Raw genomic sequence first — 222,072 nt, forward strand, 5'->3', positions numbered from 1 at the left:
TAAATCCCCTGGTGCCGAGCTTTTTGGTTCAGGATGTGCGCAAAGCCTGGTTTGGCACAGTCCTGCTGCTCTCCCCTCTGCCTTGCCAGCGAGGCTCCATGCTTTAAGTGGACAAAAAAATACAGAGAAGATGTATATGAGTGTGCCCATGTGCCGTGAGCTGTGGGTAGACTGCTCATCTGCAGTGTGGGAGATGGAGACTACGGTCACGTGTGGCAGTAACCAGAATTATCTCAGATCTGTGGGAAGTTCTCTCCTTTAACATTGGGTTATTGTTTCTTTTGCTTTTTCCTTCTCAGGCTACTTTATTTTGCCTGAATAATTAATCACTTCTGGGATCAGAGGCAGATTGCGATTGCAGTCCTTGTTATGATGGTGATAGAGCAGGGAAAAGATGAGAGGAAAAAATGTGGGTGAAGAAGCCAGAAATACAGATGCAAAGGAGCAGAGACACAAGATGCAGTAGAGAATCTGCAACAAGTTTGTCAGGTCACTTTAAGTGTAATCTGAGGTGTAAAAAAATTCTGTTCCTATAGCTAATGTTTGGCTCTCTGATTTTTTACCTACCTTGGAAACCACTGCGAGTTACCTAAAAGTATTGGCTGGACTTCTGTTACATAAAATACTGCTTCCTTGCAGCACGAAACCTGAGACTGGAGACTGCTGATACAGAATGCTCCTGAATGACTCTGTCGTGGTTTTGGTTGCTGTGGTGATTATCCATCTGTTTAAATACTTTATATGGGAGATTGTCAACTCGTTTATCATGTAGAAGATTTCCTTAAGTTGTGGGAAACAGCATTATGCCAGATTCTTTTGATTTTCACACTTGATTAGCAAAAAATTCCCCTTTATCTGCCGTGGCATAAGAACATTGTGCGGTATTTAGATACAGAGGGCACAGCACTCGTGTTCTGGGTTCACTGCTAGCCCAGTCTGCCTGTAACACTAACACGTTTGACAGAGGATGACTGCGAACACTTTATGAGGGGGTCTCCTTTAATGAATCCTCAGTCTGAAGCAGTCACACAAATTGTATTTTAATGAAGTCTAATAGGAAAAGAACTAGTGTGCAGGCAGGAGAGAGCTAAACATTTTCTATATCTGAGTCTTAACTATAGCTATTAATGCATTTAATTCCTAATAGTGAATATTCTTAATGTGATCTTTTGGGGTTTTTGACAGTTGCCTACTCCATGGCACAACATGGCAGATCCTCCCTGACTTTGAAGGAACTCAGGAAATGGAGTGACGTATCTGCGTTTCCATTCACACCCATGTTGTGTTGTTTTTATCTTGTCCCTCTGTAGAAAATGATTTGAGTTTTCTTCCTGATTAATACCAAGTCATAAAAAAGTCTTCATAAAAGATTTTTTTTTTATTATAAAACAAAATACTGCATTCAAACTGCCACCTTAAAGCAGTGTACATGTTCTGAGTTACAGCAGAAACAAGAATTGCTCAGCCTAAACTGTCCAAGCTGTTCTTGTAACTTTAATTCACCAGTAAAAGTTGTTTTGTTTTGGTGTTGTGGGTTTTTTGTGTGTTTTGTTTTGTTTTGGTTTTGGTTTTATTTTGGTGGGAGACTTGCTTATGTGGCAGCTTTTCAAATTTCCCCCCCGCAAGTGGCAGCACGCTGTATTCCCGTTTTGTGTCACTAGGGACTTAAACGTAAAGCGTGTGGTTTTTTGTGTCAGAGGTTAGGCTGTTTGCTTTTATGACTAATAACTGGACCTTGAGAGCCACATATCTGAGCACCGTTGAGGAAATATCTAGACCTCTGTTAAAGTGTAATCCCTTTCAGGGCATGTCTATACAGGAGAGGAAAGGCAGCTCGGAGCTCTCTCTGCCCATGTTCCACGCTGGCTGGAGGCAAGCCAGTTCCACCCTGGAAGTCCATTAGCTCAGCTCTCTGCCTGTGGTAATGGGTCCCTGAGATGTGCCTGTGGACACGGTGAACACAGTGTGCCAGGGAGCCACGTTTGCTGCAGAACAGATAAAATGATTTTTTGCCTAAAACGCAGAGGTTTCTAAAATACAAAATGTAAACAAGGGCAGGTTTCATGCATGCTCATTCTTGATCAGTGTAAGATCTAAGAAATCATTCAAGTCCCTCTCGGGCCTTGTACGGAGTGAATTTTGCCTAAAGTATGCTCGTGTTGCGCTTCAGACAGGTAGCAGCGTCCACTTCCTTGTGCTTGGTGTCTTACAGTTCTTCAAGTGGGAGCTCCTGATGTGTGCTCTGCTCTGTGAAGCTGTATGAAAGAAGCCATAATTGAGTCTTAGACACCATGGTATTTATAATCATTTAGAAACCTCAGAGAGAGGAAACATTTAGAGTTTTAGAGACAGTCATCATCTTTATGAAGTGTAGGATCTATTTCTGCTTTGTCTGTAAGATCCTGCTGAGAATCTCCATTGTCCTGCTCGTTGGAAAGCTGCAAACCCAGCATGAGCTCTGCTTCTTGCAAGGATGTGCGCATACATCTCCTATAAATAAGCAGTTGTGGTTGTTTCATTAGACCTCTAATAACATCTCTATTTCATTTTCCTTCCAAAGATGTTTACTTCGGTGTTGACACATATTTATAACGTCATCTCAAAAGTAAGAGGCCATCTTGCCAGATTTACAGCTATTATAAAATATGATGCTATCTGCATATAAATGGACAGTAGGAGCCTTACAGACATTTCCCCTATTATTACTGCCTAAGGAAGCAATAAAAATTTAACATTTACCATTGGGAAACACCTGCAGAGATTAAATTAAAACTAGATTATATGCTTATCAGTTAAATGTTACAAAAGCAAACTCTTTTGAGATTAACATAAAAATCATTCTTATCAAAATCTTATTAAAAGCTTCACTTAATGTAACCCATTTTGCACCTCTGCTGCTCAAGCGTTCTACGTGTGCAACTTATTAAGTCTTTGTGCAGCCGTACAGAGGAGAGGCAGGGCAGCCTCGCTGACAGCTTTGCTGTCGTGTTAGCGAATGCCTATACTGATACCTGGATTTGTCTTTAAATCTGACCACAAGTTCCGTTTGTCCTTCTCCTTCTGGTCCCGGCCCCTCTCTGAAGGGCTCTCCACAGCGCACGCTGTTTCTTGAGCACGGCGTCAAGGCGTCCTCCAGGCTCCCTCATGGAATTCTGCTGGGAATCACTCTGGAACCCACTCGTCCTTCCTGCGGAACTCATTCCTTATGGCCAATAGGGCACAGACAAAGGATTTAGAAAAGGCTAGAAGTTGGGAACATTAAACTGTTGTTGCTGCTTAGCAGATGATCCTGCGCCGAGTTTGTGCAGCCTTTGGTGAACATCCTGCAGAAAAGAGAGACCTGGGAGGCAAGTGTGCCAGAATTGATCTCTGACCTGAAAATTCAAAAAGCTTCTGAATTTGGGCTTTGTTACCCCCAACAACTGGGAAGTTTACAGTGCAGATAATCTACGTGCACTGAGTTATACACCATCAGCACAGATAAAACCTGTACTGGATTTGCACACACAATAGTGGAGTTTGTTTCTCCACCTGGTATTACAGTGACTCCTTTGACTCAAGGTATTAGAAACAATCTGCCTTGGGCATATTCTGAGCTGTGTGTGGGACGGTACAACTCAGCAGCAGCCACATCCTGAATTACTTATATGGAGGCCAAAAAAACCCTTTGATTGTGGAGATCCTACTGAGTTTAGTGGATCTGGAGAGTGTAACACTAACAAGAGGTTGAGATCATTGATGAAATGATTGTAAAATAACTTGATTCATGTAGTTTACCAGAAGCCAGATTCAAAGGGGGACTAGGGTGTATCAGACCACACTTTCACAAGCATTTATCCTGAAGACAAATTTGATGTAGGCATCTCCTGGTGATTTCTTCCAACCTCATACCATCTCCTCTGTTGTGTTGGCACGGATTGTAACATTTAGTTAGGTGAATCAGAGGCATGGGGGGAATCCAACCTAAAAATCCCCAACCATTTAGGTTTATAAAACCAGACAAAATAGAGCATAGACCAGTGGTGGGGGATGCAGAGCCAAATCCTAGCTGAAGAGGGAGTAGAAATAGCTGGAGTTTGCTTTGCAGGGAATTAAAAAATGCCTGTGGAGCCATGGCTTAACATTGTAGGTAATTGCTGGCCCAGCTGATTTTCACTGAAATAGGTTAGGGAGTGTTCAAACAAGTATATCCAGATCAGAGGGGTGGTAACCTATTGCAGGGTGATGCTCACCAGCCTCTGGGCAGACTAGGGGAGGACTCTGCTGTCAACACAGCTGGATTTGGGAGGAGACACGTGTCCACAGGCAGACTCTCAGCAGTGTCACAGCCTAAACCAGTCTTGCTGTACCCCTCCCTTGCCTTCCCATGTGCCTGAAGGGGTGAGTTGTACATCAGCATTTTCATAACGAGCTTTTCTTTGAGAAGAGGTAATGGACATACCTAGTAACTTCAGCAGAAGCCATGGGTGCATCCGAATACTGGGTGTAAGCCTGCGTTCTGTCATTTTATTTGGATAAATTACAGTATTTAACTTGGAAAGGCCTGCTCGTGTCTCAGCTTTCAGGCTCTGAGCAGTGTGAATTATTGACAAGGAGATTTAAGATTTCATTTTTCAAAAATGACGCACATTTTTGTATGTACATACCTGTATCCAAGATGTAGAAACTACTTAACTGTAGCCTGAATTTTCCATAGTCGTTATGCTAAGTAATTTAGTTCTGCTGCCACTAGAGGTATAACATTCACTTGAGCAAATACCAAAGGAAACATTTAGTTGGAAGCCTTGCCCATATTAATATTTCATTTTTCAAATAATGTTTTTGATCTGGGTTTTTTTGGAGGCCTCAGCCTACTTTGCCTATTCCTGTTGGGCAGTGTTTCTTTTATTGAACTAGAGCTGACTACTCATGAGATGAAATGCCACTTTGTGATTAAAGGGTACAGAATTGAGTGCTCATTTAAACTGCATAAAAAGCTAAATTATAGTATCAGTCATCGTATCAATCATCTGTGACTGCCTCATGTGCCAGCTTGTCCCAACACATTTGTAAGTCTCATTTCACATTGCTTGTTGTTCTGGTGCAAATATACATTTATTCTGAAATGCAAATGTGACAAAATTTATTTTAAATTAATTTCCTTTTTTTGTGTGTGTGTGTGATGGCCAGCTCTCAGGTATAACCTCCTTCTTGAAACTCATGAAAACGTCAGGGTGGACAAGGATAACCATGAAGCTCCCATGGCTCAGCTTGAGCTGCAAAGCTCTTAATGGAGAGCGAGCCCCAGAACAGCCACACTGCCACGTTCTCCTTGTGGGGCTGCACCCACCTCACTCCAAAGAGACATGGGAAAAAAACCCAAACAAACTGGAAATTTCGTGATGAATGCTGGGGACAGAGATCTCTCTCACTGGTTTAGTGAAGTTTAGTTTGTTATCTCGGCTAAAATTGCAGCATTCAGGAAATAAAGGCATGATGGATAGATTGAAATGTCTGGTTTGATTTAGAATCTAATGCACTACAGTATGGTATATGCCGTATTTATAGGCACTATGCTATATGTCACCATATTGAAAAATTATTTTGAAAATACTGAAATGAGGCACCATATGCTCTCAGAATTTTTGCTTTTCCCCTAAAATGCAATTTTCACAAAATTACTGATCTCTTGAGGAATTAATTAGAGTAAAAGTGGGCTTTTGATGGGAAACATGTTTCCAGTGTGAGTGGAGCACAAATCCTCATAAAACTTCTGGTGTTGTGCAACATTTGGGTTGCTCCTTTTTCCAGCACAATGCTATAGACAACATATATACAGCACTTGGTGTATTCTTATTTTTAGTTTATTTGTACTTGTAGTAGTACTGGTAAGTTCACTAGAATCTTATTACACTCACAATAAATTTTTGACTAGGAGAAACAGTGTAGAGTTGGGATACTTTGGATTATATTAGGATAAAAGTCAATAAAGTAATATCGCTGAAATTATAGCAAGCAAGAAAAAATCAGATCCAATGAATTTATTGAAAACAACAACCGTGCTATCCGACCTTGCTTCTGCCCTATACACAGTCATTAGCAAGACTGTGTCATTTATTTACAGCTTCCCACTATTGCACACATCATCTTAGCCAGTAAATTCAATCGCAGAAGTATTTTGAGTGCAGTTCACTGGAGCAGTTGTGTTTAGAATAATGTTACCAACATGCCATCTACCAAAAATCAAGAAAATGGGTGGCACCCTTTTATGCTTGGTCCACAATTTTGATAACTCTTCCCAATGATACAGTTTAAGGTCAAGATGACCTTTATGGTTTTCACAGGTAAGGCAACAGTTACGTAGAAGGGGTGAATGAGCAACATCAAAAGAAGAAGGCTGGGATCATATAATCTGAAAACTGGAACCGCCTGCATTTATACTTTACTAATTCAGTAAGGGAGGCAGCACTGGCAGTTACTGCTCATGCCTGGAAGTGAGGAAATAGAGGTTCTGCTCTCATTTCTGCCTTGTATTCCCTGTATTGCCCTCTGTAAGGCTTTTAAGACCAGACTAGAAGTGTCATCTAATTTAAATTAAAAAGGCTGAAAGTATGTGTTTAAAAATAAATAAATAAATAAGAACTTTTAACAAATATTCAAAATTATGCGTACTGGTGAAGAAAAGGAGGCACACAGCAGTCAAGGTGTTTTTCAGTGTCAAAAGTGGTTTTGGCTCCTACAGATTTGACTTTGATTTCTCCATCAGTGAATGAGAATAAAACACACCACGTGAAGCATGTTGGATGTGAGTTAGTTTCTATGACTATTAACAGTTTGGATTAATATTTGTCACTAAACCAAAATATTGGCAAGTGCGCAAGTAATATGAAAGCGTCACTGTTCCTCAGTCTTGCTGGTTGTTTATGCTCCCCTCTTTAGTTTTTGCTGAGATACAAAAGCTTTGATTTTCACACAAAGTAATAGTTTAATCATTATTAGAGCTGCATAACGTGCCAATAACTGGAGGGTTTCACTTTGTTATGATCCTAAACCAGATCTGGGCTCTTCCAGAGAGGTTCTTCCAATCTGGCAATACTGGGATTTAACTGGGATTTAATTCTGGTCCCCTTGAGGGAGCAGCAAATAGTCCCTGGACTTTGAGGCCAGAAATTCATACTTTCTTCACTAAGTTCTCTGAAAATTGCTGTGTTTGTCCCTCCCTCCCAAGATTCAAAAGGCAGGGAAATCTGTTGGAGAAGCAGCAGGTTGGCCTTGATGCCACTGAGTTTTTGTTCAGCTGCTTTATTTGAGGCCTGCCTACTTCTGATTTTAACCATTCTACAAATACCTTCAGAACTAACAGTGGAGAGTATCTGCACAGGTAAATCTGTGGGGTTTGCTAAAGCAGTTTGTTTATAGTTTCATGGACCTTGGCAGCAGCGTTTTCAGAGGGAGGACTGAGTTTCTCTGTATGTTTGTCATCCTAGGTCTTGGTTCAGGATTTTCCCCACTATTGTCTGTTAAAATGTGCTTTATGGCCTGTGTGACACAGTGGCTGATGCTGAAATCCTCCAATGTTATTTTGGAAATGGAACAGAAGCAATTTCCAGCCCATGTCGCAGGAAATTTGCATGTTCCTGTGAATAAAAATTAAGATGAAAACAGGGTGTGTGGGAAGACCTGGTTGTGACAGAAACATTCCCGGCTGCTTTCTTGGTTGGAGAGCAATCATAAAATGAGGATTTTTACCAAGCTGGTTTAGGTCCTTGTAAGTGGATTTTGGCAGGAGTCAGGACGTGGCCACTGCCAGCTGCCTTGCTGAGTTATGTGTATGTTCCATACCTCTGTAAAACTAGTAATTAGTCTACGATGAGAAAATAAATCTCAGTAGGAAAGAACAGTTAGCAAAACCCAAAAGTCCGTTGTCTGCAAGCAGTCCCATTTCTTAGAGGGGCTTGCCTTATTTTAATGATGGAGTGAAAAGCTCCATTTTGAGAGAAAAGACATAGTGTAGACTTTGTTTTAGGAAATTAGATAGCACTCTTTGCCTATCAACTGGGAAAAGGAGCAGCTGAATATAACGCTTGTGCACAGGCAGCCCTGTGTAGGATTTCCCAGAAAAGCTTTGAAAAATGTAAGATTATTGGTTTGCACTTTGACAAAGAGTTGCACTGACTGCAAGAGTTGCTGTGTTACAGTTGCAGCAAGAGCAGCAGTTTCCTGTGCCATCGCTGCAGCGCTGCCCTGCCTGGTTTTCTTGCCCTCCCTGCTTGCCACAGCTCCCAGTAGCCAGGGGTGCTATGGATGTGCTGAGCCTGGATCTTGGAAGCAAAGGGTCCATGGGACAACTTTCTGAGTCTTTCCAAGCGAGCTGCAGCTCTGCAAGATGGGAAGTAAGAGCCCAACTTGATAACAGATATCCTTTGTTGCTTTTGTTTTGAAAATAGTAAACGAGTAAGAAAAATATTGCGGTTGTACCTGGTACACAGCAAGGCTTTAAATTTGAGTTTACTTACCTTCGAAGCTCCCCACTTATCCCTTCTGGGACCAGAGGTTTGCAAACGTGGCTATAGGAGGGTTGCAGGGGTAATTGGTTTGCAGCCTGGGGACTGCATTTAATTAGCAAGGAATGCACAGGCCAGAGCTGCATTCCCTGTAGGAGCTGCAACCCAATCGCTACAGGTGCTGTCCTGCTCTGTCTTCAGGCCCAGGGAGGGCTCTTCATGCAGCAATGATATACGTTGCCTATAGAAAATAATATGTTTGGATATCAGAACAAAGGTGTATTTTCTGTTTATTATTTATACTGCTAGTGATGCAGGCAGTATCCTTGGATTGGGGGTCCTCCTGCCCTCTTAGTCTCATTACAGATGAATCCCTGGTTATCTAAACCTTGGTGGATTCACATTTTTTTCTGCCTGTTTGATTAACCATTTCAGTGCAGCTGGGCCTGACTCTAGACTAGCATCAGCTGCTGAGCTTACTGAGCTCCCCTGGACTTTCAAGTGATTGATACCTCTGAGAATTAAACTCAAAGTGCACCAGGTTAAACTGCCTAAAGCTAAAATACCCCCAGTCAAAGCTCATTAACTGAAATGCCTGTGTTTCACTGAAATTCTCTTTAGAAGGGCAAGGTTAGTTTTTCTTTTGTTGCTACCGTTCTGGAATGTTGTGCCTTGATACACTGAGATGTAATATATTGTTATGATTTTTAAAGTTGTTGGTTTTTTTTAAATAGTTTGATAGGTAAATAACTTCTTCAGTATTAATTCTTAAATTAAAAAAGTTAACTTATTTTTATGCTCATTTTAGTTTTATCAGGTGACTGTGGTTGCCAGGGTCGTGGTTAGGTAAGCTCCTGTTATCCTGTTACACGTATCAAAGTGTAATTTATGGTTTCAGTTTATTAGTTTACCCAGTTTGTGTAATTGTGGCTCTTGCTAAAGAACAACAGGAGCCCTATTAGAATTAGGCTTCTCTCTGTGCTTGTTTTCCTTCTGATCTACACTTGTTTCCAAGACTACTTTTCAAAGTTTGGTTGGTTGGGGTTTTTTGTGTGTTTGGTTGTTGTTTTTCCTCCCCTCCCCGACACTTTGTTTCTGTATGTCCATTCTCCTCCTATTTTCATTTCTCTCCGGTGTTCCTCAGTGTCTGAGCATCTGGGGAGGGCCAAAGGGGCTGTGAGCTCTTGGTAGGGAACTCCCAAGCGTTGGCACTGGGATACAAACTCTTGAAGGGCACAGTCTAGTATCGGGGTGTCTCTTCCCAGAAGAACCACGTTAGCAGGGGTGTCAAACAACTTAGTAACCCCCTGACTTAGTGCAAATATTCTGCTTGCCTTATAGTGTTTGTTTAATGTGCTCCAAAGGTGAGAATACCAGTGATATGGAAACTGAGCCATCAGTAGCTGATCACAGGCATTTGTGGTTGTCTCCGTTGAATTTTCCATCCTGTTTCCTTTCTTGTGAGGTCTGTGCTCAGCATGGATCACCTACCCCATCCTATTCCCTTCCCTGCTGCTTTCTCCTTCTTTTTAGATTTGCTGCTGCATGGTGAAATGAAGGAGCAGGAGGTGACGGTGTCGGGAGGGACGGGGTGCTGGGAGAGGACAGGGCTGTTGGGGGTGAGGGACGAGCAGCCGGGCCTTGGCTCAGGGATGCTGCAGCGTGTGTTGTGCAAGGCCAGAGCAGCACTGGGGTGATGAATGAGCATGTTGTGACATGGGAGAGAGCTGGCACAAACTTCTGGTTCAGTTGGATTTTCCTTGCAAACACAATGGGTTTAGCTGAATAGGGAATAGTTGAAGTTTGAAAATGCTTTTTTACTCTGTTCTGAAATTGTTTGGAAGAGAACTGGCATTATTATAGCTTGTTGTTTGTTTTTTTTTTTTTCCTAAGGCTGGGCATAATCATAATTGGAAATTCTTTCCTTTTATAAATGTTGCATATAAAATATTTTATTGCTGTTACTATTTTAGAAAATGAAGCTGAGTAACTTCTGGGTGGAGTTTCTGTTTTTTGCTTTTAGTTTGTTTTTCCTTGCTGTCTGAGGTAAATTGTTACTTTCAGTTGGCTACAGAGAGCAGTTGTTTGTTTGCCTTTCTTCTTTTTTTTTGTAGCTAGTACCAAATCATTATTGGGGACTTATGACTGAGAATGGAGGATAGCTGCATTTTCTGCCCTTTGAATATAAGATTCAAAGACTACAATTAAATTTTTCCTTGTTTTAACCTGAGATTTGCCCTTCACTAGCTACCGCAATATTGTGTCTCTGCACAATTATAAGTGTGGTTGCTGTAGGGGAAAATGGAGGGGAGGGCTGGATTGTGAAGCTCTGCCAGAAGCATCTCCTGCCCTAGGAAGCAGCCTGCTGGAAGATGGAGAATTGCTGAGCAGGAGAACACAGAGAACGTTCACTGCTCGTTACTGATGTGCAACACTGGGCCTTGTAGCTGAGCGCTGAGCAATGGGAACTGCCCGGCTGTTTCCCAGAACCGCCAGCAGCAGATGCTTAACAGTGAAGAAAAAGGCCACTTGCCGAATCATCTTCACTTGGTGTCTCCTCACAGCTTTGGGAAATCAGCTGGGTAAGGGTTTGAGCCCCAAAAGTTTCATCTAAGCTACTGTGTTTATTTGCTGTTGATCACACCGTCCCCCATCAATTTATTTAATGCCTTTAAAAATCCATTTTCTGACTGCCACAATGCAATTATGGACAGTATGAAAGAATATTTCCTTTTGGGTGTGTTTGTTTTAAACCTGCTGCTTAATGACTTTGTTGGATGCCCCCTCAGCTTTTGTACTGTAAGAGAAAGTGAACAATTATTCTGTATTTACCTTCTCCATTCAGCGTTGTATAGACTATCATTTCCCTCTACAGTCATCTTTTTTTTCCCAACCTGAAGAGCTCTTGTCTATTTAATTTCTTCTTGTAGTGAAGCTGTTCTGTATCTCAAAAGAGATAAATGTGGGCTTTTTATTACTCCTCTTCTGCTTTTTTTCCTCTCAGACAAAAGTGTCAAGCAAACCTTACACAGGAATGCCATAGTTAAAAGATTCTTCGGTGCCTCTTTGTGCCAATATAATTAGCTTTCAGCTCTTGGAAGTTGCCAAAAGCTGCTGAAAGGAAGTGAAAACTTTGGGCTTTTAACCCTCTCCAGTTTGAGGTTGCATTCATTCCCAAAACTAGGTAAGAGCACGCAGCAAGTAAACAGAAGTGTCTGGATTTGAAGTTCTCCTTTGCGGCCAAAAAACCTTCAAACTTAATACAGAGAAGTGGAGTGAGTGCAAGGAAGTGACGAAATCGAGACCCGAGCAATCAGGAAGTTCAGTAACTCAGTCTGTGTTGAGCAAGGTCAGCAGTGCTGAACAGGAACAAAGACACCAGCTCCAGTGGGAGCATGGTATTTTTCTTTACTACTTAGTCCAGAACAAGCACAATATCTTCTATTAAGTGTAAATCTTCAGAGACAGAGGAGTAAAAAGGAGAGCATGTTTTTATTTTAAATATGTGTTCCTATCTGGCATAAATACCCAGTTTGAGAGAGGCAGATGTCTTCAGATACAAGCACAAGCATCTGTGGGCAACACCTTGCTGCCCTTCCAGTCCAGCAAAGTCACGCAGCTCTTCCACCTCGTGCCCTTTTTTCCTCTCCTGTCATATTCGAGCTGACGCTTCAAGAGTCTTGCTTGCTGCTGCGTCTCAGTTCTCTGGATTTCCCATCTGGTCTGTGCTGCACTGCGCTATCAGCTCCTGCCATCTCCTTTGTTTTTATGCAACTACACAGAGAGCTGGTCTTGCAAGATGAGGTTGTGTCCCTGCCTACACTCTTCCTGGAAACTTGTTTCTTCAAAACACCTATGAGATACCTCAGGAAATGAGTCTTTGCTTCCTCTTCCTCATTGTTTATCTTAAAAAAAAAATACATATATTGAAGAATGAAAGGATCTTTGTTTTTTCTCCTGTGCACTTGCTTTTTGCTGAGTTTCCTTCTAACTTCAACAGTGCTGCTTGGGCCTTTCACGCCTCTCCTGCCTTGCTGTCTTGTTACCACCCACTCATTAGATCATGTCTGAAATTAGCTTGCGAGAGCTACAGGGCAGGATTGATTATCTTGCCTTTTTCATGAGGGCTTGGGACAGTTCTGAGTGGTTTTGAAAAAATAGTAAAACCAACAAAATAAGCCCTTGTGCAGCTGGGGAAACCAAGGTAGGAAGGTCAGGTACCCATGGAAGGTGCTGGTGAAGGTCTGTGGCAGAGCCAGCGAGAGAAAGCTCACGTGGCACCACAGCTTGAGCTCCAAGTAGATAATTCTGTCTGCTTCTGTAACTGTCCTCAATGATGAACAGTTATTGGTGTGAAATATTGGATTCCTTTGGGGTAAATATATATATATATATATTGCAAGGAATGCTTCTGGTAAAATGGAAAACTTTTATTGCACGGTGTTGTCTGTAGTAGCTTTGGGGTTTTTTGACACTTAAATAATAATAAGTGTACTGATGCTGTGAAAGAATTCAGTTTCAGTCAGGTGATGATGATTATCTGTTAAAGTGATGTCAGAAATGTTAATATTAATTCCTAAGTAATACATCAGATTTTCTGTTTGGGACCACAAACTTGATTTTAGGTACTCTGAGCACAGAGTTAACATCCCACAGTGTTTTGACCCTCAATATTCTGGAGACTGCCCCTAACTTTTTTTTTTTGAGACACAAGTTGCCATGCCAGCGGGGAGCAGCGGGTGGTCCCTTGGTGTGAAATGATGCTGAGGGATAAAAAGTGACTTGCAGAATGGAAATCGGAGACTGATGGGGTGTACGCAGGGACTGAAGCTCCCTGAGGCTCGCAGCAGGGTCTGCTCTGCTTTGGGTCAGGCACAAGCAGGATGTGGAGTGCAGGGTCAGGTCAGGTAAACTTTCTCTGAGTTCACTTTGAACTCTCTAAGGGAGAATTTCTGTTACAGGCGAGACACGTATATAGTAAAAAAAAAAAAAATCATAACTATGTCCTGTAATGAAACAGCCAAGCGTGGCTTTCCCTTTATGATGAATCCTGTTGGTTCCGAGCAGGTCCCCAGTCTACACGTGTATTCCTTGTCATAAAATAAATGCTGATATGTAATAGATGAAGCAACGTTCACTTCTCAGTTGGCAGCGCAAATCTATGTACCCTAGCCTAGGAAAATGACTTTTCCTAACCAGACCCTGTTGGCTCCAGTCTATTTAAAAATGTGTGGTTTTAGGTGTCAACTCTGGTAATGACACACTGTGTTTATGACACACTTCCTCTCAGAAACCCAGGCAGAAGGATGTAGCTTTCCTCAGAATAAGCAATTTTTTTAGTCTGTCTTTACATTTTACTTTGTAGAACATAATAAAACCCAAATCCTGCTATGTTACACATTCATTTAATTCACATTGTTGCTTTCCACATGGGTAATACTCTATTTTTTTTTTTTTTTTAATAATGCCTTTCATCCAAAGATCCCAAGCTGATTTGGCCAGATTCCCAGGTACAGCTTAGCAACACTTCGCATAAGACCAGTAAAAGGAAGTAACAGGGAATTTCACGTGGTTCTTGGCTGCCTGTCAATTCAAACGCATCTACAGGTCGGAGCATCCCCAGCCTGTGAGCCCCACGGCTGTGACTGCCTGGCACGCACATCTCCTGTCTCAGCCAGAAATCCCACTCCCGTTCCATCCTCCTCCCCCTGAGAACAAGCTCTGCTGTCTCCCAGCATTTATAAGAGAGAGATGATAAATCTTTATATGGGGAGAACTCGATGAGGCATTACAGGGTCTTGGAGCTGGGGAATCCACCCCATTAATCTGCAGTTTGATCACAAACATGCACAAAACCAGAGCACACGCTTTCAGTTTTGTATCTCCCTGCACAGGTATGTGCATGCTTTTAATTTCTCTTTCTCGTCTTCACATTTAGAGTAATTCACTTCTCCAGTCTGTTAAATTTACTAAGAGGGTTTCAGTTTCTTTTTCAGTAGCCAGAATGTTTTTCAAACTTTTATTCTGAATGTTGTCTATTCTTTGGACAGACTCTTGGACTTTGAAACCAGCTCACATATAGAAAACCTTGCCTGTCTGAAAATTTGTTCCAGCTTGGTTTGCTGTTCAAAGTGCTGCACTTTATGTCTCCTCTGAGACATTTTGTCAGGATTTTGCTTATCTACCATTATTGCAAAATGATCCACCATCTTAGGCAACCAATCACTTCCTCATCCCCTTTTCGTTGGTCTTTAAATCAAAATGGAAATTAAATGGTTATGCAGGCTGCAGTGATCTGGCTTTCACCTTTGGACCACGGGCAGTATTAGCTGTGCTCACATAAAAACCTTGCCGAAAGAGGAGAGGTACTCGGTACCGCACACAGCGAACGGTTAACCCACGTGTTGGGGAGAGGGGGAGAAAATCATGATGGTCGGACTCTGCCCCTTTGCTAATAGGCCTCTTTTTCTAAAGTGCATGGAAGACAGATGAGAATCTCAGAGTTGCGTTGAATTATTTTCCTGAGCATACAGCTTTCTCTTTTTGTGGTTAAATATGACAGCTATAGTGCAGTATTTATGCACAGTCAATAAATCAGCAGAAAACGTGCTGCAGTCAGGGCATGTGTCTGTAGTCTGTTCCTTGTACTTCAGCTGAAAATGGAATTTTTGGATTCACTGAAGCCTGTGAAAACATACTCAGGTGCGTGTCTCCATGGGAGCCTTACACAAAGTGTGATGGCCCACAGTATGTGGGATTTGTACCTCAGCTTCCATTACCGCCTCCAATCTGCAAAACCAGGCTTCTGATAGGCAAGTTTTGGATCAGACTCCTAAACTCTTCCTTGTCTCTAGTCTAATGATTGCGGAAAAGAGATGGAGCAAGTGAAAGGGGCAGAAATCTTCAAGGAGTTACAATTTTGTGGAAGTTTCTAGTGTAGTTACAAAATAGCAAACAAAACCCAAAACAAATGATCAAAACCCAAAGACTCCCCACCCAAACAAACAAAAAAATTGAAGTGCTGCTGAGCATTACCCTGGAAAATACTGGTTTGCTTTTTTTTCAGAAGAGGTTGTGTGACACGGGCAGAAGCAGGCTGGCCTGTTCTGGTGTCTGGCTGAAGAGCAGCTAACTGCTGATGGGTGAGAATATTTAGTCCTGATACAACACACAATACCAAAGGATTTGATTTTTCTTAGCTTCTGCCATCTTTAATATAATTCTCTATTCTCGCTGTGCTGTATAGTTACTGGAGCTGTGAAGGAGAAGTTATAATTTAGCAGTTTCTTACCTTTCATGCTGGAGTTGAGCTGTACAGAAATACTTTATAGGAGAATTCATCTTTCTGGAAGGGACAGTATAGATCTGTGGTGGGCTAAGAGCTAAACACTTCTGAATTCTCACTGTGGTATTGAAAAATTGCATCTTGTGTGGTACTAAGCAAGTCCCTTAGCCCTGGTGGCAGCCACTTTTCTGTATGATGGGAATGATGCCTCCTAGCTCATGGGATGGATTAATCAGTATTTTTATAGTGATTTACCAGTGTGGGCATTTCTGCTCTGGCTTGAAGCCTTTTAAATCAAGCAGGAAAGTCACCAGGGCAGCTGTATTACAAGACCAAGGCAGGGAGCCACAGAAGCAGAGGGCAGTTTGAAGGGTTTAGCTGTTGATCCAGATTTTAAGTAGATATTTTTTCTGGCTAAGGTATCAAGTGTGCTCCAAATTCAGATGGCTTATTGGTACCAAAAATGGCCTCCTTCAGTGCCTAAAGTAGCATGGCTAGTGTCTGTCTCACAGGTATATTATTTGTTCAGATCAGAAAGCACCTAAATGAGAAGGGCCCCCCTCCCCCCCAAACCAAACCAAACAGATGAAGCAATACAAGAGTGTTAAGAAGGAAGACTGTTAGAGCTAAAATCTTGTTAGAGGCAACATCTTGGATGTTAAACTGTGTTAGGACAAGGAACAGAAAAATAATAACTTATCAGCCCAATAGGGGAAAAATACCGCTGACTTACTTGGTCAGAAATTGACTGAAATGATTCTTCCAGAATTATGTTCCTTTTTACTGGGGGACAGGATATCTACACAGGAACTATTTCAAAATATTTAATTACAGGAGAGTTTAATCTGCAGTAGCTGTTCTGATTAATTTCCCATAGAGACAATTTCTTTAACTGTTGCAGTTGAAGAAATGTAGATTAATGTAATTTCAATTAAAAAACAAGAAAACTTTCAGTTTTATAGATGTGGCAAATGTCTGCTGCCACAGGTGCCAGGTGGGCAGCACTGCAAACACAAACTGTATGGAGGGGCAGTAAAGAACCACTCACTTGAGCTGCATTTATGCACATTAGCGACCATGGTATCTGTGATTTTCAGGAATAAAAAAATCTCATTAAACTAAATAAATGTTTTGCATTGTGCCCAGAAAACTGCTGATTTCAGCTCTTGTGGTGTCCAGCAGGAACAGGCTCCAAAAGCCAAAATCCTCAACAGAGAGGTAGAGTGTGTGAACCTTGCCTGCTGTTGCTGCCCTTGGAAAGGTCAACCTTGGAAACTGGAAACAAGAGTTTCATCTTGACCTTTAAATACTCAGTTTGGTTGTAAGAGAAGTAGCTTTTAGGTGTCTGGAGTGAAAAAAAAAAAAAAATAAATAAAGGTGAGGGTATGAGCTTGTAATTGTTTAGCATTTTGTATAGTCTGGCTTGAGGACGCTTCAGGACGCGGAGCCTCTAGGTTGCCAGTTGGAATTGGCTGAGGTCAGCTGGAGTCAAAAGTTAGTGTCTGACCTCATCGGGCTGGTGTGAGAGAAATGCATAGGTGGCCTCATCAAGTTCTTGGTGCGGGGACCTCGTGGTATCAGCTGGCATCTTCTACCAACATTTAGTTTCCATTCAGTCCTTAGCAAATCCATTCCTCTCCAGGAGCTGCCTTTGCAGACTAACATGAAGCGGGACAAAAATATGGTATCTGCATTTTTCTCTTATCTATAGAGATTTAAATCACATTTATTTCAGTCTGGCTCCATTCATGTGTACTAATCACTTGCACGAAAAATATTTGTCTGTTTATCCCTCCTGGCATTTCTGCTATGACTGGTAAGATCCAGAAAACTTGATCACAGTTGCACTTGCACATCCGCAACTTACTGAGAGGGCCTGGGTAACCGAGTGGAGAGTCTCCAACTTTGGCAGTATTTGTTTCCAAAATGAGCTGTTTTCAACCATGAATTTATCAATGTGTGGTTCACTAAAATGAAATACATTCATCATGTTATCTGAAAAATAGTTGCAGAAGCTGAAATTTTTGAAAAAGCAAACCTCTTTCTAAAACCAATATGGAGACTTGCCACTGTCCTGTATTCAGATGTTGGTTTGTGTTTTTGGTGGTGTTTTTTTTTTTTTGTGACCAAAGGGACAAATACATCCCTGAGTTAAATGGATTTACATCTCTGAGTATTTTGATGGAGATGGGTAAAGATATCTTTACAAATGTTCATATTCTGTCGTGCTTTGTAACGGGGATTTTAGAACTCACCTGTGATGGTGTGAAACAACAGCATTGTCCAAATGCTTCACAGAAACAGTGAAAACTGAAACCAGCTCTTTGCCTATTGTTCAAATGAAGGGCAAAAAAAGCTGCAGAAAAAGCCTTTGAATGTAAGTGTTGGAAAATATTATCAGTTACTTTAAATAATTATTTTAAAACTAAGATTCATGTTGACAGTGCTGCTTTTGTGTTTTTTTGGACTCGATCCTGGAAGCAAACAAGCATTTACGAGCAGACATAGCACTGAGTATTTCCCCAGTCTCACAGCGCTGCTCCAGTTACGATGGGCAGTAGCTGCTGGGGCCTGTGTGCGCAGGGCCCAGCGCAGCTGCTCCAGCCCTGAGCTCTTGGGGTTTTTTCCTCAGAGCAGGACACCTTCATCCCTTCTTTTCAAGCTGGGACTTTTTTCTTTCTTCACCAGTAGGAATTAATGCAGGGTTTCATGTGTTTTCACGTTTGCCACAGGTAATTTGTAGCCACACTGCCTTCATCCAGGTACGTGTGAGCGCGCTGGGATGGTACGTGACACCTGCACCCCGCTCTGCTGTTGGAAAATGGCCGTTACCTGACTGGAAAACCACCGCGCATGCAGGGCTGAGCATTTAGTGCTCAAGCGAAACCTCTAAAGACCAGAAACGGAACGACTGTACGGCCGGGTGGCAGGCCGAGCTGCTTTGCTCGGTTCCCCAGGGCCAGCCTATTGCTCCCCTCAGTTCCCCCCGGGGCTCCTCGGCCGTCTCGGGCCGCGCGGGTACTGCGGCCGGGCCGCGGGCACGGTAGGCCGCGGCGGGCAGGTGTGAAGCAGTGACTCGGCCTGGGGGCGCCTGCGCGCCCCACTGCCGTGCGGTGACTCAGCCGCGGGCAGCGGCCGCAGCGGCGGCACCGGCACCGTGAGGCGGCCCCTGTGCCGAGGGGCGGGGAACCCCGCGGAGGGCCGGAGCGGGGCGACAGGTGCGGCGCGCGCGCGGAGGGGTCCGGCGGCGGCACCTCCCGCGTCCCCCCCCTCCGCCATGAATATGCAAATATGGGTATAATTGGCAGCCAATGGCGTGCGCGCTGGTCACATGGTGCTGGTGGAAGCTCAGGGAAGAGAAGTTGAGTCTCGGCGAACACAGGCAGCTCAGTAACCAGCCGCAGCGGCCGGAGCGGGCGGCCGGGCAGGGGAGTGAGTGAGCCGCTCCCCCACCCTCCCTCCTCCCCGCAGGGTGCCCGGCGGGCCGGGGCTCTGCCTGGACCATGCCGATCCTCCTCTTCCTCATAGACACGTCCGCCTCCATGAACCAGCGGGCGTATCTAGGCACCAGCTACCTGGACATCGCCAAGGGCGCTGTGGAGATCTTCATGAAGGTGAGTGCGGGGCCCGGGGGGACCGCCGCCCCGCCCGCCCCCTTCGCCCGCTCACGCCGCTTCTCTCCGCTCTCTCCGCAGCTGCGGGCCCGGGACCCGGCCAGCCGCGGCGACAGGTACATGCTGGTTACCTTCGACGAGCCGCCCTACTGTATCAAGGTAATACTCCCCCCCCGCGGCCGCCCCGGCTCCGCCGCGGGGCCGCCCTTGGCGCGGTGGCGGCGCAGCCCCGTCTGGCCCGGCGGCGGCAGCAGCAGCCTGTGAAGATGGCGGACATTTTGCTTTTGTATGGAGGAGAGAGGCTGAGGGCGCTGCTGAGATGGAGGAGGGGGGAGGAGGAGACGGACGGGAGCGTGATTCACCGCCCCGGCGTGCCGAGGGGGGCGGGCGGCCGGCTGCGCTCCGCCTCCCGGCCCGTTGCTCGCCCGCCTCCCGTGAGGCGGTGGCTCCGGCCGGGGCTGCGCCTCGGCCTCAGCCCTGGGGCGAGGGTCCCGGCGCCTCTCGCTGCCGTTTCACCCCCCGTCAGCGGAGGTTGTGTCTCGGACGGGCTGCGGGGGCACGGGGTTGGGGCGGGAGGCAGCGCCCTCCCCGCGCCTGCGGGACCCCCGCCCGGCAGCCTCCCCGCCGCCCCCAGCACGGCTGTGGTTTTTGGGACAGAGGTGCCAAGAGCTGTTAACCGCCTCTGCGAGGCAAGAAGCGGCAGCAAGTGTGGGTGTTGGGGGTTCCCCCCATTCCGTTCTCCGTCTGTGAACTGTAGCCCACACCGGTTTTGAGGAAGGTGCTGGTAATTGCGACTTGGGTAGTCATCTACGTACAGGGCTGTGGTGAGCTGGACGTGGAGTCTGCCCGGCTGCCTTCTCTTGTCCCTCTTTTCACGTTCCTCAAGGTTCATGCAAGTAGGGCCATGCCATTTATCACGTCAGCTGCACCACGAGGTTATGGCAGGAGGAAGAGAAATCGGGGCTCTGTGTCCCTTAAACGGTAGCCTTCGACCTGCTGATAGAAAGGTCTAATTTAACTGAAGATGTTTAAATACAGCAGAAAACGTCATTGCTATGGGAGCATTAGAATCCTCCTGGATAGTCCTGGATTAGGGCGGTATTTGCAATGACTAATATAGTAGCTATCATAACTCTTGGGGCTTAGACCCATACTATAAAGGCCAAATAAGTTCATACAAAAATTTGTTGCTGGTCATCCCAGAGAAAAAGAGATCCCCCAACACAAACTTTTTGAAGAGAAGTTGTAAAAATAATTGTGCCCACTGATGCTGTCTGCTTGCATCTTTGATAATGAAGAAACCTAATTATCAAGAGCTGTTAATCTTGACTCCTTTCATCAGCTATACGTTTACATAGCTAAAAAGTACAGCCTGCTTTGTGAAATGAGAGCAGTGATTCAGTGAGTCAGTATTTTTGTTTGTTATTGCACCTTTCTCTTTCTTCGGAAGAAGGGGCAGAAGTTGTCCTGTTTCAGTGAGTTGAAACCATCCTTTTTGAGATACAGAAACCCATCCACCTTTGTTGCTGGATGCAAAAAACAGGTCTTTGTTATGCCACTGTTAACTGTAGATTTATTATGTTAAATGTTTTTCCTCCTAGTTGTGTGTCAGGTATTTTACAAGTAGACCTTTTAAGTTTGAGGAAGAAACCTCTCCAGTAGCGAACATACTGGTGATTTAATAAAAAAATTACTTCCCTGCTGGAGATCTGTGTGGTAATGCTACAGGTTATTGCTACATATATACTTGGATTTGATGAAGAAGATCCTTATGTTTAATGAGCATCTTGTGTACCTCCTAATGTGCTAATGAGCATCTGATGTGTTCCCACTTTTAGTAAACAGTAATTGAAATAAATGGGACTGCGTGACACCCATCGTAGTATTGAGTTGTGTTTGACATACAATAAATAGCCAAGGGGAGAAAAAAAAGTACTATTTTTCATGTAATGTGCTAATATATGTTCTTAGAAATTTATTTTTCTACCTTTAGCATACTGATTTTTAGATTGGACCTTTAAACAATCTTAAAATATTTTTTCAAAGCTTAGTAACTTACGTAGGAACAGGCTGCCGATCTGATAAATACATGTTTATAATAATTACGATCACAACTTCAGTTTAACTACTACATAAAGAATTCATGGCATAAATTAGTATGGTCAAGCTGTCATCCTGTCTCTTACTTGAGCAGAGAAAACATCACAGCAACAACATGATTCTTCTGCCATCTGAAGACATTTTATCAAGACCTTTTTCTGGTATTTATGATGCCACTGTTGTGTTTTCTAACAACCATAGTTATGCCAGGAAAGCTTTCTGGTCTAGGCCAGATTCTGTATGTCTTACAAGACATGCTTGTAAAAGAAATAAAACGTAGTTTCTTTGCTAGTGCTGCTATAGTTAGATACTTTATATCTTTTTATTTAGAGAAGGAGAAACTGAAGTTTACAAGTAAATGTATTTCGCAAGTCTGCTTTCTGAGTATGCGCAGTAGTGGTTGGTTTTGGTTAGTGGCTGCTCTGTCTTGTTTTCTTTGATTTACACTAATTAAATTTTATAATCTCACAGGTAGTTCTTAACGTTACCAGTGAAGCAATGGAGGGAAATAGTCTTGTGGAGTTGAGACCACCCAGGAGGTAGAGGCATTAGGGGAACTTCAGCTTGGAGGAGGGGTGACTGAGATGAGCATGTCTAGTTTGTTTGTTTCAGAATTTGTTTACATGTAGCCTTAAAGTATTTTAAAATCAACAGTGCTGGTTCACTCTTGATGAACAAAGTATATTTCAAGAAAACATCACACATACAGTGATATTCTGTTAAGTGAAAAGGTTCAGGTATTGCACAAATTATTTGCTAAAATCTGTGTGAGATGGTGTTTTTGGAACTGTCTTCAGTATCGTTTTTGAAATTATTTACAAGATGTGTGGCTCCTCTCCCTGTTGCTTCTGTTTTTAATTGCTCATAGCTCTGTGCTGCTTTTAAAAACGGGATTATTTAGTCTCCGAGTTTCAGTGTGGCTCTGCAATGGCATGTATCTGAAGAGGAGGCAGGGTGCTGTCCTGGAGGGGGGGGACAGCAGGAACCTCAGCTCCTCTCCCACAGAAAACGCCTCTGGAACCTTGTCAGCTGCTTGCTCCTGTTCCTTACGTAATGTATAGCTGGTGATTTGTGACAGTGATTATGATGCAGCTGTTTACAACTCTTCGCTTCTAAAATATCCTTCAATAAGAGACAAATATTAAATATCTTAAAAGCATGTTATGAAATGTATAGACCTGTGGTTGTCTGATGATGTGATCCTGTATAGGTCGATGGAATGATGCCTGTAAGTTCTGTTGAATGTTGGGTCAGACTCTCATTTTATGGACTAGGAGGGGAAAAACAGAATGTTACTTCATGAAGAAAGAATGTTGAAGCTTATGTTTATAGTGTGCTTTTCCTCCGCTGTTTTTAGATTAAAATTGTAATAGGATGCTGTCAAGTGGGTCTGTCTCAGGTTAGTGGCATGTTAGCGACACTGAACTGAGTCACTCCATTCTGATTTGGGGTATTTGGCACAGCTGGGAAGCTGATGATACCTGTAGTAAAACCCCTTTGTAACCAGCAGCACGTGGCAGTTGTCTTATTACAATTAAAACGCTAGTGCTTAAATCTAGGTATTGAAGGAATTTACTCTCTCATTTGACCTGCTATGTCCTTGTTTTGAAGACATTATATTAATAGGTTAGAACTTGGGCCTTGCTTCATCCCAATCTGTACTTTGACCTGGTGTTGCAGTACCTCCAAGACTTGTGCTTTTATTTGTTTTTCCCTGAAGCAGTGGTGCTAGAGTAAGAATATGAGGAGAGGAGAGCAGTCCTCTCACCTGTCCCCTTCTCCCAAGCATTTCCTTTGCAGTTACGCAGAAAAGAGGGAGGAAGGTTTCTGCAAGACCTACCTGGATTTCTCTGTACATGGAGCTCATAGCAAAGTCTCTGCCTAAAAAAAAGGGCAAAGTTTGGCTCATTTTATTTTTTTTTTTTTTTTATTTTCCATTCTTGATTTTTTGGTAAGCCTCACATTCTGCAGTTTGTGGTCTACTTGTGGATTTATTCAGGCCCAGACAAAAAACCAACAATGGTGGTTTTAGGTGAAGTTATTGATTAACTGAGCTGCTGTATTCCCTTGTGGCTGCTGTCTGGCTGCTGGCAGTGATGTGGCCTTTCATATGTGCTTGAGGAATATTATTTGTGATAGGGTCACAGAAACAAGGCTTTTGTTTTACATACTTGTGAGCCTCTGTAGTATGACCTTCATGAATGATCAGGTTACACGAACTTAAGTTTAATCCGCCCAATCTGAAATGTGTATTTTCCTCTGTTACGTGTTATACTGAATTCAAGAATCGGTGTGACTGCACTACAAAAATAGGCTCCCTGAATTAGAATGTAGCTGTCTGAGAAGTAGCTCAAAATCCCTAATACGTGCAATGTATGTGAAATGCTTTACTGTTTGAGAAATGCAAACTGGGAGTGATAGACAGGATGCCTTCCAGTTCTGCTGTTCCCTGCTAGTCTGAACATGGTTGGGTGCTAAAGGGCTCTCTTGTGGGAGCAACGCTTGGCGGTGGACTCTGAGCAATCTCTTCTCTTTCCCTGAAATTCTCATAAGGGGTTCAGCTTGATGACCTTTGGTTTTTGTGTTGGATTGGGATACTTTAGTGGCTATAATAGGAATTTATAGAAGGCTCTTCTAAGTGTCTATCAAAGAGTACTCACTGTTTGTAAATAACATGTTCGTAAACTAAACTGTACTAAAATAGTGCTTCAAAACTGGGAGTTCATAAGGACAGGCTCAGAGAGACTAACTTTGCTACCTTATTTTTTCAATCGCACAAAAGTTTTCGCCTGCATTTTAAAATTCTGCTTTCACATAGAAGGTGTGCTGGTGTAGAATGTAACCAAGAACCACTGACTCTGCAAAGGGGGGTGGCAAATGGAAACGCTGTGCTGCAAAACAGAGATGTCAGATCTATTTGTCTGTTTCTGGAAGAAATGCAGTGGGAGCTCCTGACCCTGAGCTGCGGGGAGGAAGAGAAACCCAGCTGTGAAACCTGTTGGATATGAGATAAATCTTTAGGAAAGCTGCCTGAGGTGATGGGAAATGCATTTGCTTGCATTTAACTTTTGTCAAGGAAGAAAACCAGAGGAATACCTAGGAAGCTAACTTGCAGCAAATCCACAGAATAGTCTTAAATTGAGTAGGCTTTTTCAGGAACCTGAAGACACCAAAAGCCATCAGTTATACATGTAAAAGGTCTGTTTTCTGGCAAATGCAAGTACTTGGTGGTCTGACCTGTGCTGTGGAAAAAGATGTATTATATGAGCAGCTGGAAATACGTTTGGAGGTTTACAAGTTGGTAGTGAGGTCTGCAGGGAGAACTGCTTGGTGCGAGGCTGATAGCAGCTGCAGGGGCAGGGGGGAGGCTGATATCGGAGGGGTGCAAAAGGGAACGAAAACTGAGCTGAATGGGAGAGGTCTATCTTTCTCTCCAGATATGCAGTAAATAATGTACGAACTTACTGAACCTACTAGCCAAGCATTATTGGAAGGGTAAAAAAAATGCAGAATATAGTGCTGAGGAACTAGCTGAAATGTATGTAGGATATGCAGTGTCTGTTCTTGGTAACTAATTCAGGAGACTATATTAAGTGTTTGTCTAACAGAGAGAGATAGCCATTCATATTTTAACGCCCTACACGTTTTGAGTCAGTCATAGCAATGTTTTCATTTCTGAATGCCAACATCTTCCATTGCCTGTGAAGTACTAAGCAGAGCTCTCCTCTGGTCTTGGAATACATCTTCCACTGTGCTTGCTTTGGGTCCTGTCATGGAATTTGTGTATTCTCAGAAGGTTGACTTTGAGCATGTGTGACCGGCAGGTTAAAGGCAACAATTGCCATCCCTCCGTTAAACACAATGAATTTAAGAAATTACTTAATTGTTTAAGGAGCACTCATGCCAATCCTGATTGTCTCATTCTTTTTGAAGACAAAACAAAATCCATGTAATATTGTTTGAGAATCCCCTGCTTCTTTCTATTTAACTGCCTTATCACTTAAGCCTTTGAATGAGGGATGTGTGCTCTGTGTGCATGCATGCGTCTCTTTTGGAATTGGACAAGTAAGCCCAAAGACAGTGAAAAGGTTCTTGTTGGCGCAAGTGGCAGGGTTGTATTTTTATGCCGCAGTGTGTGTGTCTCAAAATCTAAAAAAAAATTAAAAATCTAAAAATCTATTTTACTAGAAACTTACAAATTATCAGTTGACATCTCTGTAGCAAGCATGCAGTAACATATTGTTGCTCCTTTTAGTTATAAAGGTACTAAATGGGTTTGAATAGAGAGTATCCTTTAAAAAGCACATTCCCTTTCCTGAGACACAACATTGAGTAGTGTAAAGCATGTTAAAATACTTCTAAACATGTGTAAGTATGCTAGTCTTCCTGCTTTCTCCCTCTCTGAGTGACTGTTTCTTGCTGTGTGCCTTTTGTGAGTTGTAGTGAACATCTTTTGCAGGAACTGATGTTCTTTAGTATAGTGCTTTCTCCTTGACACTTTGTGCATAGTAATGTACTGTTGCCTTAAAAAACAAAACAAACAAAAGCAACAACAAACCACAAAACAAAAAAAAAAACCCAAAGCAGTAATATTCAATGTGATTAATTTTTCTAAAATAGGTTGGTCCATTCTGAAATTGAGGTCTCTTGTAAACATTCAAATTAATGCAAGAAGGAGGTGATTAAGTTTTTGAAAGGGATTGATTTTAAATGGAAGGGCAATTCAGAAATAACTGCTCCTTGGTAGATCTGATGGACTGAACTCTGCTTGGCTGTCATTTTTATCATTACTTTTGGAAGTGAGTTAAATACTTGAACTTGTGCTTTCAGCTGCTACTTGCCATCACAGGAGGGGAGACATAGCTAGGTTAATTCTTAATGAAAATATTTTAACCAGTTCTGTTTCTACAGGAATTCGCAAACTGAAAGCTTGCTTTTTCATCTGAAGTGGGTTGCTATTGAGGAGATGCCAGATGCTTTCAATGGAAACCAGAATCTGTTGTTCATAGCCACTGTAGCAATTTATTTTTTCCTCTTTTTATTTGGTTCTTTATTTGATCTTGGACACATTCAAAGATGTAAGCCCTTAAGACTACAGGATAAACTAGACAAAAGTAGATATGTTTGCAGTAAGAGGCTTAGCTCATCCTCAGTGCAAAGGTCACTTTTATTTTAAAAATAGAAGCCCAAAATGTGTGATCAGACAGTTGAGTTGGATCTCTCTAGTTGTGCTTTTGTTGTGAGGTCTGTGAGAAAAAGGGGCTTTGTGAGGTTGGTGGTTCCTGCCACGTGTAATCTTTATCAGCTGCTTTCTCCCCTTTTGTACTGTTAGTCTTGGAGTTTCACATGTGGCATTTTAAAAAATATTTCTTTTTTGTTTATACTTATAGAAGAACCTTGTAACCTGCCTTTGTGGTGTGGCTAAAAATATGCGCAAAATACTTCTGTGATATCTTGAAAATAGGCATTTGTTCTTTTTAGAGTTAAGGAAAACCTAATGTGGTATTAAATGCTGATTCTCTCACACTGTAACAATAGAAGATGGTACTTAAGGTTGCAGACACTTCTACAATTCACCCTTGTATATATTTCAAAAAAGCTTGCTGGAAAGAACTGTGGTTTGCAGCAGTGGTGCAAGAATGATGTTCTGAACCTATTGTGAACAAGAAAAGACAAAACCTAGTGCTCTCTTCTGCCGTGTTTTCATATTTCAGACAGTTGGAATAAAATGGAGGAAAGAGTAACTTCTGTACCGTGTGACTTGTCTTATGGGGGAGCCTTGTGAGTCCGAGGGCCTTGTGAGAAGATTCTGGATGTCTCCAGTCTTCAGTGATTCTCTTCTTCACTTTCTGTGTTTTGAATGTTTCTATCACTGATTTTATTTAATAATGTAGGCTACAAAGCATCAGTGGAAAGAACAATTGCTGCTGTTCTGAATTTTTAATGCAGATTGTTATTTAAGTAATTCAATTTTGTACACTTCGAGTCTTGGAATTTTTTCTTCCTTCTTAAAGTTTATCCTTGCAGTGTGGCACTCAATAGATAACTCTTTGTGCTTCTGTCCCCCTGTCTCCAGAAAAAGTATAGCATGTAGTAATCTAAAGGAATGTTTTGCTTTGCATTTTTCTTGCTAATTTTGGAATAGTCATAAAGTAGTTGTGTAGTAATCTACTTCAGCTGTAAGCTGCATGTTCTAGGGTTAAAGTGAAAAAGTACATTCTTGTAATGAGACTCAATTATCGTGCAGATCAGAATCTGTGCCCATAGACTTGTATTGATCTGTGTATTCACTCTGCATAGTATTTGAAAGACAAGTTTTCTTTTGGTGTAAGATCTGGCATTTACAAATATATCTGAAACTTGAACTACTTATTACCGGATAAGATTCTTCCACTCCCCCCACCATCCCTGCCCTGCATTATTTTCTAACTAAAGGGCCAATCTCACATTTTACCCAGTTACTGTGATTCTTTGCTTGGGCTCGTACACAATCACTCAGGAAAAGCAGCACTAGATACGTTAAATGTTGTTCTAGGCTACCAAGCAGATGCTTCAGAACTCCTTGATCTTGCTTTTTGAAGAGTAAAATGATTGTTGATTTGACTGTCTTTTCAAAGATGCTTTAAAATTCTTAAAAGTGTCAAAATAGTATTAAAAAACCTACAAATCTTCGTAAGATGGATGTTCCCGAACAACTAATTTGAGTGAGAACAGATCTACGGCATGGTTAAGTTGGTGTTGCTATGCTCTGCTTATAAGTGAGAATAATGCATTAGTATTGGTCTTCATAGCATGTTAGTGGTAGAGCTAGTAGGTTTTTATGGGGGGGAAAAAGTTCAACTCTGCATTGTGGGAAAATGCGCATCTGTTGAGGCAGAACACTTGGTGCCTTTAGCTGCTGCCAGGCGTCCTGAGGGTGCGGGCTGGGAGTGACCCCTGGGCACCGGGGTCCTCAGCGGGACACCAGGCAAGGTGCAGGGGGCTGCGAGACAGAGCTGGACCTGAGGGGGTTACTTTGAATCGCAGGGCTCGAGAGGAAAGCTGAGACTTACTCTCCTCTAAAATAAAAATTACAGCAGAAACTATATTTTTTTTAATAAGACTTGAAGTTAACATTATTTGCTAGACTAGTTAGTTGAGGTTTCTCAATTTATCTTCCTTCAGTAAGTATATTAATTTGTGATCTAAAATACTCTGTTTTCCCCAGCAATCCCTTGGATATTGTTTCAGATGTGAAAAGAGTTGTTGATTAGAAGACCGCGTCTAGATTTGTTCCCTTCCTGAGACTCAAAGTAAACTTGCAATACATGTAGCGCTCTGGTGTGCTGCACTAGTTCAGTGACCCGCTGGTGGAAGGAGTGGGGAGGAATGTGACAGTTTTCAAAATAAGCATCGTGTTGCGTTGTCTCACCTCTGGGCTGTCAACCTAGAGGATCATCAGTAATTTTCTTCCACTTCGTTTCCAAAAAGGTGCCATGAAGAATCGCTTGAAGGACTGATATCACACACTCTGCAACCTTTTAGCTATTCCCTTGATTCCTTGTGACTTTTCCAGCCGTGCTGGGGGCAGGAAGGGCCAGGAGGACAGAGCTGGGGGCTGACTGGCATTGAAGGTGTGTTTGATAGTCTGGAAGGGCAATGGGCACTATGGGTAAATGTAGATTTGTGATTGAAACCTCCATGTTTCAGCTGTTGCCCTCTCTACAGTGTTTGTTTTAAATGTACCTATAATGGTATTTCTGAAATGACTGCTATGCTGCTGAACAGAAGCTCTTGTTTAGCTTACTGTACTAGAGCTGCAAATAGTATGATTACATCTGTGTTCCCTCTCCATTAAGCTATTGTGTGAAACACAAGTCTAGTTCAACTCTGTGCTGAAATAGCCTAGCTTATCAAGTGTTTTTCAGAAATACTTATTTTTAACTGGATAATGCTCCTTTATTTAAATAACAGTGCTTTTTTAAACAAGGCAATACTAGGATCTCACTGCATTTTATGCTTTCCTTTGTTCATGTGTAGTCTTCTCATCCTTGTGCAGCAAAAAGTGTAGTGAGTGTAACTGTCAAAACACATGAAATATTGTTGACCAAAAACCTAAATCCAGAGATGAATTAAAGCAGGAGCAGCAGGTAATAAATAAAAGGTAGTGTAGGCTTTTTAATTTTTTCTTGGCATTATTATTATCCCTTGATTCCAAGAATAGTTTCAGCTTTGAGCATCTCTGACATTTCTAACAGGTGAAGGTGCTGCTAAATGCCCACATTAAGAGAGGGCCCCAGTACTCATTTTGTAACTGGAGCCTAAGAGCCTCTCTACTAGTGTTTTCCATGGATACTATGCTTAAATATTAATACGAGTTGTTCTTCTATAAACATCTTGAATTCTTCTTGATGGAAAAGCATTTCTAGATCTTGTTTAATGTTGAAGTAATCTTAAAAGGACAGTGAACCACATGACATGTTCTTCCTTGCACTAAAGCTGTTTCCAGTTGTGTAGGAAAAAATAATTTGAGTGAGAGGAAGAGAGACTGTGGTTTTCATCAAAGTGCATAGTCTGTCCCAGAGCGGGAGAGAAGGGAAGAATGGTGGTGCCTGGAAATGGATGGAGATGGAAGCCAAGCAGAGTGACAGTTTCTAGGGAAAAAAATCTGGTGTCAAAATGTCTCAGCTGAGTGGGATTAAAGGAATCATCTACTCCAGTGTCTTTTTTTTCCTAAAGATGTATTTTTTCCTAAAGAGGTATTAAGCAGTTTATGCTTCTCTGTTGTTCTCTGAGATGTTTTACTTCTATGACTGTTTTTATTTGACTGGGACTTGAACAAGTGTTCTTTAAAAAAATAAAGTTTATAAAAGTACACTCTGGATTTAAAGAAGTACTTGACCACTAGGTTTTGGTTTGACTGTCTTACAAAACCAACAGAAATAACTTGATAGGAAGAAACAATTGGCTCACTATTCACAACACTTTATCCTTAAAATGCTAACCTGCTGCCCACTAGCTCTAATATAAGGAGGACCAAGTGATGCTCTTGCAGTGTCTTCACTGTACTTGAATGCTCTGGGCTTATTGAGGAAGTAGCTTAAACTTGTGCATTTACTATCCATTAAAATATTCCTCAGATGAGAACCAAGAAGGTGCGTTTTTGTTAGGCTGGTCTTGGTAAGCAGCGACATACACCTGCTTGAGCAACCTGGCCTTGCTTCTCTGTGCCTGCAGTAACATCATGTCTGAGTTTTACCCTGAAACTCTGTTCCCTGTTCTGCTTTGCAAAACCAGGTTTACATGTAAAAAGCTAAAGACAGGCTCCCCTGGCTTGTTAACCGAGATGTATTTGTCTTCTCATGCATCCTTGCCCTAGAATCTTACTTTGTTACAGCAAAGGATAAGGGGTGGCAGCTGTGTTTCAAACCCTTATTTAAGGCGAAGGGAGACTGGAAGAGCGAGGAATAAAAATAATAAATGATCTGCTGCCTGCTGGAGAGCCTAACACAGTGATAGCAATTGCACACAGCTGGCTTGGTCCCATCAAACCTTCCTCCTCTCCCCATGAGCTTTGCATGAGAGCAGGAAGATGTGCTGATGTACCTCCAGCAGCACTCGCTGTTCCTCCAGGTCCAGACCAGTGGAGCTTGGATCCATGCTGGCTCATTGTGTTCAGCTCTGCCCTGATGATAAGCTGATTTCAGGCCTGTGTGCCAGTATCATTCTGTGCTGGAGGGATGCTAATCTCGTATCCAAGAGGTGGGTGTTGTGATGCTGTCCTGTGCCAAGAACAGAAAAGAATTGATCTTGTGAGTTTCTTTACTAAGGGCTTTTTGATATTGTGCAGTGACAGGACTAGGATGTTGCATAAAAGTAACAAGAGCACACAGGTACTGAAATGAGAGAGGAGTTATTCTGCTGCCAAGGTACAGATAGAACCTGAGAGCTCTTTTGCCTCAAAAATGGCATTCATGAGAGTTTGGAAGGGAGTCAGTCTGTAAGCGTCTGTTAGAACTGTTCTTTCTGCCCCATTTGCTCAGTGCAGAGAAACCCTTGTGAGGATGAAATTAGGAGGTGATGTAGGTTGTGTGGTGTTGACTTATTTTAGGACTTTTAAATGTTAAATAAAAATATACACCATGTTTATAGCATAGTCAGTACCTTTCTTCTACTGTACTTTCTAGGTAGTACATCCCTGAACATCAAATAACTGGGGGCGTGAGTAGTGTAGACGTTGACTCTTCTGTACTGAGAAGCAGCATTAGGGAACGTGCTACCAGGACCTTTTCTGCTCTCCCTTTTCGCTAAGTTTTCTTGTGGCAAAACCGGGTTGACCAACATTGGTCTGTGAGAATTTCTATTCCAGAGTTGCAGGGAAGCTCTCGGTTACAGGGGAGGGTATTCCGTGCTGCAGAACCCACTGAGAAATGCTGGGGCTGTGTTCAGGAGATGACAAAGAGGTGAAGGTATTTTGGTGTTTGAGAAGCAACCTCTGGCACTATGGGGTGTTCAAAAGAAATACCTGCTCCGTTTTCGCGCAGACATGAACAGGTTTGAGTGGTGATCACATGTACGGTTACCAGTGAACAGAAAGATAACTTAAAAATTAACCATTCTGATGGTTTGGAAGTCAAAATGCTCTGTTGTTTTCACTGTCTTCAGACAGTACTTGTAAATTTCATGGCAGGAACAGTTTCAGATTTCAACAGCTGGACTTTTTTTCTTACCTTATTTTTTCCAAGTGGATGTCACTGACAACCCAATATGCCACAGGCATGTTATCCTGAACTAGTCTCTGTTTTCCTAAGTTGGATGCATTTAATGATAGCTTGAATTATTGAGAAACTTAAATACTTCAAACAAATTGTAATATCTAAACATCCAATTCTTCTTTCTAGGGAAACATAGCAGAACTCTAAAAATCTGTATGTTTAAATAAATATTGAGTGCTTACTCTAACACAGACTGTTGTGATTGCCGTACTAGATTGCAAACGGTCTTTTTACTTAGAAGATTATTTTTAGTTATGTTATAATTTTTGAGTCAGATCTGAAAGCAATCCAGTGAACAATAAACTCTCCAGTTCTGTCTTTTGGCACGGCCTGTAGAAGCACTAAAGATGAAGACTTGCAGCCTCAGAAGCACCAGCTCCCTGGATTTGATGGGGAGGGATTGCTTTGGAGCTGGAATTGTTGTGCTCCAATGCCCAGTCTCCAGGTCTGCCCCTGTACACTGACTAAATGGGCTAAAAATAATCAAAAGCAACCATGCTGCCTAAAAATGTTGTTTAAGAAAAAACTAATACAGTAAACATGACAGGCCAGTGTAGCTGAGATTACAACACGTATGTGCTACACGTATTCAAAACTTGGTAATGTTTTACTTGTACTTTGATATTTCTGTCTTTTGTGTGATAAAGGTGGTGTGGTGGGGGTTTTGGAATTTATTTATTAATTTTTTACTTTTTTTTTCCTCCACCAAAGCATTTTATAAGATTTTCTTTCTGGCCTGTTGCAACTGGAATATCCTTCTGTTGCTTCTCCTAAGTCTTGACAGTCTTTTTAAGCTGCTGATTCTGAACAAGATTTTCTTTTGCTGTTCAACGCTGTTCCTTTTGATCTTCAGTTAGTTCTGGTTGGTGTAAATAAGACCTTCTCTTCTCCACTAGGTTTTTCACCTTGGCATTTGTCTGAATTCTAGAGCATCTGGGCCTGTCTACTGCCAAAATAATCTATTGTGACCTTACTTGCTTCTTGAAGCAGCTGAAATGCTTGTATAGTTTTATGGTGAAATAGAGCAGGGCATGGATTTGTCCCAAAACTAAGTCACCAGAAAAACATGTTACTTTCTAAGTATGTTGGTTTTTTTTTGGTATGATTTACTTGCAAAGGCTGAAGCCAGGAGCTGGAAGGTGGGATGCTGCTTCCAAAGCTCAGGGTTTTGTAGGATGATATCCAAAGCTTGCACTTGTCAACACAGACGCCTAAATAACACTGCAGTTTTGGCATAAGCAAGCAAGGTGACATTTTTTTTGCTTATAATACTTCTTTTTTTTCTCGCTCGCTATCTTTGAAAGTCTTTTGGTACATGTATACAGGCTAAAATTGTTCAGATAAATTATCAAAGGAGAAGCTGGTAACATAGTGGCAAGGTAAAGGCTGCTCGGATTGCTATTAATAAATTCTGCACATGAAAGTGACATAAAAGTAAGAATGTAACATTGAAAATGATGAGGAATTCCTCTCAGTGTTAGGACTGGCTCATAAACAACTAAAATAATGTTTAGTTTTGACTTCATAATTACTGACTTGTAGAGGATACAGATTTTTTGTTGAATGTGTTTGATGCTCTAATGTTGTGGGGGTTTGGTTGTTTTTTGGTCGGTGGTTTTTTGGTCTCACTATTTCTGCTGGCAAATGGAAGTAGTGCTACATAAAAGCAGTACTTTTTCTCTAAGCAGCATTAGTTGGCAGTACTTTGAATTTAGGAAGGATTATTATTTAATCACTTGAAAGTGCTTTGTTGCACTCATCATGCATATGCTGTGTGTTATGTACTTGACTCTTTTATTTTGCTCTAGGAATGATCTTGCTGTATATATGGAGAGGAGAATATGCAGATTTCTTTGGGGCTTGAGTTTCTGTCCCTGAAATACATTTTTAATTATATACATTGGCTTGAGTTATTCTGGAAAAAAACATTTTACAGAAGTAGACCTTGTCATTAATTCTGGTGGCTTTGATTCAAGAAGCTTGCTTTGAGGTAGATAAGGTAGAGAATGTAGTACATTAACTAATCAGACATTTATTTAAAATTGGATATGGAATTAGGAAATCTTGCATTTGCTGCCCTTGTTCTCTTAATGAGAAGTTCTTTGGTATTACTCTTTTTATTTAAAAGATCCTGTGAGAGGCTGCAAGATGAAAAACAATTTTCTTAGAAGGCAAATCAGTGGTGATCAGCTGCTCCTTGTAGCTGCAGATTACTTTATGCCCGGGGAAAAAGGCATTTTGTGTATTTTGTATTCGTATTTCATATTGTGTATTTTGTAGGCAGTTGACCACATTACAGCTGCATCAAACACAGTAGGAGTTGGAAGCCGAGCAAACGTTTTCAGAATGGGAAAATAGCATCTCCAGATATTGGTGAAGAAAGTTACTGTTTATTTTACAAAGAAATACTCTTAAATTCATTGGAGCTCAAATCAAGAGTTGTAATCTGGGAATAGTGTTTCCTTTGTAAATGTTTTATTCCCACGTGTGCTTTTGCAACAAAGTAACTCAAAGAGCAGTCTTTGGAAAACACTTTCTCAGCTACAGCCTGAACTCAATTTGACTGGTGTTTTTACCAGGCAAAATGAACCAGTTTCACCTACATCTGAGGTTTCGTAGAATTCATGTTAAAAGATTTTTGTAATTGCTCACTCAAATTGTTTTAAGACAAACTTTTTTTTAGGATAATACAAATGATCTTGTGGGGATTTGGTGTTCTCTTACTCAGAAAAAAAGATAATTAACTAAGTCGCTCTTCCTCCAAAGCAGTGACCCTGTGATTCCACTTTATTCCTGCCTTGGGATGCGAGCACGTGTGAGGAATTGCTGTGGCTCAGCCGATGAGATGCTGTATTTTGTTGTATTTTGTTAAGCCGTGGTTCGGAGTGGGTGTTGTTGGGGTTTTATTGAGAATTACCCAGCTGATCCAACTGGACTGTTCCTTTGAGCTTTAAGTGCCATGATAAAGCTGGGCCAGTCCAGCTGAAAGTGTTCTTTCTTTGCTTGATTGTGGGGTGTTCTGTCTCCCATGTACTTCTCTAAAGCTTGAAGAACTGGTTCAGGGAGCTAAGCTTGACGAAAAAGTGTTTTTGTTGTATCTTCGTACGATAATTCCTCATTGGGAAAGGAAGCCCTCTTAACTTAGGCCGTGAGAACTCAGCAGATACAATCTCATTTTTTCCAAGGCCTCCAAAATTTCAAGCGGTGATACTGAGACACTCTGAACAGTGATTTGGTTCTGTGTTCTGTGGGATGTTTGCAGCTGCTCCATGGAGAGCTGTATGTTGGGCAGTAAAGGACAGAAGAATGTAGCTAGAGGGCTGGCATGAAATACCAAGGAGGGGTTTGTAATGCAGCAGCGACAGAGGGTGCTTGATAGTTTAATAAAAGGCATGAACTGAGCTTGGGGGCGCTGGGCTGGGAGGAAGTACAAGAAAAATGGAAAAGTTGAGCAAGAGTCATGTACTATTAAATACAGCTGATAATGGTATTTTTTTTCCCTACTAAATTGATATGCTTGCCTGCTTCCTGCTTGGGGCAATTGTGGGAAGGGGAGGTTATGAGCAGGGAGTAAAGATGGTAGTCACACTTACTATTACATCTGTATTTTTCTTCTTTTTAACTGTTGCCATTAGGTTTTTAACTCCTGTGTTAGTACACGTTGCAAGTGCATCCTTTCTTTCCTTCCAGCCTCAGTTTATGGAGGCAAGGATGATAGGAGAATGGGTATAGGTCAGAAGAAGTGGCACCATTATGCTGCATGTATCTTGATTTTATTATTGCTGTTACTTTGGCAGCTGCATTTCTGATTCCCAAATTTGACAGTTTTGTCTAATATAATATGCACATGCTAAATCTATTAAGTGTATTACAACTACAGCAGTTTTTATGGTAAGAGATGGGTATTTGCAATTTTTTTTTTTTCAAATGCTGGACAGTGTGTTTTGTGAGTCTCCTCTTGTGGACTTAACCGTATGTTTCACATCAAGTTGTGCATACATGGATTAGGTGTGTGTAGCATGTAAGTGATGCAGTGTACCTGTTGATCAGGAATATAATGTAATTTTTGGTGAGAAGAGATCAATGACAACTTACAGTTGATTGCAGTTTGTTGCTAAAATAACTAATAAGCTTTTTTTGTTTTATGTAACAGGCTGGATGGAAGGAAAACCATGCAACGTTTATGAATGAACTGAAAAATCTTCAGGCTTCAGGACTAACAACCCTTGGTCAGGCACTCAGGTCATCGTTTGACTTGTTAAATCTCAATAGATTAGTGTCTGGAATAGACAACTATGGACAGGTAACAAATCTGTTTCTAGTCGTCTGTTTTATTTTTCTGTGTCTTTTGAAACTATAGGGAGGGATTTTGGTGGTTCAAGTTTGGTTTTGTGTTTTACTTTTTCCTGTTTTTTTCAAATGTTGGATAGCTGTGTGTTAAAAGTCGAACTGTGAACTTTTTTTTTTGGTCTTACTTATTATTTGTACTAGACATACCCTGGAATATACTAGCACTTTTTTCCCTTATTGAGCTGCAAAGGAAGCAGTCCTATAACAACCCTGACCATAGACACACAGTTGCTATGTGGGAGTGTGTATGATGGATGGCAGTGAATCTGCTTTGCAGTTTTGTGGTGTCTGTAGTGAACATCCTGACTTTCTCTCTCCCACGTTTGAAGGGCCCAGTTAAAAGTACTCTGTTTCTTGCCCCGCTGTTACCATGATATTATTACCAATTTATGTACTGCTTTTGTGGGCTAGAGTGGTTTCACACCATTACTGGAGGAAAAAAGACTAATAATTCTAAAAATGTCTTTAGGGTGTGTGTGAGTGCCCAGAGTAGCATACCTTGTGTGGTCCTGTATGGCTTCACACCTATTGAAGGAAAATTACAGGATTATTTTGAAAGATTGCTCATCTTGCTGTTTATTTTATAATGACAAAAATATAAGCCTATAACTGAGTGTTAAGGTTACTCTTGGCATTCCTGTGCTTTTGTTTCTAGGGAAGGAATCCATTCTTTTTGGAACCATCTATTTTGATTACTATCACAGACGGAAACAAACTGACAAATACCGCTGGAGTTCAAGAGGAGGTAAACTTGCAATAAATTCTTTCAAGTTATGGTCTTGCAAGTTGACGCTATGCTGAAATAAAGATGCTTTTTTCCTGCTAATAGTACTTCTGCTTCATTAACCTGTTATATAGAGAGCAGAAACTAGCTATACTGTCATTGCCCAACCCCTAAATCCATAGCCTATATGTGGGTTTTCAGACTATAAATTAGTGGATAGGAGAATGGAGTCCTTTGCAGAGTTACGAATGAGTTTGGATGTTATGTTTTTAGACGGTTTGTCAAATACTTGAAGATGTTCTTCATTCTTTTTTGACTAGCTTCATCTTCCTTTGAATTCTCCTTTGCCTGGAAGTGAACTAACCAAAGAACCGTTTCGTTGGGATCAAAGGCTGTTCGCTCTGGTGCTGCGTTTGCCAGGAGCTGCAGCTGCTGAACCGGAGCAGCTGGGGAGTGTGCCCACCGATGAATCCGCCATCACACAGATGTGTGAAGTTACAGGAGGTAACTGGATGTTACTGATTGGTTCACATCTAAAATATTTCTTTTCCTTTTGATTCAGCTTTACCTCTTGCTTTTTTCTCCATCTGAATTGGTGTGTCTGTGAATGTGTGTGGTGCTTTTTGTGCTTAGTTTCCAGTAGCACAGGAAAACTTCAGAATAAAACAACATTCCTATTTCAGATCTTGAAGGTGTGAGAGCATTTTCTTAATACACCAGTAAGATGGATTGGAAAATGTCTTAGACTGTCCTTCCAGAGGTTGGCTTTGCTCAGTTATGAGATTTTTATTTAAATGTTGAATTGAGTAGGACAGGTATTATTGAGTAGTTAATTCTGCTGCAGGACAAATAAGCTAAATTGAATCGTAAAAGAACTAGTTCTGAAGCCTGTCCTGTGGGATGTTGATCAGAATTTTTTTTAATACTCTAAGAAAAAGTTGTGTGGGAGGGGGAAGTTCAGGTGTGTACAGGAGTTGGCAAGGTTTGGGTAGACAAAAGCAGATAAATCACATTGTCTTGGTGAAATCAGGCCTTTATGAACTTGGACCAGCTCGATTTAACCTTAATGGCCTTTTTTACTAATGAATAAAAGCTCAGCAGGTTGCTGTGGTGTTTTGTTTTGTTTTTTTGGTGGGTTTTTGTTTGGTTGGTTGGTTGGTTTTGTTTGGTTTTGTGGGGTTTTGTTTTTTTGGTTGTATTGCATTTGAGAAGTATGTTTACATAAACTTGTACAAAGTTTGGTGTTGTTTTGAATAAGACTGAAAGCTTTCGCAGTGTGACTTAAGTAATAAAACACCTTTGATCATTAAGATTACTCCAAGCTTGCTCTCATATTTTCCCGGTGTGATTTATCTCTTGAATAGGTCGTTCTTACTGCGTTCGGACACAAAGAATGTTGAATCAATGTTTAGAATCTCTAGTTCAAAAAGTCCAAAGTGGAGTTGTTATTAACTTTGAAAAGTCAGGACCAGATCCAGCTCCTATTGGAGAAGGTACAGTAACTGTTGTGTTTTTCCTCCCCAGTATTCAAGAAATAAAGTTTTGTATGCATGCAAATGTCCTTAAATGTCTTTGGTGTCCTTCCTGCCAGCTTTCCACTGTAGTGTACAGGATGCACTGAGTGCCTAATATATTCTAAAAAAGCAATTATGTTGTGAAGCTTATGTGCTTCAGTGATGGTGCTCTGATATCCCTTTAAATGCCCCAAATCATAACGGCTGTGCTGTTCATAGCTTTTGAGTAGTTTTACGTTTATGATCAGTCTTTGTTATATTTTTAGAAGTGGTAGTTTGCACATATTTGTATGGATGATCTACCTGCTGGCTAGCTCTGCCTTTTTGGGGGCGCTGAGGAAAGTGAATGTTTGCAGGAAGTAGTGAAGTTTGAATTAGTATTGTCAAAACGTGGTTTTAAAATAATTAAATCCAGGACTAGTGTATTTAAACACTTCAGTCTCTCTAATCCCAATGCTTAATCTTCTGTACTTTTTCATTCTGCTAATTGATGACAACACAGGAAGTTTCAGTTGGATGTTCTCAGGTGTAAGTGAAAAATTGGGTGCAAAGAACAAGGAATCGTTTTGCAAGCTGTCAGTAAAGTACATAACAGGAAAGGGGAAGATGCACTCTTAATGTGGAGCAGTTTTTCACATTTGCAGAAATTCATGGCTGAAAGGAAGGAGAGAGAGCTGACCAGTTCATATTTAGGAAATGAGGATGTTCCTGGAATGTCAGAAACATAATAGCTTTTAAGTTCCCCTGAGCATCCCAGCACAGCCAGCTTCATTCCTCCTTTCATTTTTAAATCATCTTTTTCTTGCTGTCTGTATTTTCTTCTCCTTTTGCTTATTTAAATGTAATTTTATTGGAAGGCTTTGCTACAATGCTGCACAGGACAGCACCTCAAGAAATTACTGTGTCTGTTGGCCCAAATGTTTTCCTGTGTGGCAGAAAGACGGGTGAAATTTGTGTGGTTGGTTTGTTTGGTTTTTAATTTTATTTTATAAAGACTGGAAGTGCAAATTAGCAGTCTTTACAGGTGCAGCGGAACTAAAAATATTAGGCTTGTTGTTGCTTATCAGTTCTATGTCAAAGTACTAAGCTTAAGCAGATAGTGTTTTCCATAGTATGTGAGTATTCCTTGGTGGATGAATTACCTAATGGCCATGCCACAGGAACAGAAGGGTAGATGTGGGAAAGTAGAAAGTGTTATTATTTCTCAGATGATGCTGTTCTATATTTTAATATATAGGTTTTATCAACCACTGATGTAAAGATCTGTATGTCTTGGAAACAATTGTAATGAAACATCATATTGGTTGCTAGTGCATAAATTTTTCTAGGAGAAAAATGCATGCATGGAGCTTTTTATTTTCTTTTTTTTTATTTTGCTTTGTTTAAATTTTAGATGGACTTGTTGATTCATCCAGGCCCATCAATTCATTTGCTTCTCAGCCGTGGCATAGTTGTCATAAACTCATTTATGTCCGGCCTAACCCTAAAACGGGTGTTCCTGTTGGACATTGGCCAATCCCAGAATCTTTTTGGCCTGATCAGAATTCACCAACACTGGTAAGTAAAGTAAGAACTGAAAGAAGGATTCTACACCTAAATAAACAGACTAAAAATGAATGCTAGTGTAGTTTTTTACCTTGTTTATTGATGGGATCTGACGTTGATTTTAAAGGGTAATTAAAGCTGTTTTTAACACAGAATGGTATAATCTAATGTAGATACTGTATGCTGTGATGTTTTTTGCATCCGGAAGGTTTATTTTCATATAATTAATTTGGTAAATGGATTTTAAAAGATCATAAAATTTAACTATAAATTACTTCACACACCACAAATCATAGTGAGCTAATTACATTTTAATCAAAGATTTATAAAATGCATTTACATGGAAAAAGAGTATTTGGTTTTGATAGATCAATTGTGTTTTCTCTGCTAAGTATTAGTTCGTGTGTGGACTCTTCCTTCACTAGCAGGAAGAATTAAAACTGAAACACAAGAGCTACCCCATCCAGAAAATTAGGAGCAAACAGCATTAATTTCTCCTTTTCTTACTGAAATGATCATACATTTGGTGTGCCATACTGGGCCTTTCTAACCATCTCTTCCGTTAGGCACATTCTGTTTCTGTACTTTGTAAGTCCTCAAGGTACAGTCCGGCCATTCCCCAAACCCCCAATTCAAGACGGGGGTGGAAAAAATCAGACTTGCAGGGAATATCTTGTGATATCCTTTGTGAAGTGAGCGCGGTTTGACATCTCTAATCCTGTGAACATCAAGCTGGGAAGCCGAGTTGAAGTTTTCTTTAAACTTATTTGTGTTATTATAGCTTGACATATAGAGGCTTTTAAATATGAATAGAAATAGTTGAACATTAACAGTGTTTTTCTGTTGGTGGTAAGAATGTGTGTATCAGTGTGTGGCTTTTTTTAAATTCAAGAAATATTTAGTTAATCTATATTGTGTGAGCTTGTATCTTTTCTCTTTTAAAGGAAATTGTGGGAACTGTGAGTTTAAGCCTATGGGATGGTAAAATATCTGCTTATGAGTCTTCTTAATAGAATTAATTTGTTTACCATAAATACTAGACCATTGATACTCTTTTCCCCCTTCCTTTTAGCCTCCACGCACAGCTCACCCTGTCGTGAGGTTCTCCTGTGTCGATTGTGAGCCAATGGTGATAGACAAGCTTCCATTTGACAAGTATGAGCTTGAGCCTTCACCCTTAACACAGTACATCTTGGAACGAAAGTCTCCCCATACCTGCTGGCAGGTATTTGCCCTTTATTTGATTCTAGAAATGTAATGGCGATCCTAAGGTACTTCAGTCTTGGTAAGCCTGGAGAATTGGGGTGTGGTTGCAGACTCTGCATTTGATGAGAAGAAACATATCAAGGTTTCAGTTACCTCCTTTCTAACAGAATTATCAGGAGTCAGTGAGTGATCCCTCTACAGGCTCATTTAATTCTGTTTCGAGGTCCATCTCATTTTGCTAAGAAATGTGTCCTGCAGGTTTCATTCTTGGCTAAATTGAAATTCTCTGTAGGCTTCCATTTGCTTACAGGGAAAGCCTAGCACTAGTTTCCATCATTTTACCTAATCAACAGCTGCAAATAATTTCCACTAGATGGCTGAAACTGCTGATGGGAATTGGATGGCAGCTGTTGATCTTGTTGACTAGACTGGCCTTGAAGAGGTCCAAGTTCTGTTGCTGAAATCATTTTTCACACACTCCTGTTGTGATTTTTGGATAAGTGACTTGTTTTTGTATCCTCTATAAAATAAGGCTTGTAATTCCCTTCTCAATGGTGCTCTTGTAAAGAATAGCTTAATATGTATGCCAGCAGTCCTTAGTATGATACTTTAGCTGTAAAGATGGGTGTGGAGGTGTCTGTTTCATTCCCCTAATAAATATTTTAACTGAAAATACAACAAACATATTCAGCATAAAAATGGAAGTTACTTTTAATAAGCTAATTTTAAAAATGTCCTTTTAAGCAGTCATAGGTATGTTATTTGCCACCTAAGTTATTAAATTACTCTGCTGTTTTTCCAAAATTGCTTTTCTTCCAGCTATATATGAGACCCAAACTAGAGAAATAGGCTCATTGTCATAGAAACCATGTAGCAAACCCTGTTCCTTATGCTCTATTTCCTTTTTACTGCAAGGTTTACTTTGCTTTAGGAAAACTGATTGGTTAGATATGGGTTATTTTGACTGTCTCACTAAGAATATGTGCCATCTTTATCCTGTTGAAATAATTATTTGCATGGATTGCTTTTCAAAGTCAATACCCCCATATGTATACTTAAAAAAAAAAAAAAAAGAGTCAACGCTAAGAATGTTGGTGCTTGGCATAATTAAAAGACGTTTCTTGAATATTTGTTTGTTTTGCTTAATTTTTCTGCTTAAAAAGCTGCAGTTTTCTTTTATCAGTGTTGTAAATTTTAGTCATGGTATTTCATGAGTCAGAAGACTAACTTCAAATAGATTGGTTTTTAGCATACCTTCAACAAATATCCCCTATCCTATGTTAAACAATTTCAAAAACTTCAGAGCATCTCTTCAAAGGAGTTTCAATAAAGAACTAAGGATTATACAGTGAAGAGCATGTGCACACTGAGGGGTGCGTTAAATGCATGTCATAGCGTTGTGACTGGAGAATCTAAATGTGTGTTCGTCCTGATGCGTGCACCCCCAAACTTGGCTCTTCTTGATAACTTGCTGTCTTAATACAGTTGGGTTCAGAGTGATTTTAATTTTGAAATGCCCCATGCTTAATATTCTTCATATTCTTCTAACACAGTGATATCTCTTATTCTTTATCAGGTATTTGTGAGTAGCAGTGGAAAATACAGCGAACTTGGCCATCCGTTTGGGTATTTAAAAGCAAGCACTACTTTAACCTGTGTAAACCTCTTTGTGATGCCTTACAACTATCCTGTTTTACTTCCGTTGTTAGGTAGGTAACACATTTACGTTGGATGGCCAATGCAGCTACTTCAGAGTAAAAGAAAAACAATAATGGTTGGTGTTCTGCCTTAGTTTGAGACATTATAAAATAATGGAGATCAGAGAGTAGAGAATGTTGCAAACTCTTTAACATAATTTGGGAGGAGAGGATTTTCATACCCCCTCTCCCTTTTTTTCTCTCCAGCAGAGGAGGAGAGCTACCTGCTTCCAGTGCATGTTTGATGCTGTTCACCTCCTAGACACGTAGCCTCTTCCTTAACCTGGAGTAAGCTTCAACCTCCATTCTTTTCCCTCATTTAGGGTGTGGTGTATCCAGGTTTTGCAGTTGCTCTTGTAGCAGCTAATTTTTTACTGGAAGATCAGATGCAGTGTTTGTCATGGGTGTTGGGAAGAGGGAATTCCCTGACGCAGTTTAGAGCAGTAAGAAGGAACTGAGTGGTGAAACAGTCTACATTTCTTCCCTGCCCAAAGGACCAGTGTTTGGTTGTTTTTTTTTTCACTCTCACAATGAAATTACTTGCTACAGGAAAGATGGTGTGAAAAGGTGCTGTGTCAATAGCTGCCATAACAATAGTGGCAGTTGGGGTTCTGATGTAAAGGTAACGGCAGAGAGAAGAGTTTCCTGGGGTGCTACGAACCCTTTCAGTTGTAGATGCTGTAAGGCTTTTTTGGTTTTTGTGGGTGTGTTTAGTGATAGAGAATAACAGTGGAGATCAAGAGAATTAACATTGACTCTTACTGTCTTACACAGGATTTTTATGTTCATTTCTAGAAAAAAAACACAGTTCAGGAATGCTTTTCCATGATCCTGGTTATAAAAAAAAAAAAAAAAAAAAAAAAAAAGAGAGAGAGAAGAAATTTGGGCTTGCTGATAATTTGAATGTCACATAGTCATCCATGTAGCCTAATAATTGTCCTAAAGTGTGCAATAGGATACTGCTAGACTAATTTAGAGTTTCTGTGAGTTTGTGTGTACTGAATTACTGCAGCAGGTCCACTAGCTGAAAAGCCATCGCTGACACTAAATTGATTGCCCTCTTCATTTTGATGTTGACATCTGCAGTTCTGCTGTGTCTTCCCTGGCAGCTCTTGTCTTCCCCCTACCTTTTTTTGCAGGGGCATAAAGCTCTTCCTACTCTTTTGAGAAAGGCATTTTTCGGTCTATGTAGCTCTGTTCTGCAGTTTACTCACCTGGTATGCCACATCTTCAATTTCTGAAGGCTCTTTAAAGGAAAATGCAGAGCTTCCATGTTGCCTGATCTGTAAAGTGGATGTTTTCTCTAGAACACAAATTCCATATTGATAATAAACATACACAAAGTGTTACGTTCAAATCTTGTTCCAGGACTTGTTTATCCTTGGTCTTTAAGGCATGGTGGAATTAAGTTTTGTGGAATATACATAAAACAGGAAAGCAGATCTGGCCCCTTTTCTGCTTAGCAGTAGTACAGAAAATGACTATGATGATAAGCAGCATTTATAGATGTTTTAAAAAAATACTAAGTCTGTGTTAGTCTCTGTGGCAGGTAGGGGTTGTTTCTGTTTTTAACCCTTCCTCATGTCTGTCTTAGTGCATACCAACAGTGGCTACTGAGGGTTCAGCAGAGGACTGTGATTTGCCTGTGTAAAACCAATCTTTCATTGCTCCCACCCAGATTATAAAGGATGTGAGAACTCCCAAGCCCAGAAGTCTGCTCTGTTCAGCCACTGCTACCCATACTGGTGCATCAGTGAGGTTCTAGTGGCTGCTGCCCTATGGTAGAACATTGTGTTGGAGGACAGGACTTGTTTTGGGGTAGTACTGCAAATAATCTCTCTCTCTTCCTTCTAGTGACTCCAAAGCCACTTTACAACTGTATTTTTGTAATGGCTTATCAAGTGGCTTATGTGTGTTCAGCTTTGTAAACAGATAGCGAGATGCTTAAGAAATTTTTACTTGCATTTTTGTGTTCCTTCTGCATTTTTGAGCAGGGGAAGTTTTAATTCTGTGACTGGAAAATAATGTAAGAAACAGGTGAGAGAGGCATGCATGAGGAAGCTTGCAGAGCAAACTGAAACAAGTTGTAATGGTCTGTGACTGGAGAAGGTAAATTGTACCACATCCTGTAGATTTGCTGATTTATATCTCGGTTTCTGCAATAATGGATTTGGCAATGCTGTAGCCTCTTCTAGCTTGTAACATAATGGGTCTGCTTTTAGAATGTGCAGCTTTGTAGGGACAGGAGCCAGTTACTGAGACTTCATAAAACAGTGAAACTGCACAGTCCATGTGTTAACCTGACCCATGTGCTATGGTAAACTGGTTGTCTGACAAAAATTGTGGTCTCTAGATGTTTTGCAGAGGTGAGACAGACCATGTGTGATGTGCTGCTGCAGCTGAGCTCCCTATTGCTCTCTCAGGAAAGGCTGGGGAGGCATCAGGACCAGCTGGGGCTGGTGGGCTGCAGCTCTTGTCAGTGGGAGGCAGGCTTCTGGAGGCAGAACTGCACAGATACTGACAGACTTGGGTGCTGAATATGTTTGGCCCATGGATTACAGAAATTTCCTCTTGAAGGATTGTTGGCTTTATCTGATGCTAGCAAAGCTATTGTGCTTCAGACATTCTTCTATCTAGAAACAATTGTACAGCCAGGTTCATAAAGTAGAAGTCAAACGAGGGGTCAGAGCGAGAGCTTAGCAAAGGTGAAGTGTACTGAATGCTCCGGCCTTGCCCACGGTGTTTCCTTGGCTGATCCGAGGAGATCTGCATTAGTGGGAGAGCAGGCACGGCTGGGCAGTAGGAGTGAGTAATTATTCATTTAATAGCCTTTCTCTGTGGGTCTAAATATGCAGAAGGATGAGCATTTAGAAAACATCTACCTGTGAAGGACTGCAGCATGGACAGTTTCCTTTGCTTTTACAGGCTCCTTGAGAGAACCTGAAAGTAATGATTTTATATATTGGAAATGAAAAGCTGCCTTTCAGATGTGGTCATAGCAAGCTGTGGCACTGGGAGGCATAGCCAGACATTTTGCATCAGCAGAAAAACATCACCACAATACCTTTTTTTAATGGTGGATGCTATTTTGCATTGTAGTGCTGTATTTTTGGCGAGGTTGATTGTTTGCAGGGAAGGATACTGCTTTCCATGAATGTAAGATCCTGAGTCTCAACTGCTTACACCAACGGGCTGTCTCTATTAGTGCAGAGGAATTAGAATGCTCAGAGAATTACAGGAGTCAGCAGGGAATGGTGGTGTACTTACTCAGGTGGAATTTATTGTGAGTGGTGATTTTAAAAGTGTAAGTTTTTACTTTGGGTTACACAGTGCAAGTTATCACAACTAGACTGTTGTTGCATGAATGGTTCGTCTAATTAGACTCCAGATTAACTACTAAAATTACCTGCTGACCATTCTCTCTCTCATGCTATTTTTTCTTTTGTTCATATACTGCTCATCAAGCTTGAAAGTGCATCAAGCCCCCATTACATGGTACTGGCTGCTAAAGATGTGTATTGGTATCCTATTTGTCACAATTTGGTTGTTGTGTATGTTAACCTGAAGTGGATAAAGACTTTGCAACACGGTTTTAAATTAACTGGTCTGTCTGTAGTTTTACTTGATCTCTTGAATTGTTGCAGCTTGTGGCCCTTTCCTAGTGGTTTTTAGTACCATGTTCCCAATTATCCAGTGCTTTTAGCTTCCTCTGAGTTTAGAATCAAAAAGAATTCTGCATTAAATGGACTGTACAGAGAGTAGTATCTGAAAATGAATAGATTAAAACTAAATCTCCAAAAGTTTGGGACTTAATCTGTGAAAGACATAGTTAACTGGATTACTGTCTGGTTGCTTATTTACGTAAATGATTGGTGATGTGCAGCCCAGGGCACAGTGGAAAAAATACATTTCGGGTGCCTGTGTTGCAATCTGCTGACCATGTGTCTCAAAACTCTTGCGACAGGCAGGTAAGATGTTGACACTGATGTTCGCTCTGGAAATTGTGGCTGTACCACCATGACCGTCTGCCTTTTAGAGGGTCGAGTTCCTGCAGCAAGTTTGTGCTGTGGGGAGGCTCTTGTTTTAAATAGACAAATCTTTGAAGGTCTACTTAGATTTGAGAAATTCTTACTTGGATAACAAAGATCAGGGAGGTGGTTCTGCATTCGAATTCTCAGACTGCAGCTCTGCTGTGGATTAAGAATCGTACTAGCTGAGCATTATGAAGGCCTGTGCCATTCAAGAGTGGCTGTGCAGTCCAGCTGTAGTGGTTATAAACTGGTGCAGCCTTCCCAGTGCAAGAGCTGAGACAGTAATAAAGTGCTGATAAGGGGTTTAAGGTTCAAGCTGTACTCATAACTAGCTCTTTAAAATATTAGAACATATATAATACCAAACATTTTACATTTCAGGTTTTTTTTTTTTTTCATTTTGAATTTTGAGAGAGGGTTATAGTTTAACTTCCATTTTGCTGCAAAATGCTGATAGGCCTGTAAGATAAGAACTGTTGTTATTTTATATTTGCCATATGTCATGTTATCATCACAGGTTCTTTTGGATAATAGTGCTAAGCATGTGGTATATTGAGATTTTAAATGGAGCTCTAACTTGTCCTCTCAAACTCCCCCCCACTTCCTTCAGGCCAGGAAAGAGAACAATTAGCATCTGTAGTGTGGATTATATGTGTGATACAGATTTCATTTAGTTTGGAAAATACCTGTAATTAAGTGTCATTTGACTATGAGAACTTGGAAAACCCTATCTTAACATCTGTTCGATTTGTGCAGAATACCACGCAAGTTAAATTTTCTTCTCCAAATACATATTCCTGAAAGCTCAATCTGGAGAAAACAATTTTCTTGCCGCATCTGTCTTTCGCACAGCCTCTTCTGTGCATCTCTGTCTCCTACAGCTCTCTCCAGTTAATTTTTGGACATCCCTTCCCCCAGTCCTGCAGATCCTTCTATTAGCCTCATTTTACCAGCATGCTACAGCCTTACTAAGGAGAAACTTGATCTAAACTGGTAATTCATAATTTAAAATGACAAATTGCAGGATATTGTGTTCATTTTTGATGTTTAGAGGTCACTGTCACAGTTTATAGCATGCACAGCAAATCCTTCATCTCGGTAACTCCTAACTGGCCGTATGCACACCTGTAGTGCGAGCAAGGGATTTCTAAAACAGTATCCAAAGGAAATAATCTGTCTGGTTGCCCTTCTCTTAAACAGCAGCAGTTTTTGTAGCTGATGACTGTCTCTTGTCTCTGCCTGTGCAAGAGTTTGCTGCTGCGGCAGGAGGCAGCCAGGGCTGTTGTCAGCGCAGTCCAGCAAAGCTGACCAGAAGGGTTCCCTGCTCTCATTTCTTTTTCTTTCCCTTTGGTGCCCAAGAACGTGTTCATTGGAGACCAGAATTCATCATACAGCCTAAACAAAACATGGAAATAAAAACCAATTAATGTAGTTGGTTTGATCAGATACAGGGAGTCCCTGATGATGCGAGAGGGGTGAAACTCTTACCAGGTGGACCTGTTGCACCTTCCATGCTGCTAGTAGTTGCGTGTGGTATTTGTCTGGTGTATCTTGTAAGTTTGTCTCTGACAAGGACTTGTTCTGGATTGTCCACTGCAGCTAGGACTGGGGATTCACAATCCTTCAAACCTGAGGCTAAGCACAGTTTTTATGGGGAAGCCCCACTGGGAGATGGGTGGAGGGAGACAAAAAGTGGGGGGAAACTTGGCACTTGGTGAATTTTGGATAATGCTGATGGTCTGGAACTATATAATTGAAACCTCCTTTTGTTGTTTTCCTTGTTGCAGATGACTTGTTTAAGGTTCACAAACTTAAGCCAAATCTGAAGTGGCGACAGGCTTTTGACAACTACTTAAAAACAATGCCTCCCTACTACTTACTGGTATGTTCCTTTTCTCATTCCATCCTGCTGGGTATAACGGCTGGTGTGACCAGAGTCCTGTGCATCATACCTCTTCCTAGTACATTTTGTTGACTTAATTATGATGATGTTTTAGGTAGCAAACATTTTGCTTTGCAGAGGTATGTAGATCAGGTCAAGCATTTTTAAGAAATCAATTTCTAGTAATACTGAGTAATAGTAACTTTATTAAGATACTAAATGTGTTTTCTGTTCATTAAATATTAAATAAGCTTTGATCGAAAGTACTTTAGATTCTTCAGAGAAACTGAAATTGGCATTGTATTTGTAACTTGATAAAGAAAATGCATATTTATCTGTTTACTAATGTGGGTGAAGTGGGTGAACTTGGGAAGCTGATGCTAAGAGAACTGGCTGGGCCAAACAAAGGCCGGGGGGAGGCACCGTGTCACCTCTTACATGTAGCTTGGACAATGCACCTCAATATGGACTTGCATCATCCCGGCTATTCTGGTACTGAGCCTTTGAGTGGAAATTGCCAGCGGCACCGCGCTGTGTGGTGTCGTGGGAATGCGGCAAAATGTCCGTTGCGAGCTAGTTAGACTGCCAAACTCATGTCACACGTTATCTAAATAGACTTGAATTTTAGTGGCCAAAAGTGGAAAAGCTAGAGCACTAATCTATGTGCCTTAGCTTCCTGTAATTGATCTTATAAATTTTTTTTAAAGACTTATTCTCTTACTATTGTGTATTTTGTTTTCCTTATAGCCATTAAAGAAAGCCCTAAGGATGATGGGAGCTCCAAATCTGATATCAGATAATTTAGATTGTGGACTTAGTTACAGTGTTATCTCTTACCTTAAAAAACTCAGCCAACAGGTAGTATTGATAAAACCTTTGCCATTAGAAGTGCGTTGCTATTTAGTTTGTGGTAATCTCATTACAAAGCAGTTAATCCCTGTGGGAGTTCATATGGGTATACAGCCTAATTGAAGATTGAGCATTTCCACCGCAAATATGGATGAATCCAGAGTGGTTCTGTAGCCAGAGATTGTGCCTTCTGTAAGTGGAGGGGAGTGCAAAGGAGACCTCTTCAGCTCTATTTTAAGTATCTGCTAGACCTTTAAACTGTAAAGTTTATCACTAATTGGATGTATGACTACTCTTGCCGTTGTTCTTCCCAGCTGAAGGCAGAGGCTTGCTCTCAGTCTCGTGTTTATTTCCATGCGTGCCTTGGCAATGTGTATGTTCCCCAAAAAAAGTGTATGTTCTTGTTCACAGGGAACAAAATCACAGTTCAAGCTTTCTATCTGAGCATCCTTTTTCCTTCAGGTCAAATCCATTTCATGTGTCAAGAGTGACCTGGTGGGAAATAGTCCTAGATACCTTTTTCTGTTTGTCGAGACTGCCGTTTCAGGAGTAACTGTCTGAAAGCTGTGCCTCCGTTGCACGAATGGTTCTTACAACAGTAGTTTAATATCTGGAAGTCAGTGGGGAAGCAGCACAGTCTTTAAAATTACCAAGAAAAAAATCCTCTTCCTTAAAGAATGCACAAAATAAATTCCAAAAGCCCCTGAATGACAGAGCATCTATCTAGCCGTAAAACTTCCTGTGGTATTTTAGTAACTTAATGATATGCAAATTCATATTATTTATCTGCAATATGGACTTAGAATGGCTTGAGATGGCTACTGTGGTTTTCACAGACATTCTCGGCACATAAAACAGCGTAAATGTGTTGAATGCATTATAAGCTCCTGCATTAGGGACGAGCAATTCCAGAGTTCTGCTGTGTTCCTGCCGTCCTTAAATTCAGGGTTTCCCACAGATAATGAAGCAAACTCCGCAGAGGATGAGCTCTGGGGGAAGCGGGTTGCAGTCATGTGGGGGTTGGTTGGTTGGGATTTTTTTTGGAGGTATTGCAAGTGTGTGAAAATCTTACTTTGAATACAGTTAAAGCTTAATACGGTGAAATTATCTGTAGCCATAATAAGAAATCTGTGCTAATTACAGAAGTAATATGTTTTTGGAAACTTGCTGATGAAGCTAATTTCTTTCACAACTTCTTGTTGGAAACATATGCTGCAAACCTTAGTTCGTAGGTTGTTTTAAAAATAAAATCTGAAATTGTGTTACTGTATCTAAATAATACTGTTGTTTTAGATGCAACTTTACAGTAACCTAAGGCATCCCACCTTCCATTTCTTATTTTTTCCCTTTAAAGATTATTTTTCAGGGACACAAAAGAGCCGCAGACCTGCAGCAAAATCAGGGCTGTTCACAGACGTCTTACTGGCAGATAAATTTAGATACACTGGCTAAATATTTTTTCCATATGCTAGCACTTTAGGATTTCTTTCTTGAGATTTAATCTATGTAATCAAATATATCCCTGAGTAGGTAGTTCTCCCATTTGTTAGGTAGTTGGGAAGTAAATTTGTGGTTTTATTCTGTTAATGTACTATGTGTTTTTGTACTGGAAATCTGCAATGCCTGCTGATTCTTTAACTCATGGTGTGATTCCATTTTAGACAAAAATAGAGTCGGAACGGATAATAGGTTCAGTGGGTAAGAAAGTTCCACAAGAAATTGGAATAAAAGTGAAAAACCACTCCAGTGGCCTCTCCTTGGTACACAGTAGGGATTTTAAGCAACTGCTGCAAGGGATCACTGGGGAATCTCCACTGAGACTGGCGGAAATGAATGTAAAAGAATTTGCTGGCTTCCACATAGGACTTTTGAACAAGGTAAACAACATAGTGATCTTGTATGATTAAGCAGTCGTTCTCATCTGTTATAAATGGGTAACCTTTATATGGACTTAGTGTAGAGGAAGGAAGTGCCTTCAGTGCAGCATAGGCATGAACAGTAAGAAGAATAAATGCAAGTTTTTGCGCTTGATTTTGGGACACTGTTTGAAAACCCCACGGTAGTAAACAAAGATTACTTTGTTTTAAGAGACAATCTCTGCAAAAGACAGCTAGCGGTGTTCATCCAGGAATTAACATGCTTAGTCTTAACGGAGCTGAAAGCACTAATGCCCAATAAGGTCTTGTTGAAAAGACAGTCACTGAGTCTGCTGTATCCAGTTACAGAGCTCAGAAGTTACTTCAGAATAATTTTCTTATAATAGTTAAAATTATTGCAGTTCATAAAGGAATTCTCTGTGCATGAGAACTGATGAGTTAACTGAAACTTATTTGTTTTGTTATAAAACTAGGATTTGAAGCCACAGGCATTCAGAAATGCATATGATATTCCTCGTCGCAGTCTTCTAGACCAGCTAACTAGAATGAGAACCAATCTTCTGAAAACACACAGGTTTATCTTGGGGCAGGATGAAGGTAAGGAGCCACTGTTCTTCATTAACAGTTTGGAGAGAGTACAGCTATTTTTGTTATTCCCTGAAGTACTATTTTCTGTCCTAGATGTGGGAGCAGAAGGGGCCATTGCATCAGTTGTTGAGTCAGTCAGTGTCATTTTCTTGACTCTCAAGGGGAAAGAAGGAAATTTTTGCCTTCTATCGTGCAAAATGTCAGACTTGCTTTGAATTTTAAAAATAAGTTTAATGGGAGACCTTTCCCATCCATTGAGGTTCAGTCGATATGGTTTTCATAGCAATATTGGCTTAAAGCAGAGAGAGGGCTTGTTTTATTTTACCCTTGTTAGGTGCTGGTGATGTAAAGATGCAGTTGTTAGCATAGAGATTAAACTTGCTTATTTTTCATTCTTCTTCCGCTGATTAAGCTCAGCTCTTGCCAGCCTTATTTCCAAAATCGTAGTCTTCAGCTCTTCCTGTGTGGTGAAAAGAAATAATGATTTCTAGGTCTTAGATGCTAAGACTTGTAAGTGAAATGTGTGAACTTTGTATTGCCTTAGTTTTAAGGAAGACTAAATTAGATCTCTTGCTCTGTTGCAGACAGCCTTCATAGTGTTCCTGTTGCTCAAATGGGAAATTACCAGGAATACCTGAAAATGATGCCTTCACCCCTTCGGGAGATTGACCCAGATCAACCAAAAAGACTTCATACATTTGGCAATCCATTTAAACAGGATAAGAAGGTAGGAGGAGCCATGCTGTCTGCTGTGTCTTTGTTTAGCATGGCTTGAAAAAATTAGTGAGTACAGTTTCTCTCCCACAACTGCCGTATGTTACTGACCTGTGCTGGAAAGGAGCGCTGTCTTCCATGTGGTCCAAGAGAAACGTGTAAAGAATCCTGCTGATGTGTACAGAGTGGCGCTGGTCTGTCTCTGCTTACAGTGTATATTAGGTATATCTGTTCTGAGACCTGTGAAGTTTTTTGAGAGCCACCTGAATTTTAACACAGAGGGACTTGATCCATCAATGAATTCATGAAACAGTTTCTATTTTGTAATGGTTTTGTTTTGTTTTGTTTGTTTTAAATGTGTTTTCTTTTCAGGGTATGATGATAGATGAAGCAGATGAATTTGTCGCTGGGCCTCAGAATAAGATTAAGCGTCCTGGAGAGCTCAATACTCCAGCGTCACTGAAGAGAAGGCGCAGCATGTCGCCACTGTTGAGACGGCCACAGTCACCGCCAGTCGTGACAAATCATGTTGGTGGGAAAGGGCCACCATCCGCTTCTGGATCCCCATCGTATCTGAACCTCAAAGGTGTCCCAGCAAATAAAGGTATAACAGCTTGTAGTACAGCAACCTACATGGTCACAAGTGGGAATATCTGTGTAAAACAACAACAACAAAACAAAAACACACCAAAGAAAAGCCTCTCTGTACTTTGCGAGTTGATTCAAAAGGGTGTATCACCATGTACATATGCTTTATGTAGGACTGAATTTCTTTTGTTGGCCTGGATAAACAGGCTGCTGCTGTAGCTAATGAAGTCTGGGATAAAAAAATAATTTTGAACTGTTTTTAAAAAAAAGAAATACCGAAACCTTTCACCAGGATGGTTTTGGCGGTAGCAAGGGCTTCAGATCAGCTTTTAGTGTATTCTGTGGTGGGGAAGGAAAGTTAAAATATGGTTCTGTTTTCATTTCCCACAAATACTAATTTTCTCACACACCCATTGTAGCAAATGGAGTCAGAAGAAAACTCTGGTAGCTGTAATTGGGGGAAGGAAGGAAAACATTAGTTTACTTAGAAGTCATAACACTGCAATAGGAATACAGAAAACGGTGACTTGATGATAGTGAAGCAGGATGGTAACAGTCCAAGGTATTGCCTTGGTCACATCAAAGGAGATTTGTTCAGCACTGTTGTATCTCTACACGGTAATTGTAGTAATACAAGGAAGGTTACGGAACTATTTCCATTTGGCTTTTTGATACTGTAGTTATGCACTAGTAAGATACATCTTTTTAATTTGTAGATATCAATAATAGTATTGTCCAAGATGGTAATGGAGAGAAGAAAGCAGAAGATGGTCAGTCACTGGAAAAGCAAATTGATGGCTTGCCTGTGCAAATGGCTCCTTCGGTTCCAGCTGCTTTGGGAGAGGATGAAATGTTACCGAATGACTTGGACTCTCTACCTGTTGAATTCAATTGTTTAAGTGAAGATGGGTTGGATCATAAACCTGATACCAACGCACTTGTTCGAGGGCCTCTAAATTACGGTGTGGCTGGAGATGACCAAAAACGAGTAATGGAGTCTACTTCCGAATCTGTGCCAAATTCATTTAAAATAACACCGACGATGTTGGAGGGAAACAATGCTGATATCAAAATTAAGGTGATGAAAGAGGTTCGCAAACCTGGAAGAAGTAAGTTTTGTGTGTGTGTGTCGTGGTTTTTTAAAATATTATTAGTATCTTGTACACAGTGCTAGAGAGAAGACTTTTCCTTGAAATAAAGAGCTATTTTCAATACACGTACAACTTTAGATTTTGAGTAATTGAATAATTTCTGATTGCTTGCACATGAACAATGGAGGGACAAAAAAAAGGAAGAAAGCTTTTACATGCTGGGGAGGTGAGTTGAAGGTTAGACAGCAGTATTTAGGAAGCTGAGTGTCAAGTGTCCTTGTTTGCCCTTGGAGATGGGTTAACTGCTATAAGAGGTGCCCTGTGAAAGCTCCTTTCAGAGGTTTTGTCTTTGTAGCGCTACGAAGGTGTTACAGATGATCTAATGACTCCAGAGAGACTTTGCCTTGTGCTGTGCTGCTCCTTGCAGAATACGTCAACAGTATCGATTCAGATTATTTACGTCACCTCTCTGTGCATAAAGCTAATTAAATATGAAACTCTGGACTTTGTTTTTTCTTTTGGCTGTTAAGTCTTACTCAAAATGCGTTTGCAAGACTTATTTTTAATATATAGGGTTTTTTTCTCTTTTTATTTTTTAGATTATGAAAAGATTTTCTCTCTTCTTGAGGAGGTGCAAGGTCCTATGGAAATTCAGAAGTATTTCATTGAATTTGCTATCAAGGAAGCAGCAAGGTTTGTATACATATAAGTGATACAGAGTCATAAATGTTACTTTAGAATTATGATAGTAAATCACAAAATTTTCCAGTACTAGTATTTTCTGTTTTCCTTTTTGACATATTTTAGTTATTATGGTAGTTTGTTTGACCACCAAACCAACTATTATCTTTTTATGGAGTTTAAATGTAAAATAGAAAGACAGGTCATTATTGAAGACCAACCCAAAATTTGGGTGGGTTGGGGAAGGGTGGCTGTATTAGATTTTCTGGTCATTCTTATGCTAGAAATAAAGCAAGCTCTTCCATACTGGAAACAGAGAGCACTGGTCATGTGATTTGTCATGGCTGAATAATTTTGAGTTGTGGAAGTGTATTTTTGGAAGAAAGAAATTATGTTGTGCTCTGTCTCTCTTCCGTAGGTTTAAAAAACGAGTCTTAATACAACACTTAGAGAGAATACTAGAGGAACTAGAGTTCAACAGCCTACCCAACAGAGTTAATCATGTCAACAGCAGATAATAATGTACCGGCCAGACGAATACGGACCAGGAATGAGTTTGCTGTGCCACAGAAGAGTGGAAGAGGATGTAGCTGCTACCCTCACCATCTTGGCAGCCAAGTGATTTTACTGTCACAGTCTGAGAAGAAGCAGTGGAGCTTTAACTTTAAGAACCTCTATCGGCAGAAGCTGGGCTATAACCTTAAGGATTTGCTATGAAAGGTGTGGCTTTTTTCCTGTGGAGGGTGCTATTTGCTCAACAGGCTGAAGAAAATAAGCATTGCTGCCCCTCCTGCAGGTGATGAGAATTTACTCAGTTGAACGCTGTCGTTAGACATTTACGTGCTATAGGCAGCAGGTTGCACTAAAATGGGGCACTGTCAAATGCACACACTGTCTGCATCGTGGAGAGAGCCCGTGTGTTCCCAAAAATAAAAAAAACCCTCCCAGAAACACCTGCACTGGTAAAATTGCATGTGGCCACCACAGAGACAAGGGTCTTGTTCCCGAGAACTGCTAGCCATGCCTTTAAACTTGAGATTCAGTGTAGATTGAGAGTAAAGAAACTGCTATTGTGTTAATGAAAGCTAAAGACAGCCCTGTGACTGTTACCACCCGATGGTCACTAAACAATCTACCTCAGACTCTCTTCTGTTTTGTCTGCAGACATTATGAAAGTGCACCTGAGGCTTCCCAGGTCCCCGACTTCAGTTCTCTTTCATCCTGTGAGGAGGACGGAGATTCTTCAGGTGGCCTTGGCACACGCTGTGCTTTGGAAGCACTAAAAGGAAACGCTTTTAAAAACGTGTATTTTAATGTTCATACAAAAGAGATTATTTTGAACAGTATTGTTACCAGATCACTAATTTGATATTTTAACTGTATAAATTTTTTTGGAACATATGTATATATAAAATAAACCATTTTATTAATTTTTAATAAGTGCTAATCTGAGGAGTCTGTAGCGGGCAGCACTGAGTGCCTCCAGTTGTCTGTTACCAGCAGACTGTTCGTATTTTTGTAAAACCAGTGAGTAGTGGAGCTGTACTGCAGCAGCACCCGATCTGCACAGCCTCAAACACAGCTTGTGGTGGTAGTTGCAGAATGGGCTTGTACCCTGGAGCACCTGCCCTGTCCCTCAGCTCAGCCTGCGTGGGGTGCACGTTTTACTCAGTATTAAAGTCACGAAGTTACAATTTACCAAACCCTTGGTTACCTGAGCTGGTATCCTGTTCTCTGTTCCTCTTACTCTATTTTGTCCGAAGGTAATTTTATATTTCACAAAGCACACAAAGAAGACTGAAGCATCTACCAGTATTTTTTTTTCCTTTAAAGCAGTACTAATAATGTGCCAGTAGCAAGCGGCTTTTCTAATAATTGTGTATTTTCAGGTGTTCACACGTAACATCCTCTGATCCTCTAACAGCTTTCTTCTGAAAACAGGTTGAAGTTGTGCTCGTGTTAACTAGCTCTTTACCTCGTACTGCAAATATCCTGGCGATTCTGGTTCACCAGCCAACATGTAAGAGGCAGGGAAACATATTTTAGCTGATGATGCTGTACTTCTCTGTTCCTACTGGTATTTTTAGTACTAGCCAGCCTGTGAGACATCTTTTCCATCTGCCCTGAAGCAGTGGCCTTGTCTTTCTGGAAGATGCAGTTTGACCATTGGAATTACACCAGTGAAATTCAAGAAGGAAACAAAATCCAGCAACAGCAAATCTCTGTCACAGTATTAAATGAATGAATTGGCATGGGGAAAGGCATTGCTATAAATGTATGGTTGAGCATTTAAAATCCAGAAATACCTTGGAATGATACAAAAGGGGGATCCACTCCTTCAGAATTGTTACATGAAGCTGTATGTCACTATGATGGACCTCCCATGCCTAGTATTGTACCCTTAAAAGGGAAATTATTTACAGAAGGTCAGATATATTGTGCGTACCATGTTTTAAAATGGCCTGGTTGCATGCATCAAGTTGTATGTAATATGCTGTTTCTGAAGTTGCAGGTGGTAAGAGGAGACAGTTCTGTCTAGTTAGTGGTTATTTAATTTTCTTTCCTGGTTCCAGAGGGAGTGACTTGATCATAATGTGTCTGAGCAGGGGCTGAGTTTTTAACTAGTGACCTTGTTAGTGTGTAAACCCAATCCTTTGATGTGATGCGGTTGGCTGCCAAATGAGCTACAGGAACCTGGTGACTTTCATTCACCTCAGAAAATGCACAGGAAAGTCAAAATAGGCCAAGTTCAAGCAGTGAGAATTTTCCATCACTGTTATTTTATCTGAATAAACTGACTTTGGATTAGAATATCAGAGCGGACCTAGACTTGAGTCTTTGTAGGACAGAAGATGTACCATCCTGGCAGGTCCCGTCACTGAAGAGGTGAAGAACAAGGAGTGACAATAACCCAGCTAAGAGCGCACAGCCCTGCGTCCCGAACAGCACAAGATGTACGTTGTTTCCTTCAGAAACAGTAAACTCTCTGCGACTGTTAAGGAGAATCTTAACGGAGATAACTCGTGAGAAAAACAGCCACGCTGGATGCAGGTGGAACCGGCACGGAACACATGCAGCAGGAGGTTTTGAATGTCACGCTTTGCTTTGGGTGCAACTGGGACAGCCCGGAGTGTCGCGCTGGTGCCCAACCTCCCTTTCTCGGCAGAGCCTGTGAGCCCAGCAGCAGCGGCTGCGTTGTTGAGAGCGTTACCGTCTGTTCTGTGCGCCGGAGGAGGCTCCGCACGGCAGGACTGCGCCTGGGCAGCGCGCGGGAGACAGCACAGGTCCGGAAACCACGTGCATGGAATCGGGAAAGCTGGCTGTGCTTTGCTCCAGCTTATGTTTCTGAGGCCTTATCTAAGGTTGAAATAATGCAGCACAGTTAAATTGGGATGTTAGAAATTGAGGGGAAAAAAGTAGGGCTTGCTGTGGTTCCTGTAAGGAGCGTTTTTTCACAATCTGAATTAAGAAAGTAAGCGCTTATCTTTCTGCCCTGGGTAGCAGAGCTGTGTGGTACTTTGGATACCTGAACCCCTTCTGCCTCTTCCATTTCCCGGACATGTCTTAACGGGGCATCCTCTTTACTCTTTGTTTTTTTTCCCCTTGTAAACACCAAGGAATGTTCCTAAAACGGGCCCGTGGCCACGCGGCTCCCGCTCCGGTCCGGACGGCGGGTGTGTGGCTGGCGCTGCTGTTCGCAGTTTGTGCACACGGTGCTTTTATGATGGGCAAGTGTATTCTTGCCTGGGTTTAACCAGCATTAGAAAGCAATTGTCATCTTCCAAAATAAAAGCAGCAGAGGCTGTAACTGCGCTATGCTTGACTTTACGGTGGTATCTCCCGTAACAGGAAGCTATAAAAAAACCACTCTAGCCCTATTTTATTTTTTTCTGTTTTTCTTCTGGTAATTTTCTCCAGGTTCGGCCTCTGGCTGGCTAAAATGGCAGCAGTGTAGGGTGTTGAGCTTGTTTCCTTTTGTTCTGTTATTTAATATTTACTAAGAAGCTTCTGATGGAAAAATACAAGTGGAAATGTATTGGCTAACAAAAACAATGCTAAACAACAGTGTTTCATACCAGCGACACAACGACCTCACACCCTTAGCAAATAGACTCTAGAGCACTTGTCTTGAATATGCAACCTAGTTAATCTGAAAACAAGGCCAAAGACACTTCAAATCTGGCAGAAACGAGGTTTGGCAGAGATCTGAAGGAAGGATGTTAGTCACTGGATTTAAAAGGAGCTGCTGCTTTCAGGTCTGCAAAAACAAACTGGAGTCTGTCTAAAGTAGAAAAGGAAGAAACTGGAGAAGGATAACGCCTTGGGATTTAGCAAAAATCTTGTGGCCTGCAGGAATTGTTAAGCTTCGCTTCTAAATTTGAACCTTGTGATCATTTTGGGGAGGGAGGACTAAACCAAGAAGGCTGGACTTGTCTGCTTTTCTCCATCCCTTGTCAGCTGCAACCTGGCGTGTTGTTTCGTCCTTGAAAGTAGCCTGTTGGCTCAGCTTGAGCGTCGGTGTTGTTCTGCTCTTGTTCCGTGTTGACGGTGTTTGCAGCTGTCTCTTGGTAGCGACTAGAAGCCCGTGGGTGTTTTTTGGGAAGCCTGTTGTCCTGGAGCAGGGAGCGCGGGCAGGGGCCGGGAAAGCTCATTCATCTGTTCCACTTCAGAGCCTGCGTGAGATGCTTCTCAGGGCTGGTAGTGCAAATCGGGCAGCTTCTGCAGCTGATTACTCAGAGTTCAGAAGAAGAAAGCACCGAGGAAGGAGTTAAACCGTCAGTACAGCCTCATGCTAAACACCCTGGAGGGTATTTTCATACGCAGTGGAAGAACGTAGAAGAACATAGCTGCCCTGAGGTGACAGCCACGCGGGTTTGCCAGGAATGGTGACTGCTGGTGCCACGTAAAGAACGTGAAATGACCCTTTCTTGTCAGTTGGGAAGCTATCAAAGAAGCTGCATATTTCTTCAGATATTTAGATTGGGCTCTTAAGCAATTTATGGTGAAGTCCAAAAGAGTAATTTGCCCTGGGAAAGGGGGTGGGAGTGGAAAACCCCAATTGGATTTTTGCTGGAAATTTTTTTTTTGAGAGCTTGGGGAAGTTCATGTTCACATCTGCAATGGGAATTTCACGGCTGTTGCTTAGTCCTGGATCAGCTCCAGCAGCAGTGGAAGTAGCTGGATCCTTGGCATTTATATATGCTTGCTGTCACCTCCATCACTGTCACTCCTCTAATCCAAGCAGTCTTGCATAATGTCCCTTAAAACACTGGGCACCTCTGGCAATTTGCTGTGTCCCAGCGCTCCGCTCGCCGCTGCTGAGCAGCTGCCAGGAGGGACAGAGCTACTGGCAAAGCGTCCTCATGGAGGAGAGGTTTATAAAGCATTTTGGTAGTTAGAAAGGCAAAGCTGTGTTTGCATGGTTAGCTTGTTTCTTGTCATTTTCTCCGAAGTACGCACGTGTTTTAACGTTACATTTGATTTGTAAATATTTAACAGGTAGAATATATCAGAGAGAGGTTCAGCCTTTTGTAATGGATGGAGGGGAAAGGCTTGCTTGCTTTCCGAATTGTTGCTGGGTTTGTGGAAATGCACATCACGTTTCTGGAGGTGGTGGCAGTGGTGTGAGCAGTTGCTGTCTGAGCGCAACATTTCAAGCTTAGGAACCTGTCGGTATATTTGGGGTTCGCTCGTGGACACTTTAGGGTGTTTTGATCAATCTGCGCTGCTGTGGTGGCTGCCTGGTGTCTGGGTTGTGGGTGCCTCAGGATTCAAGGGTGCTTTCCTAAGTAGGACAGAAATAAAAATGAGCCCTCTTCCCCAAGACTAAAATGTGATTTTTTTTAAAAAAAAAGGCTTTTTGCTGATTGCAGATGATTATAATGCAGCTGCTCAACAGTGACATCCCAGCCATGGAAAAATAACATTGGTTCTTTGAGCTGTTTTCCAGTCTGTGCGGCGTATTAAAATCCTTCATGCACAGCTGGCACATTTAACTTTGATTGCGTTGTTGAAGTGACTGATCTGAGAGCAGCCTGGATCCCGGTTGCTTGCAGAATTTGAAAATGAGGTTGTTCCAATTCATCTGCAGTTGGTTATTTTGGAAGAGAGGCAAACTATCTCGAGTACTTTTAGGGCTGCTAATTAAAGTTTTGTGGCACTACTCTGAGAGAGTCTTTAAAGATGGATGGAGGGACTTACCCAAGGTCGTATAGTGTGTCGCTAACAAAGATCATTACAAAATCCATGCCCTAACTTGGTCTTGTACTGCGAATTATTTCCCTGGTGTTGAAAATCCCACCGCGGTTGTGTCGCTGGGCCCAGCCTGGCTCTGACCCGGGATGGGACGTGCAGAGGTGGCTGAAGCGGGTGCGTTTTGCTGGATTTGCGCTTCTGGGGCTGGAAAAAAGCAAGAGCTTGGAAAGAGGGAGGCAGGAGAAGTTGCCTGAGCCTTTAGGTGCTTGTGGTGGTATTGGCTCTGCTTTATAAAGTCAAGTTCTGGCTTCTGACCTGAGCTGCTCTGATGCCTTTTCTTCCTCAGCCACGTAAAAGTGTATGTTTAAGTTCCGTTGGCATCGCTGGCTTCAGCACTGCCCCCCTGCACAGGAGCGGCCAGGGCACGGAAACCGCTCTGCACAGTGGGCAGCGGGAGAGGCGGGACTGGTGAGCTCTGGGAGAGGCTGTTTCAAGCGCATCACATCCAGCAAATCATGCTGCGGGAGCGTGGTTAGAGCGCAGGAGCGTGGTTAGAGCGCAGGAGCGTGGTTAGAGCGCAGGAGCGGGGCGGTGCGGTGCGGGGCTGTGCGGTGCGGGGCCGGGCACGGGGAAGGCTGCTCGCCAAGCGGCCACCGCTGCTGGGTGAAATGCGGCGACACCGACTGCTGGGAACCGGCCCTGAGTTCCCCTGGGGAAAGACGTTTTTTGGCGAGTCCCGGCCTGGGCTGTGATGGGAAACGCTGGATAATAGGCTGAGCCGCGGCTGGTTGAAGGATGGCTTGTTCCAGAAGCGCATGCAACAGGACCCCGAGGTGGCTCTGACCCCACGGGGCGGCCGAAAGCTGTCCCTTATCTGTCTGATGGCCAAATCCTGCGTTCCTGCAGGTGTACAGAGCAGGTTCTGCTTCGCAGGGTCTGCGTGCATCCCTGGGCTCCGCATGCCCGCACTGTCGAGGTGAGAAGGGGCTGTGAAAGCACGAAAATAAGAGGGGCTGCTCTTGTTATGATTGGAAAAAAAAACGGCCAGAGGTTGAAAATACCAATGAAAGCCTTGTCCTGTTCATTCTCTGGCACAGACGTGTGGATAGGGAGCTCCTCAGAAGTCAGGAAGCTGCACCAAGACGGAGTTTTTGGGGAGGCCACCATGTGTGCTCAGCGTTTGGCCGGAGTCGGTGCCTCGCGAGCGGGTGTCGCGGTGCCGGACGTCTGCTCCGCTCCTGAGCCGCCTCTGCGTGACTCGCCCCCTCCTTCCATTCTGCCCGAGCTTGTGCGTTGGCCGATGGCTGCTGAGCATCCCGTTGCTCCGCTCCCCACAGCGCGGGGGGCTGAGCTGCGTTTCTGGCCCTTTCGAGCTCTGCAGTTCCTGCTCGAGTGCGAGAAGCGAAGGCAGAGAGCGGTGTGTGCCGTGCACAGCCCTGAGCGCCGCCCGCGTGGTGCCGGGCGGGAGGGCCCAGCCCGTCCCTGTCACACGTTGTCCTCTCCTGGCAGCCCTGGCCAGCCCAAGCATGGCTGGACTTGCAGCAGACCTGGGGTTTATTAGCCAGCCCTGGGCAGAGATCTGTATGTGGTGGTGGGGGTGCAAACCAGATGCAGTGCGGTGGTTTTGGAGATACAGGGAGGATTATTTGGCACAGGGCTGTGGGTGCCTTGGAGGCTCTGGTTCTATTGTGGGGAGCAACAGCTTTGTGTGGACACGGGGAGGTGAGCTGCTCTTTGGAGTGCCTGCTGAACAGGCTCCTCCAAAACTGCTTTTTGACGCAATTGTCTTGTTTTTTGTACTTCTGCAGCCAGGACAGGGGGGTAAATCGCTGCTTCAGCATTTACTGTGCACACCGGGCACTGTTCCTGCGTCCTGCGCTGCCACAGAGACTTCCCGGGGACGGGATGCTGGGGCAGCCAGGGGCTCGGAGGACATTGATGCTGGCCCTGAACTGCTCTAAGTGTACAGCAGAAACACCTTGAGGGGAGGAGGGACCATTTTTTCTTTCCTTTTATTTTATTTTTTTAAATTATTTTATAATCCCGAGTGAAGTTCGTGTGCGGCACGGCATGCTGCCCCTTGTCCCCAGGGAACCGGTTCAGCCAGCGCTGGTGCGGGCAGGGAGGGCACTGAGTGCCGGCTGCTCCGCTCGGGGTAGGAACTGGGACCAAATAGCCACGTCTATCTGTGTGTAGGTCTGTGGGTTCCCTGGGACCACTACCATAGGATGAGCTGTTGGTTTGATAATCCAAATGTTACCATTTTTTAATTTTTATATTTTTTTTTCTCCCATTTCCTTTTAGAAGGGCCCGGTAAGCCCTGACACCACACGGCCTGGGCTCCCGCCAGAGAGCCCTGGGGCTTGTGTTCCTGCTCGCGCTGCCAGGCTCCTGCTGCCTCGTGAACTCCCGTTTGCCTTTCTTGGCTGGAAAAAGGATTAAGTTGGCAGGACAGGAAAATTAATCAGCTGCCATTTTAAGGATGTAGGTTTTGTTGCAGTCCGAAGTGGTTTGAAATGACATTCTATCACTAAGACCAACCTGGGGCTGATTAAAAGGCTTTTTACCTGCCGGAATACCAGATTTATTTCCGCCGTGGTGCTCCGCCAGGTGATTACAGCTTCAAGGTGAACCTCAAGGCCAATTGAAAGGAGTGTTTTACCTTCACTGCTAGTGGAAAAGCTGGTACCAAGTTTTTATTTTCTGCTTGTTTAACATTCAAAACGGCCTTTCCTTGCCCTTCCCCTCGGCGCAGGCAGCCTGCCAGCTCGGCACGGGCGCTGTTGGGGACTGCAGAGTGGGCTGGGGGTGCGTGATGGGGGAGCTCGGGGCAGCGACCCCTGGGTGCTGCGGGGTGAGCCTCAGCCTTCCCCAGTCATCTGGGGGAAATCTGCTGCCTTTTGGTGCAGGTGACCCCCAAAAAGGAGCAGTAACGGTGCTGCTCTTGGAGTGGGAGGTGCTGGATCCATCTGGAGTATGTCCCCATACCTAATGTCCTCGCTGTAGGTTCTGGAGATGGAGAAGGGCGGCTCTGCCACAGCGCAGGGAAGAGTGAGAGAACCTGAAGCATGGGAAGTGAGTGATAAGGAAGCCAAAAACCATTTTAGAGCAGAAAGTAATTGCCATTCCCTGCTGTCTCCAGGGACGGTGCTGTGTTGGTGCTGCACAGCTCCGGGAAGCAGCCATTAGCCACCAGCTTTCTCCAGAAAGCTTTAATCCCGCTCAGCTGGGAATACTGGGCACATTGGCCTCACCCCGTACTGGTCCCTCGGCTGCACTCGGCTTCCCAGCACCGCAGCGATGGCTCCAGCACGGGGGCGGCACAGAGCTCCTCTGCCGCTGCGGGACACGTGTGAGCTGGAGTGACCTTCTCAAGCGATGCCGCGGGGCAGCCCCTGCTGAGCTCTCCAGGAAAACGAGATTCCTGCCAGGTGCGCTTCCAGCCCAGCAGCACTGACCTGTCTCCAACACAAACCACGGTCGCTGTGTCCTCACCTTGTGACGGTCTAAATGATTCCTGTCCCCCCTCAAACAGCTTCAAACAAACAGACACTCCCCACTGAACTCTCACTGTCTGGTGAGGAAGTGTAGAAAAAAAAAAACCCAGCAAAATTAATATAGATTAAATTTGCTATGCCAGCAACAAATGCAAATTATCAGCTTTTTTTTTTTTTTTTAGTATTTAACATGGTAGAAGCATCACATCCTGTAGCCAAAGCAATTCAAGGTGTTGGTGTCAAGGTGTTGGTGGCAGCAAATGCACACTGGGGGCTCTTTGCTCTAATCCAGGAAGCTCTTGGCACAACTTTTGAAGAAGGGAAGCTCACCTGCGATGCCGGCACATCGCAAGGTAAGTACAAGGTAGCTTTGGGAGCTGGTTAAGGTGCCCCTTTCTTAAAACACTGATTATTGTTTGCTTTATGCCCTCCTGTTCAGTGCTACGGGCAGCCGAAGGGCGAGCCTGCTGCTCGCTGCTGCAATCACGACAGATGCTGGAGTTCAGCAAACTCCTCCAGTTCTTTGCTGACTCTTCAGCCGCCCCCAACAGAAAAGCAGAACAGGGCGTGAGAGGCGACTCTTGCTCGAGCCCAAGATCTTAACAGTCTTCCTGCAGCCCCACGAGCAGGCCGAGCGTTTCCCCAGCAGCTATTGCAACACCAGACCCGGGGGCTGGTGGGGGACCAACACATGGTACAAAAGCCTTTACTGTGGTTAAACAGAAGACAAGAAAATAGAGCAGCCAGATATGTTGACCAGGAATCTCAAAGGCAGGCAGACCCCCAGGCTAGTAATTTTTCCATCCTAAACATTTTGCTTAGCTACTTGGAGCATGCTATTTTGATTCTGATCTTATCTCATAATCGTGAAGACCAGGCCAGACACGCACCTTCTCACAGAACTGCTGTAATTCAGGCAAGATCACTTCTTGTCGATACCAGGCAGTCACTTGTAAATACTCGGTCATCAGGGATTTGCTGCAGCAGGCTCCAGGGTGGTCAGAAATAAACTCCCAAACACTTCAAGGATATCAATGTTTATTGGACATTGCGAGATCAATAAGAAAAAATAAGTTGTACAGCTTTTTGATATAACCATTGCTGCTGAAGAGTAAGGCTACTTGTCACGAGAAGACCCGATGCAGCCAACAAGGTGTTTATACAGCAGGACGCGCTTGGAGCAGCGGGCGATGTTCTCCGCTCACCCTGTCCCGCAGCAGCACCTTCTGCCTCGGGAAGGTCCATGTAGCCTTACAGTAGCACAAATGGGGCTTCTTAGCCATGAGGGGTGAGCAGCCCCGCTCTAAGAGACCCCCACCACCAACCACACCACAGGGTCAGCCTGGTGCGGTGTTGCCGACCTTCTGCCTCCCCCAGTTCTGTCCTGTGCCTCCCAAGTTCAGCTGGCGGATGTTCAGCTGCATCCTCCGTTCTGCAGGGAACCAGCTCTGTCTGCAGTGGAGCTGACCTGATACTTGCTATTTTTGAGGCCTTTGGTGGCGGCAGCTGGCGTGAGCTGATTTGTGACACCAGCTAGGGGGGAACCAGGACACTTTAGGAAGTAATCCGGCAGCTCAGGCGCTTTCAGCTGGCAGAGTAACCCTTTCCAACCAAACCCAGACGCTTACGAGTGATTGTGGAGCAGCAGCTACGGATATTGCTCTAGCACTGGGGCACCCACTCCATAGGACGGGCAGAGCTAGAAAAAGAGGCTTCGGTTTACACAGTATTTTTGCTAAGCTTTTTGCCTTTGACAGTTCTTTGCAGTTTAAACAAACAAACAAACAAACAGAACAGGTGCTAGGACAAAAGGCTGAATTTCCATGGCAGCTGTGAGACATATTCAGATCAGGCAAAAAATCTAGTTGGCCCCATCAGTATCTCAAACTACCCCCTTTGCTACGGCAGGTAGGTGAAACGCCAGACCGAGAGAAATTTTAGCATCGACTCAGCCCCTAAGGGGAGATCAGAATTTAGACGTCAGTGAGAGTTGAGGACTGTATCATCTGTCCCAATACATGAAACCAAGACAGAAATCTTGAATCAACTGAGGGCTCAGCTGACAAAAAAGAAATCAAACTGAAAGGCTGTGTTGGCAGAAAAGGGGGTGGTTGTACTGCACCCAGGTGACAACCTGCACTGTCCCAGTGCCAGCAAACAGACCCGGCTGCTGCACCTGGCCCCTGGACCACGGACAGAATGGGTATTTCTTATTGACACTCAAATACTTCTCATAGGAGATGACTCAGGAACTTGTATCTGGTGCCATTTGGAGGTACCACCACAGTGTCCAGCCACCTGATGAACATTCCTGTATTCGCAACCAAAGAGAACTGAAATACAGTGGGTGAAGGAGCTGAGCGGGGTGGATTATCTATGTGATCAGACGTGAGCTGCCTCCCACCACATGCACCACAACCTGGGCCAAGAGAGGACAGTTTACATTTAAACAAAGGAGGGCAACGAGGAACTAACGTGATAATGAAAACGTAGAAGAAAAAAAAAATCAAAACAAAACCCTTCACACAACTATTTTTCAGCATTGTAAAAAAATAAAAATGAAAGCAAACTTTGTGACTTCCTGTGCCTAAAACCTGCAGGTCTCCTCAGCGTTCTAGCAACAGGAGATACTGCCCCTTTTTCTGCTGTTAAGTGATGCAGTGCACACAGTATTTCTGAAGGAGTTCCACAAACTGTTGTGCAAGCAAACTGAGAAAATAAATAGCACTCAAACATTCCCTCTTGTCAAAGAACATTAATTGCAGTAAAAACTAGCTTGCTTTTTGTTTTAACTGAAGTCAGCTGCAACTTGTTTTAATATATGAAAATTTGAAGATGTGTTTCACAGCATAACTGTAGAATAATTTACACTGCGTTGCCAATTCACAATTCATTTTCATTAACAGTGTACAAAGAAGGTCCTTAGTTCATATATATATATACTTTATAAAGTCTGGAAGATCAATATAAATACTGCTCCAGAAATTAAAAAAGTGTTTACATCCCCGACTTCAATATTACATCTCAGTGTCCTGGATTATTATTATAATCTGTAAAAGTCTTAGCGGCGCAGAGGTTCAAGTTTTCGAAATTTCAGTGACGAGCTGGATGACAAAGCATCTTGGTTTGAAGAAGAATTCACTGTGTCTGGGGACTGGAACAATACTCTACCACGATGATTAAATACATAAAAAGACGGATGGTTCCTTAACGTGTCAAACGTCCTTCAAAATAAATGTAAAAAGTCAACATTAATACTGCTTGAGAACAGTTTAGAAGAGTCAGTCTAGGGTACAGCAACTTTTACAGACATGGAAATACAATTTTTGAATCCAAAACTCTTCCTAAACTAAAATATGGAGGAAATATAAAGTCAAGTGTTAAAAATATGGACTACTCAACAGGCTGAGGCTTCCACCCCCCAGCCAAACCTCACTCAGGGGCAGGCCCGGGGGTCACTGCACACACCCCTACCCGACATGCCAGTCTCAGTTCAGTTGTCAGTTGTGTTAATGCCTTGATGCTGTCTACTGTCAGCTTTATGTCCCTTTCTGTGCCTGATGCTCAGGAGTTTAGATAAATGCTATGAAATATAACAGCATCAACTCGTTCACTTCTCATACTCCCCTGCGTTTTGGGGAATGGCTGGAGAAGCCGTGTCTGCCCATCCAACCTCATCTCATTTTCAAAATCTCAATTCGAAATCCCTTCTTTTATTAAAATCTTTCAGATATTCTGTCTTGAATATTCAAATAATTCAGACTCTTGTAAAGAAGCAATAGGAAACAGAGGGTGGTGAGCCCCACGTACTTCCCTGTCGTCTGTGAGACCATCTCACAACAGCAGTTTGGGACCACGGAGCTCACACAGACATCTTATTCCTCTACCAGCTCTGTACAGCAGGATTTTGGACAAGGAAAAGAAAGAAGCTCATCTAATTTGTTCCACTTATCTATCTTTCTCTGAAATTCAAGACATTGCTGGCTTTCCCAGGTGTGATTGTTCCTCTCAGAGTCACTGTCTACAACACACATTTACAAAGACCCGAGCTAAAGAACGAGCTACCCCGGAGATGTGCTCAGTTTGTAGAAAGAGTAGCAGATACACGTTTATGAAAAGAAATAAAACATACTTATTTTTTAGTTCTGAAGTGGCATCCATGTCTCTAAACTCTCCTGCGATATGTACTATCCCATAGCAGGTAACCGCAAAGGCTAACAGAGTCTGAAGAACTATCTGTAACAGAGGGAAGCACAATGCAACATACACATTACTGAATATCCTTAATATTTTTAAAAAATATCGCCTCTCAAACAGTGTCTCTTGCGCTTTTCATTCACTAGGTGCTTTACAGATGTGGGCAATTCAACAGCAGGGAAACTGAGGCACAGGAAGATTAAATACCCCGCCTATTTAGCACGGCAGAATGGTGGCAGAGCTGAGAAGAGCTTCAGCTGCCCGACATCCGTCTGTGTTGCATAAATTGAATTGATTCACATGGCTCCTCAGCAACATCCGTAGAACAAAACACCGTGTTCTTGTGCACTTAAGGATCTAATTCTCCCTCTGAGAAACGAGCTGGCTGCCAACACACGCTGTGCAGCGGTGGCAGCTGCAGCTCGGTCCGAATGCCATGCCTGGTCGTCACGGGTATTTGATCTCCTTCCCTTCCCGATTAAGCAGAAATGGAACAAATAATAACTGAAGTGGAACTTAAAACCCAAGCAAATAGAACAAATAAAAGAAAAGCCCTCCTGAAGCAGGTCGTGCTGGGATCAAATGGGCACGCAGCCGGACTGGATAAACAAATGTCAGCCAACAAAAGCCAGAGGGAGGAGGATGTTTATGCTGCAATGGAGGAGCTGAATGCAAAAGCTCTCTGAGCTACATTCAGGGGATTCCTGGACAAGGTCCTTCAGAGCAGCTCTAAAGAAGGAGAGGGAGGGCTGGACCTGGGGTTTGTTCCCTTTGATAGATGTAACACACCACAGGAAGTCGAGATAGAAAACATGGTTCTTTTTGACAGAAGGAGCTCAAATGAAAGTGCAATTTAAAACCTACTTCACCCTTTATTCTTGCTTACAGCATTAAAAAAGCAAAACAAAAAAGGAAAAAAAAAAAAGCCCAAAACCAAACAAACCAAAAGCAACTGAGACTAAAATATCCACACAGCATTAAACCTTTCGAACTTTGCAAAAAGTTAAACTTACATCTATGGGCAACGTTTCATCTTCCTTTTCTGTTAACCTCATATAAGAACGATCTACAAAACAGAAACACACGCATCAAACCCTCCGCACAAGCAAACGAACGCAGGAGCGACACAACCCCCCGGCGATTCGCTGCAGGGACGTGCCGGCCGCGCCGCCCCGGACCCGCTCCCGCAGCCACGGCCGGTCCGGCCCGGGCAGCGGGGAACGGCGGCGCCAACGGCGCAGGCGGGGAGCGAACCCGCGACCCGGCGGCCTCGTCCGCCCGCCCATCCCGGGGCTGCGGCGCCGCCCGGGCCGAGCCTCCCGCTCCTCCCCGGCCCGCAAGGGCAAGGCCGCCCAGGGCTGGTGCCGGTGATGCCGCCGCGGCCCGGCCCCCGCCCCGGGAGCTCCGCCGGCGGCGGTGACTGGGCCCGCCGGGCCTCCCCGCTCCACAACCCCCCTTCAGGCGGCGGCGCGGCCCGGGCCCCCCCGCCCGCTCACTCACGCTGCGCCGCCGAGAAGGCCGCGTGTGCCAGCGCGAACAGGCCGAGCCCCACCAGCCCCTTCCACACCGAGCCGGCCGCCATCGCCGCCCGTCCCGCCGCCAGGGGCGCCCGCCGCCCCCCGGCGCTCGCTGATGGCGTCACGAAGGGGGCGGTGCCAGGCCGCGCCCGAAGAGGGGCGTGGTCCGCCGGGGGGCGTGGCCGCGGCACCACTTTCCCACGCGGGAGCGAGGCCATTGAGAAAAATCCGACGGGTCGGGGTGGGAACCCGGGAGACGGGTTTGTCACCTTTTGGGGGGACAGCTGAGGTAGGAACGAGCCGCAGCTGGCCAGGCTGGTTCCCTCCCTGCAGAAAGCAGAGCGTGGGGCCACCAGGGGCCTGGGGTGATTGCCGCTTTGCATGTGTTTAAACTCAAAACTTGAGGAGGAACCCATGCAAGGAAAAATGGTGTCGAAAGATCCACAGCATCTGCAGGGACAGGCACCCCAACCTCTAGCCAAGCAAGGCCTGGGGCAAAACAAGGAAAATCCTGACTGTTTTGCAGGGCCAAACCTCCCTCCCCTCGCCTCCCTGCATCCTGGGGCTTCCATGCCCCCAAGGCACAAAGATAAGGGGCACAGAAGCAATTCTTGGGGGTGTTTTCTGTAAAACAAGCTGATCGCTGTGGCATTTATTGCAGCCATCACCCCACCAGCTGCACAAAACCGCCCTATTTATTGGTAAACAGGGTGGGCGGGTTATTCTGATCCTACTTCAGGGCTGACTGCGGCTCCCGGCCCCTGGCACACGCGTTGGCACGGTGTGAAGGCGCCATGTCCCTCCAGGTTTGCCCCAGCTCTGGGGAGCGCCATGCGCTGCTGCTGTCCCCACACGCAGGGCCATGTCCCCCCAGCAGCCTGGGCGGGCTGCAGCACAGCCCCCCGAGCACCCCATGCACAACACGCGGCAGCCCCAGCCGCTCCTGTGCAAAACTTCTTCCTTGCAGCCAGTCTGCTTGGGGAATTCCTGTTCCTCTTGCAAACCTCCTTGCATTCGGGAAACCTTCCCCCTTAGAACCCACTTTTGCAATCTGCTTTTTCCCTTGCAACCCCTTCCCCAGCACTCCTGCAAGCCTGCCCTTGCAGCCCTCTGTCCCTTACACCCACCTGATTCCCCCCCTCCCACTTTGCAATCTCGCACCTCCCTTCACGACCAGCCAACCCTTCCTCTTGCAAACCTCCCTCTGCTCGCTTGCAACGTTTGCGAGAACCCGCCCCCCTTCGGCTCTTCGCCTTCAGTGATTCAAAAGATGAAATAACCCCCCTTTTTCTCCGCGGCAAGGCTCCCAGCCCGGCGGCGCCGCTCTCCCGCCCCAGCCCCGTCCCTATCCGGGCTCCCGGCAGCGCTGTCCCCGCCCCGCAGCGCCTGCGCCCAGCGCCGCTTCCTGGTGGTGGCGCCGGGGCCGGTACCGGGGCGATGGCGGGGCCAGCGCTGGCCGCGTTGGCCGGGCTGTGGGCGCGGGGGGCGGCGGGCGGGGAGGTGTTGGCGGCGCGTCCCGGGGCGCTGGAGGAGGAGATCGTGTCGGAGAAGGCGGCGGAGGAAAGCCACCGGCAGGACAGCCTCAACCTGCTCGTCTTCATCCTGCTGCTCACCCTCACCATCCTCACCATCTGGCTCTTCAAGCACCGCCGCGCCCGCTTCCTCCACGAAACCGGCCTGGCCATGATCTACGGTGAGGGGCGCGGGGACCCCCACGCACCCCCTTACCCCATCACCCACCCGCCCCCCTCCGTGGGAGACCCGTGTGGGGAGGGATGAGCCTTGCCCTGCGCACTGGGAGCCCCGTCCAAACCGGCCCCGGGGCTGTGCTGGGCTACCAGCAGCCCCACTGCTCCCTTCTTCCGTGCCCGGTGGCCCTGTGGTCAGGGGCTGCAGCAGGGCTCGTTTTGTGGGTGTCCCCATGGGTGTGGGGACTGGGGGGACACGCTGTACCCCCTTGCAGAGGCTCCTCTCTCGCTGGCACAGCCGGGCTGCACGCCCCGTCCTGCCTTGCCCCGTGCCGAGTGTTATCTGCGTGTCGCTGGAGGGAAGGTTGGTTGTTCTCCAAACCCGAGATATCAAGGGCTCTTGAGGACAGCGTCACTCCAAAGTCTCCAGCAGCGAGGAGCTGGTTGGGTTTTCCCAGGCTGGTTTTCACCCAGCATGGGTGAGGCTGGTGGGGTCGAGGGCTACTGTGCGCCAAGCGAGCTCAAAACCATGCCACCGAGCACCGGCAAGTCCTGCTCCCGTGCTCCAGGGCTGAGACTGGGGACACTGGTCTGCGTAGACAGGCTTTGTGCTGGTCAGGACCCTTATGTCCCACATACTGAGGCCAGAGGTTGTGTCTCCACCCCATGTTTAGAGCACCTGAATTTCCAGAAGCTGGGAAGAGTGGAGAGGCCATATGGGGAGATGCTCCCACCCTTTGCCATGCTCAGGGACCCGGAGGACCAACGGCCTTATGTCCTGCTGCTCGGGGACAAGCTCCTACTTTTGGGGTTCCTCCTCCTGCTGTGACAGGACCTCTTGGTGAGATGCCCTGTGTGTGTTCCCACAAGAAGTGGAGTGAGACTGTTGAGTTAGGGGAACAGGTCCATAGCTGGTTGGATTTTAATGGTGGCCTGTGATTTAGTGAGGTGACATGGCACATGAAGTGGCCTGAACTATACTATGGAGGTGCCATACGTGGCTCTGCCTGGGTTATCTTGCATGACTTGGAGTTCAACCAAAGTAGGTCTGGGAGTTCTGCTGGGGGAGTGATTAACGCAGCCATGGACAAATCTAGGCAAGATTTGTTGAGTTTAGGATTAAAAGGTGTCTTCTGCTGTGGGTAGTGTCTCTTCTCTGTGCTGTCTTTGCTTGTGCTGATTGTGGGTGATGTGTGACCAAGCAATGTGGCCGAGTCCCGCACCCAGCAGAAAGCTTTGCTCGGAAGGCTCTGACTTGAGCCATTCACTCCCGTTGGCTTTTGTGATCCTAAGCTTCAGTTAACTGGAAGTGTCCTTCCAAATGAAGGGGTGGAGACACCCGCGTCAGCCCAGAGGCACAAAATACTGCTCTGCCTTTTCGGATTCCTGCAAGCCACGGGGAGGTGCAGGCGTTGCTGGGTCGCTGGCCTGGCAGGGTGCTCAGCTCCCGAGGATGGGAGCACATACTTCCAGCACGGGAGGTTGTCCTTCTCCTCCTGCCCTGGAGCTCACCAGCACATGGACTTTCTATTCCTTTTGTGCTTTCCAACTCAATCTCAACCTTGTTCTTCTTCTCCTGGAGTTTTCTTTGTCTTGATGCTCCATTCTCCGTGACCCACCTGAGTGCTCCCCTTGTTCTCAGAGGATGACCCGGGTCGTTTTGGCCTCCTGCCAATCTGTAAAATGCATCTTTTGTGTCTGCTCTTTTGCTCTTAGGGAGTTGTTGGCAAAATCCGTAACATCACCCGTCTGGTCATGCAGAAAATCAGAGTTTTTCCCGCTGTCAAGGTGTTTGGCATTTGCTCCTCAGGTTGTGGGAGCTGCTGTAGGAAAAGGGATGTGTAGTTTCCCAAGGAGTGGTGAGATGCTGTTGTTTTACAGCGACAAAAGCTGCGGGGAGCAAAGCAGGTACCGCTTCTGCTTGGCTCTTGCCAGCCCCCTGCGATGCTTTCAGCCCTGGGGAAGTCTGCTGAAAATGTGGAAGGGCTGTGGCAGGCAGGCTACAAAACAGACCCTGAAATCTGGGCAAGACAAGCAATTCGTAAAAGCTTGTCTTTTTCTAATTAAAAAAAACCCAACAACTAAGTCAGATAAATCTTTTGCATACATGTCTTCTTCCTGAAATACATCAGAGTTTCCTTGGTGTCTGTGTTTTTATTGTAAGTTATAAGCTCTCGCTCCAGGTGGATTTAGATCTTACGAATCACGCTGTCAGCTCAGAGTTGATGTTCGAGAGCCAGATGCGGGCTGGAGTCATTTCATGGTGTTCAGTAGCCCCTAAACTTCATTTCAATGTTTAAAATGAGGTTCCCACACCCAAGGTATTCAACATATAGGACGATTAATTAAACCATCTTGTTTCGGTTCTTCTCAAGGTCTGATGGTGGATGTGGCAGGAGCTTCTCTAGAAGTTTAGTTTCCTTGTACTTGTTCCCACTTGGCCCCTGGATTGCGTATGTCTGAATTGCTTGTTGTCAGGATGTCTTCACTTGCCTACTACATTTTTCTTTCCTTTTGGTGTCCAGATTAATGCTCGCCTGGGGTTCCTGTGTGCTTCCATTGTTGTTAAGTGCTCGAATGGTAATATATTAGTCTTCATTTAAAACCTTACCTCGGAAATGTTCAACAGCACCTAAAAAAAAAAAAGCCCATGGGCTTTTGTTCTTTTTAATGAAGTTGGGAGAAATGCAATGAGAATAATCTCTCGCACTTTGCATAAAATAACTCAGTTAATTTACAGGCTTCGCCTTTAGCTTCTCTACTCCTTGCAGCTTTTGGCTGGCAGCTCCCTTGGTGTCGGGTTCCTTCTGCTCTGCTCCCTCCCAGGGCCCAGTTTTGTAAAACTTTGGGCTGCCAAAGCATGTCGATACTGGCAGAGCTGCTCACGGGTTGCTGCTAGGATGGCCCTTCGAGTGCCAAGAGAGTCTGAACCATTTCCTACGAGAGTTTCAGAACCAGGAGGACCTACATGGTCCTCTGGACTTGGTCCAGGTAGCCTGAGCCCAGGACTGGGTGTTGGTGTCTGGGTGTCTGAAAAAACTTGCTGTCTGAGTCAGGTTTGTTCCAGATGCCTCCAGCGAGCATCGCGAGGTGAGGGGGGTTGATTTAGGGATCCAGTGTTGGGCGGGGGTGGCAGTGGGGGTGTCATCTCAATGTTGGCAGAGGAATTGGCTTTAAGCAGAGCAGCAGCACAGTTTGCCCGTCAGTGACTCCGATGGTGTCTCTGCGTCAGGGACATTGCTGGCAGGTGCCCGGAGCTCTGTGTGCAGGTGTTTGTTTGCACAGGGACATCTTTTCCAACCCTGGTCCAGAGAGCTCTGGGAGCCTCCCAGGCAGTGTGTTACAGGGCAGGATAAAAGGGCTGATTTTTGAAGCCCCAAGCACAGTGGCCTTGGCAGATATTGTAGGTTTATACGTCCCTTTTCCCTTATTTCATTCCTGACCAGAGTGGGAATTTGGCTGCAGCCGGAGTGTGGGGCCAGGAACAGCTGCCTGGGTAAGTGAGACGGCGAGGACCAGCCGGGGGGTTATCAGATGTAGCGCTGCTTTGGGACCGGGATTAAGAGCTGAGAGGTGGGTGAGTCAGGATCCCTTCTGAATTAGCAGCAGTGATGTCTGTCTGTCCCTCCTCCCTCCTGCAAGGCCACCCACCTCAAAGCACTGAGCCTGGGCATCTAAAGGGCTCGCTGCATGGGTTTCCAGCTGAGGAAAGCCAGGCAGCTCCTGCTGCTGGAGGTTTCTGACCCCCACATGAAGCTCTAAAATAAACTTGTGTTTTGTTTTGGTTTTTTTTTAATAGTTTTTAAAAGCCAGCTCAGGTGGCTCTGGAGGGCTGCAGAGCGCAGTGTACCTGGTGCTGCCTGCTCCGCAGGAGTGGAGGAGCAGTTGTGAGGTGGATGAGCTCTCCAGTCTGGCTCACCTCCCTTCCCTTCCATCTGAATTCTCACTGTAACTGTTTAAAGCTGCTTAACAGAATCATTTTGGTTGGAAGAGACCTTTAAGATCACTGAGTCCAACCATAACCTAACTCTGGCACTAAACCATGACCCTAAGAATCTCATCTGTGTGTTTTTCAAACCCCTCCAGGGATGGTGACTCCACCACTGCCCTGGGCAGACGTGAATGACTCTCTGAAGCTCGCTGTATCCCAGGGAAGAGTTTGGTTGTCTCCTATGGTACCTCAGGGGTCATAGTCTTTGGGGTGAAAGGGGACCTGGGTGTTTTGTCCCAGTGCTGTGGTGCCACGCATCCTCCGCCACATACTCGTGATGTCGCATCTCAGTGTTCTTGACATCCTTGTCTTCATTTCCATACTTGTATTTCCAGAGCACTGGAAGATCACAGGAGCTAGGAGGCTAGCAGAAGAGTGAGCCAAAGGATTCCTCTTTGGTGTCCTCAGTTGTTAGTGGTGCTGGTGTGAAAGCAGCTCAGATGCTCTGCACAGTGTGGCATTCCCTGAAGCACCTTACTGGAGCTGAGTGTGCCTGGTTGTGCACTGAGAGAGCTTTTCTGTTACTGTCGGGGCAATTCTGCATCAGTGGTGCAGTGCAGGATAGAGCCCCAAGAGATGGTGAGCCCAGTTGTCTGTGCAGGGCTTAAAACCATCAGTAGCTTTGTGAGAGCTCAGCTGCACTGCAGAAGTGCCACATTTGACCAGGGGCTGGGTTTTGGGTGCTGCTCCAGGGTCTGTCAGCCTGGTCCCTGAGATGGGACATCAGTGTCACTGGTGTGATGAGTTAGCAGCAGTGAGTCTCTGCAGCGCATTCTTCTGCCTCTGCTCATGGCCTGGCTGTGTGCTTGGGTGGCCCTGCTCCAAGTGACATCCCCTGGGATGGGAGGTGGGGGCTTTTCTTCAGAATGAGCAAATCTCATCCTGGAAAGCAGCTGGCAAAGGAGGAGAAGGCAAAAAGCGGGCAGCAGATCGGGAGCTCGCTGGATGTGCTGAGACCCCGCGGTCTCCTGCCCAGGCTCTGCTGCCGTGAGATGGCAGTGGGGGAAGAGTTTGGTGTTCCCTTCGGTCAGGGCTGTGCCCTGCCTGTAGGAAAGCTCAGAGCAAGATCTTAATTAAGGCCACAGCAAAGAAGTGGTAGTGTCCTGGGAGACAAACGGAGAAGCCTTCCAAATGTTGCGGTCTCTGTTTTAGTTCCCACGTGTCTGAAAGCTTTTCATGAATGTGTGGTTCAGAGATGGGTTTAAGATTCCAGATTTCTGTGGCGGCTCAGCGCTGCCTTAATCAAGCAGTTTCCAAACCCTTTTGTGCTGAAGGCTACGTGGAAAGCTGTTTTGTGGGACACCCCTCCTCCCCAGCCCGCAGATGTCGAAAAGCTCTGCCCGGAGAGTGCTTGGCACAGCGTGCGGGTGAGCAGGAGCCGGAGCAGCCTGTGCCGTGTGAATGCCGTTAATCTGGGTGCGAGACCTCGGAGCGCAGCTTGACAGCTGTGTTGCAAACGGAAAGTGGCGTATAAACTGCTGACTTGCAAATTAACCCCACGATACTCCCGTGCAGGAGCGGAGCCGGACGCAGCGCTGGCTCCCAGGGCTGCCCTGGGGCTGCTGCTCCTGATGCAGAGCTGGAGCTTGCAGGGGGTGAGGGGCAGACCCGGGTGGTCGGCCTGCATTGGGAAGCTTCCACGGTTGTTTATAAAGTGAGGATCACTGCTGTGCGCTGCCAAGGTTCCCAGGTGTGGGAAAAGCCTGTGTGGTGCTGCAGCATCTTAGGAAGGATGCTTACTGTCCTCAGAGCGTTGGTGATGGTTGCTTGGTCCCTTTTTTAATCCCCTACATTAAACCCTTTGTTTTCGTATTTCTGTAGTGGCAAAATGTGATGCTGTCAGGTTTCCAGGTGTAACTTACATAGTTCAGGCACGTGGGCAGCGCCTTGCCCAGGTCCCCAGCTGTGTGCCACCAATGCCAGTGTGCTCACCATCAGAAAACCAGTGTGCCCTCGATGCTGGCCGTTTGCTGCACTAAGGTGAGGGTCTGACTGATGGCTGAGTAATTAAAAACCTTCAGGACAAGTCCATGCCTGGTGTCAGAAAGTCAGCATGAGCACAGAGCGTTTCCATGGCTCATGAGAGGATGAGGATGTTTTAATATCACATGGGCAGTTATTTGGATGGCGGTTGTGCTCAGCAGCTGAGCAGAGGGTCAGGATGCTGGAGTGCCTGATGCCACATCCGTGCTCAAAGAGATTGTCCCGGGAGTTTGCTGTGGCTCATCTCCCCGACGTGTCTCTCCCCAGGGGTCCTGGTTGGCGTGGTCCTGCGCTACGGCATCCACGTCCCCAGCGATGTCAACAACGTGACGATGAGCTGCCAGGTGCAGACCAGCCCTGCCACGCTGCTGGTGAACGTCAGCGGGAAGTACTATGAGTACACCCTGAAGGGGGAAATCAGCGCCCAGGAGCTCAATAACGTCCAGGACAATGAGATGCTGAGAAAGGTAAGGGGGTTGGTGACTAGAGAGGCAAAGTGATGCTCCCCACTCCTTCCATGGGGACGAGTCCTGTATCTGCTGCATTATGTGATTTTAATTCTTAACTTTGGTCAGACCATAATCAGTTATAATTTTCAAGTTGAACACAACGTAATGAGACTCTGGTTTCAGCTGAACTTAATTTGAGCTGTGTAGACTCTGGGCTGTGTCTCCAAAAGATCCCAGGCACATCCCATTGTTCACCCGACAGCATTTCATCTGGCCAGGGTACAGGGTTTTCTCCTTATATTTTATACAACATTCTTCTTTGTGTTTTGCCTTGCAAGGTCTCAACAAACCATTTTACCATTGTGTTGCTTTTTTTTTTTTCTTAACAGGTGACTTTTGATCCCGAAGTATTTTTCAACATTTTGCTTCCTCCAATTATATTTTATGCAGGCTACAGCTTGAAAAGGGTACGTGCCTTTACAGCACCTACGTTTTTAGTTCCTCTGCCTGCAGAGCATTTTTAATACTTGAGAGTGCTTGAATGCTTGCTCAGCAGGCCAGGGTGGCGGAGCTGGATACGCTTTTCCCCAGTACATGTGGGATTGTAGGAAACAGGGCCGAGAGTGTCCCAGTCAGTCTTGTCCATCCCCCTGCCCCAGGAAGGGTCAGAGACTTCAACCATTTCCAACATGGGTTTGCACAGGGGTTTTTGAGGTCAGCTGGGCCATTCCAGGCATCCTTACTTTCCAAACACATGGGAGGGTGGGAGGTTTTTAGAAAGAAGCCGCTCTCTGAAATGCTGATTTGGAAGGAGAGGGAAATGATCCTGCTTAGCTTGTGGGAGAAGGAAGGAGGAATGCTGCTGGGTTAGGACATCGGTTCCCAGGACCTTGTTAAATACATTGGTACAAGAAAATGATATGTTCATGTTTATTAATGCTGCATGAACATCAGTGTACACCAGTGTAGTGGGCACTGTTCAGCCGTGCGTGTCCAGCTCGTGGTGTCTGAGCTAAGTTCCAATTCATGACGGACACTGTGTGGGTGCCTGTGCGGGCTTGAAATAAATTGTTAGAAAAATATAATTCAGCATGTTTTGTGTTTTTTTTTTTTTTTATCTCCTCCTCCTAGAGGCACTTCTTCAGAAACTTGGGATCCATCCTAGCATACGCCTTTCTCGGCACTGCAATTTCCTGCCTGGTGATCGGGTGAGTAGCTGGAGCCCGTCTGGTTCTTCTGCGGGGATTTAAGCCATGCTGGGAGAGCCCTGAGCCCGGAGCTGCAGCTGCTAATCCCAGCCCTGAAAGATCACACGGGCTCTCTGCACCTCTGCTTGGCAGCAGCAAATGATACCATTTACTGTCCAAACTTTTGCTGGGTGGACGGGGCGATTGCTGTCTAATTGCATAGTGCTTTCTCAGCATCCCATATAGAATATTTATGTACATGCCAGGGAAAGTTTCACACTTCTCTGAAGATTGTCTTGCAAAAACAGACAGTAGCTTGAAGTTATTAAAAGCACAGCTTGGACAAGCATGAGACACAGGAGGGGCAGGATCGTAAATGCATGTCCTGTCCTTACTTGCTGGAAGCAGGTGCCCAGTGAGCACAGATTATGTTTCAAATTATTTATCCCTCTGTGCAGAGGGAGCGAGATGATTCCTGCTCTGAATAGCAGCACGCAGGCTGGCGTGGGGTGTTTTCCACTGGAGAGTCCAGTGGATTCAAGCAAATTCAGTATCCGCATTATATGTTCCTCACTGAAAGTTTCAGCTGTTTCAAAGTCAGGCCACGATCATCCCACTGAAATGTGTTAAATGGGAGACACTGCAGACTGACCACAAGAGTCCATGAGCCTGGCTGCTGCTTTTCTTTAGCTGTGTTGTGCTCGTGGAGGAGTTTCGGTCCTGGTTCCTCACCAGCACTGTGTTTGTGGTCTGCTGTGGTGGGTGCTTTGGTGTGCGTGGTCCTGGGCTTCACCAGGCACAGCTCACACGGTGCAGTTCTTTGGTGTTCCTGCGTTTGGGTAACTTCAAGGGTTAATCTGGCAAATTCAGGCGAATCGAGCCCAATTGAGTGTCGTTTAATGCACTGCAGAGATGAGTAATTGCCTCTTCTAATCACCAGCTCTGTTGTGTATGGCTGCGTGGCGCTGATGAAAGTCACTGGGCAGCTCGGGGGAGACTTCTACTTCACTGACTGCCTCCTGTTTGGTGCCATCGTATCAGCTACTGACCCAGGTATGTTAGATGGTTATTTTTTTCCCCTCATTTTACCTACATTTTGATCTGTTTTGGGTTGTGGTGAAGGGGTGAAGAAGTTTCCTCCTGAATTTTGGAGTTTAATTTATTTGTGACATTCTTAGAGGTGAAGTTTGTCTCCATCCCTTTTTATTTCCTTCTGGTTACATGTAATATACCTTCCAAACCTCTGCTTTCCTGAATCCTTGTTTGCAATGAGGTTCTAGGCAGTTTCTCTCTTGACTTGGCTGGGCTTGGGGACAGGTCCAGTGTGTCTCTGCCATCCTGTGCCAACCGGTGATGCAGAACAAGACATGTAATGTGGGGTTCAGCTGATAGTTTTAGTTAGTCATTTTCTTCAGCTTCCATTTGGGTGGGATTTCGAAAGGTACTAATCTAATTTAAAGTTTATCTCACTGAGCAGTACTGAGGACAGTAGTGACATCTTGGTCTACTGATGCACTTTATAAATCAAAACTATGAAAAACATGCCTTATCCAATGGAATTTTACTTAGTTCACAATTGCGTCTACATGGTAGCTGTTTATTTGCATGTTCCAACTTCACCTAAAAACACAGGGCCACAAAAAGACCTCTCTTTCCTCCTGCCTTTTGCTGAACAGGGCTTGAATTTCTTCTTTTGCAGCCTGGCTACTACGTTTGAGACCAGTGTGGTGGGGCTGGGGGATGGCAGCATCGCCCACCTCCCGATGTTACGGGAGCTTTGGCGGATCTTTTTAAATACAGTTATTGGTCAGTTTTGCTTGGAAGGGAGAGATTGCACACCTGGATAAGCCAAGTCCTCTGCCCTTTTGAAACAAGTGCCAGGTGCTGTTATTTCCAGATGAACTGCGACTTTTACCTGCTCATCTTAACAACGAGTGATTTCTGTTTTTAAAGGCAAAATGAGGAGCATTGTATGTATATGCATATATGCAAGAATAACGCTGCAGAACATAACCTGCAGCATAACATGGCAATAGCCACATCTGTCTGCCAGGTGGAGATGCAAGATGTGTGTTTCCCATGTGTTTTTACTAACTTTTTTTTTTTGTGTTTCCCTAAAATTTGCTAGGTAGTGGTGTGGTTATTACTGCTGACATTCTTATTAAAAAAAACCCCAAACCCTTATTTCGCAGCTTTTCTGAGTGTATCTTGGGTGCGTGTGTGTTCAGGCCGCAGGTTCCTTTAGTGGGGAATTGTTCCCATGTGGCTGTGAGGTTGAGCATCCTCCCTGTAATTTGCTAGGGTGTCGAAATTGAGATGGGGAACATATTTGCAAAGCGGGGAGCACCTCAAAGATGTGATGATGGTGTGGTAGATCTGGTGGCAGGTGGGCAGAGGATGTAAATGGAAGTGATTCTTAAAAACACTGCGGATGAGCTGTTGGCATCGCATCCCTTCTTCAGGCTTTGAAATAGGAACAAGAAGATTTTGCAGGTGAAAATGGAGCGTTTCCCTGTGCGTAAAGGGATTAAACCCCCACCAGTGTGTACAAATGGGTCCCTGAATGCTGTTTTACAGGACTTGGAGAGTTGATTGTAATGAGCTCAGCCCTCTGCAGCAGCTTGAGCTGTGCATGATGCACCATGTGTTACATCTTGCTTGCTTTAGATGTTGTGATGTTTTTGCAAGGCTGATAGGCAAAACCTGCTGCGTTTTTATTATTAATATCTTCTTGGACCCTCTGGATCGTGGAAGGGCTTGAGAGTACTCTGATCTCTGCCCTGTGGCTGTAAATCACAAGGAACCCCCAGCTGGGGTTCGAGCCAGTGCCTGGCTTTCTCCAGTTAGGTCTGAAATGTTAGCACATCTGTGCTGGCATTTCCAGTGTGTCAACCTGTGTTGAATACGAGTATTTCTCTTGGAGTATCAGGGATGGGAGGAAAAGACAGCCATTGTCTTGGACGAGGCTACATCCTCCTGAACTTCTGCAGGTGGAGGAAGGCTCTCCCTGATGCTCCAAGCTAACAGCATCCCAAAAGCTTGTGTCGGCGTGGTACTTGTGGTCCAGCCCACGAGCTCAGACCCTCAGGAAGCTCAGAGCAAAGTTTGCTCATCATTCAATGGAGCTAAAGCCCAGGGTAGGTTTTCAGAAAAGGAGGAGGAGGCAAATGATAAAGTAAATTCAAATCTCAAAGGGCAGAAGGAAGAGTTTCAAAGGGATCATGGGGGGCGGCTGGCACCATCACAGCAGAGTGGCACTGACGTGCAGGAAGGCAGCTTTCTAAAAAGGGGCATTTTGTCTTTGATTACACCAAAATAACAGCACCTTTTTGAATGTCTCTCTATTTTTCTATTTGTCAGTGACTGTTCTTGCCATATTCCATGAACTCCAGGTTGATGTTGAGCTGTATGCCCTTCTCTTTGGCGAAAGCGTCCTCAATGATGCCGTTGCCATAGTGCTGTCTTCGTAAGTGTGTTCTGTTTTTATTTTTAACTGTTATGTATGTTACATGTCAGGTGTTGTGGGGCACCACCTGGCCTTGCTTCTGTAAAATAGGAGCATTGATGTTTGCAAGCGCAGATTTACATATTAAGTGTCACGAAAAGCTGTAGTGACCTTCTGATGCATCTCCTCATTGCAAACCGCAGCCTGGGACTGTGGGTTGTCCCTACAGCTTTCTCCTGCATGATGGATAGTTTTGTTTTGCTTTTATGGCCGGCTGACCCAGCCAGAGGGAGGTTTTTTATGTCCCTCTGAGATGGGAAAAGCACCATGTCTGCTTTTCAGCCACAGGGTTCCACTGCAATCCCTTGCTGATGGCTTTGCTCTTACCTGCCTTCCCATCCACAAACAGCTGCTTTTGTTTAGGTGGAAATAGTTGGTAAAGCAGCTGTTTCCTTTCTCTCCACACTTTCTGTGCATCAAGATGGTATTTCTTACAGCTGGAGTTAATACCCTGGATTGAACACATAGGAAACTTGCTGGCTTTCTAAAAAAATGTTTTATATTCTTAAATATTTTATGTCCTCTGCATCTAGGACATATTTTATCTGCGTTTTCACTGTGTTGTCATCACGGGAATTTGTTTGGCAATATATAATATCTGCAATGGTGACAGGTTAACATATAGCTAAGACTAATGCAGAAAATATTTCTGGAATACTTGTCACTCCGGCGTGCTGGTTGTGTGGGTTTTACTAAGGTGGAGGCAGCAAGTAACATATTGTGAGCTGTCTATCTGCCTGCATGAGTTGTATTTACCAAACTGAATATTTCTGTTGAGGTTTCTGGAACTGTTTGTGTTGCTCGCTCTGGCTTTTATGCTGTATTTGTCACTGCTGGCACGAGAACAAATGCTGCACATCCAGGTCGGGTTTAAGAAATGATCCAGAGTGAGGAAGGGATGGGATGGAACGGGATCTTCCAGCCTGTGCTGGGAGGTTCTGTGTGGGAGTGGGTGGGTCCAGCATCAGAGTAATGAAATTTGTGTTGAATCTCCTCACACATGGGTGACTATACCGTTCACAGTGATTTGCCTCATGTGCTGTTTCAGTATCAGCTTTGTAGCTCTGATTTCCTGCCTTCCTCTTTTCTCAGGCTGAGTTCTACCCACCCTCTGCCCTGAAATAGGATAATTTGCACCAAAACAGCAGCCCCGAGCTGCAGGCAGCAGTTATTTTGCCGCAAGGCTTTTGTGCATGCCAGCCCAGCAGCATGCTGGCTTCTCAAGGGCTTCTCAGCAGTTAACCCGAACCACTTTTAAAGCTTGTTGTGGTCTTTGTCCTCATGGTCACTGTCAGCAGCATCAGGCAGCCCTGGTTGGCACGGTGGGTATTGCTCAGTGCAGGTGTCTCAAGGGCAACCTCAAGTCACCTGGACACAAGACATCTTGGGTGCAAGGAGGAGGTAAAGGCCTCTTGCTCCAGGGACGAGAGCTCCTCCAAGAGCAGCCCACTTATGGTTCCCCTTTTTAAATTTAGTTTGGTGTTTGCCTTTGTTACAGCAGAGGTGTAAGTGGGGGAACTGCGTGGCGATGGTTCTGCTCCTGCAGTCAGAAGGCCCGTTCCCTGGTGTAGGAGATGCAGATGTGTTGGAAGATGGAGAATCAGGGGGTTTCTGGGCAGATGGGCTGTGTTGATGGAGGTGGGTCCCACCTCATCACGGAGGTGAGGAAGGGCTCCAGCGCAGCCAGCTGAGTGTGCAGGTTTTGCAATTGCCCTGAGAAGAACCATCAGCTCCTTGCACGTGGTGGGGTGAGCACTGCGGGCACCGTCCCTGCGCCAGGGGAGGATGGGCAGCTGGGACTCCTCCGTGGTTCCTGCCAGGAGCTGGGTGCCCCTGAGGCTCCTCTCCTCCCTGCTTTCAGTCACAGAATCGTAGAATGATTTTGGTTGGAAGAGACCCTCAAGTTCATCAAGTCCAACCGTTAACCTAACTCTGGCACTAAACCATGTCCCTAAGAACCTCATCTATGCATCTTTTAAACCCCTCCAGGGATGGTGACTCCACCACTGCTCTGGGCAGCCTGTTCCAGTGCCTGACAACCCTTTGGGGAAAGAAATTTTTCCCAATATCCAATCTGAACCTTCCCTGGTGCAACTTGAGGCCATTTCCTCTCATCCTATCACTTGTTACTTGGGAGAAGAGACCAACACCCTCCATGCTCCAACCTGCTTTCAGGCAGTTGCAGAGCATGAGAAGGTCTCCCCTCAGCCTCCTTGAGGCTCCCCAAATCCCAGACCAATGTCCATCCCCCTGCTTGGGGAGCAGATCCATGCCATTCTGTGCCTGTCTCGTGCTGGCCTGGCTGGGCTCAGGGCAGGGAACTGGTTGCAGGATGAAGGGGAATTGAACCCAGAACTGAAACCGGCGGTGGACAGTGAGGTGCCAGGGCTGCGGTTTGGGAACATTTACCCAAATGGAGCCTGTACCTGCTTCTTCTGAAAGGAGGTTTCATGGGGGCTAAAGGCCCTGGGGAGCCCCATGGGCAGAGAGAGGGAAATAAACCACACAAAGGGCAGCTGGTAATGATGTCTGATTAGTGATGCAAAAATCAAAACCACAAGGAAAACTGTAAGAGGTTAAAATGTTAAACCAACATCCAGTCAGGTATAGAGGGGAAATAAAACCAGTATGGGTTTAAAAAAACCCAAGCCTCTAAACCCCAGAATAAGAACACATTGGTGAATGGGAAGTAGGGGATGGAACTGACGAAAGAAATTAAACCACAGGGAGAAATTTGCAGCTTGCAGTGTAAAAGGCGATGCCGAAAGATGAAATGTATTAAAAGCAGGGAAGTTTAGCAAGGGAAGTGACCCGTGATGTGTCGGCAAGGGGAGGACTGTCACTCGTGTTGCAGAAGAATGTTGGTGTGTAGTTAGGGGAGGAAGCTGTGGGATGTGTGCACAAGGCAGAAACTTTCCATTCCAGCATAACTCAGGAGGTTAAACAGCAACTATTTGAAGTTCACATCCAAGAGTTTTAACAGAGGGATTGCTAACTAGGACATTAATGTTTTTGGTAAGTTTACATGGAGTAAAGTTAATAAGTAGTTTATATTAAAATGGTATTTAGGAGGTGGATAGGGAATCCCTGTATCTCAGGCTTTCTGAGTAAATCAGTGGAATGGCTGTTGCAAGGCTTGGGAGTGAGGAGTGAGCAGATTCAGAGATGGGATCAGTGTGGCAAAACAATTTACCACCTCATCCCAAAGATCTGCTAGAGTTTGATGGACAAAGATAATCAAAGATAACAGCGTTGCTGTTGTGAACTGGGACCATGCCATTTGCCTTGCTACCCTGCGATATGTCACTTCAGAACTCACAGCAGTGCACATTCAACGTAGTGCACATTAAATGTGGTAAAAAGGCATAACTTACAGTTCTCCAGGTGACATTTCACGTCAGCTGCCTCTGTGGAGTCCATGGAGAAATGTAGGCTTCCCACTGGAATGCTCTGTGGTCCAAGAGTGCCCGACTTTATAGAGAGCTGATGCCAAACCCCCAAAATACCATTGCAAAAGGTGAACTGTCACCTAGCACATGCGTTTGCAGGAGATCATGCGGGAGAGGGCTTTTGGTCTGATGCTCTAGTGTCCAGAAGGAGCAGATGCAAAGCTGTGCCGAGGAGCAGGACTGAGCTGCAGAAAGCTGGTGAGGGGCGCAGGGGACCCCAAACTCCCTGGGACAGGACAGGCACGCTGCTGCTGTGACCGTGGGGGGGTTGCAGTGTGGCACTTGGGTTTTGTCTTCCTGATTTCTCCGTTTGCAGCAGTTGTAGCGCTTTGCAAGGCTCACGTAGCACTGTGGAGGTGCCTCTCCCTCCACACTAAGCATTGTTTATTTCATGTCCGTGCTTTTCCTCCCTTTTTCAGTTCAATTGTTGCGTACCAGCCAGCGGGTGACAATAGCCACACGTTTGATGTCACAGCGATGTTCAAGTCTATTGGGATCTTCCTGGGGATATTCAGTGGATCTTTTGCAATGGGAGCAGCTACTGGAGTTGTGACAGCTTTAATATCCTTTTTGTTGATTTTTTCCAAGTGCTTGCATAACAGCTTCTTTTTTTGTCTGCACCCAGACCTAGTGTTTCATGATTTTTTTTTAGCCTAAATTAATGAAAGTCAATGTGATATCCTTTTTAAGGGCAAGCTATGTAGTGTTGCTCTTAGCCTACAGTTTTCTCCAAATTGTCCTTAACCATCTGCAACGTCACCAAGTTCACCAAACTTCGGGAGTTCCCGTTGCTGGAGACCGGCTTGTTCTTCCTGATGTCCTGGAGCACGTTCCTGCTGGCCGAGGCGTGTGGCTTTACAGGCAAGCTCCAGCACAGCCCTGTGTCCGGGATGGAGACCTGCAGGGCTGATGGGCCGGTGGAGTTTTCCTTCTCCCAGTATCGATTGCAGCCGGGGCTCTCCCTCTGCTTTCTGAATTTTAATTATTTTGGGGTTATTGCATTAAGTCTCCGACAGTGTTGGGGTGCAGCTCAGCTCCCTTTTCATGCCCAGGAGTCTAACGTGATGCTCCGCTCCCCAGGTGTGGTGGCCGTGCTCTTCTGCGGGATCACGCAGGCCCATTATACCTATAACAACTTATCTACAGAGTCCCAACACAGAACTAAGCAGGTGAGAGCTCCTCAGCCTCCTTCAGTCTGTCTGAATTTCAAATTCAATATTTTTTCCTTCCCTCTAGCCAGAATTAGGTGTATCTGTCTTTCTACAGATGGATTTTACTAGGGTTGCTTCTGCAGAAGTATTTATTGCGTGATGGATGGGCTAACATGTTTTTCTTCTTAAATCTCTGTTATATCTAACTCGCTTTTAATTTGTTTTTCTCTTTCAGTTATTTGAGCTTCTGAATTTCTTGGCAGAAAACTTCATCTTCTCCTACATGGGACTTGCACTGTTCACCTTCCAGAACCACGTCTTTAACCCGACCTTTGTGGTGGGGGCTTTCGTATCCTTTGGAGCCCATTTTATAAAACAAGAAAAGAAAGGGAGAGGCGCTTCATTCCTAAGTTATGTTTTTCATTCAAATGTGTGGGGCTTTTTCCAGTCAGTCTAGCTTTATTTTTAAATGGAGATTTCTCCCATGTAGTGATGCCTTTGCTGGTTATTTTAGGAAGATGGAGATTCTTTTCTCAGCTTTTCTGTTTGGTTGTTGATGGGGTTTTTATGTGTTGTTCTTCCTGCCTTGTCTCCTTTCGTGGGCATTTGAAGTGGCTGCTGCAGGGACTTCGTGTTCGGTGCGAACATGGTGTTGAAGCACCCGGCTTCATCACACGCCAGCGTGGCACCAGGGGTGGCTTTGCAAACGGGAACTACCTGGTACAGCTGTTTATTTCCTCTTTTCTCTGTCATTCCATTTGATTGATCCTGAAAAAAAGCTTTTTTTTGGTCAAATAGCACAGTTAAAGCTACAGTAGATGCCTCTGAGTGATGTAACGAGAAAGGATTTCCCCTTCCGCAGGCTGGTGCTAAGGCAAACAAGCTATCGGCCCTGATGTGTCTAGAAAAGCAAAGATTTTGAAGGTATTTTTTTCATATCACAGGGAAACCAGTTCCTATGTGCAGAATTTTTTGCACCCTGTGCACTGAAGCAGGTTTGTATGGTTAAATAAAACCCTGTGGTCTTTGCCGCTGCTGGCACATGGGTTTGCAGCAGGGTCTGCTGAATTCCTCCCATGAGCTTTTGCAGGGCTGCAATGGGGTAAAGGGAGCAAAGAGCAAGGAAATGCCATTTGGGTCATTTAGATTGAAATTTTGGGATGTGCCTCTTTGGGAGGAACTTGGTGACTCGCTGATGAAATAGCTCATTCATGAGAGAGATCATGAAATACGTCTCTTATGCAAATTCGTGATGTTCAGGAAAGAACATAAAAGCTGGAAGCATTTTCCATATTATTCAAGGCTGCGCTGAATACTGGCTCCAAGATTATTTTTGCCATCTGGGTGCTGATACTAAAAGACACAGCTTCAAAGATAAAAGCAATATGAAGGGGCTGGTGATTCTTGTATCTCGCAGGCTATGAAAACAGAAGGAGTATTAAGGTTTTCTTTTCCTTCTCAACTGCCACCACTTTCATTTTGCTGAATAATCTTTGGCAACGGGACTTGGCTCAGAGCTTCAAATTCAGTGGCGTGCTGGGGAACGTCAGAGGGGTTGTAGTAGCTGTGATAACTTGAGCTTTGCAGAGGACAAGTAATTCTTGGGGTAGAAAACGAGCCTGGCAGGGGAGAGCATACAGTGGGAAATAGTGGGTTTTCTCTCCTCTCACTTGTCTAACCTGCCCTCTCAGAATTTCTCGTTTATTTGCGCTTGTCTCTGTGCGATATTCCTGAATCACAGTATGTGCTTTGCCTCAGTGAGGCATTAGTGTGCTCTTCCCATGCTGCTGTAGCACTCAGATCTGGGTGGTTGTTTTTATTATTATCATCATCATCTTTGCATCCATAGGACTGGTGTTTCTGAGGCTCCCCAACATTTCCATCAGGCAGTAGAAATTGACTGTGCGTGCAGAGGTGGGATGTGAGGGGAGACATAGGAAGAGCAATTTCCTTAACATGTGCAAATACAGCTTGCTATCTTTCTAGGAAGAGCTGCCAATATTTACCCACTGTCATTTTTACTGAATTTGGGAAGAAGAAATAAGATCGGAACAAATTTACAGCATATGATGATGTTTGCTGGTATGTTATCGCATCCTTGCTTCCGACCATGTGGTCTGTCTGTGCTTCCTCATCCCTGAGCACCTGGAAATATTCCTTATTCAACTCTAAACTTCTTACAGGCCATGTCTGGAGAAGGGGCTGGGTGGGAAAGGGGTCTGAGATGTAGCAGTGAGCTCCTCCTGCCCTGCGCTTGGGTGTGTGCCGTGGGGCAGGAGGAGGGTTCGCCTTTCTGGGCTGGGAAAGAGTGTTGATAATTTCAGCTTTCACAGCATATTCTCATGCTTAGATAATCACTGTTAAAGCCCTGAAGTCTCCGCCGGTGGTGAATGTCAAATAAATCCTGTTCAAGGCCAGGCTGTATGGGGCTCTGAGCAACCTGATCTGGGTGAAGATGTCCCTACTCATGGCAGGGGGGGTGGGACTGGATGAGCTTTGAAGGTCCCTTTCAGCCCAAAATATTCTATGATTCTGTGCCCCATGTGAGGGACAGGACCGCATGTGGGGCAGTGTGATGTCCATCCCGGGTGGGGGCAGCCACCTGTGCTGGGGGGTAACGCAGCATCTCCGCCGTCCCTTTCCCGCAGGGCTGCGAGGAGCCATGGCGTTTGCCTTGGCCATCCGTGACACGGCCACCTACGCCCGGCAGATGATGTTCAGCACGACGCTCCTCATCGTCTTCTTTACAGTGTGGGTTTTCGGCGGGGGCACCACGGCCATGCTGTCCTGCCTGAATATCCGGTGAGCGTGGCACATGTGGGCACCGCACGTCCTCTCCCTTGTTCTGCTCTTACAGTAAGGTGCTCGGTATTAAGAGACAAGAGGAGATCATGTACTTCTCCTCCAGATCACAGCGCCCTTGGTGAAGGGTTTAGAGGGGAAGCTGTATGAGGAGCGGCTAAAGTCACTCGGTTTGTTCAGCGTGGAGAAGAGGAGACTGAGGGGAGACGTGTCTACACCTTCCTCACAAGGGGAACAGAAGGGGCAGGAGCTCATCTGTTCTCTCTGGTGACCAATGATAGAACCCGAGGGAATGGCAGGAAGATGTGCCAGGGGAGGTTTAGGTTGGATATTAGGAAAAGGTTCTTCACCCAGAGGGTGCTGGACACTGGAACAGGCTCCCCAGGGAGGTGTCACGGCCCCGAACCTGACAGTGTTCAGGAAGCGATTGCACCACGTCCTCAGACACATGGTGTGAATTTTGGGGTTGTCCTATGCAGGACATTGCATTGCTTGTGCTAACCCTGTGCTTGTGTTCTCCTTTAGAGTTGGTGTGGATGCGGATCAGGAGAATGTGGTGAGTTCAGCAGCCTCTGCAGAGGAATTTGCATTTGTCTGTGCCGGGGTTATGTCGAGACCCTGTGAAAGCCCCTCTGTGCTCTGCTCCCTTCCAGCTGTAGGAGGGTTTTTAGCTCCTCTGGTGAATGAGTTTGCAGTCAGTGGGAGTCGTGGCTTTTCTGTGCCCTCTGTGGCTGTCATGAGGCTTGCTTTTATTCGGTTTGAAAGAAGGGCATAAAAGTAATGCTGGACTGATTAGTCAGTCCACATTACTGCTGCGATAGAGTCCATCTCTCCCTTGCTGGATCTGAAATAGATATCAAAATGTGCATGACATGGAGGCTTTCTGCATCTTCCCACCATCCAGAGAAGTACAAAAATGCCATTTACTGGCCTATATTGTGTAGCATCTTCCTTCCCACTTTTTCCCGTTGGTACCCTCAACCTTTCTTTTGCCCCCAGTTTCCTTTGGGTTGTTATGTGGCAGCCCAGGAACCACCAGCTGTGCTGAGATAGATGCTGGAGCCCTGCGGCGCTGGGGTTTTCCTGCCTGGGAGCCCCGAGCTGTGTCACTTGTGTGTCTGCCTCGGCTGTGCTGTTGCTGCAGCTTGGATTGGTTTCAGAATGGCTTCTGCACCTTGGAGGTTCATTTTATTCAGAACTATTTACTGGCATGTTCACCCTCTGGAGAGAAAGTGTCAAATGCTAAAGGCAGCCCAGAGCCATACATCTGAAAGGCAAATTTCTGTGAAATATGTAATTGTATTCATAGTTCCCTCCAAACAGTTTTATGTTTTTTCCTCTGACAAAAAGGAAGCGAGACGTCCCCTAACACGTGATTATTTGCACACAAAAATCTCAGGCGAGACTTGATGGAGGTTGGACCTGTCAGCCACTATTAAATGTGATGTCTAGATGCAGCCACTGGCTCTGAGGCACTTTAAACCTTGGGGCCAGAAACTGGAAGGCTGTAGCAGAAAAATGGTCACTCTGTGCTTCGGTACCACCTCCCTAAGGCTGTTGTATGCTGCTAAATGCAGAGCGTGGTGCTGGCAGCACCTTCAGCCTGTTGTGGTGTGAATGTCCTTACACTCAGTGCAACCCAAAGGTTTCTTCTGAAGAGGCCGTGGGAAGGTTTCTGTCTTCCTACGACCCCGTGGGGATAACCAGGTGCCCCAGTGGGCACTCACGGCCCTGATGAAGGTCTCGGTATGTTGTTCTGCTGCTGTTTAACGTTTTGCTCTCCCGCAGGGCGTCCCAGAGAGCGAGAGGAGGAGTACGAAGGCAGAAAGCGCCTGGCTCTTCCGCATGTGGTACAACTTCGATCACAAGTATCCTTGGCCGGTGGTCAGATCGTGCTGGGCCAAACCCCGCCTGCCCGAGCAGCTCTGTTGCCTCAGACCATGGCTTGCTCCCTGCTTAGCAGAGGAGCCAGTGTTTGCTTTCCCACCACACTGCTGATTTTTGATTTTCACCTCCTCATGGCTGTGGCTGCGAGAAATGGCCATTTTCACCCACTGTTAACTGGGCATACAGCGGCAGCTGAGTTCAAAGCTGGGCTCTCCAAGGCTGGAAGCCGGAGGGTCCTCAGTCCCGGTGGCAGGTGGGCAGAAAGGACAGAGCATCTTCTCATTTGTAGCCCACTTGCAAGACCTGTGCCCCTCCTGCCTTGCAAATGCTTTTCCATGAATTAGTGGTGGAGCAGTTTGCTGGGAGAGGCACAGGGTGACGGGACAGGTGATGCTGCTGAGTCTTTTCTTAGCTGGACCAAGTCCTGCTCCGCTCATGTCCCGCTGTATTTGGGTGAACTGAAATTGCTCATCCCTATAATATTTTGTGCTTCTAGAGACTTGAATTTCTGTCCTTCCCTTGATTTCCTCAAGACACCGAGTCACTCACCGCTGCCTCTGCATCCCGCCCCTCGACTTACTGACATGGCCCTGTTCCTCTTTCTTCCTTAACCCTCTCCGTAGCTATCTGAAACCTCTGCTGACGCACAGTGGTCCTCCTCTGACCACCACGCTCCCGGGGTGCTGTGGGCCCATTGCCCGCTGCCTGACGAGCCCGCAGGCATACGAAGTGAGTCCATTGGTGTCTTTTCTGTCACAGTGTTGCTGGAGTTTGACCCGTTTACATTTCTGTGTAGCTTTTGGATGCTGCTCTGCAGCATTGAGCTGTGAGCCTGTGGGGAGATCAGATAGTGGGGCTGATGGGGGAGCTAATTCCCATGACCGTTTTGGTTTTCCAGCTGACTGTTTGGTCATGAAGGGATTCGTGCTGTATTTGTGGTAGTTCCTCAGTGACTGGCTCAATTAAGCTGTCATGTCTTTCATTCCCCAGGCCCTGCTGGGAGGACATAATTTCCCTGTCCCATGCTTCTTTCCAGCCTTGCAGCTGAACCATTTCTGCAGCCCCTTCAGCTGCATCCCTCACAGCCAAAAAGGATGTCAGCATCGGTTGGACTTGATGATCTTGAGGGTCTCTTCCAACCAAAATGATTCTGTGGTTCTATAGGAAATGGCCTCGAGTTGTGCCAGGGAGGTTTAGATTGGATGTTAGGAAAAAATTCTTCATGGAAAGGGATGTCAGGCATTGGAACAGGCTGCCCAGGGAAGTGACTGAGTCACCATCCCTGGAGATGTTTAAAAGATGCGTAGATGTGGTTTCTAGGGATAGTGCAGAGTTAGGTTATGTTTGGACTTGATGATCTTGAGGGTCTCTTCCAACCAGAATGATTCTCAGCATTAAGTTCCCTGCACAAAACAAAGATGGCTCTGGTGGGTCAGCGATGTGATTCATGTGGTAGTGGGTATTTTGGTCCTGTTAAAGCTACTCAAAACTGCATTCCCCACGTATCTGGTTGTGGCATCAGAAAGAAGAGCTGAAAGAGCCTTTTCAGGCAGAGGAGTTAGTGCATCGTGCGAATCTCCTGGGCTCGGAGGTGTGTGTGGCACACGTGGTTATGGTCATGGTGCAGGAGAGTCTGCGATACTGTGCTGCGATCGGTTCACCGCCTCTGTGTGATTGCAGACATAGCTATTCAGACGGAGTTAAACAACATTTTCCTCCTGCTTGTTGCCCAGAATCAAGAGCAGCTGAAGGACGATGACTCTGACCTCATTTTGAACGACGGGGACATCAGTCTAACCTACGGGGATTCCACCGTCAACACCGACTCGGTGGCATCCAGCGGCACGTCGCGGCGGTTCGTGGGAAACAGCTCTGAAGATGCGCTCGATCGGGAGCTGGCTTTTGGGGACCATGAACTCGTAATCCGGGGAACGCGCCTGGTCCTTCCCATGGACGATTCGGAGCCACCGTCAAATGTCCTGGATAACGCAAGACATGGCCCAGCATAAGGTTGCTCAGTTTAATTGACAGTAATATTTGCATATATGATCAAGAAATATGTACTACCTAAAGTCTAATGCATGTCTCAAAAATGTCTAAGCTGTATAAATATTATTTATATGGTGTCAGAAGAATATAAATATTCTTTGCCAAGCACTTGTAAAGAACAAGCTGCAAATTTAAGTTAAAAACTGTGTTGACTGCACTGTGTAGGTTGGAACTGTTTTAGCGTAAAAGTCTTTTGCACACAGTGAGCTTCTTTAATGTGTGATTTGACAATGGGTTTAGTTCCCAGTGGGGTAAGTAAAGGAGCTGCCTCCCTGTTCATCTTTTGAACCTGGGAGAGGAGGGTAGGGAGGTGCTGGCAAGCGGTGGAAGTCGCTTTCTAGTCAGATGATGATTGTTGTTTTTTTTCTTTTTTATCCTTTTTTTTTTTTGGTCTTTGTTCTCTGGATAGTCACGTTTGAAATATCAGTGAAAAATCTGCCCTCAGACCCTCTTGCCAGGCAGCGGCCGGTGATAAAACTTGTTTGCTTTGTGGTAACCTGAGCTGGGATCTGGAGATTTTCCACTTTTTAGTGACCCTCTGCCCAAGCCCTAGTGGGGTAATGGCAGGTGCCGGCCAGAGCTGGTGGCAGGGACTGCGGGTGTCTGGCTGCTCGGATGTGAGCAGGAGGGATGGTTTGTGTCCGTAGTCACGTTTAGAAGGAAGCGATCCCACAGAAGCTACACCAGGCGTGCACAGATTTTAGGGCCGAGTCCATCTTTCAGCTGTGGCCCAAGCAGCTTTCTAGAACCAGCTGTCAGATCCTCAATGGGCGACTAAGTTTCACGTCTGGCAAGTGACCGTGTCTTTGTGCGAGCGAATCTCTTCTCCTGCAGTCGCAGACGCTGAGATGTGCAGAGCTCCCGCCGTCGCAGCGGGGGCTGCGGGGCCCGCCTGACCTGGAGCACAAGCTTTATGGTGACAGACTGACACGGTACCTGCCGACCTCTGCGGAGGTGTCGGCAGCCGATGGTACTGAAGGGGAGTTGTCCGTCCGTCCTCCTGTATAGTCAAAAACCATTGCACTTTGTTTAATAACTCCTTAGCATGCTGTGTGTCTGTAATCCCCACCCCATCTCTCTCATGTCTTTTACCATTTAATGAGAAACGTTTGTGAGTTGATTTGTTTGTTTGTTTGTTTTAATTTTTATTTTTCTTTTCCGAGGAAGAGCACAGAACAACTTGAGATTTCACGCTAGTGTTAAAGGATTTACTCTGTAGTGTGGGAATGGCTCAAGGTGCAGTGAAGTTGTTAACCCTGACATCCTTCTTTTTCTCCTGAAAAAGGGGAATCACAGAAATTTACTGTATGTAGTTTTATTGTCTATTTTAGCTGCAGTTTTGCTGTACAAACCTTTCAGGGTTACCGGTGCACTACAGGCCCATTCTGGAGTTAAACCCCTCCAGAGGGCTTAAACAGGAGTGTTTAAAAAGAGAATATATGAAATAGAGCCAGGTGAGTCTGAGCACTCACAGCTCCCATTAGCTTTCCTTGGAACAAACTGCATCTCTCAGGATCCGACCTTGAGACCTCAGAGCAGTTTCCCTAAAGCTGTTTTGCTCAGCACCACCTGACAGCTGGAGGAGATGGGAAATACTGAAATTTTGAGTCTATATGTATAGTTGAGAAAATTAAATTTAAACTTTTTTTTTTTCTTTTTTCATTTTCTCAGGTCTAAGTAACATTGCCTTAAATTTACGGATGTGAAACAAATTATTTTGGCAGTTTATCCCCAAGAAAATGCTTTCTGAACAAAATGTGGAAGTGTTGCCATAGGACTCCCCTAGAAGGGGGTAACGCTCTGTTTATTTTTACATAGGGCATCTTCCTTGCACCGGTAAATGGCAGTCTCGCTGTTAACGTAGCTGTTGGATTAGCGCTAGCCTCTTTGTTTCCTGCTATGCAGGAATTCCATAAAGTGTGCGTTTTATATGATGTCTGTAACTTAACTTCATGTGTTTAAAAAAAAAAAAAAATTAAAAAAATAGGTACCTGTCGATTTTAGGTTTATTCCGTCACTTCTACATCCTGTTTTTTTGTTTGGTTTGCCTTTTTAAAGAGGTATGATAACTACCTACCTCTTGTTTTTTCCTGTATAACCTGACTATGAATTCAATTTACAATGCTCACGTTGGTGCGGTCGGAGGTGCAGAATGGTTCTGCCCCCCCAGAGCCCCCGGTCCCATCAGCCGGTCCCGTGCACTGGTGCAGTGTAGGGCAAATTCCTGTGAGGTGGCCAAAGCCAAACACCGTACCGTAGCCTCAGTAGCGTTCCTCTCTTTCTCTGACCCTTCAACGTCAATAATAATTTCTCCACTCTCTTTAAGCTTGCCAACACATAACCATCAGCCTCAGCTTTAGACACCAGTGACAGTTCAGTTAGTACATTAAAGAGAAAAAAAAAAAACGTTAACAAATGATGATTTTTTGGGTTACCTGTGAACTCTTATGATCCATACATAATATAACCAGGAATACTTTCAATAGTCTTGGTGAATGAATGAATGAATCTAAGCTGAAATTCAGGAGTGATTTAATAAATGACTCAGATTCATCCTCAGCAGATTATCGTCTTTGTCCTGCTGCAGCAGAGAATACGCGAGTGCCTGTTATCCAGACGCAGAGCCCCGATGGCTTGTGTGCTGCACATGAAGTTAAGGGTACCTGGGAGAATCAGGCCCAAGACCTTTTGCCAAATAGATATGACAGCCCCGAGGAGGTGGTTTAAAACTCCCACAAAGATTCAGAGAAGGTGCCCTTCTTCTGTAAATTGAATTTTCATGGTTTTTGCACATGAAAAAGCATTGCAGGATAAGTTATGATTTGTACTAGTACTGTCAATTCGTGTGGTAACGGCATTAACTCCGTAGTCGTGGTGTTTGTGCAGCTGATCTGTGATAGCCGATGATCACTATTGGACCTTCTGTTTACACTGACTAAATCCTTTACTGTTGCGTTGTACTGTGAAAGAAGGATTATGGGCCTATAAAAGATTTCTTTTTTTTTTTTTCTGGAATTGTGTGTACCGTTTCATTGATTCACAAGGAAATAAATCTCTAGCAAAGTGACGATGTGCCGCTTGACCTTCTCCGACCAGTTTGTTCACGGCCTTTAGCCTACAGGTGCAGGTGCTGAACCCCGAGGGCTGGGAGCAGCCGTGCCAGGGGACACGCTCCTGCCTTTGTCCCCCGTCCTGAGACACAGCCTGGGGCCACCCTCCCATGCAGGAACAGGCGCTGGGCAGCGGAGAGACGCTGATGTCTGCTGAAAGCCGCCGCAGCTACTGGGCTTCTCTGCAAGCAGCAAAACCCAGAGGCATCGCTACTGGATGTCTGCAAAAATCGAGCCTCCCAAACTTTCGTGGGCTTTTATTTCTCGTGGTTTTGTTGAATTTGGGCTCCTGGCAGTGGCTCTGCTGTCCCTCAGAGGTGATTCTGCCCTCTGTTTCCTGTCTGCACCCTTGTTTTGCTGCTATGGGCTGTCAGAGCAGCTGAAGAGGTTTGTTGATCAAATGCTTTATGTTCCTTCAATACAGAGGGCACCTCTAAAACTTCAGGAATCTGCTTTTGAAGGCTTTGATTCACAGAGGAGAACCTTAATCTTTTGAATGGGAGAAGGGATGAGGCAGATCCCTGCATCCTCTGGGGAGGGGACTTGCACTGCAGGTAGGTGCGTAGAGCCACTGCTTGCTGAATAGCCTCCGTTTTATTAGTTCTGTTCAATTCAAGCTGATGAGATACAGCTTTCAGTCAAGCTATGGTACCACCTGGCCACGTGGGGATCAGTAAAGTGCTGGGAAATGGGCCAATGCTGGGTATCTACAGCCTAAACAACAACAACAACAAAATCACAGGACTGTTTTTAGGGGAATCCTGTATTCTCATACCCAAGGCACAGACAGTCCCATACACTTGGTTTTCCATCTCCATATCCTGTTGGGGAAGTGTTTGTGTGAGGTTAAAAGTTAAAAAAGCAAGCTTTTGATTCTTATTGCTTTCTCATTGTGGCCTGCAAGAAGTTCTTGTCCTTGCTGGGTCCTCTAGATGGCAATATTGGGAAGGACAGTCAATGTCCATCACCGCCATGTCCCTGCGGGTCCAGCCCTGCAGAGGCTGCCAGCCCACCCCTGCTCCAGGGACCCTCTCCATCCCCTGCCGTGCTCACCAGCCCTGACACTCCATCCAGCTCGAGCTTTTATTTGCAGAAAGGAGAAGAGACCCTGTTGCAACATGGACTGGTCTTATACCTTGAGCCCCTTTGCAGAAGCAAAACACCCAGGAGTCTGGAGGCAGTTGAGGTGACCTTGTGCTCAGAGACTACATCTACCCTGCATCTTGCTTTCTGCTTTAACAGCTGCTTGTTGGCATTTCTCTTTTCATTTTTTTTTCCCTGTTAGGCTTTCAGGATCAGGAGTTTAAGGCCACAAGCTGGTTGTAGGATCATTTTTAGCCCCTCAGAGATGAGCTACAGCCCTTGCTGAAGCTGCCAACAAGAATCAGAGCTGCTTCAACCACCCCCCCCAGCATCAAGCCTGCAAGAGCACATTATTCTGTGGTGCTCCTTGTTCCAGGCTCCCCAGCTCAGGCATCACCTGGGCTTTAAGCCATTCCTAGTACTGGAAGTTGCTGTCATCTGCAGCCAGTTTGTGGTCACGATGGCTGTTTGCACTATTGCAAGAGGACTTTTCTCTCTGCTTGGCACCTGCTTGTTGCAGCCCTGAAATGGTGTTTGTCACCAGATGTGGGGAGTATTCTGGAGGAAATATACTGGTGAGATTAAGAGAGGAGGTGGGGGTGGAGATGCCTTGTGGATGCTAGCGAGCCCAAATATAGTCTCATAATACTAAATTGCAAAAGTTTTTTGGCCACATGTGTCTGTGATTGGAGACTAATTGGAAGACAAGGCAAGTAAAAGACAAATAAAGCACTGGTGTCCTTGCTGACAATCGTAACAAAATCTGCCAACCCAATGAGAGAACACAGAGGCCATGTGCAGTATTTGTGTACTCTCTGTGTCCAGTGCAAGCGTAGCAACACTGCCCAGTGCAAACACCATGCATGCCCGCTGCTTTCCATCTACTCTGCTCTCTGCTGAGCTGGGGGTGATGTGGGTGTCGATGTAAAGTCATTTACAGCTCACCTGGTGCCTTCAGCCACATTAACATCAGAAGCTGCTTTGCACCTTGCTGGGAGGAGCAGCACTGGGGACAATCTGGCTCCCAGTACCCTGATTGCTCTTCCACGGCTAAAAGGATAGCAGCACAGCAACGCTGTGGGTCTGATGTCCCTGGAGGCTCCTGGCCTTCGGATAGCCTGGTAAGAAGTAAGGCAAAGCCTTGACGTGTTGGCCACTGCAGAGGTGAAATGTCAGGGGCGAGACTGTGACTGGAGAGCCCAAAGCTGGGCAAAAGCAGAATTCCAGCCCGTCACCACTCGGTGTTGCAGGATGGTACCAAAGGTGTACCAAGGTCTCAGAGTGGAATTCGGGAGCTGGGGGCTCTGGAGAATGTTACTTGGGGACATGCAGCCCTCACAGTGCCCATCTTGGTGCTTTTCCTTACTCCAGCCCATGCTGGGCACTTTAAGCCTGGGTCAGAGGCTACAAGATCCTTTAATGACTGCGGGAGACTCTGTACGGTTCAGGACTCTGGGGTAGTAGAGCCTTGAATTTGTTGTCCAATATTTAGACATACATATATACAAAAGGATTTGGTCTTTATTAATCGGCCTCTCCTAGGAAATTCCAGCAGCTGTCCTTCTCCGAGGGGTGCCAGCGATGCTCCAGCCCCAAGGAGTCCATATATGGTTGCAATCTCCTAACCCTGTGTGTTTCGCAGAATAGTGTGGTCATAGCTACTTTTAAGGATACGTGTGAACATTGCTGCCTTTCGTGTACGCATAAGCTCCCAGGAATGCAGACATAGATAAAAAGTCTATAAATTAAAGCTGTCGGCTTTATACAGCGTGTCCATTCTTCTACCCGCAGCAGCAAGGTTAGTCTAGTCTAACCACTGTGCTGAGCTGGGAAGGCACCACAGTGCAAAGGATGCTTTGGGAATAGGAAAATACCAACTAGCTGAGCATCAAAGCATACCGCAGTGTAAATGTGCCTAGGCTGGGTGAGCAGCAGATATATTTTCCCTTGCCTTTCCTCCTCCTATAAGCAAAGCTAAACTAGAGCCCACAGTTACAGGTACCCAGCAGCAGCCTCTGAGTTCTTTTTGTTTGTAAGGGACTTCTGTGTCCTGCATTCCGCCTGATTCTACTGCCAGGGACATCTTCCCCCTCCTCCTCTTCTCTGTTTTTGTGGTGTGGTGGCTCCTGCTCTGTTCATCCTCCAAATGCAGCAAGAGGAGATTTTGTCCCCTTGTGCTGGTAGCAGTAACTGTCCTACAACCCACTGACCTCTTCCCCCATGCCAGCTGCAACCCTTTTGCCTGATTTAGGATGAGCTCATCACAGAAAATTAGCGATGGGAGCCACAGTAGGCATGTTCTGCACCTGCATCGCACCTACAGCATCTCTCTTCCTTCTCCTGTGGCACCGGTCTGTACCAAGATCCACTTTTTCTGCTTAGCACCTTCCTGGGCATAACCCTAAAGACAGCTAAGGACAGTATGTCTCCTGCATCCCTGCAGCACCCTCGTTCTCCGCTGTGCCTTGAAGTGTCTCCTTTGATGACGGATGGCTGAATCTGCTCTTCTGTGATGTGGCTTCCTCCTAAAGCTCCCAGAGGTACAAGAGGCAGGAGAACAACAGATGCAGCATTGCTTTCTTTTCCCAGGTGGTTAATATTAATCGCTAGTCTTTTGGATGTGTTGTGTGAATTCTTCCAGCCTCTAAAGCTTTTGAGATCTGTAAGAGAGAATTGGAAATGCCTCTGGATCTCAGTGACAGAAGCGCCAGATTTAATACAAACTTCTTCCCTTCTCCAGATACTCTGTCATATTGTTTAGTTTTGGAATAGACATGGACATCTGAAAGCTGTTTAGCTAAATCGTGTCTGGTTGAGTGGTCTGAGGTGACTGTTTGCATTGGTGCCCACTTCTGAAGGTGGAAAATCAAGGATTCCTGTGATGAGGCACATCAAGTGATACAACACTGCAGATGCACAAGGTCTATCTGGGTTATGTTTCCCACCCTGAAACTCCAGAGCTGTATCTGCTGCTCACGTGAGAATGCCCAAACTGTTACAAAAGGCAAACGAATTTCCCTTGTGACTTTGTTTCTGCTCTGTATGGGCTGGTTCACCAGCTGGAGATTTGTTGCTGAGATATTTGCTGTCGATAAAATGCCTTAGTGCTGGGTCAGATGCCTTAAAGGGCTGAATGCTATTGTCCTGCTAGAGAGAAGCCAGCACCATTTGGCACAGTTACATGGCTAAACTCAGCTCCCATCAGTGACTTGTTGCTTCAGCTGGAATCTTGTCTGTGCTCTGATGACAGAGCTGATAATGGACTGATGGCACTCGTGACAAGGGTGTAGGGGTTGAGTAAAACAAATCCCTGGAAAAAATGCATCATGCTGGCTTTACAGATATTTAATTTGCGGTTCCATAGCCAGCACTGAGCCCCAGTGATGCTTGCAAGGCTGGATTTCGTTGCCCTAAGGAGGAGAGCCCGCGAGGTGCTCAGGCTGTCGTGCCCAGGGCATCGCAGCAGCTGTGCTTGCAGCAGCGCAGCGCTGGATGCGGTACCAGGCTCTGCTGATCCAGGCACTCACAGGGCAAATCTAACGCTGCAGGGACGCCAAGACTGGAGAAGGATGCATTTGCACCCTTGAGCTGGGAAGAGGAGTAGCCACTTGCTTCCCTGCGAGTGGATCTGACCGGGGACACTGAGAAATTGGGGATTATGATCCAGATGAAAGTCCTGGACCGCAACAAGCGGGACGGTTAATACCTGGACTTCTGTGGCTGGACGTGCCCCTGATGCAGCAGAATGAGTAAAGCCGAGGTGCGGTGTGTAAATATTTATAACCCTGTTACCAGGTTTCGTGTTTGGCCGGCCCCTCTTGGCTCCTACTGCTTGATGTTTGTGGCTCTGAGTTGCCAAGGACACTCGCAGGGTTGCTCAAGGGGCAGAAACCTCTCTGAAGGGAGCCAGGGACATTACTGTGGCTCTTCTGCGAGGCAACAGGGCCAGCCCGGCAGCGCCCGGGGCACCAGCTGACTGGTTTTGGCAGTGAGTTGTGGCTCCGGCTGCTGTCCCATCACAGCAGCACCCACTGCACCCACCCAGCCCCTGCGTCCCAGCAGCTCTGGGAAGGGACACAAGGCACTGAACAGTCCCCAAAACGCAGTCTGGCACCATTTTCCTCGTGGGGAATGGCTCTGTCAGCCCTCACTGCAGTGTGTTGCTCTCCTGAGAGAGGTTCGGTCATCAAAATCTAAACAGCCTCTGCAGAACTCTCATGTTCTTCCTCAGATCAAGCATCTTTAATGTCAAATATTTTTTTCCCCGCTGTTTGTTCAGTTCCTTTTTCTGTTCCCACTTGAGCTGCTGACGGGAAAAAAAATCATCTCAATCTCTTTTTACTGAGGATATTTATTTCAGTTTGGAAGTGGCAGGAAGACAGCTTCTTTATATCCATGCACGTATCTGAGATCTTTCTCTTGGGTCTTTTTCAGCTTCGACTTCAAACCGTCTTTAAATCACTTTTCTTCCGCAGGATTCAGCAAAGAAATGAGCTCTCTCATTTTCGTATAAGAGATGATTCCCAGAAAACTTGGTTTAAACCAAAGAGAACACACCCATGCTCCCTTTGTGCCAACCGAGCTAAGTCAGCTGCAAATCCCATCTGAACGGGAAGGAGAGCAAAAGTCCAGCACAGTCAAATCTCCTCCAGAGCCGGGTATCATGTCTAAAATCTTATGGTAGAGAAAGCTGCCCGACAGCTATTTACTGCAGCTCCTTCAGCACACTGAGCTCAGGAAATTGCATTCATAATTTCCTTAGTGCCAAACAGTTTGTAATTTTCCCATGACTATTCCTTTTTTTGTTGTTTGTGAAACAAAGCCTTGGAAAAGCACACACATTTACTTTTTGCCTAACTATGAAGCTAACACGAAGTGTGTAGTGTAAGGGGATACTGTTCACTTGATTTGTTTGACATAGGAAATTAAAAAATTGTTTGGCATAGGGAATTTAAAAATCCCAACCTTATTTGTCACTAAGCCTTCCGTAAATAGCTGTGTAATTTTAATACAAGCTTTTTTAGCAAAGGGAAAATTGCTCTTACAGACAAAGTAAAAATGCTCCTATAGCCAGTGCTGCCAGACACCAGGAGCAAACAGAAAGAGCAGAAAGGTGGAATCTGGCTGTTCTGTGTTATCATCAGCGTGGGCATGAGTTGTAAGTATTAATATGATTCCCAGTGTGTTTATATACAAGGCAAGGACTTGACTCTGTCTTAGCCGGAGGCACTTGGGTCTGGTGAGCTGGATCTGTGGACTGGTCACATCCCTGTCCTTGGACAAGCTGCTTCATTCTGCACTTTGCCCCTGGGGCAGCCATGGGCACCATGGGAGTGGTGTAGGCTGGTACCAAATTTAAGCCTCTGCATAACTTCAGATACCATTAGCTATCTTAGTAAATAAGACTTTCACCAGCATTAATTGTGAGTCACACAAAATCACTATGCAAAGAGCCAGCAGAATGTTTATTAAGACTCCCCAGCTTGAGGCTTTTCATTCAAAGGGACGTGGCCACGCTGAGAGCGGGGGTGGGGGGGCTGGGGTGCGACACCCGTGTCCCATTCCATGTCTGAGCAGGGCTGTGGTGGCAGAGGAGGTTTGGAGGCATCCTTTGCAGTGATGCCACGTCTCCAGCACTGCTTTTTAAACCTGAATCTTCTCCACAGGGGGCTTTTGTGTCTGAAAGCTCATCCTCTTTCTACCTGTCTGCTGTGGTGGCAAAGCTTGCATTTTAAACAGAATTCAAGCCCCTCAGAGTCTTTGATAACACACCTCCCTAGGAAACATGTGGAAAGAAGAAAATCGCTATTATGTCTTTTTGTACAGATGTGAACCCGAGGCACTGTGAGAAAGGTGAACCCCTCCAGCCTGGCGGTGCGGACAGGGCGAAGCCAGCCCCAAACCCGCCCCGCAAGGGGCTGCAGGTGCCCAGCACGAGTGCTCCTTTCTGGAGGGTGTCCCCAGTGTAGCAAGCAGCCCCAGAGCCAGGCAGGTAGCGCCTGAGGGATCAGTGTTACGTGATTCAGCCAAAGTCAAGCAAGAATCTCGTACTGGGATGAAGAATTTAATTTTGGTTCCCTGAGCTGTAGGCTGATGCTGTAAGTCCCAGCCCATGCTGCACCTATCGCTTCTCAGGTTCATCGCAAACATCTAATCTGCTTGCATGTGTTTCTTCATGGTCCTCAGCTTTCTAATTGATTTGATTTTAGCTGCAGAGTCAAGCAAAATTAAATTTGTCATGCTTCAAAAACCTCCTCCGCTATTGAACCACTTATTTTAGTTATGTTAGCCTGTGGGTACCTTGAATTATTTTTTTTCCTGAGACTAAAATCTAAAGCTAAAATTAATAAAGGGTCTAATTTCAGTCTGATGCCTGGAAGCCATCTTTTCAAATCTGGAACATGAAAATCCTGGTAAGTCTGACACCAATGAAAAAGACCACTCTTACGGTAATTATGTATAGTAAGATAAAGATAAATATGTTTTAGGTGTCCATAACACATAGCTTCACAAATTACCTTGCTATGTTAAAAGTAAAACCTTATATTATAATACTATCACTTTGCCTCACTGCTATTAGTATCCTTTGTTTAATCTCTCTTGATATGTATCCACCCGGTAACTGATAACTGATAAAGATCAAGCTGACCAGCAAATAAAGACCAAGAACCAAACTTTGTTTCATATTTTATCTTTTTTGCTTATGCGAATACTCAAATATTTGATTGATTTTGGTTCTGTTAAACAGCTGGCCAAGGCGTTTGCTGGAAGGGCCAAAGTCTGGAGACACTTAAGCAATTTGTGACCCAGCAGTTGTTGAAATCAATGGAAACTTGATTTCAGCAGAGAGTGGCTGAAAAATTTTAGTCATAGCAGGAGTACAGCAGGACCAAAATGATTTGTTTGCCCAGACTATTCTCCATGCTTCAGTTTGTGGGCTCAGCTCAGGATTAGACAGGGTTTACACAAACCATGAGACCAGACGGGGTTCAGCAGGCAGCGGGAACGACGGTGGGACCCAGTGTACGAATGCGGACGGAAATGCTGAGGTTCAAATGACCGTGGAGCAGAAAACCTCAAGTCCTACCCTTGGCAGAAAACCTGGTGTGTTTGAATAAACCCCTGCGGACCGCAGATAAATAGCTGTGACCACTGCCAGCATTTCTTGAAAACTGATGTTGTCGCTGGAAACATGATTGGAAATCTTACTTTCTGTTGCCTTTTCAAAATGTAGCCTTGCTGGGGCAGAGAGTCAACAGATGGGTGCATTTTTGTGGGGCCCTGGTACATCATATTTATAAATGGGAGTCACCTTTGTAATTTTCCATGCACAGGAGGAGCAACTTGTACCAGCAGAAGCATTTTGGCCTCTGCCAAAGGACACCAAGCGGGCGGCTGCTCCTCTTGATCTGATAGCTGAGCCACCCCTGCAGCTGCTTTTTAAAGGTGGGAACAGTCTCTAGCTCAATCCTCTCTCAGTGTGCGGATTCCAGTGTCACTCAGGAAAACCTGAGTAGCAGTGATGCCTCGGATAACCCAGTCACTGTAATTACTCATGGACTTATTTGATAGCAGGTGCTCATCCAGTTTTTGAAAATCTCTTTTGATCCATTGATCCAGGTTTGCTGATGGTATCATAGGGCTATGCTACAGACATATTTTGACACTAAATGGTAGAAAGCTGAGTAGCTTTGTGCATGTCACCCAATACAACCACAGCCCTCTGTTGTGTCTCTCTGTTTTGCCCACTAAATCCAGGAGAACTTCCTACTTCACCCTCTGCTGGTTTACACGGCCACCGGTGAAGACAGATCCATTGATGCCGCTCAGCAGCAATTTAACCCCTCGCTCCCATGCGTGTGTATGATTTCAAAAACACACTGATAGGAAGAATTACAGTGGATGCAAAGACTGAAAGCTGACTGATGCCTGTTTTTGGCAGAGGTGTGCTTGGCAGCCTGGCTGCCCCCAGTCGAGCATTGCAGCTACCCTGCAGTACACAGCCGACAGATTGCAATGCTCTCATTTGCATCGGCTTGGAAAGCAGCACCTCCTGTGTTTAAACTCCACGGAAAAAGGGTTTACATCATGATGTTTTAATCACACCATTATAAACCCCCCCCCAGCCCCACCCTTCCTTACTCCCCAAGAGGAATGACTCTGACAGTTTCAGCTTTTCTGTTACTTTGCCTGGAGACATTTTGCTAATGGCCTGCGTGGTAATTAACCACTTGCAGGTGAGCCCCAGCTGCCTGCAGGGTGGGGGTTTGATTTGGCCACAAGTTATCCCCCAGGGCAACAAAATGGTGGGATGATTCAGAGGACTGGAGATTTGCCTTATGTTTTTCCTTGGTTTTCTTTCTTTTTCCCACTCCTCCTTTTCTCTTGGAACACCTCACTTAAGGATAATCTGTCTCCCTCCATGTATCTGGGGCTAAAAACAGCCTTTGGAGAACACAGAGGGTGGCTTGAGGAGTGAGGGATCAGCTTTGCAACACAACTCTTCTCCTTCCAGTTTTTCACCCAGGAGCCCTGTGTGGGTCATGGGTGCTTTATACACCATTGGGAAAACAACCAGCCCAAAACAGGACACGCTTCTGGCTTCCACATGAAGTCATGGACAGTCAAATAGACATTGTGGGAGCACCAAGCATGTGTGGCTACCTCTGCCAAGAAGGTTTCCCATTCTTGGAGGCTGCTGGGAGGAGGTGGTTGTGTTTATACAAAGTCTATCAATTAGGCAAATAATGTGGCAGTGACCTCAGGGAGTCAGTGTGGATGAGGGGCGAGAAGGTTCATAATGGTGCCTTGTCCCCAGAATGGTTGTGTCCCTCAGACTGCAGTGCTGGAAGGAAAAAGAGAGCCCATCCTGGCTGTTTTGGACAAAGGGGCATTGTTGCTTGTGGGAAAACAGGTGTGGAGGGGGTTAATGAGGGGGAGTGGTAATTGCCCTCACCTGGAGCTGAGGAGGGCCAGGTCAGCTTTGTGCATGGAGGAGAGAGCAGGGGGGCTCTGAAGAGCTGTGTGAGGAGGTTGTCCATGTTGGTGTGGAGAGCAGCTGTGGTTCTGTGTGGTCATGATGTCCCACAGATGACACGTGAGTGTCATGTCCCCTCACATGAGCTGGTTGATACCACTGTTGGACCTGGCCTGGGAACACCACATGCAGGGTGGAAACGGCGTGTGGAAACCAGGAGGGCAGCCAAACCCACCCAAGGGGCACCTGAACCTCATTTTGCATGAATTCACCCCCAAAATGTGCATGGCTTCCTTCTACAGAGCATCAACTTGCAAAACTGGGCCCCACTGTGTGGAAGACTTTCCTCCTCCTGTGACTGCAGAGTGATTTAATGAAAACAACATGGAGACCTGAAGAATCATGCAAAACATGTCTATTCTCACCGGTGTGGACAAGCCCATGCTCTGAGGTGAGCCTTTTGCTTTGGGGTAGTGTCCTGTCCTGTGGGGCTTCTTGCAGGGTGCTTGGCTGCAGAGTAGCCTCCCTGCACAGCTCCACAAGCTCCACCGTTTCCAAATAAAGTTTCCTAGCAGTTAGAGTTGAGTGAGTAATTCAGCTGACTTGGTTTTAAGTGCTTCTGCTCATAGTTCATTTTGTTTGGATAACTAGTCATGGATATATTGGACATTGGAGTCCTTTTTTTTTTTTCTTTTAAATTTACTGTGTTTGCCAAAAATTAATGTGCGCAGTAACTGATTATATTCCTAAGCAAGGAATGGTGATAGCATGGGGTTGACTCAGGGTTGTCTCAATGCTTTGAAATGAGTTGTGTCATTCTTGAAGTTTATTCTTGTTTAATCCAATGCTTTGGCAGAAGTTTTTATAGCGCTATATTGTGTCTGTAATATGACAATGCCCGAGTGCCTTTTCCTTGACTCTAGTTGCGTGCTGTCCTTGCTCTCTAAATCATAGCCTGTTCTCTTCCAAACAGAATAAAGCTGCTGTTGTGATATGCGTGAGGTTAAGGGTGCTTAGATTGTTCTCTGTCAGGTATACTGGTCGTTTTAAGCCTACACATTTAAGGTCTGTCCTGTAAATGCTCACTCGCTGTTAGGAGCAGCGATACTGAAGATGGGGTAGGATAGTTGCTCTGTGTCCTGTGCCTTTGAAGAACTTCATTTTGCTGATTTTTCTGGACGTGATGTTGTGTCCATGGGACTGGCTGAGGAAGCCAAAGGGGATCTGGAGGATGGAGCAAGTGTAGGATCAGGCCTTGACCTATAATCCAAGTAGAGCAGTGAGTTTCTCAAGTAACAACTCACTCTGTGGTAATCATTAAATAGATCAATTTGTTATTTAGCTGCTACACTATTCAGCTGACAGACATGGCCTTAGAGTTGTTTTTGATGGTAGCTGGTGTTTGGGATTTGGCAGTGAAAACTCTAGTCTGTATATAGGAGGCATCTAATGTTTTAAACAAGAGGCAGAGGATCATGGCAGTAGCCTGATGATGCTTCCTGCATACACAGGACACCTGTCATGCTGCTGCTGACCTGCAGGTACCTGTCATTGGGCTTATTTGCTTACTAGTGCACTCATGCTTCTCCAGTATGTACAATGAAGTTGTGCTCCTCCAAGGTCTGTCTGTGTAGATGAGGTTCTCAGGGACATGGTTTAGAGGTGGACTTGGCAGTGTTGGGTTAATGGTTGGACTTGGTGATCTTAAAGGTCTTTTCCAACCAAAATGATTCTATGCATCAGGGGCAGTCCTCAAATACTCCTGTGGTGGCACCGACTGGTCTCTTGTGAAGGGGAATTAACTAAGCTCCACCAGTACAGGTACTCCTGGACCCTTGCTAATCCCGTGTATTCCTGCTTACTGCCAGAAGAAGGAGGGTTCCTTCCTTTGAAGGAATAAACCTTGCAAGAGGTGGCTGCAGAGTAACTTGCCCCAGTGACATTTTCCTACAGCTGTGCAACGCTTATTTTCTTTTTATATCCCAGCACTCTACAGTTCATGCTTCTCCTGGAGCTCTCAGCTTGATTTGTCTAATTGGAAATGTTCTGTCTGAATGTCCCACCCTTGAGAGGGTGTGGTCTCTGCGATTTCTTATGAGTCCCGGAGCTTTGCAGCTGCGGTCACACGAGCAATATCATACTTTGGGAGTAGGGGGATTTTGCTAATGTGCTTGTTGGTCTGATTGTTGGTTACAGACAGCCATGAGAGAAAAGCTGTTTCTGATGGTAACTAAGTTTCATGCTTCTTGGGAGAACTGTTGGAAAAAGGAGCTGGAAATGGGTATTTGGATTCCTTGGAAAAACAAATGTAAACTTCAGTCCATAATGATAAATAATGTTGGTCTTTCACATCTGTATTTTAGGCGTGCCTAAAGTTGCTCTTGGCAAGTGGAGACAGTCTGAGCCTTGAATCTCGGGGCAAACCAGTGTTCTCATCCCTGCTAGGAATGTTGTTAATATGGACGATGGGGTGTTGGAAAAATCTATGGGATTTACCTGTTGGAAGGACAGAGACACACAAATACAATTGAGTTTGTAGAGAGAGTGTTTGCTCTCATGCGATGTTTGCTTTGTTTTACTAAACAAACACAAATTCCTTGGTCCAAGTATAATGGTGTGCTTTCCAGGGATACTGGTGATGTATCCAGCATCCCCACCAGGATGTCCAGCCTCTCCTGCCGTTAGTCAGAAGCTCTGTGCCTCTCCAAGGCACCACAAAAGCCTATTTTAGTGCAAGAGATCCAACCCAAGCACCTCCTGTGGAAAAAAAAAACCCACAAAGTAGTGTACTTGCTGGACCACCTATCCAATAGCAGAAGCATGGAAGAAAGTGGGACAAACTTGGAAGATGTAAGAGCAGAAAAAAAAAAATGGGATAAGGGATGGAGAAAAGAGGCTGGGGGGCGGGGGGGAACAGACTTGAATGTTCTCAGATTTGCCTGGTGTAGTGCAGCACAGATCTGTTTAAAAATAGGAATGACTTGCTACCTGAATAGTCCTTTTTCTTATGTCTGCTTCGAAGAAAATATTCTTCTTTTGGCATAATTTTTGCTGTGCTCTCTTCAGCTGAGTTCCTTCCTTCCCTGCAGGCTGCTAACCTGAAACACATCCCTTCTGTTTGATTTCTGTCCTGGAAATTCTGTCCATGAACCTGAAGGTGACGCATATTGTAACAGAGCTGCCCAGAAAAGCTTTAGCTTCAGGACAGGGCGGCTTGGGCAGGACGGGAGGCTGACAACAAATCCCCCCACAAACAGCTTTTGTTTGTGCCACGCTTCTCTTGTATGAAACAGTCTGGTAGCGCAGCTCCGAGCACTTTGTGGGTAGCAGGGCTTGCCTCAGCCCGCTGGGTCCCGCGGGTCCCAGTAACAGCGCTTTGCTATTGGGGGGGACGCAGGGGAGCAGCTCTGCCGGTGAAGTGCTGTCTCCAGTTGGGTTTTCCCCGCATGGGCTGTGTGGGGAGGAGCAGCCTGTTCCCCCTTCCAGCTGCTCGCTGGGCAGGAACAGTGCTATTGGCTGGACTATTTCTTTTTATTTTTTTTTAATCTTTTGTAACGCGCCTCCCTGCTATAAGTGGCAAAGCAGCCGCTGTCCTGCCAGCTGGACACCCCAGCCCAGCCACGCTGCCCCTGGACCGACGTTCACCCACGTCCGTCCCACCAAACGCGGAGGTGCCAAGCAGAGTCGGGTCCATCCCTCCCTCCTCCCGGCCGCAGCTCCCGGCTCTCCAGTAAGCACATGCCGCTGTCTCTCCCTCTTGAGCATCCTCTGGCAGGGCAGGGAGCGTTTCAGCATCCCATGCTTCGCAGATCTCTGGATTTTTAGGGCTGGGTCTTTTCTCTGCCTTGTGACTGCTCTGCTGGGGAAAGGTTTGGGAGTGCGGGGCTGGGGAAACGGGAAGCCTGTGAGTGTATGATGTACTTCTAAACCACTCTTTCTAGCAAGCAGTTTCCTCGTGGATCACTGAGTTAACCTCGGAAACTGCCTCTGTTTTATGGGGTATTGTGCAGGTGGAATTTACTTAAATTCTTGCTTCTGATTTCTCTTGAATCCTCTTCTTCTGATACATATGCTCTCTCCTGGAAGGTGTTGGCATTTAAAGTACAGGCAGCCACTGGGGTATAAATACAGATATAAATTTCTCTTTTTTTCGTAGCCAAGGGGGTGTTTAGGGAGTGTTTGCAGCGGTTGCTGTCTATGAACTGTCAGCCATGTGTTTTGCTGGGCAGGCGATCAGATCTGCTTGTTTGAGTCTCTTAATGACAGCTAGGGAGGAAATAGCTGAAGCAGTGGCTGGTTTTTATGGGCTCTCAGGTGATGTGATGCTCTTGGAAAGTGGGGACTGATACCCTCTGAATCCTGGGAAGCCGGCTGGCAGTAACAGAATTGGGAACAGGGAAATGCAAGCTTGTAGATAATAGTTATTACATCTTCCTCTTTACTCTTGTATTACGGAATATCGGGCAGTTGCAGAGTGTTTGACAAGCCACACTTGCAGCTCTCCCCATGTGAATGCAAACACCTTTATCTTCATACAAACACCGCACCCCATATCTATCTAGATTTGTGGAATCACTTGCGTGAGTGAAACTAGTCACCCATATGTTTGCAAGACGGGTGTTTCTGTCATTGATAATTTCTTTAGCAAGTGATCAAAAGATAAGTTAATGTGTGTGACTCTGGTCCCGTTCGTATTGTGTAAGCAGGAGCTAGTCTGTGGTTCAGAAATGGATTTGTCTGCTTTTTAAATCACTGAAATCTAGCACTTGAAAGGGTGGAAAACAATTAAAACAATCCACACAACAATTAGTCTCTTACCTTGTTTTGAGAGGAAGAGCATTTTTTTAAAAACACAACAACAAAAATCTTCCGAAAGGAAACTGATTAAATTCTTAAGCCATGACGTACGAAGCAAATAGCTGGTCAAGCAACCAAATATGGCTTAAAATTTAAACTTTATTTTTTAATGATAAAAGCACTCAGTTCACTTCAGTGACAACACCCTCCTCTTTTCTCACCTCCCTCTCACTGCAGCATTCTTGAGTACAAACCAGTTCTTAATTTCTCCTTAAAGAGTTCAGTATATATAAAAAAATTCCTTCTTGACTAATACCTGCTAGAAAAATGTGTGTTAAGTGTTTTGGACCTAACACCACAAGTGCAAAAAAATTTGCTCAGATTTTTGGACTGAGGCTTTGAGGAACCAGTTCTGGGCTGGGGTTTTACAGCTGGTTTCCGACTTGCACTGCTCGTGGGGAATTCTGGCTGGGGGAGGTTTGTAGGACGGGGCTCTTGAAGTGTTTCGGATAGGAGAATTTATTCCCCGCTGTGAACGATGGCTCGGCTCCATGTATGCTGGTATAATTCTCTGCCTGGATGTAAATAGTGGCAGCTATTCAAAGGAGGCAACGTTTAGGGTACTCAAACACTTGAAAATAAACACTCCCCAGCCCATCTTGGCTGGCCTTTATTTCGGAAACAACCTTCCCATCGAACTGTACCACGAATGGAAAATACAGACATATGGTACAAAGCAGCCGGTGGGAGCCCTGTCGGGTCCCTGTTTGTTGTCCTTGAATAGGTGAACAATGCTGTAGGACGCACTTTATCTCTGATCTAAACCCACATCACATAACGTGACTTACAGTCCACACCCATTGCACTAGGATATAACAAATCTTTCAGTAACTGCCCTCCAAGAAGCAACTTGCTTTCTTTTGTGTAATACTCGTGTGAAAAGAAGGTTGTTGCATGTTGTAGAATATGCCACAGCCCTTTCAGTGCTGTGTGCATGCTGGTGGAAACTTGTGCTCCTTTGATGCAGTTCTTGGGTACCACAGCTGTGATTATTTCCCTCATCATCTTGTAAACATAGACTTGCTGTCAGTATGTGCAGCTCCTAGCCCTGGGAGCTGGGACATGGCTGAAACTTCTAGTGCTTCAGTGAAGGCACCTAATGACGTAAGCCAGGAATAATACTGTCCCCTCAGCAGCAGTCCGTGTGAATTATGTCCTTTTAAGTTTACTCTCTGTCCAGCAGATGCACTGGAGGGTTTAGGTGTCAATTCCTTAAAGAACCTTGGAAAATTCCTCTGATCTTTGCTGATGAGACAATGTAGTCCAGCCTATGTTTATCACTTTCCCTTTTTGTGGTGCTGCTTAGACCTGGAGTCCCAGTGGTATTACATGCAGCAAGGTGAACATCGCCACCAGCAACATGCAAAGCTTGCTCAGGCTTTGGGGATGTTCCTATTAATAAACCGGAGCAGCTTCCTGGAGAGCAATGGGCAGGTTCTGGCTGGTGCCTGGCTCCCTGGGGCCACGCCGAGATGCAGGTGTTACCAGCAGATGTGTGGGGGGCTGACCATGCAGCCGGTGCCAGCCCCTCATCCTTGTGGTCCTCAGCTATCATCACCTTGTGACCTGCATGTGGGAGTGCAATAATGTCTGTACAATAAACCATTCCAGATCTGACCTGTGATTTTATTATAAAAAATGCATTGTAAGTACTTCAGCTTGATTCACTGGGATATTTTTTTCTTTTTTCTGTTTATTTTTTTTTTTTTCTCTGTTACAGAAGGTGCAGATAGGGAGAGTAACAAAGCAGAAGTGTTTGAGATCAGTCATTTCTTGTCTGATTTTGGCAGAGGCAGTTTGGGAGGAAGAGAAGAGATCTCATGTTTCATTTAAATACTCTAGTTTGGAGAGGGTTTTAAGCAGATGGCCCTTGAGATACTGGGACTCTAAAGGCTTAAACGCTATTTAGATAAACGCATGCTTCCACTTCTGCAGCATGGCCTCAGAAGGACTGTGCCATATATTCTGGTTTCAGTTCTTCTGCCCCTGGGTCCTGACAAACCCCCGTCTGCAGCCACCTGTAGGAGCAGAGGCGCTGGGGCTTCCCTGGGATTCAGGGGCAGGATGCAACCCAATGTGTTAAGACTCCCTGGTGTGCTCTAACTGGGGCTTTTAGTAGAGGGGCAGCGCAGAGCCAGCTGTGGGGATGTCACCCCAGCTGTCTTCTGCAGCGAAGAATCAGAGCCAAGACGCTGAGGCTGGTCTGTGATGAGCGTTTCTCCCTCCGATCCCTCCACCTGTGTCCAAAGGGAATGTGCAAGCTGAGCAATAAAACTGAGGAAACTTGGGCTCTGAAATGGTGTGCAAATTGGTGGAGTAAAGTCCCCTAAAGAAGGATTATGGTGCAGGGCACTAGTCCTGTGGTGTCTAGAGTCTGTCACACAGTTGGATTAAGATGAGTTCTGGGTGCTGGGTGGGTGCTGCTGAGCCTGGGGGTGGGTGCCAGGAAAACAGAGCCCTGCCGCAGCTTCTTGCCCTCGGTCCCAGGGGATGTGGGTGCTGTGCATATCATATGCTCACCCTGCCCAAGCCTGTAGCCAAAAAACCTCCTCTTCTACCAGAGACCGTCTCGTTTTGCTGCTCTGAGTATTTCCCACGAAGGCTTTGCTCCAAGCTGCCATGTGGAAAGCCACAAAATAGCGTTCTCGGCGGGGCAGCGTTCACCCTCCCTACGTATCCCTGCAGCGTGTGCTGAAGCAGGATTTGGCCCTTGATGCTTTCAGAACAGTTCAGGTGTGTGCGGTGCCAAGAATGCTGCCAGAGCAAATTCCTGCTGTCAGAGCAAGAGAAAGCGGTGTCGTCAGAGGGAGGGATTGGTGGATGCTCTTATGCTTCTCCAGCTTTTTGATCTCCCTCTGAGGAAACAGCTTCTTCCCTCCTGGCAAATAGGGCTCATGTCCTGTGGCAGGGCAGGGCAGGGCTAAAATGACATTTCAGGGCCTTGGGGCTATTCAAAAGCAAGGCAAGGATTGCATTATAGCCACATCGGAATGGGATACACAGGGTCCTGAGGAAGCACTCTTTCAAAACAGACCAAGTTACAGAGTGCCTTGGAAAAAGCTGGAGAGCCAGGACGGGGTTCCTGACAGCAAGGGCGCTGCAGCCAGGGTGCAAACGCTGGTATTTTGCTGTGCGCCTGACTGGAAACTTTCAGGCAGAAGTTACGATGTTGGTTTGGATGGTGTTACAGAATTGCATTATTTTTATAAACAGGAAATTCAAAGCCTCTTGACTTCAGCTTGGTGTTTTCAGAAAACCCACTCTTTCCATGGTTGTGTCAGATCTTTTTTGTGTTTCTTGAGGTGACCCTGGTAACTAATTTGGGATGTGTCTCTACCTTCCTCTTGCTTGGCAGAGCTGGCTATTTGGCACATGAGGAGACAGTCAGCAGGTATTAACTGTGATGGTTTTAGAAGTGCTTGGGTTTGGCTGCGTTTGTGATCTGTTGGATCAAATGCAGAATACCAGTTGCCACCCAGACTTCTAATGAAGAAAGGGAAAAAACTTGCTTCAAGCAGTTGATTCCCTGTGGAGAAGGAGAACTGCAGGGTGGGTTTTCGGCTTCCTTGTTTCTAACAGCTTTCCACCCCGGAAAGGGGAAACCAAACCCGAGCGGAAAAGAAGATGCCAGAATTTGCCCACAGGAGGCTGAATGACCAGTATAATAATTTAAACCAAAAGGTTTCAAGGTTTCAGAGCCAGTTTACTTGTTGACCTGCAGAGCTGCAGTGAAATGAGTCTGTTCTGGTGTCCCTACTGTGATGTAGACGAGAGGAAGAACAGGAGAAATATTTTTTTTTGGTTGTTTGTTGTTGTTGTGTTGGTTTGTTTTGGTGGTTTTGTGTTTTTTTTTTAATAACAGAAAAGCTTCACCTCTTGGAAAATCCTCCCACTTGTCTTTAAGACATCAGAGACCTTAATGCTTTATGATGCTTTGAGATAGGGGGAGCTTCAAATCAAAAGATATCTGGCTCCAGTGGTGTCTATCTGCTGGGTTTAAGAGACCCGCTGTTACCAAGCAATTGTGTGTGCCAGACGAGCCAAGTGACTCGTGTGGGGAGGCATGGTTGGTACAGAGTTCTGTGATGCACTGATTTTGCTTCAAGCCAGCTTTAATACCAAAGCAGCTGCCCCGGCATGTGAGGGTTCATGTCTTACACAGTATTTAAGCAGCAGAGGACTTCAGAGCTCCTGGCTGAGCAAGAATTGCTCTCCACTGTTTTCCTTGGCCAGAGACAGTGAAAAATCCAGTCAGTCCTCCAGAACTCTAACTTATGAGCCAGTGTGCTGGATGTGCCTTTCTTCCTTTGCTAAGAAAAATAAAGTGGTTCATCACACAAAACCCATGGCTGGTCCAGCCCACAGTGGTTGTTGGTTGGTTTTCCTGTGGGGAATTGGCTCCCAGCTCTTCCTCAATGCCTTCATTGGGGAACATTCAGTTTTCATGTGCTTCCAGTGGTCTCTGACCAAAGATGTCCTTAAGAGTAACTACGAAACCACCCTAAATATAGCTCCCCCATTGCTGATAGGATGCTGGGGTAGGAGAAAAATACTGCACTTTCTTTTAAAGAAATGCCCCAAGTTGTGGGAACCATTCTGACTTGGCAGCCTACTTGCAAGGCATTTGCTATTTGTTTAACTTGGGACTGGCTGCCCCTGGCAGTTGTTACCATCAGCCACCTCTCTTATCTGCTCTTTTCTATAATAAACATTGGAGCAAAGGTTTGGAATTAGTCACTTCTGAGGCACTGCCTGCCTTTCCAGCTTCTGTCTTAAAATCTCATTTTTGGACTCTTGAGCCTTTTCCACTTCATTCTGTGCCTCTCATTGCATCGACATAGCAAAGAGCTCTTTAAAATACACCATAGGTGTGACATCCCCAGGACTATCTGCATCCCAGACATGCTGCCCTGGGACAGCTCTGTGCACTCATGCTGCTGCTGGGTACTACAGAGATTTTTCTAGCATGACTTACCTAATCCTGTGGATGGGCTGGATGAGTTGTTCTGGCTGACATCTCTCCAGATAAACACCCTGCGGAGGCAGCATCAAGATCCTGAATGCATCCTGGGGGCCTGGCACCATGTCCTGCTCTTTGGTACAGCATTAACCATGGGGCAGTAGGTGGTTTGAGGGAGCGCAAAAGCAGACAGGACAGCATCTCCAGAAACACAGGGCTGTGTGGTCCTTATTCAGAAATCTGAGCAATTCTGATTTGCTTCCACTTGAAAATTCCCTGGTCATCTCTATGTGTCGTCTTGACCTGGTCTTGCTTCTGACAGTTCTGTAGGAGAGGCAGTAATGAGCAGTCCAGCCTGCAAGAATCTCTCTCTCTCTTCCTGGGCTCATGTCGCTTTAAAAATACACAGAGCTATATATTTCACTCAACACATGCAAATACTGTTTCCTATCTACCCTTGCTCTGCCGACTGAAAGCCAGTCATGCTTCCCTCTGGGACAGCCTGCCAGGTAAATGCCACTTGCTGTATAATGAATTTCAGTGCTGCCTCTGGAAATGGCCTGGGTGGCAGCATCGGAGCAGGACGGGAGAGGCACAAAGGCACTCGGTGGGGATGTAAATCTGGTTCTGTCCAGATTTGATTCGTTGGATGCACGAGCATGTCGTCCACCTCTTGCTGTAATCTTCCCAACTCTTATATCAGTATCACCATAATGATTTTTAGCTGAAGGTTGAAACTCTGACTCTAGATCTGTCTCTGTGGTGGGATGGGATTCTTGCAGAGCATAGGGGACACAACCTGCCTGTTTTCCTTTCAGAAAGCTGGACTGGGGGCTCAGCCATGAATTAGATATCTTGACTTTGGCTTGCTGGATTGAGCTGGTCAGCGTACAGTTCATCTTTTTTTTTTTTTTTTTTTTTTGCAAAACCACATTCAGTAAAAAAAAAAAAAGCAAAACAACAAACTCTTTGTTAAACATAAGAGGTGATTTGATCTGGATCTTGGCTTAGGTCTAGGAATGACAGAAAAATGGACACTGCTGATCTCTTTGAAGCACAAGCAAATGCCCTGGGGTTAGTCCTGTTTCTCAGTGCTGTTCATGCTGATGCATGTGATGATCAATGGGAGGAAATTCCTGCCTAAGAGCATAAACAGGCAGGAAGACCTATAACCAGCTATATCCTCATAGTTGTGACATGTGAAATGAAGCTGATGATGGCTGGTGTCAGTGGATATGTTAATGTCACACCGTCGTGATACCTGTTTCAGCAAAAGATTGATTTGTGGCTGGAGAGGACTGCAAACAGCATCCCCCTGGTTACTCTGATGTGCTGAAGGAGGCTGACACCCATCTGGTGTCTGGGATGGCAAGAGGCTGCCATGCAGGGGCACCTCGGTGTGTGTGAGCAAAGACCGTGCCTCACTGCCTCCTTTTTGCAGTTTCACAATGTGGGGGTCTGGCCCAAAGTCAGCTTTCCCTCTGCCCTCCAGTGCCAACACAGCCCATCTCCATAGCAAAGCCCATAAATACCGTCCTCTGCGTGCTCGTACCCCAGGCTGTGTTGGTGCCATAATGTGGTGAAGCTCTCTGTGTACTTCACTAGACACTGAAACAAACAACCAATAAATCTGTTATAAACCAATGAGTAATTTGTTTTGGTTACCAGGGAGATCGCCAATTGCAAATTCAACCTGAAATAGCAATGAGCTCATCCTCTGAGCAATGTTGGTGCCTGAGCTGAAGCAGCCAGATGGAAAAGGAGCCAGCGCCAGAAACGCTGTCTGCTCCACCGACATTTGGATGCTGTGTGAGCTGCTGTGCCAGAGAGATTTTTGCCTTGCAAACGAGATTGAGCAGGGGACGGTGTGTGAGGCTGGTTGCTGATCCCAGTGTTTTGTAATTTGTGGAAGCGTGGTGGTGATGTTCCTGGTGGGCCGGGGAGCCCTGCGGGTGGTTTAAGGTGCTGCAGAGATGGTCTCTGCTGTCACCCATCTCTTAGAAGCCCCTCCCAATGCAAGGATTGTGGGGAAAACCCAGATACTTGACATGTAGACAAGGACTAGTTTTCCAGAGCTGGTTAGATGGGTGTTTCTGGTGGGCAGAGCCTCTCCCCTGCTGCTGCTCCAGGGGCTGGAGCAAGGACTTGGAGAAACCTCACCCTCTTCTGCAACATACTTGGGGCAGGAGCTCAAATATTTGTGTTCTGCTATTATTTCACACAGAAGTGTTCCAAATGTAAGTAAATCAGGGCTTGGCTTTTGAAGGGCTGATGCCGTGGCAGGGTTTGGCAGCTTTGTCTGTCTGTCCATCCCTCCAGTTTCTCCCAGGAACAAGCCCACAGGTGACACTGGGTGACAGGAGGACCTGCACTTGAACAGCCACTGTGGTCACCTCCTGCCAGGGCACAGCGAGCAGTGTGGGAGCAGCCAGTGCAAGCAGAGAAATGGATTTTTTGTGCTCTGCTGCAGAGCCAAGGCCTGGGATACGTGGGCTGGCATGGGACAGCTGGCTGTGCTGCACTTGGTCTCTTTGGCAGCCTGGCCAAAAGGGGTCCAGGCAAAGCTCTGAGAGCACCCTGTACCTTTCTCTGCGAAGGTGGAGGTGTTTCCAGGTGTACTTGCATTCAATGAATTCATATTTTCTGAAGAAATAGTGTTTAACTACCGAAGTCTGTCTGTAGGAGGAAGCACTGTCTGTCCCTCTGCACCAGGGTGCTATGGGGGGAGGCTCACAAAAGTGTGCCAGCTGTCTCTGCTTCTCCCTTTTCTTGGTTTTTGCTCCCCGTTGCTGAGTTATCCAATACATGAAATGACGTAGAAATAAATCACTGTATTGCCTGGCAGCTGTCTTGATGAAGCAATGCATAAGCCCCTTCCCAGTGGCCCACTGATGGATTTCACCAAATCTTTTAAGACATAGTCACCAGTGAAAAAAAACAGATAACAATTATCAACAGCACAAATGAGACAAAAGCAGATACCCTGAAATGTAATCCATGAACCTACTCACATGATGTAAAAACACTTTTTTCCTATTAGCATCTTGGCTTTCTGGAACAAGGAATGAAGGTCACATTTATAAAAAGGGCATTGGCTTCAGCTGGGTTATTTTTGTATTTTGGAAGTTTTTTATTAAAATTTTACAAGCGTGGAGTGATTTGTCTCTGTGTTCTTGCAAGCCCCTTCCAGGCCTGTGGGTGGATTTCTTCCAGCTCCTCTCCGGAGCCAGGTGGGAAATGCTTTGGTGACATGACCAAGTCCCACCAATTCAGCCATCAGTGCTAGGGAAGGGCTTTATGAAACCCTAATAGCTGGAGTGGGTCAGCATTTGAAAGAAGGCGATTGAAATGTGAAGAGTTATTACTGAGTGAGATTTGGGTGAAAGAGGCATGAGTTAACCTATATGCATCTGCCTTTTATAGGGTTGTAGTGTGCTCCATGCTGTGTCTGGACCGTCCCAGTGCCTGGTTTTGAGTTGTATGACTGCTGCACATCACAGCCCTGTGTCCTGCACCCACACTGTCTGTAACCGAGCTGGCAGGCAGCTAACAAACCTACAAATGCCACTATGGCATTTTATCTTTTGCTTTCAGCAGCTCTTTGGAGATGAGGCATGGCACGTCTGACATGCGTCTGAACGATTTGCAAGTGGTGTTGGATATTCCTTTATGTTGCCTCTTTTCTGTGGGGTGCAGCAGTGCGTGTTAGTGTTTGGGGCTGGGACAGGCATCCCTGCAGGTCTGCAATGACGCTGTTCCCCATGTCCTCCCCCAGCAGCATGTCCCCACCCCGGTGTTTCACCTTCTTCAAGGCATGTTTGCTTTTTGGCTGTCTCTGGGCAACAAAAACACTGCTGCGCTTTGCAGATCCTGGACTTGGCCAGGACCAAGTCTAATCTTGCTCAACACTGTCACGAAGCAGGCAAGGCTTGCTACTGGGCTTGCTCTAGCGCAGCTGAAAAGAGAATTTGGCTCAAGAGGTGTAACTTTATCATATGGACAGAAGAGTCCCTGCTCTTGTAGGCAAAGTCCTCGGTGATTTGGAAGCCTCACCCTTTCCCCGTTGTCCCACAGCATTCCCAGCGGGACACGGGTACTTGTGGGCTCTCATGCAATGCAGCTGCACAAGCTGGTTTCAAAAGAAAGCAAACCACTGTTTCACATCTGCTTTAGCTTTTTGACAGTTTTCTCTGGCACTTGTGTGCAATTAGCACTGCTTTTTTTTTGTGACATAGAGCCGATCCTGTAATAGTTTTATTTGGACAGTAGTTTGACAGCTAGCAGCAATTGTATTGAGAATAACTGTTTCTCTCTGCAGACTGTGTTACTTGTTGTCCCTGAATTTATTGTCTCACTGCTACTTGAAAAAGAAAACAAAATCATTTTCGGGCTTGGATCCAGCCACAGCGTGGAGGATGGCTTAATCAAACACATAAGTGGTTGTACCAACTCCAGTTGGTTTATTTCTGTGTTTAAAATCAAACACTCTTCTAAGTACCTTATTTTTCTTATTCCAAAGTTTGTGGTTAATAAATGTAACAGGCCATAGACTTTGCCTGTTACTCCAACAGTGAGCACTGATAGAAGTGCTGTAGTGTTCAGTGCTGCCATGAGACCATGGGAGAGGAGAGGGGAGCTTCTCTTGCCTCCCAACACCCCACCCTGTCCCTGTGGATGTGGGGGATGAAGGTATTTGCTGTTTCAGCAAATGAGAGGCAAATTAAATTCAGCAGCATAAATAACATCACCTCCCTGTACTGCTTTGGGATGAGCTGTCTCTTGCCGAGTATTAGTCTACTGATCTTAATATTTCCAAAGACACCAAAGCAACTGAATTTTTGCTAGGTTACCCGAAAACTAGAGTGGGAGGGTGTTGAGGGGAGGTGAATTCCTGTGCCCTGATTTTTCCTTCCCTTCCAAAAGAGCCTCCATCCTGCAGATGAGGACGCTCAGCTGGGATGTGGCAAACCAGGGCAGGGCTCCTGCCTGCAGGCAGAGCACCATTCTGGGCTGGATCTCTCTGGTTTTGACTGAAATTGAATCCTAACCCTGATGAGAGATTTAAAGATATTTGTGGTGGTGGTGGTGGTGTGTTTTTGGTTTTTGTGTGGTGTTTTTCTTTTATTTCTTTTTTTTTTTTTTCTTTTTTTGATTTGAATCAATGTTTTCTAGCCGACCCCATGTAGAATGCTCTTTGTGGAGTCCTTGCCCAGCTCTGATTTAACACGATTTCCAGGGAGACCCAGGATCCTTATCACTTTATGAAAAATGAGATTTATATTCCTGTATCATACAGGCACTTTGAAAATATTATCCCTGGCTCCAGAGAAATGGCTCATACATTTTAATGCCGTTATTAGAAATTGAATTGACAACAGTTATCCTCAGTGGAAATTGCTGTGCACCTTGGGGGGAAAAAATGGAGAAAGCACTGGTGGAGACTTCAGAGAGTTCTCATCACCCTGAGTTACGTGTGCTTTTGGTGCAGTGTTTCTGCTGAATGAAAAGAGCAAGGTTTGATATATGCCAGAGAAAGGGGAAAGCACAAGTGTGTGGGCCAGCAGCACAGGGTGAGACAGCAGTGGGGCTCAAAGCACCGAAACAGCTTCTGGGCTGAAGTGCAGAGTGCACCCAGGCCTTGCATGGTGGTGAGGAAATGTGGGCTGCTCTGGGCTTGCTTGTCACAGAGTGTTGTGGAGATGTTGCACACGGGTGCTTTATTTGTTGTCTAAATAAGTGCAGAAAAATTGAGCTGCATGAGAGCTGGCTTAAGCTGGCATAAGAGCAAAGAGCTGTTGAGGTGCTGAGACTGGTAAAAGATGCTGTTCAGAGGAGAAGCAGCAAGGAACTGCAAGAAAAAAATCAGATTCCTTTTAAAATAAATTATTTTAAAATAAATTATCCAGGTTCTGGAGCTGTTGAGCTGGGAATCTCTTGCTTTTGAGCATGGAGGGAGGAAGAGGGTCATGGCTGGCAAAATAATACGTTATCAGGGCTCCATGGTCTTCTGGAAGTCTGGCTGACTCCTCTGGTTTTGTCCGAGTCTCTTGGAAGTCAGTTTGGGAAAGAGCAGCCAAAGGCAAGTTCAGTAGCATCAGTGTGAGTGGCCTCCTACTCTGGCCAGGGCTCCAACTTCCCTGCAAATGCAAAGCCTGGCTGAGCAGGGTGATGGGGGGTCGTTAATGAATTGGGCTTTAACAGAGACTTGATGGGATGTCTTGCAAAATGTTAGTGTGAATGACTGCTGAAGTCAGCTCCGGACACAAGCTAAGCCTGAGTGAAGGAGAAAGTTAAACGGCGTCTGTTTCAGCACAGGAAATGTGTGATAATGCAGGACCAGAGCAGGGTGCACCACGGCTCCATCTGACGAGTGGTGGGTGCTTGCGGGCCTCCTCCCCTCCCTCTGGTGGGTGTCTTCTCCTTGGCTGTCCCAGAGCACATCCCCAAACTGTCCTGGAGCGTGTCCCCTGGCACGGCCAGCAAGTGCCCGTGTGATGTGGTGCCAAAAAAGCAACTGCGAATTTGAAGCTGCTCCAAGGGGAAGGGCTTTTACTTCTCTTGCCCTTGTTGTTGTTGGTGCAACATGGCCCAGCCTGGACGAGCCTTCGTTGTAAGTGTGGACGCCTTCCTCCATTTTAAAACACACTGAAGCTGGAAATGAAATCTAACCCTCCCAAAGCAGGGGTTTCTGAGAATAACTTCTGTGACTAATCCAACCCCATAGGCCTCACTGGAAGGGACTTTGCAGCTTTGTTTTTCCTTATGAAGAATGCTCAGCATATGTCCTGACAATTAGTCAGAGTGCCCAAAAATACCCATCAGCCCTGCAAGCTGATCTCCTTCGGCTCTTGGAGCCGAGACAGACACCGGATTATGCACTCTGGGGCTTTGGGGAAGGTTATTTTTAAAACGGCCACATAACAAGGGTGATTTGGTCCTTTCAGCCACCAGCGCTAACAACTGAAGGTGTCAATAGCCAAATGCTAATCTTGCTCCAGGCGACTGTCCTGTGCCTAGGGTAATGGGCTGGTTGTCCTGCTAAACACATATGCTGGCTCCTATCAGCTCTAAATCAGCACTTGGGGTCTGTGCCCAGTCTGGGCAGTGCTTTGATGGTGTGCTGGCTGCCAGGGAACCTTCCCAACCAGTGTGGCAATGCTTGGAAGGACATGTCCTTCTCGTCAAAGCAGTGGCCTGTCTTCACCCTTGGCCAGGCAGCGTGCTTCTGCCCAGCCTTTTTGTGAGAAGCATTTGCTTTACCCATCTCTGACCACCTGAGCTGAAGTTTTCTATCCTCAGTGCTGAATTTCTGGAGGGCATTTTGCCAGAATCACAGTCCACCCACAAACAGCCCTTTTTTCTCCTCTCCTGAAGATGAAGCTCTTTAAGGGGAAACACCCAAGCTCCTTGCTCTTGCAGAGCATCACTTGTGTGGGCTTTTGCCTTGGCCCACTGTGCTGTGGTGGCAGAATAAGCAGGTCTGCAGAACCACCTGCCCAGCAGCTTCCCAAGAACATGATGTTTTGGTGGAAAACATTGCACTGAAAGCATTCCCAGACTTCAGAGGAAGAGCTCAGGCACTGCCTGCAGCACCTGTCTTGTGAGTCCTTCTTGCTGCCAGGTGCTGTTGAACGAATGCCAAAGGATGGCAGGGCTACTGACAACCAGTGTGGGCGATGCTGGAGAGCTCAGGTCTTGTAGCTGATGTCTGGGTAGCTGCTAATTTCTGCCTTGTTGTGGGTAGATTTGCAGGGAAGGTGAATGACCTGGCTTTCAAGCAGTGATGCAAACTAATAGCTGAACTTCCTTCTGTACTCTCTCCACAGTGAGCTGTTTAACTTCACCAGGGGTGAGCACCACTCAGCCAGCTGTCACGCCTGTGAAAAGCGTAATTGAAAGCAATTAAGAGTGCAGAGAGCATAATGCAGGTTATGAAATATTATTTCAGTGGTGGCTCACTGACAGCTTGGTGAAGCCCTGACATGAGCATTTATTGTGTGGGTATGGTAGGATTATACTGCTGTGAGTGTTCATCAGCCCTCATCCTTCCCGGAAAAGACTGCCTGGCTGGGATCAGTGTGGTATTTATCTGACAGGGACTTAAGTTACTTTTCTCAGCTCTGAAGCCAGGGTGAAGCCATGGGGGAAGAGGGGAATGCTGTGTTTGAGGCTTTTTAGCCCAGTTATGCACTTGATGCTCTTACAGAGCATCTGAATCAAACCAGTCTTGGCAGTACATGTGGATCTTTCTCCCAGGAAGAGCAAAGGACATCTTGGTGTCCCTCTAGGGTTGGCCAATGTCCAGGTGCATTCAGACCTGTCCTTTCTACCATGCAGCTCGTGTGACGGTGTTGTGGGCAGCCTGCCGAGCCTCCCAGCCCGCTGCCTGCACACTCACAGCTCCACAGACCGAGCTGAGGTGGAAGGACATGGGAGTCAGAGCTGGAAAGAGAAACATAGCCCATGTTTAACCTCGTGTGTTCAAGACAAATACTTTTGTCTTTCTAAGAGACTAAAAAAAAAATAAAATCTGCAGCCTTTTGGGACTGACTGTCCCTTTATGATGTTGTACTCAATGTCTAAATCAAACCGTAGGGATCACAGCAGGCTCTCCTTGCTGCTGGGAGAGGTCGATTTGGCATCTTCTCAATAATATAACCATGAGCCACAAGGAGAAGGGAGCAGGGATTAGATGAATTGGACTTTCTTGGTGCACGTGCTTCAAAGCCACCCCTAATCCTGCTGCAGTGTCTCCTCACCCAGTTCTCACCAGTACCTGTATGTCCTGGGGCTGCTGCTGTGGGTCCCTGGGCCCCACTGTGCTGCAGCTCCTGTTCTCCAATCCCAGCATAGCCAGGAGTGGGGAACAGGAGCTGAACAAACCTTTGGGTCCACAAACCAGCTCTTGATTTATGCACAGACGCTCCCCCCAAGCCTCAGTGTCACTTGGCTTTCAGCAGCAGACAGAGGCTGCCATGTCAGCAACAGGTGACGGGAAGAAGTGCCAGTCGGGAGCGTGTGTGAAGGGGACCCGCAGAGCAGATGGCAGCAGGGAAATAAATTTGGAGCTGCCATGGGAATAGTCCTGGAAACAGTCCAGCCTGTGCATAGAGGCAGCTGGGAAAAACTCAGTTTATATCTCTTCCCAGTTTTGCTATTTTTCAGGTGCTTCATTTCCAGCTCTGCTATCTCTGGGCCATTCTTTCCTGTCTGTTACTACACCCGCATCCTTGTGTGTTTTTTTTTTTTTTTTTTAATCTCTTTTTATATTTCCATCATTTCCCCCTTTTGTTCTACTCACGTTATATCTGAGTTCATGGAGGGTTACTCAGTCTGTCTGCCTCCTTATGCATTTATTCCCAGTTCCTCTATCCCTACCTCCACAGCTGATCCTTAGAGCTTCCCCTGGCACTGCGAAAGGCTCAGCACACAGACCTGACCCAGCTGTGGGCTGGAGTTCAGCGAGAAAGAAAGAAAAACACCCTGTGTGCCTTCATCATGTGCTTTCCCTCTCCACCGTCCCTCTGAGCTGGTTGCTTGGAGCCTGGAGTGTTCATCCCCTCTGTCACTGCAGTGATGTCCTGGCTGGTTTTGCTCAGGACGTGGGGACATCCGATGTGAACCAGGGTGTGTGTCTCTGTCCTTTGCTGACCTGAGTGCCTGCAGGTTGCTTCAGGGGTGTGGAGTTGCATCCTTGTGTGTGGAATGGGGAAAATGAACCAGCTCTGAATCTTTTGAAGTGTTTTTGTGATACTGAACTCTGTGTGTGTGCTTTTTGATTTGTTTTTTTTCCTGCTGTTTGAAAAAAACAGGTGGGAACCCTTCCATTTGGGTTCAGGTGTGATTGGGACCATTGGCATGTGCTCCTTTCTTGCTTGTATTTACTGCTGCGTCCTTCCTTCTTTGATGATGGTGACTAATAGTTCACCAATGCCTGGGTTATATCGACTTTATTTAGGACTTTCTCCCTGCTGAGTGACAGCAGGATGTGTGAGCAACATGAGACACTCAGACCTTTTCTGGCAGGATTGTTAGGGCAAGAAAATACTCTGGAAACCACAATGTGAATCATTTGTCTATCCGAGCGGATGACACTATGGCCCAGCCATGCCACTTCGCAGTCAGACCTGTGTGGTGGGGTCAGTGTGTCCAGACCAGCTCCCTGGAGTCCTGCAAACCTACAGGACAGGTTTAATGTTAAAAACTTGAAAACCCAAGTCTGCACGCCCTGCTGTGTGCTGTCTGTAGCACCCTTTGCTCTGGGACATGTGGGTGCACAGTGTCTGGCTGGCAGAGGAGGGCTCAGACAATGCTAGCACATCTTCTTTCTGGGGCACCTTCTCCTTCCTGGGGGTTTCTGCTCCCTGTCATGTTTCACAGGGCAATGATATCCCTCCCTGGCATTTGTGCTACACCTTGCACCACCAGCGTGCTTAATCACCTGGGCTTGTGACGACAAAGAGGGGCTTGGGGAAGAGATGTGAATTGTCCAAGGTCATATGGCTAAAACCAGCCAAGAAACCAAGAGCGGCGCTGTCCTCTTGCCAAGGGCCGTTCCCCAGCCTGTCCCTGCTGTGCTGGCCCAGGAGGCCACAAATTCAAACAAAATGGCCTTTTTATTACAGACTTGCTCTGAGGAATCAACAGAGGCTTTGCAGAGTGAGCTCTGCCATGAAATGCTGCTCTAGGGAGTTTCATGGTGACTCTTCATGGACATCAGCTGGAACTTCCTCATGTTTTTTGGCTGTGCTTTCCTACTCCCACCTTCTCCCGCCCATGCCCGTTGTCATGCTGCAAACAGACTTGCATTTGTGCACGTGAAACGTTTTGATGGCCAAGTGTCCGTCCCAACTCTCCGCATGCCTCTGCAATGCTGTCAAACCGCTGCTGAATTGCAGCCGCCCTCGGGTTGGGACATGACAGCTGCTGACATTGCACAGCAGTGCTATTCCGCCTTATAGGACAGGGAGCAAAGGTTACCATTTCTAATTGAAATACGAGGGTATTCTGGGGAATAGGAAATGACTGCTGAGGAGGAGGGTGGCAGTGCTTTGTGTAGAGAACTAGAAAGGAATGAGAATGGTTAATAGTGCAAACTCTACATGCATTGCCAAAAATGAACTCATGTCTGTAAATATTACACTGTGCACAGCAAGATTAGCACAGGAAAATACCAGTTGTTAGGGTTCCTGTTACCATCTGAATTATGCAAACAATTTGCTTGAGTTTATAGATGAGCTGGGGCAGGATAATGTTGGGTTTTTCCTAGCCAAAGTGTTTCGGTGCTCCAGTATTTTAGCACATTTCCCAGCCTCAATCTGCTACACAAGTGGATCCATGCTGTGCTCTTTTGGGATGGCATGCTGTCTAGTGTGGACTTTTCCAGGATGCAGGGGAAACTTGGAGATGTTGGGATGCTGGTGAGATGTTGACCAGGCATTTATGCTACCCAGGGGCACTAAGATCGGGGTGAAGGCTCCAGGGGGTCACCAAGGCTGGGGCTGGATGCTGTGTGTTCCGTGCCATGTGCATGCCATCAAGGGGCTCTTGGGACCTCTGCAAGTCGGGGGTGGAGACGTTGCCGGTTCCTGGCTGTATCAGGGTCACTCGAGCTGAAGATGTCGATTGCTGTTTGGAGGCCAGACACCACTGAGATGGGCTCCCTGGAAGGAATGATAAACATTGGCTCTTCCCAGTGGCTGTCAGGGAGGTTCACTGACTTTCCCACGGCCGCGCAGTGAGTCAGTGTCGAGGCAGGATTAGCAGCTGGGTGTCCCTGGCCCCCGGCCCTGAGCGTGCACCGACAACGACCGTATGACCTGGAGCGAGCGTGCGGCCATGGAGCTGCCGCCGGCTGCGTGTCCCCGCGGGAGCGAGCCCTGTGCCACGGCTCCCTCTGCTCCCCGGCCTGACCCGGGTGGGAACAGGTCAGAGCCGGGGCCTTCAGGGAGCTTTGTGGACACCTGAGTAAAGAGGACAGAGACATGAGTCAGTGCTCTCTGTGAGCCGCGTGCTGAGGAATGGGCCCGGCCATAGTGTTAGAGGCTGGAAAAGCCCCATAATTGTGAAATCCAACTTTCTAAGTGCTGCTCTTCAGGGACTTGCTCCCTTTGGATGGTTAATGCCTTGAGCTTCCTCAGGGTAAAAGCTGGAGGAGGACCAGTAGTTTTACTGGCAATAAAACTTCAGCATGACCCCCATGTTGAAGGCAAGTCTAACCACCTCCATCAAGGCATCTTCTGGTACTTCTGAGGGCTCTCAGCTGGTTCCCCAGTGGTATAGCCCATGGCATTTATGGGCCCTACAGCCGGGGAACAGCCCCTTGCTGGTTCCTAGGACTGCAACCCCCCCAGCTCTTGTGGGGCTGTGTTCCACCTCTTCCCTTCAGCAACAGCAGTGCAGAATTAACGTCAGGTCTGTAATTTAGCTCAGGACTGTTATGAGACACAATCTACCTTTAAAGCCAAGGCCAAATAGTACTAGCATGGGGTCAAGTTCCTGAGGCACACTCTGCCTTTGGGACTAATTTGGGTGCTGAGTAGCCAGGCAGGTATTTACATGTTGCCTACAGGGACCTAGAGGTCTCTGGATCCTATTCTTCTCCCTTGGATCACCTAAAATGGTAAGAATTTTCCAAGGGGGATTAAGGTTGTGATCTCTGGGGAGGGGAGTGGACATCTGGTAGGAGTCCCATCCGTATTAATAGCCTCCGTTTAAATGTATGTTATCAAACGGGGCAGCTCCTAATCAGCCAAGAGACTGTGAACTCTGTCACCTAAGGGGCTGCTGGTGACTTTGGGCTGCTGACCATGGCTTTCCACAGGCACGCAGGTAAAGCAGAGGTGCTGCCGGGAGTTGCGGGAAAAGCCCTGTGTGCGCAATGCCTCGTAAATGGGGAGGAAGGTTTTGCTAACAGGCTCCTGCTACCTTTAGAATGTGATCTTAAGCCTCAGCAACCTGCAGCTGTAACTAATGATGGCAAACGAGCTTATAACCAGTGTGCTGGGAGCACGGCAGTGGTGGCGGCCTCATCTATTTTGTAAAATGCACTGGATGGTAAGTGCTGTTGTATCCGCTGCTGTGGGGAGGCTGGGGCTCAGCTGTTATTTGAGGAAGACTAGGAGGAGATGGGGGATGATGCTATGGCGGTTGTGCAGTGAGCAGGGCAAACCCAGGCTGTAAACCCAGGTGTTTTACCCTGCTCTGGTAGGAGGTTCGTGCTTGCTCCCTCCTCTCTGTGTTTGTCTTGTAGATCAAAGGGGTTGACCCTGGCCAGTAATAAGAAAATGTCAACTTTTCCTTCCCATGAACACCGACAGGAATCTTGAGAGAGTGTTTTGTGTGTCCCCTGTGGCATGCAAGGTTTATTGTGTCTTCTCATCCGTGACTAATCTCCTCTAGCCCTCCAATTGCAGACCCACCGAAAGCTCTTTGGGATTTTTAAAAGCTTATCCGATTCTTAGAAGCCAACCAAGTTTGTGTGTGTCCAGCATGTGTTTACAACCCTAAATCACAGTTAGCAGTGGCAGAACCATTGCATCTCTTGACAAAACATAGCCCAAGGGGTGGATGTTTTAAGGAGATGGTGGCACGTTTGGGGCACAGCTCCTGCGGGCATCAAACCGAGCTGCTGTGCGCCAGGGGACAGTGGTGCTCAAAAGACTTGACTGGGAACACGGAGCCTCTTCAGAACTGGGGGGGAAAGTCAGGGAATGCTGTTTGACTTCACGCTCAGCCTCCCAGGACAAGGCACGAGTGTGAGGCTCCTTGTATGGCACGTAATTGCTTACGATTCACTTGTGTGACACAGATACATGCAAGGCAATGCACCTTTCTGAGTAAAATCTCACGTCTGTGGTGTCATTTTGAAATATCTCAAAGGTGTTCGAAAAAAGCAATAAATGTCTTCCTACATTTTAATTCAATGTATTTTTTAACTCCAGCCCACGAGACTGACTGATCCTGCAGCACCCTTTCTTTATACTTCCAGCTGTATCTTTCTTTTCTTTCTCATCTTCCTCGGGGGGGGGGTGGGTGGGGGTGTCAGTGTTCTCGGGGGCAAGGACCCATGGTTTTGATTTTGTGCTGTAATATAAAATGCTGAAGATGCTGTGGTTGGAGTGCTGCCACAAGCAAGTTATAGCACAGTGTCTGCTCCCACACCCCACGGGGACCCCTGCTCTCCATGATGTGGGGTGCAGTAGTGCCTGCCCCGGGGTGTGAATTCCCTGCTGCAGGAGAAAGGCTCATGTTTGGCTCTTCGGGGCACCTGGGCTTGAGAAGGGTGTCCAGCTACTGAGGTGGCAGCAGATCTGCCGCCATTTGGGGAGCTTCAAAGGTCAAAGCTTAAGGCAGCCACAGAGTGAGTTACCTACTTACTGAACAGGACTCTGTTTTAGCCAGTTTGGTGTGTTTCGAAAGGTTTGAACTTCACTGCTTAAACTCTGCCCAGGTGCTCAGACTTAACTCTAAGCAGTGGTGCTTTGCACACTGGGGGCCTTCTCAGCCTTAGCAGAGCTCAGTGTTAGGTGCAAAAGCAAGGCTGGGGGAAGCGTTTGCAGGGCAGGAGCTGTGTGGTTTTTAACAGCACTTCTCTGCTTCACTGGGGAACTGTGAAGATTTAATAATGATTGGGACGTGCTCAGATGTGGTGGCAATAAGACCGTAGGGAATGTTTTTGGCAACTGCCTGAGGAACTTGGAGCTCTTCTAGTTCTAAATAAAGCAGCTTTCATTTTATCAACAGACTAATTTTTGAATTATAGAGTATGAGACTCGCACGTGCTCCAGCCCAGCAATGGGAAAGCACAGCTCTCCAGTCATTACTGCCAGATCTCCCAGCAGAAATGACCTGCAAGTGATTTCTTTCTTTCCTTGGTGTCCAGGGCAGCGTGCCAGTGACCTTGAGGTGCAGTCCTGAGCATGCTTCACGTTTCAGATTAACAGGACCCTTCTTTTAAGGGTATTCCCTGGTATTTATAGCAAACCATGTGACATTGCATAGAGAAATGCTGAGAATAGCAACTCAGGTGACACACCAGGGGATGCCAGGTCCCGAGCCGAAATCGGCAGGTGTAGGCAATGCCTGGCAGTACGGGGGCTGTGTGTGCTCAGTCTGCTGAGAAAAATCAAACTGATGGAGAGGCAAAAAGCAATTGCTCTTTTCCATCCATATTGCCATTACTCATGCAGCTGTGTGTAGCATGGAAGGTCAACACCTTCAGCCTTATCTTCTTTCCTAAGTGGCAGAATAGTCTGTAAGGTTTAAGTACAGTTTCCCTGGTTGTTTATAGAGACCACACTTCAAGTTCTTCCTTGGTGGTTTATCACATTTAAACATATTCCCCAGAGACATTAGCACACATCCTGTGCTAAGTGCTTTGCTTATCAGCTGTGCTCGAGCTCCCTGCGCAGAGTGCTTGGGTTTCATTTGTTGTGCATGTCACTGAGCTGCTGCCTTGCAGTTGCCTGAACCAGCCGAGGGACCATGGGATACAGGAACCAGACTGGAGAGGCAAGGGGTTGTGTTAATGCAATAGCTTTTGTGGGGTGGCACGTCTTAGGTCCGTACCCTCCTCTCCATCCTAGAGCTTGCCATGCTGCAGGGTGCAGATGCAGCCCTGATTGTGACTGCTGGCAGGGACAGCCCTGGGACTGCTGCACAGCATGATGTCAGCATCACTTAAGGTGCTGGTGGAATCCAAACATTTGAGATGTTTGCAAGATGGAAGGCATGGTCGTCCAAGGGCTGAAGGGCTGCTTTGAAAAGCAACATATGCTCTTTGGGGACAAGTGGCTAACTGGCACCTCTGTGGTCAGGTAAATGTTAGGGTTGAATTCCAGTGGGTCTTCATGCCAAATACCCTGATACTTGAGAAGGCCACTGCTCTGGCCAGCTGCCCTTGAGCTGTAGCCAAATCCATCAGGGAGCTACATTTAGACAGCACCCTACCAGGGCTGGTGGGAGAGGAACACCTTGCTTTAAGGCAGGTTAATTTCTAGAAGTATTGCTGGATTCTTGAGCTCTTATTTTTATTGAGGGTCCTCTAGGCTATGTAAGGATGGGCACGTACTGCACTTACCCCTCTCCTCGGCATCCTGTGCTCTCTCTTCTCACCTGCTTCTCTCCAGCAGATCTTTGCATGGACGTCAGCCTGGGCCAGGGAATAGTTCCTGTCCGTCCACACTTTTTCTCTGTTTTCTAAACGCCATTGTGTGGCCCCAGAGTCAACTGAAATGGGGTTTGGATCAGTGCATGTCCTCAGAGTGTGTGATTCTCCTGGGGCTAAACAGGACACTTGACTAGGTTGTCATCTCGGAGATGCTGCAGTTTGGTGGGAAGGTACAGCAAAAGAAACTGTTCAAATAACTTCCAAGCTAAAACAGCTGCATGTACTGCTGTCATTTTAAGCATGCCGCTGTGAAAAAGCAGCACAAATATTCGGTGCTTACAGTTTCAGTGGTTAGTTCAATGGGTGGCCACCCTGAGCACAGAGTTTTGTGTCTCTGTAGCATGTTTGTACCCCTGGTGTGAACCCCGGCTGTGTGCTCAATGGCATTTGCACAGGGAAGTTGTGCAGCCTGTGCTAAAATAAAGGCCCCAAGGAAAAGCGAGGAGGAGTCCTGGTTTTTCCATATACCCAGTGTGTCCTTAGTTTCATCCCTCGCCTATTTTCCAGACAGCAAAACATGCTGGGGTTGATACACCTGGAAGATCTGGAAAGTTAAGCTGTGGGGATGTGGTGTAGCTGGAGGATGAACATGTTACTGAGGAGATAAACATCTCCAAAACCATGATCTGCTGCCAACCAGGCTTTAGAAGATGTATTTATTTGTTTACAGAGCACATAAATGATCTGGTAGTTCCAGCACAGCAGCTGCTGGTGCGGGGCCTCACTTCGCCACAGATCAGTGGCTTTTGGGACTCCCGTGGGAGGGCTGTAGGAGCTGACGTGGGCTCTCAGCATGGCATGGGTGAGCAGAGACCGTGAGCAGCCAGCACATTTGCTGGGACAACGTGGTCGGTGCATCTTCATTGCAGGCAAGGGGATAGAGGTGCCTTTCCTGAGTCTGGAGCAGGGATGATACTGTTGGGGCAAAAAGCTCCTGGAAAAGCTGGACGCAAAGCCTGGCCTATGTACGAGAGGGGCTTTGGCCCCGAGCTGGCACAAGCAGGCAGCAGCTGTCCTGTGTGCATGTACAGCCCAGCTCCTGGGGCTGCCAGGCCCAGCGTTAACTTGTCTGTGGAGCTCCAAAGCCGCTGTGATGAATGTGGCTCACGTTAGCACACGATGCGATACATGGGAACACAGGATTATGTTACTCCCTGAGCCATATGCTCACGATTACGTGTTCTGCTTGAAAGCAACCCTAAACCTGAGATCAGGAATGTCTTGATACCATTTGCCCTGGACCCTGTGCAATTGCATTTCTTCTAAATAAAACTCACTCTCTTGACAAAGCTCCGCAGAGCTGGCGGTGCCTCACATAGTTTCCACATTTCCCAGCTGTTTATTTGTTTCATTTACTTGAACCGGCACAAAGGCGACCCTTGGAGTGGTTGTCAGCAGGACAGGGCTGTCTCCTGACCCCGGCAACGCAGCGTTTCCAGACCTCAGTCCTCATAGAGCGCAACTCCTGCCAGCTCAGTCTCTGGCCCCCTGTAAATTTTAGGTGAAGGGTGTGGATTGGATTTTAAAATCTGCGAAGTAACAGTGTGAGTCCTGTCTCCTGCCCCAGCATCTCTCACTGCCCGCACAGCAGCTTCCTGAGCCCAGAGATGAGGCAGAAGAGCTCTGAAATAATGGCAAAATGTCCATTTGCATCGGGGCCTCTGCTGCAAAGCGCCGCTCCTCGCTGAGGCGGCAGCGACCGTCCCTCGGCCCCGAAAGCTCCTGCGCCAGCGCGGGCGCTTCTCATGCTGGCGGGTTGGGCCTTGTGGTTGGTGGCACATCCAGAATTACTGGGATGCACAAAGATCCAAAAAAAAAAGAGCTGCGTAAATAGGTCCTAATGCTGTAACAACAAGGCAAGGACTGCGGGTGAGCCCAATGGGGTCTCGCTGACCCTCCCTTGCTGGGAATGGCGTCCCCTCTCTCCATCCCAAGTACCTCGAACCCTGTTTCAGTTTATAAAGCTGCTGTGCTGGGGCTTGGAGCAGCCTGGCTGGAACAAGCGGCCCATGGTGGGGTGGTCTGAGGTGATGGAGATGCTAATGCCTCCCCCATGCCCTGCCCCATGGCAGGACACAGCAGCAATTTATATTGCCTGACCACGTCCTCTCCCTTTCTTGCTCTGTGCTGGTGCTGCGGGTCTATCAGGAAAAGAATAATTAAATTTCCTCTTGGCAGACTGCTGCCGCAGCTCCTTCTGGTGGTGGATGGTGCAGAAGGTTCAAGGCTGCGTCCTGGGTTGTTGGCTGTGCAGGGACACTGTGGTTCAGCAGTGCTGGGGGCTGCAGGGCCACAAGCAGCCGGGACAGGGATGGAGCTGCGTTTCTGGGACGGCATGGGCTCGTGTAACCTCATTAGAGCTCTAGCAGCCCCCTCGCAGGAGTGTTGCTCTGAGGAAGGGCGTAGGGAAATGGAGCCGTTAGCAGGAGTGGTCTGGGAGGCTGAGACCGGCTGCGCAGGCTGGGGCGGGTGTCTGGGGCAAGCATGAGCGAGCACCGCCGGCCAAACTGGAAAATCCTCTGGTCAAGAGCTGATGTGCTGGCTCCTGGCCATCATGCCTTGGCAGAGCACTGCGGGCACCAACTACGAGGTGTCTTTACATGTAGGGAGATCTTTTCTTGTGTTTTTTTTTTCCTCACGTCTTTATATGTGAAAGCCCGGTGAAAAGAGGCAGCTGGAAGCTGCACAACTACCCAGCACAAAAGGCCTCGGAGGACTGCAGCTGGCTGCGGGCTTGGGCTGGAAACATGGAAACTATTCTGCTCTGCTTGTGGTTGGCGGTGGTTTCCGCACACAAATTATGTGGTGCTGAGGCCTGCGGTGGGCCTGGCCCCGATGAACTCGGTGGCTCTCACTGAGTGATTAGGTACCATTATCCTTGCTTGAGGTGAAATATGCAAATAAAACAGTCTAGTCTCCCTCCTCTTAAGAAGGTGATGGGGAGAGGCTGCGGTGGGACTCTGCCCTCCTCGCCAGCTGTGCTCCCTGAGCGAGCAAACCCTGCAGCGCTGCGCTGGCAGCGGGGTGCACCCCCCCAGGCAGAGATCTGCCCTTCTGTGCTTGGCCAGAGCCCATCCGGCCTCTCTGCGGGCAGAAATTAGCATTCGTATCTTGGATGGCTATTAAGGGAACTGAAAATATTTGCATTACTAATGCATTCTTATGCTAACTGCAGCGGTGGAGCAGAGCACAGCCAGGAGTCAGCCCATGTGGTCCTACTCTGTAGCCCATATTGTTCTGGGACTTCATGGCTCTCTCTCTGCATCCTAAAATGCAATTCCTGACCTGCCTTCTGTAGCAGGTGTATGAGTTGGTGATTGCTGTGGCCAAACCCAGGTTGTCTACTAGGGGTGGACTAGATGATGTTTGAAGGTCCCTTCCAACCTGAATTGTTCAATGATTCTGATATTGCACCAGCCACCCTGAGCGTGATGGTTCTTTAGCCCAACCCAGACCCTGAAACCAAAGCTGGAGGCACCTGGAAAATGCCAGTGCAGTTGGTAGAGATCTATTGTTTTGTTTGTTGGTGTTTGTTTGTTTGGGGTTTTTGTGTGTGCTTTTTTTTGTTGTTGTTTTGTTTAAATAAACCACTGAACTGGCTGATAGAAACCTTGCTGACACCAAAGCTCTCTAGCTTGAGGAGCACGGTACCGCTGCCTGCTCATTGCTGAGCCATCGTCCTGATACCTCTAATTTGCACAGACCCAAGAAGGTGAAGCAGTTCCCGGGGTTTCAGTGCTCTAATTTCACGCTCTTTCCTCCAGGAGGGCCTGGCAGTTACACGGTGGGCACCATGTCGGAGCGGTTTGACTGCCACTACTGCCGCGACCCGCTGCAAGGCAAGAAGTACGTGCAGAAGGAGGGCCGCCACTGCTGCGTCAAGTGCTTCGAGAAGTTCTGCGCCAACACCTGCACCGAGTGCAAGAAACCCATCGGAGCCGACTCCAAGGTGAGCGCTGAGCAGTTAAATGGGTGACGAGGCAGATGCTGATTGTCCTCCCATTTGTTTTCTTGTGAGCTTCTGTGTGAAAACAAGTTGTGAGTCCTGCATCTGGTGGGGCATGTTCTCCCTGGGCAAAGAGCCAGAGGCTCTGGGCACTGCCGCAGGGGTGCTCGCCATGGGCTGGTTGTGCACAGGAGCTCATTTCAAGATCTAGATTCAGCCACATGAACTGCTGCAAGTGCTGAATTGTCCTGAAGAGAGCACTGCAGGTTCTCCAGCCTGCACAGGGCGTGCAGAACTCTCATCTTCTGGGCAAAGAACTTGGGAACCTAGGGACTAATTTTTGTCAGTTTGTGAAATGCTTATTGCTTCATGTTTATGGCAATAATAATGTACACCTGACCTAGGGGGAGCTTGACAACCAGAGAAGCCCATGCTTAGAGAACTTCAAAGCTGCTGCAGCACTTTCTGCTACTCTGAAGGTCCAAAATGAATTTGATTTTAAATAATCCCCTTGTTCCAGTGAGTTTGGTTAAATGTTCTTCCCTTAACTGCTTGCAGATGAGCTGCACCTCCAACCACTGAATGCGGACAGGCTTAGAACTAACGAATCTATTCTCTACCTCCCAGGCTGCTGGGACAGTAGCTTGGTTTTAGTGCTGCTCAGCAAGAGAGAAGGGCTTATTGCTCCCCCCATCTCTGTTCGTTCCAGGAGCTGCATTTCAAGAACCGTTACTGGCACGACAATTGCTTCCGCTGCTTCAAGTGCTACACGTCCTTGGTCAATGAGCCCTTCATGCTAAGGGAGAACAACAAGGTTTGGTGTAGCACCTGCACGGCCACTGCGGATGCGCCCAGGTGTAAGGGCTGCTTCAAGCCTATTATTGCAGGTACTGGTGCCAGGGACACGGGTACGACAGCCGAATTCTGCCCCAGGGCAAAACCATGGTGATTTATCTAGCCGTGGAGGCTGCAGATGGGGGTAGGGGCATTTTAGTGGAAGGCTGGAGCACCACAAAATGGTGCACGTTTTGACTCTTGCTCTCACCTGTCCATTTTATTGAAGTGCTTAAACGCTGCTTTGCAGTTAACCCTCCTGTGGGTAGTTCAGTTTAGTAGTTAGTCTCCAATCCTTTGTACAAAAAGCTTTGTTCTGTAAGTCAAGATCTTCTCAGAAAGGCTCAGGCACCTGACAAATATTTTGAGAAAATCTAGAAGGCCCTGGCTAAAGTCCGATACAGAAATTAACAGCTCATCCCTTGTCCACGTTACAACTGAGTCTTGGACATAGCTAGGGACAGGTCTTGCCTATAGGTGTGTTGCATTGCGGGGGGGTGGGGAGTTTGTCGCAAGCCCAAAATCCCACATAAACAAATTATTTCTGTCCGTTGTAGGAGACCAAAATGTCGAGTACAAGAAGATGGTCTGGCACAAGGACTGTTTCACCTGCAGCCAGTGCAAGCAAGTGATTGGATCTGGGAGCTTCTTCCCCAAGGGTGATGACTTCTTCTGTGTCTCCTGCCATGAGCACAAGTTTGCCAAGACCTGCACAAAATGCAAGAATGTAAGTCCCTCTGCTTTGCCAAGGCAGCTTCCAGGCCCAGCCCTCGCGTCTTCTAGAAGCTGGGAGAGTAAATCAGGAGGCAGATCATGCTGGAGCTGTACTGATGCTCATGTTCTTCCTTGAGATAGCAGTGCAGCCAGCTGATGGTGTGACAGTTGCTGCACATCGCCACATCCAAGCGGGAACTGCATGGTTGTCTCACAGCAGCTCTGCTGAAACCAAGTGGGCACTGGCCTTGCACTTGCTGTGGGGTTGGTTTAAGCTCCATAATAGGTATTGTGTATTCAAGCAGTAATACAATGTTTTGTAAAATAGCTGGTTTGCAACTTTTGCAACTGATTAGTGTAGAATTGCAGAGTCACTGCAGGTAAAGTAAGCTATTATGAAAGCTCCAGGCATGCAGGATTTCAGGCTATAGGAACTGAAGTGTGCTGCGCTATTTAACTCTATGACAAAGCCCTCCTACCCCACACCCGCATCACCTCTCTTCCTCCTCACCGCTTCTGAAACGCATCTCTGCCCTTTGCCTCCCAGCCCATCACTTCTGGAGGCCTCACCTACCAGGAAAAGCCTTGGCATTCTGAGTGTTTCATTTGCTCCAACTGCAAGAAGCCACTGGGCGGGAAGCGCTTCACAGCCGTGGAGGACGACTTCTACTGCGTCGAATGCTACAAGGAGTGCGTTGCCAAGAAGTGCGCTGGCTGCAAGAATCCTATTACAGGTATGTTGGAATAAATGCAGCTTTTGAGGGCGGTGGGTCCCCAAAGATGTGCAGCTCAGAGGCCACTAACGCCAGTAGCAGGTTTAGTGTAATTTATACATGACTTAATCATAAACCATGTGCTCTTGCTGGATGGAGCCTGTTAGTAACGGAGCTCTTCACCCTTTGCACACCTCAAATTCACTTCCCTCAAAACTTCCCAACTAGAACTGCTCCCACCTTTATCTTAGTCTAGGAACCTCAAGTCTAGAAAGAGCAGCGTTTTATTGCCCCAAAGTCACGTTTGCTTCGTTTCTGATGTATTTTACAGGTAATTGTTACTGGATTACAAAGCTCAGCCCCGAAATGTGGCAGTCTCCTGCCAGTCCTGTGAGACTTGCCTTTCATTCCGCATTTTAGAGCACAGACTCCTAACAACCAGGCAGGGCCTTTACCCAACCTGTCCTTGCTCTACACCTTCATCTTTCCTGGAAAAAAAGATCCAAGCAAGAAAGCTTGTTCCAGACAAGCCCCACAAGCCTTATGCTAAGCTGCCTGTTCTCTAAGCACAGGAGTACTGAGCAGCAAACAAGACAGTTCAATTGCAATTTTTGACTAATATTTTAGTCACACGAATACAGTCTGCAAGAGCACAGACACACAGGAGGCAGTAAGAACAGGATCTGCTGTTGGGTGGGCTAACCCAGCCACGGGAAAAGCTACTATCGCCGTCCTATAATTGTTTTCTCTCCTAGCAGGATTTGGAAGAGGAACCAGTGTGGTTAACTACGAAGATGAATCCTGGCATGATTATTGTTTCAAATGCACAAAGTGTGCCCGTGGTCTGGCCAACAAGCGCTTTGTTTGCCATAATGGAAAAATTTACTGTGCTGATTGTCCCCAACGGCTGTAAGGAGCAGACAGCAACTGCTGTAAAATGGATTTAGAGCCCTGGTAAAGAGCAGGTTCTTGCATGTTAAGAATTCTAACTTTTTTCCATTTCAGTATAAAAAACTAAAGTTATACTTGGTTTGATTTTGAAGCTCCTGCAGTACAAAAGCATGTAGGCTTGCAAAAATCTGACTTTGCTTCCAAGTAACTCTTAGTGTAAAGGCTTGAAATGCCGTTAGATTTAGCATGAGAGATCCACATCCTACATAATCTACGTGTGGCTTAAACTAAAACAAAGCTAGTTTTAAACTTGTCTGGTATATGTTTAAGCTTGGCACTTAAGTAGGTTTGACAAGGCATGCACCTGGGAAATGGAGATGCAAACATTGCACCCAGGATCAGAGAGATCCATCCAGTACTATGCTTTTACCAGTATAGGTACATTACATACATCACAACATTAATTGCAGCACAATAATAAATACCTTTACTTACCCTACCACACCAAACTGCAGCAAGTGTATGGAATGGCTTCATCTTACATATAACAATGTTTTGGCAGTATGATTTAGCTTTAGTTAAGTTTCCATAAACTTGTTTTAGATTTGATTTCCGCATGGTTTGCCCGAAAGTTTTGCTCATCAGCTTTTTTTACATTATTGTTTAAATGAGGCTGTCTATAAACAATTATTAATCTATTAATAAGAAGTAAACCTTTCAACTACAAGAAAACACACATGCATTTAGAAGTGCCTTAAAAACAGCTCAGACAATGATAGCTCTCCTATCATGTCAGTGTATGTTTTATGATGTAATAAAAATGAGATTAGTGCCTGCTTGGAATCCCACAGTCTGGAAAGTTGTTTTCTTTTCATTTTGCCATCTTCCAGGACTGACACCTCGTAGAGCTGAGCTACTGCAATCAAGTCTGATACATTGATACTGGCAAAGTAGAGTCGGCTGTTCTGCCATAGTGCCCTTAAGTATCTGAGGGCCAAAGCAACAATTTGCATAAACTAATTATTTTTTTTTAATATATGACTGACACCAGACCATCTGCCAAGAACAGCCCATGTGAAAAAGCCCTTTGGAGAACATATGTGTAGCCACCATCCATACACAGCTCTACTCTTACCTTCAGCACCTTCAACACTGGTTTAAGGTTGCTTTTTTTTTTTTTTCCACAGCAGTGTTTCATAACATACAGAAATATTTATCAACTGGATGCTGCTCCAGCCATTTCCTTTTGTTCACAAGCACCTACCAGAAAAAAAGAACCCTCACACAAAAAACCCAAAGACAGCATCTTGCTGTATTCTCAACAGTCTGGTTCCACTGCTTGACTCGCTGTTAGAACAGAAAGATGCTGGTGCTACAAGGAAAAGGCTTAGAGTGAACAGCAAGTTAAAGAATTCAACAGTTACCGACACATCATCAGCACGTACAAACGTAGCCAGAGCTGAAGGTGTTACTAATAAACACCTTCCCAACCACACAAATGCCAAAGAGGCTCCTGTTTGTGGGGACCTGCAGCACCGGGGGCATCTCCAGGCAGGTCAGCACAGCCAGGCCTTGGAGACCCCTCCTAAGGGAATGTTTAGCATTAGAGAAATAAAGCATTGTTGAAATGCAAAGTTTATTTAATGGTGTGCACATATTTACATAGAGCTGTAACAGAACATTTAACAAATAGTATCAGCACAGAGAAAAAAAAAAAAATACCGGCATCTTTTTCGTTAGAATGATTGTCTCTGCCAGAACGAAACTGCTATCGTACAAAAATACATCTTTCCTTTTACCTAAGGCACTGCTCTAAAGTCTAAACCAGTTCTACTGTATTCTGAAGAGCAAACAGTGAGAGTAAGAAGGCGGAGGGTTTCCTACAGCCACTGCGATGTCGAGAAAAGAACTAGTTTGGATCCAGCAAAACCATTTGCATTTAACCACTGAAAACACAGCTGCCGTTTGGGCGATTCATCCAAACTCAAGTATCAGCCAATGGTTTACAGCAGGATTTGAACCAGCTATTCTGTACAGTAATCACTTACCCAGTATATCTGTTACAGGAGACAGAAGAACAAGACCGCATTAGTACTTTTAGTAGCAATTTGCAGAAGATGCTTAGTTAATCTCTTCATGCCGTAAAAAGCACGCAAGTTTAGGTTAGATAAATTACTTAATGCAGGCTTTAGGGGAAGGAAAATATATATGCAGCTTGCAGATGCTGTTATAAAGCTAGAACAGGAACACACAGAATAATTAACATGAAAAAAACATGACTTCAGTGGTCTAATACTGTTATGTACACAATAAAAATAATACTTCCATGAGTGTAGATAAATAATTCAAAATGAAAACATTTTTAAAAGCATGACAAGTTAAACTGCACTATGACAGACACACCTAGGTACTCAACATTGCTGTAATACATTAGTGCATATGCTGTAAAATGTTTTGATGTTTTCCAACAGATTAAAACGTATTAGCGATGGTACAATAACACATTTTGAAACTGCCAATATTTTCATGTTAGAAAACATGAAATTTTTCTTCTCTACTCAAAATTGAAGATATTCAATTTTGTGTTTTTCAACAGCACGTGAACCAAAAAGTAACAGCATTTTTCTAGAACGTAACAAAGGGAGTTCAGCTTCAACACACACTGAATGGATCTTTCATTTCACCAAGTGCCATTTTAGGAATATGCAAAACCTGGCCAGTAAGTAACTGGGGCCCTTCCAGTGGCACATGGCTGTACAAGATACTGATATCGAAATTCAAGAAGACTCAAACAGGTTACTGTAAAGACTGGAAAAGGGAAACAAGTGATATTTAAACAACGAAATCTTATCTAACAGTTAGCTAAACGAATGGAAAAGGAACATCAGCACAACAGTTTCCCTGAAATGGTTCAAGGTGCAAATCTAGAAGTTTGTCATCCCTTCCCTGGTGTTTTGTTTTGTTTTTCAAATTTGAGGATGGATAAAAGTAAACAAGCAGCTTTTCAAAACAAGGCCTTCGGTACTTGATAAAACACTGGATTACTGAAGTGCAATCAGATTATTTCCAGGTCTCTAGTGTTCACAGTTCTGTCCAAAGAGAAGAAAACATTTAACCATCATAACTGGGTGTATTCCACAACCATCTGTCGCCACTGTCAGAGTCTACGTCCAGGGAGAGAGCAAGGAATGGTCCAAAATGAGCGCAGCAGCTTTTCCTTTTTTATATATGCATATTAGTTTCCCAAGTTGCGTACAGAATTCTTAAACCATGCTACGTCTAAACATTTTCAAGTTCAAAATTAAAAGGCAACAAGCTAATGACTCTGACCAGAGCAATATGTGATCAGCAGTATCACATCATTAAATTTCAAGGAAAGACTCAATAAGGCTGTGTCCATGAGACTAAAATTCCGAGACGCAGAGTGACAGAGGAGACTCGGGAAGCAGTTGAGTCTAGAAAAGTGCTACACTTTAATATAAAAAAAAGTGCTACACATCACTTAAAGAAAACTTGGAGGCAAGTCCTGGTTTTTTTTCCACTACCATTCATTTCAAGTGTTCACGCAGTCATTTATCTCACAGAAAGAGATCTCCTGCTGTGAGTACAGCCATTTGGGGCTTAGCTCCAAACCAGAGAAGTTTAATCTTTACGTAAACTAGCTTGCTGAAGCCTCTCTGACACACTATGTTGTGCTGCATGAGGTTTTGGCTTCTCAAGTACATGTGGCTCCAGACACAGCCCTGCTTCTTTCAGAAAATTCATAATATTGTGCGTGAAGCTTTATTACTCCTCCCAAAATGTAACATATCCATCTGCGGAATTTAAGGCTGGTGTTACCCCCCTCCATGAAGTGACAGACTATTCTACAGTAAGCGGAGAGGCGAGCTAACACCTTGCCAGAGCCTGGAGAGACCTGTTAGAACCATGCAGGCCAGGATCAAAAAGTTATAGAACACGCCTACGAGTGGAAAGGTCTCGTCTGTAGAGTTACATCAGACACCTTGTAAACTGTTAGTATCTTCAAAAGTAACATGTGCCACTTAGGACACCTTAGAACAAGCCTAAAAATACAACACATGGGCCTGAGTGTTGGTGGGAGAGACAGGGGCTTCACAGGGGCTCAGCTGTGTCTTTGGAAGAGCCTTAATGTTGGGCCTTCGCTGCTGCCTAGAGCAAGGCCCTAGAAAGGCATTGTTTAGTGACTCCTCTTGACAGAACGCAAGTTACAACCACTACAGAAAGAGGTTTCCCTCCGGCCTACACAATGGAAAGAGTGCCTTGAAAATAAGAAGCTGAAGTTAAGGCAAGGAGAGTAGAATGCGAGGAAGTTAATTATCTAGCCAGAGGAAGTGACAGAGAGGGAAATCAGCTTAGATTACCTGATGAAGCATCTATAGGTTTGGTCAATGAATTCACTGCACCATCTTCCTCAAAAGCCAGTTTGGGACTAGAAGTTATTGTAGCAGCATCATTCAAGTTTTGGTTACAGTTACCAGCAGAGATGCTGTCCGAGCTCAGTCTGTTTGACTTGGAATGGACTCCAACGTCAATGAACTCCTCAAAAGTCCAGGAACCAGATTTTCCATTCAGGTTCTGATTCAGTCCAATTGTATGATCAACTTCACAAACACTCAACTTCACCGAGTCATCAATAACCATTTCTTTTGCAGGATGGCTAGAAAAAAAAAATGGATACTTGTATTACAATTTCTGGATGTTTAACCTTTAGATTGATTACAGGCCAGCCAATTAACAGCCTGTGTTCTCTGCAAAGCACTGAGTATCCTGAAGGGAATTCCCAGACAAGCTCCTCCAGCCGCCACGTGGATCCCTCCTCCAAGAACCAACGTGGAGGGACAACTCACCAACATATAGACACTTTTTACTGTACCAATAGCTCTCAGGTAAGGTCTGGGGACAGAAATTTGACAGAAGAAACCAACAAGTTTAAAGCTCTGCACCATTAAAATCCTATTTTAGTAGTGTGCATTTCTCCTTTTTAGTTCAGTTAGGTCTTTTTACTGAGCCTCAGAAGACTAATGATACTTAAAATGGATTCAACATCTAAACCCAAATCAGAGTGATCAATTTTCATTCATTCTTAAGAAAATCATGAAAATGTCTTCATGTTCCATCACTATCATCACATTAAAAAGAAGAGTTCACAATGTCATTTCTAAATCATTAGCATTTAGATGAGCAAAGGGAACAGCATCAGAGGACAGATTTTCCAGTAGTAGATGGAAATACTTTATGTTCAAAAAGATAAAATTTGAAATACTAAAAAAATTTTCCACTAAAGGATGCTTTTGTGTTGTATTCGGTGCTTCAGTGCAACTGAAACTATTCTAGAGCTTTCTGCAGGTTCTTCTTCCTTTCAGTGTTGTCCCCCTCCTTTTTGTTTAATGTTTCGTTAACGAGAAGAACTGCTAACCACTTCAAGGGAAGAAGTTTCAAGCCAGTGCCATTCTTTATAAGTAATGCTGCCACAATGCTGGCTGCGCATCTCACTTCGCAGCAAAGCCAGTACTGTTAACATGCTGCCATCTAAACAAACAATTATCCTGAACTAACAGCCTCTGTGTGAAGCAGTAAACTGACATCAGGCACACGCCACGGGTCTGGAGCAAGCCAGACAAATACCACAGAGTTAGCAGGGTACGAAAATGTGATGGAATGCCCCATACAGCACTGAATTTAATTTAAACACAGAGAGGGGTTTCTCCTGTGATGGATAACTGCTCTGATGGTAAAGCAGCCACCTACACAGACCTACCTGGAATCCTTAAATTCAGCAGAAAGCAGAGAGTCCTCATCACTTTTCAAGTCACCTCCATTCATAAACACTTCGCTGGCCTTCGACTGTGACACGTCTTGTTCTTCAGGTTCTGTACTGATCAAGCTATGTGCAGTCTCTAAAAAACCCTCTGTCTCCCCCTTCACCTCCTGGGATAAGTCAATGCCATTTAGCTTTCCTAAAAGTGGGGTGAAAAAAAGAAAGAATAAAAAGCTTTAGCCACAGAATCACTATTCTAAGTGAATAAAATCCGAGTGCCAAAATGACCTTTCCTAGCCAAAACTCAAGGCACTTGGCTTCAATACATTCACTTGTTTACAGACAAGCTGCCTGTAACAACATGAAATTGGCTTTCCATCTTTAAGAATATACTTGTAAAATTAAAGCATGCTGTCTGCATTTCACTCCCAAATCGTTTTGCATTTAATCATTTTGGCAGTCTCCTGTGGTACGGAACAGTCAATGACCTACTCTGTGTTCACACAGAGAGCCTCCCTGGCATTTCAGGGACTTGTGTCTCAGACCATCACAGCGTTATTAAGTATTGACATTTTTAACAATGCTTCAACATCCCTGAGACACCGACTGCCACTTAAATCTGACTCATCAAGTTTCCTTACCTGGCTGATCGGTCTTCTCAAGACCCAACTCTTCATCCTCTTCAATCTCCTCTCCCTCCACAGCCTCCGCCGCAGACTTCCCTTCGCTCTGCAACTGAATTCCAGGGCGTTATTCACAACAGCTCACTACCACGCAGCGTTTCACAGCGGGTTCAATCCCAGCTCCCACGCAGGACTGCTCTTTGCCCAGCTGTAAAGCCACACAGGTCCAGAGGCTCACGGGCAATCAGGTCCCCCAGTAACATGTGCTGTGCTGAGCCACAGCCTGGAAAGGAACCTGTGGGATCCACTTCCATCTCCTACCTGTGAACTATTCCTGAGCTCCTTTTCCCCTCATTTCTCCAGGGTATCTGCTAAATACTTATTGATTTTCAGCTATTGAAGACTCGGTCTCTAAATGTTCAGAGAAGAACAAATGCTCCTCAACATAGTACATGTAATTTGCCAGAAACCTCAGGTCACTACATGAACAAAAATACACCCAGTTTACTGTACCAATCCAAGGAGCATCCAAGATTGGCCTTAAAGAAACAGATGAAGCCAGGAATTTAAGTTTCCTGGGGAAAAATAGCCCTAGCAGATAGCATACAGTTTAATAAAAAAATCCATTACTAACCACTGCTTTTTTTTAACCAATCTGCAAGCAACAGCACTACATCACGTTGCTTCTATATGCCTTGAACAAAAATGCATCAAAGGCCTTTTGGCGAGAACAAGCAAAGTAGAAAAATGTGTGTGATGGGAAGCTACTGCAATTTTTTCAGGTGCAGCAGAACTTTGCACTTCAGGTGGCAGCCTGTCTGTGTGAGGAGAGCAGAGGAAGACACGATGCAAGGCAAAGCCTCCTCTGAGAAGGGCCTGTTCTGTCATTATACACATCCAAACAAGTACCTTGGATTCGTTTTGATCCGATTTTCGCGTTCTTTTCATTATTTCTTCAATTCTCTGTTAAAACAGGGAAAATATTTGCAATTATGCAGAGAGCTTTATATTTCAGCATTTTGGTTTAAATTTTAATACATTACAATATATTTTCATATTTTAGAAATTTACTATGTTTTTCACCATTTTAAAGCTCACAAGCCAGAGCTGGCTTTTTAATAAAACACACTACTTCTATTTAAATGCATCTGAGACTTTTTGCCTGTTTAGTTCACCACTTCAACTGCTATTTTAGGCTGAGAAAATTCTCTGCTTTCGAAACAACATACCTTTTTTCTTTCAAGCCTTTCCTGCATATTTTGCTGCATAATTCTCTCTCTTTCCAGCCGCTGTCTTTCAGCCTCTTCTTGAGCTTTTGCTTCTGCTTCTTCTCTCTGAAAATAAAACAAGAAAAGAGAGCACCCAGTGCACAACTCATTCCCAAAAATCAAAAGTGGAGCTGTTACAGAGATTTTGGCTCAACACAGACAGGAACATCAGACAATCACTATTTAATATTATCATACATTGCAGCTAGATGCCAATTAACCAGCTACCGACATGAAATATATATTACTATGACATTCAGAAACTGATGTGAAAAGAAAAGCGATGTGCATGGCTATATTGTGATAATGCAAATGTTCTGGATGTTGTTGAGCTACTCAGAGTTCAAACTATTCTTCAGGACAAAGTTTTGTCTAAGAAGGATAATTTTTAAAGTAACAAGACAGCAATTAAATTCTATATGTGGCAACGTTAACTTAAAAATCTTGGCGGTCAGGTATTACTCCCAAGCTACTTTGTGCTGAGCATCTTCTGCTCCTTCTACACTGGAAAATCTTTTCTGGTATGACTGGAAAGAAGGCAGAAGCATAGTTAACACTGAATAATTATTAAAAACCTCAACAAGCTTTTAAAGAAACATTCAGACACATGTCAATGGGATCCACGATACAGCTCTTCAAACACAAAGTTCATTGTAAAACGACTATAATTTTCAAGGTTAGACTCATTTAAAGAAAATCCACTTTCTGCAAAACAGTTCCCTTCAGTTGGCAGGATTCACTTGTAAAGGTACACAGATATTTGCTGCGCAGGACTATTTAGCAACCAGAAAAGCAGACTTGGAAACACTATCAATCTTTCAGAGCAGGCCAGATGACCTTCCAGACAGACCATCTCCTTGTAATCCACAGCAGTAAGCTGGTACAGTGGGCTCAGTATAAACGTTTTATGTATGCAAAATAGCATCCCAGATGGCTAAAAAAAGAAATCTGCTTCTGCCCCACACTTGAATTTATCAAATGTTGGAAAAACAATCAAAATGACAGACTAGAGCAAGAAGAGGACTTCAAGGCATTCTCAAATCCATCTTGGACAGGGTGAGTTCTGCTTTACAGCATTCCTGACAGATTTGTCAAAAACATTCTGTGAAAGAAAATCAAAGACAAACCCCTAACACATCAGCCAGTTGTGCAAGGAACACAGTTGGAGCCTACAGATAAGCAGACCTGGTGTTGAAGCTCTGCAAGTTTTTCCTGCTCCTCCTGTTCTCGGCGGATCCGCTCCTCTTCTGCTTGTCTTTGCTGCTCTTCATAAGCCAGTCGCTTTTCTTCCTCCTGCTTGCGGAGCTCCTCCTCCTGTCGTGCTTTCTCCTCAACTGCTCTCTTGGCCGCTTCTTCTTCTCTGATTCTAATGTTTCCAAGATACAGATTACCAACTGGATGTCTTTAAAAGTGTGCATGCACATGAGACAGGCTAGGAAAGCAAGAAAGTTCTAAGGTATCCAACCACAGAATGACTGTGTAAAGATACTTTCCGGTGCAGATTTACAAATGCCATCATCCAGACCCGTCAAAGGAAAAAGTAGAGTAAGCTAGAAGAAACTATCTATGTGTACATAAAAGTTCTTTGCTGATTAAGTCAAGGCCAAGTCAGGTTGGTCCAGAAATTGAATGTTTGATAGAGAACTGGATTAAGTGACAACTATTTAATAAATACCACCTGCATCCATGACATTAAGCTTTCAATCACTGTCAAACATAAATTCAGTTAGATTGTCTAAAAAAACCTGTTTCTTCTATAGTACAAATTCCAGATATACGGGAGGTGTACACCATCAAATCATGCAAACGTACACAACACATCTGATGACACTTCTGATAAAACATCTGCAGCAGACTATATGTAAGCTTATGACACCTTTGTACCCGTGAGTGGAAAAAAGACAAAATCTAATGCTCTGTAATGCTGACAGAAGCACAGAGAGGTGAACCCTCATCAGGAATAAAGTTAGTCAGCACAAAGCTAGTCATTTTTTTTTAGCAACTTCTATGCAGAGAACCAAATGTACACTGATTTATCACCTTGAATTACTTGGCTGCAACATTTCAGATCCAGATTTATGTACTATCAAACCACCACCTGAGTACATCACAGGAAAGTTTAATAGAGAGAGAGGTTAACTATTTCAAGACAACAAAGCAAATACAAGTGGTGCAAAAGACACGTTTTAATTTTTAATAAAAGCACCAGTGGTGACTGGAAGGAAAAAGCAGCAGTGATTTGCACAGGGCCCATGCATTACTTTTATACTGAAATATAGGTTAATGATATACACAGCAACCTGGCCCATCTCGAATGGTGCTAATGCCTGTCCCTGCTGCAGGAACTGCATTAAGATTTACAGGATCTCACATTAATGCTTAAAAAACACATTTACAGCTGAAGTGTCCACTCTAACCAGACCCCACCACCGGAGCATCCCTTCCTTCTCCTGAACTGTTACCTTTCCTCTTCCTGTCGCTGAATTCTTTCTTGGTCTTCACGCTCTCTTTGCTCCCGTGCTAAACGTCGTTTCTCTGCCAAGATTTTAGCAGCTTCTTCAGCTGTGGTGGTCCCTGCTACTGTTTTGCTCCCTGATTCTGCAAAGATTAAAAGAAACTGCTGTTAAAAAGCCCCAGTAACTTAAAATTAATAAAGAAGTAATCACTGTGAGATAAGATTTTTCTTTTGGCCAATGGCCCGCTATCTTTTCAATCAGTGCCCATCACTCATCACGTAAATCCTGTATCTACAGGCCCACAGGAGCCCAAGGGGAGTCCTAAAGAGCTGAAATAACAACTCATTTCAATTACACTGACCCAGCCATATTCCAGATGACACAGTTAAAGATATTCTCCAACTACTATAGCACTTAAAAAGATATTTCTAAAAAGACACTTTCATTCTGTAACACTTCAAAGAAAACTGAAAAAAATCCTGCTTTAGGAAATGCACTTAACTTCCTTCTAATAAAACTGAACATTTGTGACCCTAAAGAAGAATTACTATTTTTGAAATGCCTCGTTTCATAACATTTATATTATATGTCTTTATATTTATGGAGTATCTTAGGGTGCAAATAATCACAATGTTATCTGGCCCAGAAGGCACATACTAATGACTTGAGTAATACAGTATTTCTACACATTTTAGCAACAGATCAATTTCCAGGTTTCATGAAGATGAAAGCAGCTCCAACCACCATGTTAGCAGATATCTGTACAGTCCTGGAGTTTATGTTTCTTCATGTCCTGCCTGGTGCTATGATCAGAGATATTATAAATTGTAGATATTTGTTATTATTATTTACATAAATTATTAACTAACATTAGGGGAAAAAAAGACCCTTGCCATCCAGTTGCTCTCAATATATATTGAAAGAACTCTGATTTTTTTCAGTTATTCCCACTCTCTAGAAATATTACTATTTGAATGTGGCTAAAGAACTGATCATCTGAAAATTCAGAGCATCAGCTCTCGGTGTCAGCAGAGCAATAGCAGCATAACGTAGGCGAGGACCTGCCTTTCTTCAATATTTCACAAATCGGCACATATATGTTTGCTTAACATTTATAAAGCCTTCAAGCCAAGGTAATTTCAATGACCAATGACACTGAGGTTTCATCAGTTACTTTGCTTCTGACCTGAAGACAAATCATTCAAAATACAATGCCACCATTAGGAACTTTAATACCTGAAAAGCTGCTTAAGCCCCATGGACACGTAATCACCTGCTGCAGCCGTAGGGTGTAATTACACAAAGCGCACCCAGGGCAGCTGAATTATGGCAGTGGTTTGTGGATAAAAATTATTCTTGTAGTCCTAGGAAAAGCATTTCCACATGGAGTGAGGTCACCAACAAGTTTTCTAGAATTTAGATTTATCGAATGCTGAAAAATCAGCACCTCCCCAGGACACTCATTGCTTCTGATTTGGGTAAAAATGCAGTCATATTGGTATAAACAAGGATCAGCCACGACAGTTTCAAATTTGAACTCAGTCACAACTGAACTCAGTCCTGAGACAGCAATGATTCTATATTCACTCAAATTGAGACTTCTGGCTTTGTGGAAACTGGCTTTCAGGCTGTGATGCACTAACAGCTGATTTCTTCCCGCAAGCAGGTTTCTACACAACCAGTTTTAAGAACAACCGACTGGACTGAAAGACCTTTGTGGAGTTTAACTATTGACTTTGCAAACCTAAGCTAGTAGATTCTTCAGCTAGTATGGCTGAAGTCCAAAAGGCAAACAGGATTTCTGCTTTGCTTAACATTATAGAACAAGCAATAATATTGAAAGCTATTGACTTAAATCTCCAAGTCAAATAAACTGACTACTGCAATAAAATCCACAACCGAAAGTCATACCATGTAAAATTATTGTATAAATAATCAGCAAGGAACAACTTCTGCCTTAAAGTGTCCTACCCTCCAGTGGTCTGCCTCACAATCAATTATTTCACCAGTCCCAGCACACACTGGAGATGTCTTCAATAAGAGTGTGTCAGTCCCTGAGAAACACTCACCTTCTTTGGTCTTTGTGCTAGCTGCTACTGCATCTCTGTCCAAGGCTGGTGAAGCACCTTGCTCTTGTCCTGTTCCTTCTATGCTCTTATCCTTTGGTTTGCTCTCTGCTTCAGTTTTCTTTTTGGTAATGTTTATAACACCTGGTGTGAGCGGTGGACGTTGGATGGGTGCCGGTTTGGAGACTGGAGTAGGGGATGGTGGCCTTCGTTTTGACACGCTAGGTGAAGGTGGGCGAGTCTTTTGCCTGTTGAAATAAAGAGTATTTTTCACGGTTGACAGTGAAAACCTCAAACAGACAATTGAGGACAGTCTACTTTGGTTAGTTTACATGACGTACCTCACTTTTAAAAATAAATACACCCACAAACTACTGTTGTCTTCCTCACAAAACTCAAATAGAAGACTCCAAAACAGCATGGGCACCTAGACTCGGTACTTGTGGGCTAACATCAAAACAGGTCTGCTAGCCCTCACTTCCATTTACTCCACATCAAGGATGAACCCTGTGATTCCAATCCAAGAAACTTCCTACACTAATACAGGCAGGTCAGCTTACTCAGAAGCTCGCAGGCTTCCTGCGGGTTTTAGTGCACAGACTGTACAGAAAACCAGGGTGCTTTCTGTCTGCACAAGAGACAAACATTCAAGTAAGAGCTGCATCCCTACCGTGGAAAAGAGAAATGGGACCAAAAATGAAATCCTTATGGGTATAAACACGGCATAGCATAGGTCATCCAAATTCTAACAGTACAGCTGCCTTGAGACTGGAAGCATCCTTCATTTTGTTCTCAATAAAAGATGACATTTAACCTGGGTGCATACCTAACTGTAGAAGGTGATGGAGGACGCTTCACCAAATTAGCAGGAGAAGGGGATCTTCTACGGGCAGACACAGATGGCGAGGGGGGGCGTCTGAACCCAGAACCTGGGGATGGTTTTTCCGTCTCTGATTTCTAAGAAGATACATAAAACCAAAATAAAACTCACCCTCTAGAAGACATTATGGCAGAGGAGCTACTACCACAACAAACACATAACTTCCCAACAAGATGTACTTTACATTTTCTTTATGTTCCAAATCATAGACCCAGTCAATATGTTATCTAAATCAAATTTTGGGAACCATAAGCAAACGATACATCTTTAAGATAACAGGGAGATCAAGGACCATAACATCCCAATTTGGTTTCAATACTGTCTTTTTTAAGCAAAAGCTATTACTCATTTCAATAAGCAAGCAAACTGTTGAAACAGGATCCCATTCCAAGCTGTTCCAAACCCCCAGATTAATACAAACCTAATTGCTGTGGATTTTCAACAAACCTGGGTCGAATCTGGTGAACTTGCGTCTGATGAAGACACAGAGGACTTCAATCTGTCGATGCTACGGCTGCGCACGGGCACTTTAGGAGCTGGGACTGGGGAACTGATGGAACTGGCTGAAGCTGAACGAGGACAGAGGTGAGATTCTATAAAAGTTAGGAATTTGACAAGACAAAACGAGAACCAAGTGCACAGCATAAGAACAGGAGAAAAAGAAGAGGGAGAAAGAGAGAAAGAAAGATTGTGTGTGTTAGAAACCGTACAGAGCAACACCACAGGCAGTGCACATTGCAATGGGTCACGGACACACACACCACCACCACACGATTAGTACTTTGGAAGCAACAGCACAGAGAATAAAACCATTTTGAAAGCAGCAGTCTGGAGCAAATAAAAATAAAATGCTTTTCCAAAAAAACCATCAAAATTTGCAACACACCAGTGTTACTTTAATTTTAGTCAAGCTGCATCTAATCACAAATTCTCATGGCTTAGCATCTTTTTTTACAAGTTCTTCAGGACAGGTTCATATTCTAAGCCTGTTACCTCCATATTCAAGGAGGAAATCTTCTTTCTTTCCAAAGAGTAGTAACAAAGCAGCATTACTTCACAAGCTTTTGTTGTGAAATAAGCACTGGTACAACATTATTTTACTCCGCTTTTCTCCTCTGATCCCTTTATTACTGTATATGTGTGCCCTTTATCCACACTAACCAATCAAATAGGTGGTGTGAAAGAAAACTATCGAGAGAAAAAGGTAAACTGTTAAACTAAAATACCTTTTCTACCTAAGTGTCAATCTCTTCACACATAAGATATTGAAAGAAACTGCATCTTCTAGTTACTTTTTTCACTAACATCATTATACATGGATAAGCATCCATACATAGATGTAAAAATCTACTTCTGAATCTAGGTGTTGGATTTTTCTATAATCTGGATAAATTGTGACAGATGCCAGCATTCAATTTTGTAACTTTATGGAAAATACATTTTATTTTTATATTTACAGCTTTTGTGCAAGGAGAACTGCATTCTGTTTGTGCACAGTTTGTACCAAAGCACAGGTACTTTTCCATGAAATGAAGAAAGTACCTTTAAGTAAACCAATAAAAATGTAAAAGTTATCTTTAATTCAGCAACAGTGAATGTCACATGCTGTCAGTAATGGTGAAAAAGATGGTATTTCCCCACATGACATGAACTGAAAGATTCATGGTAAAATAAAAGTGGTACACACATAGGTGTGTAAAACTATGACCACTAACTACAAACCAAAAAAGTAGAGACTGATTTTTACACAAGGGGAAAAGTGTAGAAATGTCACCATTACCAACAAGGACCAAGTTAAGTGGCATAAGATAAAAAATAAAGATGGAAGAACATATTTAAAAGGAAACAAGCAAAACTGGGAACGCAAGTGGTAAGGTAAGAGAGGAGAAAAGACTCCACATTGGTTCCAAATATGCATTTACTGGGACATTCTTATAACCACTAACAACTGTAAGACATGTGGGATGTAGCTCACGATGTAGAGATTCTTGTGCCAGTACTAAGTTGAGCCACAGTGTGGGCTTATCAGCTCAGTCTGGACCAGTATGAAAGTGCTTGAGCCAGCCAGGGTTTCTCTACAATGTCTTCTGGTGTGCCTCTACCACCAGTTTGAGTGAAGCCAGCCCAGGGCTCCTTGCACTCAATATTGATATCCCCTTTGTCATGTTTCTACAACAGTTTCTCCCCCTAAAGAAATTTAGGCTTTGCACTTATTCCTTTCAGCCTCCTTTGAAATTCTACATTTGTTTGGGTTTTTCCCCTTCCATTGCCTAGAACTGTTCTCTGAGCAGCAAGTCTCAGGTTCATTTGAGGATACACTCAAATGCAGATCTCTGTCACTTAAAAAAAACAGACAAAACAAAACCACAAACCCCAAAATGAACACCAGCATCTGGTTCTCTGCAGAGCAAGTCAACTGGCACTGGAGTTTAACAGCCAGTATTACTCTATGGTTTTGTAAAGTAAACAAGCAACATTGCATATGATTGGTTATTACTGAACAAAGAAAACAGTATATAAGTATGCATAAACATGTATTAACTGTCTGATTCATACTTCAGTGTAGCACAGTTAGCAACTACCATGTAAGTTCTTGCTTGAAGAGCAACTGCACAAAACTTTCAGGCTTTGCTGCCCTCCGGTTACCTGAAGGATCTTGTCCATCAGCCGACAATGTAGCAGCACTTTTACTCCTAGCTAAGGAGGCCTGCGTGGGGGCGAGGAGGCGACTGATTACGCTACTGTCCAGAGGACTGAGCTGGGAGCGACGAGCTAAACGATGGGGAACAAATCAAAAAAGGATCCAACATGAAATCACACAATGAAAAAGACAAGCACTACAAAGCAAAGGAAGATTGTGAGCATTGTTGCAAATCTTAACAGTTTTGGAAGAAAAATACTCAATTTGTGGAGAAGGAAATCCAGACGAATGACACAGAAGGGTTAAACGCTGCGATCTCTTATAACGTCCTTGGTTTGATGTGCAAAGACTGGCATGCATACAACAGAGATGAGTGCTGAAGTCAGTCAAAATACAAAGTTTTTGACCCAGTTCTTCAGAGCTACATTCTCTAGATTGCAGGAAAGGCTGTTCTGACATAACAAACAGCAGACTTGCAAGTCAAAGCAAATGGTTCTCATGAGGCAACATTTGCGCATACAAAGTCACACAGACAGCACCCATCACCCTCCCATACAGGAAAGATTCTGGAGCAGAGTATCATTTCCACTGCTGGCAACAGCTGCTAAATAGGAAAGTTTCAGAATTGTTAACTCAAAGGGAGAATAGTGTTAGAGAAGTTGAGAGTCTTCAGGTTTAGGAAGAGTCCCTAGAAAAGAGGTTATTTGTAACCTAGTGGGAAATACACCGACCAAAAGAGACTGAAGTGAGAACAGGTTTCTTCCTTCATTTGCATGCACAACGTTTAGGCCAGCAGCAGGAACAGAGAAGTTGCTTTTAAACAGAATAATGAAAGAGAGTTTAAAAGGCAAAGGTAAGATTTAACTAAGAAATAAACATATCAGTGACTTTTTTTTACTGTATTTTACATTTAAACCTACCAGCTTTCACATACTTCTCTATCTCAAGTAGAAACATTTTGCTTTCTGCTTATGGTGCCATTTAACACAGTCACAGTCTTTCTTGGAGGATTTATTTTTTGTCCAAAGGGAGACGTTTAATCTCTACCATTTACAATTTTATCTTTACCACTGAATAACTAAAAAGCCATTAAAAAGCCCTAAAAGCTCAAGAACCAAGGAAACTAGTGAAAGTAAGCCTATCCAAACTTTACTACGAATGGCTTTAAACAGAAATATTCAGCTTTATGAAACAACCACCTGGTTTTTCTTCCTTTTTCACTTTTTCTAGTTCTGGAGAGGGTTGGGCTTTACTACTCATTCTACTCAAAGATGTGCTCCTCTTCTTTTCCGTTCCTCCTAGAGACCAAGTGTAAGGAAGATTATTTTTAACATGGTATTTCTATATATTATTTTCTAAACTGCCATCCCCACACTTTGCTTTTTCCCAGAAATCAGCTAAAACCACCAGACTATGATTACAAAGCACTATTTTCTCATGAGCTAAATGGTCTGGCTACCATTTGTCTACTCACCCCCACCCTTCCACGTTTCAGAGGAGTAAGTCTGGTTTATAGACACAGCTACCAGATATCTGGCATTACAATGTGTGCGGCAATATTTATGCCACAGCGAACAGACCACATGCACAGCAGTGAAAGCCTGAGTAAAAACTTATTATAATGAAACTGGGACATGGTTTAAAGTCAACTTCAAATAACCCATTTGCTGCCTCCCAATTCTCAAACCCAACTGTCTTCTAGCACCTTTCTGTTCCACCTGCGAACCTTTGAGGGCTGACTGCTGAGAATGTAGAGGAACTTTGTTATTCAGTCTGTTTAATGAGGCACTTCTCTTTGTGGTACCTGGAAGTGAAAGCGTGTGGATTAATAATGTTGAAAAGCCTAAAAGTTCCCTCCAACACCAGCCCCTCTTCCCTAAGATACAGAAGAGTAATTAAGTCACTTTATATAGTGTGAATCCTTCAGAAGCAGGAAAACCGGATCAGGGAAGAATTACTGAATGTAAAGCATTATTTCTTCTATTCCTGTATGTTACAGATCATAGCAGGAGGATGCCAGTCTCAGCAGACCTCCTCGGAACTACCGAGGCCATCCTTGTACGCTTTTAAAAATAAATGATTAAAAAAGGCCATTGCTTATATTCTGTACAAGTAGAAGTGAGAAACAAAGTGCTCAGCTCAGAATTAACAAAGAACGCAGCTCATTAAATACTCCACTGATCCAGGGAGAAGCGTCTTACTGTCAGTTTCACATTCTGCTCCTCCACCTTCCCAGGCACATACACACAGCAGCAAACTGGTTAACTCTGTGACTGTCATGTTTGAATTCAGCCATCATTTACCAAACAGCTGTTGCCTTTTGAGTGACAGATCAAGAGCACAGCACAGCTCCAGCTTGCTGGGGTGAATCTAAACCCGTCAGTCGACCTCTGTATCATTGGAGTCCTGTTCAAATTCCTTGTATTTCAGGCCACCTGAGAATTCTTCCTCCAAAGCGAACAAGGATTCACAAATGATTTCAAAGTACGACGCTAAATTTGAAAGCAATCCCAATTAGTTGATAATTAATGGCTTCCTTTGTTAGAGGCTTAATTTGTACCTTCCAGCCCTGTTTCCGACTCATACCCAGAGCTGAACCCTGCAGACACATTCTATATAAATATCATTTTAAATTACAAGCAGCCTCCAGTGACTCAGAGCCCCTGCAGCTATGCCAGGATGGATATAGTCACCGATCCCCCTAGCAGGCACACAGCATATGAGTTTTTCTGCTGCATCACCTTCCAACATGAACCAGCAAAATCACTGTTAGCTGTGTCCATCTTAGGGATTCTTCCAGCACAGCTCATTTGATTAAAGGTTGTAGATTGACAGAACATTACAGAGTAGAACTATTTGAACTTGTTTTCATATTAAGTGGCTCTGAGCTTATTAATGCTTTCCATCATTTTCAGAAAAAATACAACATTCAGCATATAGCAAGCTACTATGGAACACTGGGAAGATTCCCCACAACGACATCTTGGGCTAAAACAAACTGATGTGTGCTCATGCAAATGTTTTTGCCATGATTTACAGAATGATCGTGAGGTAACGTTCTATAAAGTCTGTTTCACATTTCCTCTCCGTGAGTAATTTACATGTATTGGGATGGGGCAGCGAGGAGGAGGCAAAGACTCACACACACCCCCCCAAAATACACCCATAGATTTGAAGAATTTTACATGCATCTTTCTCTACTTGGTTAAGGCAGAATTCTAATATCAAAAAGGAAAGTGTGTGTCTGTAGAGTACAGGACTAGCACAACCAAAAGATGCCAAAGCTACATTGATTTTTCCTTCCCACAGTCAATCAAATGCCTGAAGCTGTCTAAAAGAACAAGGCAAACTTTATTTTTGTACTACTTTTATTTTGCTGAAATTTTAGGGTGTGATTTAAGGCATGCATACTCATAAAGATGTGAAATGATTTCTGAATCATCATTCACCAAGATTCATCTTTAGTAAAACAATTACGGAAATAAAATTCAAGAAAAAACAGCAATCTTTACCGTTCCTCTTCTCCTCTAACGGAGATCACACCAACTGGGTCAAAGCCCTGAACAGTCCAGCTGGATTAACAAATCGCATGAAATGCGTTTGAGATCAAAATATGAAGTGAGTTACAGAGCAAGGGAGGAAGAGGAGTATCAGTCCACCTCCTGCCTCCTCCCAAATAACAGCTGAGCAACACACCTGCTCCCAGCGGACACACAAACACTTACTTCGATCAGAAGCATTTAAAAGCGCTGCAGATGACGACAACCGTTTATTCATGGCAGGTTCTGCCTGTTTGAGGTTTGCTGTGGAGGTAGACCGCTTGCTGGCTGTGTAAAGAAGCCATTTAGGATTTTAGAATTCACCATCACACCCCAGGAAGAACCTTTCACACGTGGCTGTGAGCTCACTTTGGAAGTGTCGCATCCTGAAAGCTCCCTCCAGTTCTGCTTAATGAGAAACAGAGAGATTGTTTTTTCCCATTTGAACAGACTTGATACAATTAGCACTGGTTGGAATGTGCACAGAAACATGCATTTCATTTTAGCAGAGTGATGCCAAGATTTTAGGCATGTGTGTGTAAACAGGTGATTTTTAAACCCTGCGCTCCTGATGTGTAAAGACAAAAGCTGCTGAGGGTTGTGTGTTGTCACCAGACTGGCAAGACAGAGAAAGTAACAACAAAACCTGAATAAGAACAATTTCTTTCTTTGTTCCTTCCACATAGGTGTGTCAAAACAGTTCGTCAATCACTAGTTAACAAAAACAACACAAATGCTTTTGGAGGGCTAAAAGCAAGTCCTGAGGAAAGGGAAGAAAACAACCCGGTTTCAAATTACTTCTCAAAGGTTGCTTTGACTATTTTAGAAATTTCAGCTTTCTTCATGTTTCCTATTAGTTTTCCAACTCCTCTGAAAAAAATATGCCACAGGAAGCATTATTTGTTGTGTGTATGTATATACACAGGCATATGTATAAAAATCACATCTTAAGTGGCAAAATTGCAAGTTTACAACAAGCCACATAACTACTCGTTTTTTAATTTCCAATAATGTACTTTCAGGATGAACACCACTCCAGAGTGCGAAAGCCTTGGAAAAGCATGTACCTGTTGCTATGGAAACTCAATAAGCAAAAAACAGTAATGCACACAAAGTAGTGCGGACTAACATAATAAACACAAGAAATTCTATACATCAAACACAGGTAATCAATTTTGCTGGCATAGTGGACAGCAAAGATGATTAATGTGAAGTCATTAGTGAATAAGTGGCACAGGAAAAAGCAGCACTACTCACCACAGAGACAGCATCTTTTCCTTTTGGCCAGCATGCTATAGCAGCTCATCATAGCAAGAGCCAAGACATAAGGATTCCTATGGACAGCCCTGCATCTGACTTTTGACAGATGTACCCAACCCAGGCTTCCTGAGCCAGGGGCCTCCCACAAACCAGATTTTGGAGCAGAAGGTATTGAATCTAGTTAAAAAAATGAAGATCTCAGCTTAGTAGACACTTTCCCAACATAACCAAAAAAGCCCAAGCAAACAAAAAACCATTTTATGAATGAAGCCTGACTACTGGGGTAACTAAAACAGCCTTGAGAGGTTTTATATACAAAAGTCAGGAAACTCGTAAGTCATGTATTTGGGTGTTTTCAAAGGCAAAGACTACCCTCTAGTGTCCGCTCTTGAAAAGCAAGCCTGGCTGCTGCCGGAGCTCAAGCGCAACTCAAAGGCTTTCAAACATCATGGAAATGCTTCATACAAATTTCTCTTGGTTCAAATTAGCACTTTCACAAAATTTGAGATTTGTTCTATCACCTAAGACTCAGAGGGCAGAAAATTAAATCGTGCCTTGAGGAAAACTACACTGAGCAAAGCGATTTTACAAGTTCTGGAGGTGGGCTGTGCTATTTAGTAAAGAGACAAGTGATGTAACTTCTACTTGGAGACTCAACAGAAAAAAAGGACAGTCTACATATGACTGTTCAGACAAAAAAACAGTATCAGTTCCTATTTTACAGGGAAACAGCAGTGCTGAGGGCGTGAGCTAATATCTAACTGATGCCTTGACTAAAATATCTAATTGGTAAACGGCATTCATACGGGTATTCAAATTTTCTTTTCCAGAAAATTTTAAGATCTTAAGAAGTCAGTGGTTTTTTGATCAATACATTTGCAAGTACACCATCAAATGGCCTCAACTTTTTCCCTACCTCAATCACAAGACAGATTCTGCAAACCTGAAAGCTTTGAACAATTCACTAGGGAAAAAGCTTTACAAGACAGACAGGATACCCTTGAGTAAGGTAGTCTGGTTACATAGGCAAATTACTCTGGTATTTTTTGGGGAAAAGTTAAATTACTTACATCAAGGGATTCTAAATGGAAGAAGCACAGAGCATAGTACCACTCAATATCAATCGTCTGTATTGTTTTTAATGGAAGGGGGAAAACAAACTAGAGCAGCAAAGCCAAATACAGCATTCGGCTGCCAGGCAGTGAGGCTGGCAATGGGTGAGGAGCTGGGAAACACGGTTTCCTAAGAAAATAATCATTAAAGAGCAGCTCTCAACCCAGCTTCTGAGTTTCACTGCGAGAGGGAGCTGGAGCACTGCCTATCTAAAATTAGGCTAAATAAAATAAGATTATCTGTCTCTTAGTTCCTTCCAAAAATTTCTACTAGGACAAGGAAGCTCTTTATTTAGAAAGGAGAGACTCTGGCAGCCCAGTTCTACTCTAATAGCACGTGTCTCCACTACAGATGCACCTGAACATCTTGTTTTGCTTCACAGTCATCACTAAACCTTCCTCATTTCCAAGGACTGTGTTATCGAGGATGCTTTATCACCTGGCCGTGCCACTTCTCCGGGCAGACCCAGCCCTGCACTGACAGCAATGCCATTCGTGTCACATTTGACTTGGAGGCTTTTATTAATTTTTAAATTCCAGGCCATTAGCAGGGAATTTGGTGCAGTCTCAATGAATCCCATTCTGTACATGATATAGAATGGCTGATGGTTGGTGAAATGTTGTCTTGGATTTTTTTTTTACTTGCCAGAGCACACTACCTCACCCACAAATGCTGCTTTACCAGTTGATGTTCCTAAATATTGCTGTGGACACAGCCAGTTCATGCAAGATCATGTCTAGTTCTGTATTTTTTTCGCACAGCAATATAATAGGAAAAAAAAAAAGCCTTTAGCCCTAAAATAATGCAAAGAATATTTGAAATTTGTTCCCCTAACGGTTTTCATTTAAGAAACAGAACCTTTAATCCCAAATCTGCCACAGCATCCGATGGTGGAAAACTATTTTACTGAAGCTTGCTCTAGACATGCTGTTAGAGAAGGCGCAGTTCTCAGTCACAGTGATGCCATGTAGCAGAGGGCAGATGGAGCTCCCACAGAGAAAAAAAGCTAAGAATGATCTGAAATGGGAATAAATAGGTGAAGTGTGAATTCAACCCTGATTCCACAGTATCCAGCCCAGGTAAGACATCGGTAGGTTTGAAACCTCAACATAAAATGAAACAAATTCAAAACAGTGCGGATGCAAAAGTGTCTTAGTTGAACACTGCATTATGTGTTTATCTCCACAGTCACTTTTTTCAAAATTAGTGCCAAGTTATCCAAATTGATCTACTGTAGCCAAACAAATCTGCTCCTCCTTATAATGTACAAGGTACAACTTAAGTGCCCGTTTTTACATCAGGAGCATATTTGTTGGAAGAAACTTTAATGTGCTTCAGCAGCACTGAAGATCCCCCATGATCAAAGGACAGACAAGACTCCTTCCCTCACAGAAATTAGGAAAGCACAAAGGATATTATTTTGTTATAAAGTTTAGCTTTAAATTAGATAAGGTAGAAAAGAATGGAGGAGGAAAGAATAGTGCCTTCTTAAACATGTAAAGCAAATGTGATTTCCTAGTTTCATGGTTAAATGGCATTTGGCAATGTGGAACACAGTAATTAGATTTATATATGTATCCAAGAAACACATGTTAAACAGGTAAACCAACCCAGTCAAACTGGCTAATTTTGAAGAAAATTAGGGATTCATGCTGTGCAGAGAAGGGGAAGAGAGAAGTTAAATAAAACACACATGGTTCTGCTGTGCTGCCAGAATAAGCCACAGTAGTTAAATCATACTCGGTCAGACTTCGATTGCATTTTCAACTCTCATATTGTTAGTGTTATGAGACAGCTGTATTGAATTAGTAATGCCCTGAGCATGCACACATTTTCAGAATTCAGATTTAGCTGGGTCTCAGCTGAGAGCTATCATCTTAAACTAGCTACAAGGAATAGTTTTGCTTATTAAACATATAGCCTTGGCAAATGTGTCAGTGATCCAAAGCATTTCTATGAATGGCTCAGTTTGTGCACTGACAAGTGCCAGAAATCCGATGAAAACACATTTAATATATAGAATTGTGTTTAGGTAATTGGACAGATCTGATTTTGCAAAACCCTTCATGGAAAAAGCATGAACCCACACAAAGGACCCATTCCCTTTCACAAAGTTTCAGCAAAATATAGTTTGATTTTGCAAATGTTACTTCAACTGCTGGTAAAGCAAAGCAAAAAGAAAACAAACCAAGCCCTACCATGTATTTTTTGCAAATTAGGAAACAATGAAAGAGTTTGAAACTGCCCTTAAAAAAACCAACCAACCAAACAAAAAACCTCTTAGACTACTGAACTAATTTATATTCAAATACACACCACCAAGAATTCATCTTCTCCTCCCCCGTACTGCATCCAGACATCTTTGAAAACCCAAATGCACATATCCTTTCCCTGAAAATTCCCTTGGGATGCCATGACTTAAGCTGAAGTTTAATCAGCTGGGAGGGATAGTTAAAACGTAGGGGACTGCTTTCTACTTAGGGATCACATTTGTTGCACAGCTGGCCAAGATCCAGGAAAAGATCGCTCAGAAGATGATTTTCCTTAGTTTCAGAGAAACAAGAACTCAAGTTTAAAAGGTTAGTAGTGAGTGTAAAACAACAGAAAAAGAACATTTCAGAAATCAATACCACCAGTTCCACCTTCATCTGCAGTCTGTTGTTCTGTAGAAGAAGAAGGTTTGTAAGCTAAGTCACAAGGTCAAATAGCAAACAATGCAAGTTCACAAAAAAATGGAGATGCTGGATATTATAATGATAATTATAAAGCACTTTCAAACATGTTATAAATAAACACTTAAAAGTCAATGCTCAAGCTGACAGAAGAAGACACTACTAAAACACACTCAATATTAATTCCACCAATTCAGAAGAGAGGTTGAATGGAAGCAATTTTGTTTTATTTTATTCCTAGACAATAATTTATATGAAGTTTCTTATTGGCAGGGTCTTCCAGTTAGGTAGTGGATGAAAGGATCCCCTCCACCGCAATCCTGATTTGCTGGTCTGATTTCAGAATGTTTACAAGCAGAAGCAGTTAATTGTGTGAAATAGTAAACAGCCTGAGCGTTAAAACGCATCATCTAATCTAGAATAAAATCAGAGAATCACGTCAATTGGAAGAGACCCTCAGGATCATCGAGTCCAACCATAACCCAACTCTGGCACTAAACCATATCCATAAGAACCTCCTCTAAACGCCTTCTAAACTCCTCCAGGGATGGTGACTCCACCACTGCCCTGGGTAGCCTGTTCCAATGCCTGACAACCCTTTCAGGGAAGAATTTTTTCCTAATATCCAATCTAAACCTCTCCTGGCGCAACTTGAGGCCATTTCCTCTTGTTCTATCACTTGATACTTGACAGAAGAGACCAAGCCCCTCCATGCTACAACCTCCTTTCAGGCAGTTGTAAACACCAATAAGGTCTCCCCTCAGCGTCCTCTTCTCCAGGCTGAACAGCTCCAGTTCCCTCAACTGCTCCTCATCACACTTGTGCTCTAGACCCCTCACCAGCTCTGTCACCTGCTATACACTCTCTCTAGTATTTCGGTGTCCTTCTTATGATGAGGGGCCCAAAACTGAACACAGTGTTCAAGGTGGGGCCTCACCAGCGCCGAGTACAGTGGCACAATCACTTCTCTAGTCCTGCTGGCCACACTATTCCTGATACAAGCCAGGATGCTGTTGGCCTTTTTGGCCACCTGGGCACTCTGCTGGCTCATGTTCAGCCGGCTGTCACCAACACCCCCAGCTCCCTCTATGCCAGGCACTTTCCAGCCACTCTTCCACGAGCCTGTAGCGCTGCCCGGGGTTGTTGTGACCCAAGTGCAGGACTCGGCACTTGGTCTTGTTGAACTTCCTACAATTGGCCTCAGCCCAATGAAAACCTGTTCTCTGAGGAGCTCGGACACTGTCCACTTCATCTCCTTACCCATTACAGGTCATTCAAATATCCAGTTAGCATTCTGTAACTCTAAGCATGTGTTTGAAACATGTTAGACAGAATACTACAGCACAACTGGGTCTTTTCATTCTGTTTATCGTCAGTCTTAGCAGCGTTTCACGGCAAGTACGGATATTAATCTTTCCCTGAGAGCTAACCGTAGCTCCTGTTGTAAGATCCAAGATAGGAAAGGATGCCCGGGTCCCTGTGAACAGTGCTGTACCTGCCAGTGTTCAGACATAACATTCTGTGATTTTAGCCATGCTAGAAAAGGTGCTACTTACCTGTTTTGCTCTCTGAATCTGGAGTTACAGACCCTCCCCATGACCATCTCTTCTGTCGTGTTTCCAGTCGCTGATTCCGTTCCAAGGTACGATTCATAACTGCTTCGTATCGCTCCTATCATCAAACAACACCTCTATGAAGCTGTATAGCTATAAAGCACATCTATGCCAGAAGACAAAATACAGATTTTTTTCCCCAATATAATTTAAAATGTTTTACCTATACTGCCTGATAACAAGCTTTTTTACAAAAACTATCATGCAAAGCATGTTAAGGGCAATTAATGGTTTCAAAACACTGCAGACATGATTAGGTTGAGCTAAAGCACAGATAATCTATTCTACTCTTTACTTAAAATAGCCACCAAACAGATTTCCTGTTCGGTAAACAGCACTACTTATTTTCTAAATAGAGATGAACCCCAAACTGAGCAAAAATAATTGTTTACCCTTAAAACTACTTATATACTGAAGTTATTTCTAAAAAGCGCTAAAAATTCTCCACTATAAAATACCAAGTATAGGGTTACTTGTATTTTCAGAGAACTATATGAACGCTGACCCAAGTCTTAACAGATACTGGCATTAATGGAGATAATGATGAAACCAGAAATAACAAGAAATGAAGGCAAAAAAGACCTATCAACTCCAGATCCTGACTTCTGACAGGACAAAGAGGACCAAAAGCAGCTGCTTCTTCCATCTCAAAGATTAGTAACTGTTAATGGGGGAACTTGAGCTCCTGTGCATAGAAATGAGCTGTAACCACACTAGACTGCTTCTTCTCCATAATCAGCCAGGTTTCCACGTGTCAACAACAGATTTCTCTTCTGGAATAGTCATATCCCCAGCGATCTTTTGAAGCAGTATTTACTGCTGATACATTGCAGTAAGATGCCAAGGGGACTCATTATCCAAACACTTCTCCCTCTTGAGGACGCAAGACTTTCACCTTCTTTCAACATCATTTCACAACACAAACCAAAAAAGCCGCAGTGTGTAACAGACAAAGTATACTTGGAAGAAAGGGAGGAAGGATTCTGTTCATTAAAAAAAGATGAAAGTTTTTGTTTGAAATACAAAGCTTAGCTTCCACTCTGTTAAAGAAACCTGAATGAGACTTTACCTAAGGTGCCAAAGTACCCAGACATTATGTAATCTGCAGATGGTATTTCCATGGAGGTATCTGCAGTGCGGTAATTCTTCAAAGTCATAGTAAAGGCATAGGTTTTGCTTTACAAACAACAGAAAATCAGTTATCAACTCAAGACATCAATATAATACGTTGCACAGCTGTACAGAATAACTGAGTAACTGTGAGCAGACCAGTAGCTCATCCTTAGCCATGGCTATGTCTTCAAGACTCTCTGAGGCAGAGAATAATTTCTTTTTCCACAGTATTTGCTATTGTGCTGCTTCTTTTACTTTATCTAAGGAAGGTGATTAACTAAATGAGACTTGGCTGAAATATCAAACAAGAATGTTGAAGACTGTTTTTATGCACTTCTTTCTACTAAATTTACAAGTGTAGGTGGTATCTTGCTGGCAAATCTTGCCCCAAAATAGCTGAGGTTCTTTAGAAGTGATTATTTTCTAATTTCAGAGTACAGAAGTCAAGATCCATGTTCACTTTCTGGTTGAAAGCAAGGTTTACAGGTCAAGTGCACACTATTTTCCCAACTGCTGGATTCTTCATGTATAACTATGTACATAGTCATCTTCCTCCAGGGACCAAGTAAAAGATGAGGTTAACACCAATCAAACACTCATTGGCTAATTCTTGTCTTCCTTGATTATTCATCCCAGTGGCCGCTTAAAACATATCGACCATCCTCAAAATTACGTGAATAAATGTACTATAGGCTTAGGGGCAACACTTCTTGAAGCATAAAGGATGCTTTTTGCTTAAAGTAGTTGCTTAAAGAGATGATGCTGCACTGCAGTCAAGGCCCACCCAGACATTTCTGCTTGCTCTTCAGCAATGTAAACTATTCCATGAAGTTCAAAGGGATTATCAATCTGAACACACCCAGAAGCCAATTACAGATGACCAAACACCAGTGTGGAATACTGTCAGCCATAAAGGGTAAAAAAAAGATGGCTAGAACAACATAACGATGGCTGGACCCCAGGGGAACAGCCAGCCAGGCTTACAGGCTCTTCACCAATGACCCACAGCAAGTTCTTAAAACTAGCTTACAAAAACACATGTGCACGTCATGTTTTTACTGCTGACACCCTGGAAAAGAACCCTTTCAGAACTTGCATCACATTTAATACACACTAGCAGATCTACTCTTCAAAGGGGATGATGTAACTTCATGTATTTTTTTCTACTCTCAGCTTCTATCAATCTTGCAACAAACTCCACAACTCAAGTACTGCTCTGCGGGTCCACAAGCAGTCAAAGCAAAGGCAAAGAGTCAAGTAAGAACAGTCAATACACAGCTCAAAGCAGCAAATAGCAACTACACAGATAACATTATCAGCTGCACAACATATAGTAACAAATTGCAATTTAGAAGAACTGAAAGGCCACAGTGGGGCTCCCAGGAACCAAGACACAGAATTAAGAAAAGTCTAAGCTCTGTCATCCGCACAGCTTCACAAACAGAATCTACAAAGATCACTGAAAGGAATAGAAAAATCTAGGAATACGGCATGAATTGGTTGCTCATGTGAAAAATAACCAGTGGCCAAACAGCAGCCACAGCTCCTGAAGTCCTGAGTGCCTCAGCTATAGCTAAAGCTACGCCTGGGATGGGGATGGAGGACCTGTGTCTATGTAGCCCACTGTACAGATATGGAAAATATTTTTATGTTCTAATACATTCACCACTTCCGTAACTTTCTATTTCACTGCAGAGCATGGTAATGTAGGAAAACAACATCAGGGTTTATTGAAAACACTAGAGCTTTGACGTGTAGTACCTTTTCTTCCTCTATTTTTTGTTTTCTCTTTTCTTCTACTGCCGCCCTCCGTTGTTCTTCTTTCTGCTTCTGTTCTTTTAGCTTTCTTTGCCTTTCTTCTAACTGCTTTTCATACTGGAGTTTTGCTTTTCTCTCCTTTTCAAGGATTTGCGTCTCTTTGGCAGCTGTAAAATTTTAAGAAAAAATAAAATCAAACTTAACTATACATTGATATTACAACACAACTTACAGGCAAAAGACTATCAAGCAAAATTATCACCACTCAAAGCTAAAACATCCAGCAAGATTAGATCGCAGTGCTGGATAACACTGTGTGTGACGACTGAGGTGTCTAATTCTGTCCCCAGGCTGGGCAGGAATTGGAACCTTTCCTGACTTCACTGTCAGGACAGGCATGTCAGGATATGCATAAACCTCATGCTAAGCATATGCTTTTCTTGGCATAATAATAGTGAAGTCTTTATAAGTAAGTTGTAAGTTGAGCATCAAAGAGCAGAATTTTCTATGTTGTGATTTTCATTTTTTTAAGAACAAGATACAATCAAAAGATTTAAAGCACTGAGTGACAAGATGGGAAAACCCCACTGTTACTGCATCCAAGTTCAAAATAGTTAAGTCACCAACCTCCACAACCTCCACCTAGGAACAGCTGGGTGCAGTTCAACAGGGAACTTCAAGTCCTGTGACTAAAAGCCACTGGATACACAGTGGAAGTATTTTCTGTGGCAGCGAACCAAGAGACCTGGTAGTTACACCAACAATGCACAGGCAGGATCCACATCTAAGGCCCCCAAAACACTTCTGAATTTATATACACCCTAGTACTATCCTCTCTCCATGTTAGGATAACACAATCATTCCTGTTGATTTGTGTCTTTGCTTTTATGTTAAGAAACAAACATAAACAAATATACAGGTCAGAGAGACAACACCCTCACAACTGGGAGACCAAGAGCCAGGAGTGCAGGGCCCACCGTGACCATCTCCTGCTGCACAGACACGCCAATTCCCCTCACAAACAGCATAAAGCTGGGCAAGAGTTTTATGCTCTTCTTTAGGTCTCAGATTCTTTGCTAAGATAGAGCGTATATTGCTGACACTTCAGTCCAGGAGTCATTTCAGCATGCTAGGAAACAATGGGAGCAGTGTTAAAGACAATCAAGCCATTCAACTACCTACATCATTTTTGGTTTTCTCTGAATCAGTGTTCCCCAAACCTCAGTCTTCAGGGCTATAAGGAAGCAGTTCTAAGCTAAAAGTTATCATTTCAGAAGGCTTTCAATAAGAAATTGTCTAAATTTGCTTGGTGGTCACTAACAAATAGAAGCTCAGAAGTGACATACAGTTTCAAGAAGCTAAAATTCTCAAATCTAATACTTCTGCATTCAGGTTCACAGATGGTCACTGACGCAAGACCAAGAGCAGACCTTGTTTCTTGTCCCTAGCCAAGATGAAAAAAGTGACTGAACAAGGAGTAAGAGAGTAAGTTATTCCTTTATCACAAACATTTTAGGAAATAGTATTTTAAATGAAACATGAAAATACCATGTTGCTTTTCCCGCTCTTCTCTGCGTTCCCTGGCCAGTCTTTGTCTTTCTTCTGTTCTTAGAGTGGAACCATCTATCACTGCCAAAAGAAAAATTGAAGACATGTAGTAGTCAGTTATTTTGAAGATTTAAATTTAAACAATAAAGATTTAAAGTCTTTACCATCAAAAGGATTATGGAACTTCCTGACATACACATACCACCTGCAGTCTATACGGAGATTACAGATGTCATCTGCAAACTTCACAGGAAGCCAAATACCCTCCTTTTTCCCCTTTTCATTTCCTCACAACAACCAATCCACTGCTTTTAATAGGTGCAGCAGAAAGCAGACACAAGACTAAGAGGCCAAATGTGTACAGTCTAAAGAAAACCTGAGCTGAAGCCAGATATGTAAGAACATACCCCTATTCCAAATTCAGCTCTGATCCTCATTCTTGTACATATTAATTCCTATGATCAAGAATTACAGGAACCTAGGAAAACTCAAATCTGAGAACAGATAGTTCGCCCACCATAACAAATTCAAAGTGCTGTAGGACAGATAGCTAATTTGCAGGCTAAGCAAAACCAAGACTGCTTAAGTCTCTTGAATTTCAGCAACAAGTGAACTGGTAACCTGACCAGAACAAACACAAAAAAACCCCAAAACCAAACCAAAACAACAACTGAAAAAAAAACCACAAACAAAAGCCCCAACATGTATCTTTGTTGTTATGACCCGCTGAAAAGACAGGTAACGTCATCAGCTGAATTCTGACCGAGTCAAGAGCAAAAGCCTGTCGTAAAATACACACCTTCAATGAATCTACAAACCATTTACCAAGTGCTTTATGCTCTGATGCCTCCTGAAGAGAGAGCATCACACTTATTTTTAAAAGATGTTTTATTCACTCCCTACTAACTCTCCCTTGTGAACCCAGTTCTTCATTAAGAACAATGACCACCAATTATACCTGGTTTAGTTGCTGTCTTTATATTTATTGAGGTCTGGACCACAACAGGGCTAACACCACTTTGGCTTCTTCTTTCTTCTGCTATGGCTTGGGCTGCAGCAACTGTGAGAAAGAATCATTCCATAGTAAGAACAGCTCTACAACCAAACCTCATGAAATAAATGTCTAAAATAAATACATAAAATTATATTTGAGGTTGCAGATCCTTATATTAAATAACTGATTTGGGACTGCTCAACTTGTCAACTTGTCAAATAAGCTTTCAGACCTGGCACAGCTGTTCTTTGTAAAAACAAGTTACAAACCCTTATGTTTAAAAATGTGTAGCAAAGGACTACAGAGTTTTTTTTTAAAAATCAAACTTTCAAAATAACTTTTCTAAGAAGAAAAACAATATTTAGTAAAATTATGAGTCTGACTTATACTTAATAAAATCTCCTTGCTACCACATGTATATTTGCAGGCTGAACACAAAAATGTAGTAGTTGGTTGACACTGTTAGAATCATATTCCAACGAGACTCAAACAGGGAAAGGTTTATGAAGATCTTTCATTATTTCATGACATGAAACAAAAAGGATAAGCTGCATAAAGTAAACCATTGAGGAATGCTTACAATGTATTTCTAAAACTGGATCCGCAAAAGTAAGCCTTAATTATAAATTAGACTCCAAAACAGTAATTTAAGTATTTGTGTAGAGATCCATTTACCTTACCTGAGTTTCACTAAGGTGAGCACAGTGAACTGCAGGGTGATGACTCCCAGTTAATCACACAGAAATTAAATGCCAGCAATATTAATTTCATTAAATAATGAAACTCATTAAGAAGTCAGGGAGGCTAATTTACTGTTTCACTTTCCATGGATTTTCGTTATGTTGGTATCAACTTTCGCTTTAATTCATCACCTTTGAGGGTGTGAAGGTGAAGCATTCCAGGGAAAGCAGGCAGGGCAACCTGACAGCATCATCGCACTGCCCTGCACAGCTTTGGGGTGTCCTCACAGTGGTGACACCTCGTCCTCACCTTGGCTGACACATACAGGGACATCAGCTTGGTTCTTACAGAAAACTTTGGGGGAAGCAAGAGAATACACATGCAACCATCCAAACACAAGAACGCAGAGGTCGACACCTGCTTTAAACAGAAAAGGCAATCCACTAAAGTAACGTGCTGTGATTTCAACCATAACATGAAGGATGATTGGTAGAATTTGGTGTTACGTTTAAAAAAAGATGACACAGCTTTGTCCATGAGCTCAGGCTTCCCTTTAATAGAGTAGTACAGAATGTAAAGGAGGAAGGAAGAGTCTCCCTCTTCTCCATCCATTGCCATGACAACTAGTTGTGTCATGGCAATAACCCTCCCTAAGGCTGTGCCCAAGAACAATCACCTCAAAGTGTTTAATCCCATGTGATGCCACTGATAAATGCAGATTACAATACTTATTCAGCAACTCTAAATTGTCACCCGCAGCTGTTGCCATGTCTTGAATTAATTTTTCATTGCAGCACCAAACAAAAGTCTTCCTGGGCTCCATCCCATACATCTCTGAGGCTCTTTTGGAACGAGTCAGAGAGCAGATATACGGCGACACGGTAAGATTAGCAATCGGCAAAGAGAACTGCTAAAAAAGGGCTCACTGTAACTCCACTATGCAGACCAGAAGTCAGTCAAAAAGCTGATTTCATACACTGTTGCATGTCACATGGGTGGGAATCTAGCCCAAAAATTCACAAAGTGGAGAACAACAGAATTATATATTCTCAACACAATTAGATGTGAAAACAGTGTAAGGAAAATCAGCCTACTGCAGGTTTTTCTGACAGTAAAAATATACAGCCAGGGCATTTCTATCCAATGACACCTTTGAAGATCACAAAGGCTGCAAGACCTTTCAAATAAGCTCTTTCAAATACTATTCAAAGTTGAGACACATACAAACCCAGTTGCATCTTTTCTTCAGTCTCCACCAGCAAGGGAGGAGGTCAGGAGGTGTCTGGGCAGCCTGACCCAGTTCGGCCCAGTCCAGCTGAAAATTGAGCCCAACAGAATAAATTCACCCTATACCTACACCAGGCTTAGTTAAGACCAACACAGGAATTTTGCTTCAACGCTCAGAAACTTTAAGCACACAAGTTTCTGTAACAACATTGCAGTAAGAAGCGAGATGCTATTTGAACAGGTACAATATTCATCTTATTTTACTTGCAGAAGTATTTTATCATTAGAAATCTCGCTGAACAAACCAGTCATAATGGATGTAGGCGATTATGCATAGAATTATTCATTTAAAAAATAAATAAACACTTGAATAATGTTCATGATTAGAAGGCACCCATTTAGAAAATGTGTCATATCTGCAAAGCAATTAGTCAGTTCATCTTAATTAATTATGGTTGCAATAAAATTACTTGAGGTTCTACAGAACAGGAAAGTGGGTTACAGAAACAGGACAGCTTGCAAAGGACAGAGAGGTGAAAACAGTCTAGAAATACTTAGCCAAAGGATTTTCTGTGTCAGGATTTTTTGGTACGTCAGTTAAAATATTTATGTTCACTGCTTCAATGCTTCACTATTTGCATAGAAACAACACGCTTACAAATTGGAAAGTAGCAGATTTAAAGGCACTAGGAACGCACCTTTGTGTTACACATAAGCAATCCATTTAACTAGCAGAAAGGGAGAATTAAAGGTGAGCTGAGGACCTGAATAAAAGATCGTTAAAAGGGGAACAGCCATCACATTACGTATGTCCCCAAGATGCATGAGCTCAACTTCACCAAGTCTCAGGTCCACAGGCAGGTTTTACAGCCCTTGTCAATTTTACGGTAAATTTATAATAAGAAACTGTGATTTTGAAAATCCACATTCTACTACAGTAAAAGAAAATGAATTGGATACTGTTGTACTCTGCGACCTCTAAAAAAATAGATACAATGATGGAAGAAATCTTAATTGTTAATACATTTAAATATTCTTAGGCGTATTTAGCCTAGTTTTCCACAATGAATGCAGCAGTCTGCTATGAAGCAAAGCTCCACTAAAAAGAATTTTCCCCCAAATCTAACTATCTCTGTAAAATAAGCTTGATACTTCTGTAATTAATCAGAATACCCCAGAATGGGAACCGGCTAACAACATTTCACTACAACCTGTGTCATGTGCCACATTACTGGGGGTGCCTTCATGGACATATGCAGCAAACTTCCTGGAGAAGAAAAATTCTCTCAAAAGCAAATTAAATCCCATTTCTATCCTGAGCTTCCCCTCCCACTGTAGTCAGTAAAGGCTTTCACAATCATAATTGTGATCAGCATAATGGGTGTGCTTATTTACAGTAGTTTACTTTAGCTAAAATTAATAAAAGTACAAACCGTGCTTGTGGCCAGTAATAATATTTGCATTCATGCATAATAAAATAAGGCTATTTGGAACACAAAATGGTTAGATAATTTGCAAAGCAGTTTTCCCTCTGCATCCTCATCATGGGTTAGCACTATGTGTCTGGCCAAGCGTGTCGTGGATAAAGCAAACCAACAGAAGCACCAGGAACTGGCTGCTACAGGAGGCAACGTGCCGGGTGAAGCCGATGTCACAGTCACGGTCACGCCGACCACGCAGGTGCGGTGGCGCCTCCCTCGCGCGGGGCATGACGGCGCTTCCCTCCGCCGATCAGGTTTCCTACGTGCCCTGAAGAGACCGGTGCTAAAAATAACACTTTATTCCTATTTCAATCTGAGTTAATACCCTTGGCCTTTGCCAAGGCTGTCAAAGGACCCACACAGTTGCTGTTCTTGGTAAAACCTTGTTAGGGACTGAACCGGCTCCATCTCTTTACCTCGCAAGGTTCAGGGCTTCCATCCCATTGCCTCTCCCACTATCTTTCACCCTTCCCATCAAGAACCAGAAAACAGAGCAGAAAGTGCTGACTTATACAGCAATCCTTCTGGTTCTTCTGATTTAATGACTCAATACACAAAGCAAACAAACGAAAAAAATCCCAGACTAAGCCTTTGAAAGGAAGGTTAGGAGGTCTCCTGAAAGTTAAGCACTTTATGTATTCATATAAGCTTAAAGCAGGTAACAAGAAGCCAATAAACAACATACAAAATGAGTTTGAACTTCCCAGCAAATATCTCTATTTTTATAGCAAACTGTGTCATATCTGCAAAATGCCATTTTTGTTTGTCTTGCTCTACTACAGGCAGCTGTTTGTCTAGCAGACAGTCATCATTTCAGTAACGCTGCCATGATCCTTTTCCTTTTAATAATTTTTGTACGTGCTTTCAGGAAAGCTGGAGGAAGTCAGCATTCAAGTTCGAGATTTCTGCGCAGCCTTTTAAGCTGATTTCCACTCACTAATTAACACAGGTTAAGACAAACGGATGCAAGATCATATGTTAGATGCTTTAAAAATCAGGTACTGGTTTTACACCACTACTTCTTGTTTAAAGGACACCAGAAGAAGGACGCACCCTCACATAAACAGGCGGACAACACATTCTGATGATGACCACAGAAGCCCTCTCTGTATGCATTCCTCTTTTCCCCGCTTTCCCCCTTCTTTCTGTCTCTCCCCGTTGATCCTCACGTCCCATCTCTGGGCTGCAAGGACTGACAGCTCCACAACCAAACACACCAGCCTCTCAGTAGGCACCTCCTGACGGACCAGCTGGAAGGCAGATGGTTCTCCTGTTGTGTCTGGGCAGCCACCAGATGGGAAGCACACAGATCTCCAGAAATCAGTACACGCCGTCTCTCAGCTTCAGCCGGCCAGAAGGCCTTCCTGGTGTCTTATCCTTATTCCAGACTCTTTACACACTTTCATTCTATACTTATTTCCTGCACAGAATACCTATTTTATCACCTTTTTGTGCTTTCCTCCCCTTAAATCCATTTCTGCAGCTAGTTCTCTACAACAATCAGGTTTCCTTCCCAATGTTCAAGGCAGTTTAGGACAATTTCTTCAGTTCATCACAAGTATCGATCCCACTGGAAAACTGCTTGACACAAGCATTCCTTTGTATGTGCATGAATTAGCAGCTCCCCAAGTAAGTATTTGAGGCATGTTTTAATGTAAGTTTTTACTTATCCTTAAACATCCATACTCAGACTAAGAGCTGGAAACATTAAAAAAAAATCGCATCATTAACAAAACACTACTTATTTCTTACAAGGAAACCTACAAAGATACGGCTGAAGCAATCTCAAAGGCATGTTAGCGTATTTGTTCAGCCTTGGGCACACTCAGGCAGGTTGCTGGTTAATTTGTGGGTTGATGTCTGCACACTTTTCCCTAGGGGAAGCACACAATCTAAACCAAACTTGAATGTAATACAAGCAAAGACCAAGGAGCCAAAATTTGTCCTTAAAAGAACTGGCAGCCACTTCCAAAAACTTTCCACAGTCAGGCACGCTCTAACATTGTCCAATAGCCACAGCAGGTGGGTACCATCCTGAGTCTGAACACCAGTGATATGTACTGTGAATGTATCTCATATGGAGGTTTTACTCATTCCTGCTGTCACTTGTATTTTCTTATCTTAACCCTGCTCACACTGCTCGTCCAAGAGTTATGCTTCTCTCTACTTCATGGGAAAAGCAACTGACAGCACAACGCCTAAAGAGGAAGAAGAGATGTCACCAACTCTTGCAAAAGCCATCATAAGGTGGGTAAGAAGCACTGTGTACCGTGTACACAGGGCTGACAAGTTAAATCCACCCCCTTCTCTGGAAAACACACCTGGCTTCGCAATATGGGGCTCTGTATTCGTAAGGTATGTTATTGTTCACCACCTGAAAGAGATGGAACTGAACCACAGCAGATAGTCTGCTCTCATTCCCTGGCTTTCTGCTGCCTTGACTTTCGCCTTTGCTGCTCTCTCCTTCACCTTCCCAAAGGCATGTGAAAAGACTGCATTCTGCATGATCCACTTGTCACCCTTTTTTTCTTAAACACAATCTTTCACCAATCTCTTTTGATATGACACCATGATTTGTACAAAAAGGTCCTCCAAAGGGGACACTTCTCCAGATCCCACATTCCCAACTCTCTGCAAGCTTTAATGTAACTCGGATCATTTCCCTGCTCTGCCTGGCATTAGTTATTAATCTGTTTATTGCGTTGTGCTTACCAAGCTTATCTGCACAATGACCTTTCTTTGGAGCTGATACTTCCTACATAAAGGAAATACGAGCCTTGCCTTGCAGTCCCAAGCAAACAGCCACACGTTGCTGTTGTTTCTCTGCTGTATAGAAACACAGTCTGAGTAAGACACAGCCAAAGGGAAGCCAGAGGTTTGGAAAGCTTGGAACACTCATTATGTTTCTCAGTGAAAGAGCAAGGCACTAAGGTATTCGTACTCTCTGTAAAATTCTCCACCAGAAGACATTAAAGCTGCATTTTAGATGGAAAGAAGATATTTCTGCACAAAGTTTCTGCGGGTTGGCAACTACAAACTCTTCTCACCAACTGCAAAACAGACAGAAATTGCTTTCATCCACCTTGAGGGATTTATTCTAAAGATATATTAGACACTGACTGCAATGCTGATGCAATAAACCATGACGAAAAGTCACTTGTGAACCTTCCCAAGCGTAACAGAAATCAGTATTTACCTGCTTCTGCATAGTGGAAATTCCAAAATATTCTTACACACTGGACTAAAATGAAAGCAGTTGATAATAAATATGCCCTTACACCATTTCAAGTGGATTCACTGTGAAATGTAGCAGTTGCGTGACACAACATATATAGGTGTATACAGATTAAACACTCCAAAATTGACAAAATTAGAAACAGTTTTTACAGCTACAGCACCAAAAAGGCAAAATGGTGGAGTTTTAAATACAGAGTGGAAGATTATTAGTCCCCACTCTGCTGTACAGATCATTTTCTTTCTTTACGAACACTTTCCAGTGCCTCAGGCTCCCGAAGAACATTAGGAAAAAATGTAACGTGTTTTGTCCCTCACATTGGGCTGGATTAACAGATGTTAGCGCAGTCCCACTTCCAACCTACTCTGAGCAGTTTAGTTCCTACTGTAATTCCAGCTCAAGCATCAGCAAAAGTCAGACAGATAGAAATCAGCTACCTCTGCTTTACTCCAGCTCTGGGGCCACCCTTAAGCTGACTCCTGCTCACAATCCTGCACGGCCACTGCGAAAATAACTTCAAGACAACTCCTGCTCTCTTCTCCTCTTTCACATCTGTTTTCCCCATTGTATGATTTCTTTGTTTCATATCGCACTGTTCCTAACACTGGAAATCAGCAAACTTCTTTCCCCCTTTCCTGAGCAGCCTGCTTTCTTTTGCTTGCTGAAGCATGTTCTTGAAAATGCTTTTGTCCCCTTCTTTGCAGGCTGGCTATTGTTTAATACACTCGGCCCAAACAATGCCAGCAAAGAACGCAGCCTAGCACTGCAAGTCACAACTAACTTGAGACAAACCCTGTGAAAACAGCATTTTGAGCTTTCTTTAGATAGAAGAATAATAGCTCCTTCACATGATAGCAGTGAAAACTACTGCTTTTGCCTTTTACACTTGATGAATTTCTTACGGCAGCTCCAGAGCTCATTCAAACACTGTCTCTGCTTCAGAAGAGGAAGGAATGTGTTGGCATTTACCCCTTGAGACCAGCCTCCAGACTCAAATCAGTCAATACCGCCATGCACCAGAACAGTGCTGTAAGACACTAGCAGGTCCACAGAGTGTTTAATGTAGCAAACTGACTGCTAGAGCAGAACACAACGGTACGAAATGTAAAAGGAATGAAACTGCAGGTTTTCTTAACCTAACTAATTAAAAAATGAAAGTTCTGAGGCATTCAATTGCAAGTCATGTAAGACCCCAGCAAAGTAATCATGAATCAGTCCGTGCCCTGAAGTGCTTAAAGAATGGGTAAGAGAAAAATGACAATCGCGTGTGAAAACTCAAGCAGGATAAATGGGCAAAAGAAGCAAATAGACAATGTTTTTGCTTAATTCAATATGTATTGGCAGAAAAGTCTTTCAGAAAAAATGTGAAAGTGAGTAAGATGACACTTGCTGAGCTGGTCTGGAGATGACTGTCCTTGGTTTTGAATGTCCAGAACACAACTTATGTATCACTGATGAACACTGTGCTGCAAAATTACCTTCCTTTAAGAAATTCTCTTGCCAAAACTACACAGAGCATAAACTTTCATTTTAACAGAATACATTTATTTAAGTATAAAGATCTCTACAGGACTTCTATATTATTGTGTCTAATCATTCTTGGACTTGGGTGAGGAATTTTAACACTTGGAAGCTCTAAAACACTTGCCCAGAGAAGGCAATTCACAGGCTACTACAGTATCTTTGCTCCCTCCTGAGATTCAGGTCAGTGCATTTAAACAGATGGTGTCTGTAAATTAAGAGCCAATTAAGTACTCATAAACCTGTATTTTAAAAGTTCTCTATGAATTATGAAGGTAAAAAACACTATGAAGAAAGACAGAAGCATTCTGAGCACGGCTAGTGGTAACTGTTTTCCTCAAAGGCAACTTCAGCTGTGGATCCTTCACCGAGAAAGCACAAATTCAAAACTGACTGAAAAATGAAAATCATTGAGAAGAAAACAAATGCAAAGTGGATTTCCGCACACTGTGACCACCACCGGCACACAGGGCGGGCGGCTGAGTGTTGCGCAGGGTACCTGAGGCTGCTCTGCCAAACACAAACATCTGGAGCAACATCTGGTTTTTCTTCCCTGAATCCCTCACTCCAAACAAGTTAATCACCAGCATCTACAACATTTTTAATTATTGGACAGGAACGTGCAAATACATTGAAAGCATATAATCAATTAGGAATTACCTGGTTGCAAGCTGCATAACTGGAAGCTAAATGGTGCTAACTTATTTGTGGCAGGAACTTGAAATCCCCTGTTTGTTTTTGAAGTATCACTTATCATCTGATAAATCATATTGAGAGAAGTAATTAAAATTGCATGCTCAGAATTGTATGTATCAGGGTATCCTTTCACAACAGGACTGCAAGCACCTCCAGTTATTGAATCAAGTTTAGAGACAGCAGCATTTAATACCCCTATGATTATGACTAACCCAGAGTATTTCTTCCATTTATCTCATAGTAACCCAGTGCTTTTCTTCTTAGCTCGCTTATCACTTTCAAAACCTGAGAATAATAGCATATCATTACTTTAAATATTCCTATCCGCTTTCTTTTTGAAAAGCACAAGTGTATAAAGAAGCAGCAGTTCTTATTCTGGTCACATTTGGAGGCTGTGCACACTGGGACAGCACAAGCCACAATATCTGGGCTCTCACCATTAGAGCTGTGATCCTTGCAAGTCCTTATTTGTGTCATACTTCCATCTGAACTGAAGCATGGAATCCAAATTTACCTTTTGTAATTTTAACACGAGGACATATGTAGAGAATGGAACAATCTGTATACAAAGCTTCCAAAACATGCTGTATATGCATACAGTTTTGATATTTTTTTTGTTACAGCTAGGAGAATATATTTCTTGAATACATTTGGAGAAAGCTCAATAATTCAGTTTTAAATTAGAAAAAAACCTTTTTTATAAATCACATACAACTGGAAGTATTCTTAAAAAAGTTAAGCGCCTAATAAACAGCATACATCTTTATGAATCACCATGAAATTATCCCTACTCCGTACTATTGCATTTCCACAAACAAGAAGAAAATGAAATTAGGGCTCATAGCCGTTACAATTACATTAAGTACTCAGCCCAGCTTGGAATGTTCTCTCTCTGCACTGGGAACTACATGAAATCCAATTTCTGTGCAGTTCTTTGCATTTATCACCTCGGCACTCTGTAAAGCAGTGTCAATGCTATTTCCACACAGAGAAAACAGAATCACAGAAAAACCTTAAAGATTTTCTCCAAAGTTATCAGGGGTTTGACAAAACAAGAAACTGAAGCCAGATCTAGCAAACAGCAGCTGAATGCCCGGGTCACTGGGCCACCTTTGCTGCACAGATAGAACGTGCGTGAGTGATTTGTACAAATACCACCAGGACAGACAACAATCAAACACTGAAGATGCTTTTGCTGTAACACCCCCATGCTGTCAGAAACCTGGCAAAGGTTTCCTTGTGTTACTGCTTCCCAGAGAAGTTCTGAAGCCCACCTGGGCTCACAACCACTTTGTAAATCCCTAAGGTTTTTAAGGATCCAAATTCAAAAGTCAAATATTTCTCCCAGCAAGCAATTCTGACACAGAGCTCACTGGCTGTCCAGCTGACAGATGCTTCTGGATTCCAAATCTTTTTCTCTAGTCGGAGTCCCACAGCAGAAGCTGGTGAGCACTGTCACCAAGACTGCCAAGGGGTTCTCTAACGCTTCCATAGGTGTTGGTACGAACCTGTGTTTTTAAGTTACGTTTTATAGCTACTACCTAGAGACCAGATAAATCTGCACATGCTCCTTGGTACTTGCTTGAGTGCTGAAGTTTCACTATTAGTTATCCATCCAGCCTCCTTTTCACGCCAATTCTGTGTGTTCTTGTTTGGTAAAGAAGTTACCAGGAACTGTGCTCCAGGCAAGACAGACAAAGCCAGACAGTGTCACTTACACAGGGAGGAACAACTGATTAGACACAGTGAAGCTGTTATTTTATTAGACAACTTCTGACAAAATTTGGCCTGGCCACACAGGTCATGGGAATTACGCCTGCAACTAGATTTGTTGGAAAGGACACTTCATTTTTGTCCCATGTCCTGAGACAGGTTTCCTAAAAGATCCTCTAGATCTTGGAAAGGAAAATATACATACATCATTTTAATATACTGTTTTAAACAACCATCACAGCAGTGATTCAATAAGTTAGTGGAAATCCTAGCAACAATGAAGTCAAGCTCTGGCAAAAGCAAATACACAATCTCTACCACAGATACTACAAAAGATAGGAGATTTTAGTATTGCCGTGAAAATGAAGATAAAATAACAAATGTAGGCTACAACAGCTTAAATTATATATATATTTATGCTGATTATCCATACCGCTCAAGAAAAACCTCACTTACTGCGTAAACCACAAGTAACTGTCTATGCTCCTCTTCTCAAATCTTAACAAGCTCAGCACTGCTTATGGTATTAGGAGCAAAAAAATTCCTCTTTATCCCTGAGGGATGACAGCAGCAAGCACAGATCCCAAGAATGGAGTAAAAAACTGGCATTTATGCACTGCTGTGTTACAATGTACAATCACAATTAATTTCTAATGTGAAATAACGTTCATGCATCACAGATAAACGTGTTAACTAGCTTCTAATTGTAGTAGCAAGTTCTGCTTTTGTTGTCCACCCAAAGGAAGTGAGATTGGACAGGTGTAAGAGCAGATTATTGCAAAGGAATCGTAGAACTGACACAGCTGGCATGATTTTGCCTGCAGAATCTTAATGATGATCCCCAAAGAAAGAGAAACACCTTTTCCTTACCTCAATACTAGCTTGAACTGGCAAGAAAACTCCCTCTAAACGTATCACAATGGTACAAAAGTTAGCAACAAGCAGCACCATGGAATTCTACACTTTCAAGGCCTAAAATAATTAACAATGACCAACCAGCCATAGATCAAACCAGTATCAAGAGGCTGGTAACACAGGGCAGAATCCAACAGTGTCTTGAATAAGGACCCACAAAAGGCATCTATACAAAAGGGATATATACCTCCTAGCTGGACTATCAGAAGGAGCTGTGGTTTCTCAGCAAGATGCCACCCATTTATATTTATTGGCCTCAAATGTGTGGTTCCCAACCACAAGTTCATTGGCAAAGGGCTGGAGGTACTCACAGCACTGTATTTATTTTTTATAGATGGTTGCTGTCAATTGATGAAGATGGCAAAGCACACAACTGCCCAAAAACCAGCAGAAACTGGTGCAAGTTTTCTAGTTAGCGAGTACTCTGGAACTGAGAAGCTCCCCATGCAGCCAGCTGGGCTTAGAAAGGCAGAAAGTTACATCCCTTTCCAAACCTGCCAGACGGTAACTTGGGACCAAAACAGGTTCCTCCTCCTTGTCTGTTTTTTTCTCTACATCTTCTCCAAACAGCTGCGGTATCAGACTTGGTTGCTGCTCAGGACTTCTCCAAACATCAGCAAATACACTGGCAATTATCTTGCAAATTCCACTGTTAACCACTGGCTTGCAAGGATGATTTCTAAACATCATTTGCTTTCCCCAGGGAGCGAGGGAGTGCTGCTGACAAGAAGTCAGGAGCAGAACCGCAGCGGCCTGTGCACTCACAGGCAGTATTGCTTAAATTCTCATTAGCAACGAGCTCATCTTCTAGCACGTAACTGCTAAAAATGCATTCTATGTAAACTGAAGTTTAGATTCTGGTTCAGTGACTTCTACCCCCCCCCAGGGAAAAAAAAATTCAAGGTCTAGCCTTTCCAGGATGTAATAAGGGTTTTGTTTGGTTTTGTTTTTTTAACATGATGTGCACATTGGAACATGTGCAGATCTAAAGAGAGACGGAGCTACCTGCTTCAAGGAACATTCCACCTTGGCTTTGGGACTCAATCTAGGTCATGACAGCTGTCAGCAAACATGAGTTCCCTCTGATTTAGAAAAACTTCGGAACCACATTTTAAAGCATCCAGCACACAAAAGAAAATTCAGCAGTTCTAGCAGCGAGGAGGAGGATCAAATAGACATGGTCTGTGCAGGTGAGAAGCATTATCTTTTGTCAGATCGTTATCCTTCTGGAGCACTAGATTGTCTTAATTTTGAAAGAGAAATAAAAAGTAATTAAGTAATGTTTCTGACACACTACACACCGAAGAAGAAGACTGCCAGATGGGAGTTGTGCATTCAGGACCTTTTTGCCAGCACCCTTCTTTATGTAATTACACAGGTACATTTAAAACAATCAAGCGAGAGGCTGTCAGAGTAGTTTTTGTACATAGTCCAAGTTAGTTAGTTTAGATTAAAACACGTTTTTCTTTGCTTATTGTTTTTTTCAGTCTGGGATAAGAAAATATTTACCTTTTCTAATGGCTCACCTACAAAGCTACGTGTGGAGATGCGCCATGGATTTATGCTTGGAACACACATCATGCATGCACATTTCACAGCATGATATTATTAAGGACCTTCAGTATAAACAGGCACATAAGAACACCCGAGGACTAAATCAAAGGAGAGTTTCTTTAGCCCTCTTAAGACATCAGTAAAAAAAAATCAAGGCATTATTAAATCTTTGATTAAGAATCAAGGCCACTGCCTCTGCCTTCTGCACTCGGGGCGGTCACCAGACCCATGGCGGGGACGAGCCATCCGCAATAGCTGCCAGCACCAGAGAAACCGAGAAGTTCAGCCCGTCACGAAGTGGTGAAAAATGTGCGATCCGTGCAACCGAGCCCTCCTGCAGCCGCCCTGCTGCTGGCTACGAGCTGCGAGAGGTCCCGAGTCAGCAACCAACGCCTCGGGGGGCGGGCGGGACGCCCCGCAGCCCCACAGTCCCGCCCGGGCCGGGCAGCGCGGGAGGCGGGAGCGGCGCCTCTCCCTCCGCCGGACACAAAGCCCAGCGGCCTGCGGCGGCCGCGCACCCGCTGCCCCTTCCCCCGCCCCGGGAAAGCGGCCGGCCGCGCTGCGGGGCGGAAGGCGAGCGGGGGGCGGCACCGGGCCCCACCGGTGCCCTTGGGCCGCCGGAGCACGGGGGTCTCCAGACCGGGACAAACCCCCTCACCCCCATTTTCCTCCCGGCCCGGGGCCGCGCCGCCGGCTCTCACCCATCTGCTCCCGCAGCCCCTTCAAGGAGGAGGAGGAGGAAGAGCAGGAGGGGGGGGCCGCGCCGCCGCCGCCCTCCGCCATCTTCAGCGCCGGGACGCGCGACTGCCGGCCGGGCAGGAGGGGACGCGGGAGCGCAGTGCGCAGGCTCCGCACCGCCCGGCAGCGCCGCCGCGGGGGAGGGCAGGGCAGGGCAGCGCCGGCCGCCGGCGCCGGCCCCTCGCAGAGCCCGGGCAGCCCGGCCGCTCGCCGGGGCCGGTCAGAGCGGGGCCGGGCGGGGCTTGTCGTGCCGGGGCGTAGCGAGGCCCGGGGCTGCCCCCTCTGCGGCGGAGCTCGGGCGGCGGTGGCGCGAAAGGCGCTTTCTCCCGCTTTCCTGTGTCGGCCGCCTGGGGCGGCGGGTGCTGAGCCCCCGCGGGAGGGAGCGGCGAAGCCGTTGGAAACGGCCGCTCCGCGGGAGCCGGCGTGGGCCTGGGGACCACAGCACCCCGGCCCCTCAGAGCAGGGACAGTGCCAGGGTGCGAGCGGGGCTGTGCCGGCTCAGCGACCCCACGGGACCGTGGTTTGGTCGTAACTGCGAGCGTTGCCCCGCCATTGACGATGATGATGGGGAGCCTGCTGATGGGGAGCTCTCAAAGAGAGAATAATAGAATTATTTCATTTGGAAGAGACCCTCAGGATCATCGAGTCCAACCATAACCCATCTCCGGCACTAAACCATATCCATAAGAACCTCGTCTAAATGCCTTTTAAACCCCTCCAGGGATGGTGACTCCACCACTGCCCTGGGCAGCCTGTTCCAATGCCCAACAGCCCTTACCAGGACGAATTTTTTCCCAATATCTAATGTAAACCCCACCTGGCACAACTGGAGGCCATTTCTTCTTGCTCTGTCACTTGTTACTTGGGAGAAGAGACCAACACCCCCCATGCTACAACCTCCTTTCAGGCAGTTGCAGACAGTGATAAGGTCTCCCCTCAGCCTCCTGTTCTCCAGGCTGAAGGGCTCCAGGTCCCTCAACTGCTCTTCATCACACTCGTGCTCCAGACCCCCCACCAGCTTCGTTGCCTCCTCTGCACTCTCAGATAATTCACTCGGCTTGAGTGGCCGTGGCTGGAAGGTGAAGCACATCCTGGGATGTATCACTCCTAAAAAAACTCAGGTTCACTGGATTCAAAGGAAAACAACCACAAATGTACGAGTTGGGTTGCACCCACTGCGTGACTTAGTGCTCACTGGCTTGTGACAGGGCTGGGGGTTAAGTCCTGTGTTTCAAGTACCACTGCTTTTGAACGTGTTTCCAAAGAAGAGTGGGGTAGGTATGAGGTGGTCCTGCCAGAAAAAAGGTTACTCCAGCCCCATGGAATGAATTCCCAGATATTACTGCTCTATGTGAATTTGACTTTGTCATCTCATTGTTATTTTGCTGCCTAGTTCATTATAAATGAATTCTGGAATAGTCTCTTCAATTTGCCGCTGGGTTTATGCTCTGGGAAGAGCGAGAATGAAACAGCATGTGTGGCTGTATTAAAGAGTAGACTCTTTGAGCCTTGTGCAGAAGACTCCCTTTAAAATAATAAATGTAAAGTTTACCTGTCAGTGGGCCAAAGAATTATCCCCATAAATGGGAAGAATGCAGAAAAAGTAGCAGTAAGATCTTGTAGTATCTCAAGAAAGCAAACAGGAACTGTGGAAAAATTCAGAGCAGGGCTCCATTTCGACTTGAATATTTGGACCACAGACTTGCCCTGTTCTTTGTTTCTCGTTTGTTATATTGGCTTTCTCCCCTTTAGCATGTGTGTACAGAGAATCTTTTGTCGTGTTTCCTCTCAGTGTTAATAGAATGCCAATTATTATTGTTACTTAAAACAAAAGGGCAGCTAAAGGGGAAAAAGCCCTACACATTTGGTGCCAAATTTCCCAGGTTTGTGTTTACAGTACATAGTAATAATACGTTGCATTTACATAGCGATTGCTATTTAGTGATCTCAATGTGCTTTATACACGTGCTGAAATTAAAATTCACCGTTCCACGGAGAGACATTCAGATGTGCTTTCCTCATTGCACAGGTGGGAGAACTGATCACCGAAATCAGAGCCTCTACCTCATCAACAAAGCAGCACAGCAAAAAAAAACCCCCAAACCAAACCAAACCAATAACAACAAAAGAAAAAAAACCCAAACAAACAAAACCCACAAAAAAAACAGCCCAGATTTCCGGACTCCTTGTTCTGTATCCATGTCTTTTTCCATCTTCCTTTCATCAGCAGCTATCGTAAAGTACAATAGTTGTGGTACCAAAAAAATGGTCAGAATTCCTGATAGAATGTAATTTTTGTGGTTTTGGAAGCTCCATAAATAATGTGTTTTTGTGAGGCTGTACTTCCCATATATGTAAAAATAAAGTGCTTATGAATGTTTGGGGTGCCTTTGAATTTTGATTAGGTTACATATATGTACCTTAACTTACAGAATTTCTTCAACACACTGTGCATTAAAAGGAGTCAGTGTCTGTTTATCATTTTTTTCCTCTGAGAAAAATGAGACAATTGGTATGGGAGGAATCGCTCTGCTGAAGGGAACATTTACAAATGGAATTGTGAGATAAAATGCATTTTCAAATGAGATGGTATTCTCTGTTCTTTCCATTTCAACAGACACATATGCAAGTGGCCACAGTGCTTGCAATTTAACAGGCCTGATATTCTGCACATGCAAAGCTTCAGAGTAGAAGGTATAAATTACACGAAGGGAAATAACCGTGTGTTGCACACTCAGTATATTTGTGGTGGAACAGTGGAGGCTGTAAACTTAAAAAGGCAAAGCACATACAAATTCATGAGAGATAAAAGGACTCTTGAGGTGGAAGTGGGGCATTGTCCCCTCCCCACATACATACTGCTCGATATGCATAGCTTTTATCATTAGGCACACAGGAACACTAGCTGAGAAAACAGAACACATGGAAAATGTGTTATAATATCTTTTTCTCTGATGAGCAGTTTAGGAATGTTTGAGCTAACGTTTCAGCAGTTGTAGCTGTAACTTCCACCTTATCTCCTGTTTAACCCTGTTTCACAGATTTGCAGTTCAGTCGTGCAATTACTGCTGATGCATTTTTAGTAGAACTTCATTAAAATTTTGACCTCGTGTGGCTTCAGCAGCACTGGCAATCATCTTTCAGTTTTGCAGCATTTGCAGGTTTGGTTGCAGTAGCTGATGAATTCTAATCCTTTAAAGGCTGTCCTTGTTTCCATTGTCCCTGTGGAAAAGGGAATAATTTAATTTTACAGTCATTTCTTCTGTCCTTTTAGTTTTCATGTGATAGTACCTGACTAATCTTTCAAAAACATTTCAGGCCAAATCACTGATGGGTGCATATTGGCATTAGGAGATGAAAATCAATTGAGCCCTGGCACCGTGTGCAATTTGAGATTCCAGGATTTTTATGTTACCTATTTCAGTTTAAGAAATACCAAACTTAGTCAAAATAATAGTAGCTGAAATTAGGCAGTAGAAGCTTGCACATGTGGTGATGTAGACACACACACACAAAAACTAGCTCAGAAAATACTTAAGCCTTTGGTAGATCTGGGGAGGGTATTAGAAGAAGCAGCATCCACCTATTAATCTATTTCTTACCCTGTTTCCCGAAGTATCCAGCGTTACACAGTACTAGATGTTGTGCTTGACTGGACTGAGTCTGAAATCTGCTGTAACAGTTTTTATATTCTACTTCAAAAAAACAGCCCCCAGACCTTAGTCGCTTTGATCATTGAAGTATCTAATAGTAAAATGTTCATTTGTACTCAACTTCATTTATAAAGGTGTCTCGCTGAGTAAAAGCTAAAACAAGACACCAGGGAAATTAGATGTATATGGATATTTATATCCCTGCATAGGATTTTGAAAAATTGTGAAAAAGTATTTCAAGATGTTCTAAATCCAAAAACGTAAGGCATATATTGTGACAGATTATAGTGGGTTTCCTGTGGTGAATGTAACTGCCATGGCCTAGGGAAAGAAAATGAAAATTACTGTAGCCATCCAACCTTCATTCCAAATGGCCTCTAACTGCACATTTTTGTTTATTGCTCTCCCGCTGGGACAAGTACCTGCAACAATCTGTGTTACTAATACATCTATATTTTAAGGACCTCATTTCTCTGTCTTGGCTCAAGTGAATAATTCCTTAGATGTAAAGTTATCAGACAATGTTGCTTAATAAAAAAGATACAGAATCAAGCCTTTAGTTTGTCCTTGGTCCAGTACGTGTATTAGTTAGCTGGATGACGAAAGGGAAAGCATGCCCGTAACATTTGTATGCACTGCTGATATGTTGGGGTACAATCTTATAATACAAAATGATCTTGAAAATTTGAAATACAGTCCAGGAGAAAATGAGGAGAAATAGGGACTGATGCAAGTTAAAACATTTAGACAGGAATAATTAATTGCAGAAAGACAAGACAGAGAACAGCTTGCTAAGCAGCAGAGAGAGCAAAAAATATTGGGGATGTCACAAGATGAGCATGAGTCAACAGTATATTGTGAAAAGGGTATTGTGAAAAGGGAAGTGCCCTGCACGAGAGGCCAGACAGAAGGACCCTGGACAGACGGAAGGACCCTGGACAGACGGCAGTCCTCCCCACAGCCCAGCAGTGGGACGGCACCAGCAGCGTGGGCCACTGTGCTAGAAGCTAACAAAAATAAGAAGAAGATGAATGATGGAAGTTAAAGAATTGGAATTTATTTTTTTAGCCTAAAGAAGAGGCAAATGAAGGGTGATAATCTGCTTTCTTTGAAGCAGACAGAGTAAAAGAAAACAGACTTGATTTTAATCAGGGAGGCAGGTGTGATCAGAGGGCAGGAGCAGGTTCTGCCTGAGCTCTGTCCCAGCTCTGTGTTCCTGTGACTCTACAACTCCTCTTTGTGGGTTTTAGGACTACCGGCTAGAAAAAGTATTCAATGTGAGGGCTGCAAAACTGCCTTTTAAATTTAGATGTAGCATACTAAGCAGTGACAAAAGATAAAAGAGTTCAAGGGAGGGCACCGCGATCATGGGGCTACCTTGGGTACCTGGCAGAAAAGGTTTGATGCTTCAGTGCATGACATGGGTTCTGTATCTCAGATCATCCTTTGCTGTGTGACGGTTCTGTAAGGACAGGAGACCAGTGTACATAGAAAAGAATAACATGAGAGAGAACTTGTAATACATGTGGAAACAGGCTCAGTCCTTTCCTGTCTGTAATCCTCTGCATGCCCACTAGTTCTGAGTTCATAGAATAACACCTATGTGTTGCTTTAGCATACGTATTCCCCATGAAATACAAATTTTAGTTATTACTGTGGTCCAAATAGGGCTATAGAGGTCTGTTCTCACCATCTCGTGTCTTTTCAGCATTTACATATCTACTTTTTTATTCTATGGCTTTCCACTAAGCAGAAGCTGTCTCTGAGGGTGACAGTTACTGTATTTATGTGTATATGTGTGGTAGGTTGAGCACACTGAAGATAGCAAACAAATAACGGTAAATGATAAAATTTAAGCTCTTGGGCCAATTTTGTGAAAGTGGCTGCCTAAACAGTGGGTGTAAAAGCTGCATCTGCTCATCTAAACTGAGATGTTCAAGTGTCCACTGCCTCTGTAAACACCTAATGCTGTTTGCATTGCCAGGGTCCAGGAGCCTGCAGTAAGAGCAGCTGAACAGAGCTGTTCATACTCCCTGCCCCAAAGAGCCTAAATCTCATCCAGAATTTGTTGCAGGATTTATAGAGTAGCAGGGTAATTTTGAAAATGGTTTTCTTAAATTTACCTCTGTCTTGTCCCACTCTCAGATTTGGAGAAATATGTTTCCCAAAGAAAATATTAAAGTGAATCAGCTCAGTCAATCTTCTTAAGGCATAAATCCCATCACACTGAGTCATTGTACAAATGCTGCACTGGCTGTGCAGATTCCAACATTTCCCTTTGCCTACAGCCCAATCTGGTTATTATTACTGAGTAATTTGAAATTACCCAGATTTTTGATGTGATTACTGTCTATGGCACTAAGTAACACAATTCCAACAAGCTACATGCTGATATGGTAATCCTTATCAATTCTAACACCAAACAACTTAATCTTATCATCATGTGCTGATGAGATAATATATTCCAGCAGTGGCTTTTTATTAATATTGTATTGTTCCAAGTGGTGATGAGATAAAACACCATTGTGGAGAGTTACAGTAGTATGCTAACAGTGTTGTGCATCTGAGTGCGAGGACATCTGAAGACTCTTAGATGACACCTCAAATCTGTGTAATGATCTAAAAACCCTTCTGATTGATCCCTGCCTAGAAGTAAGTATTTGAGAATACAGAATAATTTTTCAGTTATCTGAGCATGAAATTATTTCTCAGTAACTCAGCTTAGATATTTTTCTTTCTAACAGCTCAAAGGTAGCTTCTTTTGAAAGATCAGTTTTCAAATAAGTCTCCTTGGACTAAAAGGGACGACAGTCCGTCATGCTAATTTTATTATGTGTAAAGCTTCTTGGCAGAGGAGCATCCTTGATTGATGCCTCACTGCAAAAATAAAGCACAGGTTGGAGTGAGGATGAGGAAGATTCTAAGTGCAAGGATGGGAGCTGTGATTGACATCTTTACTTTCCTGAGTTAATTTGTTTGCTTGGAGTGACTCTGCCTGCGGTAAGAATGACATTTGTCAGGGACAGCTCCCATTTCCCAAGCTCTGTGTAGATCTTTTGCTTCATATCGCCACCTTCTCTTCCTAGATTTCTGGGCAGGCCTAGATTTCATAGCCTCGTTACATGATCTTGATTCCCTGTGCAGCTTTGGTATAGGCAACGTGCAGATTTTGCTTGGCTGTTCCCATGCCAAAGAACAGCGAACTCCAGCCAAGGAGACCCCTGGCAGTCATGGTTGCACCACCCGCTCACAAAGGGGAAGAGGAAGAAGAAACTGCTTTCCAGCAGCAACGGGAAAAATCCACAAAGACTCAAAAATCCAATAATGATTTTGTTAATGCGCTTAATATCTGGAGCTACTTTAATCCAAATTTCAAATTCCCGCAGTATTTTGGGATTTACCTACCTGAAAATCCCTCCATCATCCCAGTTGCATCTAGCTGCCATTCCAAACAACTCATAAGGAGACCCTTCCCCTACACATAAGAGTGGGCACTCACAAGTTGTGCTTTAGGATGACTGTGGCCGATTTGCTTTCCGAAGATGCTCTTGGTGCGAGGTGGATGCTGTTTTAGGGCAGCACAAGAACAGACTGTATGTGTGTCTGGCACAGATGGGTGCTGGCTGCATTCACCACGTCGAGAGGCTGTGGTTCCATTTCTTGTCTGGGAGTTACAATCTATCAGTTCTGCTGCTGGATTTGCCTCTCCTCATTCAATTAATCCAACTTCATCAAGTTCAATATGGAGTAAAAGCTACAGGTGCTATTCAGCAGTATCAAGACAGACTTTTAGCTCTTGGATTACTTAGTTTTTAAAGACCAATTTCATACTGAAATAATGCTTGGGCAAACAGATACTTACTTTTATAAGAAAGTATTTAGAGAATAGGCTTCAGCAATGTAGTTGTTACTGAAATCTACCGTGTTCCTTCCTGATTTGGCTTGGAGGTTGCTGCTTTGGCAATTCCCGCTGGCTTCTTGCATGGCTTGGAAAGACCCTGGTGTCATAGGCTGCTTTTCCATAGACCCTACCTTGTCCTGCCATGAAACGGGGGCCCTCTGCTCCCAACCAGCTGAAGGGACTGAAGTGGGATTCTGCAGATGAACTCGACAGGGACAGCAGGACGGCCCCTGCCACGGTCTGAGACTGGAACACTGTGAAGCTCCTGTATTCCAGCACAAAAAAGAGGGCAAGGAGATAAATGACTCCAGTGTTTGTTTGTTTTGCCTAAAGAAGCTTCTTTGTAAGAGTATTCCACATGAGTATTCTTCTGTCCATGTAAAATAGATCCCTTGTGTCTGAATTTAAGTCTCTGTATATTGTTACTTGTGCAATGGCTTAGAAATACTTTAGAGGCATTATCTAGGAGCTTTTATGACTTCTCTCACATATTTCCTCTGCCTCCCTGCACCCATACACCCATGCCCACACAGTGGGAGATGCAGGCCCAGATTCTCATCAGACTTCTGCTCATTCTACACATACAAAACTCTCTTTATACTTTTTTATTCTGAATTTAACCCCAAAGTCAATTGTGGCCCCATTAGACAGCTCTTGGTAAACACTGCTCAAACAAGAGCTGTGCTGCTGAGCACCTCAGATTCTCAAAAAAAATGATAAGTGCCTGGATTTGGAGTCAAGAGCCTTATAACAAAAGCATCAGCCCATGTGCGGCCAGTTTCCCTGCCTGGTGGGGTTCTTTTGTGAAATTGCTGCTACAGAATCACAGCAGTGCCATTTATTCTGGAAACTGTGGATTGCATTGCAGGGACAGCCATAATACATCGTTAGCATCTGTCATAAGCAAGTTTCATGCTTTGCCATTTGGATTACTCTTCATTTAAATCTCTGAATGGTGGCATGGAGCAGGAAGAGAAGGGACAGAGTCTTTTCCTTGAAGATTTTCTTATTGTCTCTTGTCCAAAAGGTAACCATTCCATAATTCCTTTGGCCTGACATCTGTATTTACCTTCACTTTTGTGAAGTCTTCAAGAGTAAAATCTAAATAAAACATTTCAGCTTTGAAGCAATAAACCAAGGAGTGTTTTACTGTTTGGTAAAAGTAAAAAAAGGTTATGTGCTCTGTTTATGAAAAAGGAAGTGAATTAATCAAAATTAATATTATAAAATGGTCAGTTTTTAATAGACAGGCAACAAGATATCCCTGACTAGACTCTGTGAAGGTGGAATATGTGAGGCCTATGATAACTAGAGTTTTCTAAATGAGAGATACAAATCATGTAGTTGCTAAAAGCATGCCAGTTCCACTTTGCATGCACAGCCAATCAGTTATTACACCCCCCTCTAATGTAATCAGTGATGTACTCTGCAATTAGGCTGCCAGTGTAGCTGTCTGTAATGAGCGCTGCCTCTGTTCTTCGTAGCATTGTGAGTGTAGAATAATAGGTAAGTGCATCATGATGAGTCAATTGATGCTGTGGGTAATGGATTCGGCAATGCACAGGATTGTAGCTCCCTGAGAAATCCCCTCTGCCCAGTCTGTTACCTTCTAGCTTCCCATTTATTTACATCTTTGCAAAGGACAGCCAGATTTCTTTCTTCTAAAGCTCCAAGGACCAAACTAGCAAGGCATTTTAATATTTCTGAAATAAATGAGACATCCTTTAGATACATTTTGTGGCAATGCTGGGTGATCATATAAGTGATATTAACCCCAGGAGAACCCTCCAGAATACCTACCATACTCCCCTCCCATACCCATGCAGAGCCAGCCATGCACAACAGCCACAAAGTGTTTCAAAGCCCAGTAGTGAGCGAAGCAGCTTCAGTAGAGCATTAAGCACATTCTCTAGCGAGCTTTTCAGCAAACCCTTCAATCTTGGTACTCTCCAGCCCTCTTACCCTGCTAACAGAAACCTCTAGGGCTCTTATTTTCTGGGAGCTGATGGCTGTCAGCATGACTGCTATTAGAAACAGTCATAGAAGTGCTAATAGAGTTTCTTCTAGTTTATTTGTCATGACTTCTGCTTTCACACATGAAGGTTTCTGCCTCAAGTCAACAGTGATGAGCACTAAGTAGTTTGAAACTGTGTGGTAAGTGGCCTAGTATAAATTATTGTGAATACAATGCGATAATGCCCATATGAGTATTAACTTGGCTGCAAGTTTGTTGTTGAGGTTGCTTGGTTTGTCTAGTGGAGGAGAGAAGTTTGAAAAGCCTTGGAGATTCTCCTCTGCCTTATTGTGGTGATGCAGCACCTGCTTTGGTATCTGAGATTCCCAATTTCAAGGTGTTTTAGCACTGCATCGAGCAGGCGGCTTCTGCAGGCGCCCTTTGGAGCTCGCTCTGATATGGGAAATGAAAAAGAAAGAAGCACCCAGTGCTTTGGTAGGTCTGAGCATGAGGTGCTTGCTTTCCACCAGCAATTCTGGTTCTTCTTCTTAGTATGACAGCAACCTGCTCAGCCTACCAGGACTGTAGCCTTGTCTTTTCTCAGGGTGAGACCCGGAGGCATGATGCTTAGAGATCCTGCACCCCACTGCCTCACAGTGGTATCAAGACCACGTAACTCCTGTGAAAAGAAGTTGTGACAAGTCCTGCGGTGACAGAACTTAAGCTGTGCAACTTCTGCTGGCGAGTGGGTGGGAGCGCATGGGGGCGGCAGAGTTTCCATTTGAAGTTTCCATTTAAATACTGACGTTTGCCAGTTATTACTGTGCAGTGGCATCTGAGCAAACTCTATTTTGCTGTTCCACGCCTGGAAAAATAACTATTGTAGTTGAAACCTCAGGGAAAGAAGTGTTGGCAGCTACTTACTTTTCAGTGGTAGTTCCTTATCTGCTTAAAGGTGATGCCCTGAACCTCAATTAGTTACTGGTTATACAGTGCTTTGAAATATAAGACACCATCTACTTTTAAATATTATAATGTTTCTATAACACATTGTAACGAGTACATGCTTCAGTACACAGCAGCACACTCAGCTGCAGGCCAGAAATGCTTCTTGGTGAAATAATCAAGGATTTGTGTCCCCATGACACAAGGAAATCAAGGAAAGTCTCTGTCAGTTCTAAATTTACAATGCATGTACCTTGAGAACATGGATAGCCCAGGTAAGTAAATCAAGCATGGTACAAATAGCTGTCCAATCTAACAGTAGTGGGTATAGTGCAAAACCTATGTACAAACCAGTCAGACAGCGAAGTACTTTGTAGAGTGGGACTGGAGGAGCATGGGGCAGTTATAGCATCCTGTATTTCCAATTATTTACTCCAATATCCAGCCCAGGAGCTCCTGGTTGCTCCAGGTATGACTCTGCAGTGCTATAGATGTTCCTTTATTTTCATACTTTGGAGAGGAGGATGAATCTGGCTTCCTCATTTTGCTCTTCAGCCGATGCTGCCAGTGGTGAATAAAACACGTTGCTAAATTAATAAGTCATGAAGCTTTTGGGCTTGGGCCACTAAGCTGTCTCTCTCTCCTTTGCATGCGAGTATGGCAGATATGTCAGCCTGGGGATAGAGTAACAGCTCCAAAAGGCTGCAGTGAAACGCAATCTGGTTCTGACACAACACAGCCAGTCAGGCCATCTGTGGGAAGGAGCACCCGAAAAGGTAACTGGCCAAGACCGATAATCCCCGGCTGAGCCTCGAAAACTCAAAGCACCCGGCCTAGCTGTGCGGGAGCTTACAATTTGCAAATTTGAGAGACTGTGGCACTGAAGTTTTACAGTGGTGGCAAGCATTAGTAATAAGGATATTTAGTTTAATATTTCTTGACCACAGTTCACTTTTAGTCCCGGGCCTTTCCCTGGTTCATGAAATCGGTGTCTGTGCACGGCTTGGCCAGAGCTGTCACGGAGCAGGACGCTCCGGTGTGGTCTGAGCCTCGGCGGTTCAGCCCTCCCTGCTCAGGGGACAGGGTGCCCTGGCCATGCCGTACCAGCCCTTCTGTGCTTAATTCGGCAGAAAACTGACCCCGTGGAAGGGTTCTGAGGGCACAGCTTCCCTCAGCAGCTCAAGCACGGCGGGTGGATGGTGCGAGGCGTGGGTGGGAGTGCCGGGATGGGGACAGGGACACCCTCCCTGGCTGCAGGAAGCCTCTGGCTTGCCTCTGCTGTAATCCCACACTCCCTCATGCCACTGGCTCCTGTCCAGTCTTCCCCACGGCTGGGGCTCTCTGTGCCTCACACCTCGGTTCCCACCGCAATACCAGAGACAACTGGGATCGATGAGTGAACCACTGACCAGCTGGGCCTGGTACCTGTGGTCCCAGAGCTGGAGAGAGGCCATGTGCTGTGCAGATACCGAGGTGTGCAGGTGAACAGGGTATTTCTGCTCTGCATAGCCCACCCCAACAGTCTGGCCTCTAAATGCCTTTATGATGTGGTTTCTCTACCTCTATTTGTGTGCCTTACATTGCACAGGTACCTGTCCAAGAGGGAAGGCTGCACGATTTCATCATTCCTTCCCCTGTGCCCTTCATTCCCCTCCTTGGCTGATGTAAATGTGGAGTTTTGACCCCTTCACTCTGGATGGAGATGTTATGACAAAGCAGGTTTCACCATGAGGCGTTTCCACCAGTCAACTGACACATCCCAGCTGTGCGTGGCTGTGGTGTTCATTGCCCCAGGGTTACTTCTGGTGGAGATCAGCTCACAAGCAGAGGAATGCGGGCCTGAAGCTAATAAAAAATTAAGCTTTTGAAAAATTAAATGAGGTTTATGAGACTGTAAAAAAAAATATCCTGTAGATAGGAGCAGGGACTGGAATAGGACAGAGAGACGGGACTCAGAGCTGGTGGAAGAAGTGTTGCATCACCTCAGTGAGATGTAGCTAATGTCACCATCATCTAGGGATGAGGATCAAAACAGACCCTATTGCTTTGTCTATGCATCATTCTATTATACAGTCTGTGATATGGAAAGGCTTGGTAGGATAGCACAGAGAGCATCTTTTAGATATTCAAAATAGGTTTAAAAGAACGAATATGTCTCAGAACTAAATGCTTGGTGCCACCTGCAGAAATACAAAGAGAACTACTCATTCCTGTTTGCTGCTTTTCTGACAAATATCTCATTTCTGGAGAGAAGTGGTACAAGTGCAAAGCTGTATTCTGCATTCAGATTTCATCCTACTTTCGTGGGACAGTTTTCCTTAAAAGCCTTTGACATAGTACAGGCCTTAAGAAACCATTCACTTGAACACATGGCTTGATTGAACACTAGAAATGAAATAAGGTGCTTGTCTGCGTGGAGTGACTAAATGTAGCAAACAGCAAAGAAGGATGCTACGTAGCATCTGATCTGGAATTTATCTCCATCAGGCTGTAGCAGAACAGAATAAATCAGGAATTATGAATACTTCATGTGTGGCGAGGGGTGCATCAACTGCAGGCTCCGTTAAAGCTGGTGGTTCACTTACTGCTGTGTTCTTGGAAACTGAATAGAAAGAGCGATTACCACTTATTTCCATAATGACAGCTACGGGTTGATGTTTCTCTTTGGTTTCCCAGCCAAAGCAATGGGTTGCATGTCAAAACTTGTACTTGCAAAGGTGAAGGCTAGAGGATTTGAGGCGAGCTGGATGGTTTGTGTGTCAGTGAGAAAAGGAGTCATCTAATGGTCTCCTGAAATAACAGGAGGACAGGCCATCTTGAGCACAGGCCGTGCTAATGACACTGATTTGGAAACTGTGAATAGGAGAAGCCTTGCTTGGTTTTCTTCTTCTGTGTTCAAGGAAACAAGGCTCAGTATTGTAAATACCTGGCTTTTGTTTTCAGCCTCTCTTCCCAATGGGACTAATCCAGTGAGGCTGTGGTTGTTACCTGCTATAAATCAGATGAACATACACACTTGTGACTCAAGCGGAGTCCCCTCCCCTTCAATTATCGCTCCTTCTCATGAACAAACATTAAAGCAAAATTCAATTAGAAATGAGCTGGGAGAGCACAGTTAAAAGCGAGCTCGAGCTCCCGAATGCCCTGAACAGAGCAGATTCTGGTTTCAGAAAGGACATTATACTGGACGTGTAGGGAAGTCTCAGATTTAAGCTTTATTCTCCATGCTCTGAGCAAGGTCTTTTCCCTGAAATGGGACAGGGTTGCCTTTTTCTTAAAGCAGTGCTACTGCACCTGCTAAATCCCAAATGCCTTCTTTACGTAAAACGAGGAAACCAGGGGTTTGTTTGTTTGTTTGTTTGTTTGTGTTTGTTTGTTTTTCCTGAAATGATCTTGATTGGCACAGCACAGCTTGTTCTACTGAGTAGTTACAGGGTTTGGGCTTTCACATACTGGAATTTTGATACCTCTTTACAGCAAAAACACCCCCAAACCTCTGTATTACGATAGTTCTATGTGATAACTAATGTAAGCTAGTGTAGAAGTGTGCATCAAAAGCCTGTATATCATCTAGGCATCTTATGAAAATGCAAAGATAGCAAAAAGATTTTGTCCCTTAAGTCTGTTTTTCCTACTCTGGCAAGATTGTTAATGTCAATATTATTTCAGAAGTATTTCAAAACATAAATCTGAATTCTTTCCATGTTCATAAAGAATTTTGGTTTTTAGGACTGCTAAAATGCATCCTTTCTCTTGCCTGAAGACTTCACAGCAATTACACAACTGAAAATGGAATGATTCTGAGAAAGGTCTTGAGAAGACCTCTGGGGTGGTAGTATTGATTTTACAAACACACAGTGCAATCCTGTTGCTATTTTTAACAGTCTGCCTCAGCTAAAAAAGGAATAATATCAGGAGATGTAGAAAATGTGAAGAGGAAGTACTGCAGAGTGAACCCAGCGGGTTGCTCAGGGAGGAAATGAGTCAGGCAGTTGCCAAGTAAAGGCAGTTGCCTGTTTACAGAGGAATTAAAAGAGTTAAAGGGGTGTCTTATGAAATTCCCAATCATTTTTTTCCTGAGCAGAGTGTGGATGGCATGAGGATGCACTGGAACAAACGTGCCTGGATCAAACCGCTGAATCGCCTTGTGTTGGTGGAGAAGAAACACAGTCAGCCATGGTCATGGAGAGGAGTCAGAAGCCACAAGACAAACCCATTTCTACCCTCAGTGAACACTGCCAATGTGGACACCGTTGTGACCATGGTCTGGACGTTGCGGGCAGGGAAAGAAGCTCTCTGGCAGCCGGGACATCAGCCCTCCGGCTGAGCACCCCTGGACCGCTTTCCCCTGCCTGATGGTGAGGGTGCGTTGAGTATCTCAACATTGTTGAAGAACACCCAGCCACTCTGGCCTTCAACCATTCCCCATCCATCCAACAACAGGGTACCATCTTATTTCTCTCCCTTTGAAGACTACTTGCAACCCCACCCTGGAGGAACTTGTGGTGGGAAAGGATAGGCATGGCTTGTTTTTTCATCTGGTGAAATGGGGACTCAATGGCAGAGTTTGTGTGGTGCATGCTATCTGCACGAGAGGAGCACCAAAATCACCAGCATCTTCAAGACAAGACACAGAGCAACGTTTCCATCTGCCAGGCTCTACCTCTGCATGACTCTTTTTCCTTCTCACCAGATATATGTGGTTAATTAGCTGGAATTGAGAGAAAACAAAAGCTCTTCCTCCCGCTCACATCTAGTATACACAATTAATGGGCAAAATACATTTTTCTTTGGTAGGCAAGAGACTAAGTAAAGAGACTCCTGGTATTACTTGGTAATAAAATAAAATTCCAGCCTATAAGACATGTTACAGAGAAGGGCTGCTGCCTCTTAGCAACTCAGTCTGTCCTGGGGAACGAAAGGCTGATGTGACAGTGTATGGTCCTGTTAGCTGGTGACAGGCCCTGTGCTTTGGGTCCCTGACTGCACAACTAGGGCTAGTGTAAGTAGGGAGAAATTTATATCGACTTAGGTGAGATATGAATCTCAGCCTATTATGTTTAACTGCAAAGCATTTACAGGGTTTTGGTTCACGTCTAGTGAAAATGTTATTATCACTTTAAGAAATTCCCCAGCCACGGGGAATGAGAAAAGCAGCAATGATGTGAGACACTGAGTTCAGACTGTGGAAAAAATCCCTGCTATGACACTTATCTATTGGAGTTTCTGTGTCATCTGTGCTTTCCTAGCAGAATAGTTTACATAGTTCAGGCAGCTCTGACTCCCCAGCTGGATGCAGCGGCTATGGAGGAAATCCTGCCACTGATGTGCTGCTCTCTCTTCCACATCTGCAGCCATATATCCGTGGGCTATTCTGGAACAAGATTTCTTCCTGTTACTTTTGTCTGTTTTCAGCCTCAGCTGACTGTCTGAAATACAGGGTGTTTCGAAAAAGATGGACTCAGTTTCAAAGATACAGTGATTTAAAATTTGGTCCATCTTTTTGAAACACCCTGTATTTAGTCTGTTATCACTTCTGAACAGCCCAGTTTTGGTGGCTCTTGGAGTAACTTCAGTTTTCTTATTTTTGGCTAGAGCATCGTAACCATGTAGAAATCTTAAGTCATGAACGGTAACTTTCCAGCCTTCAAGTAACTTCTAAATGTTGGTGTATCAGGAAGGTTGGTATTAGGGTTTTCCTTCATTCACATGCATTGAGTGAAGCTGCAAATGTGGGAGAATTTAGGAATCCCAGCAGGACCTCTCTTTGGCAACACCACTGATCAGAAATGCCCTTCTGCACAGTTGGTTGAGGAGACTGAACAGAAATGGCAAGAGGGAAAGTCCCATTGCCCATGGGGAGTAACAGCCAGGGAGTGGGTCCAGGGCAATTACTCCATCATATTTACATGAAGATCACTAATATTTTAGCAAGGAAGGGGAGATTCAAAGTGTAATCAGGCACAGATTAAAGGCACTGGGCCAAATATCTTATTTGTAATTTTGGTGATCTTGTGCAAGAGGGATTCTGTCTCACTGGCACAAATTCTTTTAAAGGTGACTTCAAGAAATACGTGAGCCCAGCTTGCAGTCCTTACTTTTCCTCCAGAAGGTGTTTTTGGCTTGTGAAAGAACAACAGTGGAAATCAACCACTGGACAGTGCTCTTGTCATGTTTATTTTTCTGTTTTTGTTCCTGCACTGTACATGTGCCCAGCATCTGGGCAGGAGCATATTTAAAAAGCAGCTGAAGGAGAGCTGGAGGACTCACCGATGCTGCAGCTGAGCTCTCCTGCTCTGCAGATGGATTACAGAGTACCGTGAGCCGTGCTTAACAACCTTTCCAGTCTCTTGGGCTCATACATTAAGCAGTAACGCGTAGCTGACAGGGACACAATCCGTGTCTCATTCCAGCATGTGTCAGCTTGGCACATGTCACCTTCCGCAGGGCCGTGTGTCTGGCTGGGCTCTGAGCTCACGCTGCTGCAAACCCCGAGGAGATGAGCTCACGTCACCCTCGGGGGACAGCAATGAACCCTGAGCAAAATCCACTCCCTGTTTCTTGCAATTCTACTATTTATTTCTTTTGAAAAATAAGCAGCTTTCTTCGTTTTATGCTGCTTCTACTCTTGCTTCAATGACAGCATTTTCTTTGCAAGAGCCACCTGCTGTGTGCCCAGGAAAAGGCTCATCTGCAACACTTGTGTGGGGCAACAGTGACATCCAGTGGTCTCCTGTCACCCAGGAGATGCAAACAACTGCACGCACCAGCCTGCCAGGGTTCGGCTCGGACTGGGTGATGAGTAAACTCGGTGTCCACTGAAGTCAATGGGTGTTTGTTACTTCTTAGGATTTGCTACTTCTTCAGGATTTCACCCTGAGTAATTATGACCTAGCATGCCTTGGCCTGGCTGTAATGTGATTACACCTGTGACAAGAAGTTGCTCAGAATAAGATATACATGAGATTCTGTAAGAAATATTTCCTCCAATGTGTCATAAATACCTTGTAAAAGAAATGCTGTGTTAGTGGCTTATCTGTATAACCATTATGGTATGTGACTGTAGGTCCTTCTGCTATTTGTTGTATATTTTTTGCTGTGCTCACGTAGTAGCAGGTCTAGTTAGGCTGAACCCTTACTCTAATGACCCTTCATGCTTCTCAAGCCGAAGTTTAAAGTCACAGAGTTCTGCAGGTAAAAAGTGTCTTGGGATGTATTTAATTAAGCAGCAGAAAGAACCACTGCTTCTCCTTATCGCCTGGTAGGCAGATGCCTGAGATTGAGACTCCAGTGGGGAAAACGGAAGAGTTCTGCGAAAGTGGAGAATATCCCCTCCACCTCAACAAGTCCAAGGCCCTGTGCCTGTCGGTCCATTCTGCAGGACGACCTGTGCCTGTGTGTCTACAAGCATCCCCCTTTCCCGAGGAGGTGGGGGAAGCATCTGAGGCAAAGGTGGCTTCATCAAGGGCAGCTAAATACGATCAAGCACTTCACAGTAGTGAAGAGATTGCTGTGACAGAGGTGGGAGGATTTGATCAGAGTCACCATTAGGGACTCACATTAGTCTTTTGCATATTTTTGAGACTTCTGATCTGTCCTCTGCCGCAGACAGAAGTGTGGAAAATCACCTTGTGCGGAGCAGTGCGTCTGAGCTTGCTGTTTCAGAGCAGACCAGGTGTCTTTAATTGTAGCACATTGTGGAGACAAGCCAAGTTTAAACAGGTCCTTTTAGAAGCTGTCTTCATTTCACACAAGTTTTGCTACAAATCTTTAGAACTCCTATCACATCTACTCATATCTATAATACCTCAGCTTTCCTTCTCTTTCCTCTTTCATTACTTAAATGTCCCACAGTGTGTCTAATACAATATTAACCACTCAAGCCATAAAGATCCTGTTCCAAAGTCTCATAACATCAAATTACTTCCAAGGCAATTTTCATAATCCATAATTCCAGAGAACTAGAAGGTGACACTACTAATAAAATCAGTTATGAGATTGACATTGTAATTTGTGTCTATCTCCATGCTGCAGTCATCCTGGGGCCATTAAGCCAGGTAGTGTAGGTGTGTTGCATGGAAGTAGCACTCTCTGTCCAAGTAATTATGTGTTGAGGCTGTAACAGCAGTAGCAGACTGGATCGATGAACCACCTGCTAGGTGCTGCAGAGATTCGTGGGTTGCGCAGAAGGTTCTCTGCTTAATTTGCTGTGAGAAATGTTGGTGAGGCTTGTTCCTTGGGGCTCAATGCAATGTTTTTGACAGGTGAAAGGCCAGGGCTGAGTCCGTCCAGCCAACAGGGAGCCATCAGGAACCTCCCATGAGGTGCAGCGTGCTGTGGCCATGCCCCTGGCACAAATGACTGGAAAGGTGCTTGGTTGTGGGGAGAGGAATAGCCCTGAGCCCAGTGCCTGCACACGGGCTGGGGATGCCCTGTGCTGGGAGGATTTCAGAGGGGGAGCAAGACCAAGAATAGCTGCAAAACAGATGCCCGGATGCACTTTGTACAGCTGCATCTTTTGGGTCAGGGAGAAAAAAATTAAAGGCTACTAGGAGCAGATTAAGGGCTGCTTGTGTGTGGTTACGTGAGGTGGTACCTGTGCGCAGCTGCACGCTGCTCCCACTGCTCCGGCTGTGATACCTGCTGAGCAAAGTGATAGTAGCACCTCAGCAATTGCACGACAATGAGCTGGATCCAAGCGGATAAACGACTGGGGCATGTTTTCCTCAGTGAGGGATGCACAGACAGACATTCCACAGACCGTGCCCAGGGAAATCTGCCGGAACCGAAAGAGAGCGGCCGTGATCCTGTTGGACGTCATGTTCTGGAAGTTCACCCAGTTCTTCTGCCACGTCGAAAGGTGATGTGAGGTGATGGCCCAGCAGACTGTGATAGACAAGGTGCAGAATGTTCACTGACACTAGCTTGCTTTCAGGATTTTGAATTCATTAAAATTCCTATTACTTCTCATGTTGAAACATAACCAAGAGAGGAAAAGAAAACATGCTTCAGAACACATTCTTTTGGGTCACTCAAAATTCTTGTTCTGGTTCGAGTTTTTAAAGAATAAATCTTTTAAATAAAAAAATTAAATAGATTTTTTTTTTCCTTCTAAAAATACCTACTTGGGATATTTTGACAGAACAAAACATATGTCTTCCTAGAATCAGCCTGTAGTAAAGGACCTGAGTAAATCCGAAGGTGTGTTTGTGTTCTTTAGATTGTATTTCTTGAACGCCTACAACTTCTTAAGGATTTTACCCAGGTTTCTAAAATGCCTACTACAGGATTCAATAGAACATGGTAAAAAAAAAAAATAAATAAATCCTCCTAGATTTGAAATTAAAAAGGAGTGAAAAAAGTAATTTTTTTTATTAAAACCAATATGTAACCTGTAAGTTTGTTTGGCCTAGCTGTCAGCTGTCCCAGAAAACACTCTGTAATATTTACATCCTTCAAGGTTTTTGAAAGAGAACATTAACACCCTCCTAATCTTTTCTTGACCTTATTCAGCAAACTAATCTAATCTTTTACTATAAAATTTGCAGGATGACGGTTTGTGGTCAAGGATGTTATTGACAGCTTGGTGTCCCCAGGGCAGTTCCAGCCTCCCCTGCAGCCGGGGGGGCTCTGAGCTGTGCGGCTGCGCCTCTGCTTTGAAGAAAACAACCCGACTATTTTTAGTTGAAACTTAACACTGGTTCCTTTTGCTGTTAAATATTTCATACTGTTTATTTTGAACAACAGTGGTCTGATTGTTTCTCATTCAAAGGACATGTATTTTAGGTCTTAAGTCCGTTTTAGTGGTGCGTTATCCACCTCAGGGGAGCTGTGCAGAACTGGGTAGGTCCATTGACTAGAAAATGTGGGGAGTATTTGCACAGCCTCTGTGCTTTCAGCAATGAGTCACTGATGACTGAAGTAAATAACAAAAGCTGAGGAAGTGCGAAAATACTCCTGTCATTATGCACGTTTTAGTTTAGACACCAAATGTAAATGTCCAGTGGCATAAAGAAAGCTCAGCCTAATTGGGAGCTAAAAATCCTCTAAATAACCTTCGCTGATGCATAATGCAGGACTGAGGTGTTCTGAAAAGGGAGTCTTTTAGTTAAAGATTATTCAAGCAGGTCTTGGGAGGATGGCAGCCAGCGAGGCCAGAAGGTTTCATAGAAACTGTAAGCAGCTGTTAAAGGCACAAGTGTAGGAATCTTTTTGTTTTGTTTTAGAATAAAAATGGCTGGTTGAAAAACATCCTGAAGAGTCAGCCACCCACATTCTTTCTCCAAAGAATCAAAGATTCCCAGCTCACAGGCTCTGAGATGTAATTACAGTATGAGGAGGTTTGGGAGAGCTGAAAAGTCACCATAGCAACCTCCTGGCAAAAATCTTCACACATCCAAAGTGAAGCAAAATTCCTTTTTATCTGAACAGCCCCAGTGAGTCTGAATGTGTTCTGTCTTCATTTTCTGCTTCTCTTCATTACATTGTACTCCTTAATCGCAGAGTTTTTTCCTGCTCTGAGTCCTAAATGTCCTCTTCTAAAACTTCCCAGGAAAGTTTTGACCAGAAATGGCTGCAGGATGCTGGTTATTCGATCAGGCTCTGCCTGTCACTTAGTGTTAAAGAGAAGATGCCCTCACATGGCGTTCCAGACCCTTTGCAATAATCTCTAGCGAAGCTGAGGAACAACTTGTGTTGAATAATTTAGAACACCAAACTGAACCTAAGAACAGGGGAACAGAGAGAAGATGGAGGAATTGGAGAAATGGGACAGCTAGACCTTCCCAATAGTTGCTCTGGGGTTGTATTATAGTAATAACTCCTTCCATGCCATGATGCCATGGTATTGGTTTAAAAGGTACAAAAAGCTGACAGGTACAAAAAGATGACTTCTGAAGCACTCGCCCTCTGAAAGTCCTGATCAGCCCCATGCTTGAAGAAAGGCTCCCCATGCAGGAGTTTATGTGAATACTAGAAGCTACGCAGCACGGATTTGACAAGACAAACAGTGCATGCCGAGCAATTTCCATGAATATAATCTGCCCATAAGAGAAAGAAAACAAAACCTGCAGGCTGAGGCTGGTGGGTGGCAGGAGGGTGCTCAGGGAGAAGACAAGGCAGGACAGGAGTCCCTGGATACGGGGCAGTTTGGCTAAGGGTGCTGTAGTAGTGTTTAGGGGAGAAACTTTATACAGGGGTAACCGAGAGGTGGAGACATAGTTGTTAGGAAGAAGGTGAAGATGGATGACTAGATTATTTAGGAGAGCAGAAGGGAGGGACACCATCCTGTTCGGAGACCTGAGTGTCTGGAGGAGCAAGGTGAACTGCAGTGTTAAGCAGCCTTGGGAGGTTCAGACTCTCTCTAGTTGCTTTTTTGTCCCTAACGAGACCCAGTGTGGGAGCTGAACTGCTGAACTGCTGCCAAAACATTTAAGATCACACTTCTGTGGGAGACGGGAGCGAGCCCTCCAGGGCCCTGTGCAAACCATTTTGGCCCTCCAGAGCTAACTCACAAAATTCAAGACCTGGTCCCCAGCTCGGCGATAGCCAGGACCATCCTTCCCTGGTGCCACTTACTCCTCGATCTCAACTCACAAAATCTTTCTCAGTAGCAAGCAACATATATATATATATATATATATATATATATATATATATATATAAAAAACTTGGCAATGACTGATTAATATCTTGCAGGAGAGAAGAAAGATACATTATAGTGCCATATACTACAAATAGAGGCTAGACAGCTGTTGTTGGAAAATTACAACTGATGTTCTTTAGTGAAGTCGCTATTGATTCAGAAACAAGGGGAATTCTTCAGTGCAGGTGTTTCTTTCTAATTCCTGTTTTATAATGCTCTGGACTTTGCTCTGGACAAAACTTAATACAACCCTGTGGCGTATCACAGGCTGGGAGCATAATGATTTGTTTCTTAAGTGTTATTGCAAAAGTCAACAAATCATTGCTGGAGTAATAAAGGAGAAGGCTGGGAGCAAGGATTTGTTGTCACAGCAGTTTTTCCAGGACCTAATAAATGTGGTTTCAGAACAGAAATCACTGAAAACATCGCAACATCCCACCTGATTTTCTCTTCATATTTCTCTTCACCAGCCTTTTGGCATCTGAGAGAAGAAACAGTGTGGAGCTCTTGGCAAAATCTACCTTTATTTCTGTGCTGCACAGGGAGGTGAGTTTTAATGACTATGATGTTTTTAGGAGAAATTGTGAATCAACTGAAATATGTAAAGAAGTCCTACTTAGGTACCACAGGCTGGGAGCATAATGATTTGTTCCTTAAATGTCACTGCAAAAATCAGCAAATCATTGCTGGAGTAATAAGGGAGGAGACTGGGAAAAGGGAATTGTTGTCATAGCAGTAAATGGAAAACTGGATTAAATTTCCCAACTTCATAAGTTTTGTAAAGGGCAGTTTTAAAAGGAAGTTGAGAGGGTTGTTATTAACTCAGTTTTAAAATGATTTTCTAAAGTTTATTTTACATGACTGGACACAAAGGGGCAACTTCCATCCTGCCCCAGGCAAGGGCTGTGTCTGATGTGAAGCCAGGTGACTGCACTGAATGGAGCTTGGCCGACTGGGACAATCTGAGGATCTAGTCCAACCCTTGCAGCCATTTTACACACATCCTTGTTAGCTGAAGATTTAATCCAGTGTGGTCCCAAACCAAGAATAATCCCTTGCCTTTGATGCCCAGTGATGTGAGTAGAGAAGGCAGCGCACTGCAGGGGAGCGTGCTGGGCACTAGGAGTGAGCTCGGGGCTCTCGGTTACCAAGACTGTCCACTCAGTTGTAGTTGTTAACTACAGTCATCCTTGAGTCAAATTTAATCAAACTGAAACACAAAATAGGACAAACTCCTCTAAGTTCAGAGTGGCACATTTGGATTTTAAGTGTTCAATGTATGTTTATACCCCAGAACTAACCTTTCCCCAGTTAAGAGTATGTTCCCAATTAAACTGATGAAAGTTTGTTTGTAGACAAAGCCCAGAGGTGTGACTGTGCTGCCTGCGAGCAGCTGTGTGTCCTGCTTCTCCATGTGCCTTTTGCCCTGTCTGCTGCTCTCCGATCTCCCATCCCAAGACAGTCTGTGAGGTATAGTAGTGGCTCAGCACATCCAGCTTAACCTCACCGGTGCGGCTTTCTCTTCTTATTTTCCCCCACATCTGTAGGACCTTCACCACTTTGGATGTGGACTCCTTTTGTCAAAGCACATTGAGAGTTGCTAACAGGTTTGCAGACCTGTTGCAGATGGACAAAACATGCACGGAGAGTGCAATCGCGTAAATCTCATCTCTTAGAAACCAGCAGAAAGCAGGGGGTTTGTAGACCTGTGACCTTTACAGAGATGACTGATCTGGTGACTCAGCTCGGTCATGGGGAGTGAGGACCTCTGGGCTCCTGTGCTGTCAATGCCATTTCAGCAAACCACAGAAACCACTTTGAATTTCTCAGCCGAGCGTGTGGTAAGGGAGTGATCACCAACATCTTTCTTTCAGAACATGCCTAAAGAATGAAGAGGTTCACATGTGGCCCTGGGCAGTACTCTTCTCACAAGGCTCTTTGCATCTTGATGGTGGCTGCTCATCTTTTCCTCCTGGCAGGTACAGTAATTCCCCTTAGGATTAACCATAGGGATGGTGCTGCCAGTAGGTGGTGGGCATCCCCCAGCCCAGGTCATGTCTGCTGGTTGCGTGGTTTGTGCACACACAGTATATCTATATAGGAACCCACTCCCCTCTTGTTCTGCCCCAGTACAGCAGTTATTCTTGTTCTGGACCTCTCCCTTCTCACTGCAATTGGTGCTTGGGATCCTTGTCTATCCCTCAGCAGATGTTGGCCTGCAGACCTACAGGTCTGGGCATGACACACACCCTCTGTTGAGATGCTTGTTTGGTCTGGGCCACAGATGAGTCACTACCAATGAGAAAATATGGCAAGGAGTAAAATGTCAGGTTTTGGTTGCATCACCACTATTGTTCACATTTGGAGGTGAAAAGCTTCTTGGTTTTGTCATTATCCATGTCCTGGGTGTCTTCTGCATTTCTGTGGTTTTTTTCTAGTTTTACTTCTGGTCACTGTAAAACAAGACCTGTGCATTTGCTCACTTTGTGGTGTTCTGGGAAAAGCACAAAGCTAGTGGCAGAACTAAATCCCCCAGTAATAATTCACACCCTGCGTCAAACACAGTAAATTGTGTGAGTCAAACAAGCTGTGCTTCATGAACACACTCAGCACCCTTTTGCTCCACCATAAATTCTAGAAAAAACAATAATTAGTTCTATGTTCTTTTTTGTATTTATTTCTTTGACTTCTCCTCAAGAACAATGCAGGGCATGGAGATAATTCATGCTTTTAAATGCACCCTGTTGCACTGAGGTCACTTCCAGCACACAGTGCAGTGTAGGAAAAAATGAGCTCTTTCCAAGCAAAGCCTCCATAACAAAAAGATTGAATTAACACCTAGGTCTTGCCAAATTTACCCACTTTCTCTCAGCTTTGGCCAGAAGCTCATAGTGTATCTGCTATAAGACCCTGGTGCTGTGGTCCCTCATGGGATGGGTGCCAGTTGTCCCAGTCGTACATCCCTCAGGGAGTCTCATCTCTGGAATAAACCCACAGGAATTTGCTTCTTACCCTTTTGGTCCCTGCAGCAGCTGGAAATTATGACTGAAGGTGGCTGCTGCATTTTCTTGTGCTGTAATTAGTTACTCACTGCTTGAGCTGTAATCGAGGAGCTACAACCACCTCTGCACCCCTTAAAGCTCCACCATGGATCTCCTCCTGCAGTCCCAGCACTGGCCATATGATTTTATGGGCTTCTTCCCACTAAGGCAGAGGCTGGTGTGCTGATGGAGAGGTGCTAAGCTCCTGACTCACCAAACAGATGTTATATATTGCTGTTCTGAGTCCTGCGTACTCCCACCGAAGGAGAAAATAATTATCTTGGGTGCAAACCACCATCATAGGGGAGTTGCAGTGGTGGAAGCTGGACCAGGATGTGGGTGCATGCTCCACGACACGCTGAGGTGTTCAGTAAAGCAAATTTTAAGAGACAAGGCAGACATGAAAGATAGCAGAGTGTTGTTATGTGTAATAGAAATATTCTCTTTACGCTTCAAGTGCACATGGTTATGCTAGGCCAGAAATGCATCCCTTATGATCACCTACAGAGAATTAAGACTCTGTGGCTGGATCGTTTCCTACTTGTCTCCAGTCTGAAACATGTGAAGTAGATAGGGAGAAGGGCCAGCTACTTTTGCAGTCCCTAGTGTCCATAACCTTTGTTAGATCTGCAAATAGTCACTGGAGATTTGTTGATCAGGTTAGATTTGAGGTATTTATAATACCTGATTTGCATGGCTGGCAACCAGGCGTTGGAAGAATTTAAATTCATTTGAGGAAAATGCTGTAGAAACAGCCCCTAGATGTGGTTATAAAAGAGTCAACACAAGTGAACATGTGAGTGTGATGGCAAGTTAAAGATGCAGATCACCTGCACAGGAAGGGTCTGGGTTACAATTTGAGTCTGATTAAATTTTACCGATCTGATGCTGCACATGGGGCCACCTCACCCACTACAGAAACACTTCGCTGGTGGCAGATGGAGCTGGTGGAAAGAGTGACTCCCGCCTACAGTGACTTGTGCTGCTGTCTAGATGTGTTGCCCGTGTAACAACGATGCTTGGTGGCTTTGTGCAGCTCCACAAAGGTTCATGCCTGGGGAAGGGACTTGGTTGTGGCTGGAGGTGACTGCAGTGGGACCCGCTGAGTAGGACACCATGGCAAATCCAGGAGGCAGAATGGAGATGCATGTCTTAGCATTGCACTGAGCTGCTTCCCGTCTAGAGATACAACAGGCAACGTGGAGTGCAAGTGACACGTTATTTCCCTTCTTTACCCTCTTTCTCAATGCTGTTTGTTTACAGAAACACGTTATTTAAATGGAGAAAGGCTGGGTTTACTTGGAAGGAATGATAAGTACGTGTCTCTGGTCAACTACAGCATCCCTCAGCTATGTCAGTTCACTGTGTGCATTGATCTGAACCGGGCGGCCAACATCAGCTCTTGGGCAGCGTTTTCTTATGACACTAACACCACCTCCACTGACATAAATGACATAGAGCTTGGACTCTCTGGAGAAAACAAACAGTTGAGACTGTATCTTTTTGGCACCAGACGAGACATTAAGATTGATCTGGCCCTTTTTGTGTGGTACAGTGTGTGCTGCTTGTGGGACAGCGAGAAACAGCTGCTGGAGGTCTATTGCAACGGCAGCCTCGTGCATACCGAAACCCTCGGCAGCGCTGAGTGCCTGAAACCCAACGGTAGCCTGGTGCTGGGTCACCTGCACAAGAGACAGGATGGCTTTATTGTGCGGGTAAGCAACAGTTTCATCGGCAGCTTGTACTACTTCCAAATGTGGGACCGTGCGATGGGTCAGGAGGAGCTGCTGGACTGCGCCATGGGCAATATTGTCAGCTGGAAGGAAGAGCACTGGGACTTGAGCAGCATCCTTCCCGTTGTGGACTGTCACTTGCGCTGTGGTGAGTCTCTGCAATATTTTCTCTTCTTGGAGCTTGTGTGTTTCTGGGGATCACACATGGATTGTAGAGAACCCTCCACTGCTCAGGACAATGAAAGGGATTGTCTAACAGCCTCGCAATCACTACTGCTGTGGTTGAGACCAGGAGTGTGCGGGGCTGTAGCCATGCATAGGACATTGCCTACTCACTCTACACAGGCTCTTCTTGAAGCAGATACAGAGGCTGTGGATCAGGTGAAGCTGGCAGGGGCAGGCTCTGCCACCAAAATCCCCCAGAGGCTGCTGGCAGGTGGCATCTTTTAGATGAACCTTCTAGGGGTTCATCCTTCTGGGGCACCAACCTGCTACTCATCTGGTCTTGGCACTGAGGGGGGTAGGTTGGACACGGAAATTTTCTTCCAATATGTTTAACAGTATTTAACTAGAGCCATTAGTTAGGTTATAGTAATCACTTTTCCACAAGACTGTTGTGTGCCCTAGATGGATGCTGCTCCATTGAAAAGCACTCTTAGCAGTATTTTGGGTTATCTCATCATTGGATCCTGACGTCTGTATGTACTAGACAGTATATAAACTACACAATATTAAAACAGAGGACCAAGACTGAGTAACTGATAGCAAATTTATGTAAAGCCAATGACATGCCACAATAGTTAGGGGCTCCACAGTAACAGTGAATGCATCTTCACAAATCCTCTGTAAGCTGATGGCTTTACAGGCAAAGCAGAGGCACAGTATGAAGGAATTAGTCATTTTTGTGTCCAATTTGAGAATCCAAGGAGCATCCTACCAGACAGCACATCTCCATGGAGCAGAGCACTTTCCCATCTCCTGCTCCAGGTTTCATCGAACCAGGGCCCAAAGCAATGAGAAAAGCATCAGGAAATCACTGACTGCTGCTGCAACCTGTGCTCAGAGGGATTCCCTCACCTCTCTCATTGCACCCCGCCTCTCTCTGCACCGAGGAACACAGGCACTAATAGCAATTACTGCAAATTACAACCTTCCCATCTGCCTCTTGGCTCCCTGCCCCACCGCCTTTACCCAGGCACTCCTCTTTCTGCACTGCCTTGTGCCTGAGCTGTATCCCCACTTGTGTCCCTGACCGTGGGGAGGGACATGATCTGATGAGGAGGGAGGAGGAAGGTTCAGTTTCCCTTTGCCAATTAACACCTTTGCCCCTGGGCTCATTTGCTCGGTGGGAAAGGCTTGGCAAGGAGATGTGAGAAGCTTACTCATGTTTGCTGATCAAAAGTTTAGCTCCTGAAATCAAAGCCTGTGCTTACTGTTGCTGGACTTCGATTTTTCAAAAACAATAACCTGAATGAATTTGAGCAGCTTTTTAGTGCGACAAAGCACATTAGAGAGAGGCTTTCAATGGCCAAAGCATTTTTTTTCCCCTCTAAAGCAATCCCCAAGAAACAGGGGATTTTCTCTAGTTAGGATTCTCCAGTGCAGCCTGAATTGGACATTCAATCTGAAAAATGTTGGTCCAAATATTCAAAGGTTATTAGCAAGAAGAAAGAGCGATGTGACTCACAGGTGATGAACTACACCAGTGGGCACCAAGGTCAGTCTTGCCTACGGTGCCATGAACTGCTGGGTCCACACTGGGAGAGGGGCTACTGGACATTTTCCCCAAGAGCAATAACTAAGATGACTGTTGTGAAGTCCTAATTATAGAGACGTTCATAAAATTTAATCATGTTTGAGAATCTGTCATATGTCAGATCTTGGCAAGACCTTTGCTTCCACTGTAAATCTACTCCTTACTTTAATTAAGTGAAATTTATGAGCTTGCTACTGCACAGACACATGCTGATGATATGCTAGATAGGGATAACAGTGAGTGGTGTAAATACATACTGAGATTTATGGCCTCTCTGTCAGATAGGGGAAGCTGCACTTGGCTGTAGTTCATATAGATTGTCTGTATGGGGTCAGACATATCGAGTCTACAGAACATCTGGAGCATGCGTATAAGAAACAGTTGTGCCAAAGTTTTTCCTCCGTAATGAAATATCACAGGGAAGTACCATTTCAATGCTAACGTCATGACTCACATTGTTACACTCTGTAACAATTATTAGCTGCAAGGTTTGCCACTCGTGTTTATATATGTTGTCTATAGACTTGTGCTTAGTTCACCTTGACATCAGACAGTTTATGCAGTTGTGCTGAGAAGCTGGGCAAACTGTTTTGTTTTGGAAATCCTATGTTACTTTTGGAAAGCCAAGGTTCATTTAGACAAAGTGAGCGAAACTTCTCACATGAATGTAGCAGGAGGCAGCCTTAAGAACGTGTGTTGGCTTTCTATAAGTGATATAATAATCATAGTAATTGCACTGTCTTTGCTTAATAGCAGGAGTAAAGTTATTGTTCTGCCTTTGTTTTTTTACCAGAGTTCTTCAAGATGATCCTTTACTTTGCAGCTCAGTTGGGCCTTTGCTAAAAGTGCAAAAGTAAAACTGTGTGTTCTCATCCTCTCACTGAGTCAGAATCTTCATCTCTTCCTCCTCCTACCTCACCCACACACTGCTTTCTGATTTTCTTCTTAATTTTAAATAATCTGGGAGAGGGATGAATATACAATATCTGAAAAGGAATGCTAATGATATATAAATATATTTATTACAGTTCTCTATTGGTTGGTCTAATTTTTGCTGCTCTTCTATTGGAAACCATACATATTTATAGGAAACCAAATAAGCCATTTATTAAACTATCAAATCAAAGTCCATGACTAAGACTTTAAAAATGTCAGTGGCACAGTGTTTTTCTAGCTTCAGATCTCATCTGTCATCACTCCTTAGCCCTTGCTTCGTGAATGGAATTATGTGCATGTTAATTAAAGTAAATGAAGTTACAGGATGCAGGTGGCCAGTCCCACACCTGCCTGCTGGTAATGATCCTTGACATGTGAGAATACACTGATTTTTTTTTTTTCCTTCAGGTGATAATGAGAAATAAATAAATTAGAATCTGTGAAATTGTAATTATGCTTCATTTGTCAGGATATGCAAATGATATTGTGAGTTACATTCCTGATTAGAATGGGTTTGGGGTTTGTTTGGCCATTTCTCTATTATTTTTTTTTTCCCTAGCAAATTTTCTGATTCATCCTGGCTGACACTGGCTAATATCACACATCACCCCTGAGGCAATGGGTTTTGAAGCACTACACTGATAACAACTGAATGGAGTGGAGCCTGTAATCACTCAGCTATTTGCAGATTCCTCTTATCTGAAGAAGATCTGCAGCATTGTAACAGTCAGGAGGACAAGTTAAACCCTAGGTGTACAAACAGTTCGGTTTATGGCTTAATAAACCATAGCCTAATATCATGTCTATATTTCTGTGAGGAAAGAAAAACACATTTGTTCCAGTGATAGGGTATGTCTGCTCAGCATTGGCCCTTCTGTGTTCTCATCACACTTCCTCCATGACAGCAGTTCTTAAAGCTTCTAACAAGACACTAATTTTCTATCAGCTTGAAACCAGGGACAAATTATTTGTAGCATCACACTGGATCTCATAGAACCCATCTCTGCAGCTTCACACCACAGTAAGGCGTACAGATTTCCACCAGAAGTTTAAGACGTGGGATTAAAGTCACTGGGGATGCTGAAATATCTGTCTCTCTGCAGGACTAGGGGTCAGGTGCTCCAGGTTTTGTTCTTTTTATTCTCATGGTAGTATGTGTTGTGAGGATGGAGAGGGCTTGGTGTGCACAGGTGCTGGAGGAAAAAAAACACACCCCCTTAGATCAGGTCCTTCTGTTTTCTTTAGAGAAGTTGTTTTTCTTTGTCTCTAAGGCTTTGCTTGTAATTTACAAGATACTTCTGGCTTCTTGTTTTCTGCATATTCATGTGCATGTCAAACAGTGTTAGTGGCTATTGGTAGGAGGTCTGTGTATTGAGTATCTAGGTCTGTCTTGCAGCTAGATTATCTAAGCCTGCGGATCTTTTCCTAATAAAGAATCAGCAAATACCCATTATGTCAGGTCATGTTTCTGACCTAGTGCAGGCAATGGATTTGAAATGGCAATGTGGCAGCTTGCTCCTGGACTTGCTAGTGTTTTAGTAGAAAAGGAAAGCAGAGTAAGTCCCCCTTTTTTTTTTTCCCAATAGTTCAGTACTATTTCAGAAGCAAAAGGCCTGAGTGATGTCCAAAGGAAAATCTAATGATTCTTCAAGCACCATGGGAAAAGCAGGCTTGCCATTTTTACAGCCTTCTGTGGACCCTGGGAGCATCAGGGACTGTGCTACAAAGAGCACTGCTCTGCAAAATCAGATTGCTGGACAGTTTGATCTTTGGAACAGCCTGTGCACCCTTCCTGCTCCCCATCCCACTGCCCCTCCGTGTGAAGGAGCCTCCTGGCTCAGCTCTCCGCTAGCTCCGAGTGCGCTGCCTCTGCTGATGGTGCTATAGGGGCTGAAACCATGGTTTCCTAGACTATGGGGGGACACCAAAACACAGACCAGCAGCTCCAAGGAGCATTTGGAGGCTGAAGGTCTGGGCTGCAGGCTGAAGAGTTTGAGCTCAGTCTGCAAGAGCCAACCTTGGAGAGACAACTTGGAGCTGGACTTCCGGTAGTTTTATTGTCCTCAAGTTCATGAAATTGGAACTCAGAAATTGCTCTGGTTTGACTTTGTGCTGAGTGCACAGCCTGTGGCTTAATGAAAAGGGTAAAATTGCTTGGTTTTTTGTCTAGCAAGCAGAAGCTTGTGTACTGTAACATGCCTGTTCAGAAGGAGCTGTTGACTTCAGCTGTCCTTTCAACTTCACAAATACCCTTGAAGCCATTTAGGATAAAAATAGGAGGCTTCAAGTTGTTAACAGCCCCTGTTTTTGTTACTGTCCATGGATGTACTGCCATTGATTTGAATGGGTCAGAGATGGGCTGTTACATTTTAAGCATGGGTGATTCTCCTTACCTTGAACTACAGTAGAGAAAACAATGTTTAATGAAGCATGGCCTTATCGTACTCACTTCTGACCACACTCCTTATTCATAGACATTTGGCTTGTATTCATACGTTAAGTTTATTTCTCTTAGTCAGAGCTAGGATGTCAAGTCTCTGACAGTCATGTGAGTGAAGAAAAAAATACAAATTACCAGCAGAGCAAGGAAACAGTGCCTCTAGAGCAAAATGATGTGATCCTGATTTTCTTTCATCACTAAGGCCTGTAATGTTATACGGTGATTGGGTTCACTGCAATTTCCTGTAGTACACATGACAAACATCACCTGTTTTGTCCCTGTCTGCCTGGTGATGTGGCAGATTGCATGAGAAATGCAAAATTCATATCTGGTTTGACAAGGTGATTCACTTCAAGGAAAATTAGCTACGAATGAATTCTCAGAATTCTTTACTTTGAGAAGAACAGGCAGGATGGCCAGCATTTATAATAGGAATCCTTATGCCAGGTTATCATTAAACCAGAGACCACGAGTATTGATGTTCTTCTCACACGCATTACTGCATGTTAACCCTTTAGCCTTCAGTGTTTGACAAATGCTGTTTTCCTGAAGGCTGGCACAGGTTCCACGAGCAAGAAGGGAACAGACACGTAACTGCTCTTCAAGACAAACAATGAGAAAATATAACTTTGGTCTTCCTTGTGATCTAAATTCTGCAAATCTTTCTTTCTCCCTTGTGACACTGTTGTTACCTCTGGAGAGATGAAAAAAAACCCAACAACCAACCATGCACAGGTGTATTTTCCCCCTTTGCCTTCACCCTGTAGAGGTCTGCGGAACAACAACAGCTCTTTGTTACGACAACGTTTGCTGAAGGACTCGTCCCTCTCTCTCACCTGAACTGTATTCTTCCTCACACTTTTGCCAGTGTGCATTCTTAGGCCTTTTAATGTTCTTTTCAGCAGGCTCGAGTGAAGCATCATCAACAAGGGCACTGACGCTGCCCCCCTTCCCTCCGACCAGTAGTACCGATGGTGCCATTCCACGTAAGTGCTAAACGAGGCCAGTTTGAATGCCGACATGATCATCAGTGACACTGACTGACATGCTACCCGTGACAATTTAAAACAGTCACATGTTTAAGCTGTTTCACATCAGCAGATCCTCCTATCTCTTCCTATGCGTTCTTAGCAGGCAGTAAAAGCCAAGTTAGTGCACCCACAAGTATGAACTACAACTTGTTTGTTAAGCTGTGATAACTTGACCATGCGTTTGAGCCCTTAGACTCTTTAATACATTTTCTAGCAATGTAGCAGTAATTTAGACTTGGACACTTGGAGTCTGGGATTTCCCCAAGAGCCTCAGTAACCATGGGAATGGGCAACAAGACTGTGGTTCAATGGAGGGGTGAGGTGATGGGAAGGGCTGCAGGCACCTTCTGTGCAAACTACAGGGTGTATCTCACTTACGTTCTCTTCTTACAGTCAGCTTTTTTAATGTTGACATGAAGTTTTCTCTTTTCTACAAAACGGAGAGAGCTCCTGATTACTATGATGCAAGGAAGCTTCTTGAAAACTGGGTGAGTAGCTTTCTTTTCTCATTCTCATGTATTTCTAGCAAGTATCAGATGATAGGGACAGCTGGTGCAGAATGCAAACTGGTGGGACAACAACACAGAAATAAGTATCCATGTAGCAATATTGTGGCGTTTCAGAATCATGTTATCCAACGTATTTTTAACAGGATAAAATTAAATTCTGAAGGAAGGGAAAAGTGTTGACATTTTGCAAAAATTCTTAGCCATTTTCATCAGGTTTTAGAAATTGGATGACAATTCTAAATTTACAAGTAGGTCTAGATGAAGTATGGATGAATCAAGTTGATAAAAATGTTATTGTTTTATTTCCAGTTTAGTATAATATTTACTGGAGAAGAATTTGTTGTGACAAACTTTAAAGTCAGGTAAGCCTCCAGCTGTCTAGTGGTGTCACCTTGACTCTCTGTTCTTTGAGCGAAATTGCAGCCAGGTTCCAAATACCCATTTCACAACTGACCAGTCCCATGACAAGGGTGTAAACCAAACCCCCAGATCTGTACAACTGCAATCATGTGGAACACCCACATTTTGACACCTACATTTTGTTTACTGGGCTTATTAACCTGAAAATATAAATCTTACCTAATTCAAGGCAGGTAGCTGCTGCCAATCTGAGACCTCATCTTTGGCCATATCTATTGGTTCATGATGAACATGAAACCTTTGCTGCGGCTGCAGTGAGCCAGGCGGGCTGATGTACCCGGTACACCATCCTGGCAATTCAAAAAGTACAGAAATTGGTATTTGCAGGAGATGGAAAACAGAGCAGAGCGCTGGTACCTGCAGGGTTTGTTCACATTAGTACCACTGAAGCCCAGTTTCAATGATTCCACGTGAGGGCAAAGGAGTTTCAGGGTCACATCCATCCACGGAATGAGGGTCACAGACCCCGGAGGGCTGTCTGATTTGTGCAAGTGGGTACACACTGGCTCCTGCATGGCAGTGTCTAATGGAAGGATATCACAGTTCCATGACCCTGCTCATAAGGAGCGGTTTGTTGCTCAAGACTCCTCTATTTCATACCTTTTAGCCCAATCCAGCTGTATTCATATCCAAACTGCGAGTAGCTGAGAGGGGTATTTAGCAATTCATAAAAGTGCCACTTGCACACACATTGAGTTTTATCATTTTATGCATATTTTGAATTCCTGCTTTCTTCTCTGACTTCCACAGTTACTGCTTGCTTTACAAATGGCAATACAGTAACACACTGCACTGTTTACATGGGCTGAATCTGACTTGGAAAAACGTAAGAGAAGGGTGGGTCCCATTCTGGAAGAAGTGTTCTTAGTCGGAGTGTATATCGGCTACAGCACTTGGTCTTGGCCATTTATATAGATACACCTTATGTAGATATGCATTCAGGATTACTTCTCTGCTTCAAGGTCTGGCTTACTGTGGTCGCGATATTCTTTTTTTAGGTGACAGCAGAATGGGGTATGTTATATACTTACTATGAAATAATTATTCTGTTCTCTTTTGCTTGCAGGGGTAATTATCCACAAAGCAGTGTCTATAAGAGGGATCATGTATGTAATTTGTTATTTTCTGATTTAAAAGCTTACTTTTTCTTATCTACGCATGGAGGATATAGTAGTTGTGTGGTCTAAATGCTGATGGTATTGTGTTTTGTTGAAATTATGAAATATTGGCCTTCATCTGGTAGGTGTTCCCCATGTAAACAGTTGGGCTAGAGAGCCACTGTGTCGGAGTAGATCTTGATGCGTTCTCTGCAGACAAAGGAATGCTGGATGTGCCCAGCACTGTCTGCGAGCAGTCTCCTTTGCAATAGCCTTCTGGTGAGCACACTCCCCGAGCAGTGTGAGAGAGATCCGCTCTGCATGAGGCAGCATCAATGCACTACGATGTTCTGTTTTATCCTGGTGATGCACCTCTAGAGAGATGGATTCCCAATAAATTTAAAGCCCCAGGCTCTATTTTAAGGAGCACACTGAGTTTCTGTTATTTGCTTTCCTTTAAATCCAACTGGCGTCAGTTGATTCTAACCAGCTTCTAACTTTTTGTGTCCTTCTGTGTGAACTGAAGGTGAAGGCAAAGCAGATGTCACAAAG

The 222,072-nt window shown here is 44.5% G+C and overlaps 5 protein-coding genes across 27 annotated transcripts; 3 read left to right on the plus strand and 2 right to left on the minus strand.

The window, feature by feature from the left end:
- Positions 1-18,675: 18,675 nt before the first annotated feature.
- Positions 18,676-57,013, plus strand: LOC309444397 (integrator complex subunit 6-like). 6 transcript variants are annotated; one of them, XR_014185017.1, is made up of 19 exons: positions 19,099-19,382; positions 19,464-19,541; positions 36,390-36,539; positions 37,242-37,331; positions 37,631-37,814; positions 38,675-38,803; positions 40,218-40,381; positions 41,442-41,594; positions 43,152-43,284; positions 49,091-49,185; positions 49,933-50,043; positions 51,696-51,911; positions 52,385-52,508; positions 53,084-53,226; positions 53,586-53,817; positions 54,518-54,910; positions 55,492-55,585; positions 55,992-56,369; positions 56,738-57,013. XR_014185017.1 is itself a non-coding variant. In XM_082062177.1 (18 exons), exons 1-18 carry the CDS (start codon positions 19,272-19,274, stop codon positions 56,089-56,091), a joined length of 2,700 nt encoding a protein of 899 aa, XP_081918303.1. In that variant the 5' UTR covers positions 19,099-19,271; the 3' UTR covers positions 56,092-57,013. The 6 variants fall into 6 exon arrangements, 4 of the variants coding, with proteins under 4 accessions (XP_081918305.1, XP_081918306.1, XP_081918303.1 ...); XR_014185018.1 differs by having other exon boundaries at positions 55,992-56,293; XM_082062177.1 differs by having other exon boundaries at positions 55,992-57,013.
- Positions 57,014-66,281: 9,268 nt separating this feature from the next.
- On the minus strand, positions 66,282-71,096 carry MMGT1 (membrane magnesium transporter 1). The gene is made up of 4 exons (XM_082061915.1): positions 70,963-71,096; positions 70,476-70,528; positions 69,398-69,501; positions 66,282-68,489 (listed from the first exon to the last, which is right to left on the minus strand). Exons 1-4 carry the CDS (start codon positions 71,042-71,044, stop codon positions 68,327-68,329), a joined length of 402 nt encoding a protein of 133 aa, XP_081918041.1. The 5' UTR covers positions 71,045-71,096; the 3' UTR covers positions 66,282-68,326.
- SLC9A6 (solute carrier family 9 member A6) lies at positions 71,095-98,190 on the plus strand (the record flags this gene model as incomplete). Its single annotated transcript, XM_082062195.1, has 17 exons — positions 71,095-71,239; positions 72,157-72,672; positions 78,909-79,108; positions 79,480-79,557; positions 80,222-80,298; positions 81,218-81,330; positions 83,638-83,743; positions 87,651-87,792; positions 87,987-88,092; positions 88,312-88,400; positions 88,618-88,731; positions 90,353-90,464; positions 91,031-91,184; positions 91,710-91,740; positions 92,973-93,052; positions 93,695-93,800; positions 94,805-98,190. The coding sequence occupies 17 exons, from the start codon at positions 71,095-71,097 to the stop codon at positions 95,078-95,080; spliced, it is 2,445 nt and encodes an 814-aa protein (XP_081918321.1). The 3' UTR covers positions 95,081-98,190.
- On the plus strand, positions 94,969-142,221 carry FHL1 (four and a half LIM domains 1). 4 transcript variants are annotated; one of them, XM_082062282.1, is made up of 6 exons: positions 94,969-95,081; positions 138,043-138,227; positions 138,934-139,111; positions 139,616-139,785; positions 140,320-140,506; positions 141,241-142,221. In XM_082062282.1, exons 2-6 carry the CDS (start codon positions 138,072-138,074, stop codon positions 141,396-141,398), a joined length of 849 nt encoding a protein of 282 aa, XP_081918408.1. In that variant the 5' UTR covers positions 94,969-95,081; positions 138,043-138,071; the 3' UTR covers positions 141,399-142,221. The 4 variants fall into 4 exon arrangements, with proteins under 4 accessions (XP_081918408.1, XP_081918407.1, XP_081918405.1 ...); XM_082062281.1 differs by lacking the exon at positions 94,969-95,081 and adding an exon at positions 112,050-112,159; XM_082062279.1 differs by lacking the exon at positions 94,969-95,081 and adding an exon at positions 130,815-130,938.
- Positions 142,222-142,993: 772 nt separating this feature from the next.
- MAP7D3 (MAP7 domain containing 3) lies at positions 142,994-186,580 on the minus strand. Of its 15 annotated transcripts, XM_082062271.1 has the most exons (21): positions 186,424-186,580; positions 172,664-172,765; positions 171,706-171,786; positions 170,161-170,324; positions 167,230-167,344; positions 165,632-165,664; positions 160,815-160,916; positions 158,795-158,893; positions 158,289-158,387; positions 157,095-157,220; positions 154,896-155,041; positions 154,395-154,525; positions 153,572-153,816; positions 151,509-151,644; positions 150,232-150,412; positions 149,008-149,112; positions 148,688-148,741; positions 147,797-147,890; positions 147,156-147,354; positions 145,759-146,054; positions 142,994-144,465 (listed from the first exon to the last, which is right to left on the minus strand). In XM_082062271.1, the coding sequence occupies exons 1-21, from the start codon at positions 186,503-186,505 to the stop codon at positions 144,458-144,460; spliced, it is 2,598 nt and encodes an 865-aa protein (XP_081918397.1). In that variant the 5' UTR covers positions 186,506-186,580; the 3' UTR covers positions 142,994-144,457. The 15 variants fall into 15 exon arrangements, with proteins under 15 accessions (XP_081918397.1, XP_081918398.1, XP_081918399.1 ...); XM_082062272.1 differs by having other exon boundaries at positions 142,994-146,054; positions 165,644-165,664; XM_082062273.1 differs by having other exon boundaries at positions 142,994-146,054; positions 158,816-158,893.
- Positions 186,581-222,072: the final 35,492 nt, after the last annotated feature.

The sequence above is a fragment of the Streptopelia decaocto genome (assembly GCF_964273445.1).
Source record: "Streptopelia decaocto genome assembly, chromosome: 10".
Lineage (NCBI taxonomy): Eukaryota > Metazoa > Chordata > Aves > Columbiformes > Columbidae > Streptopelia > Streptopelia decaocto.

Excerpts from the sequence above, each read along its gene's own strand:
- LOC309444397 (XM_082062177.1), top strand. The coding sequence starts at position 19,272 with ATGCCGATCCTCCTCTTCCTCATAGACACGTCCGCCTCCATGAACCAG. Across the intron at positions 36,540-37,241 it reads GAATAGACAACTATGGACAG|GGAAGGAATCCATTCTTTTT; the intron begins GTAACAAATCTG and ends TTTTGTTTCTAG. Across the intron at positions 53,818-54,517 it reads AGGTGTCCCAGCAAATAAAG|ATATCAATAATAGTATTGTC; the intron begins GTATAACAGCTT and ends TTTAATTTGTAG.
- MMGT1 (XM_082061915.1), bottom strand. The coding sequence starts at position 71,044 with ATGGCGGCCGGCTCGGTGTGGAAGGGGCTGGTGGGGCTCGGCCTGTTC. Across the intron at positions 70,529-70,962 it reads GGCCTTCTCGGCGGCGCAGC|ATCGTTCTTATATGAGGTTA; the intron begins GTGAGTGAGCGG and ends TCTGTTTTGTAG. Across the intron at positions 68,490-69,397 it reads ACTTCAGAACTAAAAAATAA|GACGTTTGACACGTTAAGGA; the intron begins GTATGTTTTATT and ends TTTATTTTGAAG.
- FHL1 (XM_082062279.1), top strand. The coding sequence starts at position 130,917 with ATGGCTTTCCACAGGCACGCAG. Across the intron at positions 138,228-138,933 it reads CCATCGGAGCCGACTCCAAG|GAGCTGCATTTCAAGAACCG; the intron begins GTGAGCGCTGAG and ends TGTTCGTTCCAG. Across the intron at positions 140,507-141,240 it reads CTGCAAGAATCCTATTACAG|CAGGATTTGGAAGAGGAACC; the intron begins GTATGTTGGAAT and ends TTTCTCTCCTAG.
- MAP7D3 (XM_082062264.1), bottom strand. The coding sequence starts at position 186,505 with ATGGCGGAGGGCGGCGGCGGCGCGGCCCCCCCCTCCTGCTCTTCCTCC. Across the intron at positions 170,325-171,705 it reads AGAGCGGGAAAAGCAACATG|CTGCCAAAGAGACGCAAATC; the intron begins GTATTTTCATGT and ends AAAATTTTACAG. Across the intron at positions 155,042-157,094 it reads TGATGGACAAGATCCTTCAG|AATCTCACCTCTGTCCTCGT; the intron begins GTAACCGGAGGG and ends TAACTTTTATAG.